At 40.5% G+C, this 288,358-nt stretch overlaps 8 protein-coding genes and 2 long non-coding RNA genes across 14 annotated transcripts; 6 read left to right on the top strand and 4 right to left on the bottom strand.

The window, feature by feature from the left end:
- Positions 1–17,869: 17,869 nt before the first annotated feature.
- pax1a (paired box 1a) lies at positions 17,870–22,594 on the top strand. The gene is made up of 5 exons (XM_038729722.1): positions 17,870–18,179; positions 18,847–19,476; positions 20,503–20,636; positions 21,172–21,385; positions 21,972–22,594. The coding sequence occupies exons 1-5, from the start codon at positions 18,176–18,178 to the stop codon at positions 22,061–22,063; spliced, it is 1,074 nt and encodes a 357-aa protein (XP_038585650.1). The 5' UTR covers positions 17,870–18,175; the 3' UTR covers positions 22,064–22,594.
- Positions 22,595–110,503: 87,909 nt separating this feature from the next.
- On the top strand, positions 110,504–116,472 carry LOC119910504. Its single transcript, XR_005445634.1, has 2 exons — positions 110,504–110,544; positions 116,328–116,472. It is a non-coding gene; the product is annotated as an uncharacterized LOC119910504 (long non-coding RNA).
- On the bottom strand, positions 112,763–129,007 carry LOC119910503. The gene is made up of 3 exons (XR_005445633.1): positions 128,653–129,007; positions 116,265–116,516; positions 112,763–114,616 (listed from the first exon to the last, which is right to left on the bottom strand). It is a non-coding gene; the product is annotated as an uncharacterized LOC119910503 (long non-coding RNA).
- Positions 129,008–130,458: 1,451 nt separating this feature from the next.
- Positions 130,459–133,062, bottom strand: foxa2 (forkhead box A2). 2 transcript variants are annotated; one of them, XM_038729263.1, is made up of 2 exons: positions 132,752–133,062; positions 130,459–132,056 (listed from the first exon to the last, which is right to left on the bottom strand). In XM_038729263.1, exons 1-2 carry the CDS (start codon positions 132,821–132,823, stop codon positions 130,884–130,886), a joined length of 1,245 nt encoding a protein of 414 aa, XP_038585191.1. In that variant the 5' UTR covers positions 132,824–133,062; the 3' UTR covers positions 130,459–130,883. The 2 variants fall into 2 exon arrangements, with proteins under 2 accessions (XP_038585191.1, XP_038585192.1); XM_038729264.1 differs by lacking the exon at positions 132,752–133,062 and adding an exon at positions 132,235–132,732.
- Positions 133,063–143,793: 10,731 nt separating this feature from the next.
- Positions 143,794–181,166, bottom strand: prkd3 (protein kinase D3). 2 transcript variants are annotated; one of them, XM_038728942.1, is made up of 19 exons: positions 180,852–181,166; positions 179,339–179,979; positions 160,323–160,461; positions 156,856–156,987; positions 156,162–156,319; positions 155,073–155,262; positions 154,903–154,980; positions 154,627–154,813; positions 153,860–153,983; positions 153,555–153,632; positions 150,422–150,698; positions 149,191–149,243; positions 148,718–148,790; positions 148,500–148,606; positions 148,198–148,359; positions 147,182–147,280; positions 146,820–147,087; positions 146,247–146,332; positions 143,794–145,478 (listed from the first exon to the last, which is right to left on the bottom strand). In XM_038728942.1, the coding sequence occupies exons 2-19, from the start codon at positions 179,630–179,632 to the stop codon at positions 145,305–145,307; spliced, it is 2,679 nt and encodes an 892-aa protein (XP_038584870.1). In that variant the 5' UTR covers positions 179,633–179,979; positions 180,852–181,166; the 3' UTR covers positions 143,794–145,304. The 2 variants fall into 2 exon arrangements, with proteins under 2 accessions (XP_038584870.1, XP_038584869.1); XM_038728941.1 differs by having other exon boundaries at positions 155,073–155,265; positions 180,852–181,165.
- Positions 181,167–181,872: 706 nt separating this feature from the next.
- On the bottom strand, positions 181,873–188,587 carry mocs3 (molybdenum cofactor synthesis 3). The gene is given in 14 exon segments (XM_038728461.1): positions 181,873–182,078; positions 182,745–182,804; positions 182,807–182,851; positions 182,964–183,060; positions 183,590–183,637; positions 183,820–183,983; positions 184,514–184,576; positions 184,678–184,786; positions 184,887–185,004; positions 185,247–185,321; positions 185,978–186,098; positions 186,908–187,000; positions 187,112–187,244; positions 188,335–188,587. Coding segments are annotated over 14 exon segments (1,377 nt in total). The 5' UTR covers positions 188,428–188,587; the 3' UTR covers positions 181,873–181,920.
- Positions 188,588–189,096: 509 nt separating this feature from the next.
- Positions 189,097–196,849, top strand: LOC119910079 (glutaminyl-peptide cyclotransferase). Its single transcript, XM_038728459.1, has 7 exons — positions 189,097–189,274; positions 191,216–191,362; positions 191,749–192,030; positions 193,393–193,560; positions 194,209–194,308; positions 195,535–195,651; positions 195,736–196,849. The coding sequence occupies exons 1-7, from the start codon at positions 189,143–189,145 to the stop codon at positions 195,915–195,917; spliced, it is 1,128 nt and encodes a 375-aa protein (XP_038584387.1). The 5' UTR covers positions 189,097–189,142; the 3' UTR covers positions 195,918–196,849.
- A 2,453-nt stretch (positions 196,850–199,302) lies between these two features.
- Positions 199,303–239,197, top strand: LOC119910280 (connector enhancer of kinase suppressor of ras 3-like). Its single transcript, XM_038728788.1, has 13 exons — positions 199,303–199,529; positions 218,899–219,062; positions 226,024–226,226; positions 227,672–227,759; positions 231,372–231,413; positions 232,381–232,500; positions 232,785–232,844; positions 233,696–233,764; positions 234,248–234,394; positions 235,788–235,912; positions 236,427–236,614; positions 236,728–236,814; positions 237,909–239,197. Exons 1-13 carry the CDS (start codon positions 199,478–199,480, stop codon positions 238,196–238,198), a joined length of 1,635 nt encoding a protein of 544 aa, XP_038584716.1. The 5' UTR covers positions 199,303–199,477; the 3' UTR covers positions 238,199–239,197.
- Positions 239,198–245,118: 5,921 nt separating this feature from the next.
- On the top strand, positions 245,119–254,773 carry ipcef1 (interaction protein for cytohesin exchange factors 1). 3 transcript variants are annotated; one of them, XM_038728789.1, is made up of 11 exons: positions 245,119–245,557; positions 247,190–247,243; positions 247,753–247,792; positions 248,594–248,763; positions 250,917–250,990; positions 251,296–251,367; positions 251,492–251,556; positions 251,888–252,012; positions 252,266–252,608; positions 252,943–253,133; positions 253,296–254,773. In XM_038728789.1, the coding sequence occupies exons 1-11, from the start codon at positions 245,483–245,485 to the stop codon at positions 253,494–253,496; spliced, it is 1,410 nt and encodes a 469-aa protein (XP_038584717.1). In that variant the 5' UTR covers positions 245,119–245,482; the 3' UTR covers positions 253,497–254,773. The 3 variants fall into 3 exon arrangements, with proteins under 3 accessions (XP_038584717.1, XP_038584718.1, XP_038584719.1); XM_038728790.1 differs by lacking the exon at positions 245,119–245,557 and adding an exon at positions 245,645–246,292; XM_038728791.1 differs by lacking the exon at positions 245,119–245,557 and adding an exon at positions 246,319–246,897.
- A 161-nt stretch (positions 254,774–254,934) lies between these two features.
- scaf8 (SR-related CTD-associated factor 8) lies at positions 254,935–287,433 on the top strand. Its single transcript, XM_038728786.1, is given in 22 exon segments — positions 254,935–255,086; positions 256,049–256,132; positions 277,064–277,108; positions 277,465–277,626; positions 277,809–277,965; positions 278,070–278,197; positions 278,401–278,577; positions 278,666–278,745; positions 278,875–278,995; positions 279,569–279,700; positions 280,405–280,417; positions 280,420–280,513; positions 281,162–281,355; positions 281,441–281,541; positions 281,872–281,985; positions 282,197–282,353; positions 282,694–282,824; positions 283,374–283,515; positions 283,596–283,643; positions 283,755–283,973; positions 284,131–285,720; positions 285,723–287,433. Coding segments are annotated over 22 exon segments (4,236 nt in total). The 5' UTR covers positions 254,935–255,056; the 3' UTR covers positions 286,040–287,433.
- Positions 287,434–288,358: the final 925 nt, after the last annotated feature.

The raw sequence follows: 288,358 nt of genomic DNA, 5'->3' as shown, positions 1-288,358 counted from the left end.
AGCAAAAAACAATGGCCTCCACTTCATCTGTCCCCCAGGTGTCGGCGTGAATATGATCCTTGGATAATTTACCTTGCTCCTCATTTCTTGTTCATCAAATGAAGGCCTGTGTCTGCCTGTCCTTAGACTCATTTACATTTTCTCATTTGCTCCGCACTTTTATTATTCAAATACGTATGTTGTCTAGAAAAACTTATTGGACAAAGGGATGGGAGATGTTGTCACCCTTGCTTGACAGAGAGGCGCCATGTGGTGATTGAGGGTCTATATACAGTATGTATCATAAGCCACCTAAGGATGGATGGCAGGCTTTGTGTCCCCTTGGCTGCAGGCAAAGAAACTGTGGGTTCTTTGTATGACTGCTTTGCCTCTAAACCTTCTGGATATTGTACATGTACAAGGCTTTATACAACAAATGGTTAACAGGATGACTATGGCCTTCTTTCAATAGCAATAATACAAAACAGCTATTGGACACTCTCCTGGAAAAGAACTGGTGACATCCCAGTGTATAGCAATTGGTAAATTCAATCTCTCATCTGTCAGTGAAAAGAGCCCTACATATCTTACTTCTCTCGTCTAGTACCAGTGTATAGACTTTAGTCCTTGCCCATGATTTTAAAGGGTTTGCCACTTGACCATGGCTTTTCACCACATTCAGCGTCAGTGAATACACATTGGTCCTTTCCTTCAAATCATATGTATATGCTGCATGTTTTTACTGCTAAATTCAAGGCTGCCGCAGCATTAATGAATCAACCATATTCATTAGCAGAATCATTATATTCTTGCGCAATGAGCCTTGCTGATAGCCTACATAACCCCGCCGGTAATTTAGTTTTGGTGTAGCTCTCAGTTTTATCGGTTTAAACTTCACAGTCTAGTTCAAACAGCAGCATGAATGATGCACAAGTCCACTGCGAGTACAAGCTGGTAATGTATGCTGTGGAAGAAATCATATATGCGCACAAAATCAAGCAAGTTATGGACAGACCAAATGCACTGAGAGTCAGCAGTGATGGAGAGGACTTGATAGGTTCAATCTAAGAGATGACGAGAGATTAGATTGGGTGAGGGTGGGTGTCTGGAGACATGGGGGCAATATTCTCAGACGTCTTTCTACAATAAATATATTTTTAATTTGTGCTCTTTTATTAACCAGCAAAATCACTTCAAAATGAATAGCACATTATTAAGTCTTCTAGTGGCTCTTACTGTTCTTTATCATGAGTTTGTATCACTGTGCAATTCATCTCCAGCCATTCTTCACGCCAAATATGTTTTATATGAGCCTTCATTTATCATGGCCTGTCAGCTCTTAACTGTATCATTATTCAGTCTAGAGTTATAAATTGGAATCATTAAACGGTTTTTCACATAATCTGATGCAATAACTGCTCCCCCTTTATTGGCTTGTGAAAAGAAAATAGTAAATACAATTGTCTGTCAAGATCTTTGGAGATAGCCGTCTCTCTCAGGCAGAAATGAAATTAGGCCAGCCAAGGAGACAGGATCAATGTCAGCAGATTTGTTCGACTTTCATCGTGGAGGGGACGGGGTTGAGCGGATGAAGGATGGAGAGAAAAGGAAGCTGACACTGCTGAACCTGATGAGGAATGTGGGCTTAGCTGTCAATGTTTTTTTCATACAGTGTCACATCAATCAGAGGTGTCTTTTCAACTTCTCAGTGCAGTTCTGCACAGACATTCGTAATGGAGATATTACATTCCCTGAACTCAGCTAAATGTGTGGTCTCTGTATCTTTTTTGTCCGGCATCTGAGACATTTTCATGGAGGTGTAGTGATTAACGATGACAATGTGGGGTCATATTTTTCATCACTTCAATCATATTCTAATCAGAGGAGGACCTTGGCAGCACAAACCGTCCCTGTGACGCTACATACCAAATTGTAAAAAGTAGTTAAGCCCAAATGTTCTTGGATCTAAATGGTTTACAAATGAAACATAAACCTTGCAGTATTATTTGTATGAGGCGTAGAAAAAACAAACGTGTTTACATTGCCAGAAACAAGCTTAACACACACACACAAAACTTAACAAAAAACGTTTCAACTGAAAAGGTGGAAATTGGCACAATTATCAGATTACAAAGGGATAGGCTATCACAGTTTAGCTCTTGAGAGAAGGTGCCTGCTGTTTTGAGTCTGTTTTGTTTTCTCCTTTCTCATCCCATAAAGAGATGGTGATAAAAGGTATTAACCCCACTCTGACAAACATGGGTAAAGACTGCTACCCTCTGGCAAGAAGATAAGAAACTTTATTTTCTGTCACACTGGAAATGTGCCTTTACCATTCTGGTAACACAGTGTAAAACATGCAGTGACGTGCAACTAAAATACATACAACACATAAAATACCTCACAGACTTGATAGAGATTGTCAACACATTTGTATTACCAAGTGTGAGATTATTGTTGAAAACGAGTTTTATTTAAAGGATGTGGATATTCTTTGGAATTAGTTAAATGATAGAAATGATTCAAAAGAGAAAGAGGAAACTGTACTAAGGAAGGCTCTTGCTATTCTACACATGCTTTCCCATGAGCCTATGCTGCCATCTACTGGACGACATAGTGAAATGATGGTGTGTAATTTGAGATGACGCTCACCTCTGAAGAAACCCACACCACTTGTCTGCTCTGAATTTGAACAGCACAATAATGACCACAATATCTTTTGTGCAGTTCACTCTTTTACCCATAGGCTATATCATCTTTCCCTGAAACCCCTTCTCCTCATTTCCTCGCGCTAGAACAAGAAGCTGATTGTGTAGTTTGGATCACCACTGAGATACACGTCTAAAGGTGTAGGCTAAAATCTGATTGAATGAAAATTATATTTTAATCACAAATTTCTTCAGAAAAAAAGATCTCCGATTATCTGCTGTGCGAGAGACAAGCTCCCACTATCCGGGTGTCAGCATTTGGAGATAATAAAAACAAGTTCACTGTGTCTGGCAAGTGAAAGCTCAAGTGAGTAACATCCACTTTAGGCCAGATGATGGCGTGTTTGGTCCGGTTTTGTACCAGGTGGCGCAGACCTTTTGGAAATGTGAGGTAGGGTTATACACAAATGCTGAAATGAATCCCAAATAAACAAACCTAAGGGGTGTATGCTACTAGGAAGCAAGTTCGACTTAGCCAGGCTTTCTTTGCATTAGCTGTCTCAAACCTAAAACCCCAATTAGGTTAATAGGTATCACGAACTTTATTTCATCGATTGGCTTAATCGACTCAATGCACTGTCAGTGCATCCCGTTTATCTCTAACGTGACAGCTGCACATTGTAGAGCTCTGAACTTCACACTTGATCCAGTCTATTAAAATATTATACTCAAGAATGGCATTTAGGCGTTCAGCACGGCTACTATAGTGATGTATGTTACACGGTAATAAGAACCTCCTCGCAGGACTGGAAACCCAGGGTTAACCCTGAAGTTACCTGGCTAACCTCAACTCCTGCTTCGTAGTACAGGCCCCTAGACTATTTATTTACTCCTACTGGCCCGTATTTCCACCTGCATGTTGAAGGTGTTTACATGTAAACTCCCCCAAAAGAGAGGCAGTTCACTCCAAGGTCTCTGTTCTGTCAATCTGGCAGTAAAGCTCGGTCATGCTCTCTTTTCCTCCTCTTTGCCCCCCAATATTTCTCTCTGTCTTTCATGATACATCACCATCTATCCTGAAGGAGCTGGAACGTTCTGGAAAGTAACAAATTGCTCAGGGTGAAAGCCCTTTTCTACTGAAACATAACAAATTAGTAACTCTTAAGGACACACCTACAAAAAAAAACCCTCACAACACATCAACAGTAAAACTTCACTTAAAAAAACTAGTTAAGTTAAGTTTTGAGTTTGATTGGTAATTCTTCAAGTTTAAAAAAACCTCTAGAGTCAGATAAGGTTTAGTTGAGTTTAATACAAATGTGGGGAGGAAAATACAGTTTTATGGTTCACAAGGTATCTGGACCTGGATAACTGAATTGTTTCAGTTAGTAGGAAGAGCAATATTAAAATATATATAAATAACACTTAATTGCTTACTCCTTAAATAACTCCCTTTACACTCAACTTCAGTTTATATTACTTAAATTATCTGGGGAAAAAACTGACTCCATCTGTTAAGTTTATTCAACCAGTGGCATTACTTCTTCTGTGCAGCTCCTCCTCCAACACCTCAGTCTGCATTTTGTAATTTTCTCAACTGAAAAACAAGAAACTAAGCCTTTGTCTCGACAATACTTAAAAACGATGACATGATAGGCGGACTACGTATTCTCTGTCACCCGTGACCCACGCCTCCTTAGACAGGCTGATTCTGCAAACGTGTCATCACTTTGCACCATCTTGTAGATGCTATCGGCATTCTCCTGAGAACTTGATATGATCCAGAGTGCTATGAAGTCAAGAAAAAAGTGGCGGGGATGCCTGTAAGTTTGTCAAGTTGCAGAGAATTTAGAGCACAGTCCAAAGGGCTTTCACTGCTGGTCCTCTCTCCACAGTGCACAGGCGGCCAGTAAAAGTTTTAGCCTAATGTGTTTAAATGTGCCTCACCTCTGTAAAGTCATGTATGACAGTAATCTCCCATTTTGTAAACTAAAATAGCAAAAATATAATTGGAAAACAACATTGTGACTGAGGTCTTCAGTATGCTGTGGTCTTTTCCAAAAAGTAATGTATCCTTTCATTGATCCCCAATTCAGCTAGAAAAACTGACTCGATCTTTCTTTCCCTAATGTGAACGCAGAGAAGAGAAAACTATTAAAAGTAGCCCATCAAACCTGTCCTCCAGGACTTGCTCGCACTTGTCTGGGCTCAAGTTCAGCAAAAGAGAAAGAAGACAGAGTATGGCTCAGAATGAATCATCTGAAGACAAGGAGACAGTGACAAATCCATTTTTAGCTTTAACTCAAACATTTTAGCTCCAGAATGCTAATAACGTCTCGCTTGGTTTAGTCAAACAGTCTCTGAAGAGTGAGTATCACTTTCAGAGGGTTCCCTCATTGTTGACAGGTCACAGCCCTGCTGAAGAAATGCCACTGACAACGACTTAACTCCGCCAGCATTAACACTTCATACAGTAGTGTAAAGTTATGTTACAGGAGCTTATGGTGTTTTTTTGTGCTGCAAAAATCAGGACCAGATGGTACTATCATATTTGAATATTAATCATATTCTCAGCCTTGAAGAAATCAGTGTTGATTTAAATGTTTCTTTCTGGGAAAGGAGAAAATTCATCTTTGAGATCATTTTGTAGTAGGATTGGTATTGTTTATTTAAAAGGTATTAAAAGGAAAAACCTGAGGAAATGAGTGAAGAAACAAATGCAGATGCTTCCATACATACAGATTTACATATTCATTAGGAGCCACAGACAAAGGAAGTCAGAAAGTATTGAGGGACAGACTAACACATTGTTGTTTCGTTGAGTGAATAAGAAATATATGAAATGTTGTCAGGCCTATCCTTTAGTAGGCCTGTAATTTCCAATAATTTCTTAACTCTCCAAAACATGACGTCACTAATCTGGCAAATAAAATACATACACTCACACACACTTTGATTTGTTTAATATCCACATACCAGGGAAGAGAGCATGCATGTATGTATGTATTATCATCATTACAGCAATCATTATCGTTACAATGACAAAGAACAGGAAAGCCTTACTTTTGGGTCCACAACTGGCTTTATCCTCCCATCCTTCGGTAAGTATCCTGCAGGCCTATGTCATGGGGAAGTCCTTGCCATGTTTTTGAGTGAAGGAGGCTCTCTGCCAGTATCGCTGCTCACTGCCAAGGAAAGACTCAACCCTCTGATCCTGGGAAGTGTGCCGCACAATTTCTATTTGATGTTGTAATTGTTCCTCTGTCTTGGACAGGAGGTCTGGGACATGTTTTTGTGTAGGAGTGCGGAGTTCCATCTCTGTAGATGTTTTGGCAGATGTGGCAACAGGTTGCGGTCTGCAGCATATGGGCTCACTTTAAAAACTCCACAAAAGCTTCTCCTTTGAGATAATTGTATCATGAATTAGACCAGGGAGGCTTTGATTTATCAACACAGTTGTTGACAACAAGTTTCCACCCCTTCAGACTTTCCATTGACAAATATACTGAAATAACCCAAACCTCTTAACACAACACTATGCAACAAAAATTACACTTCATTAATTATCTTGAACAAATTGTCTTCAGTGTAATGAGAAAGCTGAAAGGACAGTTGTGGCAGTGTGGTGGCAAATTTAAGCAGAGGCTCTCAATGTCCTCTAATTACCCGGGATGAAGGTAAACTCTCCTTGACATCTTATAACACTGAGTCTTCTAGGAAGCTCACTTCCCTGAGACCTTTGACCAAACCCATAATTAGCTGTAATATGGGTGTACACAATTCAAATATGGTTACATCAACACTGACATTGAGCAATCGTGGATTGTCATTTTACATTTTCCAAAGCGGTTCCAACAAATAACACCATCACATGTGGGCTCCACCACACACACCACTATTATTACAACTGATGTCAACAGTATTTGACATGAATCATGATCTCGCTTGTAACTTTGACCACAAATAATTAAGTGTGCAGCCACAAACTGTTAATACTTTTCTTTGTCTTGCTGAGCACAGTCGAGTAAATTCTCTGGGACGAGATTATTAGATTATTATTATTATTATTGGATATGGCATGTAATAAAATATACACAACAAATAAATGAATAAATACATAACGTTTGTCAAAATCAAAATATCTATCCATCAATTACAGTAGTCAATCAATAGAAAATTTGCACACAAGTTGGATAATTGTTTAATTAGTGAAATCAATTATCAATCAAAAAAGCCAAAGATTTACTCAACTGTGAAAATTGGCTGATTTTCTCTAACATTCATGACATCACTGTACCTTGAATATCTTTATAATTATGGTTAGACAAAGCAAGCAATTTGAAGAAGTAACCTTTACCTCTGGGATATTCCATTGACATTTTCTGTTTTGTTTTTAATGACATTTTATAAAGAGAATGATGAGTGGATTTATAGAAAAACTAGTCATCAGATGGATCAGTAATGAAAACAGTTGTTACTTGCAGCCCTAATCGCAAGGTAAGCTGTTTTTGTTAACGCTATGAACTCTTTATTGGTGACAATAAAGAACAACACAGACAGGTGGAGCAAAAGTAAAACATTCAAACAACAATGCATAGACAAAGACAACCAAAAAAAGAAGAAGAAAATAAAGCAACATACATATATAAGTTGGTGATTTTGAACAGACTCATGTCTGTGTAAAAAGAACATAGAGTGCCTTATTGTCAAATGGCCAGTAGTGGAAAGTAACATAAGTACATTGACTACTTGTATTTTCAAGCACGTTTGAAGTAAATGTAGTTTACTTCAGTATTTCTATTTGATGATGCTTTATACTTCTGCTCAACGACATTTAAGATGGAAATGTTGTACTTTATTTACATGACAGCAATAGTTATAGTTACTTTGCAGATTAAGATTTTACATTAAAAAACACATGATATGCTTATATTTTACGATGCATTGTTAAACAAAAAACAGTGGTTTCCAACCTTTTTGGCTTTTGACCAAAAAAGTGTGGCTGTGGTTATGAGTTGTTAGTAGTTCCACCAACCAGAGATTTCCCCTCTAAGCTTCTCACATGATTTCTCTTAAATTACTGTTCAATACAAAAAGAGGTTAAACTATGCAAATTTTTCATGAAACAAAGCAAAAATTCCACCCGAATTCCAGGACCCTTCATGTTTATCGTCTGACCATTTGGAGGGGCCCAGCCCCTAGGTTGTGAATCGCTGGCCTATACCTAATTGTACATAAAGTAGTTAAAACTAGCTCCACCTTTATCAGCTACAGCTGTAACTATACTTATGTATCAGTATTAACAATCTGAAAATGCCATATATCACAGGGCTGAAACAAGCACTTTTACCTTTTGCTTATAATAGGTATGTACTTTTACTTACCTTATGCAGAACGTTAACTTGTAATGTAGTATTTTTACAGTACTTAAAGTATTTTTACATTATTGTACTGATACTTTCACTTTAGGAAACGATCTGAATCCTTCTTTCACCAATATAAATTTTATACAATTTCACAACAAACAGACCCAAAAGGTAAAACATCAAACACAGAAATAGTTCATACTGTCCTTTTATTTTATTTTTTTAAGTCCAGTCTCTCAGTTTTACACATACTGTACTTGCACATTGAGCACATTGACAGGTGCTTTTAGTTTTGACCTCTGTTTACCTTCCCTATTCTTTCACTTCCACTGCTTTCATCTCTCCAATGTACACACAATACAGCTGACTTTTATTCTGTTCACAGAAACCAACTTCCTCCTGTATTTACAGTCATTATACTAAAGGCAGCAACATTAACGACACAAACAACAGAGTAAAAGTCTCTTTGCATCTAGTAGTAACATATTTTCACACACTGCTTGTTATTGAGCAAGTGTATAGGTGAAGCTGCCTATCTGGCCCACATTAAGGCCCTTTAAACATGGTGTTTTGCTGTATTTTCAATGAGATGCTTATGGCAACTTTATCTTCTTATGAAACTCAGACGCCTAAGAGTTAGTCAAAAGATTTCTGAAATAGTGTACAAAAGTATTGTTAGATTTTTTAACATTTCAACTTTCTGCCTGTTTTCCTAAATTGTAGATCTAAGAATAAACTTTCTAGAAAAACAAGGCCTTGACTTGACTTTTTACAGAAAGGACAATGAGAAAGGATAATGAAGAAAGCTAGTAGTCTACTGGCAAATAGCTCCCGTCCTCTCTTGGGCCAGTTTGAGCTATAGAGTCCCTTTGGCAACAAAAATGTATTTAAGAAGTCTTTCAACCTGAATGTCATCAATATTCTGAGCTCTACAAAGTGGAGACTTAATCCACAGAAATCAACATTAACCGTTGTTTAATATGTAATATACCTTGTCTTTGTGTATTTTATTAACTGCTTGTTTGTTTCTTATGTTTGGTGAGCCATAGACAATTTTGCACACCTAGTGAACAATAAAGATGTATATTTTATTCTATATTCTATTCTATTGTAAACCCAGTGACTGAAGGTTAGGCAGTAGGCTACATTCATTCAGGAAGAAGCATGCTAAGGAAAATGGGGGGGGGCTTTGAGGGGCTTTTTCTTGGCCAGCAAGTCCAGGCTTGGTTGCAGGCCTCTCTGTCCCTACTCAGCGCAAACATGTCAGACATTTCACCACCAGTATGAGTAAGTTAAAGTCCCTTCATTCCTCTGCTGTAGGTTGAAGTGATCTCCACCCGACACTGCAAGCCTGGTTTGTACTCAACACGGTTAATTTGTTAATGCTATAATAATTAGCTTTTAAAAGGCATATGCTTATTCTTTCTAAATATGGAAAGCTGATGAGAGACATGAAAGATTCCTGAAATATCTCTGAACTGTAAAACACACGTGCATATTTTGAAAGCTGAAAGGCAATGTGTCCAGATGTGACCAAAAAATAATCATGTGGGTTGAGTTTCTGACATTGGTCGACACAGGCTTAACTGCTCACTTAACCAGAGTCTGGAGTCAGTTTTCACGTTTACACTCTTGAATCTGGACTTGCACAGTGCAGCACTACAATTCAGGGAGGAGAGACGTCCAGTTGATTAATCCATGGGTGTCGGGACAAACAGGTCTCCATTATGCAGACACTGGACTCGAGTTGTGCAGCTTTCAACAGATCACCACCATGACAGACGACCACAAGCAGGAATACATATGCATTTCAGGAAGTCAGCACAGCTCTCTTATGAGAAACGTGAAAGTGCGGCTCTGGCTGGAATATATTGAGAACACCCAAAACAAACCCACTTCCCGGCCCAACTGGCATCCACACAAGGGTAGAAATAAGGGAATGTATTTATGAGCATCTGGCTGTAGTTCAGTGAGGTCAATCCACTGATAGAGTATGAGCATATATCCCTGCACCCCTGCATATTCCAGAAGAAGAGCTAACGTGGCTATTAGATCGTGTGGTTTCTGCCTTATTAGTAAAGGCATGAACTTAGATTTTAGCTTTGTTAAGTACAGCGTAATTTGTAGCATCATAAATATAAAAGTCTTTGCGTAAAAGCAGCATCACATTAGTTAGTTGGCATGCTTTTTGTCCCAGAAGTAAGAAATCAAATCCAGTATGACTGCCAGCCCCCTCGTCCTGTGCATGCACACACACACACACACACACACACACACACACACACATAAAGACGCTCCTTCTAATTCTCCTGTGTTGTGACATCAATATTCAATCTGTCTTTGGGATTTCTTTGTCAGGACGGCACGATTATGCTGGTAACATTGACTGATATCGAGCTTGGCTTTTGGAAGAAGACACACGGTTTTCATAAGCCCATTAATCTTAAAAGGAGCAACTGTCAGAAACATACAGCACCCCTATCCCTGACATAAAAAAGGCCTGTCCAAGGCCTTGATTTCTGGTTTGGCGGAAAACGATATCACACTGCCTCCGATAGAAGGCCTTGAAAGTCCCTTTGCAGACTTTTCCATTATGGATCTGGCATTCTTAAGCTTAGAAGCAGAGGATTACGCCACAACTCTGATCATGACACACGACTGGATTTACAGCTCAAAGAGGGTCATTTGAGGCATCGCTGCTTATTATTATTACAGGTGTCTCAAAGCTTTATCTAAGTACAGGAACTAATTTCAGGCTAAGTAAGGTACCATCTGAGAGTGTCACATTGAGTGACATGAACAGTACTAAAGCTAAAAGTCAAAAGTTTTTAAAAAAATTACAACAGAACTGTGACTTCAAAATACAAGGTTAATGTCAATTTCCACATGTGACCCAGTGTTTTCGACTCCCTGGGCTGATTTCCAAGTAGGGCAGGCATGAATCAGCAGCAGCCGTGGATGGAGTCTGAAGTGCTCCAAAAGTAATTAAGGTTCCTTCTCTTAATTGACAACAGGCCGAGCCCAGCGAAGTTCCAACAACCAAGCATGGGAGTATAAAAAGGTGCATGTAATAATGCCTAGAATGGCTTTCTGGCTGAACAGACTGGATATAGCATGAGTGTTAATGATGTAGAAACAGAACAAATGAGTAGTAATGCAGCCCTGTCAGCGAGTAAAAAATGTTTTTCGCAGTATTTTATGACGTTTATGTGATTCAGTCCTTACTGCAGGTGTTGCTGTCTGTTTTCAGCCCTCTGAAATGTTTTGACCAACCCCTTCCCCAAAAACAACAAGACCAGAAAAATATTTACAACCTTCTTCACCCTTCGGACAAACTGAGTGCTCCTTTGGTTTGCTTTAAAATAATATAGAACTGCAACAGTACATTTATCTTTACCCAAAGAAGAATTTCTTATGACTTTATATAATGAAAATTTTACTTTTGTTTATCTACCACTTCTTCAACATGCAGGGCTATTCTGTTCATGACCATAGAGGGAGCTCTTCATCATCCTTTTGCACTGTTTGACAACACTGGGGAAGTGAATCATGGCCATGCCCCTAAGTCTCAGGTCAAATTTAGTAAATATGGGGAAACGTTCAGCACAAAAAGTTGTTTTTATCTGAGCACAGGTACTGTAAAAGAAGAAAAACAAAAAACATAAGCCCCCCTATGTAAACCTTGCACAACTTATCATGACTTGGCACAAAATATTTCTGCCTAGTCAACATAACTGTCAACAATGAAAATGTAGCTATAGATTATACTTTAGAACATATAGGATGATGCAGTCTTGCAAGTTCAGATGAAACACAAGCCAAGATGAAGTATATTTTCTGGACGTCAATATAAAGTGACTGAACGGTGGCTCATTTCAACATTATTCAATATGTGATTTTAAAATACACATAAGAGTGCTAAAATTTCTCCAGAAACGTGTGAGACAGGAAATGATTATTATTCTTTAGGAATAAATGGAAAATAATTAACATGGTCTGGAGTCTATAAATTTGACAGAATAAACAGTGGTGAATTAAAGCCATGCCTGATAAAGAGGTCACAACCGAATTATGCTAACCCTAGTCTGATAGCAGATGCTTAACATGTGTATGTACTTATCACTAGTACTTGTGAACTAGTTATTATCTTTTCCATTTCCAGATCAGATCATCATCTTCCTGAATTTATGATTACTGCTTCCTTTCAGAAGCCATACTTTTATCTTAATTAACTGCATCTTGATATGTGCAGCTTCTTTTTTTCAGTCAGAGATTACTGTACATTAAAGAAGTGCAAGATCACAGGATAGTTCTGCCTCTTTCCATTAGATCTGTCATAATTTGAAGCGTTGCAATTATGTCTTTCACATTGAAGATTAAATTCTTAGATGATGCACTGTCCATGTTCATCACAATGTAGGACCAGTAAGAAGATTTTATTTTTGTAATGATTGATAAAGAGGGTGAAGCCTCAATGTCAGTGCTGAGTGCTGCTTGACTATTTGACTGCTACTTAACGCTGCTACGTAATTTTAAATCAAAAGGAGCAAATTGTCATCCAAAACAAATTTTACATGTGTTTTCCAACAAAAGGCAAACGATCACAACGTACGTGTAAATGCTACCAGAATTCATAATTCCAGATCAGAGATCAGTCTGTGAATGCTAACGCTAGTCTTTTCACATTTTGTGATGACAGCATTTTGAATCACAGCAACAGAGAGAAAAAAGTCCTTTGTATTCTCCTAATATGTTTCCACTTTAAATGAAAACCAGATTTGTCCCGAAAACACAACAAAGTTGTCATGGATTCTCAAGGACAGCCAGTGGTATGAAATTAAAACAAACTGAAACCACCCATTTCTGATGGAGCAGTTTTTGTTAGATGGTATATCCTTATAGTGTACAGTAAATAACAGAAAAATTGGCAGGTTAAGTGGAATTAATCGATACATTAGGGTAGCCTTAATATTATATTATGTTAATATTATGATAACTGTGAGTACAGATTAAGGTAAAGAAGGGGCCCACAACTAATTTTCTTCACATACAAACACAAAAACAAACAAACACGATGACAAACCCCTCGTCTTTGGTGGGAAATCTGTGGCTGCTTCCCTCCAAAACAGTCAAAGCACATGCATAATCCTCAGGCATCTCCCTTAATGTAACAATTAGAAGTATGCTCAGAGCATGAAGACACATGAGACGTGTTTAGTGAAGGTCACAAGCAATTACCCAGCCTGGTAAAAGCTGGCATGTCTCACATGGCACCGCTGCACGCCCTCATTAGGCGTGTTCTGCAACTCAGAGTGGGTCTTGTGGCTATAAAAGAACTGAGCTCGCTGCCTTCCAAGCCTCCTTTTAGCAGAACCTCACCAGCAGGAGCAGGAGCACAAAGAAACTACACATCACCACCTCTGGATCAGATAGGAGTGGACAAACCTTTTTTTGTAGGAGGGGGGCTACTTGACTAAGGAATCGGTGTGTTTCTTTACAGGTTGGGCTTGGTTGGCTTTCAACAGGATAAACATTGATTCCCCCTCCTTCCTAATAATGAGCAGCAATGGCTTATTAGACTTTTAGACTAAATGTGAAACTTTTGGTTTAATGTATGGTTTTAACATCGCAAAAAGGATATATTGATATAGACGACGGCCAGAATAGCTACTGCAAAGGTTCAGTTTTTACACTTGTTTGCACTGGAACGAATACCAGGCACAGATAGACATGAGCAGCCTCGGTAGCAAATGCCTATAGTGTTTTTATCCTCTGCCCTTATGGAAATACAATGTGCAGGAGGTTTTCTCTGACACACTTTTAAAACATACAGCATCATGTTGGTCCTGGAGTGCTAAATGCACACAATCTGGACCCCCTCTAATAATTTCCATGCTGAGCACTGAGATCACTAAACTCACAAACACTAAATCAAAAACGTAGGCACAAAAAAGGTCTCTTCTATAAAACGCTATGGGTCACCCAGTTGTGGAGAGAAAATTGAAACCATGTCAGACAATACATACCCATTCTGCTTTTGTTGAAATGGGAAAGACACATTTATCTGAACATGGTTATGGTGTTTACCTGATGATAGATGAGAAGCTGATGTCCAAAATGCTGCACACTATTAGCAATAATTGAAACTTGATGCATCACAGCTACTAGTTATTTTGCAAAATGTTCTCATGCCAATAAGCCAGAGGTAGGCCTTGGTTGCATTAGGTCTGCACACACACACACACACACACACACACACACACACACACACACACACACACACACAGAAACAATCACACAGACACACAAACTTGAATGCACGCAGGTACTCTTTATTGATTTCAACTCTTTTAACATTTTATATAGTAACATCAGGATAATTTCTCCTAAACATTAACTAAAAGAATCTGCTCCAGATTCATTCGCACGCACTCAAGTTATCGGCCCCTTTGAGACAATGAAAAATATAAATTTAAATTCGAAACTTGGAAGACAAAGCACACTTGAGGAAGTGAATCCTTTGATGACACTTAAAACCAACATCAATATTTACCGACGGGGGTCGTTACACCTCGCAGGCGTCAGGTGTCGATCGTATGAGTTAACCTGTGCTCATTGGAAGCGATTTGGGAGGAAATTTCACACTTTGAAGACCTAGGGCTATATTTTGGCCAGTCATTATCTTATGCTCGCAACTGAACAAACAATAAAAATAACATTAAACCATCTACATTCAGAACACACTGCCTACTGGAACTAAACACGGTTCTAAACGAGAGTAATTTCCGATCGCCAGTAAAAACATGCCTACCTACACGTATAAATCACCGCATTACACCACAAAGATTAACTGGTCAGTGGAAATTAGGCCCTGAATATGAATTAATCCTCATCATCTTGGAAGCAGAGTCTCATTAATATTATTGAAATAGAGAAAATGTAGCCTATTTGATAGTAAATAAGAGTGCGCTCTTAAATGATACATGAACCGCTTCAGTCTCTCAGCTGTAGCCTAATATTCAACCAGCAAACAGTAATATGTGTAAATATGAGCTTTTGTCTGAGATCATCATTAGACAAAGCAACCACCATTATGAACATGGACCAGGCTCTGACCGGGAAAATTAATAATTTAATTTGCACTCCCAGCCTTAAAATGTAAAATGAATTCAGTTGTGGCTCAAGAGATGTCGTTTAAAGATACAAATCTGTGAAGACAAGAGTTAAGTTAGTTTGTACACCTCCGATGAGATGGCAGTGGATGCCTGACACTGTGCATCTTCGAAGATAAAATTGTGCAGTAATGGCAACGTTAGTCAGTGGTGTAGTATTCATGCGTCATCCACCGTTAAAGTTCAAATGAAAAAAGGACTGTGCCTTGGGTGTTTGTGTTTATGCTGCAGTATTTATGTGGGCATATATTGTATGAATACACTTTGAACCTTGGAAAACGAGGGGAGCCGTTCAAGTCTGTTTTTGTTTTCTCACACATGAGAAACTCAAACAGACGGTTACAAAGAACTGCATTAACGGGTGAGGTGTTTTCTAAACGCCAGGAATATTTATTAATAGGCCTGTTGATTTTATTTATTTTTTTCACACTTCAATAAATGTGTTTTTATTTTTCAAGGTCCGTGCGGATAAATTAAACAATATTTTAGATAAAAACATTTAGCAAAATACCGTAAGATTCCAATATTAAAACAAGACCACCGACCTCTTGGTTAGATTTTGTATGAAGATCTGCTGTTTATTTAACCTGCACAGACTGAATTTACAGTGAAGAAAATCCTATCAACTACCGCGCACATTTTTGCCTTTGATATCTTTCAATCATCTGAACTACAGCAATAAAAACTAGAATTTCTCAGTCACAAGCAAGACTTTTGATCTCTAATGCTCATTTCAAGTGTAGCTATATCAACCGTGTAAAGGTGATTAGCCTGAATGAAGAAAAAAACAACTAAACAACAACGAAGTAATGCAAATTCAATTTCACAGGTAAGATATCTAGACTGCACTTTTGCATGTAATGTAACTTCATATTCCAAAGACTATTATAACATTATACAACATTCGTTAAATGCAATTGCATTAGGCTATATCAGAAAACGATTATCAAAAAACAGCGCAAACATTTGTATTTAACTAAGTTGTTTAAGTTGTAGAGGTGTAATGCAAGAAAAATGCATAATGAGTAATATAATTTTTACGTTAATAAAGCCGACTCCTGAAGGAAAACGGCACAGAATATACATCAAAAAGCATAAGGTGTAAAACAACGCGCCTTTCATTTTTTTTAATCCATATTACATACAAAGAACTAAAATGTCATTTCTGTTGAAATATTCTGAACGGGGTTTAGCCTACCTACCACGAAAATAGTGCGCGAGCACAATGGACACTCGCGAGCACAATGGACACTCACATAAAATGCAATTCCCACGTTGTCCAGATGAGGGGAGTCCTGGCAGCCATGCAATGACAGAAGACGGAAAGACAGGGAGTGAGTGAGAGACAGTGACCCAGACGGAATGAGACTGCGGAGGATTTTAAATACAAGTTATTAAAACAATCATTTCTACTCAGCAGCAACAGATGACGTCCAGTGTGCCCCGTGTTTCACCACCCTGCAACATGCATGCATACAGCATGTAAATATGAGATGTTAATTCACTTGGTAGTAGCCTATCCAGTCAAACGGAAGGTCCCCGATAAAAATAAAATTTAAAAAACTGGTAGGCTATCTAACTTTAAGGCGATCTTCTCCAGCTCCCAGACTCTGCTCCTCTGACCCAACCTGATGCTTTCCATGTGTCCTGCTCCGAGGTGTGGATGGTGAAGTGGCCAGGAGACAGAGAGGAGAGGGGTTGGGGATGGGGATGGGGATGGGGATTGGGGGTGGGGGGGACACTGCACCTTGTTACCATTGGGTCGACTGTTAAGTTTTACAAGTAACGTTTTGCGAGCTTATAAACGATACCTTCTAAACTTGCACAGGAAACTCCGAAAACATGCTGTGATAATGTATGTCTCTGGCATCCAGTCGATATCCCATAGTCTGGGAGCGCTGCGATCTACAGAGGTATCGATTACATGAGCCCCTTCCCATGTTTGATGCTCTAACACTGGCTTATAAAAAAAGACCGAAAGTCTCCTTTTGCTCTGATAGTTCAAATGACTCAGACCTCAGTTTGGCCAACACCGCTCGGTTATATGATCAATTTAAAACCAATATTCAAGAAAATGCATTTTATGGCTAAAATATGGTATACTGTTCTATAAACTAGCCAAAAATGAAAATATATACATATAGTGATTCTATAATATTAACATGTAAACAGCCAACAGGCCAGTCTCATGCACAAGTGGATAATTTCTGATGTATTAATGTTATTTTATAGGAATAAATTATATGTCTATCATGCAATTTACTAAACTGCTCAGTTAGTAAGATTCGGATTACCAACACAACACAACCACAAGCTCATATCAGGCGATTACATTTAAGTAAAAGTAACTGTAAATCATCTTACAAGCATCACAGCATGAACATCCAGTGGAAAATCAGTTAAATACCTTTCTTAAAATGACTGACTGAATAACTGAATATAGCCTCAGCTGAACGAAAAAGTGGTTGAACTTTATTGTGAACTGAAAACATTGGTGACCAGTCCATCCAAAACTATGTATATATAATTGCTGCGATGTATAGGTCCTTACCAGAAGGCTGCATGTTTGGATGAAACGTTTCCCTTTCTGCCACTTCCCCTATGCAAAATATCCAGGGAGGCTGCACGGCTCCAACCGGATGGGGTTTGCATTGGCTGACAGCGTTTCCAGCGCAGGACGACCAATGAAACCAAAGCAGAGGCTTGGCGTATAACAGCGAAGATTGACGTGTAGGACGCTCAAATTAATTCCAGCAAACTCCGGACTCCCCGGGATAACTGCAATTTGCTTTTATCGGATGAAGATCACTTTGGTGCCATTGTACCTTGCAGTCACTCGCTTCCAGAAAAGAAGGGGGCGCGCTGCACTCGGAGGAGATTTTAAGAGGTCTCTTTTTCCTCTTTTAGGGCTCATTCCTCCCGATCCCCTTCCTTCTCTGCCTTCGCTCGGACGCATTCAGCCATTTGACGGGGCACCTACATTTCTCAGCATCTCGAAGCATATAGGCAAATGGGTAAGCCTGTGTTACCATCTGCATGCTTCACTGACGGGGAGCTTATGGAAGCGTATCCAGACTCACCACGCCTGCGTAAAGACAGAAATAAGCATTAGGTTTTTTTCTCCAAGTTCAGATAATGAGCAAATCAAAAGTGTCTTCTGTCTTTTGGCGACCGCTTGTCAAATTCATTTCATAGTGGATTTTTCCAGCTCTATTCAGCGGGCGTTGTTGTCCGTTTAAAGCTCTTAAATGGAACCACACCACCAATTATCCTAACATGTGTCTTTGAAGAGCTCTCGAGTGTCAATTCCTCAAGCTCGCCATTTTTAATGTTGTTTTTTGTGTGTGTATGCAGGGATGGTGGAGGGTGAACCCAGCCAAACAGTTTACACATTTTTGTGAAATGCAAAATAGCGGTTACCAACCAGAGGATAACAGTGCGCGTAGACTGACGCGTGTTATACAACTTTGTAACCTCATGTTATGGTGTAAATTACAGGAGCTGGCCCGTGTCGAACTGATGCAGGTTGAATATTTTTAAGATGTATCTTAATGAATCAAATTGTTTTATTAAATTATATTTGATCGCAGAATAAGTGCATTCACAATGACAACAGGGGGATATAATATTTAATTTAATATGGATTTTAAAAAGCATGTGACTGATGTTTTTCTCCTGCAGAGCAAACCTATGGAGAGGTGAACCAGTTAGGCGGCGTGTTCGTCAATGGACGACCCCTGCCTAATGCCATACGGTTAAGAATAGTGGAGCTGGCTCAGCTCGGGATCAGACCCTGCGACATAAGCCGGCAACTCCGAGTCTCCCACGGCTGCGTGAGCAAGATTTTGGCGAGGTACAACGAGACAGGCTCCATCTTACCCGGTGCCATCGGTGGAAGCAAACCACGGGTCACGACGCCAAACGTGGTGAAAAATATCAGGGACTACAAACAAGGCGACCCCGGGATCTTTGCCTGGGAGATCCGGGACAGGCTTTTGGCAGATGGAGTTTGCGACAAGTACAATGTCCCGTCGGTTAGCTCGATCAGCAGGATTTTACGCAACAAGATTGGAAATCTCTCCCAGCCCAACCAGTATGAGAGCAGTAAGCAAGCCTCTGCGCAGGCCGGGCTCTCATACAACCACATATATCCTTATCCCTACCCCAATACCATGTCGCCCACTGGCACTAAAATGGGCAGCCCTCCTGGAGTACCGGTGACGGCTGGACATATGAGCCTATCCAGGGGCTGGCCTTCTGCACACACCGTCAGCAACATCCTCGGTATACGAGCCTTCATGGACCCTGCAGGTGAGGAAAACACAACCAGGTTCTGTTCTGTGAGAAATCTTAGGCCTCTGCGTCTCCGTAGCTCTCACTGTTGCACCAGTGCCTCTGAGTATTGTTGTCATGCATGATAATTAGCCTTATCACTTCATACAACCTGTGCTAGCAACAGGCAGGACAATGTGCCCATTAGAAGTTGTACAGGCCTCCGTTTTACCATTCAGCCAGAAAGCAGTAAGTCCACTCTCAATAGGCCTTTTCATGGGATGATGCATTTGCAAACACTTTGCTCACCTGCTTTATCCCACCTAATCCTTCAAGTAGTCATTACAGACATTTTTCTTTGCCTTTCTGGTCCTTTAGTCAGTGTTGTCATCCAATATTAAGTTGTCTGGCCAAGTGTATTTTTTGTGCCATGTGGTCCAACATAATTTTGACATAAATTATACAATTATATATTTTATATTTTATATTTGATTTTTTTTTTTTCCGGTTGAAATAGTTCCACACCGCCTATTTATACGAGGATTTTGATATTCTACGCACACACCTGCGTATGACACACACACACACACACACTCACATATATATATTACAGTAATAATATATAGCAGTATATATAAGCCCAAAACATTTTTAAAATAATGTATATATAATAAGATAATATTGTGTCCTTCAAACTTTATTGTTTTTGTGTGTGTTTTTTTTTGTTTGTTTGTTTCCTTTAAGATTAAAATAAAACCAGGGCCTAATTGAATAATACTCGCGTATTACAAACATACGCTCACTTTATTAATAATTAGAATAATTTAGTAATTAAATTATACATTTGTTTGATTAACGCTAACTTCCAAACTATTTTAGATGGGCCTACTGTTTTGACAATTAAATATGGTTTATAGCCCAGACAAGCTTCATGTGCAAAGCATTTTAAATGTGTCTATAATTGACATAATTAATTATAAAGCTAAATGGGCCTGCATTGTTGTTGTTTTTATTTTATTTTACCTTTTATACATTTTTGATATGAATTTACTGTTTCTAAATCAGCAATTGCTGGGGCGGAGGGATATCCACCAAAAATGGAGGATTGGAGTAGCGTCAACAGAGCAGCTTTCCCAGCGGCTCACGCAGTCAACGGGATCGATAAATCAGCCATTGACGCCGACATAAAATACGCTCAGGTAAATTAAATAAAGTTTCTTCACAAGGTTTGGACAAGTGTGTTCTCTCAGTAATGCATCAGTAGCGCCATTTTATTTTCATTATAGGAAACAGGCCTAATGTTTAGTGCCAAAATGAGCAGATGCCTTTAGTAAATAATTGCTCTCGCTACAAAGGCCTGTGGCAGAGCTGTGAAAAGTTTCCATATCAGGGACCCTCAAACAGAGTCACATAAGGCCACAGAGCTCCGCTTGGAAGATTTTACCCCTGAGAGTCCCAAGAGTTTTATGCTCTTGGTTAAATGTTTACTTCTGTTTCAGGCTTGAGATGACAGACAGAGGAAACATAGCTGTGTAGGCTGTACATACTCTAATCAGTCTTATTTATGGTGAATTAAATTACAGAAGTGCCTGCCTCTTGTTGTAAACCACCTAGACACCCATCTTTCAGATCCACTGCTGTAGGCCGCATGCCACTGTCGCGTACAATTATAAAGTGCTGTGCGTTTGAGGTTTTTGTGCTTATTTTGTTCATTTCTTATCTGTTTGCCTTCAGCCCTCCTCGACTTTGTCCAGTTATGTGTCAGCATGCGCTTACTCTCCCACCAACCAGTATGGGGTGTACAGCGGGCCAGCAGGCGGCTACGTGGCCTCGGGCCACCACCACTGGCAGCCGCAGAGCCCGGCCCTGTCCCACCCAGGCAGCGGGATGAGTATGCATGCAGGGGAGATCAACTCGCCGATGACCTTCAAGCATCAGGCCAGAGAAGGTACAGAGCATGGTGACAAAGGGGGACCGGGACCACAGTTGAATGTGAAATCTTGTTACAGATGTGTGGAAAAAAAGTATTCTCACTGGGATACAGTTGCTTCATATTAGAAGTAGGCCTATATGGATATTATTATTATTTTAATTATTATTATGGAGTCTCTTTATCATGCCAACTTATATCCGCAAAGGACCGTACAGTCCCTCTCCCTTTCCGGCCCCTTTCTCACACACGCTTACTTTCAATAAGCAATGACCACAGCGAGTGTAAACATTTACCAAATCCCAAATGAAGCCTAATTATATGTCAATTATTAAATATTGACCTTTCAGACTTGGCCAGCGTCAGGCCTGCTATGTGGTCCGAGGGAATTTCTACGCCCATAAAATGGAAAAAAGGCTTAATGTTTAAAATAGACCGCTTTTTAATACTTACTTTGGTCTATTTTTGAATATTCTGTTCCTATTCAGATGGGGCATGTAGGTAGAATAAGTCACGTTAGATGCATTTATCTCGGGGAGTAAATCATAACTTGACGTTAAGTTGCATGCACAGGCCAACTGTATGTCGTCTATGTGTTGTGCAGGAGACAGAAAACCGCCCAGCCCCTTGAGCAAGCAGCAGCAACATGAAGACTTGAACAGTGTGCATGGACTCAGTCTCACCTCATCATCATAACCGGGATTTACACCACCTTAATTACCAGACCCATTTAACTGAACTCATTTCAACAACTCCAACTGTAAGTCTGAACACTAACGACTTGCCTCCCCGAGTGTTTGTAGCTTACAGACAAACACAGGCCTGTTCACATGCATTATGAATACAGTATAGCTTTACCGGCCTTCATGGCCAATGAATGTAAGCTTGCGTGGATGTATTGGTGTTTCCCCTCATTGTTTTTTTTTATTTCTCCATTGAAATACTTCATGTTGCTAGACTGTATATTCTCTTATGGAGACTGCAGGATAGGTAAAAACATTTTTTGTCAGTCTAGTCTCTCATTGATGTTTTATTATAAAACAAAGGGCTAATCTGTAATCCACCATTTATTATTTTAATTTGTGGCCATGATCTCGATTCTACAGTGACTCAACGATGTGAACAAAGAGATAATTGTCTAAATGTAAAATATTTGCCAAAGCTTTAATTATATATTTTTATAATTTCATTGTAAATATTAAAAAATAAAGGCTTTCTTAAATGCCATGTGTTTGTCAGAGATTACATTATTTCAGCAGAGATCCATGAAAGGGCAGTAAGTGTATTGTTCAGTTCATGGCATTGGTTAAGGCCTAATTCATGAGGGCACTGACGAAAGTTTAAAGACAGAGGAATAGGGGAAATTTAAGTTTTCACTTAACTCAAGTGGTTTTCAGTTTTGTTGCAACAAGTGAGGGCCTTGTCATACAATCACCCAGTGTCATGTCTGTGTTTTTTTTACGCTGCTGGTTGTACGCAATTTAGCCCAGAGTTTATGTAACTACAAAAAGTCACATTTGATGTTGTGTTTAAAGGTTTATTCCACCTATTTATGTCACCAGTGTTGTCCATCTATCAACTAGAGAAATATGATTTTCTCTAAATGGAAGTTTGATCTGGCAGGTCACTCGCTGACCCTGACATTTTGCTTTCTCTGAGGCTAGAAATGAATCCCATAAGGTGAATAATCGAAGTTTTTGCATGCCATTTTACCCTTGTGTCGACAAGGGAATGGAAATATATTGGGTCATTACACCACTACCTACTGGGGAAAAGTCGTTACTCAAGTGTAACCTCCCTACACTTCCACGGAGCTCTCCACAGGCTGGGCGCCTCCGCTGATGCTATCTCAGTTGTAACTGATACCTGCCATGATGGAAATGAGAGATCTGATCATGCGCGTTAATGAACAGGATAGCAGCTGACAAATCAGCCCACATGCGGCCCCAGGGATATGTTTACCCGTATACAAATTATGAGTATTTTCCCATACAGGCCAATAGGCCCTGCTCATTCTCTCTAAAGTGTTTATTCCTGGGGCCTGTTTGCTCTAACGAAAAGCCTTCTCACAGCTGTCCTTAATAGGCTGAACTGTGCATCACTGATGCAACCATGTTTTCTGATATCACCTCTTTGATTGGCTCAATTCTGTTACATCTTATTATTGAGGTGTTTGACTGATCTTGTCGTAGTCTATTTTACGATGGTTATTGTACATTAATACTGCCTTAAATATTATAATTAATAGTTTTGTGCTTGTTGCGTTTTTATATGATTTGTATAGCATTGGATTATTTCTCTGTCATTCTTAAAAACATAGGATTCCCTCAGTAGTTAGTTCGCTCTGGTGACAAATTATCAAATGATCCTATTGGCTAAAATCTCTTCATTTCATTTCAAATTTTTGTTTTATCATATAGACTAAATAGTTTGAGTCATTTTTTTATATTTAATTTCTACTGGAACCAAATTTACCAAGAAGCAATAGATGTTTCAGGGAAAAAATAACAAAAGAAATGCATATTTTTAACATGTTAGAATTTGTCTAGTAGTTTATGTATTTGTCTGGACAGCTCAAATGTACTTTTGTAACTAAACTAGACTCTTACATGCTGGTCCAAATGCATGTCCTCTATTGCTTGAGTTCAGGGGGAATATGTGCAAAACACCTGGTATGGTGAAGGGCCCAGTACAGGAAAATAGATCATGTTGATGGTTTTTAACAGCACCTTCAGTATGAATGCAATCAGGAAGTCAAAAATATTTTGTGATGGTATTTTTAAGCCTCTGAAAGACAGAATGATATGTTATGCAGTATGGTTTTCTTCCCTTTTTGGTGTCAGTAGGTCTTCAAATATGTAATTCCAAAAGTTTGAGTGGGTTTCCATTGAGCTGAGAGATGACTCATTCACTGAGATTATTGATTGTATCTGTTTATAGTTAATGCTGGCAAATTTGAACAGTCAAGGGTCAAGGAGGGTGGATTAATAGTGTAATAATGCACTGTAATAAGGTGAATAATACATTTCAGTTATGTGTTATACAGACATACATTCATTCAGATTTCTCTCACTGAAAATATTTGAGCTCAATTTGTGGATTTAGAGATATTTATTTTGATTGTGTTTTCTTGACATGGAAGACAGTTGGAAACTCAAGCTAAACCACAGTAGAACAAGGAAATATTTTACATAAAAGAAAGACAGGGCAGTATTAGTTCAATGCAGTTATAACTTTCTATATAACAATATGGTCTTCGAACATGTTGTTGGGCTTTAAAAATTCTTCCTGATGTTGTGAATCTAAATGGTCATGGCTTTTACCTGCCATATCCACATGACTGCAAGCATGACATTAAATGGACGACAATAATCAACCTTGCTTACAGGTGACTGGTATCATTTGAGTTTTGACTGATGATTGTTGGGAGTTATGAAGAAGGATCCAAGAAAAGAGGAAGTCATTTATTCACAGGGTGCTAATCCTGCAAATAAGATCAAAAACACAAAGCACTGAGGTGTCATACTGATCCGTTTTAGGGTACACCCCGGAATATGGGCATCCTCTGAGCACTATTTCGCAGTCGCTTTCCCTGTTTTGCAGCAAAATCCCAAGTGACTCAGTAAATCCAAACATTAAGATGGCCTATAGTACACACGCTCCCTGAGTGGAGTCGTTCTGTTTTCCCGGATACCACTTGGGGTTCAGAAAACACTCCTTCATGGTGGCGGGGTTACTTCCTGCGGGACCTATGGTCATCAATCAGGGCAGCAAATGATACCCCCCACTGCGTCCTCTGCAGACCCTCTGTGTTGGAAGGGCAGCAGGTGGGCTCGTTTTAGTTGGTTGTTTCCTATTGATACATATTGCACAAAGACGTAATATTTCCTTCATCTTTAGTGTGCATCCTTTGAGATAGGTGCAACGTGAGGCCACCCTTTTCATCCCATTAGGATGAAGTTTTTGTGTATTGTGTTTACATAGTTCCCACTGAGCCATCGTTGCATTACTTTTTTTCTGATGATGTTGTAATTTCACAAGGAAAAACTCCTGTACTATTTATATATGCAGTTATTTCAATTAAATATTCAAAACTACAAAATTTTGCCAAAATTTTATTGTTTATATGTTCTTGTGTCCAGTGTTATGGCTATACATCAATGAAAAAACATTAGATCACATACTTTTTTGCAAGATACAATTTCTCCCTTTTAATTTCTCCTTGTCTATTGAATATTACTAAAAAAACAACACCTGCTTGTGGTTGAAGGAGAGAAAAGGAGACTTTCTGCACTGTAACATGCCAAACACAAGTGTGCAGATACCCAGAATTAAACACTACAGTGCTCTGATCTCTAGCGTCTTACCTCTGCAACTTAAACTTGAAAGGATTCTCAAATGCCGCAAGCTTAAACAGATACTTGGAGAGGTGTATAAGGGACTTGGCCTCCTTGATCCTAATGGATATGATATTAAGCACTATTAATAATCAAAGCAGCAGCGAAATGGTGACTGAGATTCCTTAAAAAGCAAGAACAGGCCCAACTATCTCCAACTGTAACAATTCATCAATGTCTTCCATGTGTACAGGAAAGAGTGAGTGTTCTTTAGAGACCAAAGTTCAGTTTATGTATTGGACACCTCGCTGGGTATGATTTAAGACATTTTACATTATCTGTACTTTTTGTGTTGAGGGGGGAAACTACCCTAGGCAGGCCAGGAGTCATTCACTTTCGCTGCCTGTGCATGACTCAAAGTCAACAAGAGAGCATCTTGGGACAGGCGACATGGCAGGCCAGACAAGTCTTGGAAAAAGCAAAGAAAGATACATGAGAAACCTTTTAAGAGAGAGTGGCAAGTTGGCAAAGTGTCAAATTTTGAAAAGAAGGCTGGTGTTAGGAATTCTCATGTCTGAAATAATAAATGAATTGACTTGTCATGGAAACATGGTGCATGCAAACATGTGCAATGCCGAAACATGTGCTTGTCGCGGTCTTTGAAAAGCAGGATATCATTTTTTGACAAGCATGTTAGAAACAAAGTAATGAATTAAAATGACACGAACAGGATGAGAAGTTCAATATTGTTATTTGATGAGTTTGTAAGTGATGCATTCATGTTTTTACCACCCAAAACGTAAACACCAAATCAACTGGTCCGTACAGATGTCATCCTTGTAATGCAATCACCATTGAACTTTTTTTTTTCCACTGACTGTCCACAGGATTTCCAAGCAGGCAGAGTTACAGCTCTGTAGTCTAAAGGATGATAAATGTCTCCCTCCATGTTCTTACTTGCTCTGCCAGCTCACCACATCAACCAGATGCTCTAAAAGCAAAAGGGACAGAGACATGATGATGACATTTGGCTTTCTAAATGAAAACGTATCATTTCACATTTGCTCTCAGGAGATTCTGCCGCTGTTTTTGGTCCTCAGAGGATACAACGATACTGCAATAAAGAGAATAACCACAGGATCACATTGAATTGCAGAGCCCAGCTTTGATTATTATATACAGATGACTAAAAGAGCATGAAATTATGTTTGCAAACACAACTGAAATGCACTCTTTGAAAACAGTGCCAAGAAAGCAGGCATATTTTTGTAAAACTAAGAATGTTTGTAATTTCTGTGTATAGTCAGTAATGGGCATGTAAATATCAAATATCTAGAGGAGTGTGCAGTTCTTTACTGGAAAGTCCAAATACAGACCTTCATTATGGAAATTTGTCAGCAGTTTTCTAGTGGAATTCTATTTTAGTGAAGCTCTGGGCACAGACAGAGAGACAGTGCAGGAGGATCCTCTCTAATTTGTGGATACTATAGAATTAATGTTCTGCCCTACTGCCCATCTGTGACTTATTTGAAGTGTGCTGAAACGTATACTGTGCTAAATGCTGCCACACACATGCCAAAAGTAACCAGAAAAAAAAAAAAACGAAAAGCTATGCGAGGTTGGATTTAAAGGTTGCCTTCAAGTTAATTTTTGGCTCAAAGTCTTATTAGGTGATAATAAGATGATGACTCTTCTTCTAAAAATGCGAGTGGTAGACCACTGTTGGTTTGGGGGTGGGGGGAGAGGGGGATCTCTGAGTGAATAGAAGGTTAGGGAGAAGGTCAGAAGAAGAGCCTTCTTACTCACTGGATGTTGTACCTGGTGCAATTGTATATGATTTTTATATGATTCTGTTTTTATTATTATTGTCAGCAAATCCCATGAAAGAATCAAAAGCAACAATGCCTTGTTCCGTCTCTCAATACTTTGTGACCTCCTTACCCTGTGTGTGGCTCCCTGCTAGGGAGTAATATTGCTTTTGTTTGGGGACTATTTTCAGCTGTGGATTCATATTTGGTGTTATAGTGTATTTATGGTGCCAGTTTATGATGTCAGGTCATGAAAGAATAGTGTGGCTCACTGATGTGTTTCTAACTGTCTTTGTACAACAATGGAGCTCTAAGAGGAATAAGCTAGGTTTTGGAAACATGACATGTGTCATTAATTGGGTGGAGATCTTTATATTGGTATTAAATGTACAGAAAACATAAAATGTGATTATATGTAGTGCAAAAAACAAGAAAGAAATCAAAATAATGGTACTTATTTTATTTAACATATGGAGGTTCAAGTTAAAGAAATTACAGAAGCCAAATAATTGTGAGTCAAAATACAAAACAATCTTCATGGACGGATCATATTACAGATAAATGATGAAATGGAATGGTTTGACAAATTGCAAAGTCCTAGTATTTATAATGTCATTATGATAATATGGCTTCTCTAGACCTTCTAATTGAGGATCAGAGCAAGGGTTAAAGTTCAGTCCTTCACATTAGAGGTCATGAAGCCATATCCTTGCTTGTTTGAATATAATATATTCAACCCTGTGTATAACTGGAAACCAAAATTGTGCTTTTATAAACTGGCAATTATATCTTTAAAAGGCTCAAGAAATTGTTAATGCATCCATTTAGGGCTAAATAAGAATGACTTGTACCTCCTGCTGTCAATGTAAGCAGGAAAAATGAGAAACAAGTTGAACATATTGCAAAGAGAAACAAAATACCACCATTAAACCTGTCACACATCACAACACCGTCAGTTTATCATAAACCTTTTTACCACAAGTTTTTACATGAAATCATTTTTTAAAATGTAAATAAAAATATTCTGTGAAAATAAATGACCCCAAAATTATAAGTATTTAACCCAACCCCGCTTCCTAATTAATCTTACAGAATTCTTTAATAATATTTATGATTTAAGAGTCTGTATGATAATGGTTTCGTGTGCCTGACTCATCTTGTTATGAAATTGTATACGTTTTATAAAAGTCTGGAACTCAATGGGACTTACTGAATAAAAAAAGTTTAACTGACTAACTTAAAAATTAATTATTGAGGCAACATCATTGTGCTAACTCAGAAAAGAGGTCCACATTGTTCCAAGCAAATAATAACCCAGTTTGTGGGTTGTGCGTGGGTATTGCCTCAGTATTCAAGTGAGTTAACAGGAAGTACAGCATGCTGGTCTGTAATACAGGTCTAACACACACAGAACCAGTTGTTCTGCTGCTGTACTGCATGTGTGTAGCAGGACCAGGAGTGAACACTGTCTCCATGTACTGAGAACGCAACAAAGGGTGAAAGGTAAACACTGACTGTCAGTAATCAACCTTTTGACCATCTCCTCTGCTGCCACTCCCTAGGTGTTTGTGACAGCAGCGCCAGTCAGACTTGCCACCCCTATCAGTTATCAGATTTTAAAGAACTTGTTGGCCGATGGTTACAGAACAGGCTCCAATCAACACAAACGTTCATGACCTAAGGACTTTAGCAACATCCGGGATGAAATAAAACATATACATAACCGTCTGACCTTTCCCATATTGACAGTATCATCAGGTTTAAACAGCCAATATTTCTTTTTGGTTCGTTCGTGAGTAGCAAGGCCCAGGAAGCCCGGTCTGTCGTGCAGTTGACTGCAGCTACAAAGAGAAAAAGAGGGAGCAAGAGGGCTCTTTGAAGAACACGAAGCGGAGCCAATTGTGGAGAACCATGCAAGTTGCTGTTATTGGTGCTTTTCACTCAAACACGCCTATCCCATCTCAAAACTCGCACGCAGCGTTGACCCAAAGGGTGGCTGTTAATTTGGCATGGCGAAAACATGGGTTTAAACTGAATGAAGGGTCTGATATAGCCACTCCACTGGGAGGGGAGTACAGCTCCACAAGCCAGACCAAATGACATCACACTAATATGGAAATAACTGGAAGACTACATGACATGGTGTGCATTGAGGAGAAAGAGGAAATTACTGTCTATCTGTTGAAGTTGTGTGGTATGAAGTGTGCTTTCTATAGGCAACACAGAAGAATACTTGATGTTTTAGTTATGTTATTTAAATCATTACCACAGTACAGTAGTATAAGGCTGTGCTGTATTTACCAGCTTGTTTACAACAGAAAAACGGCCATATAGGTCGGCTGTGCAGGCAGCATGACCTATATTTACGTGGATGGGGTGGATGGATAGGTCAAACAAATACAGGCACCCAGGAGAGGGTTTCTTGCATGCCCTGGTCAACAATGACTTATTTAAAATTAAATAACATTACGTCCTGCGAGTCAAGTCACTTGAGTTTAGTCACGTGACTTACATGACATATGACTTACTAACATAACATATTTTAACCCAAACGATGATCATTTCCTAAGAAAGTAGCTTTGTTGCCTAAACTTAACTGGGACAGTTTTACAGTGTTAACAACATGTTTAACTTCATGTGATTTTTGTCGCATGACTTAACAAACTTAAGGTCTGGTACACCTGGCGCTGGTACTTTCCAACAGTGATATACTAAATGTCATTTTGGAATTCATTGGCAATGGACCTGCTCTGTCATTTAAGTATGAGGAAGTGTTGGTATTTTCATATGAGGTATTAGGATATTCATAGTTAATTAACATGCAAATTATGGCTTACTAGCCTGCTCATGTGTGCTTTGTGTTTGAAAACTGACAGCTCAATAACTCATACACACATTTAACAAACAAATTAATGTTCCACTGCATATTAAATCATTAAACCAAAAAGCTGTACACTGCAGAGTAGGGGTGGAACAAGTATTCTTTACTTTACAAATAGCACAATGTAAATTATTTTCCATTAGAAGTAAAATTTCTTCATCCAAGACTTTACTCAAGTAAAAGTACAAAACTTACTATCAACAGCATTGACCTAAAATATCAAAAGTATATGCATAGTGGATCCTTTCACAGTGTTAGTTTGTTTTATGTTATCATATTTGTTCAGCATTTATATATTGTATCTTGTCTTGTCTTGTAGTTTGTCAAAGTGGTCAAAATGTTAACTACTTTACACTTTCCTCTTTACAATATCATATTTCCTAAGCTGATTATACAATTTACTTACATTTTAATTTGAATCTGTAGTAAGTAGCAACAAAAGTTTTCACATAAATGTAAAGGAGAAAATGTGGAATATTCTCTTTAAGTATAAAGCTGCATAAAATGATACTCAAATACTTGAGTTAAGTAAAAGTACATAAATATTGTTCCTACAGTACTTAGTTAAATGCACTTGCTTTTTTATAATGTATATTTTAAATTTAAAAAAAGATATATAAAGTACATGTACCATGTCTTATTTCAATTAAATTGTTCTACATATTAAAACAATTTAACCACACCACTGTGTTCTATAAAGGCACATTGTTATACAATTGCCTTAAGTTGATACTGTTAATAATATAATATAATATAATATAATATAATATAATATAATATAATATAATATAATATAATATAATATAATATAATATAATATAATATAGTATAATATAATATAACATAATATAATATAATAATATAACATAATGTAATATAATATAAGGCCCTATCTATCTGTGTGTGTAGAAAAGGTTAATTTTGTATTAACTTTATTCAGTCAAATGACACCTTCTGTGACACCAAATTCTCTCCTATACAGACAATGAGAGGAGTATATATCACTGTGCAAATGCATATGCTTCAATATAGAAATTATTGCTTAAATTCACTGAAGAATACACTGAAAGGAATCAGGATGAGAAAAGCTGTGAAAGCTGACATAATTTTTACGAAATGCATTTGACTCCTCTGCAGACAAGATATAAAGCTATGTGGGTGGCTACTCTGTACTGGAGATCGTCTCAGTCATCACCCTCCACTGCAGACTGACTCAACCACCAGTCACACTTCCAAGCCTCAATAGCAAGGTAGACCTCTGCAGAAATGCTTAAACTGCATTCAATTGTCTAGTGAGCCCTCTGTCTTTCAGCTCCAATACTTGTCTGTCATGGTGTGAGACCCTAATGAGAAACAATCATTTTTTGTCTTCTGGATGAGGAGTATTTTAGTAGCTTGGCAAAAAAAAGCATGTATGTTTTGCCAAACTGCATATAATGCAGCTGAAATGCTTCTTTATGTTGAAGCTGTGTGGACTCGAGTTTTATTTAAAAACAATAATTTCCATGTTTGCAAGCATCTTAGTGTCCAGGTCTACATTTAAGATCCATTCCTACATTGTTATTGAACAAATAATAGATGTAATAGCACATTTACAAGAAATGTTGCATCAAAATCTAAACTATGCATGGACGTTTGTTAATTTTTTACCTAAAATGTAAGGTTGACATTTTGTTATTTTACGAATTCTTCCTATATATGTGTTATTTTACATTTCAAGTGTACAAGCTTGTGGTATATATACACAGTATATTGTGTAACTTGACAGTATAGTAGTGTTTATCCCACGGTAACATCTCACAATAAAGCAAAATGTTTCTTTTATGTGTTTCTTCATGGGGAATGACAAAGAAAAACCATTAAACATCTCCACTGCACAGAAAGCAGCTCCTTGTCTAGCTGAGACAGACAAAAGGTGAGTGTCAGAGTGACAGAGGAAGTGATTGTCTTCTCTTCCTGCTCTCAGTGGCACAAGAATGAAGAGGATGTCTCTGTGTACACCAGGGCTATCCATTACTGAGTTAACAAGGTCTCAGCTACTCTATAAGTGAAATCCAAGGCTGTCTGTCTGTCCATCACATGGAAGAAAAAACAAATAAACACACATATGAATTCGTTGAGGTTTTTACACGGGGCCGATATGTGCCAAAGAATGCTAAGTCTTTGTCCATTAAAAACAAGGCGCTGCATGGATACACCATCATGCCATCTTGGGTCCACCTGCAAATGCAAACAGGGAAATTCTTCGAGGAAGGCTTACATTTCCCCCAAAGAAAAGTTTGGTTCCGGCCAGACTGACTGGTTGACCCAATGAAAACACATCAAGAAAAGCAAGTGTGCAGCACTGTGCTGCAGGTTGAATCGGACCACTTCCAAAGACCTTACTTTCTAATGTAAAATACAAAGCAGATAAAATTAAATGAACTTATATTATGTAGAGAATATCATTGCATACACCACCACTATACATTATATACAAATTGAGAAAATCAGCTACTGGCAAAGAGTAATTATGTATTTTTATTTTAAGTACAATTTTGAGGTCCTTGTACTTTACAGGAGTATTTCCATTGTATGCTACTTTAAACCTCAACTCCACTACATTTCAGAGGTGAATATTACTTATGGTAATTTTTATTCAACTGCATTTATTAGACCACTTTAGATAGTAGTCACTTTACAGCTTAAACGTTTACATTAAAAAAAAAACGCTAAACACAACTAATGCGTTGTTAAAGATTGAGCCAGTTGTTTCCTCAGAAACTTCTTACATGGTTCCATTTAAATAATTGTTTGAAGCAAAAAGATTTACCCAATATTCACAAAAATGTTTAGTTTGAGAAATTTATAGAAATGTGTGTTGCAGAATGTTTTCTTCTTTCAGACGCCATTAGTCATGTCATGACACCTCAAATTTGTTTGGAGGGGGCGTGACCACTAGGTTGGGAACCACTGGACAAAACTACCTAACTGTTTAAGGTCCAATCAGGTAATAATACATCACTGACAGGGGCCATTTTACTTTGACTTTTGATACTTTTAAGTGCATTGTGCTATGCACTTGAGTTTGAATGCAGGACTTGAACTTGGCATGGAGTATTTTTACATTATTGTATGGTACTGACTATTTCTTCCACTATTGAAATCAACATTTCATGGAGCACCTTTTCTCCTTGCTCCATTATTAAGATTACTGTGCATTATTACAATGGTAAAGGGTCAGTTTGAGAAAGTACAGTAAGGGACTTTTATGTTGTATGCACCCGCGGCCCCTACTGGCCCATATATATGAGCTGATAACCACTGATAACGCCCATTCAATCGAGTGATAACATTCGAAGCGGGTGTTGTATGTCAAGGGAGGGAGAGTTTAAAAATTAAAAAAACAGCTACTACAACTATATTTACTACAACTGTAGTAAATATATGCATACCTATACATACAGCATAGCTGAAAATACAGACTTTTTGCATAAATTCTACATATCATGATAACGCTTTTGCACTCTGCATGAATTAATAACCGAATGCAGATTTTCCTATGTGAATAGACAAACAAGACCTTTAAGAATAAGCAAATAATCCGCTTTAGAGTGTCATCATCCTTCATGGTTTTTGCATGTGCTATTTTGTGTTTTTCTTCAGTGTTCATAGGAGAACATTTTCAGGTCCCCACATCCATCTGCCCTCTTGGCTCATGCAGCAAAGAATTTGTCTCTACTTTCATCGCATGAAGCCAACACATAGGTCAGGAGAATCTAGTTTCTCTATTCGGTGTTGATAGGGGGGATAAAGGAAGATTGAGTCCCTCAGTCTCATCATTGCAGGTGTTTGCCTTTATGACCAGCGTCCTCCACAAGCAGTTTCTCATTGCACTCTGGTGAGAAAGGAGGACCTTCAAGTCTCATGCATTCCGACAATGCTCTGAAGAGTGTGTAATTTTGGAGACTAAATTTAGGGGGGAGGGGAAGGAAAATCAGTTTTTATTTAAAGCAGACCTGACTCAAACAGAGATTCACCGCACTGTGGTCAGACTTCAAACCAACTCGTTATTTGCCTTTTTCATGTTCAGACTGCTGCAAATCTACAATCCCTCTGAACACGGCTGGAAAAAAAAGGAACAGACTGTTGTTGATTTTGTTTCCATCTTTGTGGGAGACTGCCTCCTTAATAATGCGCACATTGATGGTGAAGCAGCTGATCAGCAATTTGTAAGCAAAGAGCTCGTTTTAGTCTGCAACTAATCCATATATTTAGACTTCTATTTCACTTCAACTGGTCAGTAACTTTAACCAACAAACACCGTTTGTTGTCAGCTTCCTTGTGTTAAATAGCTTCTAGTAATTTCACTTGCAAGTGATTGATGCACAGCCCCCTCAGAAGTGAAGCCTTTAGATCAAACTGAGAAGATAGGTTAGATTTCATCATTAGAGTTAATCCATCAACAATGCCAGATCACTGAATAAAGCCAGAGTAAATGAGTGTGTTTGCTCTGTCTTGGAGTAAATATTAGTTTGTCCAGATAATGCTACGGGGCTGCCGAGAGGGATTCCACAATGCTTAAGTTACACCAGCGTCTGCTCTTTTCCACCAGAAGAATTGTTCCCCCACTCTTTCTTCTTCTTGAAAGCCAAACATCAGTAGCGGTCTCAAGTGGCTGAAAGTTTTAGTTGATAATCCGGTCTGTCACTCAGACCCATAGTAAGATTAATGGCAGGGGAACTCCTGGCAAACATCCCACGCAATCAAAACAGATAACTTGGTTTGAGAAATAGTTCACATAGGCTGTTGAAAGGGATAAAAATAACAATTGTTATTTATTAAATACATATGCTATATGTGGATTTTGGTCCTATATATGGTGTTTATGGTGAAAATCACTATCAACCGACCCTCAACAAGTTTAAAATCTATGTCACAGCTTTAATAATAAAAGATTTCTGTTAAGTCATCTCTCTCTGGAAATTAGCAGTGTCAAATTAGAAGCTCACAGGGAAAAGGGAGCCCTCTACTGCTGAGTAATGCCACCACACAGCTCTGAACTCACACTCTCTGTCTGAATGAACCAGGAAGTGTTTGCTTCTTCATAAGGTCATAAGAAGTGCAGAGGCTGCTTGGAGATTAGAGATTTTACACAAAAAGCAACTTTGAATCAATCTTCAAAGGTCAAAGAAGACATAACACTGACACACTGATAATGCATTCAGACTTTTAATTATAAAGTAAAAGTAAATGACCCAACTTAAACATGCAATCACCCAACCATAAAAGTAACCAACAAAGATGAGATCCAGCTAAATCACACTGATGCATGAGCTGCTCAATGAAGAAATCTTGCAGATTCCCAGCTGCAAGATAGGCAGGCTTCTCAGTCATGGAAAATATAGGTTCTAGATATGACATTCACAGAGATAATCGCAGCTTCACGCTACGCTGGGTCCACAGCGAGTTCAGCTAATTCATAGCTGTGCTGCCTTGATCTTTTGTTGCTTCTGCAAGGTATTTTATTTACCGATTTTATGGGTGTAGGGAGATTTTGTATCCCTGTGCGCTTTATGAGTGCAAACTCATTAGCCCCCTTTTTTCTCTCAGTGACATGTAAGGAGCTAAAAGCATACCTGTGAGAGTGTTTGAAGTTGGCTTAATTGTGAAGGAACACGTAGAGAAACATTGTGCTGAGCCAATCTTAGATGCTACCCAATGATCTTGCCTCGTTGACTGCCCCTGAAAATCCTGCTCTCGCCTCAGACCCGCCGATAACCATCTTTAATGAATAGCTGTGTGCTTCAAGGAGTCCTGGCTGATAGAGATCGTTTCAGGAACGGTGGGGTTCAGGTCTCAATAACAAATCAGGGAATTCCATCTTAAACATTTGGATGTCCTCCATAATGCCACACACTCGGAGATTGCTCTTGCAATGGACCTACACCAAAATAAAACTTGGCACCAGCGAGGCATTCTTGCCCAACTCAACAACTCCAAGTCTGAACACCCCCGGGCCCCCTCCCAGTTCCAGGATCTATCTGTCGATGTGAACGCTGACTCTTTGTTGGTTCTTTCTGATCTCAGGTGGAGATACAGCACAGCTACTGCCTTATAAAAGGCTGGATGGCTAGGCTGGCGACTGAAGGCACAAGCACAGCTCCCTGTGAGTGTGTCTGAAAAGCCCAAATTGAGCCATTTCCCCAATCTCCAGGGAGAGTCCTTATCGACTGCAAGATCCAGAGTAGACTGTTTATAATTTGCAAAATACTATGCTGATACTGCAAATGAGGTTTAATAGCTGTTGAGGCCCAGTTAAGCTTCATAATGTAGGTTTGTGGTCTTTGATAACCAGTAGCAGAGACATTTTCGTGTAGGAAAAAAAAGCACAAGAAAAAAGTAAAGGCATCAGTCACTGGGTGTCTGCTGTCATACTTGACTGATATTTGTGGGATTGCTCATCCTGTCCTGTCAAAGTAATTAGACATGAACAACACAAGCAAACTGCTCTGTGCTTTCTTCTTCCCCCAGGGTAGACAAGAACTGTAATTAGTCAAGTCTAACTTTGACAAGCTGTCAACCCTAATACTGTTTTGTAACACCCAGGGCTTTGTTTGTTAATTTCTAACCTAACCCAAAAAACTGTGTAATGAATTGAGAGAAAATTACTTATTACTGTTATCATGGCTGACGCTGTCATCGCAGTAATCAATCATGCCAAGCAAATCTACCATAAGCAGCTGTAATTTTATATATCAATACCTGATAAGGCAAGTACAATTAAAAGATTAGTTTGCAGAGATATTTGCACTTGAAATTTTGTAACATATGACAGGTTGGAGTTTGTCAAGCCATATCAGTTAAAACCACATCCACAACCTGGTGACACGAGAGGAAAACGAGGGAGTTTGTTGTGTACGTAAAGGATCTGCTAGCAAGACTTTCCTGACGTTACTCCAACACAAGAAACTCCTCTCTCCAACTCTGACTCTAGTTTTCACCGGCGTCTTCCTGTAACAACTCGCCCCTCATGAGATTTCAGAGCAAGAATTGTCCTTTTTAACAAGACTTCTGTTTCTGGTTGAAAACAAAGGGTGTCACCGGGAGTCACTTGTAAGGATCCTTTTCATGATGTTGTCAGACACCTCTTATAACAGTCTGAGCCTGTCAGTGGCAAAAAGAAGCAACTTTTGTGGACGTAATGTTGATGGGCAGAATTGCCCTGAAAGAATAAGCTGAATTGCCTGAAGGAAAACCGTGGATGCCTGTTGAAGCCATCAACTGCACGAATTCGAAAAACATTTTCTGCCTACCAGTCACCATATGTGAAAATAAAGCTCAGGTAAAAAAAAAAGCAAAATTATCTTTTAAAGAGGTGGTATTATGCTTTTTGGCTTTTTCCCTCTACTTTATTGAGTTATATATCTTTTTTGTGCATGTAACAGGTTTGCAAAGTGAAAAAGCCCAAAGTCCAGCCCAAAGGGAGTTCCCATCTCCCACAGAAAGCTCTGCTCTGAACTGCTTGAAAACAGCTTGTTTGTAGTCCGGGCCCTTCACTTCCTTTACTTGTGACGTCACAATGAAAACGCGTCATAAAGCTTGCCAAGCAGCTAGCGGGGGTCAGGCACGCCCTCAAACCAAGCTAGTCTGAACGGAGGCCCTTTGGCTCCACTTGCCTTTGTTTGGGTTTCCATTGTAGAAATGTTGTACCTGTACCTGCTTCCAGGTCCTTTTTTTCGTATCACCTCACCTCTGTAGAGGTTCCAAGCGAGCTGAGGGATACTAAAATGTAACGTGAAAACACGACAGACTGTTAATTGGTCAGAGAGAATATTCAGTATTCACTGCATCATCATCAGAAGTTTTACAGTTTTTGTATGGAATTTCATCATTAAATCCACGTCTGAGAAGTTTTGAGGTGAGAAATCAGCTGTGTAGATTTTTGAATATTGACAGTTTTACAATAAGTGATGGCGGAACAAAAATGCTTGAATATTTTCGGAGTTGAGGAGCTCCATGAGTGGCTGCGGGTGAAGCCTCAGCCAACCTCCCCCGGAGGAGTGTGTGAGGCCGGCCAGCCGCCCGCTCACAGAGCCCTCTGCTCCCGCCGTCACACAGACCGCAACAGCAACAACGGCAGAGGAAAACAGAGCTGTAGGTTTTCATACCGCTTATCTTATTACTCAGTCTCATTACTCAGACTGTAAAGACTTACAGTCTGAGTAATGTTGAAACGCTTTAACCATAGACTGTATATATTTTAACTTAAAAAAGAGAAAGCTGTGTGGATCGCTGGTGTGTGTGTCTCATTGAACATTACGTCGCGGCAGTTGTGTGTGGCATCGCTATGACAACAAGCTATGTACTATCTTTGGGAACTATCAGCAATGGAAAACGGAGCAGGGCCGAGTAGAGTCAAGTCTATCGATTTGCGCTATGGTAGCATTTTTCTGCAAGGCAGCATAGATCGTCAGAACAACGGCAAAAGTTCAACGTTTAGTCCTAATGGTAAGATGTGGAACAATGATGTTGTGTGGTTGTGGACTTGAGTAACTTATACCATCTGCTAGGTTACAGTCACAGTCTGAAGCGGCTTTGATTTGGATCACACTACCTTGTTTCTTACGACCCGCCCTTCTCTGCTTCTGATTGCACATGTGCAACTCCCAACAAAGATTTTGTACAAGTAAGATGCATCACTCTGTAGCTCAAGAGCGGAGCTTACAACACAAAAGAGGAGCTGCAGCAATGTGCAGTATGAGAAATATATGGTGTTTTTTGAAAATTACCATGTAAAACTGTTCTGGTACAACCCCTAATTAAGATTTTGAACCTGAAAATGAGCATAATACCACCTCTTTAACAAGCGCCACTAGTTATATCTAGCTACAGTGACACAGACTTGCGCCTGAGCTAGCCACAATGAGGGTGTGTACACTGCTGTGGCCTACTACATACTATATCATAATACAGCTCAGCCTTTCTCAATGGATCAGGGAGAATGCAAAACATATTACAAGAGAACCTAAATTTTTGTGCAATGCTACGTAAAACATTAAAGTATAAATAAATTCTGTATAATCCATCCAAGTCCAAGTTAGCTAGATATACAAGACTAACAGATCGACACTGCAGTCCCTATAGCCATGCTGTATCGCTAATAAAAGGCTAGGAATAAAGACAAAGCAACAACAGAGTGCCATCGTTCGGGAAGCTTACATGAAACATATATGGATTACCTTTCCTTATTCATCTCTCATGAACTTAGTCAGTGCATCTCTTTCCTTGCATTTCACCTAATAATTTAGCAATAATACAATCCTCATATATCAGTTTGAGACTGGCTTATCTGAGTGAAGAGCAGATAAAGCAGGAGATGAGATGCTGCTGAGAGAACAGCTTCACTGGGTGTGTCAGGCATTGACCTGCCCTGAACAGGGTAGGAATCGTCTTCTCACCTCAACCTACAGCTAATGAGGTTTTGGTAAGTATGGGTAGCTAAACTGTGATCCTGTTGTGTCTCATGACACCTGCCAAAGCAGGCAACACAGAAACTTCATTAAGTAGTAGTATTCATTTAAGATCAAACAGCTCCATTTTTGGATAATCGGTATGAAGAATTGATGGAAGATACTATCAACTATAGACTATCAAACACCTTAGGCTTCCATGAGACCGGAGATAGGTCTGAGCAAACACATTCCCATCTGCTAGTGAAAATGGATATGTTGTTGACCTGTCCAACCAGACAAAAGCCATTCCTAGAGCTCAGGTGAGTAATCCTCCTCCAGCCTGAATCTCTTAACTAAATATTGTGAGTGTCCCTCCTTATATCCGTGAGTCTGTCTCTTTACCTTCAGATCCAGGGGATTAGAAGATCAACACTGCATGCAGGTGAGGGAGGACTCCCAGTTTTCAGGTAGGCAGAGAAAATTCCAAGAGAAAAAATCCAATATTATTATGTATTTCACTATCAATGATTTTGATTTGTGCAATACAAATGGAATGTATAAAAACAGACTAAAAAAGCTGGCTTTTAATACTGATTAAATATGATATTATTGCTAAAATAGTTTTATTTGATAGGATGTTCTTTCCTTGAATGGATCATATGTTGTAATTCAGAAGAAATTTAAATATAGACTAGTTAAAATGTCTGATCAGATATTGAAGTAAAGTTGTTCACAAATAAGTAATATTTGACAATCCGTTTAATTTAATTCAAATCTTTGTGCATCATAACTGAGTTGGCCTCCTGAATCCAGTTAAAGGCTTTACTCCAATATTACCCGTTCAGCAATTACTTTTTGTTGTAAGTTGGATTTAGTTCTGTAATGACCCAACTGAGCTGGCTGCACATCAGGGCTGCACAGTAAGCCAGATGGGAGGGAAGATCCTTCTCTGTGGCTAGAGCAACAGAGCATTAGCCAAAATGAGAATTAGAGTAAACTTCAACATGTCAGCACGTCCTCATATCATTTATTTTCCACTGGTTTGGATGGATGTGGCTAAGATGATTGCTGATGATTTTCAAAAAGCCCAACGCACATACCCACGAACTTGTATAACATGATCTCTCATGTGCCCAGCTCATTTTCTTGGAACAGCTGGGAGAAAGCTGGATTTTCATCACAGATATTTAAACATTCCTTCCTCATCTATGTGATCCGAACTGTAAAACCTTATCACTCACTGGTATTCTTATTACACCTATCATACTTTTATTGCTTATCTTTTCAAGGGCCATCAGCAATCATGTGAAGCAATTCAAGGGAATCTTATGTTTATACATGACAATTAAAAACTGCAGTAGTAAAATGTCATGCATTTTATCCTCATTACCGTCATCATTCTTTTACTCAGCCAATGCGTAACGGCCAAAATGTGCTTTCTCCGATCTCAACAAATCTGAATAGGCTGTGGTCCAATTGATTGTGCAGGGTTTTTTCCTACATGAGGGCACATTGACTGTGTGCACTGGAGGGAGGTATCTCAATCTAGGAGACATCCACATGGGTGGCAAAGGAGGAAAATGGAAATGGTATCCACGCTTGCTTTTCTGCATGCTGAAATGCAAACAAAGTGAAGGTTACACATCAACTCAGAAAAAGTTTTTTCCTTAGCATATGACACAAGTATTTCTTGGTGCATAATTTTTCCTTTTGTCATTCATCCAATGTCCGAGCCTTTTATTTCATCTCAACACAATATTTAATGTTCAGCTCACTGTTACTGGTCCGTGACTTTCTCCAGCTGCTGACAATGCTGCTGTACAATAACACTGACCTTGACATCTGTCTCCATAGTGAAGCACAATAGACAGCCTATGTGTGCGTCAGTACCATAACTAGGTAGGCACCAGTTTTAAGTAGAAAGCCCCAGTGTGAGGAAGTTAGTAGTTACCGTGTTTCCGTGTGGAAAGTAAAACATTGTCAACATTGATAGGAGTCATGGCAACCACTCTTGAGCTAATCTTGAAAATCCAGTTATGCACTGTACAACGTTAATTGTGTCAGTTTATATATTATTGAACTGTTAATCCCTAGAAAGATACTTTTTGTTCTGTATGGCTGCGTGCAAGACAAGATGACCAAACCTGGTACTGTTGGAACACACCAAGCGGTCAGTGTTTTGCTGTACATTTTTTCCTTTACTCTTGTGGTGAGCCCTTTTTTCCAAGGACATTTAGCCTAATCCACTTCAGCTGCCTTCATTCAGAGTTGGTAAAAGTCGTCCCATCACTGACTCTGTTGGTGAAATTGCGAGGCTGGTTTTCATAAAACATAAATATCAGTTAAGAGTCTGGGTATGATCCACTTTTATGAAATGATGAGTAACATTTCCTTATTGTCGCTTGCACCCCATGCCGCACTGTGAGAAGTCGGTGCCAAAGATACGACTCTCATTACATTATGCAACCAAAGGATAGCAATTGTGTGGCGCAGTCCCCATGAGAAAAACTCACCATCTCCATTTTAACAATAGCAAGATTTTCACTGCCTTTCAAAATACAAACCATAAAGTGCAATTTAATCTCTCCCTCTTAATAAAAAAACACTTAAGTTATTTCTAACAAATGAATATTAAGTGTTGTGTGATTTAAAAAGTAAAATAAAAACAGATGAAATGTCACATCTTCATGGAATTGTTTTATTTAATTATATAAAATGTTTTAAAAAGAAACTAGATATATTGAAGGTTTGACTACCGCGTATGTACGACAACTGGATGGACATAAGCTTTGTGTCATGTGTTGAACTGAAAAAATTTATTTCCAATATTAATGTAAAAAACGTTTGTGGCAAAACATAGAGATCCTTATGTTTTACATGGAAAAGATCCAGTCTTTACACATTGCCGGTTTTGCCGTCATTTTTCATTCTGAAAATGTTAAATATACATATCTATTGGAGCAAGCACTTCCTTTTCAAAATAAGCAAATTATGTGGCATCTTCATCATTTGGGATTTGGACATTTGGACAGCTTTATTCCGTTGTGCTTCCCTCTGTTGGTGTGCTTTCTCTTCTGGATGGGAACTGCAGAGAGCTGGGTACAACACTGCTGGGTATTCTACCAGATGGATACTCGGTATGAATCAGGGCTAAGTTTCAGCCAAGGCCTGAATGTGTGTGTTGGACTGCACATTGCATATCTGGAGACCACACAGGTTCCATAAGCATGTCCAAATCTCTCTGCTGCCCTCTATCTTTGTCTGAACATGTCCCTCCGGGATCAGGGTCATAAGTTCAATACCAGCGGGGAACCTGTGCTGAGAGAAACACATGCCATTGAGCTGCTAATTATCCTTCAACCTCTCTTTAGTGCCTACTAATACAACTATGATTGATTGCACTTCTTTTACTAAAAAAAACAAACCAGTAAAGAACCTTGCATGCAAATATATAACAACACAGCACAACACCTGAAGTCTCAGCCAATCACATTGTAACCTATCTCTATATCAAGAGAATGCTATCAATGTTACCCCTTCTTTCTGTTTTAGCCTTCAGTTGCATGCAGGTGAAACAAAATATGCAGCAATCAAATCTATTTATATCAAGGTGACAATACACACACTTGTGATCAACCTATTAATACAGAAGGTGTAGAAAAAGAAACAGTATTTTCCATCACTGCTGCTTTCAGGCTTTTAACCGGTCCATTGGTGAGCTATACTAACAGCATGCGGTCCCAACCTGACACCTCTCTCATATTATCTCAATAGTGTTTAGCAAATGTGGGAGAAGAAACTCAGCAGTGTGTGAAATGGCCCCCCAGCCGACGATTGCACACTAACAACAGTGATCCTCGACCCATCGTATTCCTGCACAAATACACAGACAAACAGATTATTTCATTACCAATGGTGTCTGGGCAGCGAAGGAGCAGGAGGAAGGCACAAGTGATCTCATCCAACGTGCTGAAGCCTCACTGTTATAAATGAGTTTGTCATACCACCATGGTTGGCCATAAATGACCTCACCAGACGTGCTGCTGTAATAAACTAAACTAATAAGAATGTGCAGGAAGAAAAACACTGCCTGCAGTGAGCGCGGCTACTATGAAGCGAGAGCTGGCTGCTAAAAACATAAATCTTGCCCTGATAAATCTCAATGGACGGCTGTCACATGACATGTGCAGAGAGCTGAAGTGTAAGGCAGGAGCAGATATGTGGTAAAAGGGGACACACACTCTGGATATCCGCAGTCATGGAGGAAAATCCCCCTCTACTGTGAAAAGAGACTTCCATATGTACTTGTACCTTCTGTGGCCCTTTAACCTAGAGCAGATGTTATCAATAAATACCCCTGACCCATGGAGGCATTCCAGCGTGTGATCCAGGCCTTTTTTTTTTGTAGCATGCTAGACTGGCTTGTCTAGCTGGTCAACACCTGACCAAACTGCAAGGTTTACAATATATATGTGTAAACCCTCTTTTCATGTAATCATGGGCATAGGTGTTCGAGAAACAGTAACACTTTAAAAACTCATTGGGTAAAGTAACAGCTTAACTTACACATGCTGCGAGCTCCCCTGGGAGCAGTGTGAGAACTTCTACAATCTGCCTCCAGTTACAAGGTCTGCTACTAAGTTATGACCTATCGCCTTGCCATCCTAATCTTTCCACAAACATCTGTAAGGAGAGATTTACATGTCCTCTTGTGCTTTATTGCTACATTTTCAGTTTTCCATTGGCTTTGAACCCGGGATTGGTCCCATGAAATGTAGCATTTCCATGTTAGTGTGTCTGAGTCAGTTGGTGTCCTTTTGTCTACTGTCAGGCATGCAAGGCTTGATTTGTAATAATAGTGATTCATCCTCTGTTGACTGGTGTGTTGTGATGCAATGTAATTACTATTTTACAAACATGGCCTGACAGGACAGCTGTTTGTCTGCTATAATGTACCTCTCAAATGGTTGATTTAATTGCTTTGATTAGTGATTAGATTCTGGATCTTGTGCACAATGGCAACTTACAAACTAGCAGCCTGCTACATACATGACAGGGTCACAGTGAAGTCCTTAATGAAGGCAGGACTGTGGTGCTCACTGAGCTGCATCTGATAACCATCACAAATGCTGCATTTCAAAAGGACACAAACTTCCACATAAAGTGACTTCCACTCCTCTCTTTCTAAGGGTGGTCTCTATTTGTCGGCCATGCGTTGAGGTGAAAGATATGTTCACATGCTATCATACAGTAACCAGGTTGGACAAGTATGATAATCTATTCAATATGTAAAATGTTTATTTTGTAGAGGGACCTCAAACAAACTGAACCAATATTTACAGAGAATGGCAGCCAAATATTCTGCCTTTTTCCCAGACATTACTGCTCCCTCATTTATCTTCTATTCTCTTGAGTAAAATGTCGATAAGGAAACTAATGCTTGTGAAGCCTTAAGGACACTATAACATTTCCTTTGTATTATTTTTAAGTATTTCACAGACTTGTTTAAAAAAATTATTTCCCTTATGTATTAGTCTTTCTTTGAGTACAATACAACAGGATATGTAGATTATGCAACATGCCGCTGCTGCTACTTTTCTGTTATTAGAAGAAGTACAGTATCATCATCATACATACATACAGTAATATGAAAGTGAAATGTGAAAGACACAATAACATAAACTTGAGAAAAACAAAATCAAACCCTGATGAATAAATTCTGCCTTTCTTATGCATTGACTTTTTTTTTGTTGTTCGGTGTAGGATGTTCCATTTTGTTGTCCCACCAATGAACACAATACAGAACATATATTATCACCACCTATACTATAAAGTGACCACAATTCTGAAGTTGCTGTAATCTAACTGTCATTAGCTACAACTTGAAATATTTAATTAAAAGAGGTAAATCTGTGAAGTCTCTTGACATATTTGGTGACTCAGAACGTTGCATGCTAGAGGAGCAAACCTTGGTGGTCCATTGTTGGTCACTATTAAAGTTGCATTATTTTTCTTCCTCTTGACCCTTGGAAATGTCTACAACACTAAGATGCCCTCTCTTAGAAATAGCAGCTGTGTGTAGTTACATAACAGGAAACAGCTGTCAGAGGCAATCCCAGTGTCTGGCTCTTTAGGTCTGGGTCTGGACTCCTGTACAGGTTGTGCTGTTTGTTTTGAGTACATGCTCCGTTCTTGTAGAGGCGTCATGGAGTCAGTGGACTGGAGGAAGTCTAGGGTTCACAGAGAGATGCTGCGTGTCCAGGCGTCCGATAGTAATATGGCTTGCTGGATGAGCCATTCATACTGTAGCTCAGCTTAAATTACATCATTATTCTCACCATTTATTTCTTCCCCCTTAATGAACAATGCAACTTCTGATATCTGACTAATATTCACATAGAACAGAAAACGTCTTCCTCCTGCACTGACTCAGTCCAAATAAATATTTTTATTAAAAGTTATCAAATTACAATGATGTAATGAGAAAGGTGACAAACTCACAGAGAATTTTTATCCAACTCTATGCAGTGCTTTTTCTTAGTTTTTCAGCTCATTGTTTTGGTTGTACGGCCCCAAACATTGCTGTTTTGATTCAGTCTCTACGCTCTCATCAGTGTCATTTCCAGAAGCAGCAGACAGTTGTTTTGAGCCAAAGCAGGGCACCAAAGACAGAGAGGCACAGTTAGCAGCTCAAAGGTGAACATAGCAATAAGCAGTTAAAGTCGGTGGAGACCATAACAGAGCTAAAAGTATAGTGATTATTGGGTGTACAATTGTGAGGTGCCCAAAAACACAGCTCAGAATGAATGCTAATGTTGCTGCATATTTGCTGGATGTTTAAATAAGCAACTGTTTGCAAACAAGTTCATCATATAACCTTTACAAAGTGATAGTAAATCAATGTTGTGTTTATAGTTTATTTGTGCTGCCCCCAAGTGCCCAACAATTTGTTCATGCAGCTTTGAAGTAACTATTTAGTCTTCAGAATAGTAACGTCTTTTCAGTTCATTTAAGCTTACATGGAGAGGTAATGTAGTTATAAATGCTACTTTTTGAATAGGGGAAATTGTGGCAAATACAATAAAATAAAAGAAATAAATATAAAGAATGGTCACTGACATCAGAGCCCCAAATCACAGCAAAATGCATAAAAAGAAACTTTACCGAATTACCGAGATGTGACCGCTATTAGTAAATTGTACACAGTACACAAAGTTAACCAGTACTGTACTAACTTTATATTGAACAGGATAACGAGAACACAAGAGAGATAAAATAATCTAAAGTTGATGTGTCCAGTTTCTATTTAATGCTGGGGTGCAGCAATGAGCTGGTGATTCATCACCTTCTGTGGGTGGAATGGTGACCAGACTTTCATCCCATAAAAACATAATTAGTGTGACAGTACAAATAACACGCAACCAATCTGTCTGATTTTGTAACACTACCTGTCCCTATGGTTGGACCTCAAAGAAAACAGTCCACTAAGCCCAAAAGGCAGCCATTATGTGTGATGGAGAATTCCTAATGAGAGCTGAAAATCAAACCGTTGTGTAATCGGACACTGTACTGTACACAGTAAAGATTCTCCAACTCGTTTTCCCCTGAACAGCTTCAGCACCTGATCAAAAGTTTGCTGAAGGTCATAAAAATTCCTCACCTTCAGTTAAATTTATGGCGGTACTCATTAGTTGAAATAAAACAGATTAATGCAAGTGCAATTAAATGTGACCTATAGGTTTAATAATGAAGTGGAGTCTACTTAAGCATGTCTTTTCCATTCTCCCCAGCCGTCCTGGAGTCCACATAAAACTGTTTAGTGAAGGTGTACACTGGAAACAGTGGTGAAGGAGACTGCAGAGGAAATTGTAACTGCTCTGGGTTCTGTTTGCAACCTTTTAATACAGCAGCTTAGAAAAAAAACAATATAAAACTCATTTTTGTTAACGGTTCATACTTTAGTACATTTACAATATATATCTTTTATTTTTAAATTGGCACTACAGTTCACATTAAAATCTTTCTCTTCAGTTTTAAATGTTTAGTCCTGGGGCCTTAAGTGTCAGTGTGAGATTTTTCTGTTGATCTTGAGTGTTAGTCCACATCATGCTGTCCCACAGGGATGGGGTATTAGTTCAGAGAAAAGGAAGCCACTACCTCATTATGCTGCTAATTTTAGGCACCAGGAAGAGATGTTTGGAAACTTTTGGCCCAGATTCCAAGTGCTGGAGTGGTACCCACTCTGCTCTCTATTCCCATGGGTGAAACAGGGGTGATTTTGGTACTTGAGCAAGCTCAAAGAAACAATTTACAACATATACAGTGGAACTTCAAAAGTGTCTTATCAGAGTCAGGCATCAAACATGAATGATTCCATATGAAATAGCAACTTTCTGTTTACCGTAATTAGGGGAATATTTTTCCATTAGGGAAGTAAAAATAAATTAAGGTAGCTTTGGTTGAGAAGCTGACTTAAACACATTTTTTTCTCCTCAATAAATATCAGGTGGTGGTTCAGGCAAACGGTAACTTAGAAAACAGAGCTATTGTGGTGCCTTAGTAGAAAGTAGAAAATTGAAACCTACTTTAGTTATTTAAGTTTTTGGCCACTTGGGAGCAGCGCAACAAGCTATAAATACTATATTGACAATTTATCATGTAAAGGTGATTATGGAAAATTTGTTAGCAAAGATTGTTCTTTAGCTGCTAAATGCCTAAAAGTCTGTCTGTAGTTTGGTGCTGGGCATGTAGTGTACAGTGAGATCAGTGGATGAAAGAATGCTGATGACAGCCGTGAGACAAACCCAAAACTAAGACAAAAAAAGACACTAAAATGCTCTCTAGAATTGAGGGGAATAGTGGGTTCATCACTATAAGCAACCCCTTTCATATTACATGTTGTCATTTAATCAGCTAATATTAAAATATTGATTAGAGTAGCTTTAAAGTTTTAAATCGGCTTAACAGTGTCATTATCTGAATGGATTTTATATTTATTTTAAAAATAATTACCATCCAACTGCATTTATCTACTGAAATTCTTATATGTAATAAAAAAAGTCGCATTTACATCATGTCACATCTAAAAAAAATCACATGTTGCTTTACTCAGTCATCTATTTATAGAGTGTTACAGGAGAATAAAACTTGAAAAGCATGTGTAGTGGCAGAACTCTCTTAAATCCTGGCGTCGGCTCTGTGTTGACCATAAACCTGGCAGGAGCTGTGGGGAGGGATGGGGAGGTAAACCTAACAAACTCATAATAAACACGATGGTTGATTAATTGCAGATGAAACAAGTGACACTCGGACACTGGGATCCAAGGAAATTTTCTCGAGGACCACAGCTGACTAGAGAGATGTGGCGCCGGGCCTCCCATAAAAGTTTGCAATGGTTATTAAGACTCGGCCAGTGAAAATTGATTACAGTATCTTCAGAGGACATCACGCAGGTTGGCATGAGGGGGGAAGATCAGCTCTCTCAATAATGTACTCAATGCGTTTTCCTACGTTATGGGGGAAAATGTACAAAAAGAAATTGATGTCAATGTTTCAAGCCGTGCAGTAAAATTAAAGGTATGGAAAACCTAAAAAAATTATCTAAAAAATCATGACGCAAAATATTATCTGTGGGAAATCATTGGAATAACCTCTTTCAGAAAACAAGCAATTTAGAACCATTGCATAAATACACAACTAGACTTGATCTGGTACTTTCCTGGGATGGTGAAAAGAAAAGTGTTTGTTATTCTGCTGAAACATCCATTTGCAGCACTGTACATCAGAGTGCTGTCCCTGCCCAGTCTCGTCAGACCACCCAACCACACAGTGTTGAAACACACTCAAGAAAAAGTCATTAAACCGTTTCCCCAGGTCACTCAAATCAGACTTGTTAAAGCTGTGAACTGGAGGAAAGAGACCCTGCTGGTAGGCATCCAATAAGCTCCAGCCTCAGCACACTGCCCCTGATTGATAATATTTGAAGGCCCAGATGCATCAGTAATCACTGTGTCACCTGTCTCTGGTTGTCATGCCTGTATTGTAGATTACTGATCGTTGATATGGCTCATGTAGTAATATGATTTGATAATATATATAGTTGTAATGCCTGTTATCAGAAAATTATTGTGTATGATTCATTAACATGTGCCACCTATTCTGCTCAGATTCTCATGTTTGTTTCAGTTTTGTTTGAAAATCTGCAAACAATTTAACACTGTACAGTAAAGTATTTATATTTGTATATTACACTGTTAAACATTGAAAAGGTCCTTCAAAGTGCATAAGATATAAAAAGTGAAGACAAATAACCATTTGGCTAATGAAAAGGAAAAGCACGATCAGTCCAATGGTTTGCCAATTTTCCATTAATGCACTGAGCCCTCTTTAGTATGTATCCCTGCATTTCAGTTATTATCTATTAGCTCAATTAGAAAAGATGCCTACTTCCCAGCTAGAGAATTTGGTCAATGTGCAATGGTGCAACCCTGAGCCTGATTTTTATTCTCGCAAGTCTCATGCCTATGGATCTTGTACTTACTTTAAATTGTGTTGCCATTGCCTTGAGGTCAGTGTGCCTGCTGTCACTTGTGGCCACCATTGTCCATAGTGTGGAGTTTTCCAGAAAGTGCACAAGCCTTAACCAAAGGTAATAATGTTAAATTGTTGATAATATTACGTATTGTACATGGAATAGTATTTTCCATTTACATCATCAACTTGCAATTCCTGTTATAATCCTTACTAGGGATCCCTAGAATTGTCATTTTCCTCTGTGCTTTATCTTTTTGCTATTTTTTAGTTACAAGAAGAAAAAAATGTTTACTAAGTGGCTCAATCACCAATTGCTGCAAGTTAGCATAAAGTTGAACTCTGCTCAACCTCATATGTTCTACGGTCACCATATCATTAAGATCTATTTTATATATATATATATAATATCCTGAGCTGTTATATTGAAACCACCTTTTCTAGGCAGCCATAATGCATTTTGTTACTCTAATAAACAATGAATACTTCCCAGCACTTTGCAAAGTTAAGCAACAAAGTCTTGATTACAATTGGATACATGACTATAATAACAACATAGTTGTCAAAGTGTGTAAATTCAGACTGGCCATAAATCCTAAGTAACAGAGTGAATATCACACTGACACACAGAGAAATGAATCGCCTGTTTTGGTTGTGAGCGTGCTGAATAGATGTCATTTTGACTATTGGGCTGATTTTCACACAGATAGTGTGACGGTGTTTGCATACTTTAGGAAACTGGTGAGAAGATTAGTTAATTGGTATCAAAGCCGGTATGGCAGGTGCCACCACATCTTTCTTTGCATGAGCAGCAGCCTGCACAGGTGAACTGGAGGTCATGATGTCAGTTCCTCAGCTTGTCACACCAATGAGGAGTTCCCACGATACAAGATGAACCTCAGCACTCACATACTGTACATATTGCAAATCAAGTTTTAAAGTATTTAAAAGGTCTTAAAGAGCCATGAGAACCAACTAAAATTTTAAATGTGACAATCCGCTAGTGAAAATGTTGCAGAGGGGTTAAAAGTTAAAAGGGAAGTCAAATGCATAAGTGGAGAACCAATCAAAGCAAAGTGTGTTACAAAACCATAGCCTTGCTGCTTCTGTTTTAAAGCCAATGGCTTTAGAATGATGGATGAGCTACACATTCAATAGGCTTTTTTCACTGTAGGAGGAATTTCTCTCTGGCAGTAGCAAAGTCCATAAATAGGTGCCAGTTTGAGATTGGTTTCTCCCTACGTGGTAAAGTGTGGGTGGCTTTTTGGAACTATAGTTTAAGCACACAAAAAAAGCAATGAGGAAAATCTTGTGCAGACAAATTTTTGGTTCTCTTTCCTCTTGCTTTCATTCTCCCGCCTCTGTTTTTGCAAATTATGTGTGATAATTTTCAGTTTGATGTATAACAAACATATGTAGGATATCCTTTGTAATGCTTGAGCACAGTGTCCTCTCAGTGCTGTTTAACCAAAGCAGGCAGACTGATAAGAACATGGGAATAAGCATTGGTGGATGGTTTCTCTGGTTGCCCCTCTGTCTTTGATTTTTGTATATTATATGTTAACATGCATTCCTACAAGGATTCCATTGGACTGCGTCTCATTACTGTGTGGTGAGTAGATCTGAAATGTAGACGACATCTTGCAAATGTTAACGTTTAAAAGCAATCTATCGAGAAATTGAAGAAAATCTGCCAGAACCACAGTAACAAATAGCTGTTAATAGTTATTTATGTAAAATCAAGGCACTTTAACAACAGTGCTTTATTAATATTCATGCTGATTTCTGTGTACAGACTCCATATTTCAAGTTAATTTGAGGTATTCTGGAGGTACTGATCTAAATGTAAAAGGAGTTCAGTCTTTAACATATTTAATTTTTAACAATAATTTAACTAAATTTAAAAATTTAAAAAATGCATTACAGTGCTGCTTCAGCATACCTTATACTATTTAGCTTTGCAGACCACTGGCGCCATAGTATAATTGTACATACCTTTTGATAATGTTGAAGGAAGGGGTGGAGGAGTTTGGTTATGATAACAGTGCACTATGAAAACATTTGCATTGTGCAAACTGAATAGATGGCATGCTTACATCATAAACAGGCTTCATTTCTACGTCTGGATTTAGAGTTCAGGTGAATTCACTGCTGCGATGCACATTCTTGCATCAACTGTGGGCAAAGTCTGTACATAACTTTTGTTGTGATAGTCAAGATGTTTCATTTAACTCCAACGCTAAATTTTGTAATTTATTACGTGACAGGGCTTGCAATGAAATGCAGTGTGGTGTAATTTATTTACTATGCCCATGCATGTTATAGTGTCTTTTCTACAGTCCCTGTCAAGATTACAGGAAAGGCTGTGTGAATATTTTGAGAACATGTCACAAACTGACAGCTACATGAAAAATAATTAAGCCGGATCAGGGTTGCAAAACTTCAGAATTTCCAGAATTCATTTGCTGCCCAAGCAGTGTTTATCTAACCTAAAGAGATGATTTATGAAGACTTCTGGATAAATTCCTTGGCTTTTGCATCACTATGAAGGTGATTATTCTGCCAAGACACCCATGGCCCGGGCTTCTGTGCAAGAGACAGCCTGCAATATGGGCCAAAGATAACGTGATGTTTGAATGTTTTGTTTTTTTCTCCTCCTACTTCAGCAGAAGGTGAGAAACCAAGCTACCAGCATTGCTCTTGTATTTGTAAGCATAGTCCTTTAGGAAAGATATGAGGTCTGTAGAAGCTGGGGGTTGTTATAAATTACCTGGTGATGAAAGTGATAAGCCTTGTCAAAACAGCTCCTATACTGGCATGAGCAGAGTCCAGATCGCTGCCCATCTTTCCTTGCAAAGCTTTGTCACATTTGATTAGATCGTGATCTGGATGTGGTTGACTTAGGGGCAAAAGACAGCAGTCACATAGGATGAATATTAGTAAGCTCATGCACAACGGTAGCCACAAACTTGAGTCTTTACCACGGGATGGAACGAGAAAAAAGTTTAAATTGTTTTTTGTTTAAAAACCTATAAAAGCAAATCCTGAATAATTTGTAAATCATTAACATATGGTCAGGAATGTACTGATGTGAACTTTCAAACCATGTGTTTAAAAAAAAATAATAATCTGCCTATTTAGCAGCTTTTCAGAGCCCACTAACAATTTCCTGGGTCAGCGCACAATCTGTTTACACTCCTTTAATCGAGACATGCTTGTCACACGAAAGGATTAGAGTAGAAGGTATCATTTAAGGATTAATTACTTTGTTTAACATACATGCAACCTGAAAGCATTTGTAAACCACCATACCCAAACACATTAAAGGCTAGGCTGTACTGCACCTAACATTTCCCAAATTCAAACTTTTTTTTCAAATGGCCAGACATTTAACCACGTAATGACCACGATAAGTCCCCTTAATCGGGCCACAGAAAATGCTTTGAGGATAAGGTTCTGCAGATAATTAAGATGATACAGTCAGTCGGAGCTTGCAGTGGGCAACTTCATGTTTAATTGCTTAAATCAACATGATAAGATGCTCTTTAAATGTCTGTGTAGCTCTGACAAAGCATGCTGATACTGTGAACAGGCATTCACTGTTTACTTATTCAAGACCTCCATTACTAAGATCAAATCAGCTACAAACATCGAGATGAAGAACAATGTGAGCGCACGTAGGATTTGTTTGATATCTGTGAAAGCAGAAATGCATGTTGTATTAAATCAGATTATCTCTAGCACAGATTACTGCGTAGGAGGCTAAAATACAATACACAAAAAAACAGATGAAATCGCAGCAAAAGCAGTCATATCATTTCACTCTTACTCATCAGACTAGACTGCTCAGCACAAGCACAATCTCATAATCATTACCATTACAGATGAAAGGCAAGGCCCAATTAGAGTGGCTCCAATTGCTGCAATTAAATAAGTGTGGTTGAATGATAATATCTCTTCCCCCCAGAAATAAAAGAAAAAGACGGCAACATTGAATAATCATACAATCAAAAACAATCCAGTCGTCCTTTGAAGTTGTTGCACTACCAAATCTTAGAAATACATCTGGTGCAGAAATGGTGTTTTGGGCTCAGCCGACAGGCGCCGTTGGACCACTGTGTCGCGGGCCACGGGGTCGGGCCTACTAATTCCAGTACCGTAGGGCTGCTTTTGGGTTGCTGAGGACACTGGTGTGTGTTCCCACCCACAGAGCATTGCAGCAGACCGCCAGAGTCTACAGCCCTTTCACAGCCGTCCAAGAGTTGTCCCATGATCCCATCCCTGCATCAAAACCAGCTGAGTGTGAGTGCGGCGTGGTAAGCACTCGTGCTCACACATAATTTGTAGCTGACTGCTACTCTTGCAACCAATTGATCACTGTGTAAATAAACATGATATGAATGGAACAAAATGTTACTGCTTCCCCAAGAAAGATTTAGTCACTGCTTTACATTTAAAAGGCTTCAAGCTGCCGTTTTTAAGAACGTAGTGTGGATTTGTCTGTCTGTCTTGTCATTTTGTCTGAGCTCGAACTGTTGTATCAAATGCAGACTGTCCATTTCACAGCTGAAGAGCTGCTCACAGGACAGTTTTCCAGCTGGGCTGAGATCCAGTGTAGTTCCCCTTCACCCAGTGGACTTCAGGAGCACTCAAGCATGCCAAACAGAATACACCCTGATTGCTCCAGACTGGGACAGCAGATATTTCTTCAGTTGTTAGACATTACTGAAGCAAACAAACATGGCAACCAATTTACTATCTTAAATCAACACAAAATGCTGAGGTGGACCCATCTCAATAGGACTAATTATCATTACGATGGTGTGCAGCTGCAGGAAATGATAGAGTGGACATTTAATGTGCACGTCTGTTGGCGATAGTCTTTCCTTTTTATCTTTTGGGGACTTTCTGGCTCTGTATCTCAATAGACAAATGTGTTTCATCCACAAAATTAACTCAGTGTTACTCTTATTTGGTCCTTTTTTGCATTTTTATTGTGGCTGCTGCCATATTTGTCTATTTTTACTTCAATTGCAACCAGAGCAACCTGTAACGTCAGCTTTGTAGTTTTAAGCACAAATGCAGTGCTTGACTATGAAGTCGCATCAATACTGAAATTAACTAACTAAACATCTTCCGAATCACACACTTTGGACAAGTTGCTTCATCCAGCCCCTATCTTAAGCTATGAATAGCTGGCAAAAGCTTCAGCACACGAAACACAGCTATTCAACTAGAGCACTTAAAGGACTTTAAAGGACAGTTAGGAGCTTTTGAACCAACCCTGATCTAAAAATATTTGATTAAATGTCCGATTAAGGAAGACTAGAAGTTTATTGTTCCAGTGGTTGAGTGGGTCTAATCATAGGCTTCAGTACTTAGGGATTTTCTGCTGCTACTGGGCTAAGCAGTCATTTTCACTGTGTTTACATAAACTACAGTTACTTGCATAGTTTACTTTAGTACCAACATGTGGGTCACAAAGATTGAATAATTGCTTGTGTTATTTAAAAGATGTTTATTTTGACCAATGCCATATCAAAAGCTACAGAAATTATGAAATTATTGAATCACAGAACATCCAATATAGAAAAGGAAGAGTAGAAATCTAAAAACATGGAGGCTGTTAAGGTTTAAACCTGCCAGATAGTCTTTTGATTTAGCACTCTATATAAACTAAAAGTAACTGCAACTTTCTGATAGTACCCTGTCTTATCTTACTGAGTGACTGACATATTATGGAGCTGATTCAGGTGCCCCTCACTTCAAACGTCCAAGGGAGAAAAGGGGACTGAAGCACACAGATTGATAGTGCAAACAGACACAGACAGTCAAAACTGGCATACTGTCCATGCTATACTAATGATAGCAGTGGGGTGTACAGCAACACACACTTTACACTAAATCTGGTGAAGTTGTACTTTTCCTTCCAGTCCTTCTTTGGGGGGTATAATCTGTCACATATTACGAGCTTTGACAGAAGTGTGAAGGAAACACATGAAATTGCCTCAGGGGTACCCATGGCCGACTTAACCACAAACAGACCATGCCAGACTTCTCACAACAGGTATTTATATTGAGCCAATAGCGCAACTGAGAGGTGAAAGTTTAGCTTAAGTTACTTCAAATGAGAAAATGCTGTCACAGGGCTTTCATGTCCTCGACTCAAACGCTTTGTGTCGTCCAGTGCGGTGATAGCCGTGAAAAACTGTTTTGATGATGATGTCACTACGTCCTAATCTGATTGCTCTTTTTTCACCTTGCTTTAGGGCACTTTTCTTACATCCTGTCAGAAACGCAATTCAATATACAAACATGTTCCTACAAAGCAGTGCATACACAGGTAAAGTTACAGTAGGTGATGCAACTCATCCAGCAACGAGTAAACAGTGTAGGCAATACTTACATTATCCAAGTCAAACAACGATGTTAACATCTCACACACAATTTCAGCAACCACAGATTAAACAACCTTACATAAAATAGTTTGAAATGAGTTTTAAATAGTAGGCCAAAACCGGTGCAACACATTTGTCTAAAAGTATTTATCAAAATCAAATCATCAGTGGTCAGCAATGCTCATCAACTCTTCAAGGGACTAGCTCTTTCTCTGACCTCTGAACTTTACTGTATACTGAGCTCAGTGTCCTAGACCATATTCTGGTTTTCAAAAAAGAGGACAGAAATAAGCTTACACATGTAATACGAATGGGTAAGCAAAGACACTACACTGAGCTTATAAAGGCTGCTCAAGGTGATCAAAAACAATCCTGGAAGGTGCTCAATGAAGTCCTTAGCCATGGACACAAAATCACTGTGCTTCCCGACATCAAAACAAAATACAATATCAGAAATGATAGTTGTGATCCTGGCAGTGTAGATCTCGCAAATAGTTTTAACAATCATTTCATCTCTATAGGAAAGACCTCTCCAACAAAATTGGACAACCAAAGGTTGCTACTTTCACACAATATCTTCAAGGCAATTATTTGAATTATTTTTCACCAACTGATAAAAATGAAGTCTATAAAATTATTATGAACATTGAAAGTTCCCAGACAGCTGGGACGGATGGAATCTGTAGCAAAATTCTTAAAACTATTGTAAATGAAATTGTGGAGCCTCTTGTCTACACTATTAGTCTTTCTTTACTTTGTGGGACTGTGCCCAAAATGACAAAGATTGCTAAAATCATACCAGTCTTTAAGTCGGGAGAAAAAATAACATGCACAAGTACCGACCCATATCTATATTGCCCACTATCTCCAAGGTTTTGGAAAGATAAAGGTTTTGTATATACTAGACTTAGTGATTATTTCACAAAATTAAATATTCTTATTCCATCACAGTATGGCTTCAGGAAAAAGAGCACCACTTATATGGCAATCTCATTGAAAAAATCAAAGATGCCATAGATAAAGGTGACTGCGGAATTGGAATCTTTCTTGATTTATCCAAAGCATTTGACACTATTGACTTTGAAATTCTTCTAAACAAACTTCAACATTATGCTGTAAGAGGCACAGCGCTCAGCTGGTTTAGAAGTTATATACACTGCTCAAAAAAATAAAGGGAACACACACACACAACACAATGTAACTCCAAGTCACTCACACTCCTGTGAAATCAAACTGTCCACTTAGGAAGCAACACTGATTGACAATCAATTTCACATGCTGTTGTGCAAATTGAATAGACAACAGGTGGAAATTATAGGCAATTAGCAAGACACCCCCAATAAAGGAGTGGTTCTGCAGGTGGTGACCACAGACCACTTCTCAGTTCCTATGCTTCCTGGCTAATGTTTTGGTCACTTTTGAATGCTGGCGGTGCTTTCACTCTAGTGGTAGCATGAGATGGAGTCTACAACCCTCACAAGTGGCTCAGATAGTGCAGCTCATCCAGGATGGCACATCAATGCGAGCTGTGGCAAGAAGGTTTGCTGTGTCTGTCAGCGTAGTGTCCAGAGCATGGAGGCGCTACCAGGAGACAGGTCAGTACATCAGGAGATGTGGAGGAGGCCATAGGAGGGCAACAACCCAGCAGCAGGACCGCTACCTCCGCCTTTGTGCAAGGAGGAGCAGGAGGAGCACTGCCAGAGCCCTGCAAAATGACCTCCAGCAGGCCACAAATGTGCATGTGTCTGCTCAAATGGTCAGAAACAGACTCCATGAGGGTGGTATGAGGGCCCGACGTCCACAGGTGGGGGTTGTGCTTACAGCCCAACACCGTGCAGGACGTTTGGCATTTGCCAGAGAACACCAAGATTGGCAAATTCACCACTGGCGCCCTGTGCTCTTCACAGATGAAAGCAGGTTCACACTGAGCACATGTGACAGACGTGACAGAGTCTGGAGATGCCGTGGAGAACGTTCTGCTGCCTGCAACATCCTCCAGCATGACCGGTTTGGCGGTGGGTCAGTAATGGTGTGGGGTGGCATTTCTTTGGGGACAGCACAGCCCTCCATGTGCTCGCCAGAGGTCGCCTGACTGCCATTAGGTACCGAGATGAGATCCTCAGACCCCTTGTGAGACCATATGCTGGTGTGGTTGGCCCTGGGTTCCTCCTAATGCAAGACAATGCTAGACCTCATGTGGCTGGAGTGTGTCAGCAGTTCCTGCAAGAGGAAGGCATTGATGCTATGGACTGGCCCGCCCGTTCCCCAGACCTGAATCCAATTGAGCACATCTGGGACATCATGTCTTGCTCCATCCACCAACGCCACGTTGCACCACAGACTGTCCAGGAGTTCATCAGGAGCATGCCCAGGCATTGCAGGGAGGTCATACAGGCACGTGGAGGCCACACACACTACTGAGCCTCATTTTGACTTGTTTTAAGGACATTACATCAAAGTTGGATTGGCCTGTAGTGTGGTTTTCCACTTTGATTTTGAGTGTGACTGCAAATCCAGACCTCCATGGGTTGATAAATTTGAATTCCATTGATAATTTTTGTGTGATTTTGTTGTCAGCACATTCAACTATGTAAAGAAAGGAGTATTTAATGAGATTATTTCATTCATTTAGATCTAGGATGTGTTATTTTAGTGTTCCCTTTATTTTTTTGAGCAGTGTATATGGAAGGGTACATATAAATGGCCACAGATCTCAAACTAGAACCATCGAATATGGGGTCCCCAGGTACCCATCTTAGGGCCACTCCTCTTTTTACTGTATATAAATGATTTTGCAAATTCCTCCAGCATTCTACATAAAGTATTATTTGCAGATGATACAAATTTATTTTTATCTCATAAAGATTTTAATGTCCTGCAAAATAATATAAATGAGGAAATGATTAAGGTGGATACTTAAATGTAATCATTTATCTCTAAATATAAACAAAACAAATTACATAATTTTCTGTTCTAACAGAAATCGACAAAATTTTGACTATGCTTGCACTGAAATAAATGGTTGAATCATTGAGAGAGTTAAGTCCACAAAATTCCTGGGGATACATATTGACGAGCTCTTTAACTATAAGGTTCATATAGATGAATTGACGAAAAAATTGTTGAAATGTGTTGGCTTATTTTTAAATTGAGACTCATTCTTCCATCCAAAACACTTATAACTCTGTCTCTAACTAAGTCTCTATTTAAGCCTCACCTAAATTACTGTAATGTCATATGGTGCAATACCTACCAAAGTTACCTAAAGAAATTACAGATCTTACAGAAAAAAGCTATACGTGCCATCTCATGGTCCAAAATAAACGCTCCGACTGATCCTATATTCTACAACTACAGTCTTCTGAAGCTAACGGAATGTAATATCTTTCATAATGCCTGTATAATGTATAATGTAGTACATATGCTTAACAGTAGACTATGTGACCTTATTCCGATTCATTCTACTTCACATATGTTTGTCAGCTTTCAAAAGTACCTTAAGACGGCAGCTACTAGAAATATATGTTCAAGCTACAATTACTTAATGGCTGGGGACAACATTTAGATTTGATTTGTCTTTTGATTGTGGATTCTGTTTAAAATGTACTGCAAATCTTATTTATCAAAGTTTCTATTCATTGTACATTTACCTACCTAATTAATGATAGACTGATACAAAAATGTTTTATATTCTTGTCTGTTTGTTTAGGAACCACTAGGATTAGGGTAGCTTAGTTTTTAGGGTGTTATGTAGGTACCTTTTTGGAATACTGTAGATTATATGAGCTCTACTTAATTGTAGTATATATTTAGATAATATCTTAATATTTTGTATATATGTTAAATTATTTCCTTACTGTCTGGGCCCCTATATACAAGTTTGAGGTAGCTTAACAGGGTGTCCCTATACACAAAGTGGTATTATTTTTATGATTGTACTTGTAATATAATGTCTTGTTGTTGTGAATAAAGTATTGATTGATTGATTGAATATTATAACAATAGTGGTGGGGATGGAGCAGTGGATAAGACATATACCTTTGGTGTGAGAGACCTGGGTTACCACTGGGAAACATCCACCAATGTGTCCCTGAGCAAGACACCTGACCCCTAGTTGCTCCAGAGGCGTGCGATCTCTGACATACATAGCAATTGTAAGCTAAAATTAAATTAGATAAATGAAATTGTCTTGTTATCCCCAACCTACGGAAGCCCTAAGCGGCCATCGATTCATATCATTATTTTACTCCATTTTCCCATGATAATGGGATAAGTATCTCATGATCTCGAGATAACGACTGTTGTTTTCTCGTGATAACGAGATCATTTTCTCGTGATTTTGAGACAACAAACCACAGCTGAATACAGGGGTCGGCAGGTGCTTTTCTTTATGATAATTTTGTGTCAATTTGCTGAGTTAGCATTTAGCTCAATAGGTGGAACACAGGATTTGCATGCCAGCATTGTAGGTTTGACCCCTGCTCTCTGCAAAATTATTTTATTCTTCTTTTGTGTGTTTTAATCATTCTCTTCAACAAAGTTCAAGAGGTTCAGAGGAATCCAATCACACATTTCCCAACAGCTATTTCAAAGGTTCTGAAATAGCCGTCAGGAAATGTGAAGTTAAATGGGTTTCCCTGAATGAGAACCGGAGGAATTTCTTCTGCCTGGGAATGATAGGGAAATGAAAAGTCAATAAGTTGATGAATGTGGACCAATTGCTGGGATGTGCATACTCCAGGTCGTGATTAATTTTGAGCATGTGAATCAGTTATCTTCATAAGAACTTTGTTGAAGAGGAATATGAAAAAGATTTTTTTTTTTTTAAAGTTGGTCTTCCATGAGGATCAAACTCACAATCTTAAGACAATGAGCAGTGTTGGGCAGCAGCATCGCTACAAGTAGCGCCGTTACTAGTTTAACTACATTTCTCAGTAGCTTGGTGGTAGCTATATCAAATAGCTTTTCAGTTACAAAGCTCTTTTATTGAACGAGTAGCGCGGTAGCTTCCACACACGCTACATTTTTCCCAAGCATTTCTGAAGGATCAGTAAGTGACACCACCGCCACACACTGACCTGTACGTGTAGCCCGCGGAAACTGTGACATCACGTACAGATCCTTGGGCTGATGTCTGCGACTTTGCTAAAGACACTGAGTTTACTTTCTATTGTGATATTACTGTAACACCTCTTGTGAGAAAGATCAGGGTCCAGCCTGGACACCTCTTCCTCTAGTGAGGAGGAAACTTTGATATGTAGTGGCAGAAACTTGTTTCCATGAGATGAGACATCTCTCTCTCTTTCTCACCCATTGCCATGAATGTTTAGGTTGTTTAGGTTGCAATGTTGCCAGAGCACAAATTCACGTTCAAGTTACTTTATACAAACAACAATGGTTCTCCGTTTGTTGCATGAGGAAATAAGTTAATATACAGCCTATTACAATACACATTTCAATGTTCAATGCTGTAAATAAACATGTAAAAAGAATAAAACTTTCAATAAATGTTTTTGAAGTGCGTGAATAAATCCAAAATTGTAACCCTAACCCTGCAGTTGTTCATAAAACTCTGCACAAGACCAGTGAATGACAGGAGAGAGAGAGAAAAGGGTCTTCAAAAAGCCTCAGTTTAGCTGGAAATTTACAGTGTAAGTTGAATGAAAAGAGACTGCCGCTCTGCAGCTTCTCAAGATTAAAGTACCGCTACCGCTTCTCAAAATTAAAGTACCGCTACCGTGTGTAACCCATACCTTGTGTAACCCATATATACATATATATATATATATAGACCTAACTATAAAATATTAAAAAATTAAAAGTAGCTTCGATATAACTAAGCTACTTTTACAACATTGCTGTAGCTTAGCTTGCTACATTTCACTGGGGGGTAGCTTCTGTGTAGTGAAGCTTCATTTAATGTAGAGAACACTGACTATGAGTCATGTACCTTACCCACTGAGCTAATCAGTGACAATAAAACCACCTTGAAATTGCCCATTAAGAAACTTTCTTAACGTTAAACTACTATTTTGTTATCTTGAGATCACGAGAAAATTATTCTGTTATCATGAGAAAACAGTCATTATCTCGAGATCAAGAGAAAATGATCTTGTCATCACGAGAAAACAACAGTTGTTATCCCGAGATCACGAGATAATTATCCTGTTATCACGGGAAAATGGAGTAAAATAATGATATGAATTGATGGTCGCTTAGGGCTTCCGTACCAACCAGTAAATAAAATAAGTGTATTAGTATAATGCTAATATATTTATAGGTTACACTTTATTTGTCCTATGTCTGCTGACAGATTGTTTATAGTAGGTCTATTTGTAACATTTCAACAGCTTATTGATATTCAACAATTCAACTCATTCACAAATAAATAATAATGTGGTTTTCTGTCTTATTAAGATTTGATTAGGGCCAATAAATTATCATTTCAGATAATCATATCATATAGCTTACCACTTGTATAGGCTACAAATAATTCCTGTTACAGCTGTTTCATTATAGTATGGTGTTCTCACTCATTAAATCCTTGTGCAAGAAAAATGGTCGTCATAGTGGTTAGTCACTAATTTTTTGATGGTAAGTGCTAACTTGTCAATAATAGACAATAATAGAACTATTCATGGAGAAAAAGTTCAACATTTCGAAAGTTTGCTGTAGTATCACATCAACTTTTTTTAATGTCCCATCCCATCGAGACTGTGATTGGTTGGTGCACGAAAAGTGACATTGATTATCAACTTTATGCACAACCTTGGATAAAAAAAACACTCGATCTCCTACCTGCTTTGTAGTGATGGGAATTACGGCTTTCTGAAGGAAGCCGGATCTCATGGTTCCAGTCCTTTCCGAGAGCCAGCTCTTTCGGCTCCCAAAGAGCTCTTCATTTAGGACTACTTCTGCTTATATAAGAACCAATTTTATTGTCGTCATGCAGAGTACGGCTACAGAGCTAATGAAAGTTAGCTGTTAACATCTAACTTAAGTGCAGAAAAAAAGTGTTTGTTACAAATGAGTGCTGTTATGCTATATCTTACAATATGTACAGTGTTACACAGACATTATACAGTGTATGTGAATATATTAAAAACATATAGAAGAGGAGTGGCTCCCATCAAAGAGCCGGCTCATAGAGCTGACTCGTTCTCGACTGACACAAGGTGGAGAGGGCATCAAGAGGACCAGCAATTTGTGAGAAGTGCCAGTACGCAAGAAAAAGTCCTGGTAGGCCAAAGAGTGAAATGTATTATGTCGGTACTGGTCAAAGAAATGCACAAAAGAAGACATGTCCGGGAAAAAGAGTACGTATGTAACCCTAATAAATGTATCTTGCTCAGATAACTAAATCAAAACATCCCCGCTGAACATGCAAGCATATGCTTATTAACACATCCAGCAAACACAAAGCAAAACAACAATAGCATTCATTTGGAATGTGTTATTGGCTACCTGACGACTGTATTCACTCTTCTTTTAGCTCTGTTTTGGGCTCCACCAAATTGTAAGGGAAATATCTGCAAAGCTGATAGGAACTGCAGAGTCAGGTGACAATTCTATGTGGGTTTGTCACTACTGACTGGCAATATCAAAAATATCAATTAGTGCAGCTTTAAGATTTTAGAAAACATGCCTTACCCATTAATACATTAATACATTACACTGAGTCATAGTAGACAACTATCATTATCTCAAAGTTGTAAAAGGGTAACAGATTAACAGCTCAATGTAATATAATGTGAGATCAGAAATAATGACACTAGCTAATACACTAGCCAGGCAGTCTTGTGAAAGACTTAAGAATTATGGGGGAAGAAAATCAGTATCTGAACAACATCTAAACATAGCAAATGTTTATTGGTGTTGCCTTAAAAGCATTAGTTATCATGCATGTAGCTGAGAAGCCAATTGTTGTGTTGGAAGTAAGTGAGTTGACCCACAGCCAACCATCCAGAAACTCTGAGTATTATTCCTCTAACAATGAACTATGCTTGAGCTGGCAACACTATTAAAAGTTGTCAGCACCAACGCAATTCCTACTACTGAGCCTCTGATTCAGTCAGTTTCACACTGACTCTTAGTAGTCAAAGTGATATTTAAAGTGTCATTACATCACATCTGTGGTACTTTGGATTCGTTATCTTCATATATCTTCTTATACGAACCCTCAACACAACAGTCTTAAAGTCTACTAACGTTTAACACTTTCCTGTTACGCTTAGATAGGATAGATTTCCTTTGATTCTTTTTGTATTTTCCATCATTCCTAACTCACTTTTCAGTGGCGAGGTACTTCCTTCCTGACCCCGAGCAAAGTATTCTTTCTGTGTGTACCTTTTTGCATGTCTTCAGGCTTATTTCTGAATATGGCCCTCTTCAGTTCAGAAAATTGCATTATAGTCCTGGCAGAAAAACATTTGAAAGTCGCCTGTTTTCTCGACTCAGTTTACTGTTTTGGTTGCAAAAAGGTAACCTAATCTTTCACCTTAATGAGGACATATTTCATGGCAAATGCATGATCACTTAAACAGTTCACCTCACCTTATTCAAATCACATTTTTCCTGATTGGGACAAGCGATACCCACACAATTCAAATGCACAGAAATTTTGGAGGCCAAAGGCTTAACATGATATATGGTACAAGGGGAAATAATAAGAGTGTGGTGTAGCTGACATACTGAGAGCATTTTCACTTCTGAGGTTTGCTTCAGAGACAACTGGCCTGGACTGACACCAGACTAAGCTACACAGTTAGAAATATATCTTCTTGGCTCTGTTCCATTTTCGCATATCCTCCTTCCATGCTAACAAGGTTCCGTGTTTGCTAAATGTAGTCCGTTGCTTGTGTGTCTTTTAGTGGAGAGGAAGAAAAACATGTACACCCTAACTGCATCATGATCTGGTGTTCATTTGATAGTTTTGAACATGGGCAGCCCACCTGGTTTTAATTTTGCAGCTTGCATGCTGGTCAGAGTTGCCTTGTTTTATTGGAAATCTTGTTCATATATTCCCTGCCCAGTCCTCATCGACCTCTGACAGCTCCCATGGGGCTCATGGGTACATCGAGGAAGCACTACAGCACCGTGCTCTGTGGATACGGATGCTGCTTGCTAAGATGCCACTCATTAAGTTGTTCAACAGTTTGGGTTGTGTTTGCATAGGACTGCTATTTAGTCACTTGTGGTTCCACGTAAGAGGCAGGGGGTGTTGTCTTGTCACTGAACTGTGAAGAGCTGTTTGACTACTACAGCATATTAGTCATGCTGGCGTGTGGCTCAGCATGACTATAACCAACGGAAACTTCTACTATCATCTCTGCTATACCAGAGGTGCATTAGGATTAATTTATACTGTAACTGCTGCTGCACAAAGCACTACACCTTTTGCTTCAGGGGCCAAATATTCAAAATATTGGTTATCAATGATTCGAGTCCAAAGCAATTAACTAAAATGATTTTCAGTAAAGTTCTTTTCAGGCATGTCAATAGTATTACAGTTTAGATAAAAAGCTTTTCAGTCTTATGAACTTCTGCAAAGAACAATAATTTTAAATACATCTTTAAAGAGAGAAGATACCCAAATCTTCCATTGGTAGCTCTCTGTGCTGCTGTAGCTATAACAGGAGAGCAGAAGTAGTAAATGGTCTTCAGATATATTGAAAATGACACAGTACTTTAGATAAGGCCCACAAATCTCAAGTGATTACAATGGCTATTGAAGCTTAGATATTTTGTGGCCTTGCATGGGGCAGTAATAGAGTGCATCTTATTCCAGACAGTATAACTTTAATGAGAAAAAGGTAGATTATAACTTTGCGCAATATGAGTTTGGTTTGTTTTGTGTTAGTATTTCTTTTATTGAGTTTATTGAGTTCCATTCATGTTTCTGAAAATTAATATTGTCTTTAATCTTTGTAAAGATACATCTCTGTACTGATATTTGTGTTGCATCTTTGATCTGTTCTTCACATTACAATGTAGCATGCCATTTGGTAATATATAGAATATAACTTGTATTTTCTGTATTTGGGGAAAAAAACTGCCACAAAGCTAACTGTGTGATTTATTAACCATTGCTGCCTTTATTTTATTAGTCTGTATTTGCTGAGGATAAAACATACTAAATCATTCAAGTCCCCACAAAGCTCTATCGTACAATACTCTTTCAGGAACAGCCCAAATCCATGTGAGATGTGAAATAGTAAATAATAGCCTTGGACTTAGCTGGGATAGACCCTGACACTGGGTCGTTGCTTTGCTTCAAACATAACGTTTCTTTTCCTTGACACGGATCACTGTCCTGATGTAAAGCTGGCATTCTGTTCTGATTTAGACTAATAATTTATTGCATCTGGCATCAGGGTCTGCACAACAAGACCAAAGGCACAGCACAAGCGTTCAAAAAGAACCTGATATTTCTGCACCCTAATCAGTTTAAGATGACCCTCTTCTTTTAAAATAAGCTCTATTTGCAAGATCTAGCAGACAAAACATCTTTCTAGACTTACAGAGCCTATTAATATAGATATAATCATAGGTCTCTTCCAAAGGATTTTGCCCTCAGAGGGAATTCTTCTCTAGTGAGTGCCTGACTCCCTCCAAAGCCAAAGTGTGACTTACAAATGACTTGCTTGGAATGAGTGACGGTGGACATGTGAGAGGGCGAACATCTCCTTTGTGGAATATTAATTTTGCTCAAAGGGTTTCAGGATGCATAGGCACACTCATGGGAAATGCCTAATCACCCTAATATGTTAAAACAGAGCTTCATTTTACTAGTTTTATCAGTCATCACATCTTTACTCCACAATTTTAAACAATATGTAAAAATTTAGCAAATGCTAGACATTTTAAAAATAATTGAAACTAAAAATGGCAAGTTGATTTAAGCAGCTCAGCCACATTTAACATCCTGCCCCGGTTCACCTTACAATATCATGGAGGTTGCAAGACTCAGCAGATCAGAATGACGAGAGACTCATCTGAAAGACAAAGTGAAACGCGGGCCAGCTTCCCAGCCATCAAAGCAAGTTCGGAGCTGCCTTTTGAAAAACAATGGCGCAACAGCTAATGTGGCTCATTGAAACGCTTGGCTGGCCGTGAATGGCCACATTTCCCCACGTTAAAAGACATCTTCAGAGTCAGGCTTAGTGGAGGTGAGACTGTCACTTCTACTGGCGCCTGCCCTCACCTGGCTACACAACTTCACCAGTGTCAAGCCAACATTCTCCATAGCAATGCACACACTGATACTGTATATATGAGTGCTGCCAAATACACACACTCTGATACTTTCCATTTCTTCACCAATCTAATGGTTTGCTGAAATACAAATTTTCTGAAAGTCTAAATGCTTCGGGGCTGTATGTTTTATATGGTGTGTCTAATACTGCTTTTAAATTATGATAATAATTACTAATAATTTACAATAATAATAAATAATATTTTAAATAATATTATTATATATTATGCTGATTGTATTTAGTATAGCAATTGTGCTCTTTATTTTAAACAAAATTCAGTTGACTGTGCACTGACATGGTGATATAATGCTTTTATATCATTTAAAATATTTATGTGTGTGTATTCTAGTGGAAGCGATCTGGGTGTGCATATTTAAATGCATGGTTTTACTTCTGCATGTATTGTACTTGTGAAGCGTGTGTGTGGTACCACAGGGAGTGTGCTCTCCCTTGGTAACCCACAAAGCGAGAGAGCAGTGGGCCATGGGCCACAGACTTTGGGCAGCTCTTGGTGAATTACACAGCTTGGTGAGATCCACTGAGGGTGACCCCACTTGCTGAAAGCAAACACACAAATAAGATCTGGTTTCTGCAAGTGCCGAGACCGGCTGAAATCCTAAAAGCACTTTCAGGAAATTAGTTTGATTTCATTTAATGTAGCTGGTCCTCCCAGGTCTACTGTATTATTGTAATATAATGTGTGGTAAAATGCTGGAAAAATACCTGAAGTTTTATTATACATAGTACACTATATTTGTGCTTTTAAATAATCATTTTAGGTGTGTTAAAATTCAGTACAATTGCTCTTTTGTGTTTAGTGTAAGAGAAAATGAAAGAGTGGTCTTTAGAATAAAATGTTGTTTTCTATTTCTATTATCCTGACCAATTTTAGTTGTCCAATTCCAGGGAATCTCCACTTTACCAGAACTGTTTGACTGTTGTAACCATGCCCGGAAATATTTTAATTGGTGTTTTCATATTTACCTAGTTGCAAATGAAGCAAAATGAAATAATGTCTTCCAGTTGTACCACATAACAACCCATAATGTTGGCAATTAAGCTATTATCTTGAAAGAAGCAAAAATGTTGGGAGATGAACAAAAAAGTCTAAATTGAAAGTACTTTTCAAAACAGATGATAATCTTTACATTGACTTGATGGTTCTTAACAAAAAGCATTTTTAAATTTAGTTAAACACAAAGGCCTTTACCACACTTCTTATAGTTTTTATTTCAACACAGTAAAGGCATGAAAGTAAAGCAAATTCACATGTGTTGAATTGTGAATGATTTAAAATAATATGAAGCAACTATTTAAGATCAATGACAATGCTTGTAGATGTTAATGCTACTGGAGCCTTTTCACTGCACATTTTCTAGTCCTTCCAGAAATGTAACTATTAAATCAGCATCAATACTCCCACCTACTGGACAGTGCCCGTCAATGTGCAGCCCTGCAGTCCTTTTGCCCCTTTCCCAACCTCACACCGCCCACCTCGAGGCTTCCCTTCCTGCTGGAGGAATGGTAAAGTGATCTGTTGGTCCCTAAGTGCTTTTTGCTGTCAGTGGTGTTGACGTGGGATGCAATAGAAACCCAGCTGAGGCCACCTTCGTGGAGCAGACCTATTGGGCTGCACAGACAGCATCAATAGACACAATGTACACATTCATTCCCAGACATGTTGGACCTTTCTTTACTTTATTTTCATTCAACAAAAGCATTTAAATTTTGTTACTACATTACAAGGTACCAGGTATTTACATTTATTTTATCATTTTACAACACAGGTTTTATTAATAATGAGATTAAGTTGTAGTTTGCTTTATGCTACTCACAAAAGCTAAAAGCTAATTATATACAAAATTACATACAGTACGTTGGGTGGATTAATAACAAGTTACCGAAATGAAATTATTTACATGGTGCAGTGCTGAGGATGAATTTAGGAGTCTCACAGCCTGGGGAAATTAGCAGCTCTGGAGTCTGGTGGTACGACAGATACTTCTGTATCTCTTGCCAGACAGCAGCAGAATCAACAGGCTGTGCCTGGGTTGGGTACTGTCTTTTAGCATCCTTTGGGCTCTGTGCATGCACCTCACTTCACAGATATCACTAATGTTCGGCAGATGGGTACCAGTGATAGTATACTTTAGGGCAGGGGTTTTCAATGTCTGGGACTCTGGGCCTCCCCTCAGACAAAGCTTAGGAAAAGGCGCCCCCTCATCCCCCCTTAGTTTAATTACTTAGATTTGCTCAGTTCATGGATGTCTATGGGGTCATTATTATGTTATTTGATCACCCACAGACACTCAAAAATTGAGCCAAGATAGCCTAATGCTGTTTGACTTTACTTCAGATTACACCACAATACAATACATTACAAAAGGTCTGTCTTGAGGCATGTATTTGTTTCTGACTCTGATGAAGTGGGAAAAGCAATTCCCAAAACTTCTGTATCTCTGAACTCTCTCTCTACAACTAAATCACATACATGTAAACTATTCTATGTGATCTCCTTTTGATAAATAATGTAATAACTAATATAATAATTTTTCGCCATTCACTGATTCTTCCCTGAAACTGTTTGGAGCCACACTGGGGAAGCCCTCCTCACCTCTGCTTTTGTGCATACAGTAAAAAGTACCATTTGTGCTGTATTTGACCAAATAAATTGAACTGATTGACATCAGTTCCATCACTGTTTCTTGGACAAAGAATACATGAAAATTATTGTATATATTATTGTAAATATAATACTATTAGTATAATAGTATTCTGAGTTCAGATCCTTAATCTGTGTTTTGTTTCCATCAGGCTCCATCCTGGAAATCGTACATATTTCAAGGCCCTCTTGGAACCAAGGACTGTATGGGAAAATCCCCCCAACTGTTGGAGGAAGCCATGGACACAAACAGAGGAGAGTTGGGGACTACCTGCTGTTTAAACAGATAGCTGAGCCTATGTGGTTGCGGCTGCAAAGTCCCCTGAACTTCGCTCCACTTCAGATGTTTAAGAGTCCCAGTGAGGGCATTGGAGTTCTCCTGAGAAATAAGCAACTACTTGGCCAGAACAGCCTTTGGATCCCAGGGTGGACCGCCAGCAGCGTTGCAGAACCCTTTTGCTGATTGGTTAGCGGACATGCAGAACATCCTCCGGGGAGCTGATGCTTGGGTGGTTGAGGAGATTGCCAGGCAGACGCGCAATTAACTCAAATAAGCTTGTGCAGAATGACTTAATGTGCGTCAGGCCCTTGCTGGGTATACAAATTTTGGAGAATATCTACTGTTGCAGGAGTTCACAAGAGATGCACATTAGTGTACTACACAAACCAAGCAGAGAAAAATAACTCAACTCTCATTAGAGATGAAATGTTATGGGAATAGGGGTAATAAACAGCAAGTATGCCAGTGCCTAGAGTGATAGTATTATGTGAGAGTATAGTTAGCGCTGTGTTAGCAAAACACCTGTAGTCCTGTCAGCAGAAGCTCTGAACTTTGTACGCTGTGTGGGGGCCAGGGCCATGACTCCTTCCACACAGAGTTTGTGACTGGCCAGGGACCCAGAAGAGCAGTTGTAAAAATAGATGCAAAAACAATACAGTCAGAGAAGAAGCCTCAAATGTGGAGAAAGACACAGGTGAAGATGAATTGATGGGATTTACTTAAAACACATCACTGCAACTCATTTTTAGTTTGGGTAGATATACAAACCTTAGTGTTTTTATAGAGTTCTTGAGAAAGGAGAAAGGCTTCTCAGGCTTGGATAACAGGCATGTCTTTATAAAGTTCACATCATTGAGGAGGACATAAAAACACCATTTTGATATCTGGCAACCTCATAGCTGCATGACCACCTAAGTTCATTTTATTGCACCCATTTCTGGTTCACAGGAAATCAGCATTTATTTAGGGACACATGAAAGTGTCAATAAGCAAAAGTATTAATTGGGAGCCACCCACCCTCACCTCAACAGTACCCTGTTGTTAATGCATGCGCCTTACCCCTGCATTTCCTCTCACTGACCGTGGTACTGAGCTAATCATAATATATTAACTGACCATACAGGAAGCCATGTCCCACTGTGCAGTTTTAGCTAACATGTATGCCTAACGGATTTTAAAGGCCATTTAAGGTATTGGCGGTTAACACAAGCATTTTTAACTAGTCCATTTGATTGTGGATGCATAACACTCACGGCCACTGTTGAACACAGCCGCTTTCAACCTAAAACTCCACCTTTAAAAGAAACAATTTTATATAGACGCGGTGACATCATTTACACGAACATGTTGTTTAAAATCCAAGAACGTCCCGTTGTATATTTGATTTGGCCTTGGGCACCTTAGCTGACCAATACATCACATGTCCTGGGCTACAACTATTTAATGTAGAATCTCCAAAACTCACAAATGCAGTATGACCAAATGTTCCAGAGATGTACCAGTATACTAAACAGGCCGTATATCTCGCTCTCCTCTCCAAACAGAAATAGATTTTGCTGAATTGTTTGATAAATTTGGTCTCGGTTTTCCAGCCATCCTTATTGGAGCTCCTACTGTTTTTCTGGCTGTTGGTGGCCTAAGCCCTAATCACCCTCCATTCCCTCAGAGGCCATAAATTACTCCGATGAGATGGTGCTTTGTGTTCCTTCTGCTGGGGGAGCAGGGCGAATTCACAGCGCCATGTTTTGACAACCCGTACTTTAAATCATTGTTTTATGACAGATGGGAAAACTTCTGCACTTTCACCGGCCTGATTTATGTTCATTTGGGTCTGGAGGACACTATAATTTGCAAGTAATGTGAAAACAGATGGATAGAGAGATACCAAAGGGTAAGACTGACCTATACATTCTCAGTGCAGCTTACAAATGGCCTCCATATGCCGAGAGAACTCTTCCAGTTACATCTCCATTACCGTGTGTGTGTGTGTGTGTGTGTGTGTGTGTGTCAGTGCACATGTTTATATGGCTGACTTGTGCGTGCTTGTTCTATAAAAAAAAAAAGATGAAGGAAAATGAAGGAAGAAGCCTGTGAAAATTTTGTGTTGAAGCAGGTTGAAGGAAACTGAACATTCTACCAAATCATCTAGAGCATTTATCGACAGCAAAATCAGTGGAGTAATATTCCATGTTTTACTGTTAATGCCGATCCAATATGGAAGTGACACTTACTTATTTGGTTATGTTTAACATGTATGAACAAACACTTTGATTATTTGACCTTGGTTTACATTGCAGCTTCCCATCTCCAGTGAGGCATGAAAAATGGAAGTGAAATAATTTAAGCCATACTGTAACAGATTTCCTCTCTGGTCAGATGTCAATTCAAAGAAATTACAAACTTGGTCTGCTTCATTTCCACTGCCTCAGGTCATGTAGCAAGGTCACACACAAATCGCTCAACAAAGCTGATTTTCATGTTCTTACCCACACAACAAAATCACATCAGACGCACTCTGTGGGGCTCTGTAGCAGCTAAATGGAACAATAACGCCCTACAAGCTGCTAAGGGGGACCTAAAAGATTGTTTCCTTCAGAAGGAAGAAGAAAATGTTCCAAAACATCAGCAAAAGGATGTTTTTCATAAATGACAAGCAGTTATTAATGAACTATAATATTAAGTTCCATTTGTCAAATCACTCGTACAGAAATATCTCTGGAAAAGATTGATACATTTCATTCAGTCTTCTGGCAGAGAACCAGCAAATATCAGGTAATCTGTGAGGAAACCGAAAACTCAAAATATATCATGCACAGCCTGGGAGCGCTGGTCGACTCGTGTTTTATGGCTTTTCCAATGAGGCAGGACAGTATGTGAGTGAACAGTGTCTGGTGCAGCCATTGTATTCCAGCGAGGGGGGACCACCCACATGAAGTCAGTGATGAAGTAAATACTGTTGCATGGCCACGTCCCCTTCCCTCGCTCGTAGAGTAAACTGTGGTCGAACGGCGGGGCTCTGCTATCTCAGCTTGCCTCCAGATCACAGGGCAGAGGCTTGAGGCGGAGAGTACGATCACGCCAGCCCCCCGTCCCACTGTGAATCCCCCACTCTTGGCCCTCCCCGTCTTGGCCAGGAAGCCAGCTAATAGTAGTTGTTGTCTCTGGGCTGGGTTGAACTTGGCAGAGCCCCATGTCTTTCAAGACAAACCACTCACGCCCCTCTGGAGCCGAAAGCGAAGTCAGGCCCAGAGGGAATGAGGTGCCTACTGATGCCCGTGTCACAGGATGACGCCCTCAGTTTCCTTCCCTTTAATACAGGACATCAGGCAGAGAGCATCACGGGAGGGTACACATGCTCAGATGACACTTGAAACCATTGGTAACCCTCTTCAAGCAGCAATGTTGCAGTCACATATGTGAAATACTGAATTAAAACAAGTGAAGTAACACAACCAAATCTCTTGTGTCCTACATACCAGAACCCTTTAATCATATCCTCTCTTTTTGTTTATTTGGGCTGTTTGGACATCAGACTTTTCAAGGGGGAATAGTATCCCCGGAGAAAAGAAAAGAGCAAGCCTATTGGCCTCTTACAGGAGGTCTTTGAAGACCACATTGTGTTCTACCAACAGGAACAGGCATTTTCCATTTTGACTAAATGTAAGGCTGATTACTACGGCCACCGGAGTACAGCTCCTAATTTGTTGGGAACCTATTTATCATCTCCTTGCCTGTTTCTTGTGGGAATGGACTGTAAACATCATTCTGGCAAATCCCCGTTAATTGGATCTACGGGGGAATCTGATTGAAGAGACAAAAGAGCTTAATGTCTGTCTCTTACATGAGAATTGTTCCAACCTTGTTGCACCTTCTCCCTATTTCTGAAACATTGTAATCCCATGAAAACCACAGGGAGAAATGTCTACAGACATGACAGTTAGTGACAGGTATATGTGAGGAGGCTGTTCTTACAAATGGGCGCTTTATTGGTCTTAGATGATAGCATCAACCACAATGTCTTTTGCTTTCATAATGATTTACTGCTGCCTGGTGGGATGAGCTCAGTGAATATGTGTGGTTGGCTGCCAATTGCACTTTTTCCTCTGTTTCTTTTTGGTCTTTGTGGGCCCTGGAGGTTTCTTAACTGTTATAGAGCCATTTGGATCGGAGGCCAGGCAGTATAAAGCTGTATTTGGCAAAAGACCTCACTGTGCCTCCAAAAATAAGAGAGAGCAGGGTGAACATATTTGTCTACATCTGCATGTGTGTGTGTGCCTGTGCGAGACAGACAGACACAGAGTGTAATACTGGTCCAGTAAGACTGGTACCTAAAAATACAAATGGACATTTTATAGTAAAACCAACGTTCAACTTACCAGAACATACAAATTTGAGTCGAGTTGTCAAGTCCTCTCATTAAGCTTTTTTATTGACCATACAATCTATAATTTGTGTATTTAGCCAAGCCCTTTTGAATGTTAAGAGAGGAGAAATTACAATTTGACAAATGTTTAAGAACATTCACATCACAGTGTTAATGTGTCTGCACCAGCTGTGTGGTTAGTCCTCTACCTGCAGCTGTTCCTGCTGGTAGCCATCTTGAGGAAATGTTGGTATAAAACAGAGCCCCGACCCGGCCACCGCTGTTGTTTTAAAAGGAAGAAAGGTGAAGACGTTCCTCCTGAGGGACCAGTGGTCTGACCTGAAGACCAACGGTCAGGGACGTGAACCGCAAAGAGCAGGCAGAGGTCCGTGTCTTTATAGGGGGCTTCAGCTGGAGGAGAGGGGGCAACATGTGGCTGCAGGTGAAAGAAGTGGATTCTTCCCAGAGGCAGAAAAATCATCTCATCATGTATTATTTACTTACATACTTATTTATTAATCAAAGCAGGAAAAAAGCGACTTGATTGTTCTTATAAATAAATTATAATCATTTATCTCCATCCAGTGTATTTCTCACTGACAAAACCATGCAAAGTTTATATTTTTTCATCATGAACACTGAAGGGAGAAATATGTCATGCAAGACAACCCTATAAAGGAGCACAGTGTGCAGGTCTGTCAGCTGCTGGCTGATCATGTGATCAGTGATGCGGCTGTTGCGACCTCTAGTGGTCTCTCTACTTACTCCACATAACTGTGCCATATGGAACTGGTTTACATCAGTGGTTAAATATGCTGCACCACATGGTATTGGGCATGTTGGGCAGAAGCTGTGGCAACCCTTACCTACAAATCATATGATCTAAAAAATTGTTGTACAAAGCCAACTCCACTGTTAGCTTATTGTAGGGAATCGTGTCAATCTTGTAGCAAGGGCCATATTCAAGGGAACTGAACTGGAGCCAGGTCTAAACATTATGTTTATTACAGTCATATTCAAGCTGCTCTGTATTTTCCTGGCATGAGTCATCCCTATGACAAATGATCCAAATGCATAAATTAGGTTGGTAATTGTTCTGTTTTTACCCAAATGGCAAAATGACATAATGCATAGTGGATGTGTTTCATAGTTGTTCTGCAGCAGACTGCTGTTACTTTAGCTTGACAGACGTCTGCTCCCCCTTACACCACACTGACTGACCCCTTTACTCAGTAAGCTTGAAGAAAGCCGCAAAGCCACTTCTGTCTTTCACCTCACACAAAATTTTATACTGGATAGAGAAAAGCTACCCAGGCTGAGGCCGCCTGCCTGGGCAGCAGACAACAGAGCCCTGTTCATCTGTGTTTTCTCTGGCCACCCTCAAACACAGCACTGTTACATCATCCATGGTTTCTCTTTCAACAGGAAAGTGCCATTTATGTTGCGTTCACCCTCCCTTGCAGCCCAGCAGATAGTGATCACATCATGTAAAGCCATTTGTTTGGAGGTTTTGTGTTGGTGGCCACCCGTGTTCAAATGGGCCCCTGCCCTGGGGCCTGCTGATGAGTTTTCCAATCCTCCCTCATAGGATGGCAGGCGGAGTGGAGCAGAGCAGGCTGCCCCAGCCTCATAACCCTTTTAGCCCTACACCCAGACCTCAGGCAGGGCCCAACCTTCCAGTTTCCAGTATTCATATTTGTTCTTCTGCACCTTGATTCCTGTAAGAGTCTACCATCTGATGTACAGGTCAAAGGGAAAGGAAATTGCAATCCCAGCTGAGGACGAGGATATAACCTATTAACTTTCTCATCTGTGGGAGGAAAAAATTGGATCACTCAGCAAGTCTTCTCTTCTAACTGGTGGGTGATTTCCTTTCCCAAAGGACATTAACAGTTACTGTTGAAGTGGAAGGTGAGAAACTCCCTGTGTGTATGTGCACATGCATGTGTTTCTGGTATACAAACATACTGGATCAAATTAAACAAGGCAATAACAAACTGTAATTGGGGCAATCTTTTATTGCAGTACATTTGCATGTTTTGTTGTCCAGATAATTCCAGTGTTTTATGTTGGAAAGGAGATAATGTTGTGAACTTTTCCCATTCTCTGTGTATGTTTCCTACAGCAACTTTGGAAGCTAGTGGCTTCCAAATAAAAGCAGGAATTCAGAGGTGATTTATGACTATTTAGACAAGTGGTTAACAGAGAGATGTAGGATTATGGAAATACTGCTTTCATATGAAATACACAGAACACGTCATGTGGACTTCAGTGACCACTTAAATCTCTTGGCAGTCCAAACCACCCCATCCCCCTACCCCCATTCAGCTAGTCAGATGCACAGGGCTCCTTTTCACTCCTCACACTGAATATTTGACTTCCTTATGAACTTGACAGTTATTGCTGGTTGCAAGTCTTGAGGCCTCACTGGAGTGACACAATGTCCTACAGCTCCACCAAGAAGAAAAATGTGAATCAACACAGAGGCTGCAGAAGTACATCATCTTGATGATCAGTTAATGTCAGGCATAAAAATAGAGCCTGAATTCTTGTATAAACTGCAAAAGAGTAATGCTCATTGAAAAGAATGCCCAGTACTTATGTCACTTAATCAGTGATGAAGTGTGATGTGTGATATTCAGTTATCAGAGGGTATAACATAATAGATGTCACAGAAAGTAAGAAAACTCATTTCTCCAGAATACTACTAATACCAAACATATGGAAGATGTTATGGAACCACATAATAAATCATAAATATAAATGTACATAACTAAATATTTCACTAATCAAAATTTATTTTGTAAGACAATTGTTGGTACTTCGTCTAAATCGTGCATGAGATAAACAAACATAAAATGATCTAGAATGGTTCTTGCTCACATGTACTTTTACAGAAGGTACAAGTTGGATTCTCAGCGGCTGTCCTATCCTCTGATGTGGTTCAGAGTAGGGGGGGATGTCACAGGCTGCAGAGAGATGGCCATCTGGCCCACCTCCTCTCTAACCCCCATCACTCAACAACACTGAGGGGCTTTTCTCATCCTGGAGGTGGGAGAGCCAGGAGATGACCAAGGGTCAGACTGACATGCAGTCATGAATTTTTCACTGCTATATTTTCTTTGGGTAAATAATCCATCTCAGTGTTGCCCAGATGGTAGCTTATAAATCTTGGATCAATATAAATACATTTCAAAACGTAAGATGGTTTGGGAGGGTTTAGTGCCAAAAAGGAAACGCTGTTTGGGACTTTCCTCCACATATGCAGCCTGACAGAATATTTCAATTGTATTTTTATTCCAGAAAAAGAATGAGTCAAAGATAGGCTATTGGCTAGTTTCAATAATTTTTTAGATATTTTAGCTGTCATCTGTATTTTCTTGTGCGTGAGTGCATCTAAAATCAATTGTGAAGATGAAAAAATCTTTCATAATCATTAGAAAGGCTTAATACATATTTTCCTGCACCAACTGCGCTATTGTCTTTTTGTTGTGTCCCTAGCTCAGTTTAAATTGCCATTCTTTTTATAAAAAATTATAATAAACTGGCAATTTGGGGGGGGGGGGGGGGGATTTGTGATTGGCCATATGTAATTGTTTGCTTACATATGGCCAAAATGTAAGCAAACAATTGCTTGTTTACATGTGCAGCAGATGTGGAGCAACATTCATTTGTCCCATATCTAATAATCACTCTCCTTTTAGCCTGTTTAGTTCTCATCAACCACCTGAGGGAAATTTCTAGTTAAATTGGCCCCGTGTTCACCAGCTAGATTCTTGATTACAGGCAGGTTGCATGTAGTGGTGTTATCAGAGCTTTTTCGCTGAAAACAGCCACCTGCTGCATTTGAAACGGGGTAAAGTTTTGTGCCATTAAACCAAAACAATTATGTTAAAGATGTTAAAGCACCTATAAAGCTCAGGAACTGCAGTGTCAGGAGATAATTCTTTGTGGGTTTGTCACTACAAGTGAACCCTTTCACACACATAGTAAAAAACATCTCTTTTTTTGTTTGCTCAGTCTTTCAGTAAATATGGTTGCATAGGACATCCTCCAGCCCTTTAGTACAGTAGATGGCCCAACCAGAGGAAAAATCTTTTGCTCAGAATAGTCTTTTCTTTAACTCTTGTGAAAGCACTAACATCTCAGATTATATATCTTTTTTTCATTCATTCTCGAGACTTAAATTACACTTATTTAAGATTATTTAGAGATCTCATCTTTTGATAAGAGTAAGACACAGATGAGTTATTTTGCTTGTAAGGTCACTATGAGAAAAGTCGAGAATCATGAGATCCCAGGAGTCATAGCTGAGTTTTCTCTGATCTGATGGTCCCATGTTCATGAGACTTAAATTAGACTTATTTAAGATAATTTAAAGATCTCATGTTCTGATCAGTGTAAGACATAAATGAGAATGTATAGGCTAGGTTGTTTCTCCTGAGCTGAATTTGAGAAGTAGGAGAAAAAGCCTTTGGACTCACAGTATTAAAAGTAGCTCATTTGTGTTTAGGAGAAATGAAAGAAACAACTATGAGATCTCTTCTTGGATTTTGCTTTCCTGTGCTAAACACCTATTGAATTTACATTAACTCATTTGGCAGACACTTTCATCCAAAGTGACTTACATTTGCGGAACAACATACAAGCATCAATAAAGCATCAATACAGTACGAGATCTACGAGTGACAATACTAGTAAGAGCAGCAATAAATACAAGTAAGAGCTATTGGTGCGTATGGCATCAATAAGGTAAATACCTAGGGAAAGAAGTAAGAGTTGACAATACACCGCTCTCAGCCTCACCATACAACACAATACCAAGAAGTCGTTCCCTCACTGAGCTAGAGCTTGAGGTTGTTCAGTATCTCTCCCAGAAAGTGTTTTTTACTGTTATGAAGGATTGTTAAATATTTTCTGGTTTTCCCTCTGATGTCTTCCAGCTGCTCTGCCTCAATTCTCTGTGATTGACAGAGTGAATCTAATGGATAGATAGCTTTACTTGTTGCAAACGCTACAGTTACTGCTAGCTACTGCTAACTGTAGCTGCTGTTATCAGCTGATTCTGTCCTTACTGGGTGCTCCTCTACTAAAATTAGAGATGTAAACACTAACGCACACCCAGAGCATCAAGCTTTCAGTCCAGGCACAGTCAGTTAACAGGACGGCTAGCTGCACGGCAAACAGAACTAACTAGCTAGTGGCAGCTACCATTAGCAGTAGTTAGTGGATAACTGCTAACAACAAGCAAAGCTATCTGTCCATCAAAAAACTCTGTAAATACCCAAAGTTGAGGCAGAGCAAAAACTGGAATATATTTTATCCATAAAATATGATCCAGTTCATTAAAATCAGTGAATAAATTTGTGTTTTGTACTGTAATCAGCAAGGCCTAGTCCCGCATAGTCTTATGGTATCTACACACAACATGTAAGTGCTGTGTCAGCCATAGACTGTATAAGAAATGGACGTAGTCATCGTGACGTCACCCGTTGGTTTGTGGACTGCTGTTTTGAAGCCTCAAGTTTGGCTGATAGGACGCCACTATGTTGAGTTTTTGCAACCAGGAAGTGCCCAGAAGTGACGATACGGCGGAGCAAACAGCCGTGTTCAGAGGTGCAACTGTAACTCACGTTAACTGTCATTTTACGACCTGATTGACAGGTCGCTATGGTAACGACTTGTCAATCATAGATAATCCCGCCCTGAAACATACCCTGCTTTGTGGTCTATTTTAAAATAAATGGGGCCATAATATACTAAATGAACATCATTCTGTATTGAAGAAGACTTGAAACTAGCGACTGAGCCCATAAACTCATCAGGAAAGTGTTTACTGGGGTAATTATTCAGCTGAGAAGTAGGGTCATTTTCCCATTATTTCTAATGGAGCCGGACTTCTTTTTGCAACTAGAAGAGTCGCCCCCTGCTGGATTTTCAATAGAATGCAGGTTTCAGGGACTTCCGCATTCGCTTCATATTGTAGACCGGAAGCTTCCCGCTTGGTGCCAGCTAGTTGTTGCCCCTCAGGAGGCTTCCAGGAAGTTGACCAATCAGAAGAAATTGAGCTTTTAAAAAAAGAGTTTTCAGGGTGGTGGACAGTGAGAAAAATCATGTGTTTTTTAACATTAAAACATGTAAACATTTTCTAGTAGACACCCAAATTAACCTGAAATTGAGCATAACCTTTGATGGTTTCTGATGACTCAGTTTGTATGGGTTTTTGGCCAATGACACAATCCAAACCTTACATTTGTTGATCCTTTAGGGCTTGCTACAAATGGTTGATAATATGAGTTATGTATGTAAACAAAATCTAAATTTATTTACACTCAGTAAATACATTATATATTTATACTGGCCTTTTGATGGTTATTTCCAGTCAATAGTAGGCCTACAGTACTTCCAGTAACAAATGTAAGACAGCAAAGGTGTTAAGTGAAAGGTTCATATAGGTAAAAGTGGTACACATTTGTAGTACTATGTGACATTGTTATTTTTATGCATCGTATATCAATCATGTCCAAATAAACCACTAAGAAACATTAGCCAAGGAAGAAATTAAATCCAGTTTTTCATCAAAGATCGTTTGGAAATCCTAAAGCCCATGAAAGGTTGAAAACAAAGTCCAGTAGCATACTTGGTCCTCATGAGGTCTTTTACATGAGGATCCCTACCTTTGATGGTGCATCTGCATCATGTCAGGAAACTCTGGTGCTACGCCAGCATCTCAGTGGGTGTGTTGCAGAGGCATACCGCTTGTAATGAGTTCCACTAGCGGGACAGAAAGACATCTCTAAAGTAGCCTCAGAGAGACTTTAATTTCTGCTGAGTCGTCCCCAAAACCTCTCCTGTAAAGAAATACCTTGATGACTCTACCTCCTATTTCTGAAGTTAACGGCTTCTTTTAAAAATATGTTTGAAGCTAATAACCTCCTGAAATCATGCTGAAATCATATTTGGATCTTTTGGCAAAACATCACACGCATTCCTACCGTGACATACTCTCTGCTGTTGTATTTATTAGTTTCCAACCTAACAATAAATGTCAAACTTTAGACATGTCCTGCAGGGTTCAGCTGCTCAGTTTGTACAAGCACATGAGAAAAAAATTTCTGGCAACATAAAGGTTCAGCTAATGAAAAGGTGTGATGTTATGGCAATTTCAGTGAGATTGTTAACCTCTTGCCTCTATTTCCTTCGTGAGCTGGCTTGGTTCTTATTTTAAATATCTCAAATCTCCAGTCCTTTCATTTCATGAGCAAACACTCAGGCTTGGAGGAGTCATGTGTTTTTGATGACCATTTTCCATTTTAGAAACTCTGAAACATCCCTTGTTTGCTTGAAAAGGATAATCACCTAACCCATGAAATGTTGATGAGCAAAATGAGCAGAGCCATATTTACCATACCAAGAGGCTCATTAGAGAGTCAATCCCAGTGACGAGTTGTATGAGGTGGCAAGCACCTGCCTGCTGTCTGAGACATGCCTCTCTTATTGCACTCACTTTTATTTACTCACTCTCAAATTATTTTTGGCCCTTAGTTGACAAAGATAAATGGAGGGATTAATATATATTGGACTAATCTGGAAGCTTGCAGTGGGGGTAGAAGAGAGCCTGGATAGTATTTCCCTCAGGTAACCAAACACAGGCCCACTGGATTAAGAGCCATTTGAGGCAAGGCTTAGCCATGATCCAAAGCCATTAACAGAACATGGCTGTAGAAAAAAAACAAGGAGAGGAGAACCAAGGAGCTTTTTAATTGCCTCATACTGATTATAATTCAAAGATGCTACTTAATACATGATTACATGCACACATGAACAGACATGCTTTTAGTTAAAATTCAGAATGAGGTCTTTAAAATACATTTGGGCAAAGAAATTCTTTGTTTTGAACAACCAAGGAGAAGTTGAGGGAATTCTTGTGTTTGATCATGAACACTGACCTGGGATGTCTTTCCTCGTGATTTGCTTGAATTCATTTGGCAGTGGAAAACAATACAATAAACACAGAGTTGCATAATGGCATGCTGTAGACTTACTACAGCATGTTTAGTTATGTTAATGAGGAAGACACAATTAAGAGAGAAAAGCAAAAAATCCTCTAAATCTCCTGCAAGAGATTAATAAATAACTGCTTTTTTCTTCATCCAAGATTTGAGCCAAAAAGGTACTTTCACAGAAGGTTCGTTTTATTGTTTGGTTTCGCTGCTGCTGTGAAGGTGCACTCAATCAGAAAGTCATTGAGTGTCTTAATAACTGCGTCATTAAATAGACACCTGTTGTGAGAAATAAGGTCCCTTGTTTTCTTGCAATGTTTGAATGCGACTCTACATGGTGTGTTTTTACTGTCCACCACTAATAATATAAAAATATTTGTCACTACATCCATAGGATTTACCATCTGGGGATCATCCAACAGTGAGTGCACCTAAGCTCAGTATAGGCCTTTTTTACAGCAGACTTTCTGACTCTTAGCAGGAAAAGATCAGGTGCTACTAATAACATCAAATATGTCTCTGTTCTGTTTAAGGGTCCCAGTAAACCCTGACAGTGAGAGAGAGAGCAAACATGCAAAATGAGGCCTGAGCAGCTAAATGGAATTCAGCCAACGTTCATTTTATTATTTAAACTTAAAGCTTCTAAAACAAATCTGCAACACTATTATATGAATAAAATTTAAATTGTAACTTGCCGTTTATTTATGCAGTTTATATTTGCTAAATTCTATTGAATGACCTCGTTCTGAACTCCTGAACATGTAGTAAACTGAGTCAGTCTACTTGAAAATGTGTTTTCTTACAACTAACCATGTACTAATGTCTCTGGGGATGATCGATGAAAAGCATTCATTAAGTACACACATTGTTGTCATACTTTCAGTCATACCAGATTGGGCATATATTTGACAGGAATACAATTCTCTGCTTAGTGAGCCACAGTGATTAATTTACTTTTATTTTCTTGCTACACATTAGGATTAGTTTGACCTTGAGAATAGAAAAGGATATAAAGCAGGGGTGATTTTTTTTAAAAACTCTTTCGGTTTGTATTGCTTGTAGACAGGCGCAGGTAATTGAACTGATAAAGACAATGGTGATCAGTGATTGGCTCATGGGCGGCTGTGGCTCAGGAGGTAGAGCGGGTTGGCAGTTAATCGGAAGGTCGGCGGTTCAATCCCTGGCTCACCCTGGTTGCGTGTCAAGAACCCCGATTTGCCCCTGTGTATGAGTGAGTGTGAATGTTAGTTTCCGTTTGAGCTAGTTAGGCTCAGTGTATGAATGTGTGTGACTGGTGAATGCAGATGTAGTGTAAAAAGCGCTTTGAGTGGTCGAAAAGACTAGAAAGGTGCTATACAAGTATGGAGCATTTACAAAAGATGGTAATGTCAGAGTAGTGGCAACGTTAGTCTTCTTAGATTGGATGAAGAGAATAAAACAAAAAGTATTAGCACCAAGAGTGATTGAGAGGGAGTCTGAATCAGAGAAGGGGAGTAATTTTTACTCTCTCTTTTGAACTTTCACCAAACTCTTCAGTACATGATAAACCTTACACACCTAGAATACACATGTGTTTTTAAATGTGTAAGAAGAATGATTAGGTGCTGGCTGCAGATAGTTCAGTTGGAGTCATAAAAGTTTTAAACAATCAGAATGTATTTGTACAGCCCAATTACTTTGCATTGTCAGGGTTGTGTGGCGAGGTAGGTCGGTGGACCCAAATGCAGGACAGGTAGGCTGACTGGTACAGTTCAAAAGGTTTATTAACAAACCAAAAGCGAGCACACTTACAATGAGTGGCTGAGTCCAGGTAATCCAAAAATAATAATAGTTCAAACAAACCAGGTGATCCAACTAAAAAAAAAACAAGAAGGTAACATAATCCAGAAAGCAGGGAAACACGATGAGCAAGGCAGGCTAAACACGACAACATGAGACAGAGCGTATACACGCGACAATGACCGGACAAAGACTAAACAGAAACACCAGGTATATATACACCAGGGACTAATGAGCAGGACAGGAGCAACACAAGTGACAGACATAAGACACAGGCAGGCAGGGAGAGAGCAGGGGAAAATAGAGAGACAGCCAGGCAGAGGGATACTGGAGGAACAGTCAGAACACTGGTTACAGATCAGAGGAATATAAATCAACGTACACAGACAGATAACCAAAGAACTACAACCAACAATGAAAACAGACTGAAGCTGGGATTAAAGAGAACTAAGACACCAAACTAGGAACTAAGATACAAGACAAGACAGATACTAAGTAACTTAAAGATGTAGATGAATAATAATAATAAAGATACTACACAGATACTAAAGCAGAATGCTCAAAATCAGATTAATTAATGAAACCAGCAGAGAACATAAATTGACATCTAGCAAACAGACAGAACTCAAGCATGATGGTACTGAAACTAATACACCAGACTGGAACAGAACTGAGATCAGGAAAATACCTAAACACCACTAAACACCAGCTGACGGATAATGACCAGATAAACAATAACATAGACTACATAACAGATAGAGAAAAGACTGATATAACAAAACTGAGAACTACACAAAGCAGGCAGGCACACAGCGTGACATGCATGTTGAGAAATTCCTAGATGGAAGCTACTGAAGTCCCACTGGACTATATGACTTATAATTTATTCACCTGCTGTACATCATTTATGTATATAACATTTGTTTTTGTGAGTAGCACAAAGCGAACTACAACTTAATATTGTTAAACAACTTAGTGTTTTAAATTTAAAAATAAATCTACCTTCTACCGTGATTCAGTTGTAAGTTGTAATTGTAAGTGTGTTAGCAAGTATATCGCACCTATTCAGATATTCAACCAGCCTTTTTTACATGACATTTTGACATTGCTGCCATTTTGACTCACAACAGTAGGACAAGCACAGCTGTCACTAGTAATATTAACAATGACACTGTATTCAAGTGTTCCAATAAACCCTGACAGTGTGACTGTGAGTCAATGATGATAACCACAGTAGTACCCTGAAACCAAAGCAGCTAAATGGAATGTAGCCATCATTCATTTTATTATTTACACCTGTGCTTTTCCTTCTTTGACATGTCAAAATGTCGTGTGAAAAAAAGGTCTATCACATACCTTTTAAAAGCTGTTGTAACAGAAAGTTTAATCTGAGGCCTCACAATATTGTGTGCACTTGTGTTTTTGTTTGTGTAACAGTGAGTGAAAATAATGGTCACATTCCAATCTATGTAAGGAAAATCTTGCAGTACACTGAAAAGAAAATGTGGATCTAGTAGTGTCACTAGTGGGAATTCACAGACATTAAAAAAGTGTGTTGTTGACTTGCACTTCAGATTGACATGGATTTGCTCAAAAATTGGGGGGGGGGGCAACAGTCCAATTAACCTTAATGTGCAGAAATATGTGCATCCAATATCTCAAGAACTTAGAAACAGGCATAAAAGTAATACATCAAAATAGGTTACTAAACACTCATTGTTTAGACATGGCAACCATTGCCCTAACCATTGTTCCTTGAGGGTTGGTGTCAGGAAAAAAATAAATTTGGAGAAGAAAAGATGATTGAAACCACTGTCAGATCATTTTCTATACAAACCAAATATTTGTTATACTGTTGAGTTATAATGGCTCAATCTTTAGCACAGCTGCAGCCAGTCAACCTGAGGTGATATCTAATCAGCCAAATGAGCTGAGAAAGCCTGTGTGAAGAACCAGAGCCTGGAACATTTTAGTGACATTGTGATATCTCTTGATGATTTTTTAAATCTTTTTTTCAGTTGATTTTTATCAATGTCTCTTCAAAATAAAGTATACGCTGTAAGATTGACTTGGTAAATGCCTCTAGCATTAAATGGTATGCAGCATGTAACTCAATTTGAAAAACAAAGAAGTGCTTTTTTTTAAGTGCTTCTTGATCCTCTATTTAATTTACAAATACCACCACTGAATTGGTGTGTTGTCTTCAGTTTGTAACCCGAAAAACAAAATTCAAATGATGGAATGTACTATTACTGCCAAACTAACTGAGCTGAGAGGTTTTTAAATTACAGTGACACTAGAACTAAATCATGGTGGTTTATGTTAAGGTTTCTTTAAATGAGTCATGTTTGACTCCAAAGAAAGTGGTGACATATTTGACAAATATGGACAGCTAAAAAAAATGTCAAATGTCCAAAGGTGCATTTGTTATTATTATTAAAACCTGCATGTAGCTTTCATCTGTATGGTTTACATAAAAACTGTTATTCTCACCAGTGCAGAAATATGTCTGAAACCGACCATATTGGAACTCTCATCTTCGTAAAACCCACAGACGTTTCATGCCCGAAAGGGTCATTCAAAGAGGAACTGTTGCAATACACCACATCAAACACAAGGTGGTGCCACGGAATAAGGTGTGATGAGACCTGTTTCGCTCCTTCACCAGAGGAAGTACTGGGAGAAGTATCAGCTCACTATTGATGTCACGCACGAACTGAAGTTGGATCGAGATAGTCTGAGTGTTTTAACAGATGCGAAGTCTGTGTCACACATCCATACGATGACAGGTTCTCTCCATTTTCCTCCTGACCTTTTCTGCTAATCACAGCCACTGTAAAAGATGAGCTATAAAACACTGGCCAGCTGGTGATAAAGAGCCCTCACATCTAGCAGGTGGTGCACCGTATGTAACGTCCCCTCCATACAACCAGACGGTTATGGCTTTATTGCCCTACACATCCCCATCATATCTGCCTGCTCCCCAGCCGCAGCCAGGTAAGACCACCTGTCGGAACAATGATAAGACAATAAGAGGGATTGTATGGAGTTATAGCCTGGACTGGATATGGCTGTAATAATAATAAAGTGTGTGTGCGTGAGTGAGGTTTGGATGTTCATGGCCATGTTTGATTAGTGTGTGGGTGTGGGTCCATTTAGTTTGGTAAAGAAAGTTTTTTTGTATTTTTCCTTATATTTACAGAAAGATATATTTGGATTTTCTTAGGCTACATTACGAGGTCTATATGTGTGCTATGGTCCAACATGTCCACTGGAGGGCAATGTTGCTCACTGCAACATGAACCTTCTTTTCTCGTTATGTTTATAATTTATTCATTTTGGTGTGTGTTTTTTTAATTATCAGTGGTATTTTTAGGTGTTATTTAAATTTAAAAACCTCATAAATTCTAAATTAAGGGGGAGAGAGAGAGAGAGAGAGGGAGGGCGAGAGAGAGAGAAGGTGCGAATAAAATACTTTTTTCCCCAGCACATAAACACCACTGGCTGCATTAAGCAAATATGGCTGGTTGTCCATTTTGCTCGATTATCTGCAAGCTTTCACAGCTGGAGTTGTACACAGTGCTCGCTCACTTGCAGACGCTTGGTCGGCTTAGCAGTTATACAAACAGGGCTGGCTGATTATTTTTGCTTTGATTTACCAACATGCCACTGAGATCAACAGATCAACAGCTAGCTTTTTGAGTGCTCTGCTTTTCAGCATGATGTGCAGTAAGTCTGAGGATCTCTGTGCAAACAGCCTCTTTATGACAGAGAGCGAGGTGAGTGGCTTCAGACACTACAAGCCAGACAACTCATCAAACAAACACACTGAAGGCACTGAGTACACTCACTCTGTACCATCTGATTTGTGTTATTAGAGCATTTATTGATGTTAGCACAATATTACAGCTTGCTATCAATCACTACAGTGCTGAAGTAGTCACTTTACACAGTTATGTTTTGTGGTGTGCATTATTACCTTTACAAAACAACAATGCTTCCTATTTGCCATAACACATTAGTATTTTACCACTCTTGCATTTGGTGTGAACATGCATTTTGCATTTTTCCCACCTTCTCCCCAATCTTGATAAGAAGATCATAAGCCTCCGACTTTATTCCTTTCTTGACAACTGCAGCATTAAGAGCTATTTAGTGTTTATACAGCACAGAGGGAGGTGCCATCTTTTCTACATGAGCTTTAGCACCTTTCAGCACCTTACTGGCTGGCTCAACCTGCTATCTGAATCTCACCTGATGTATCCGCACGACTACCAGCTGCAGAGTAGAGTGGCTAATCTCTCTCTTCTGATTTCTCTCTCAGTCATTTTGCTTTATTGTTTCTTGAATGTGAAAGTCGATGACTGATTATTTTTAGTGTTCTGCCACCTCCCAAATCTCTCAGCGGGCCTTATCTCAAGATAAAACACAGTGCCTGTTAATGGTTGAAGTGAATGCAGGTGCACACTGCAAATTATAGCAGGAAGAAATAAAGCATGTTAACTAAATCCTTACACAGAGAAATAAGCACACTATATATACTTTTAAGAAATGTGCTGCAATGCTGCCTAACAAAAGAAAACAAGCTTAGTCTTAGCAGTCAATATGTATCTGAAACTCTGTCTCTGTGACAGCTATCACAACACAAAGTTCAAAGCAGAGGCAGCGGCATCAGGGTCCAGGCAGTATCAACAAGCTGTGTGAAGATGCCAGTGTCCAGTATTTTATATGCAAGTGTTTCAGAGTGAGCACTTAGATATCAGAAGGCCAAACCAAAAGCATCCTCACTGTCTCACAACAGCCAATCATGTCGCACGACACTGAGGATGCTGGCCCACACAGCAGCAACATCGTTTCCCTCATATCCATAAACGGATGTTTCAAAGCTACAATTAAAGTGCTTAACCAAATTGGCAGTCAAATGAGCAACAACATCTGCTATACGTTAACGTCGCAATATTTTCCAGCAACAATGCAAAAAAAAAAAAAAAAGTGACCGCAGATGTAAATGGCTCTTTTCTTTTCTATTCCCGGATTTAAAATGGTTCTGTCATACTGATGACTATTGTTAGTAATAGGAAAATATCATTCACGGAATAACTATCTATTTCCATACGACATAAGAATGATAATAGGGATGCAAGCTCACACACATGGTCCGACAACGAATGGTGGTTAGGAGGTGTTTCACTGTGTCGCGTCCATAAAAGCTCACTATACTATGGTGAATCTTGTGGTCTGCTGTTTTCTACAACAGTGAGAAATAAAGCAACTGCCACAACTGTCAGTCAGGTGCCTTTAACTGCCAACATCCATCTCTTTCATATTCTTACGAGCATGACAACATGAGCAGAATCCTTAATGCAGCTCCCTTTTTTCTCTCACAAAAAATTCAGTTGCTCACATTGTGAACGTCCCCTTCGTGTCCACAAATTGGGAAACACATCTCACTTGCATCTACACGGAATAAGCCCCGGATGCCTTGATGGACATCTTAGGCAACACATGGTGAAAACACTGAGGTGGCCTTTTTTTTGTGCTGTTTTGCTTGTGGTCTTTCCACAGTGCCAAAGTGGGCCTGGTTTGCAGCCATGTGTGACTAGGGCACTTACTGGCTCACAATAATGACCCTAATTGGGAAAGTGGGCTCCATTTCAGGGTCACTGACAGACTGACTGGCATGTGAGGAATGTGACCGGGTGGCACCCGCCTATTGTCTGGGCCACCCTATCAATTAGCTGCTTACTGCAATGGACACCTTCCGTCTTGCTTGTCTCCGCTTTTCTCTCAAAATGTCAGCCGTGAAAAAAGCTGACCCTACTTTTTAAAACTAGTCCAGGCAGATTTCTTAGCAAGATGTGCAGTAATGTGGCTATATTGCGTGCTGTACCCCAGTTTGTTTTAGTTTTGTTTTTTGTTTCCTCTGAGGAACTTTTAAATAAATATTTAGCAGTCTAAAAAATCTCACACTTTTTGTCTGAAGGCTCCAAACTTGTCTTTAAACACTTCTCTGTCATGGGAAGCTTACTCCCACCTGACCCCGGAGGTTTCAGCTCTTTCAGAGATCTCCTCTTACTCCCATCGGTATAGTGCAGGTGATTTCTCCCTTTGTCACGCAGCTCTGGTACAGAGAGATGTGCTTCGTCACTAAAGGGAGTGGTGGGCTATTTGTTAATGCTGCACACACTGAACTGGAATTAAGTGTGGCGCTGCACTGCGTGGGATGAAAGTTCAGGTAGATTTTGGAGTGAGAAGTTTTGCAGTAACAATCTATGTTTTATCCCCTCCGGCATCACATTGTCAATTAATCATGTGTTTGATGTGGCTTGCTTCACATTGTGCTCCACACCCTCCAAGCCTTCATGAATGAACCCGTTGTAGCAACTTCAGAATGCCACTTCAGTCAGGAATTTTTAGACATTTCTTTTGTTTTCGATGTAAGACTAATATATTTGCACTGCTATTTCAGTTGTGGTTGCATGCCTAAAATATGGATAAGCAGACATGTTTATTTGCTGGTGGTATGCTTTTGATTAATAACGAAAATGTTTTTAAGCTTTTATGTTTGAAAATGTGTTAAAGAGATAAAAGAACACATTTTGACTCAAGTTTGAGGCCATATCAAAGATTCATGTGACATACAGCACATTAGGTTTCACTGCTTCATATTATTTGTTCACAGAGTCCTTTTTACCATCTCAAAGGCATAACGTGTACAATAAACAGGCTTCTGTGTGCATCTGTGATCTTTTTTGGCTGCGCTATCCATTCAGCTCTCTTTCTGAGCGTGCCACTGTCTGCCACCTGCATCCCTGCAGTGCAGCTCAGATGTGGCTTTTACTAATACCTGCGCTATGGTCCTCTCATTTCAGACTCAGGCGTGCCTCACATTAGTAGGTGTGCATGAAATAAAAGCCCTCTTTGGAACGTGCAATCTCTTATGATTATAGGACAATATAATTTTTTTAGTCTCACCACAATTCAGAGTGCAGATGGTCACATTGTAGCTAAATGTGGCCAAAGAACACAGTAACACACACAAAAAAAAGATTACTAAGCTTGAAAGTAATGAGATCATTTTCCCTTAGCTTGTTTCAGTAATTATCGCCAAACCTTAATAGGAAAGAGTTGAATTCTGTGATGATTTTTACTTGCTGTAGCTTGACACAAGTCACTGACAGACATGGGTGTGAGCCACGCGCATTAAGGTATGTGTGTCAACAGTGCTGGCCCAGAGGTGAACCCTTGGATACAACGTGTGTGTGGGGGGGGAGAAAAGGGAAAGGCAGACAGAGAGAGATGGAGAAAAGCGGGTGTGGCTTGCTAAGTGACTCAGCCGGAGCTTGAGTCTGCTGAGTGACAAATCAAATGCCAATTGACAGAGCGCACTCTGGCTCCGAATTCACTGGCTCCCTCCACTGCACAGGTGGTCTTTGTCTCACACACGCACACACATGCAACACAACAACACACCCACTCACCCACGCACACAGTCACACACACAACGACAACCTACGCCTGCAGCGCATCCTCAATGGGTGATTGCTCCCTGCATTAAACAGGTTAATCTCTGCAGGAAAAACAATACTATTTGAGTTTGACAAACATCCCTGATCACACATAGTGAATCAATATTCAGCAGGAAAACAGCAAAACAAGGCACGCTTTAGTTTTTTCTTCTTTTCTTCTTTTCTCTTTCTGCATTATTAAGAGATTGCGGATCTAATCCAGTGCCCCGTATGTGACCTAGCAGTTGCAACACGACATGCCAGAATCTGACCTCATCCACACACAACCATGACACTTGATTAATGGGCTCTGAGGTGAACCCTGTGTGTCTGTCCCAGGTCAGTCTTTTTGTGCTGATCCTTGAAGGGAGTGGTGAAGTTGTCCCCGCTAAATTGATGGTGCTTCCAGGAAGGAGGGAGGTAAAACAAGTGCCATTTAGAGAGACTTGCTGAACCTCTTTACGTATGGCTTTTCTCTCTCTCTCTCTCCCTCTCTCTCTCTCTCTCTCTCCACACACATACACACACACTCTGGAACAAAGAGAAACCACTTTCAGTTGTCAGTCACAGTTCTAGTTTACCTTGATAACTTTGGCATACTGTCAAACTTTAATCCATAATAGGCGTGTTTGCAAAGCAAAGAATCCCTAAGAATGATCTATTTGCTTATTTCTTAGGTCTTGTTTAAATAAATGCATTACATAAACTCTTTCTGTATTTGTTTGTAAACATCAGGAGATGGCGTGCTGAGTAAATTTACTCTCGTGTGGTCACGGGGGTGCTGAAGTAGCTCCATTTCATAATGCCACCTAACAGCTATGGACTTTTATGCATATTGCCATTTGTAGATTTAACTTAAAGTCTGTTTTTCATAAATTGCTGATGAGTTTGTAAACACTATGGACCAGCTTACTCTTCAGTTTTATAAAAAAATAAAAATAAAGAAGAATGAAACTTTTCTAGAATGACGAATTTGAAATGGATATGTAACATGAAAACATGACAATGGTTTTTACTATTCATCAAAAATAAATACATAAAAATCCAGGTGCAAAGTCAGATTTTAAAGCATTGTCCCAGTCCCAACCCTCAAACCAGTTTCACAGCATCTGCAAAGTCAGGTGTGAAATCCATCACGTCTCTGCCTGCGTCATTGACCTTTATTATATGAATCAGGGTTTCCACTTGCAGATATAACCCACTGTTTCGCAGCCTCATGCTGATACCATTGCTGATATTTTGTAAATGTGAAATGCTCTGTCATGCTCAACGTGTTTAACATCTTATGAACAGACTTGCAACCCGCCCTCCTGTCTGCTTCCCTGTCTGTACTCCACCAGAGACAGGGATTAGAGGCCTTGGAGGACTGACTGTATGGATGGTGTATGAATAACTTGAGAGAGGTGACAGACGGGACAGATCGCGTCTCATCACCAGTAAAGCCTTGGGGCTCCCATAAGGGACCAGTGCATCACACAGAGAGCTACATAAAGGGCCGCCGCAGACGAAGGCCTGGTCAAGGCCTAAGCTATAGAAGCCCTGACATCTGGCTTTCTTCTATGCTTCGCCGCCAACCTGCTACCACAGTCTGGCAGCTATATGCACTTCATTATTGCGCCTTAATGCGCTCTTGAATCACAGTCAAAATTTTGTCCTGATATGTGTTTTTATTGCCAATATAAATTTATTTGATATGAAGTATCTGCCATAAGATATACAGAAAGTTATACCAGCATACAGTATATGATGCTTGCAGCATCATTATATTGCCCATTTAAGTACAAAATGTGCAATGTGTGTTGCGTTTGGCCAACAAACTGTAAAGATAAAATTATGATGAAACAATAAAGGCAGGCTCAATCATTTTGAGGGGAAGATACACAGCAGGTGGTATGAAAAGCTCTGACAGAACCCCTGATTTGTGCAGAATTGTGTTGCTTAAAGGATATGGCCACCAGATGCCCATTTGGATGAAAATCTAGGTTTCAGTCTAATCTGTCAATTTCAGAAGCCAAAAACGTGTCAGCTTTGTGAGCAATGCAAGAAACTTTGGTGTGAACACTGTTCCAAAACACTTTTTTAGTTTACTAGATTGAGAATTGTCAGGCTTGTGTTTACAATTTTATGATTACAATTATATTTTATTAATCTTATTTACAAATATCAAGCCATACAAATTTTTTCTAGGAATAGTTGATTGCCTTTGTGCTGGGTGCACAGGACCTCAGCAGTCCTAGGAACATAGCCATAGATGGCAGTGTTTTGCCTTATTTTTAACAGCCCACTCAGCTCTGTGGCTGTGCAGAAATTAAATATTGTTTGTGTGGGAAATGTTTTCTTGTTGGAGTATATATATTCATTTTTCATTTGACAGTTTTGTCTGGCCTTCTCTACCACTTAAGGTAAATTTCCTGAATCAATGAAACATTTTAATAATATAAAATAGTGATTCTCACATGTTACATTAATAAGAGTGCCTCATACACTTCTTGCAGTTTTAAACTTTAAATCTCACATCAGGTCATACATTTACTTCCAACTTATCCACAGTTTTTACTGAGAGCTTTTTTCTGTGCCGTATCCATGTGAGTCATTTTGTGGCTTCAAATGCCACAGTGATTCCACTCACTTACCTTTTTTAGCGGAAATAAATATAAATTCACATTGTGTCAAATGTGTATTTTGGAGGATTTTATATTCCTATTTTAAATTTGTGCTATTTGTTTAAATTTGTCAATTATGTGATTAATTAAAAGTGTTCTTAAACATGACACTGTCACATTTTCCTTGTAGACATTATTTTATTCCCAGATATTAAATTACTTTATAGTTATCCCCATTTTTACATTATTTAGGATGAGAAATTATCCAATAGAGAAACAAGGTGAACTTTCAAAATAAAAAAATAAAAACAACGTGATCCTGATTTTCTTCTTTTATTTGCTGAGTTATAGACAATTTGTTGACAAGTTCTACTTGAATAAACTGTGTTTAAACAACAGTAAATTTCCTTGGTCTTTTGCTCCGACTGGGCCAAGGTCGGTTTTATATTCGACTGAAATCATAAAATGACACTTGAGATAAACAGAATGTTTACTCTCCCCATGTGAGCTGAGGCTGATATGTAAATGCTGCCTTATTCTTTCATCAAATTTGCATTTACCCTCTTAACCAAACACTACAGGGCTCCAATTCAAACAACACTAATGATGGCTGGCCCTTTATGACCGATTGCCGTATCGGCGAAAAGGGGGAAGAGCAATTTAGCCTAGAATGAAAGGAGTAAAGCATAGTAGCTATCTGTGAGTGGCTGACAATAATTGGATCAACTTTGCAGAGAAATGGATGTGTTTTGATGCTCTAGTGGCTGACTGGCAATCAGCTGGCTTTTTGCCTATTTATCATTCCCCTTTTATCTGCTGCTGCCAGACCTTTCCACAGCGTCCATTCCAGGGCCGGCTAATCAAACAACTTTTTAATAGGACTAAACGGCATCTCCACAGCCAGAGAACAGAGCAGGGCTTCACGGCACAGGGAGGAGAATCTTGGGATGAATATCAATTAACACTCTGACATGCTGTTTTTCTGCTATGAGAAGTTTGACACAGTATCAAGAAGATTCAGCTGACTTTGTTTGCTGCTTTCAGATCTGTCAGGCAAGCTGTGCTTCACGAAGCCACAGCCTCTGCACATTAGCCTACTTACTCACTCTTACTGCTCATCAGCAAGAAAAGACTCAACTTAGCTGGACTTGACCTTTCAGTTGGAAGTCCTCCAGATCTGCTTTCTTTGCTGCTGCTGATTACACACCTTTACTGGAAGGACTTCGCTGCTGACGTCTTTTAAATACATTTGCCTTTCTTTTGCATTTTCCAAACAGAACTTAAACACACCAGAACTTTCAGTGAACCCATGGGTGCATCGTTAATAAACTATTTTTTCTACTTTTCATGTGCAACATTTCCAATGAGAGATGACATTGCCTGTGGTCCCGTAGCACCTTTGCACAACTCTCTGGACACTAATCTGTGCCGGACTCGTGTAGACTTATGGCAGCTTAGCAACATGGACAGACCACATTACAGTGAGATGGTTCAAGGTGCTGTCAGAAGCAAGCCTGGCTTGTTTTCCCTCCTTGTCGCAGGATAAAATGAATGCCTTGCAGCCCACCACAAGCTCACCAGCTGCTGCTTGTCCATGCGGCTATAGAGTAGTTAACAAGCTCTAAACAAAACAAGTGACAAAATGCAACAAAGGGCAGCAGGGAGTGAACAGGGCCTAACGGGGCTGTCTTTAAGGAGGATCTCCCTGTTGGTCCCCTACCACCAAAGGAGGGCAAGGCAGAAAAGGGGACCTTGATTCGATTCCTTGCTAGGAAACTGAGGGTCTTAAGTTTGGAATGTGTCTCCCTACGCATGTGATATCCCACCCTGCGAGTCCTCTGGCCATAGGTCACACAATTTGTCTTTGTTTACAACGCCTCAATTATGTATTTCCTTTTTGATAAAAAAAAAGATGTGGTGCCCTTGGAAGAGAACAACAAACTCCCATTTTGAGTGTGCCTGTCAAATTGCTATCTAATTGTTGCAGGGCTGCAGGGGGAGCTGATATCTGCTTTTCTCCCGCCGCCGGCTGCCGGCCCTGCCGTTCACAAAGCCCGGGGATGCCACACACATTCTGTTTGTTCTACATGAGCAAACAGATTGTAAACTGGCTGATAATTTTTGTACTGACAATGTCATTTACGGCTGTCAGCCTTTTGTCTGCTCTGTTTGCTTTATTCAAATATGAACCGAGTGGACCTCCCCTCCACCGCTCACTTCTGCATTAAAATCACATCAATTCACTTCCATTTTGTCTTATCTGAAATTCATTGGAGGCAATCACTTGGTTGAATGCCCTGCTGTTGCCATGGAGACCAAAGGTCCCGCGTGGACTTCAGAAGGATTAGGAACTTGTAAGATTTAAGTCTTGAAGTACACAGTTGCTTTGTTGTGTCTCCCTTTGATTTGCTGGGGAAGAATTTGCCTTTTCTAACTTTGGACTGAGGTGAAATAAATCTGTATATATATTAGCATCCTCTGGCAGGATTGATAAATATTCATATACTCCCCCTTGCACAGATCTATCTTTACATTTACAAGTCTCTATAGTTATTTGCTTGACCCTGATCTGCATTCATATGGCACGGTGATCCCAACAATGCATCACTCCGAAAATTACATTTTTACATTTTATTCCTGCACCGCTCTGCTTTATTTGTCAAGCAGCCATCTTTGTGCTGAAACTATGACAGTCCAAGTGGCATGCAGTGCTGGGTGCCCTGGTGGCACCTCTTCTCCCTGCTGGGGGACAATAACTCCAACTCAGCGAATCGAGCAGGGGTGCTCTCTGGGCGCTTGCCTCCCGGGGCGTCCCGCTCTGCTCCTGAGGCATCTCCCCCCTCTTTGTTCGCCAAGGTCAGGGCACAAAGTGCTGAGTTATTCACATCAAACTGTCTGGCTGGAAGCGGCTGCAGATGTTACTGTTTTTGTGTTTGGTTTTGTCTCCTCACTCCGTCTATTCTCTCTACCCTGCATCTTGTCAGCGCTGGCTGCCAGGGCGCTTGGCGTGTGAGTTTTTAAAAAGCTGAAAAAACGTGGCCTCTGAAAGAGAAGTTGAGGCCTTGGCTCCTGCACCTTGTGAATTGGTTTTTTTTTTTATTTTCTTTCCCTTTACAGCGAAAAGTACAAAGTAAACAGTCTGAAGTAAATGGATTCATTTTTAGTTGCGCCAGGCAGTTTGTGCACAACAGAGAGCTGCTTCTTTTTGTCCTCTTTACCATCAATGCTAACATCTATTAGGCTACCCTTTATTGTCGGCCATGACAGGCGTTTTTCAGAACTTAATGCATTCCAAATATTTTCTCCACTTTCTTACAAAGGCTAAGAATAAAAGAAATCTTTTGAATAGTTTGTACATTTTAACTAACAAAAGGATTGTCTAGATCAAAACACTGAATAACGTTCCTAAAATATGCTGCTGATGTATGGAGTGATTTGCATCTCATTTCCTTATTGAATTACACCGTACAAACTGACTAGTTTTGTTGTTGATGAGACAGCCAATGGAATAGCAAGGGTGCCTGGATGCAATATATTTCTTCATATATACATTTTAAATGCAGTGTTAGTACCTACTAATGATGTAAACATCAGTGACAATATGTTTGCAAAAGTGCATTTTCTAGTCTAGTAGTTATTGATGTTGCAATGAGTCTTCCTGTGAACATTTTTAAACAGCACTTGTAATCTTTATTCTCCAATCTCTCTTTTAGCTCAGACATTTTAGCAATACATCAATCATTTTTTAGTGCCACTTCAACATTCTGTGAAATTTGAGAGGTAAACAAAAGTTCTCTCTACTGGCATGGTGTCACCTGGAGCATCTAAACAATCAATGCACATTTGCAACTTGGTATTTACCTGGTGTTGACATCAATGGCAGCCCTTTAAATTAAGGTCATTTTGTCAGATATTGCATGACATTACACATGGCATTTTGGATGGATAACTAGACACTGAATATAAAGTAAAAGCACCTATTTCACTTTCATGCTGGGTCAACTCAGATTGTGTTTCTAAGTAATTGAAAATTACTCGTAATAAGAATAAAATACATTTCCACAAAAGAGGAAAAACATTCAATACAACAACAAACAAAGCAAACATCTAACTGCTTGCCTGGGTTTTAATTGCACATTTCCTGTAGTCAAAGCCAGGTGGCAAGTTTACATCCCTTGTTTTGTCATTAACAATACATTTTTCAGCATTGAACATTGCAGATCTCACAAAGATTCGCCTCTGGAAAAGGTTTTGACAGAGTCTTGCCGCTGCCTGTCGAGACACTATTTCATCTATGGAAGGAGGATTATTCTCAAATACCAGTCCCTGTTTGAACAAAAGGAGCTGATGATGGCAAATTAGGCTCGGGTTTTTTTCTGTTGGGAAAAAGAAGAGAAAACTCTAAAGTCTTACATGGTGGTCTCCATTTATTCATAATGATATAGTCACCTACAGTTTACATGATTACAGAAGGGAATGATCAAAGTAACAGCAATGGGCATTTAATCTGCATTTTATTCAATGGATCACTGCACCATGAACAAGCCTTTTACTGAGTTAAACGCTGTAAAGTAGACATGATAAAACAGCGTAGGTTACACTTTGGTCAAGGACACATCTCAGTGGTTCGTTGACAGTCTTTATTGTGCCAAGAGGGAATGGGAAATCAATGAAACTGACCTGTCCAATCCAGTGTACCTATAGGCTGACCGGGGTCACTGTCAGGAAAGATCTGGCTCAGCAAAGTAAACAGAAAACTTTGAAAGGTCCTTTGGGACATTTTCAACTAAATGGAGAAATGACACATCAATATTGCACCTCAACTGCAATATTCTATTTCATGCTCAGTAAATGCAACAAAGAATCCAGATTGCAAAGTTCTATATAAAAGCAAAGTGCGCACAAGTAGATCAAAGATACTGATCTGACAATGTGCTGAGCCTGATCAGCTTTATCTTCTCTGTCTTGCAGCTCTGCGCGGCTGCTGCTGCCACTAGCTGCTGCACAGTTGGCCGTGCTATTGATCTCACTGTGGCTAAAGACACTTCATGTACCCTGAAAGACTGCTACACAAAGCGGTGACATTGATAGGACCACACTGAGGTGGGTCTTTTTGTTCCTGCCTGTGTGTGGGAGTTGGACTAAGGATGGGGGTGGGGGCAGTGTCTTGAGCTGACCCACACAGGACAACATATACACTTCAAGCAACTTAGGAGCTGTTGGGAGTTAAACTGAAATGTTGGGCTGTCTTTTAATCTTTAATCTAACACTTTTTCTGTTTGACTCATTTAACGTCATCAGATTTGTACGAAAACTAATCCAGTTAATCTACTTTGTTGTCTAGACAGCCATCTTCAAAAACCTCAAGCCTCATATTTTATAGTTTGAAAAATTTAGTAGATATTGCATATTATCCCACATATACACGCAGCACCCTAACTGAAGTTCTGCCAAGTTCAACTCTCACTGTGTCAGTAATGTTTGTACATTTTGTTAGGACTAAAGGGTTAAACCTTTCTTTGTACACAGTCTGAAAGGGAAAGTCAGTTTGCAAAGCAGTGGCTGTCGACAAGGCTTCGTCGTCACACACAAGTAGCCTACATGTAGCCACATGAGACTCCTGCCTGCACATCTGGCTTTTATTTTCGTAGCTAAGGAGTAACTAAACAGTGCTAAATCCAAAAACGGATTTGTTGTTTTAGACCCAGGTGGAAAGGATGCACGAAGAATTTTTATCGCGCACTGATTTCTTCCTTCCCTGCATTCCATGCGTAACATATCACTGTCATTAGTGGGCGCTTGCTTGTATTGTTTTTCTAAAAGAAGTCCATTTTGACAGGATTAGCCATTGCTAGGAGCCTTGTTAAAGTAGACTTAGTATATCCACATGTAGGAGCTGTGTTGTGCAGTTTTGAAAGAGCCGTGGCCACCCAGATTTCTGGAGTTGCAGGGGATGACTCTGCAGGCAAGGCGTGACTGATGCACCTCCCAGAACAACAACTTCCAAAAGGCAAGTGGGTAATTGATTTGGTGCTTTGTTAATAGCTCATGGCTAATTGGGCATACCGTGAGTGGCAAAATCAACAAGTACAGAATGGGTCTGCACAAGTCAGAACAAAGCAAAAAAACATGGCCAACCTCTGGGGAAGAAAAGGACAGTCACGTTTTTTTTTAGTGCAAAGGGATATCATTCAAAATATTGTATGATTCCGAAATCCTGAAATCAATTCAACTCTGTCTCATTTAACTCGCTGCTAGTACAGATTTAAGTTAGGATTATGCCAAAGCATTACATTCAGTCTTTTGTTCTTCTCTAGAATTTTAATGCCACCCTCCGCTGTTTACATTGCTCTGGCATTTCTCTTCAGTGGCACATAGGGTGTCCCTAATTAGATCATAATGCTGATCTGTTGTCCTGATTAGCATTGAATAGACTTTGATCAGCGTGTATTATCAGATTACTGTGATAGCCCACCTTTGGATTAAGACAAGGTCCACGCTCATTGTACCCTCTTGCTGGGAAGAAAGAAGGGGTGTGGGTTGCTTGAGGATTAAGTCCGATGCCGCCTTTGTATGCGGGAAATACCACTTTATCAGGGAGGGCTCTGTCGAGCTGCTCCAGCAATGAGGAGGGGGAGCAGGCTGCTCTTTCAGGGGAAGCAGTCTTCTGTCCCCCGGTCTCTCTTCCAGGCCCCAGCCTCCTTTGTGAAGGCCCAGTGACCAGCGAGGCACACAAGGAATGACACACCCCAATCTGGCCTGTTTACCCAGGGAAATAATCACTAATTTTGGAATAATCGTGCCTCCCGCTGACCAAGACTAATTGAATGGTGGCATGCCATGGAGGCGCTGGACCAGCTTTGCACTGCCTCTGCCTTGTCAGTGGTGTTTGGCCAGGCAGCTCAGAGTGATTGATCCCCAGGGCTAGAACACACCATGGAGCTGTGAACACAGAAAGGCGGAGCTGGAAGATATAGAAACATAATTAGTCATGAATATGCCTCCATACCCCTGCTGTGATGATCCTGAGATTTTAGGATTGAGGAATGTTGGATAACCCATCAGTGCTATTTGGACAAGTTGGCTGCATTGTGACACACAGGGATAGTCTGAAGAAATATGTGACCCAGCTGAACCCTCTCTAGAAATCCAAATTTCATATGTAGAGAATGCCTTTTCATAACAGCTGAGAGCACTTGCATTTATTCATTATAACGTGAGGCTTCAGTGTTAATGCCAGGTTTAGAAATAAAAGAACCATCCCTTGCCAATAAATGGGTCATTCCTGTTGACATTTTTCCCAGCATGAGCCATTTTGATCACCCAAAATATCTATGAGTTCAGACTCATAGAAAGAGGATTTAAGAGCATTCCTTCATAATGCTGATAGACAAGTATCATTTCATCAGCCGTCATTTTTTCCCCATAGAGCTAATTCACTGAAACTGAAAGGGAAGCTTTGAATGAAGTAATGGAAAATTTCAATCCATCTTTTCTCACTGACAACATTTCCCTCTTTTAGACGCAGCTTACTGCCGCAAAAGAAGCGAAGTGTTTCATGCTTTGTTTGGTATTTCTGAGAGAACAAAATGCCTCTAGGTTTGGATAATTGTGAGGGAGAGCAACAGTTCAATTTGGAACATAGTCAAAGAGCAACATAGAAAATGTAAATCCCAAAACTGGAACTGCTGCTCCTGACTTGTATCCAGCTTATGTGTAGTCGCTTTTATCTATTATCTTGTTAATGAGAGTACACAAAGGGTCCATTGCAACATAGATTTCGCAACTTTTATGAACAAATTTTAGGGTTAGTGCTGGGAAAATACTCTGTCTCTGAAAGTCTCTGAAGTTTCAGCCAGCTTTTTGGAGGTAATGAGCTAAACAGGTGAAAACATGACACTTAATATTATCCCCGATTCATTGTGAACTATACAAAATGGTGTTTTGCTGAAGCACTGCGCATGCAAAATTATAAATAATCAGCATCCCACATGAAATGCTGTAAACAGTCAGCCCATATGCATTCATCTATATTGCAAATGGAAGGACTGAGCATACCATTATGTTAAAACTGAAAATGGAAGTAAAGTATTTTGGATTAACGTCAGGCAAAACAAACGCAATATGTTCTTTTAAATATTTTCCCAAACACATTTGCCACAAATGTTCCAACACATGCACACACATAAGAATACACAGACACAGGAAAACTGAATGGCTGATATCAAGGTTCCCATCTGCTGTCAGATCAATATTTTGTGCATGCCTTGTAGGCCTGTCTGTTTACCCTAGGCATCTGTGCCTAGCATACCAACCCAACGCAATGTTTGAGCATGTGACTGTGTAATAATGGCAGATAGGGGAACTAATAGCCACTGCAATATCTGTAGCTTGACCCAGTGTGCCTCTCCCTAATTGATCTATAGATTAACATCAGACACATCAGTCAGGGGTTAACCTTTTCTGTTAGCTGCACTGTCTTTGCTGTGGATTATCAAGCAATTGGAAGGCTGACAACGACTGGCATGAAAGGAGCTATCCACAGTCTTCATTTTAATGTATTTCAAAGGAGAGGTTAAAGGAAAACAGCAGCAATATAACCATATTAAATTATACACCAAAACCAAAACATTTTTATCTATCAGTTTTTCCATTATACTAATAATGTTGTGCAGTTTTTTCTTTTATTCCACAATGTGCATACTGGACGTTTATCTTTAAACAACCTTCTTGGTCGGGTCGTTGAGTACTCTTCCTCCTCTGTGGCTTCTTTCACAAAGTGTCTATTTCAATGGTGTAGACTCACCAAGGTCAGTCTAGTCCAGCCCTGCTCGGCCTCACAGTTCCCTTGCCCTATATGTACACTTGGTCCGGCTATGTAAACTTTGACATGAGGGTGTCAATCTCTCCCATATTTACCATAGGCTTTATCAGACCATGATTAGTTTTCCGAGCAAATTTGGAGGTAAAAAGGAAAACACCACTAGCAGTTTGTAAGCCAACACTGCGTGTGCCACTGTTGGGCACTGCATATTTACAAGGGTCCAGCTTGTTTTGCTAAGGCTTTCTCTGTAGGTACATGTCAACTGAGGGCTTTTGGAAGAAGCAGGGGTTTATCAACCAGCAAGAAAGGGTGCGTTCACGTATGCCGGCCACCCCAGCCGATTCATGTTTGTTAGCTGTGCTGTTACCTCGACTTGTACTGTAAATACTTAAAGCGTAGTGGATGTCAACAGTAGGATTTCAGTGAAACCCATCACAATATCATCAGTGAGTTTATCCAGACCCACTCGAACAAATAAAACATGGAGGGACTTGAGGAAGTTCATAATGCGCTCAAAAAAAGGAGATAGCTCCATAGTAAAACAAGACAGATGTGATTATTTTCATTTATTGCATTAGGAAAACAATGGAGTAGGACATCCTAAGATTGAACTTGATAGGATTATATTTGTGGACACTGGTCAATGACATACGAGGGCCCTAAGTGTTTGCCTCAAACAAATGGTCCCCACTAAACGTGTACTCAAGCCAGAGTAAATTTGATTGTGTTGAATGGGGAGAGGAGGGGTGGCTCGGCCATTCCTGTAAACACTGGAGAAAGAGAAACATTTGCTATGACACGGATAAAGCAAAGATGATAATAGCATGCAAATGTTGGCCGATGCAACAAAGCAGTTTGCTTTTACGGACCTTGAAGAGTCCTCGTAGAATAATGACACTGACCTTAGTTTGTGCACTCTAATAGTACTGCGGTCGGTTTGCAATGACGTCAAGAAATGAACGCTTCTTTTAATACATATTTTATGCGCACATACAGACTTACAGTAGTTTGCACCTTTTAAAATTACCTCTGTTTCTCAGTGTGACTCCTAAATCCAACTATGAATACTCCTCCCTGTGCTGAACCTAATCCAACTTAGTTAACTCTCCTCATCTAATATAATAACCGTTGACACAGATCTCATCAAAAGTTATTAATGCTGAAGTTCGACTTCCTCACTCCCATGTTACCATCTAACCTGGACCAATCCCATTCCACATTGCAAGGTGTCATGGTAACTGAGGGAAACGCTTGGTCTCTGTTTAATAAACGTGGTCTGACCAGAGTGAGCGTCCCTTATTGACCACTCAGGAAGAGATTAAACGCTGGTGACATTTCCGAGGTGGAATTTGCAATTTCCACAAATATGAGGGCGTCCTCGAGCTCGGCATGACAGCACATAAAATCAATACAAATAACCTGAATCCCTAATACCTTGATCCCTGTTAGTGGAGGGATGCATTACAACTAAGACACTGGGAAGTGGGAGACACAGCCCTCCTTAACCCCCCTACCACCACCACTAGGCTCACTGATGATTCCTATCGACTGTCTCCAGGCCAAACACAGATGCAATAACAATTAGGTGGGACACCGGCCCCATTCTCTCCCTCTCACACATACACAAACACACACGTACATCGGGAAACACACACATTTATACAACACTACGCACATCCAAGAAAACGGGACAAAAATGAGAAATGATATGTAGGTTTTTCTGATTTCGCTGTTTTCTATGGTTCAAACATATAAATATAAACATAACAAGAGGTGTTTAGCAGCCATTAGAAACTATTAAATGCCACACAACATGATACACAAAGCCAACATAAACATTTCTATTGATATTCAGACTGTGGAAAAGATATCTTTGGGAACACATTGGCCACACCCGTTGTGAGTCATCACACCAAGCAGGATTAGTGGGCTTACCCCAGACTTAGCCAAGGGGAGACACTGAAAAGAAAACAGCTCTCCTTCTTTATATCCTCTTTTCTGTCTGTTGCAAGAGCCAAAATTTGGGGGGGATTTTGAAGGTGTGCTGCACTGTACAGTAGCTACTGGGCAGGGTCTAGCTGACACTGGAAGTTGAAAGTTTTTATTCAGCCTTCACAGAAGGGCAGGTGAGGCAAGGCAGGTGGCTTTTTTTACTGCTTGGAGAGCAGTTGGCTCCTCTTCAAAGCAGGCGCCCGTAAATGTCTCACCACTTTGAGTCTACATGGGCCGCTCATAAACAAAAGGGATACAACTGCAAGGCACAGAGGTTGGGAATTTTTCCCTTATCAAGCGTTAAGCCCTCTCTGATTGCTTCATAGAGTTAGAAGTGAAAATCAGCGACTATCAACTGCCAAATCACACACAGTCGCATACAGATGTTTAAAATGTTGTTGGATGTTGTAGGGTAGGCTATCGGGCTCAGCTGTGCTGCTTCATTTCCTGCTGATTGTGATGTGGCTTCATTACCTTTCTATGGAGGTGATAACAGTGCACCTGCTGTCTCAGCTTCCTGTGTCTGACCACATCTAGTCGAGCTCCTCCCAGTCAGCACTGTTGTCTGCCTACAGGTGGTGGTGGAGCTACTGACCCTGAGGCAGAGTCAGATGCACACACTTATGGAAAATAGCTCTAATAATGACTGTGTTTTTATTCAGGATTAGCTGTTTATACTTATTCAAGAAAAGGAGGCCTTTCCACATACTGCCTTAAAGGGGTACTCCACCAATTTTACACATTCACTTCTGTTTACATGTTATGATAAGTCTCAGCCTGTCAAAAACAAAAACAAATGTATTCTGTTACTCTGAAGTCTGAAAACATTATAGACACTATTTATTATGGGCATTATGGGTACTGTAGAATCCAGCGTTTTTGGAGCTTGACGGTCATACTCTGTCACATATGCTAAAACAAGAGAGGAAAATAGAAATTTTAAGATTATTGATTTTAAATTACCTTTAACATTGAGCGACACTGGTGGTATTAGGAGTGTTGGTTTACACTCAAAATCAATGAAGGTATTTAGGACCAGAGACAAGCTTATTTAGGCATGCAATATGCTAATATGTAGAACAACATTTAACTGAAAGTAAAACCACAGCAAAGAAAAACAATGCATTTACATTGTATTAATAATATTGCATATTATGTGTTCAGTGCTGTCTTTAGTCTTACAGCATTGAATGTGTTAAGAAAAAATTGCGGTATTTAAATAAATTCATAAATTGGTACAAAAATGAACAGAGCAAGGGAAAGAGACTTTCATTTGCTTTTCACGTACACTGAAATAGATGTCGTCAGCTACACTTTGCTCCCACAGTTTTTAATAATTACAAACTCACAGACACATATGCTTCATATTTTAGCTAAGTGGTCCTTTATCCTTTCCTCATGCACTTTTTCCTTGTGTGTGCAGTGTCCACATATTTATGTGAGTTGTTTCTTTTTCCGACTCCCTGAGATGAGGGATCACTGATGGATGTAAGAATCTGAGGCTCGGCTCTAAAGCTCGCCTGTCAGGAGGCATTACTGCTCCATGCTGCGCAGGGGGACAGTTGGAATCCTTCGGCACTGATATTTTAATCTGCATCTTTCAGGAGTGCGACTCCTGATGAAGTGGTCACTAGAAAATGCGGGAGGGGAGGACGGGGGTGGGAAGGGGTCACAGGGAATCCAGGTGAACTGTGACGTTCACCGGCAGGTAAATCTGAAGAATAAGACATGCCTGGACACAGCGACTCCTTGCTCCTCCTTTTTTTTCTTTTCTTTTTTTTCCAGAAACCTCAGCTTTTACCCCCCATTGGGGGAGAGTGTTTGCAGGAGAGGGGTTTTAAAAGCTGTGCCCCAGTTTAAAAGCTGCCATCATCATTACACTAAGGGGTTGAACTGTGGCTGCGTAATGTGTGTACCGAGTTACTCTGTCTGTTTGAAGGGCCCTCAGCAGAAGTGTGTCTGCTGTTGACACTCCCCATTTAATATTGTTTGAATTTTTCATCAAGATCCCAAGCCCTGTTACAAGAGCCCTTTGTTTTCCGACTTGTTTGTACATTCTTTGTGGGTGTCAACGGGTGTGTATGTGTGTGTGTTTACAGAGACATTTATTTAGTGTGAAATGTAATAAACTTAGTATGGTTATACATGTCTCTGTACACCTTCTTACGTCCATTGTGGTATTTGTTATTAATTGTTAGTTATTGTTTCTACACTACTTTCTTTTCTATATATTGTCCATCCTAGAGGCCTGTGGTGGTCTAGCAGGGAATCCCAGGCTCTGGACTGGACATCCGGCTGCAGACATCCCTGTACCCCTCTCTTCCAGTGTCTTTTGTGCAAGGGACCCTGACGCAGCCTTGAATGCAGGTCACCGCAGGTTACTGACAAAGCTCGGTGAAAGGGGGGTTTTGTGTGTGTGCCTGAAAGAAGTGCACGCGATTAAAAATAGCCTGCCCTTCTGTCAATGCATCGCCATTAAAAACAGCTGGGCTGGGCTCTTGCCTGCATTCAGCCACGTGAAAGTTGATTCTCTCTTTGTGCCTCTATCTTGTCACAACTCCCCCTTTACTGCCGCCCTTTGTTGGCGGCTTTGTGCAAGCGCCATCACGGAGGCAAAGTCAGCCTCATAAAAAGAGTTCATTTTGGATTCACTGGCGTCCGATGAACACTGGGAACTTTCTTTTTTGTGCCTTCATCCATAAATTGGTGCTCACTCACTGGGCCCTGTCAGTCTGTCTCAAAAGATTCTTTATGAGGCATTTCCTACTTCTTCCCTTGGACACGTTTTGTCAATTCACCCATGTAGGTAATCAGCCTAATCACACTCGGCTGATTCTGAGGGTGCCAGGACACCAACAACTCAGCCACAATGCAGCATGAATGCTCCACTAATTTAATTTATGTCATTTATGTGAATCAGGGATGGGGGAGGTGGGGTGTCAATGAATGTATTTTTATTTGTGCTGACAGCAGTAGATTTAGATTAATCAACCTCAATATTGCCAGGTTGTCAGATGATCTTGTGGGTTCATGACATTGTTTTCATTTTGTTGTCAGTTATGACACATTAGAGCTTTCATTGGCTTTAGTCCTCTGAGTCTACAGGTAAAAGTAAACACACAGGATCCCACCCATGGAGCAGCTGTCAGTGCCTTCAATGAATCAGCTCTACCTGGGCAGTCAGGTACTCCAGGGGTTAATGGAAGAGGAGGAGGAGGATGGTCTCGTCTGTACGGTGCAACCTCCTCTGTTAGATGTGGTGCTTTCAGGAAGCTCTCCTTTACCGGGCTTGTCATTTTCCACCACCCCTTATTGTTCCGCCGCCTCTCTCCCTCTCTGTCTTTTCCCTTCTCCCCTGGGCCCTCTCTTTGCTCCATCCAAGGCCTTTTCTGATGCCAAGAGAACACACACAAGCAAGCAGCAACATGCACCCTCACATCAGCGCACGCTCACAAAGACAGACACAGAAACAGACCAGAAGGAAGATGAAGAGGCACACACAATCAGAAAGTCTCCAAAGGGCTGCCTTATCTTATCAGTATTGTCATCACTCTATCATCCACAGCCAATCATCTTGTCTTATTGCCCAGCGATCCCCCCCACCCCCCCAAGAAAAAGATTTTGCACAACCCAAAGGTTATAAATGACATCCATGTATACCTTATAATTTACAGAGAAGATAGGTCCTTATCCTTGGAGGCCCTTGTGTGCTCATTTAGGAACTGGTGTGTGGTGTGTAGGACACTTGTGTTTTTCTGTGATCTTGATGTTGTTGAGGATGAATTTCATTTTGTGTGGCCCCCCACGTACAGTGACCTGGCTTGTTGTCCACTGTTTGAAACAAATCCCTTTTAGAATCCTGGTTAGTTATTGTTGTCTGTAATAAAAGAAAATGCTATTTGTGCTGTCAAACTGTTATGTTTATCTACATAATATACCATTACTTATAAAAATGCATTGTAGGTGTTGCTATAATCATTTATAACTGTTATATTGGTATGTCCCCTCCAGTCTTAAGATGTTAAACTTGGTATTACTAATAATAATAAATATCACAAATCCCATAATTATTTTATCCATTTTGCATGAATTTCTCTAGGGTTTAAGTGTCTGAATATTAAGGCTGTATTGCTATCTTACAGACAGAGCAGGATACAACCATCAAACCAGGTGTTGATACTGGTCTTTTTCAAAAAAGACTTGTTAATACATTATGAAAAGTTACAGCAAATCTTCTAAAATCGGTGTCTATACCATACTGTGGGTATGGGCTTCATAGAAAGTGTTACCAACTCCACGTCCCATCCTTCTCATTTTCTCCCCCGCGTCTCTCCACCTCATTGCTCTTTTGTTCCGTCTTTCTGTCTGCTTCAGCCTCTGCTTCTGCTGCGCTGCTGATGGAAGGGATTGTCTTGTTTTATTAATATGACAGGTGAGCCTGCCCAGCTGCTACCTGAGTGTGTGTGTGTGTGTGTGTGTGTGTGTGTGTGTGTGTGTGTGTGTGTGTGTGTGTGTGTGTGGTGTGTGTGTGTGTGTGTGTGCCAAAAAGCAGCAGCTGTCTCATACACGCAATGCACACATGGTCTCATATGAACCCATTCACACAGGCATTATTGTGGAATATAGACTTTTACTTTATCGCATAATTTAAATTGTCCATTTACAAGATGCTGTGATCTGAAGTACATCAACGCATCTTCTTGTCAAACTGGTGAAAAGCAAAATCACTGCCCAGATGCTCTCCGCATTGGAACCATATTTGAGTGTTATTACCCTCATATATTACCACTTTGTTTACTTCCTGGGCTGCAAATCACCAGTGTAATTTTCACTGCAGCTCTGAGATGGCCATAACATCCCTGCTCTTGTATATACACTTTATTATTTGACTCATATGTTGGGGTTCAATACATCCATATTGACTCAGGTAATTGAACACGAGAGACACAGGCTGTATTCATAAAAGAGGCATAGAGACAATTTGGTGAATAGAAGGTTATTGGAACAGCAGCGAGAAGCTTCTGGCAGTTTGGTCGATGTGGGTTTATGCTGTGAGAGAGGAGTCAGGCTGTATGTCTGTCATTGACTGCAGTTCAGGCGTGAAGATGGCAGCCCAGAGGTCTTCCACCTGAGCAGATTGTGCTCTGAGTCGCTCCATTACCGGAGTGGGCCACCTTTGTCTTATAACTCCATGTGGAAAATGAATACACGCTAGCAGGCTAGGCCAGCAGGCGTCAGAGAGAGTGTGTGTTTGTGCATGTGGTTTTGGGGGGGGCGAAGGCCGAGAACGTTGTTGAAGGTTTTTGAATATATGCATCTTTTTTTTAAGACAAGCAACACCTGCTCTTTGTTTTCTTTCATCCGATCATACCATAAGAAGATAATGTTGTTTCATGAAGGTACTACCTACAGCTGTTGTCTGGCAAAAGGACTCAAAATCACTGCAAGCAAGCTTTATAGTCTCTAAACGTGAAGATTTTTTTTAAAGCCTTTGGTGTATAATTCAATTTACCTACAGAAGTTAATAGATGCCCACTCTCTACTATAAACCAGCCTCTCAGGGTAGGAGACAGGTATATTTTATTAGCTTTCTCAGGGGGAGTTGACAGACTATAGATGGGCAGAGATAGAGGCAGAAATAGTCCCGCTTAGCTAACTGAGTCTGGGGACAGAGTCGTCCCTGCACTGACCCGTGACCGACATAGCTGGCTACTGGGCAATCTGTTAGCTCCAGCACACTGCCATTAAGTTTTTATCACTCTTCATAAAACAAGAAGGGACACTTTGAAGAACCATTCTCTTGAATCTGTGATCAAATTTGACAAATTTTGAAGACTTGACTCATCGCTATCCTACTTGGTAGGCTGTCATGATGGTTTAATCCCTTTTAATGCACTATAACCAGTAAAAAAATCTTGATATGTTAAGAAATAAGTAAAAGATATAAGTCAATACTTGAAAGAGCATACCAAGAAAATGTTTCTATGGCAAAGCTTTGAAGACAGGCCAGCTCAATCTGTTTCTTGATCAGAAAATGTTTGAAGTAAACAGGTAGAATTAGCACAAAGGTCCCCTCCCCTCATGGAGGCCATTACTCATGAACTACATTTTCCACTGAGCGGAATATTACTTTTTTCTAGGTGTGGGCCTGTCAAAAGACAGGGTTAATGCAGTGCATTGCTGCTTAGAGCACACTTTGCTCTTTTCAAATTTTACCATTGTGCCTGGCAAGATCAAAAGGCCCTTTCAACATGTCGCTGTGTTCAATGAGCTTTCATGTCTTACCTCATTACTGGAAAACTTTTCTTTGATTGAGCCGAGGTCTGAGCGGAGTTTGGTCAGACAATGGGGCTGGACGACTTTCACCGTAACACAATGAGAAGGCAACAAAGATGTTGTCTCAAATCCCTCTCGAGATTTTGGGCCCCCACCGCTTTACTGCGGCCAACAGGCCTGTGAATTACAGTAAGACTCCTAAAAGTGAGGATTTGTAACTCCTCTGATCAGACTCAGCTCACGACCAGCGGAGGCTAAATCCCCGCAGAGAACCTGCAACAGAACAAGGGGTGAGATGAGCTTCTCCGAATCCATTCCTGCCCATTTAAACCCTGTCTGATAGTCCCTGAAAGGTTTGAGGAGGTTAAATTAAAATTTAGAATATGCTCATTTTTACAAATTGGAGTACTGTACATTCAAATGAATGTAAAATCATGAAAATCTTTCAAATAACACGACACCTTCTCTTTAAAATAGATATTTTATTCATGCAATTTCTACACAGTTGCAAGGGTTTTTTATTTATAAGAAACATCTCACATTTCGTGCCAGGGCACCAATATTTTTTCCAATCATTTTTTGGCAATAGAGCAAACAAAGCCCTGAGTGAATCCTTGAGTATACACACCTCTCTCTGACTCTGAGAATTGGGCTGTAAAAGTCAGAAAACCCAGACTGAAGTGGCGTATAGTGATCAGCTGCAGGTCTCTGAAGAAACAACTTTTGACCTTCTTCTTTCTCCATCTTTTCCATCTCTCTCTCACACACACCTTTTTTCTATCCTTCTATTATATATATACATATATATGTGTATATATACATATGTATTAATATAATATATATACTCTCTTACGTACTGTCAGCCTCTCTTTTTCTGCGTCTGGCTCTCTCACTTATACAACTTAATTTCCTGTCCTGTTGATTTAAATAGTTTGTTTTAAAACATTTTTTATTATCTTTCCAGTGATAATAACTGCTTTATAGGCACAGGTAATTGCAGACCATGAAACCAAAACACCAACAAGAGACAATCTAAATATTTGAAAGATTAGGAAAAAGCTGTTCCTGTGTCCTGGAATAAGTCGAAAATTAAAAATGAACTAAACTGCGCCTATTGTGAATTTTCCATCCTGATATTTTTCCTTTCTTCGGAGGAGCCAGCCAATAAGAGTCAAGCTTTTGTCCTGTTATCACACTGTTCATTTGTCCCCCAGCCGGAAAACCATGTTAAGATAACGCCATCCTATCATCTGATTGTCTTATCAAAGTTGAGCGACACAGCACCCTCCTCAGTCACTCTGAACATTCAGTCAGCCCGGATGAAAAGGTTAAGTGCTCCAGACAACTCTTGTTAACGTTTGTGGTCAAAATACATAAACAGCAAAAATGAACCATGAGTTTTTATTACCTACTCAATTTATTCAAGATTTATTTGTCACTTTAAGTTGTTTTAACCCACCAGGTTCATGCAGGCTAATACATGCAGGCTCAAGCTCTGTTTAATTTCTTACAGCCTCCTCTCTGGATTTCAAGTGCAAGAGTGTGCTATCCTTATACAGCATTTGACATCAGGGTCAGTAGAATTGCCCTACTTGAACTAAAAGACATTTAGTTTGGTTTGGAAAGTGAAAACTCGAACACCATTAATTTGTTTGCTCTCCCACTAGTCATGACCACAGCAAATGCCATCACCTCAAAGAAGTGGTCGGCTGTCCTCACTTTTATTTGTTTGTTTCTTTGGAGGGTGGGAGAAGTTGTGGAGCGCAGCTGTAGCAGACATTGGACTCGTTGGGGGGGACATGGGGACTCTCCAGAAGGAAGGCTTTGCGGGGAAAACGCTATAGGTAGCTAGCAAACAAGTTAGCCAGCGACAGAGAGGGGGGTGTGGGGTGGAGGTGGTGATGGTGTTGGGAGGGGTGGGGATTCATTTAGCCAGGCATAGCTGCTCTTGTTTGTGGTTGTCCCTGACAGCGTCGGCAACGCAGCTCCAAAGCACCTGTGTTTGCTCACTAGCTTTCCCCCAATCTGCTCGAAAAATGCTGCGAGCATGTCACATGGTGGCCAGATAGCCTGGGCACCATGGGAATACAAAAGCCGGGGCTTTTAGAACAGTTAATCATTAATGGAGGCCTCTCTTTTGTTCCCATTCAGCTCCACGCTGACAGAGGCTTTGATATTACATATGGCAGACAGGTCAGACGTAGATATAGCCAAGTACATCGACAGGGAAGTGCTTTCAGGTCGCTTGATGCAGGGTGATGAAAGTAGACAGAAAGCAGCAATGGAAAAGTGTCCTTCAAATGAAGCCACGTGCATCTGTAGAGGATAGGGAGAAAACTCAGGTCAATTTTACATTACGTTATATGTCATTTTATGTTATTTTTCAATATAATAATTGTAATTAACTGGTCAAAGTGAGTTGCTAAGTAGCATCAATACAAGCTTGTGGGACATAACAGCTCAATAAGTGTGCTTCATTACACTAGAAATTCTACACTATCGGAAAAAAAAGTTAAAATAAGGACAACAAATTCATGATTACACTTTCGTCATTGATCGGCAGGGTGGCAATAAACGGTCTTTCACTGGGTGGGAGGCCACTTTAGCAACCCCACAATTAATTAACATGCCCTAATCTCAGTTTGCTCTCCATCTTGAACTGTCAATGAAAAGTCCAGGACTAATTTCATGCCTGTCAAAGTGGGCTTTAGAGCTGAAAAAAAGGCAATGCATGAACTTGCCTTCACAAAGCAGGACCGAATTTATCTTGTGGGGAGATTAGGTTTACACAGCCACATTCTTATAAAGCACTAAAAGCCTCAGAGACAAACTCTTATCTCCCATTTACCTCAGCATGCCAATGGTTCTTTATTGAAAGTTAGTCATGACCCCGCCCTAACCCCCCAGTGCTAATAATACTGTATGGGAGTTGGAGAGGAGAGTGGGATCACAAACATTTACGGCTGAAAATGCAGCACAAGAGCAGCCAAAGTGGCCACTCAACGCAGGATGCTTGGTGCGGCAAGAGTCAATCATTAACATGGCACTTTTAGTGATATCTGCTCTCTTGCTGAGTAGAAGTCAAAAGATAAATGAAGGCTGTGTTTCACAGAATGAAGTAAGGCTCCAACTTAGGTGCTTTGGCAAACATACCAGCCCACACTTGGGTTTCTTTTGAGAAGTTTGTGGTTCTCATGTCAGAGTCTCACTCGGACAACATGTTCTCAAGCTGGCCGACGATAGCAAAATGACTCAGTTTTATGTTGGTGTTAACATCAATACAGCACTTCCTGAAATATATGGAAACTTCTTTTTCCTCTCCACCTTTCCAACAACAAATATACTAGATACCTGTGTTTGTTTAAAACTTCCTTGTTCTTTTATGCATAAGCCATATACGAATAATGAAATGGTTTTCAATATCAGATAACATGCCCACAAAAAATAACTTAAACCCAAACTTAATTAGCAGAGCAATTTTTTAAAATGTTAAGCATCATATGTGGAAATTTATATAATTCCTTATTCATTCTGCTGTAACATAATGCAGAGACCACAGAATAAAAACATTTCATATCCTCTTCATCATGTGTTAGCGTCATGCCGTCATAAATCTTTTCTTTCCTTACATGCAGCTTGACTTCACTACAGTGTGTTTATTTGCCAACCCTGGTCACCGATGATAAGAGCCACTGGTGTCCCCAAACTATAGCTTGCAATCTCTCTTTGTGACAACACGCCTATGTTCCTACCAACACGTTTGCACTGTGCAGCCTACAATAAGAGGAAAATAAAGAACAAAACATAGGTGCAAATAAATCCTCTGTCTCTGCTATAAGGAAATAAATTAGCTCAAGCGGAGTCAGAGGATGGGCTTAACAAGTGTATGCTTCAAACAAAAGTTCCTGTTTCAGGAGGGAAGGTGCATGGGTGATGGATGGCTTGGCAAACATAGTTGACATACCTGGCCAATGCCATGGGCCGGTCACAACCCAGGACTGAGAGGGACATTGTGTGAGTATTTGAGTGTGTGTGTGTGTGTGTGTGTGTGTGTGTGTGTGTGTGTGTGTGTGTGTGTGTGTGTGTGTGTGTGTGTGTGTGTGTGTGCGCGCGCGCATCAGTGTAGCTCTTCAGCAGCTATCCCTCTTCCCTCTGAGGCTTCCTCTCCCTCCTCTCTTCCACTCGGGCCGTGGGGATCACTTCAGTCAGCAGAGCCCTGTTTGACAGAGACACAGCCTCCATATAAATCCCATCCTCCTATTTATTTGATGTGCAGTTCTACTAGGACGCCTTCGATCCGTCCTCAGGGAGCCCGCATCTAAAAACACTCAAATAGTCTGGGTGTGGCGATAAGCACGGGGCTGGAATTATACTCCCAAATCCTTTATAGAGCATTGTTCCATAGCATTTTAAGACAAATACAAGGAATAAAACTGCCATATATGGACTAGTGAATTTCTGCAATTTCATTTTGATATCCTTTAATGTTTTTTTTAACATATGTATGGTATGTCTAAAATATAATAGATATAAAGAATTATTTAAAAAAATTTAATATATAAAGGGAAAAAAATCCAGTCCAGGATGTTCGATGAGTGCGGTTCGGAGCGTGGGAGACGGGTCAGTGCAGACTGGTGGATGAGTGGTAGACCTTTATGGTGAACACCCAGGAATGTTTAGTTAACTCGCCCGTTGCATTCAAGCATGTGTGTCAAAGGTGTTTACAGGGTGTTGACATTCACACATTGGCAGAGAGGTAATGTGAATGGTATAGCCAAGTCTGGCTGTGCTGGGCCCTGAAAGTGTTCCACAAAACTAAAATGAAACGTGGACTTTGAGCATGAATGGTGGTACTAAAATGAAGAAGTCGATAACACTTCTGTAATTCACTTCTCTAATTCATATTTACAAAATCATATATTCACACAACAAAAAAAGTATTCTCATTGTAGCAGCATTTTCAGCTAAAAACTATTAAAATAAAGATCTCCTTTTGCATTGCCAGTACAATTCATGTACGCTAATTGTCAATCATAAAAATACACATTTTTAAAAACACATTTCAGTGTTTTAATAATAGTGTTAATATTTGCTTTTTGCCGTTGTCTGTAAATTGATAAATCATTATTTCAAATATATAACAATAGTTGAATTTGGATGTATCTACATATTTATATGCATTCATTTTTAGTAAGTCATTTTATATGAATTCATAATTTGTTTTGTTTTTTGCATATTCTTTTAGCCTTTAATGTTTTTGCCTGTGAAACTGAATGCAGCCTAAGATAATTTGTATTATTGTTTAACTTCACATTTATAATTTTATTTTAAATTCCATGATTGATTATTTGTTTGATCAATAATATCAACCAAGCAAAATGTATTTTTCAAAAACAATTACATATTGTCTTATATATATTTACAATTGAATACTCATTTAAAAATATAATAAAATATACTCATCTACATTTTTCTCCTATAATTAATTTACCTTTTTAAAAACAGCTTGCATTTTTCCCAAGGTTTTTTGAAACCCATTCAGATTTATACATTTTTGTCTATTTGATAATAGTCAACAAAATATAATTGCTCTGATTGTAAATTTCATGATGCAGGAACATGTGTATCCACTGATAAAACTAACCTGATAATGTGTGGTTTAATTTCCTTTTATGTGATGGCTTAGCAATAAAACACAATTATCCAGTCATATATCCACACATTGTAACAAAGGGCAAACACAAGATATGTAAATATAAGACAGTGTGACTATAAATCACATTTCCAGATTTTTTATTTATTTTTTTAAACACATTTTGTGTTTTTAAGGCAAGTGATTTGATGTCTGTGTTGAGCAAATATGATTTCTGATCATGAATACTTATGAATCATGAATAGTATTTTGTTTTGTTTTTAAACACATAAATTAAGAATTTAATGTTTTTATCAAAAAAGGGTGATACTTTCAGTGTTGTTATTTTTATTTTTCACACAAATAAATGTACTATTAACCTAATTATTTTTTATCTTTCAAAATGTATACCTAATTTTTCTAAAGAATCTCAACTTTAAATAAAAAGAATAGATACATGCCAAAGGTGTTTTACTCTATATTTCAAATACAAAAGCAAAAAACATAATTGCAGTCAACCTTTGAGGAGGCTGTCCTTTCTTCTGCCGTGGGTTGCCAAAGAGGCAACCAGTGCCAGCAAGCACAAGTCAGCATGTCATTCTCACTGTCTGTCTGTCTCTCTGTCTGTCCTTATGACCACCCACTGAGAGCTATGGGGCATGAAGTGAGCAGCTCTAACCACCTCCTGCCAGCTTTATACTGACCTACAGGTGACGGAACACCTAACCTGTTAAAGTGCCTACACATCCAATTACTTTAGGTCACATCACATCACATTTACTGAACCACACACCAGAGCGCTACAGGTATCACTCAGACCGCCATTGTTTAAGGTAATTGGAAGGGTGTTGTAAGTTTCCTATGACTCACACGGCTCTTTTCTCCACCCATGAATGCTGGAAGATTGCAGGTCATAGGGAACTTAAAAACGAAGTCCTCTCGACTCATAAATTACACGGCCACGGACAACCTTAAGCAGTGTTGAAATGCCTCGAACAGAGCTTTATTTCAGCGTTGGTGGAGCGTGAAGCTGAGAGCACCACCCCACAAGGAGCTTGGCTCGCACAGGCACAAATAAGACAGCGATTTATCTTGCCATACCTGAGGTCTGACATGCTGGCAAAACGCCGGTGGTGCACCAAAGGTGGATGTGAGAGCAAGCACTTAATGTTTCTTAATGACGCTGCTCTTTGAGGTATTGCTTCCATAACAGGGTCATACTTTTTTTGTGATTAGGGCCCTTGCGAGTAAAGTCTGTTCTTAGATTTAAAATTTTCTGCCCCAAACAAAAGGGTTTTCCTTCCTGGGACCTGTCTTGGCACAGCTACTGGCACTTTGAAATGTGATCTGACAGATTAAGAGCTTAGCCATTAGAATAAACCATTGTGGAATCATCATGGGTTGTGTATTCACCCTGGTGGCAAAAAAACAGTTTCCCTGTATCTGTGTAACCCAAAATGTCCCTTGAAATACATTACAACTTTAAACAAAAACTAAATATATAATGTGTGTATGTCTAAGTGGTTATATATATGTATATATGTGTATATATGTGTGTGTATATATATATTTAAATGTGTGTGTGACAGAGGAAAAAAAACACAGCCACTGAACTTCTTTTCTTGAAGGTTTTCCTTCACAACATCATATTGTGTAGAAATCATCCTCAGTCTGACCACCCAGGGGGTCCCTGACACCACAACCTTTACAGAGGGGGATGGGCGTGTGTGTGTGTGTTTGTGTTTAGGCAAGTGTCTGCTCACATGCATGAATATGCTCCCTCATTTTATGTGTATTGGTCGTCCTGTGACATCCCGCTGCTCCTCTTTTGTGTTTTTATTTGTTTGTTTGTTTGTTGCAGATACATTTGCTATTGTTATTTTATTCCCTGCAGACTTCAACGGAGAAGCACGCTACTTCCATTTCCTGCCACGCAGACAACATAACATGTATTGAGTGTGAATACACATTCAGCAGAGAACTGGTCAATGTAAATGCAAACACAAACCAACAAACCAAAACAAAAGAGCACAATATGGATCCTTCTCTCACCCGGAGCCACTACACTTGCTCTGTTTGCCCTCTCTTCTGGCTGGAGTTGCCATTAGGTCATATAATGACCACATCCCATTCCTCCCTCAAGAGCCCTCGGAAGCTTTCTGCCTTTGGCTGAAAAAGTACATCTTTGTCAGGTTCTAGAAATGGATCACCTCACTTAGATGTTTCTCACACATGACGTCTATCTCATTATTATTTTTTCCAAACTACCCAATGAAAATTCAGCACTCCATTTAGAGAAGAGAAACTGGACAAGTTTTTGTATTTTGACTCAGTTTGGTCACCTCTTACTCATTGTCTTACACCTGTGACCTAAAGCATTCTCCCCTTTATATCAGCAAAGTAGTGAACTGATGGAAGTGCAGGGATGGGGAGGGGGTCAGGGATTAGAGATGATAGGTTAGGAAAGGTTGTTTAATGTAATTTCTTTTTTATGTCATTTGTATTTTATTATATGTATATAGTTTTTAATATTTTTTATTGTTACTGTTATACAAATGTTCAAAGAAAACCAAACCGACCATATTGCAATCAAATTGCATGTACATTTGTTTGGATATATGTGCTTGTACATATGCATTTATGTCAATGTGCTTGAATAAAAAACATTTGACAGCAATAAATGAAAATTCAGGCTGATGCAAAATCCCCTCACGTATCGTTATCACACTATGTGCTTGACTTGTGCTGCCTCCTCCAAGAAGAGAAGAGGGGTCAGCCGTTATCCCCCCCTCCCCTGCCGCCACCCTGCCTTTTATGGCAAAGTGAGAGTGATTCAACCCTTAAACGAGTACACATGCTAAGGTGAAGAGATATACACGCGCGATAACCCGTTCAATTAGACAACACCATCATGGCAGGCAGAATGTGCACAGATAAATGACCATACAGTATGGCGTACAATGGGAATTAAAAGTATAGGGCAGCTGGGCTCTTATCTGGCCGGGGAAGAAGAAACCAGGCAACAAAGGGAGGCCCAAGACTAAGAGGCTTGATGCATGGGAAAGCCATGGGCCGGCCATTGTGGCTGCCCTTCTGCTGAGCAAATAGTCCAAACTGTTCATTCCCCATCTCCCATTCTCTCGCCGGTACATTGTTTGTGTCCTTGCATTTCATTCTGACTGGGGAAGATTGCTCTCAGGGCCAGTGAGCAAACAGTCCAGAAAAGAGCCAGCTATCTCCTGCCGTTCCCAGGAGAACTAGCATTTTTATTTCAGCTCCAAGCTGTCAAAGGATTGGAGAGTTTATGTCAGGATCCTGAATTAATTGCTTTAAGCCTCGGGGCTGACGCCGGCGTTTTTATCACCAAATGTTCGGTAAAATGTTTCCTAGCAAATTATGCAGCCCCCCACCATTGCCTCTCTCAGTCGCCAAACATTTGGTATTTGATACATACAGGATGAGTTTCTGCAACACAAATGATGTGTTTAGTTGTTGTGACAGCACAATGGTGTGAATAGTGACGGGCTATAGCGCGGCTGTCAAGGATTTGGTGGAATGAAGGCAAACAGCAAACTTTTGTGTGTGTTTTTTTTCTCTCTCTCTCTCCATGACGGTGGGTACACGAGCCAAGCTTGGCAATAAAATTAGTACGCTTACAGATGCCTCAATAAACCATAGCTGTTCAGACATTTGGTGGGCCGAGCTTTAAAGGCTCCAAACTGTCCTCTGAACTGCCAAACTGACTTCAGAACCGTCTGTCATCCTCATATCCATCCCATGTGACTGCTTACTTAATAACTGTACACAGTATATCATACATTTGGATCTGCAAAACTCCTATACATGCCTGCAAACCATAAATCCAAGCAAACTCAATATAGCAATGGCGTTATCGTCTTAAACAACCAGTTTTAAGACAAACTTTCCACTAAATTTGCTAGCAATTAATGCATTAATATCAGTATTTTTAATAGTGAAAATCACTCATTTGATACAGTTAATAACTTTTCTGGCTCCTGACACACTTTCTGATCCAGTGTATGAAACCCAAATATCCCATTTATCCTATGCAGACATTTTACATTTTTTTAAGTAAGAAAATTGCTCCAGTTTTTATAAACATCATCATGTTGGCATATCTGGATGTTGTGTTTTCATTCTCTGTTGGCTCCTACGTGAATGGGCCAAAAACAACACAGGAACGGGCGGTCCAACAGTTCCAGTCTTCAGAGCCACACATCAATAACTGAAACAGGAGCCACCATCTGGACTTTGCTTTTCTTCACACAAATGCATCTGACAGGATAGTGGACCATTATATTTGCATCTAAAAGGCATTAATAATATTTCACCATGCCGCATGATACTGTACTATTTGTATAAATAAGCCCTTTAACAAACCACCTGTCATTCACCCATCGCTGACTACAACAAATGAAGGTGGTGGTCCTCTGTTCTAGATAAGTATAGGGAGTTGTTTCTAAGAATATGCAACTGCTTCTCACATGAAGGGTTTGCATATGAAGGGAATTCTATGTGAAATTTGCATTAATACATAAATGCAACTGTCGGTGACACTGTGACCTCAAACATAGGTTGGTTGTAACAAGCCTGAACCCACAACTGATTTAACTGTAACCCAGGCCATGACAAATGAATCATGATTTACAGTAGAGGCTCCTTTCACCCAACATTATTTTTCTGTTGGGCACTTCAAGAGAAGGGTATCCCAGCCCTGACCAATAAATCTGCCAGTTGACTCCTTAATCTGAAGGATATTAAGTGACAAACGCGGGGATGTTTCTGTCAGCGTCAAGCAGGCGAGGGTTAAATAGTGTGTATCAGGGGACTACTCTGCAGTGGGGAAAACATACAGGCCTCATCCTTCACCATAATCTGCTCAACAGCCCTGTAGACACCTCCCAGCTTTCCTCACTCCTTCAGCTGAGCAACCGCCTTTCCATTATAAATAACACAGCCATTTATATGGGATTAAATTGGGGATTAATTTGATTCAAGTCAGGGTATGGGAATTCATTAGCGGGCTGACAGTGGTGCTATACATGGACGGAATTTAATTTGAATCCCCCAAGGGAAGCACCATGGGGCACTGGGGCGGTGTTGAAATGGAGGTCTTAAAGACAAGGGGGGATATTGTTCCACACTTTCGACACTTGTTAGTGGTGCTTTATTGCTGTTTATGGGGTGTTATCAAACTGAGAGCAGCTATGCTAGTAGGTGAGTGTCCTGAGTAGCCATACCATGCTGGAAAGAGAGAGATGAGTTTATCTGAAGGGAGAGAGGGCTTACCCTCTGATTTGGCCTTGTCTATCTGCATGGATCAAGAATAGTTCTTGACACTCGCATGACCGTGAAGAAGTAAATACAGGGTTTTCACACAGATTTGGCTCCCACTCATACGTTATTAAAATGAGCACATTATTTGAATGTCAGTGATTCTCATGAATGTTGAAATGGCACATCTACCGCCGCCATTCCCGACAAGCTGTGTGGTGTAAAGTAAAGGTATTAAATTCAACTCGGGTGCAGATTACAGAATTCACCCCTGCAGAACACCATCCTGGCATTCTCTAAATTGAACAAGTCCCATTGTAAGAGCCTATCACAGTGCACATGTCTGAATAGGAGAACATATGCAGGACAAAATATTCCGTAGTTTGTTATTCTGAGGACGGCACTGGGGGCACACGGGCTTGTTTGCCTTTGCTGGGAGAGGAGATTGGATTGGGGGTTTAAATGAATCGCTGGCGCACCACGTTTATAGGTTTCATTAACTTTTAATGAGTTGGGTGTCCTTCGCTGTGATTGGCTGGCAAAGCTCTGCCTTCACTTCCTGGAACTGGAGCTTAGAGGGAATTGAGGAGATATTGCAGCATGTTGGCTTCCATGTTATGGCCATGTGCTGCTGAATGTGCCACACTGGGTGCAAATGGGTCAGGAAAAAAGGGAGCTATAATGTGGTACTATTCCAAAGCAGAAGCCCCAGATATCCATCAGCACTGGCAACTGCTGAATCTAAAACCTGGAGGTATCGAGTCTCGAGGGGAATAAAGAAACCTTGGCAGATCAATCACAGCCAAGCAGGCAACCCTTTACCACAGCTGACTGACATATCGTTTTATGGTCGCTTTGCCAACAAGGTTTGATCTCAAAGACAGGCATGAGACCCTCTGGGAAATGCCTGTGGAATTACCAAAGAGGAGCTTGAAGCATGAGTGCGTGCATGCACACAAATGTTTCCAGTAGTCGACTCGAGCAATAGCTAACTTCATATTTTCAGCATCTTTAATCTCCATCCAATATAGTATCTCTCTGCCTGGTTGATCACACTATCTATTATCTTGCATGGAGGGTTTTCCTGTACGCTTCATGTTTCTCCTTGAGAAGCTAATCCCCTCCTCCAGTGTGCGGCTGAGCCTCACTTCAGCACTCCCGAGAAACAAAGGCCTTCATCTCCATTTTATCTCCATCACATTGACATAAGATGGAAAGTCAGACATTTGCATCATCTCCATCATCCTTGATTTTCAGTTGTTCGCCTTGAGAAGCCTTGATTGGTTTGGTAAGGTGGGGGCCGACTTCTCTTCCATTTGCGTGATGACAGACCTGTGCTGCAATACCTTACAAGGATAAACACTGACCATCCAGCCACTTCTAGGCGTGTGAAAGCAGCAGGGTAGTAAGAGGCACCCCATCCTGGCCTGAATAGATCGCCCTTAGGTCACTCCACGTCCCACCAGCTGCCGCCTCACAGTACTCAATAGGCATTGTTGGTGGATCTCTCTCGCTCTCTCTCTCTCTCGGGACATGAAGGAGTCCTACACTGGAATGTCACATAGTCGTGTCAGAAGAGTCCGGACACATCACAGTCAGCGGCCGCATTCTCACCCTGTCCGTCCTGCCATCTCTCCCTCTTTCTAAACACACAGACACACAGACACACACCTCTTCTTTCCATCATAACAGAACCCCAGACTCACCTCCACACAGCTAGAGATTTGCAAAATAACAGCCACATTTGTCAGTTCAAAAAGGAAAAGAAGTGAACAGTAAACATTAAAAATCAACTTCTTCTTTAAGAAAAAAGGTCCAATCAGAAAAGCAGAAAGAGTCAAATTTTTTGCATCAATACGAATGTAGAGGGTGAAAGATAATTAAAAAGTAGGCTATGAATCTTTGGTATGCCTTTGTAATTCCCTTATACTCTAGAAGGGTATTTCAGAATGAGAGCAGAACAGACTTCTCCATACAATCTCAAAAGGATGTTTTTCTACATTTTCTTGAAGATCATGTAATATATCCTCACTTCACAACAAATATTAACCAACCATTTACATATGCATAATTTCTAAATGCTGACAATTTTAACTTAAAATTTAGAAACTCATCCAAACATCACTTTTTGAAGGCCATTACAGTCAAACAGTTAATTTCAAGCTTCAGAATCTGAGGGGAGCAGTTTAATTTATTCACTGATAAAGCTACCTTTTTTTCCATCTGTTTCAATTTTCCTTATTAAACACTGAATATCACTTAGGCTGATTTAGGCGAAATAACTAAACCTAGGCTGTCATCTGAGGCCTGTATGAAGCCCAAATATATAATAAAACTATGTGAACAAAGTTAGAATCAGTTTGAATTCCATTGCCATACAAGCTAATATATTTATTGAATGTGCAGTTTTAGTTTAGTTTAAACTGTATTTCTAATTAATGTTTTCTCTACAAATGCCAAAGAAATCATATCATCACTGTACAAATGCATGCAAATGTATTTATCTTTTAATCTTCATAACCAAATGTATTTTACATCTATAATATGACAACATGTTTAAGAATGCATTGTGCTGTTTCAGTTAAACTGCAGCTCACTTTGCAATTTAAATTTTGATTTTCCAGGCTACTATCAAAACCTGCTAGCCCTTACTTTATTTTCACGTTAATAAGACAAAATAATTATGAATTTATAAAGTCAGGTCAACAGAAAAATTTTTATTAAATAATTTCGTCCATGCCTTAAATTATTTCCTTATCATTATTTGGTAGGCTAATATTTTAGGCTCATCGTCTGTCTCCTTTTTTTTCACACACTTTCCTAAATGAAAAATAATAATTGCCTACTAATGAACAAATGTATTCATCGGCTGTGAATAAGCGCGGAGAAAACTCGAGACACATAGGATCGCTGGACGGACGGGACGGGCCGCCCGCTGAGAAACCATGTGTGGCTTTGAGTTTTGACTTTGTGGTCCCTTTAATATACTGAGGGACGGCAGTTTGCCTTGCTAAGATATGGGATTAGGAGTATTTCTGGTGAAAGAGGAGTTAAGTCGGGCTAGTGTGGACGGTGCCTCCCCTGCAAAAGGCTGAGACAGAATTACAGCTTGTTGGACCGGTGTCCCGCCGTCGCCATGGAGACAGATCTACTTGGGTGTTCCAGTCCGCAGGGCTGCAGCGAGGAGCCTATAGGTGCGGCAGACGCCCTGCTGTATATAGCCCTACCTAACTGACTCAATGCAATAACTCGAGACACCCGATTAATAGCCTGTACTTTTATGTTGAGCAGAGCAATTAGTGATCATTGGAGAACTTTTACAGGCCGACTGGAGGATTGCTGCTCCCCCATGGGAATTTTCATAGAATAGGCTATTTCTTAATTTTTTTAATAAAGAATTTTCACTCTTTCATGAATAACACTGCTCTCGGGAATGGTAGTGCCCGGTAGGCTATGATCAGTTGACGCCCATGCGCAGCTTATAGTGAACTGAGTCATTCAATGAAAATAGAGGCCCAAACTCGCCTAGGCATTAAAATGCATCGCTTTAGGGAAAATCGCTCACTTTGGAGGTCTGCTACAATTCGGGTTATTTAAAGACATTACAAAATCTATTGTTAGATTACAACATAGGCCTACAGTTTGTTTTAACCAAAAAAATGAACTGTAGCTGACATTTGTTATCAGATTATTTCTTGTTTTTATGCACGCCCTATATTTTAACAGAACTTTATCATATTTCTATTCTATTTAGGATATTAAAAGGCTACCTGCATATTTCCCGTCAGCAACCAGCAGCTGGGGTCAGACTGCATGCAAAAGATACGTCTGAAATCTTTGTTTCTTGGTGAGAAAGAAGGTCTGATTTTTCAGGCCTTAATCAAGAAATATGCAAATGCGACCACAAGAAAATGCAGAGAAATCAGGTTAGCGGGATAAAAAAAAAAAAGGATCAACAAGCTGGGCCATCCTTTATTCAGTTGCTATAACAACAGATGTTCTGGTCTATGGTGGAGCTGCAGAGGTGTCTTCCCTGGTGGGAAGCCTTTACAAAGTTAGGAGATGGGAAAGGTGCAGTGATGTGGCCTCGGCGCACTTTTGTCCGCCACTACAGATTGAGGTTGGGTACCTTTGAACCGGCAAAGCTCCAAAAGGCCATTCCCATCTCAGTGCGCGCTGGAGAGGGCTTGACTTGGGTTATCCCGCTTTCAGAGAATCGGAGGAGAGCCGCGTCGGGATACAATTGTTTAATATTGGCTAATGGACATTTTGGAGGGCTCTCCATCTACTTAAGATTTAGAGGAACAAGTTCTCCAAATTCTCTTGGAAATAATTTTGTAAAGGCAACATTGCAGAAATATTTGGGCATCCTTATTTCAAGAGTAGGCTATTATTTATTATTATTATTATTATTATTATTATTATTATTATTATTATTATTATTATTATTATTATTATTATATAATAATAATAATAATAGCTATGGTGTGTTGTTATTATTATTGTTGTTGTTTTGTTGTTGATATAGGTACGATAACCTATGTTTGTTTAATATAGCCTATTAGTAATAAATTACATCGAACATTTTAAGGATTATTAATGAGCATTGGTGTAAATATAGCCTGTATAAAATAGCCTATAATGAGTTTCTATTCCTGAATAAGGAAAACTTACGATAAATTAATTAAAGCTTGCCATCACAATCACAATCACATACAGTCGTATGCATACTTGAGAATGAATGATTAAAATATGCCCTGCAAAAAAATATATTGGATTTGTATATGGTACAATATAAAAGCAGTAGCAGGGTCAGTGCTGCCGCAAAGCGCGTGTCCATGACATCAGCGCAGCAACAATGATATCAATCAGCCGCACGCTGCAAAAAATATCCAACTCAACAAGCCATTAAGTCCATATTTCTCTGAACACTCGAAGAGATCCGCTATAGATTCATCGGTTTCCGCTAGTGTCACCTGTAAATTCAACATGAATTTACTAGAATTAAGTTCTATTGTTTGCCTTAGTAAGATGATTTTCTTTTTAGAAGTCACAAGCACTGAAAACAAGTGGAATTATTACATCCTCTTTTTTTTAAATGCCACAGCAATGAGTCTAAATCAGCTATTAGTGAGAGGGTTTTTTTGCAGTGCAGCAGGATCTATCTCCATCACGCAACTCAGACACAGAAACTTAAAGCAATCTCTATCAAACGACCTGCGGATCCCCTCAGCTTTGCACCACCCTGTCGTGAAATCCAATAGGTCTCCTTTCTCATGAATTCAGGTTATCAGCCTCAGCCACCCCCACCCCTCCTCATGCATGTCCGGGAACGGCCATCAAACCACCTCTGCCTCCTGGTAAAGAATAAAGTTGTTTTTTCTAAAAAAGAGAGAGAACGTTATAGAAAATAAAAGCTTCATACCTGTGCAAAATAGCCGGTGCTTGTTGTTGGCACGCCACACAGGAGCCCATTGTAGAAGCTCGCCTACTGCCTTCTGCAAAGGGCTCCAGACATCACGGCATTTATTTGAGCTCAAACTCTGTCACTGTTGACTTTAGCACAAAGCAAAGATTTCACTGCCCCGCTAGTTAAAAAAATGATTATTTTACAGAGATATCGATCAGTGTGCTATAAAAAAAATCAGCTTAGCATTATATGACTAAAATGAATTGAACGAAATTTAATGTCTGTGTAAATTTACAGAGCTGTGGCGTCCTATTCAAAGTTTACACTTGTGCAATTTGGTTGTGTGTGTACTCTTCCTATATGTGGGCATAGCCTCCACTCTATTGTTTACTGCCTTTGTTTATTCGCAGATCACACTGTTTAAAGTGCGATCTGTAAAGAGGGTCTGGAGAATAAACGCACTCTTTAGGCCCTACGTGTTCAGAAGGCGAAGGGGTGTCATTCGGTTATAAAGGGAGCAGAAAGGAAATGTCCCCAAACTCCCTGGCCTTGGATTTGAGCTCAACGGGGAAGGACAGGCAAAGGGGTTGGGTGGATTCATTTGGACGACAACTAGCCTATCTTATCTAACAAGAGGGGAGGGTCCAACTACTTTAAAAATAGGGAGTAGACAATGAACCCCCAGATTGAGGGGAAAGAAGTTAGAGCATCACATTCAGGCGGCTCTGTTTCCAAATCAGCACCTTCTTCCAGCAACTATTCTCCTGCGCCACAGGAGGCTGTTTTTATGTGACAATGACACTTAATCTCATTCACTGATCTAAACTTCGTGTGTGTGTGTGTGTGTGTGTGTGTGTGTGTGTGTGTGTGTGTGTGTGTGTGTGTGTGTGTGTGTGTGAAGGGGAGTGGTGAGCCTGATTGACTGGCAGGCAGGCATGTGTTTGAGTGACAGTGCTAGATTTGTATCATAATGTGCCTCACTGTATGTGTGGGAATTTAAATGGCTGATTTAATTCATGTATATAATTACCTACACACCATGCAGCAGCTGAATTTTCGGGAGATTAAATTCTACAGCGTGGGCATATTAGCGATTGTGCATGATCTAATTGATTGCATGATGTAAATGTCTGCAGAAACCACACATTTTCATTTGCAGCCTGTTTGGAGCAGAGTTTGTGTTTTATTGGCTGCTTCCTTCTGTCTAAAATGCTTCTGCGCTTCTGTGTAGGGGTTTCTTCTTCATCACTTCCGTCAAAGTGGCTGATGTGTTGAATAAACTTTCCTTCCCCCCATAAATATCCCAATTTGTGTTAGGGATTAATAAGCGTATGTTTTTTTGTTTGCATTTTCTGACCGACAAATTGAGAGCATTGTGCACAATATTGTCCAACAAAGCTACTGATCCCTGTGGAAAATATGGACAATCATTTTGAGAATTAAAAAAATATATTTATTGTGTAATACATTTTGTACACTAATAGGGAATTCGTTCAAGTTAATATGCATGTCGTAAATACCCAAACTCGATTTAAGTGAAAAATAAATGCTGTCCTCTGTTAGATCTTCCTCTTAACACATTTTTAACATTTATTGTGTATTTAGTGTAAGCTCATGGAAATTTGTATTTTTTCGTTAATGTGAAATATTTTTGCATATAGTTGTGATGTATTCTGTCGTATTCATTTATTTCCATTTAACGCAAATCCACCCTTAATAGTGAAACAATTGCTGCATTTAATGGCGGGGACGCGTATTACCTCCACTATACTACTGTTAGCATTATACTAATAATAATAATAACGATCAAACACCACGATATTCAGAAAACAAAACCAATAACACTTTAATATAGATTCTGTTCTTGTCACTACAAGAATACACATATACAAGCCATAAATAGGAATTACACAAATGATTGAAGAAATCCTGCGAGGCATTTAAATTCATTTAAGAATCCAGTTATGCAGATGTAGGCTATTTTACAGCAAGTTGTTTGTCTTTGGGGTCCATTCCTGAAGCCGACTTCTGAACAGATCTCATCACATTATCATTACTTTTAAGTATTTTCATCAACATCCTCTCTCAAAATAATTAGGCTACCAACAAACTCGACAACTAAAACGGTGGGAAACGTCAAAAATATCTGAAATACATATTGTACACAAACTCTATTTTTTTTTTTTTTTTACAAATGTACAAATCGAAGGGGAAGAAAGTCCACATCGGATTGAGGGGTAAAGGGTTTATGAGGAGTTCATGATTGGCCTGGAATACACGCCTTGATAGTAAGTTGTGTCAGGTATGGATGAAGAATCCAGACCGGCTTTCCCCGCCATGGAGCCCATGGAAAGAGCCCCGGCCATGGGGGAGCCATAGCCAGAGTAATGCATCACCTGCTCATAAGTCTTTAGGTCCATTTTGTGATGCTGCTGCTCCGAGGACATGAGGTTATTTATGGAGAAGGGGTGATTGAAGGAGTAGTGGTGCTCCGGCTTCAGGTGCGCTTCGTGCGCAAGGACGGAGTGATGCTGAGACATGAGGTGCTGCCCCTGTGACACCGGGGAGGCGGCAGCGTGCTCCGGGCTCAGCGCCTGGCTCGTCTTCATGTCCGATAGGGACCTTTTGTGGTCGCTGGAGGAGTGGTTGGAGTGCGGGGACTCGTTTCCGTTGCAGCTCTCCGAGCTGCTGTTGGAGGAGCCGCCGTCTCCCCCTTTGCGGCCGGAATCCTTCATGGCCTTCTTATCGCACTTGAAGCGCTTCTGCCTCCTCAGGTAGCAGCCGTTCTCAAACATGTTCCCGGAGTCCGGGTGGAGAGTCCAAAAGGAGCCTTTCCCTGGTTTATCCGGCGACCTGGGCACTTTGAGGAAACAGTCATTGAACGACAAAGAGTGGCGAATGGAGTTCTGCCAGCGCTGCTGGTTCTGTCTGTAAAAAGGGAAGAGGTCCATTATCCACTGGTAAATCTCGGCCAGTGTCAGCATCTTGCTGGGAGACTGCTGGATGGCCATGGTGATGAGGGAAATGTAAGAATATGGGGGCTTAGCGTGCGTGTAGCTCCTGCGGTAGGTCTTTGGGTCTCTGGACCTGTTGATGTTAGACTGTCCGTAAATGGGGCTCATGGCGTTCATGTTGGTGTAAGATGTCAGCGCGTTCATAGATGCGGGCTGCGCGGTCATGGGACTCATACTGGGGCTCAGAGCAGCGCTCATGGCCGTCATGCCGGCGCCCATGCCGTTCATGGCTCCGGTGCCCGGTGACATGCCGGTCATGGAGGGACTCATGCCCGTATTGACGTATGACATGTTCATGGAGTTGGCCGTCATGTTGGCAGTGGTGTTCATGCCGGACATGCTCATGTAGGTATTCATAGAGTTCATTCCCAGGCCCGTGTTCATGTTGCCAACCGAGGTGTAACACTGTCAGTGAGGGAAAGAGGCAATCATCAGTTTCATCTGGCACAAGCATTGCAGTGAGAAATTAAAAGCAACAGAAATTACTAAACACAGAGATCAGTTTTTCTTTAAGCCTTATGAAATCAGAATGATAGCATTCATTTAAAATCAGATTAAAATAACTGTCAGCGTATATGCTCACCGGCTCGTAAAGGTTGAAATGGACATTTGGGCTTTTGCTTCCGCGTGAAATAGTTTAAAAATTCAAAACACCACTGCATACGTTTAACAATGCATTTAATGCCACTGGTGTGGCAAGTAAATTAAGTTGAACAATGCGCTGAAAATGTTCAATGTGGGTGACAACATTGACACCTAATATGACTGTGCTCACACACAAAATAGCGACTGCAACACAAATATTAGAATCTGTCCGCCCAAAATCAAACACCTCAGATGTTTGTCGAGTGGAAACAAATAATCTGATTTAGTAAAGATACGTATAGACATATGAAATTATAATCCGAGTGAAAAGTTTCCCTCCCCTACATGTCAAGCAACTTTGTTAGGATAGTGCGCTGCGTGGAGATGGGGGAGGATTTGGAGGCGCCTCAAGTCAATATTTGATCACAAAGTTAATATTATCTCAGGGCTAATATTGAGTTGTATAAAATGGGATCGGCTTTAGACAGAAAAAAATATATATTTAAGGTACCCACCTCAGGCTCTCCGTAGTAGGTGCTCCAGTCGGTGTGTTCGTGTCCTTCCATTTTAACTGCTCCAAGCATCATGGAGGACTTTTACAAAGCGTCTCCCAGCAGAGGAAAAGCCAAAAGTCTCTCTAATAGTAGGTGACTGGGGACCACTGAGTGTATTTGGGTCGTCGGTGTATCCCTTCGTCAAGGACTGGCGCATGTGTGTCTTATGGAGCCAGCCGTGAAATGCGTCTGTCAGTGACTGGAGTTCAAATGACGCTCCGTGCTGCCTGTTAACGCTGTGATATAGCTCTGTGCTCTAGGCAAGCCTCCAATCCCTACTTCTACGCCTTGGGCCCTATTTGAATAATCTCCTCGCACCTAGGCGTGAGACTCCTCAAGCTCCCCCCCACAACCCCCCACCCTCCCCCTCATCCCAATTGTACACCTGCGCTGAGTGAAAAGAACAGTTTCTTATGAAAAGCTTCATTACAAACTAATCTTATTGTATTTTGGCTGACAAAAAGAGCCATAAAAGGAGTGTTTGGCGCTCTTCCTCGGTGTGCTTTTCATTACGCACATCCTCCAACGTGCTTATTCCACTTGAACTGAGCTGAAATCATAATCCATTTTTAATAGGCTGCGTTCAAGGAATTTATAACCTAAGCCCATATATAACTGTTAATTATTTTACACCAACAACACTATGAACACATGAAAACGGTCATGAATTATATATAAAGTTTGATCTATCAGTAGAAACCCGCGTAAAGGAATGTATTTAGGAAAATGCAACCATTAATTCATAATTGTATTATAGTGTATTACAGAGTTGTGTTGCTGTATAAATCCAGGCACATTAACCTGAAGGAGTAACATCATTATGTATATAAGCCAGCCTTATCCTTCAGAGAATAATAAACTTATGGCTGAAGTAGGCCTGCATGAACGCAGGTGTGCGGTGCACGCGATCACTACTGGGGTGCAATGAAATTATCTAAACTCCTTTCATTAAAAGCGGGTTGGTGTTAGTGAAACTAAAAGCCATTTCCTCACAGTGTTTAACACTTATTTTCTAATAAAAATCAGATGGTTTCTATATATTTGTCAGTATTAAAGTGCGTACAATTTTCCTAAATAAGTCCACTAATATTTGAAAAAAAGCAAGGTTTTATCCTGCTTTACTAACCTGGATGACTGAATTACTGTTTCTAAATGTTTTAATTAGTGTTGAATATGCCGGCATAGCTCCAGAGCGCCCTCTCTCGGTTAGTTTCCCAATTAGGCTTTTGCTGTCAGTGGCACATAAAGCAGCCCGATTCTTTCAAATAAAACGTCAACTGAAACATTTTAGAATTTGCACAATTGTTCTTGAGTTTTCCACACTACATAGGTGCAAAATAATTTAAGCAACAACAAACGTGAGTACAGTGGATACTATCAAACCCCAAACACATTTACTCACCTTTTTATTTGATGAACTGAATTTACAGTTTGTACAGGCCTGAATCTTAATTATAACAATTCAGAGTAGGTCTATGCATAACGTTATAGGTAGATTGATATTTTTTTGTTCATATCGTTTTTTGTGACGCCCTTATAATGGGAGTTATGATGTTAGTGTCTAAGGTTTCAGTATCAGACGGGGGAGGCCCCGGGTGTTGAGGTCCTTTAACTCTCGCTGCCTGTACAGTATTTGTATGACACAAACATCAAGGTGAGGCTGCAGTCCGGTGCCAGCCACGTGTCAGTGGTGGTACATCTATTTGACTGCATATTTACGCAAGAGCATAACTATCAGTATAGAGAGCCATTAGTAAAGGCGAGTAAACCTGTGGTGTTGACGAGGGACTAACAGAGTCTGCTTAACTTGGAAATGAGATCATGAGAAAAAGCTGTGTGTTTGAGGATTGGGGATTTCACCGGAGAGAGCTGGAGATGGTCAAATCCGCGCTTTCTCGGCTTGACTCAGTCAACACAAGCGTTTTAGGCTATTCTTCTTTTTTTTTTTTAATAAAACGACGATGCTTTCACAATGATAAATCAGTTAAAATAAATAATCATTTAACATATATTTATGAGATTCATTTATCTATTTTCATGGACAGATATTTCGACAGTGTATTTGTAGGGCTGCATCTTGTGTAACTGGGTTGAGCATGTAGGTCTTCTTGTAAAATATCTGTACACATGCATTCATTAACAATGCATATAAGTTCATAATTAAAAATATAAAACATTTAAATCAGGTCAGATTTACAGCCATATCTGCTGCACAAATGAACACAAAAATAAGCCCAAACTGTCTACACCTGCAAATGTGATGAAAAGACAATATATGTTTATATATTGTGTGTTACACAAACACATGTGGTTTTTTCATTGTCAAAAAATTGCTGGCTAATTTTTAGCATATAAACCAACCAAAAGTCTCCTCGTGGATATTTACATAAACCAGCCTTGCCTGTTCCAAACCAAATCAATAGTAAGTCTGGTTTGGAAACATGAGCACTACATGTGGCTAGTTATTCCAAGTTACACCAAATCCTTAGTATTCTAAAATGGTCCTTGACCTGCAGGACATTATGTTCCTGAATGAGACATGTTGTTAATTCCATAGTTAATCATCAACCTGCCCCAGTCCTCTCACATGGGTGAAGGTCACATTTTGGGTTTAGTCAAAAACACAAACTTCAACTGGACCTTATGGGGCCACTCTATGACCCCATTTTGGATGTATTCCTTATTTATCCTCTGCTGTAACGTATGTGCTAATTCATTGAGTGTCATTACATCACAGGTGCAAAGGGGGGTCAACCCAAGATAAAAACGTCCGTGGTTACTTTTTCAAATGGGGTGCAAGAAACTTGGGAAATGTCTGGGAAATATTTTCTGGGTTTAAAAGGGGCAATATCTAGAGACATAGCTCATACGCTAAAGATCTGCAACATGGCTCCTTTTCTTTTTGGATTGTCGGTACAATAAATCATCATCAGCCATAAGTATTGAAGAACAGAAAAAAAGATATCACAAGTCTAGAACATCACGAGTTGGTATATCAGTTGATACATATATTTTCATTCATCTGTGATTGCAATTACGACATGCCAATAAATTGTACAGTTCCATTACAGCCAAAGCAACAAGGTGGCTGATACTGAATTATGCAATATTAACTCCCAAAACAAATATAAACTGAATGTAATGAAATGCAAATGACTGTAATGTAAAATAACACCATTTTTGGAAACATTGATGGTGTAGTTTAAAAAGACAGCATTTTACTTTTAATATGCAGGAAATCATTTTTCTCAAAAATGTTTCTTCACATAAGAATTCCAGCGCTATTGTGGTGTGTTGTGCAATAAAATGATCTCATGATTATATTATGGTCATGTTTTGTGGTACCCTTTTCATTCAGTGTGGGGAACATTAGCTAACAGGTGAATAATATGGTGCAGACCATATTTACAATCTAGTACGTAAGCTTACAAATCTGTTGTCTAAGTAGTTTCAGCACATTCACTGGCGCATTGCAACTCTAAATGCTTCACAATTGTTAATGCAACATGTATTTATTGTTGAATGTTCTATTCCCAGCATATCCTTTCACAACCCTGTGCATACACTAGACATGAGAACAGAATTGCATTTACTTTATCTCCCAAGGATGAGTCAGAAAACCTAAAGTAGCACACTGTGTTCTTGCAAAATTGGCATTTTCCCAATGAGCATACATGTCCAGTAACAAGACCAGTGGGGTGCCTTACATCTCTCGCCCTTTCAAGGCTAGTTTTTATTTTTATTTTGTTGATCAATTAGCCTCCAGGATGATCTGTGTTACATTTCACACGTTAAGGTGTCATTCCTACAGTGGTTATGACAAGGACAAACACTAAATGATTAAAGTTTAATGAGTCAGTTAAAGAAGCGAAAGCACAACACTTGCATGAGCAAGGCCCTAACATGACACCACAGAGTCATAGTTTTCTGGTACAGATGCTGTTGGGTGTCTGGGGTGGGAGTTCTTGGGTGCAGGGCAGGGGGATGGAAACAGGGTGCTCCCTGGTCTGTGTGAGAAAGGCGGAACTCTTCGAACATTCCTTCAAACACCCAGGAGTTGTTGGCAGGAATGTGTTAACTTTAAGTTTCAACTTTCAAAGTAAGGATTTTTTTTCAGCTGAAATTTAAAGATTCACTTAAGGACGGTCCTTTTTTTGTCCTTTTGTATCCTTCTGAGTGCATCGAGTCACACAATAGAGAATAGGGCAAAAGGGTTAAGCATGTAATTCATCAAAATAAAATTAATAACGAGAGAGTCTTCCTCTAACAAAGTGCTGGGGAAAAAATGTTTGCTGCCAACTTGCCTGTGGTGACAGTAAACATTCCAGAGCCGGGCTGGAGTTTGGACTTGCCATTATCTGCCACAGCTGTGACAACGCCTGTTGGCCGCAGGTTTGTGGCTGGCCACACTGTGTTTACCTGGAAATGAATCTGAAAAGCGTCTGGACTGGGAAGGCACACAACACAGCTAAATAAAAACTGAGAGTGGTCATTGCAACGAGATGCAGTGTGGGAGGGAGTCCAAAGTTATTGCACTGGCCCCAGTGGGTCAGGGCGCAAACACAGGCGTAAACGCACTAAGGATATCCTCAAATACGCACCTTTTGATATTGAGAGGAATGTGGCGAGGAATGCCATTCGATATGTTTTATGTTGACTGTATCCACGGCATTGCAGATTCAGTACTTCTCTCTTGTCATGGTAAAGGACCCTATGTTGACTGCTGCCCTTCATTTATCAAACAAGGTGACAGTTTATCTATTGGACCACACGGGTAGAGTGAGGACAGTGTGAGGGATCCCAAGAGATGCACAGATCAGATGACACTAAAGAACGCATGTGCACCAAATTAGAGTCTTTAGGAGCTCTGATTGTTGCAACACAGAGTTTAAAACAAATTTAGGTACCGCTTTCTGCTAAGACACCCTTTATAAAGGGTTTATGCTGTAACAAATTCCTTTATTAATGGCTAATAAATAATTTACAAATTCTTAATAGGTCAATTATAGGCATTAATAAGACCAGCTTTCTGGATGCAAGGTTGTTTAAACTCCCTTTGAGCATTTGACCACATAATTCTAGAAAAGGGCTGCAAATGATATAGACCAAAATCACCTCATTAACAATTTAACAACATTTATAACTCCAAACTCTATGGCTTATTTGAAAAAGAGAAACTCATGAGAAAGTCATAATGGATTGCCAACATTTATAACTGCATTTTTACCTAAAAAGGATTTTAAAAGAAACTTGCCCAATGGGGTTTTCAAAACCTGGAAACCCAATTTATTTTCTTTTGAATGGCCTGAATTATCCATAGTGTTTTATTAACCATTAATAAATAATTTAAACATTTATGCATTATAGAAAGGGCACCATAGTAGAAGTGGTGCCCTATTTTATGTACTGTGTACATTTCAGTGCGGATAATTAAATATCAAGGATTTATTTGTGCTTGTACAAAGTTGTAGTCCCATATGTGCTAGGTTTAAAAGAGAAAGAAAACTAAAAGGGATGATTGCTTGAATAAATGGACACAAAATGAAAATCCTACAGTTCACATGGATTGTGTGATATATTCCCCCACTCTGACATAGATGTGCTCAGATGCCGTTGTCCCTTGTAATGTCTGAGCTTCCTAAGCAACGTGGATGGGATGTGTATTAGAGCCAAAAGATTTAATATCACCAAATCAGCACATTGTTATTCATTAGTGGACCAACTGCAGAGTCAATACACATTTAATCACAGACTGAAGGCAATTAAAACAGGAGGGGGGCCAGTAGTGCTATGTTAATTAAAGTGCCGGGCTCCCATGTGTCTAAATATCACTACAATCAAGCCCATGCCGTAATCCATAATGAGGCATTGCCGTTCACACTCCGCCGTCATGCTGTCAGAGCCACGTCAGGTTGGACACGAGGGCAAACCTGACCTGTGATTAAAAAGTTGTGTATCAGTAATGGTCTTTCTAATCCTAACTGACTCAAGGGACATGGGCATAACCAACTAGCATCATTTCCATGGTGGTTTAATTAATTGATCAACAATTTAAATCTAGGTTTGACTTGAAATAATGTTGTATTGTTGTAATATTGAAGCAATCTTTAATACAAATCTTCCTTTGATCACCACAATGCTCAATTTCCACAAATCTGCTTGGCTGCGATCATCTCTGACAGACCTCTTGAGAAAACATGCACACACACACACACACACACACACACACACACACACACACACACACATCTCAGCTCTACATCTGAGAGAGGCTTTTGGTCCATTTCCTTTTTCCATCAGTCACTCAGTTAGACAGTGAGTGAGGTTCATATCTGCTGCTGTCTTATCTGTATTCCAGGTTGATGGGGAAATTCAAGTTTGGGATTACCTCTGACTGCTGACCCGAACCCATCTCAAACAACTGGGCAGCACTGCACTTTCATTATCCTCATGCTTCAAAGCACCATACAACAAAATCTCACACTCTCTTGAGCAGGCACACGTTTCTGGCATATCTTAAAAACCCCTGTGCCTGAATGTGCTATCCTTCCTTTCGTATGCATGAGGGTAGAAATTAAAAGCTGATAGTGGAGCATGTATATCTGGTCTACATTAGAGGAGAGCCTGTATCTTCTCCCTTCTCCCAGGCAGTTGTCTCCTTCCTGTATGGACCAAGGGCCCATCCATATGCAGATGGCTAATTTGTAGTGTTTACAGAGGAGCAAAGAGGGGGCCGACAACTCATGAAGAGGGCTGAAAGAGGCTGCCTACGTGTCACCCCAGGAGCCTGGTAGTAAAGTCTGCCCTACCAGAGCAACAACATAAGTGTCCAATCTGTATTTGCTTACCCGTGGACACCGATGGTTGAGTCCTGGCCTGGGGCCCGTAAATTGTGCCTTTTTTACAGGCCCTGACAGCTAACAGGCTATTGGGAACAGAGGCCCAATGACACAGCCACTCAACAGATTAGCACCTCATCAGCCTCCTGCAGCTTCGAACAAATACGGTCCCTGCCTCCTTTAAGACACAATGGGGCCGCCACCGCTAAACAGCCCCTGCCAAGAGAGCCCCCACCCTTCTCCAGCCACAAAACTTCCTGGTCTGGTCTTTCTCCGGGCCACAGCTGCATCAAGGGTTCCTTCCCCAGTCCTTGAGCCCACCCTGACCGCAATTGGCAAGATGTGTGTATTTCAGGTGAGCAAATATTGCCACTTGCCTGAGAGTTCAATGGCCAGCCCTTTCGGGGGTGGTGTTGTGTATTGCTCCTGCCTGCTTTGCAACAGGGTACATGTGGCCTCACACAGCAACCGGTCCATAGGATGGGTCAGGGGAATTCTCCAGGCACAGCTGGCGTCAGCAAATCAAACATACCTATGTTGCTCATTTGCATTTTCCCAGACTAGGAAACCATTTCCAGCTTTCATTTCCTCTCTCCACTGCTTTAGTGTCTTGATGTCCCTACCAGCCGCCACACACAAAGCTTTGACCTTTTTTTCTGCAATACACAGTCTAAAACTCTGAATTAGAAACATCTCGTATCTGGTATAATAAACTCTTACTATCTTTTCGTTCTAAACAATTCTTCAAAATGGACACATAGCTTCCATGATTCAGGCCATTAGGAAATAGGTAAACATGCAGGAAGTTCAAAGTTGATCTTGTCAACGACTTGCCATGGTTTGGAAACCTTTGTCTTTAATACACACATGGGTGGTATACATTTAAGATTTGTCTCCTGGGTCTTAATGTGGAAAGAACAGATAGGAAAAATACATTGTGTGCTGTGAGATTGTGTTAGAGATTGGAGAATAAGTGTTTCCTGGGACTTGTGTCCTTCATCAAGGACACAGGGAGCAAAAGTAAAAAAAAAACTACTGTGCAGGTCAGTTACAAGCCGAGGGCACTGAGCTGATAATATGGAAACAATGTCTAAGTCTACAATTTACAGGCTGTAAAAGTTTGAGGTTTTGTACTCTAGTACTGGACACTTTCTGCATCTTGAGAAAAGGTTTAGCAATTACACAATAAGCTTCTTTATCCCAGTCACTATTTACTGATAATGTAATGTGATAGCATGCTGTATACATGGTATGCCAGGTTCAAGTCATCAAATTAATCGCTATATTTACTGGTCATGACTGAAAGACAGCATTGTGCGGATTAAAGGCCACCAGCTGAATGCCACACCAACAAGTTCCTCAGATAAAGGCAAAGACCACGGGTAAAGAGTACAGGGCCAGCTTAGGTAAAGGCTACAGGCCCGTGGCTGCAGCCAGCAGTCTATTGGGTCAGGATGGGATGTGTCAGTGCCAAGGACCACCTTGATCCCCCCCCGGAAGTCAAACAGAAGTGTGAGTAGCCGTGTCCTGGGAGGCCTTCTCTGCCATCACAGTGAAATGGAACCGGCCCAGAAAGCAAACAAGATCTCTCCCCATCTCTCCCCCAAGCCCAGACCAACCTTGTCTGTGTGATGGGTTTTTCTGTTGTTATGTTTGTTTGCTTGTTTGGTCTGGAGCCCATGGACACCCAGCATGGAGCAGAGAAGAGAAGCAAGGGAATGGAGGACGTAGAGGAGAGGTGGGGACAAGGGGGTGGGGGTTAGGACCTCTCCTTAAGGTGACAAGAGACCTGCCGAGAAGCTACTGGGCAAAGCTGCTCAACAAATACGCAGACCCCAGATCAGGGCTACAAAGACTGCTGCTCTCTGATCCTTCAACAGACGTGATCACTGACAAGCATCTGATAGCACAGACTTGATTCATGTAAATTCTACAATATGTTTTATAGTTCACTCTACGTGAGATTTCTTTGGCTGTATCCACTTGTAATGTGTGACGCACTCGTGTGTGAAGGTATATGCACAGGTAACTTCTAAATGTTGTAGACGAGAGCACGTCTGATGCTCTACATGTAAAAAAAAAGAAAAAAAAAGAATGTTTATCCATCTTAGGATAACCGAATGCTTTATCACACATCCTGTTTCAGAAATGTCCCACAAGACTCTGACTGTTCCATTACAATTTGACTGGATTAACCTACAGAGAGTGACACCTTCTGGCAGCAAAGAGAACTACTTGTCAGTAGACGCATAGTGGTGGATACAGACTAAAGATAGGACCTATTGTCCCCATGTGACATTCTATGAATACAAACATGCATACAATAGCAAATGGGCCCCTGTATCACTCATTTGCTTCCTTTCTGATAATGTAGACTCATATTATCATAAAATATATATGTCACATATTGCCGAGCCCGAATAATTTCCTTGCTTTTTAATCACAATATTTTAAAGATCCCCACCAGACATGTTTTCAGACATATGCCTATGCAAAATGCCTAAAACTATTACTACAGCTAAAACATAGTAGTCTCCATAAGGCAAAATCAAGAATCTACGAATAGGCAAATATTGTTCATTTTAAATTAGACATACTGTCTCATACTTCACTAAAAGGTGCATTCCCATTGTGTGTCGACTTTCCACATCACACCTGTGTAAGTTGCATATTGGACCACGATTGGCTTTCAAAGTTGGGATGTCACAAAATCCTGCTTGAACTAATGTGTGTTAAACTCAGATTTAAGGTTAGCACAGAGAGAACTCCACATTTTTGTGTCAAGGGGGACTTTAAATATGGTCTCCCCACTAATGTGAATATAGAGAGCCCTTTATTAGTCACCTGTACTATCTAATGCACTCCAATATAACAGTCTTACCATAACATCTATCTCTACAAAGCTCATAATGTTCAGTTTTCGGTCACATTGTTGGTTAGTTATTAAAGGTGGTGTAGTAGTGAACTACATTATATTGAGAAATGTTTTCTAATATTTTGTCCTTCCCTTTCACATATTGAGGTGGGGTAGAAAAATAGAAATACCTTTCAATATAATGCAGTCCAGTACAACACATCACTAACTATGAACTCATTGCTAAAATATAAACTAACACCTCTATGATGACACTGCACATGATGAACATAAAAGTAGACTTTATAGAATGACAGGTAGGATTGCGTACACCTCCACACAGCCAGAGGAGGGAGACATTTCACTCTTCCCCAGCAGTTTTGCTTAAATATACTTTCTTCTAAATGACTGTTAGGTACACCTCTTCCAACAATGAATCCTTAAATTTGAAAAACACAAGCTTCACTAAAATGTGTGATGTATTATGGAGAGTAGTTTGGCTTTACTTTGCCCACTGCTTAATGTGTGAGCACCAACTCAGTGAACTCTGAGTTGTATTTTTTGCCTGTTTGGTCTATAAATGTCTCCCCCACAGAGGTTAATGGGGTCATCTGGCCTGCAAAGAGGATCAACATCTTGAAAACATTCCGACTATCAGATACAGGAGAGCAGTATTGAGTGTCATTTGGAGGGGAAAAAAAGAGAATCTTCAACTTCTCAACCATGGCTATTAGATGATAGCATTGCAATAATGCTAGCCATGATTGCTAACAGCGTTCGGCCAGTATCTGCAGTAAGTGCAGTGAACATTTGTGGAAGAATCAAGGACAGCAAACTTCAAAGGTTTTGGTAAATTAATGGCAGCTGTCTATTCTGTGTAGTTTGTGGTGAACTGCACCTTCAAACAATAGTCCCATTCTGAAGTACAGGAATAAGACATTCATAGGGCTAGAGCTGAGCCCACGTTTGATACTTGAAGGGATTCTATGATAGCAATTTCAAAGTCTTCCACAAACCCCCACATCACCACCACCCTCTTTAACTATGTCATTACTCCCTTGTGGTGAGCGACTGGCTCAGCAAACTGCGCGGTGTGGTGCAACAATCACATCCAGCTGCTGAGAATGGGATCTGACATGTGAAACCACTACACACACATACTCACTCACTCACACATCGTGATGCAACATACACCAACACTACAAGCCAGGGGCTGCTTATGCATGCATGCACGCATGCTGAGGCACTATAATATATAAAATCTATGGTTAAAGTCAGGCGCATGAACAGAAAGACAGTCAGACCTTAAAGAGAATGTTTTCATTCTTAGTTAAGATGTTTTTTATTCCATTGGTATGTACTGAAATATACAAAACACTGACACCTGCCAATCCAGCGGCAACAAAGACAGGAAAAGGACAACAGGAAACAGGAACGTACTCCCAAAACACACCAACAGAGTAAACTACAAAACTGTAGCACTATAACTAACTCCCATGTGAACCATAAGGTAATTATACTCCATTTCCTTTCTGTTCACAGTCCAGACAAAAGGGTTGTTACAATGGTCCAGACAACATAATGAACAAGGAAATTGACACCAATATTTTGTTCTTTAAAAACTAGGTTGGCCACCTTTGGTGATGCAACACTTCAGATACCTAAAGGGCATCAAAATCACATATTCCAGAATCTGCGTGCTTAAAAAGTCACATTCATGAATACTGTGATACTACTGAAAAAGATACACTAAAGCATGATGCTGAAACATAGTGTCTGTGCTGTTTTAGCCTCATGCTGAACAGAAAAAAGTGGCTCCATTATTGCATTTACTGACAGTTCAGGGTTTTTGTCTTGTAGCATTGAGCACATTCACAATGTTCATTTGAAAAAGGTTTGGAAACACTGAAATAGTTTTTGTTATCATATTTGGTCAGGGTATGTTGGTCCGGTTTCTTCAGGGGGAAAGTTGATAAAACTTGCACACTATTAGCTGCCACTAACAGATCCTACTCATACTGTTATGAAGTTAATAACAAATGGTGAAAAAGCATTCAATACTGTGCAATCAGCATCAACTATCTGCTGATTATCGCTGGGTAAAATTTTGCACCTAGACTGGACACTCAAAAACGGTTTGCTCTCTGTAGCAGCGAATAGTGTTTCTATTCAATTGCTATGTTCAATGGTAATATAGTGCAAAACTCTACCACAAGTATGAAATACATTAAAAGACATACAAATATATGTGATAGTTCCAGTTTCACGCCAAAGGACAGTCTCACAAACAGTTCGTAAATGAGAACAAAACTCGTGTTTTAAATTCTCAGACTGTAAATCCCTTGTGAAAAGTGCCCTTTACTCCTGGGGTAAGCTCTTTCTCTGATCTCTTCTCTCACATAGTCATATTATTACTCAAAGCTATCCAAAATTGTGTGTACAACAACTAAACCACTACATTCAGCTTGCATATTTTGCTTTGTGACTGTTCTTAAAAATGAACCAAACTTGAGCAAATCCATGGAATGTATTGATTTCGTGCAAAAAGAAGATGAGCGCTCTTCTCTCCAGACAGTTTCTTAATGCGTTTCTGTGCCACGCATCTCCACCTGCACGCTGCTTGTAGCAGTGCTTCATGCTACAAATTCTAGGGTTTCCCCCACTTTTAAAGCCTCCGGAGAGTTATTCTCCACCTGATTGGCTTCCCTCCATTTCCAAACAGTTCTGGAGGGAAAGCCCAAGGCTCCCAAAGCTTCATGAAAAAAGTCTCTGTGACAATCTTTGTCCTTAATACATGCTGTGTAGTAAGCCCCCTGTGCCACTAGGGGTCCTCTTCCATGTCATCCAGGTTTGGAGCCATGATGAAGTGCTTGGGGTAAACCAGACTGTGCTCATCTGCGTACTCCTCCCAGCGTGCGTCGTCACTCTCGTGGGTGATGTATCGCTCACCTCGCCGCGTCTCAAACTCCCTGAGGTCCAGCCATGTCTGATAGTCCTGAGGCAAAGAGACATTTTGAATGAATTCAGTAAATTGTCCTCATTAGTGAAGATGTATTCCTGAAATTAAAAGAGTAAATTCCTTTGAACCCAATGCTTTCAAGCTCGGCTTTCACTTCATTTATTTACAGGCTTTTAGCATGTCTTAGTCAGATCTGCCATATTTTTATATATTTCTAAGTGGTTTTATGTTATTTAAAATTGGTGAATCCACAGGTTTTCAGCAACATCTGTCTATGAATGGATAGTGTTGTCAGGGTTCCAGGGATATTAGAACTATGTTGAATATTTTGAACCTTATTAATGTAAAAAAAAATTCTGACAGTTCAAAACAACAACATTTTGTAACTCTTATTATTCTTTTTTCTGACTTTTATTTGGGATAATCTTATTCTAAATCTTTGAACTATAGTTTGCATAATTTTGGGGGTTGGAAGCAGGTATTATAATGTTGCCATGGAGTGAGTGAGTAGGCTAAACCACATGTATGCTTTAATTTTCTTTTGTTTGCTTGTTTTTTTAATTGTTCACATTTCGGCTAATTTACACCAAAAAAGTAATGCTGAATTAGCCGTTAGCCTTTTGTGTTTGCATTGTAACCACAGATTTACAGACAACAATCAGTTGATGACTGTTGAAAAGAAAATATCCAAAAGCGATGATTATGAGGCACTGTCCTTGGAAAGTGGGTCGGCCTGAATCTAACAGTATGTTTGTGTTGCATCAAATGGGATAAAGTGCAAGAGAAAATAAGCAAATAAGTCACCTGTAACCAGGGATGGCTGAGACACTTGTCGACGCTGTACCTCTTCCTCATCTTGACTTGGAGAAGATTGTTGATCAGATCTGTGGCTGTGAAAGAAATCGATAATATGCAGATCTCTATCAATAAGTTGTTGTGTCAGTGTCAAAGAAAAGGACAAGACTCTCTAAGCAGTTCACACAGCAAATGATAACTATCATAGCACATAACAGCAAGAATAGGGGTTGCTGTAGTTTGTTACATAAGCACAAACACCTTTTGGTTCACCATGTTGTCTTTCACACTGTATGTCGGGGGAGCTGCAGCTTGGGCAGTTGGGGGAGATTTGAAAGTGATTCATCTCATTCACAGACAACGAAAAGTCAGATCAAAGTTCAGACGACCCAGACGTGTAGGTGGGGAGGACAGCTCTGAGGTTACATGTCTAAGTATCAGTTTGACACTAAACTACGGGTGCCAGCAGCACTAATAGGCGTGAAGTTACCGGCCACATTTGATCAAGCATTGTTAAATATTTTAGCTTTACTTTAGTTTACTTCAATAAACGGTACAAAACGAACAAACTGTTCATCTTACCCTCTGTAGAGATGTCCTTCCAGGGTGTAGGTGGGTACATGAAGGCAGCATTCTGGATTTGGTCATTAATGTCCTCGTCCTCATTAAAAGGGAAGGTCCCGCTCAAGCTCACGTACACGATGACTCCCACTGACCACATGTCTAAGGAGCGGTTGTAGCCTTTACTGCGCAGCACTTCTGGAGCCAGGTAAGCCGGCGTGCCCACTACAGAGCGCCGGAACGACTTCTCGCCAATGATACGGGCAAAGCCAAAGTCACACAGCTTTACCTGTCATAAAGCATAAAAACAGGGTCAACATACATACACACAAATGCGGACAGAACAAAAACATACATATATGCACAAATATTCTTTTTTTTACCTGAGGAAAGGGCTCTGCAGAGGCCAGTAGTACATTTTCGGGCTTCAAGTCACAGTGAACAATGTTTTTGAAGTGCAAATGTCTCAAGGCCACCAGGATCTGCAGCAAAAAAACCCACAATGTTGCTAAAAAAATCCAGATGACAATACTGTAAACGCTAGCATCTAATGTTTCAATGTATATAGAGTATCGTATAAACAGGGTAATGTTTGAATAATCTAAGCAGTAGAATCTATGGTGCTGCCATGTGGAAAAATACCAGCAGTATAAGCAAATGCCCTTAAATACTTCCATCCTGACCAGTACCTTCACATAAAGACAAATGATCTCATCTCATCATCCCATCTATATTCGCGAGGCCTGGCGTAAGCTAGCGCTGCACGCTTGTCTGCCTATGGCCCTGTACCAAAACCACAGTGCGCCTGGCTCTCCTATCCTGACCCTGACTTTGACAGAAGTCCTCCTGACCACATCAGAGCCAGGTCCCGCCACAGCTAATGGGGCTGTTGTTAATGGCCCCGCTCCTGTTTGGAACACGGGATCCATTGAGGCCCAGGGCCTGCTGCTCTTCTAATCAGGCCACAAAGCCACCAGCACACTGCAGGCTGTAATCCATAGCCAGGGAGGAGGCCGTGATGCCATGCAGACCAATCTGGTAAACACCACCGCCCCAATCAGTTCGCCACAAGAATAAACAGGCCCTGGCGCTGGAGCACAGGCTCATGCACAGTGGGCAAACACACCCCAAAAACAGAAGGGAGGACACAGGGAGAGAGGGAAAGAAAGCAATGATAAAATAAAGCACAAAAATGCTAGCAAGAAGGTGAAGGAGGGCACCATTTTAAAGTTTAAAATGTGAAAAGGCAGACACATGCTGTAGCTCTTATTGATTATCAGTTCATTTGACCGTGATCAGCTGCTTTCACAGATAGTAACAATATAGTGGCATAAGGCTACAGGGCATTCCAAAGATTTTGATTGAGATGGAGCAAAGGGGTGAGAAGTGTGTTTCGTACCTGTGTTACCAGGAACTTGGTGATTCGTTCAGGCAGTTTGCTCTTCTCGCTGGACAGAATCATCTCCAGCATGTCGCCATGCAGCTTCTCCATAACCACAAACACCCGCTCGGGCGTCTCAAACATACACTCCAAGTTGACGATTCCTGGGTGATGCAGATTCTGAAGAAAAGCCCCAAATACATTGAGTCTACAGTGATTCAGGAGCAGTGAGGGAACAACAACTTAGGAAAGACATTGACATATTTGCTTATTAGTTATATCGCCATTTTGTGCTATCATTGATAGATTCTGTTCATTACCTGTAATATTGCCACCTCATTCCTCAGCTGGCTCTCCTGCTTGGTAGGAAATCTCATCTTGTCAATTACCTTGATTGCCACATCTCTGCCACTCTTTCTGTGTTTGCCTAAAAGTTAATGGGATGAATAACTTTAACATGCCTGCACATTTAAAATAATTCAAAGTAGAGCAATATTATGTAAAATGTATGTGGTACTATATCAAATGCGAAACATACCTCCATATACGATGCCAAACTGGCCTGATCCTAGCACCTCATCAGAGAATATTTGGTACACTGAGGCAATATCCTACACACAGATAATTTGCTGTTACTGTTGAATTTTACTTTTACTGCTTTAACATTTGGTTAATTTTCCATGCTGACATTGGCAAAGTGTACTGTTACAATGACATCACCAAAAGCCCAGAAAAAAATGTAGCTCTTGCTATATATATAAAACATATATAGTATATTTAACTTTCACTCAATGCAGAAGTGGAACTGAGACAAAAATCCCTTCCAAAAAATGGGTCTGCAGCTTCCCCATTGCAACATAAAAGCTTCCACTGTAGGTTTTGTTAAAAAAACTGTAGGATTCAATTTCAGATTTTACCACAACAGCTACTTTAATAGCACATGAATGCATGTGCAGACTGTGCAGGGAAATTGTGCAACAGCATCTCCGAGAATAAAGAAGCCCCACTCACCACATTCTCCTGGATCTGGCAGTTGGACACAGATATGCTTATGGACAGCTCTTCTGGAGAGAGAAAACACATAATGTCTTCACATTAAACAACTGAAAAAGGCCACTTGACCAATGCATCATGCAGCCAGTGAATCCTTAAGTAATTGGAGGCGCATAACTCAAATAATAGTGTTTTTTTGTTTTTTCCAAAACCTTCAAGCTTATTGCAGCTGCATGCAATAAGTCACAGCTCCACATAATAAGGCATTTTATTAGACAATAAACTGGCTTTAAAATTGATCTGGGAAGCTATGTGTGACTGAATGGTGCAAGTATGCAATGTATTTCATAACTGGGAATTAAGACAAAAGCCAGAGATAAAAGCAAGTAGAAAACATGATGTTGTGATCGTTTTCACTAATGCTACACACAAAAATGTAATTTAAATTTTGAATGAGAAATAACCACATAATACACCATTTACCTAGAACCTCAAATAATAGCCCACACATTGCTGTTTTTGTTGTTCAAGACCAAATTCACTGACCTGAGATAATCTCTGTCTTGACTACTGTGGGTGAGACCTTCTGCCTTCGGTTTCAGTCATGTCAGTTCATTTGTCACTACTGTCACTTCCTTTCGCCAAACGCAGGGTTTTCCCTGCCTATCAAAAGCTAAGGCCAGATTTCTAAGTGTTTTTTTGACCACTTCAACCAAGGTGGTGCTTTCTATTTAGGCTAACCTCAAACTTTTCAACACACATAATCAAGGAAAGTGAGACTTTTCGTTTGTTGTGGCCCTCGTAGTTAGTAACTTAGTCTTGTGTTGAGTCAAGAAAACTGACAGGGAAAACCCAAACTTGTCTGATCTAAGGCACACAGTCACAAACTGAAAACATTCCTCACTGACTATAAAATCTGTCATCATCATCACTTTTGCATTTTAAAATCTGTCTTCTTTTCAGAATTTAAGAGTTTTGCCAGGCAAAAGGTTAAAAATGTTCAATGAAACATCACTTAAAACTTTTATTCACTTTTTTCACTTGAATGCATGACACCTTTAATCTCACCCTTCGGCACATGAAATTCCAGTATCAAATTTAACACATGATCGATTGTCTGAATTCCAAAAAATATCACCTTTTAGAGGAAGAAAAGCAATGTTTCTATTTAATTGTTCCATTTCAATTTGTTTTCTCATTTCTTCCAAAATAAGCTTTATGCACAAGAGAGCTACAATCTTTTACTTACTATGATCTTTGCCGTGGCCAGCAGCACTGGCCACACTGGGCTGTGGGGTGACGGGCATCAAGGCCTGTCTGATGGCCTTCTCCCAGCCCTGAGCCACCTCCATGCCGACTCCTGAGGCGGCCAGAGCGGGACTGTGGTAGTGACCGCAGTTGTTCTCCCCTACATAGTAGACCATGGTGGCTGTGATGATCTCAAAGCAGTGTGGGTTGCTGCCTTGGGCCAGATTACTGTAGTCTTTGGACTGTTCCACCTGGAGGATCTCGGAGAGAGGGATTTCCTGTGGGAGTGGTGAGGTACAGAGATTATAAAAACAAACAAAACACAAAATATTATATTCTGCGTTTCTCACAAAAATAGGATCCAGAACATTTATCAAGTGAGAGCTCAAGCTTTTCTTTTTCCTTTCTCAATATTTCTTCATTCCACTGAGTGTTTTCTGCACAGCCAACCAATACACCTGAGGCATAAACAACGTCTTGGCGTAAAAAACAAACAAACAACACTCCTCAATACAAAACAGTGTAAAATACACACATACTCAACCACATTCCTGCCTAGGTGCCATTTACATTTATTATATACATAATTTTACCTTGGGAGGAGAGGTAGAAAACAGCAGAAAAAATAAAAATAAAATACCTCATTGGATAATTAAATATATTTTGTTCATTTTTTTTTAAATGATCCAACAATAACATTTTGACTAGACAAAAGCTAAAAGTAAAAAAATAAAAAGGCAACAGGTTTCCTTAACTTAAAAAAATCGAGTTACCAATTTTGTAAAAAAAACAATACCACTTTTTTAAAGTTGATTATCTCATTTAAAGAAATTTAAACAGAAAATGTTATTAGAGCAGAAGAATTCTTAACCTACGGGTGTAATGCACCACCTCAACAATAGCAAAAACAGTATTGATACAAGTAGTAACACTCACACACTCCAAAAGTCTCCACGCTTCTTGGGGATAATCAAAGTGCTGAATATAAAGTCCCAGCTCTAACTTTACTCTTCTCTCTCTTATGAGCACATACAGAGAGGACAGTGAGAGCACACTTTAAAAGTCCCACCTTCCCCTTCAAACTCACTGTCAAATCAAAGAGAGGAGGGAGGGTCAAAAATTAAAAAACACAGCAAAGTTCCAGCCAATGGGGGCTCAGAGAGGCACACGCTGTCCCCTCCGCATGGCTCACCACAGAGTTTCAGATGAAGTGCTTGTGGTTAGCGGGGCAGGGTCACGTGAGTGAGTCCTGTGTCGGCTCAAGTGCTCTGGTTCCCTGATTACAAGGCAGGGCCAGCCAGAGGCCCCATCTGACCACGAGCCGCTGGCGCTACCGCTAGCCACTGAGACGAAAGACAAGGCAACTACCGGTGTGTGTTTGTGTGGGTGCAAAATTTCAGTGTGACAGGACTCAATCTGGCAGAGACAGAGAGAAGCCCCCACACCCCATAAAAGGTTCTTCAGAGAAAGCCACAAGTACAGGGGTCTCATCTTCAAACGCAGAGCCGTTATGGCTTCCAAATGGAGAAAATGGCTGCCATGCCTGGCAAGCTAGCCACCACGCGACCACCACTAATCAGATTGGAGGTATAAAGAAAAGGGAAGGACAACCACACACTGATGAGCAGCAGGCTCAGAAACTTCAGGGAAATGAAAGGAAAATGCCCAGGACAGACGCTTTCCCGGATACAGACTGAGCATATGGATAATCTGTGGTTTCTGGGAAGAAACCGCTGAAAGGACTTTTATTCTACTATATGTGCAGGAAATCAGCTCTATCAGGGATAGAAATCTGCTACTATGAAGCAACGAGCACGTGACAAAGACCAAACTTTGAAGCGTGAAAAGATGACATTTACAGCTAACCTTCAATTAGCCTCCTGCAGGCCTTAAACGTATAGCTGAGTGCCAAGTTGATAATAAAGAACCACATAAAGCTGCCAGTAAACACACCCTGAGGAGTCAGCCCCTGCTGAGGTTTCCTCTCCAAGGCTTTAGATGCAGGGTGTGACAGGATAATTGGGAGAGAAGGATGAGGCAATTAAGTATTTTTCAGGCTTGTTTCAGCATAAGAGGGTGATAGCGAGAAGGAGAAAAAAAGGAGGACTATAGATACAGCTGTGTATCATACCACCTGTTTGACACACACACACACACACACACTCTCTCATAGTGAACATGCCGACTCTCACACTGGAAACTCTGCTGCATCATATACACCAGCCCACTGCCACACAACTCTGACTCAAAACACACAAAGGACATGAACAATAAAATAATTACAACCCCCGCCCTACACAAACACACACACACACCCACCAACACACATGGAAGTCTTTACCTTGCAGGCTGTAGTTCCCTGCCTTGGTCCTCAGTGTGTAATTACAGTGCTATTAAGCCCCTGCGGGCAGTGTAATGACTGACTACGCTGCTGGCACTGAGCGGGCAGTGTCACACACTCTCCACAACTGATTTTACATATCGAAATTGCAGCTTTTCACTCACAGCCATCACGTACTTTGGATTAAAAAATATTAAAAATCAAAATTTAACATCTCCTTGTCTTTTTTTTAATTCAACAATTTCAGAGAAGAATTGTGTATTAAAATTGTCCAGTTAATCCAGACTAAATTTTTACTCTCTCATCAAAACCCCTTCAAATGTCCAATCTGTTCTGATACACAACAGTTAAAGAGGACTACTGTAAGTGAGTCGTTCCTTTCATTTCATGCAGGAACAAGACCAGGCTGCAGGCTAACAAAAACCACGGGGGAAATTTCAGTGGCCGGGACTGACCTCAGGGTAGTTTACAGTTGCAACACGACAGCCCTCGAGCTGAGTCACACAGCTACCACTGGTGAGATTCTATTTACATACCTCTCATAAGTGTGACAAACAATAATGTTATGAAAATGACTTCAACATCACCACTTTTGAATCATAAAAAAGTAATGGCATATTTTCAATACTTTGGAACTCTAATGGGGGGCTTTTATATTATCAACCATGGACTCAACACTAAATACACTTGCATAAAGCTGCTCCATTTTCTGACAGATTAATAAATGCTACTGTGTGTTTAATGTGGAGGACAAGACACAATATTTCCAAGAAGAGGATAGTTTTATGCTTACTTTGTAGAACTTGGCCCCGGTGTCGTTCTGGAAGAGACTCAGACTCTTGCTGTCCAGCCTCCAGTAATGTCTCTTCCGCTGTTAAAAGGGGGAAATGAACACCAAGTTAGTCCAAATGACAGAACACACGTGACCTACCAATGTTACAGTACTTCAAAATTTAGTTTCATGAGGAAAATACCTTCTGTGCTGAATTCAACACATGTGAACAGCTTTGGAGAAGGAGTTTTCCCCAGCATACAGGCTAAGCACAGTCCATTTGAGACTGGGCTCCTTTGTTGGGCTTTTGGGGTTATCAGTCTTACCAGGTTGTCCCTGCTCGTATAATGAACCATCCAGCCCTCCTTCACCACAGTGGAGCTCCGCCTCTTGGTGTGTTTGATGGACTGGACCACCCGCATCAGAGGGATGTTGCTGCTAGTGGAAGGGCTAGACACACACGCACAAAAAATTTAGATTTCATCGATTAATATGAAAATTAGTTATTTTTTTAGAGGTAAATATAATGAAACAGTAACGGGTTACATTTAAATTGACCTGTAGCTAGCTCATGAGATGTTTAACATTTGCTTCTCTAACTACCCAGAGTCTGGTAGGTCTTTCCTGAAAGAAATCCTGCACAGGAAGTAATGCATTTTATGTTTGCAGCAGTGGCAACTCTACTCAAAACATAAAACACATGCTGCTGGTGTAGAATAAACATAGGAATTGGGTAGTTAGACCTGGTGATTTAAAGAATAACCGCAAAGTCCCCGTTTTGAGTCACTTTTCGGGCATGTGACCTTTGTTGCATGTCTTCCCCTTGTCCCAATTGTTTCCTGTGTCTGCTCTTTACTGAGCTGTTAAATAATGGCACATTTAGCAAATATATACATATATATAAATAAATAGAACTGGGTAGCTGGCATGAACTGTGGCTGAGACAACAAAGTGAACATTACCACCAACACTTTTTCAGCAGGAAATCTAGAATGTCTTGGCACAGTGTCATGCCAGCCACAATGTTTGTCTCTAACTGGGGTACCAGAAATGTCAAACTCAATAACATCTAATCAAATCAACATGTTCATACCTAATAGTCTTGATGGGCTCTTCATCCTTCTCTCTGTCCAAGAAGGGAGAATCCATGTCGAACATCCTCTCATCTGGGGTGGAGGGTTCCTCTGGGTCGTCCAGTCCTCTGCCGCCATCCATATCTCCACTGTCCACCTCCATAGTATCCATGGTAGTGTCGGAGTCTGGGCCAGGGCTGGCTGGCTCTACACATGTACAGTAAATAAGCAAATATTTGAAAGTGCAAATGTTAGAGATGTAACACTGTCACTGTGAATTTGGAAGTAGAACTTACCTCCATTGAAGTCCACCTCCCCCAAACAGTCTCTAGGTACCTTTGAAGCACATCGTTTATGGCAGTTGAATCTGCAATCTGGTAGATGAAATAAAAGAAATTCAAGATTCAAACACATCATAATTATATGATGCACCACCAAAATACACACTTTTCATATGCAGTGCTACCTTTACACTGCATGCCCTGGCGAAAGAGACCCTTGAGCAGACGCTTGCAGTACTGGCAGATTGTGGGACGAGTGTAGGTGTGAATAGCGAAGGTGTGCGGCACCTTAACCCGTCCCAGCACCATCTTCTCCATCCAGATAGGCCTGCCGCTCCAAGACAGGATCCGCTTCCCTGCCTCCTGATGGGACCTCTGCTGTGGGGGTCGGAAGGATGGAAAAACAAGAAGACGGAGGGACATTGGGAAGAATTAAAAACCATATGCAGGAAGGAAGTGAAGGGAAAAGTAGCGGAAGAACAGCCTCAAAGGGAGTATTTGAGTGAAAGGGAAAGACATGAGTGAATGATGACATGGCAGTAGAAGAAGAGAAAGAAATCAGTGGAAAAGGGAAAATGAAATCTGTCATACTGAGTTAGCGTGACTTTGCATATCCCGGCGGTTGAAAAAGGGTTATTAGATTTGTCATGTTTTACCACATATGAGCATTTATTTCTGATTGTACATGAATAAATCATGCAGTCTGGAAGCTCCTGACAGAAATGGGAAGGACGCGTCTTTCATTTTTGCCAATAAGTTAGTAGATACATAAACTTGGACTTCAATGGACTTTTAATGTCATTAGCATAATTACATTTCCTGATGTGACCTTTCGTGGGGATACAGACAAGAGGGGAATATTCCAGCGCGGACTTATGCAAAAACTGTTTCATAAGACCTCGCTGAGGATCTCTCCACAGAACAATGTGAAGCTCAATTCAATTTTCTGCATCAGTGGTATTCTACAACGGGGCCCATGAGATCCACCCATGGAAAAGAGCCAAATTTGATAAGTTTAGACACGTTTAGCAGTTGAGACAAAGCTCGTGAGCAGCATGCAGATTGACTGCCTCACATTCTTGGCCGATTCACCTGGCTTCCAGTCTGATATAGCATGATGTCTGAACTGCAGCCAGCTCATTTAATGTGTGAGGATAAAACAAAAATCATTGCATCATTCAGAGGATAAGCAGATACTGATGTCTTTCCAACTTTTCACAGTGCTCTTTGCATAGTTTTCTTAATTTTTATCCAACCAGCCAATCAGAACTCACCTCATCCAGGACGACCACGGCATTTTCCGCAGGTGCCGGTCGGGGGACAGAGAGGGAGGGTCCGGGCAGTGAGACATTGGACAATCGCCTCTTTCTGACACCAGTACAGTTATTTGGGATCTTAAAGGCGCAGCGCTTGTGGTAATTTAGCCCACATCCTTAAAACATGAAAACACAAATGACACCAGTCAAAAAAACTTAGGAATATTTAATACTACAGGCTGCAGAACATCAAACAGTGAGGTGAAAGAGAGGTGATCATATTTTTATTCCGCAAATCTGCAACAAGATGGCTCCTGACAATTAAGCTTTAAAATGAAAATTTATGACCATGAATGTTTCACTGGCTTGTTAGGCTTCACATGTAGTCTAATAACATGAAAATGAAAGAGTTTAATTCAAATCTAATCCAGCAAGGACAGAAAATGAAAGGCGAGCCGACGCGCCATAATTCCGCTGGGATCTGAATGTCAAGCATTTCACTGGCTCCGGCACCCGGACCAAATCTTTCTTGTTTGCTTGTATACCTCCCTGATACATTTTTGAGGTCAGAGATCTGGTGTGCATCTGTGTGTGAGCGTGTGTGTGGATGCAGTATGGGATCCAGTAAAAGGTTAGCTCAGTGGCTTGGCAATGACACAGCAGGGGTTCTGTGGCATTCAACGAGGTGTTTGCGTGTGTGTGTGTGTCTAACCTTCACATTTGAGTCCCTGTCGAACGAGACCCCATAGCATCTCCCCACAATAGTCGCAGAATGTGGGGGCCTTGTAGGAGTGGACATAAAGGGCATGGGGTCGGATCTGGAAGTCTTCAACTGTGGCTTGAGCTAGAAACAATACACAAGTGTATAACTGAAACTTGGCGAAAGCAAAACAAATCTGGAAAACCATTTATATGTAATGACAAAGGAATCAAAGAGACAAGAAGAGAGCAGCAATTTATCATGTGTATTTGGCAACTTTTTCACATTATTATGTTATTTCTCATAAAACCAGCCTCACTATATGTGTGATATGTGTGTATGTAAATGAGAAAGAAAGTAATATAATAGGACTGAGATTCCCTTTGCAAGTGCTCCGGCATAAACAAATATGTGATTTCTCGTGCAAGTGCTACATCTACACTGCTGCAGTAGGGGGCGCCACATCTGCAAAGACACAATTTCAATTTCATCATTCCATGTATCAAAGTGATAGGGCACACCCATAAGACACCAGATAAATGTAGAATGATCCTGTTGTATCAGTTCATCTTTGTTATCATGAGCTTAATATCAAAACCAGTGGAGCTGTGGATACTCTCTTCCTGTTTCTCTCTTATTTTTCCTTCATGTCTCTGTTGTCGTGAGTCACACAGACACAGTGAGCTCATTGCTGGAAGCAAGAGTAGGTTCGTCATGGCTCTGAATCATCAAAGATGTGAAGATGAGTAAGCTATGAAGGTGACTGGGGCCAAACCTGTGTGTGCAACTGAATCTTCTCGTCTCTCCAAGCCTGCATTAGCAGAGTGTCCCTCGCTGTTCCTGTGCAATCATTTATCAGGCCGTAGTGACCAACAAGGGAATGGTTAATCGTTACACTCGGGTTAAAGACTGAAACCTGTGTGGTGGTGATGGTGATGTCATCTTATTTCATTTTCTTTGAGGGGATTCAATTAAACACATTTTCTCTTGGACAACAGTGGATGGCTCTGATGAGATGCAGATTTGAACAACAAATATAACCATCCTTTAAGCAAGAAAATAATTTTGAGAAGATTTTGAGAAAAAACCTTAGATGTCACAGAAATCCTCATAAGCAATAAAAAGCCAGTCACACTGAATCAATCTGATCTGTTAATTTGACTAAAGAATGGCTGGTGGGTTGATTTTCACAGTTTGGGTTTGATTTGAAAGAGAAGAAAGAACTCAAGCAGGTCACATGTCATGGGCCGAACATAGCTCCCCGGCACAGACACATGAAAGGGGGCATTCATGAGCTTTTTCACAGACGTCTGCAAAACAACTGGCCGCTTTTAAACAGTCATGCTGTTATGTAATGCTCATGCTCAAAATCATGCTAATTAGCATCAAACAACACCCAACATAAACTCGACACGTTGTTTTCCACAGCACTTCTCACGAGCAGTGAGGCTTACATGAATGTGCTATCTGTTTGCTTTGAGGCACTGAGTTTCCATTTGGGGGGCCACAAGATTCCATCTGACAAAAACAAGTTTGCCATATTTATGCCAAAAACGAAAGCATTGTAAAATATCAATATCACACTACCAGCAGTGGTGAATAAGGAGCTTGTGAAAGTGGGTGGGAATTTAAGGGAGTGAAAAACAGAACAAAGGGACTATCGGTCAGGCCAAACCTCAAACCTCATGGGCCGAGATGGCCTGCACAGTGTCCGCTGTGTCCAGGGCCGCCCCGCACATCAGAGCGTGTTTACACTCTGCGGGTCTACTACAATCACTTACTGCAGGAAAAACAAGCCCTCTTCTTTGAGCCCACAGCCAAGAAAAAGCCACTTCTGCCTCCCTCTTGCAGCGAGAGAGATATTCAGACTCTCTCCCACAGCCGCAGAATCCAACAACAGGTTGGTTGAGGGAAACTGAACGGAAGATGACAGGAGACAAATTGCGGGGCGGAAAAGGTTCATATTTTCTCTGAAGCAAATGAAAGGCTTGGGAATGTGGATCTCTCAGCTCGTGTTTCTCAAACAAAGATCAAGTGTCTGACATGCAAAGCCCCTCTCGCGAAGACGGCCAAGTTCATTCAGTGGTAGATGAAATACAAAAAACAGCATGTGTTGTAATGTAGCAAATGCAAGATAACATCCGCCTCTTGTTACGGTTTTCATAAGGTATATCTCAGGCTATAAATTGCCAGGCTCTGCTGTGGGAGCTTACATGTGCAGATGGATTTGATGAGGTAGGAGGGATTATAATGAGAGAAAGCGAGTAGGGAAAGAGAGCAACAAAGACTGACACAAAAGAGAGCACAAGACAAACACAGACAGTCAGAAACAAAAAGAAGGAAGTTCTCCAGTCTTTAGTCTACATTCCTCAGCCCTGATGCCTGAACTACCCTCAGATCCTGAACCTATACAATCATCCCCTGTCTAAATCCCTGCAAACAATGCTCGCAGCCCAGAGGAGATGGGGAGATATTCAGCACAGGTGGTGTCAGGTGCTTCCCGGTGGAGACAGATGGAGCAGGAAAACAGATTAGAGCAGAACAGATACTCTATTACGTTTGTTGGTCTCAGCACTGCGCAGGAAGCTGATTCATTCACTGCAAACACCTGTGGCCGCTAGAAAGGCGGACAATCTGATGGAAACTTTGATGAGGAAGAAAGAAAACGCACTTTTATCAAAAAGTAAAAGGCAGGGGAGTGAGTAAGTGAGTGAGTGAGCGAGATGGTAGCGTGTCGGGTGATTCACTTGTAGTCATTCAATTGACACATAAAACATAACATAAAATGGCGCAAGAATAATATTTTATGTGGGCAGTGACGTTTAAACTGAGTACAGAGGACTCTCACAGCAAGTATCTGACCCACTGAAGTGCCCTTGAACAAGACACGACAGGCTGTGTTCAACTGGGAGGTGTGTCTACTAACACAAAAAATGTAACAAACCTCCAGTTTATTAGTTATAGACCAATGTTTGGACTTTGAAACACTGTTTATACCGTTTGGTTGAACTTTTGCTAAATTTTTCTCTTGTTTTGGAAGACAGAAGAAGCAAGACCTTAAGGCGGTTTCTCTCTGTTTCTCTCTTTAGACAATTTGTATACAATCTTTGCTGATGTTTCAACTGATATATTCCACTCATACATATATACATGGAACACATATGCAAAAGGTCTCGCCTTCTTTTAAGCTACTGCTTTCAACATTTAATAAATATCTCTTCCTGACTCTGATCCTAACCATATTAAGTTATTTGGATAGCTCATCTAAGATACTCACATTAAGAGGTTTAAACTTTGTTGTCTTCATTCTGTGCCTTTGTATTTGCCAAGAGTAACAGTTCACAAATGTTAACTCTTTTTTTACTCTGAGTCAATGGGGAGTTTATTTTGCCTTCACAAAGATGCTGAGTAGCAATTCATTTTACCACAACTTTCTTCATGTTCAAACTAATCTGAGATGCAAATGGCAGCTTACATACCAGAGAGCACCACCTCTATGAGGTCTCCTTCGTGGATGTCTTCTGCCGAGGTGAGCCTCTGCAGGATGTTCTCATCATTTAAGTCATGACGGAACAGCAGGATCTTGTCGTACATGCCGAAGAAGCCGCACTCTGGGAACTGGAGAGAGGTGGAGACAGTAGAGTAAAGATATTAGTCTAGTTCTCAGTTCTACTGATAGAGGTAATGTGTGTACGCACAATGTCTGGACATTAATGGTTAGTGCAGCGTGATGGGCCCTCGTCCGGGCAAACCTGTATATTCACACAAGTGCACACACACACACACACACACACACACACACTCATTACATAATTTCCAGTGGCTTACATTACCATCAGTATGGGCATTGGAGTATTCTGAACCCAGTGGCTCATGAAGAGAACTCCTGCTCAGACCTCCTTTTATACTATGAACACTATGAAATAGGAGGAAATACCACTAAAAAGGACCCTCCAGAAGACTGATTTTCCATTCCACAATCAAATTTAGTGGTCAGCATTTATTTTATTTTCAAGTCATAAAGTCATGGCTCTCTCCTTCCTGCCTGTTTTTGGAAATTGAGAGTCTTTTATTTCATACTGTTTCCAAGAATACAGTGACACCTCAATGCCAACATGGAATAATCATGAAAAACTACTCATAAATTGTTCTACTTAAATAATGTAATGGTTGTATTGTTTTAATAAGTGCACACAATGAAAAGTCATCTGGATTCCACCATTGCCAAGATCAGCAGTCACCGCCGTCTGGGCCAAACTAAACCTACAAAAGCCAGGTCCGACCTGGACCTAAGCGCCCCGACGTAAAGTCACATGATCAAGGAAGGGAGCGGAGAGGGAGACGGGGAAGAAGGAGGTAAACATCCTGAGAGGAGTAGAAGAGAATCAGCTCACAGGAAGTGCAGCGCCAGTCAATATTGAGTCACGTCCTGTATTAAAGTCAGCCCATAGCCTCTCGGAGAGCGATGTTCTTGACACAAGGCAAGGGCTACAACCAAATTATATGAGCACATACACAAAAAGTATAGAGAATGTAAATATCTACTGTAAACAAGCACAGGCAGCAAACTAACTTAACACTGAAGCTTGCACAAAGAAGGTTCCTGTTCTTAATACCAGGAGGGAAGGTTGCTCTCATGTTCTGCATAGCGTAACATCACTTCACAAACCTGACACTGAAGAAAAAACTGATTAACTGTAGATGGATGTTCAGAGCTGTCCCGCATTGTTTGTATCAAAATGGGAATTGGGGCACGGTAATTTTACAACAAGGCTTGAGCCCAGCCTCAGTGCCAAGCAGGCTGGTACAGGAGGATCCACCAGCTGTTTCCCCTGAACCAGGGTCACACACAATAGGCCATACAAAACAATGCCACTATGGCCCAGGAGCACTAGGATTGGCAAAGCATCTGGGCACGGGACACACAAAACACCTGGAGCCTTTTAACTGCCAAGAAACACAGATACAGAGACAGCAAGACAGATTGATGGCTCAGGAAAACATGGGTGTATCAGATGACTCAACAGAGCCTGAAGAATGAACCATCAGAAGGCAAAAATGTAATTCTGCACAGACATTGATGACTAGTGAGCCCTGCTCTGATCTTTCAAGCAGCAGAGTGGACTAGTGGTTGGACAGAGAGACACTCCAACAAAGTACCTGGTCCCCCTGCCAACATCAGAACATAAAACATGACTTCATGTACAGCAGTGGGGCTTCCCCATGAAAGACCCACCAGGCACTGGGTCCTTAGAATATAATTCATGAACTGTCTATAGCTTCACTCTAGGAATAAACAACATGCAAGGTGAAACATCAATATTCCTCAGTGCACATATTATGCAATAGTTGCATTGCAGACAGGGTTGTAACCATTGTTGGGCAGTAGCGTCGCTACAAGTAGCGCCGTTACTAGTTTAACTACATTTCTCAGTAGCTTGGTGGTAGCGTTGCTATTCTCTGAATCAAATAGCTTTTCAGTAACAAAGCTATTTTATCGCTACCGAGTAGTGCGGTAGCTTCCACACACGCTATATTTCCCCAAGCATTTCTGAAGGATCAGTAAGTGACGCCACGTAGCAAACCTGTCCTTGGGCTGATGTCTGCAACTTTGCTGCAGGGGAATAAAGACATGCGCGACTGAGTTTACTTTCTATTGTGATAGTTACTGTAACACCTCTTGTGAGAAGGATCAGGGTCCAGCCTGGACACCTCTTCCTCTAATGAGGAGGAAACTTTGATATGTAGTGGCAGAAACTTGTTTCCATGAGATGAGATGAGATTTTTCTCTCTCTCTCGCTCATTACCATGAATGTTTAAGTTGTTTAGGTTGTAATGTTGCCAGAGCACAAATTCACATATAAACAATAAAAAATATATAATTAATTAATAATGTGAAAATTAAGTTACTTGATTCAAACAACAACGGTTCTCTGTTAGTTGCATGAGGAAATACATTTCGCTGCAATGAAATGGCAGTAAGTTGGAGAGTTTCTGTGTGCCTGATTTAGCTCTCTCTCGCACACACACTGTTTGGAGCAGGTTTTTAGTCTTTCTTCTATTGTTACTGAGGAATGAAGTTAGTTCAATATAAACTAGGCCTATGTGTGTGTGTGTGTGTGTGTGTGTGTGTGTGTGTGTGTGTGTGTGTGTGTGTATATATGAATATATAGCTGTTCATATATATATGAACAGCTAAGATACTCAAACTCCCAGGCCTCTGTTAGAGGACCCGAGCTTGAGAATGATACATACTACTACAAGGGGTGAGAAGGGGTTTCTTTATATATATATATATATGTTTGTGTGTGTGTGTAATGACCTAACTATAAAAAATTAAAAGTAGCTAAGCTACTTTTGCCAGGTTGCTGTAGCTTAGCTTGCTACATTTCACTTGGGGGTAGCTTCTGTGTAGTGAAGCTTCATTTAATGTAGAGTAGCTAGTAGCTTAGCTCACTACATTTTCCAAGTAGCTTGCTAAACACTGGCTGTAACTAAATGGTTATTTTCAGTGTCAATGAATCTGTCAAATATTTTCTTGATTGATACCGGAAATTAGTTATTTTGTCTATAAATAAATATCGTGTTTTGTCCACAACCCAAAGATATTCAGTTTACTGTCATAGCGGAGGAAAGAAACCAGAAAATATCCACATTTAAGAAGATGAATTTTTTTTTTCTTAAAAAATTACTCAAACCAATTAATCGATTATAAAATTAGTTGGCGATAGTTGATATCTATTTGAGTAATCATTGCAGCTCTAATTGCAGAGGATGCAAAGAAAAGGCCAATCAGTCAGTAACCATGACACTGTTTCTGGAAAGATTCACCGCGTTCCAAATATAGTGATATATATATGTTCAATTCACCTCCAATGTATTGGGCTAGATAACTCACTGGAAGAGACTGCAAAACCAAAACTATCAGCATTGCTAGATACTACTAGGGGTAATAATTAAATGTGATCTAAGTGAAGTGACCTTTTGAATAAACATGGCAACTGAATTTGAAGAGGGGCAGTGGTTAGCACTGTCGCCTCACGGCAAGAAGGTCTTGGGTTGAACACACAAAAAGCAAAAAGGTCCTGAGCTCAAATTCAGTGGGGTCCTACAGTATGTGACAGTCCAGATGTTATCTCCATATTGCAGTGGGCCTTCTCCAGGTCCTTCCCTCTTCTCGCTCATTCAAAAGAAACGCATGCAGGTCTCGTTCGTGTGTGTATGTGTGTGTGTGTGTGTGTCAGCCCTTTGATAGACTAGGGTGTAGCTCACATCTTGCATTGTGCATCCTGGGAAAAGCTTCACTTTGCCACTACACGCAGGATAAATCCAGCTCTAGTTGAAACCCGCATAGTGCTAGTCAAACCAGAATTCCACCAAGGAGATACGTGTTTGTAAAATGGTGATGTAAAATGTATTAAAGCTGACATACACTCACAACCACACAGACACCTTGCCACTGTGATACTGATAATACTTTTATTTCACAAACACTGTGGGCCTGTGGTGTGTTTGAGTGTTAGATATTCATCTTATGGAGACACCCTCACGTTCCCATATGTTACATAAGAGTCCGCCATTAATTAATTCCATTATAAAAATGCTTTCAACTGCATTAAAACTATTGCAAACACAAACATGATAAGCTAATAAACAGTGTGTGAGGAGAAAGTTTTGTTCAGAATGTAACACAAGGCACGTGCCTGTATAATGGAACATTTCCAACTCGCCCCCTCCTTCTGACATACCTACATCCTAAACCCTGTCACCCTCTGAGGTGATTAATTTCATGTGGCTCAAACCAACACTAGTGCAGGCAGTGGGGCATCCTTCCTGAGCTGGCTGCAGTGTCACAGTGGGGTTTTCCTCCACTTGCCTTCTCTCGAACCCTGCACGCACACATGCTCGATGCCCAAATCTATCCAGCTGGTGTCACCCCCCTCTTGGCACCCTGTGCAACACTTTCCACTGTACAGAACAGGTCCCATTCCAAAGCTGGAGCATCTGCAGGCCCGCAATGGCTGCGGGGGCAGAGGACAGTACTTTTTTCCATGCCTCATTAAAGCAAGAGGAAGCCAGAGGTACAAGAACAATAGATTGGCATGTTTAGGACCCATTTTTTGCAGTATGTTGTTCAGATTATACAGATGAGGTGATAATTGATGGCTAACCTGAGAGTGTGCGCATGCATAAAGCAGAAATGACTCTATTCACACACGTTTTTCAGCTCCCAGCATACATGCATGTAAAAATAAACCTCTACCGTGCTCCTGTACACATATGCACCCTCACACACCATCACCCACACATGCTACTGCATACATCTCCGAAAGCCCATAGTGACTAAGCATGTCTTTTGTCATCTTCAAACGCAAATCCATTCAGCCGAGCAGCGGCGACCACACACGCACACCAAAGACCCCGGCGCGGAGGAGCTGTGTGTGAGGTCCACAAGTCAGGCTGGAAAGACGAGTGGAAAGGGGCTTTGCAGTAGTAAGCTTTTGTTAAACGAACTAATCCGCCATTGATATGCTAAATCCTGTTATAAGGAAAGAGAGTGAGAGGCAGGGGAGATGAGGAAAGAGGGGAGTTGATGGTGGGAGAGGGCCAGGGAGCGGGACAGATCTGAAATATGGTCCTATTTCATTGGGAGCCAAAAACAAATTACCTCAAGACAGCCATGACAAAATGATCTGGTTTGAATAACCAAGTGTGCCATTTGGCATTCAGGAACATTGATGCTTTCTCTTGCATAGCTATTGCTATCAGTTGCATTGTAAAGCTCAAAATGATAAATTAGGGAAATGACTCATAGGTCATTACTCATCCACATACATCCAAAGATGAATGTGACATTAAAACTGTGGGGGGGGGGGGGGGCGCCCTGTGGCTTGAATGGTCTACAGCATTTTTTTTTTCAAATAACACAAATACAATGTGTGAAGACACAGTCACAATAAAAAGTTTTTGTCAAAATAGAATAGTGTTCATATGACTATGTGGTGTGACATTTGTGTTTCTGTGCATATGTGTGATGTGTGGCAGAGGTGGGTGGCTAAAGGGAAGCGGTGTTGAGAGCGGTGCAGGGGCTCTGACAGATGGCCATGTAATTACAGTAAGGAAAAGTATGCTGCTTGACCTCCGGCTGCCTCACACCTTTATTAGTCGGGCAGCAGGCCAAACAAATGCGAAGGACAGTTACAATAAAACGTCCTGCTCCAGATCAGTCTGCATGAGTTTAAGGTTGTAACATACATGTGTAAGTAAACAAAACAAATGATACTTTTTTTCAGTCTTTTAATTATTTAGTCTACAAATGTCAGAAAACAGTAATAAAAATTACAACCACAGCTTCATAAAGCTCAAAATGGTTTTGAACCTCAAAACCTAAAATAATTCTGTTTCAGTTTATCATAACATAAGATGAGTAAACAGCAGCAAATTCTCACATTTGAGAAGCTGGAACTGTGACATGTTGAATCGTTTTGCTTAAAAATGACAATTAAAATGACAATTTGTTTTTCTGTGGATCGACTAATTGATCAATTGACTAATCACTTCAATTCTACACTGATACATTATAAAACGCATTTTCTTCTTCTTAAAAAGTCAACCTTTAACCACACTAGCACAGTGTTTTAGACCAACAACAATGGATCTTTTCACAAACACACTTCAAAGTGGATGCATTTGAAAACTCTGTTTTGTAATTCTGTATGATTGTCATGTGATCTCTGGCATCACACTGTCATGTGATTTGTTTTTGAGAATCGTGACTGGCCTATGCCATACTTCAGTTTACTTACTTACTTACAGTTTTCTCTGTAAATTACTAATCTGACAAAGCCAGACCCCCTTTGTATAAACCCTAGAATGGTGGTCTAAAGTCATTGAACCAACATTAGTTCATTAGCATATATTATAAAACACAAATTCAAAATTAAGAAAACTATCTATAGGTGTCCTTTTTGGATTTTTCCCCAAACTCACAGCCAAACAAATGGTGGCCCAGGACTTCCAACCTTCCACTATTTAAACTTTTTAAATTGTTATCTAGGCGTCTTGCTATATGAACAACAAACAACTGTTCTATAACCAGTATAGGAGATTTTTAGCATTTTAGTTAACTATAGTTTTGGCATTTCAATCGGACAGTGCACCTGGAGAGGTAAATCTGAGAATTCGAATTTGAAGTCCAGATGGGAAACTGTGTTGAAGGTGAATGAGCAAGTCTATCCCTCTGCAACTACTTCGAAGATGCCTTTGAGCAAGCACTTAGTCCCAGACTAAATACTGTTGTACTGGTCACAATGTGCACAAGTGAATGTAGAAACCTTTACTGTATTATGAATAAGCTATGACATTATAAAAGGAGAGGGTAGAATATTATTTAACCTCCCTGCAGAGGACAAAACCTAAACATGTTCATTAAGGTACTGGCTTCTTGTGAAACATTTAACAAGGGTCAGGAGGTAGAAGGCCGTTGTGCATTTAGCTTGAGGTGGCAAGATAAAGACTGTCACAAGATCAGTGTGATACAAGGTGATACTCACCAGATAAATAAGTCCATTGACTCATAACCCTGCAATAATTGAATATTGCCACGTCACAGACCACACTTAGCCTAGAGACCACCACCACAAGACACAACATGTTGATCTATTTGTTTCTGTTTTGTTTGAAGAGAGTTCCTAAGAACGGCTTGAAAGGAGAAAAATAAAAAGAGAGCTGGATCAAATGGCATATATACTAAAACTTGGTAAATACCGCCAAGCTTGGCTTGCTGAGTTTTGATGTACAGCAGAGTTAATAGACAACATGTGCTGAATGCTCCACTGTAAGTCATGAAACCATAGGTTCCACTGAGCCATAGTGGGGGTTTCATAAATAGGAATACAATGGGGAAACAATTGTTTGACTTTGAGTGTATGTTAATGCCCACAGCAGAGGAAAATATACTTCAATAACTTGTCAAATGAATGCATTGGAAAATTAAATTCAATTATGCTCACACGAACCTTGGGGGAAAACTGTGTAATTACTTTGTTCAAGTCACATCAAGCACGGTGTGGAAAACTGTGTTAATCTATTAAAGTCAACAGCGGAATTGTATTTGTTTTCATTACATATTATTAATGTTATACCAAGCAAAGGTTTTCCACACAGCATGGTACAAGAAACACATACGCAGGGAATTACACAATTACTAGATGTGGGCTTCAACATAATTCATTTGTCACTTGGAGTGAGGGCACACTGGAAACACTAGTTTTCCACAGTTTCCAGATAATTTGGCTGCAATATTTTCTAAATAATTCCCTTTCATGGTCTAGAATATGTCCTGACTATACTGTAGGTACAGTGCTGTAGTTTTTTTTTTTTTTACTATTCAGGGGAGGGAATGAAATGAAAAATGAGTGCTATTAAGCAAGCACAAAATAGCTGCTGTTTGAATTAAAACTTTAAGGGAAACAAGGGAAACGTTTTGGAATTCAACACATATCATGACTTCAAGAAAGAAGACAAGAGACCCAGTATCTGGCCTCAAAATATTAAAGGAATAGTTCAGTGTTTTGTAGTTGTAGCCAAAGGCTCATTGCAGATCCAGAAGGAGCTGCGCTAAAGTCTGATCAATTGCCTCAACCCCCCCCCCCGAATCGCTGACTGAGTTGTATTGTGGGTAATGGAGGCACCAGGTTCTGAAGATGAAGACGAATGTGTGGAAATTAAAAAGACAATATTTCTGGTTCTGATGTCATCTTTCTTATTAATTGTAAACTTTGTAATGGAGACACAGTTTCCAAATTACCTCAAACTAAACTAATTTTTGACATTTATGTTCTTCAACTTTTTGTTGCTTATCAGCCAATATACATGCATATATATTGGCCCAGCCGATTCATCGGTCTAGCTTGATTAAATTGCAACAGGGGAAAGGTTTATAAAATCTCTTCATCTCAGAGAGCTTTGTGATGCAAGCGGGCAGCATCTACCACAACACACCTCCTACTATTCAATTAGCAAGACATTTTAAAAATTTTGCAGGGTGTTACGACACACTGTAGATCTACTGACAACAGTCCAAGATGAGTCAAGTCAATGCATGGAATGTGCTTCCCTTCTGCTCTGCAGCCAGTGCATGAAAAGAAATTACAAGGTGCATGCTTCATTTCAATGGCACATTACATAAAACTATTTGCTCCTCAGTTTGCAGGCACAGGCCAAGAAAAAACACACCACAGCTGGATCAAGAAAGAGTGTGTGTGTGGCGGGGTTCATATGGTTTATATTCAAGCAGGCATCTTTGTACACTTGCAGGATCAAGCAAACTCATCCAATCACACTCCACAACATACACACATACATAAAACGTGCTCCTCCTGAAGTCAAGTCAGCTTCTTTTCCACTGCAAGAGGAAGACTCCACTAAAGGGTAACCAACTGAAGCAGCCACATGTAGTGGAAAGGAAACTCATTTGGTGGGAGAGCGGCAAGAGAAGCTGTGACTTTCTCACTCTACGGCCTGACTAACTCATTTCCTTCCATGTGGCAGAATATGGTTTTACTGTATGAGGCTGTATATTCGTGGAACATAGCCGTATGTTCTTCAGAACGACAGATCGAGTCTGAAAGGCATCTGAGGCTTCTCAGCACACAAAGCGTGAGCCAAGCATGGAATAAAGCCTTACTTGAAATAAATCTGGCACTATAGTCAATTTCAATGTGCATCACACCGTAGCAATGCAACTGTAGAAAACTGTAACACACACCGCACGAGCTGAAAAAGCTTCACCGCCACTCAGCTGTAACTCTCCCCACTTTATGCAGCTGCATTGTGCGCACTAGAGGCTGCATAATGACAAAGCAACTTATTGTCTGTCCAACATCTCAGCACCCTAGACCACTTCTCACTTCTTGTCTTTTTCCTGCATGTTTCAGAGAAGTGTGAACACTGCAGCCTGGCCGAGGAATATAGCTGACTCGTTGGATGAGAAACACAGGGGTTTGAAAAAGTGCCAAGTGTTCACATGCAATTAATTCACTGCTGTTTTCCTCCTTACTGTAAACTGAGAGCTGTGTATGTGTGTGATTGCAGCCTACGGTATGGGAGTATGGGAGTGTGTGTCTACATTTCTGGTGCAGACAAGGTGAAATTACAACTCTAACCACTGAGCTCCGGTCCAGGGCCTTGTCCAGACCACAGTGTAGTAGGAGACTCTGCACCTGTCACCCTAGACCTCTTGCAATCATCAGGAGGCTCTAACAAAGCTATACCGCTTACCTAATTGACATCAACCACAATAGCTGATGGTTAGCGGCCAAATCTCTGCCCGGTTTCATAAAACGTTGCTCTCTAAAGAAAATCCCGCAATTTTTTCACCAGGCTTTTGATTGTTTAAATCCAGTGAAACAATACTCTTCTGTGGTAATTTGGCCTGAAGTACAAAAGCACTGAAGTGGAGTGCAGTTAATGGTGATGAGGTCAATGTTTGGTAACTAGCCACTGTCTCCCCAATCAGAGCCAGATGGATGTTGGCCTAATAGCACAAATTTTTTACATACATGATAGAACTTGTCTCACCTCTCTTCGATGACGATGCATGCGTGGGTGTTTGCTTGCATGCTGTGTATATATGAATGTGTGTGTGTGTGTGTGCGTGTGTGTGCTGCATGCATTGTCCAGAAGCCAAGCAGAGAAGAGGAAGGCTGAGTCACAGGATCCAAGACCTCTCAGGAAGAGAGCAGTGTGATCTAAGACATGCTTGGCCGGGCCCCCGCACACTGCCGGTGAGTTATAGCCCCACTGCGATCCTCCGCCAGCGCCTCCGCCACAGAGATATACTGCAGTACACACTCCACCTCCCCTCTCTGGCCTTGAGTATCAGGGGACAGTCGCCAGATTCACCTTCACAAGGGGCAAATAAACAGGTGAACCTGGGGGAATTTTATGAGAGATTGATGGTGAATGCACTTTCTCTTGTTCTGGTAGAGCAGGAGGTCATAAGGTGCACGGTAATAGCAGGATGTAGGAACACGCTGCCGTTGCTCAACAGAAACATTAATAATTGCTGTGGGTTGTGTGTTAGAGAAAGTGGGCAGGCACGGTCTGCTTGAGGTTTTCCCTTTCTTTATGATTAATAAGGAGGCTTTACTCTTACAGACATTCTTTTGTTGAATTAGCAGTTTCACAGAAACACAATTGCGCCTATGTAAAAGAACTAAACTAAACTAAACACTCGGTCGAGCCAAATTCCAACACTCAAACTGTCACCTTCTTTGAAACACAGACACCAAAAGGCAATTTCTCTGAACGTTTAAACACACAGACAAGAATAATAGCAAGTGCAGTGTAGAGAAAAGCCATCTGAACGCAGGCATACAGACTGCTGTGCTGCTCGGCCGACCACAGCAGATTGAAGAGCAGCAGCAACAGAGAATATGGAAACAGGGAGCAGCTCTGAGGGGAGCTAACCTAACAGCAAGCACGGCTGAAGAAAGAGACACAGTGACAAAAGGAATCATGCTGAGCGGCTGACTCTTTCCCTTGGGTTTAAAAATGCTCAAACAAACCAATCAAACAAAAGTGAGATTGTAAAAAAACAACCATTCATTTAATTTGCCCTGCGGTGCTATTTATTAGAGGAAATGTTGCATATTAAATGTGAGGCACTGAAGCATTTCTTAAGACTGTTTCTCTTCACAAGGCAGTAGGTTTCTTGTTGTATTCTTGTTGTATCAACATGTAATTGCACTTCCCCTGCCACCTTCCTATCAGTTTGACAGATCACTTGCTGCACTGAAAGACAGGAAGGGCAAACAGTGCTGAGAAAACATCAAAGAATAAGACATTCTGCAACCTGCTTGTACTGCAGGGATCAATAATGCCACGCTGATATGACTGCGTAGCTACAACAGAGACCATGTGGTCTTCATTCCAGGACAGTGGAAACATTTTTGGCATGCTAACACATCTGCTAAGATCATGATTATAACATCTGTTTGTACTAGCCGTTTTAGTTGAGACATTCTTCAGTTCAGAAAAGTGACATTAGTGATTAACCAGGTCAAATTAGGAAGGGTTCAAATCTTGAAGAGGGCAGAAGAGGTTTCCACATCACTGGACCCTTCTTTTTCAGCATTTGTCCTGGTTGAAGTCCTCTAAATGTGCTGAGGTTGTCAACAAGTGCAGTGAAGTAGGAACGCCAGACTAAGGAGAAGAGGAAATCAACCCATTAATGAGTAAATTAATAAGGGAAATTAGAGATCCTATTTCAGCGAAGTGTGCAATGCTGCAGTTACAAATTCATGAATGGAAACTTAGTGGAGTCTCTCAGAAAGCACCTCCTAAATCGCTACATGTGGTAGGGTTCACAAGGACAAAGTCACCAGGATTCCTGAGTATTAAATGGTTCAACATTACTGCTGCCTGCCACTTCAATATAATCCCAATCAAAGTCCATTCAGCCAGCATTAGCAGAGATTGGAGTGATGCAAGATTATCTCCCACCACTGGCAAAAGTCAAGTATGGTGAAGGGCATTTGGGCAACCCAGAAGCGCAGAAAATCCAAAGCACAACCCGCACTTGTGGCAGAAGCGGCCTTCTATTGATGGTTCTGGCACTGACTGAACAGCGGGACAGAGTCGTACGGTGGCCACAACCCCCCTCAGTGTCCCATGCAAGGCCTGCCAACGAGGGCTGTCCCAGCATCCCCTGCTCCCTTTCCCTGGAGAGGACCACTCTTCTCCACTCTGTCATTCTCTGACTGCTGTGGCTGGGCCCTGTGTTCTGCCTTGCCCCTTTACATTTAGAGGGGAGCAAGGCGGCAGAAATGTGCACTACAGATGGTAGAAATTACTTAGCTCACTTAACTTCAGAGATATTTTTTCCCCCATTTTCTTCTCTCTCTCTCCCTTTTCCACAAATTACTCCAAGACTGGGGAAATTGATAGATTTGTGCAAGTAGGATTGGAGTTGGAGTCAGCAATTGTGATATCATTTTAGTCAACTCCATGGATTTGAAATACATCAGAATGCCTGCAAATGAACATTGAAAACCATTACACCCCACCAAGGTCACTGAGATCTGCTGATCAGCTGCGGCTGAACGTGACCAGGACCAGGCTGAAGACCAGGGGCAATCGCTCTTTTTCAGTAGTTGCCCCCAAACTGTGGAATAACTTACCTCCTCACATTAAAGTGGCGCCCAACCTCCACACCTTTAAATCTCGTTTAAAAACATACTTTTATTCCCTGGCTTTTAATTCACCATGAGAGCTGCTGTGGTCTTCGTTGTCGCTGTCAATGTGGTGTTATTTGTTTTGTTTTGTTTTTATTTATCATGAGCATATTTTATATCATCTCTGTAAAGCACTTTGGTAACCTTGTTGTTTTTTAAATTGTGCTATATAAATAAAGTGGATTGGATTGGATTGGATCTAAGCAGTGTGTATTCAGAACCAATACCAACAGTGAATATTTTGACTCATGTGTGACTTTGACTCATGTTTTTTCTTGAGACGAAGCTGAATGTGCTTTCCAGGAAACCTCTAGCCTCATGTATATCACACATAAAGCTCTGTGCAGTTGGTACTTCCTCTTGGCTGAAATATGGCTGCCAGCTCCATAGGAACATGCAGATGTGGACTTATTCTGTTGAAGGGAGGGAGAGAGGGAGATGGTGAAGATTTATTTCCTGTGTGTTTCGGTTAGTTTGGCTCAAAGTGAACTGCAGTCTCTCCATTTTCCATCTGCACCCTTCTTTATTGCAATTTTTTTTCTCCTTATAACTAATTTTCTCTTGCCCCTTTCTGTAGATACTGTTTCCCAAACCAGGTCTATCTTTATGACAAACCTCAGCATGACATATAGATCTTAGTCAAAAAGGCTGGTGAGATTAAAGTCATATATTGATTCTAGTGCGCTTGAAAGTGGAATGTTGAGACGATTTTGTGTTCTCTGTGTTACCTTGCATCATGCAAGTAATATTACTCAAAGGTTGAGAACAATCCAAATCCTTCAGTTTTTATAATAGTCTGCTATTTTACTGTACACTGCCCAACATAGTTTCTGACTCAAGAAGGCCTTTGTCTCGCTAATTACAGAGGCAGTTGTACAGCCCTCTACCAGAGACTGGGAGTTACAGCACTGAGAAAACCAGTAAGGAAACCTGTGGCTGAGGCAGCTGCCTTTCACAGCATTTCCAGCTGGAGTGAAAATGCAGCAACATCCTAAAGACAAGAGCTAAAATTAAAGTATTCATAAAACTAACATGTGAGGCAAAGGTTTAATGTTTTTTTCCATTACCTATGCCAAAAGAACTTAAAATGTCCTTCCTCCTGCTAAGCTTTATCATCCCCATTGATGCCAAACTAGACTGTAAATTCTACATTTATTTCAAACATGTTTGCTGCCAACATTCACCGGAAAGCACCTTCACTAGAAATTCTATTGTGCCTTTGTAGGATATTAAATACAGTCCCATAAAGACAGAATACTGGTAATTGTGCAAGCATCCATCAAAATCTGTCAGATGTTCAGAACTACCAAAGCAAGCATTTAGCTTCAAATATTTCAGTTTCCTAGCAGTCTAATCCCACCCATCCCGAGCAACATCACATCATCCTCCAAAAATGCCTGGGTGAAGAGGAATGTTCTGTAGCTGGCTGGCTGTCCAGGCTGACCAGCTGGCTAACTGGGAGTCATTCTCAGGGAGTCATGAACTTTTGTCCCGCCACTGCTCCCTTGCTGGCTGCACGAGAGCACTTGGGCGACACCAAACAGGAAGCGCTCAACAAGTGGAAGCTATGGATGTTTATCTCACACCATTCATCAAGCCCAAAAACCAGACAGAGAAGTCGGGACCTGACTAGTGAAACAAGGCTGCCTCAACTTGGGGTTGCATGTAGCCAGTGGGGGGCCGTCAATGGTTCATCATGGATTAGATCTGGGCTGGATGATACACGACTGGGAGGGTCTCCACCACCCACTGGCTGGCTCCCTTCATCCTTTCTCACAGTCCTCAAGGAGCCTGGCTTAGAGTTGATACTCTTGTGCCAAGTGGTGACACTAAAACAGTCACATTTTGAAGTATTCAGTAAATTCCAGAAGTGGTAACAACAATAGCTGCTCTATCAGACTGAAACTCTCATGATGCCCTGGACTAAAGTTGACCGTAACCACTAAAGTTGGTGAATGTGGTCCAAACCACTACTTTTAAAACCAACTTCAGATCAGCACAGAGAACAGAGGGAAAGCAAATCTGTGGACGCTGGCCAAGTCATGTGGTTGAGTCTTTAACATGAAGATGAGTAGTACAGAATCTAGGCTATACAATGCACAGCTATTATAACAGGCTGCATGGATCCCTGTCAAACAATGAGACTGATTCAAAACTAAATTGTTCAGGAACTATCTGAAATGTCAACCTCGAAGCCATAACACGTTATACATGGTAAAAGAGAGCACATGAAAACATCTGGAGATTTTACAGCTGTTCTGCTGCATCCAGAGTGCATCTGCTATAGCATACAATCTTGTATCCATGGTTTGTAAAGTGATTTCTCTGCATAAAATCTTAAATACACGCTCACTGACAATAGGACATGAGTTAGTTTGCCATCATGTTGCTGTAGTACACTAAAAGATTTCAAACATCATATAGTTTGGCAAGTCAGTGAAGAAACAGGCTCCAAAGAGGAACACTAAAAACACTAAAAACAGCAGAAGTGCAACAAAGTAAAGCACTCACTTCACCAGAAAATAAACTTTCTGTCCTTAAGCTATGATCACAAGCTTTGAGAGCATAGTGGAAGAATGAAATTGTAGATACAAGCAGCCTAAATTAAGTTTCTGTATAGAATGGCTGGGCCCACTGTCTGAAATGAAAAGTATGACTATTAGTATAATATAGTAATATTAATTATATAGTTCAGGGTTCTGGAAGTGGGGCTGTATGAGGTTCTTATCCATCATCAGTGAATTACCTGCAGTAGATGACCGTCTGCCAATTTGGAAAATCGGAGAGTTGTACTGAACCGGAAACTAAGCACTGTACTGCTGTGGACAGGGTCAGTAGCAAAACATATATTACATTTATCTGACGCTTTTATCCAAAGCGACTTACAATTGCTATACATCGCAGAGGTCGCACGCCTCTGGAGCAACTAGGGGTTGCTCAGGGACACAACGGTGGATGTGACAGTGAAAACTGAACCCAGGTCTCCCACACCAAAGGTAAGCATCTTCTCTACGCGCCATCACCACCCCACATATTAGCCACCTAAAAGAAGGCCCACCGAATATCAAGTGATTGGTGAGCATGCTTGTGTTTTTTCCTAAGTTTTTGATGCCGGTGAATACTATTGAAAGTGAAGAGAACATTAAGGAAGTGGAAAGTCTTCTTTCCTGGTTTCCCCCTGGCGTTGATACTAGTGTTCATTCTGAATATTAAACCTTTTTCACTTAATGGTAACATTAGCTAGTTAGGCTGTGTGTTGGAAATTAGTAATTCACTTGAAAGATATTTAATTAATTAAATGGTTTAACAAAAAACAACAAAAATAATCGCAACTGGTCCTGACAGATTAGTCAACTACGAAAATAATCATTAGTTGCAGCCCTACTGAGCACACATCTAGCAAAGCCATTACATTGCAGGCCTTCTGTTCACCGGGATCACCACTCTGTATGAATGAATGAATGTTAAGCTTTATTGTTACAATAGGTCACTGATGGAAGGGAGTTGATGTAGTTTGGCTGCGTACTGAGAAGAAACGAGACCAGAGACAGGACAAGGTGGAGGAACAATATCGCCCAGCATGCACGATAGCACATTGGGATGCTGTAAAAAAAAAAAAAAAAAGAAGATAAATAGCTACTCAGAAAAGTACATCTGGCTTGGTGTTCTTGCCCTGCTGGCACAGTGACCCAGACCCAGATAATCAGCAGAAAGATGCACAAATTGCTCAGCCACAAAATGGAAGGCTACCAAGATATCAGCATAGTTAACATCATGGCTAACATACAACTAAATGCCACACTGAAAGTTCACAAGAGCTGACACAGCAGAAAACGTCAGACTGAATGGATAGATTTAAGTCAGGACAAGCATCCCTGTTTGTTACATGGCTGAGTGGTGAGTCACTTTGTGAAGCAGGCCAGCTCTCAGCAGAGGAAGCAGCAGCCCAAAGGGGAGAATACACTTCAATCCAGACTCTATCTCCATGCAGATATTACCACATCAAGTCTAAAGCTTTTTTCTGTCTCGCCTCTGCTGACAGACACCTGAGGTTCTGCTGACTGGAGACATCCTGGGACAGCTGTCAACGGCTAAGCTAGGGTCAAAGATCCTCAGCTGGAAAAGCTGGCCAGGATGAGGACCTTGTAAAAGGCACACCATTGTGATGCATATTTTAGAACAAGAAGTGAGGCAGGGATGGACTGGAGTTTACAGAAGGCCCACAGTCACATTTTCCATTGATATCAAAGCCATATGGCTGGATTTCATGAAATAGTTGAGGCAGTACACTGCATTTGGCAGTGTTTAACAGACAGAATGCACAATAATGTGTATGAGTGGGCTGGATATGTTCTGTGGTGATGATGAAAAAGATGTACAGTATGTTCAGATGTTTATTGTATATATAGCCTTTTTAAAGTTCCCATGTGTTGGCCATAAATTAGTTTCCTGCCATATCTTATTAGAGTGCATGGCATCTTTCGATGAATGCATGTGATATGAAGTGACACACAGTAATGAAATTGCACACAGACAATATGTGATCCTGATCTCATTTTGATAGATAATCAGCACCCACTCACCATGAATGCACTGCACTGATTTTCTATACAGGCTGTCCTCAAAGCATCTTATTTCCCACCCCTTTCAGGTTACAGATTCTTGCAACTATGCCAATATGTTACAGAATCCATGTAAATATGCGCAGTGATGAGATTTTCCGCTCTGTGGACCAGAACTGTTCATAACTAGCTAGTGAGAATCAGCAGACCTCATAAAGAACAACAACATTACCGTGCTCCTCTGGAATGTCAACTTGGACGACATGGAAGCAAAGGACACAGGCTCAATACAGATAGCTCCTTCACTGTCCTCCACTTGTTGTTCAACGCAACGTTTATGCCCATTCATTCCTCCTTATTTCCATTATCATCATCTCAAGCACAAATATAGCTCTTACCGACCTAACTGTTCAGACCCCGGCGGCTGATGAAAGTGTTTTGTGCAATCACCCTCTCTTTATTCACTCAATCATAATTACAGACACAAATGGAGTAATCATCATTATACACGAGAGGTTAAAAAAACAGCAATGTGTGAATGCACACAGGAGCCATTTCATTATTCCAACAGGCTTTGCACACCATTAATCCCACACAAAAATGAAGTACACATCCATGGGCTCAAAGAAGACAATAGTTGAGTAAGAGGTTCAGACATATGTTTACAAATACTGTAATAACACATATAGTCAATCAATAATGAAATATGTTATCAACTTTCAATTTGAATTTGCAATACTTATTGTATTATTTGCTGTACAAATGCACCGCTAGTTCATTGATCCAGTTTATGATAAATACTATTTTGATCTTATTTTGTTTTCAATGAACATCATTTTCTGACAGAGAAAACCACTTCATTTAAAAGACATTACATCTGCGGTGTTGTCGTTTTACAAGGCTTATTATTATATGGGGCCACTTCAAATTAGAAACAAAAATTGAAATGTTTTACCCTCATTCTTACTTTGCACATTATAAACTGGTGCGCGCACACACAGACACACACTACCACTTTCAAAACATACGAACAAGAGAAGGCAAATTAAAGCTGGCGCCATTGATTTGTACTTATATATTCTCACACAACCAAATATGAGATGGTAAATGAGGTTGAATGATGCAGCCTATACTTGCGTTTAAAGCCACTTCTTGAGCGGAGGCTACACTCCAGTGTCATTACAACACATTAAAAAAGTCATGGAAAATTAAGTAGTTCCAGTATGACACAGGCAGAGCAAAACCACTGAGTAGTTCTGTATAGTTGTGTGCATATGAGCATGTATGCATCCACTTGCATCATGTGAGTCCAGCAACATTATACAGCAATGTAAATAACTGGTGTTACTAGACAATGTCCTGTAACTGGAGGAGCATCAGTGCTGTTTCATGCATGCGTCTGTGGTGTTTGACTTCATATGGGGCACGAGGCCCAGATGTCTGCTTTGGTAAACAAAACCTAAACAGATGAATATGGTAGAAGATGGCAAAATACATTTGCGTCATGTTGGCCCTCTACTGCCTTCGGTATTACTGCAAACAAGCTAATAATGTAATAGGTTTGCATGTGTTTGTGGAAAACCTTTCTCTTCAGAGGACATTAGAGAAAACACTGTTTGATGAGAGATGTCCTGTCTAAGTGAAAACAGAGTGTGTATCATACAAAAGGGCGATTATGTGAGATGAGAACCTTACCTTCTGGTCCACTATGGAGCACACCAGGTCCTTGACAGCGGACAGTGACAGGTCACTGGCCTCCAGGTTCACCGTCTCTCTGGTCAGTCCTATCTGCAGCAGGAAGGACACCCCATGGAAAGAGCTACGGGAGTTGGTTGGGCTGGGGACGCTGTGACTGCCGTTGGACAGCCGCGTGTAGAGCTGCCCAGGTGGGCTCGGCGACGGTGACGCAGTAGACGGCGAGGACGGGTGGTGCGGATGGAGAGAGTGGAGGAAGGCTCGAGGTAAGGATGAGGGAGAGGAGGCAGACATTGGGTTTCTTCCAATGGCAACGTGAAAAGCTGAATAGTGGAGGTTTTAGTGAAGGCTGGCAGTGAATACACACTCTTGGTAGGGGGAATCTTTGGTCCTCATCAGTCGTAGTAAGTCAGCACTGTATGTTATTTATCAAAGTGACATTGTTTTTCATAAATTAAGAGGGTAATAGCCAACCCGCCCACCTGAGCACACACAATACACACTCATTCACTAGATGGGCAGGTGATGGAGGAAAAGTCTCTGAACAATCTGCAGGTTTTTGCAGTAAAATCATATCCTGGAGTGGTGCTCCTTCTCCTTACTGAGGTCAGTAATCCAATCTGACCACAGGAAGCCTGTCACTAAAAAGATACACATGGAGAGACAAACACACATAGTGCTATTTTATTTTAATAATGAAATATGTATTCACCTATCTGAACACAGAACAGAAAGGACTGGTGCATATTAGAGGTTTGTATTCTGTTGTGTTGTAGGGCAAAGCAGCTCCGGTTGTACAAACTGAGCAGTTACTTTTCTTCCCATTGCAATTATGTTTTGGCTAAATTCCTTTAGAAAAAACATGTTTCTTTTAACACACACAAAGAACTCATAATTTTTAAATTAAGCCTACAAAATCTTCATGACTACCTTGCTTTGCTAGAATTGTTTCTTAAAACTTGAAATGTCACTTTTCCTACATAATCCCTTAGATTAGGCCAATTTGTGTTGTGTTCTGCTGTTGCCTTGCATTGTTTTGTTTGTAAGTGCTTAGCTTGAAGCTAACCCATTTAGCCCTTTTGTAAATGGACCGTGCTAAAGAAGCCACAACTTAAACGTTCAGATACAATGTTATTAATTTTAACTTTATTATCGACCTTTTCTTTTAGTAAACTTCGCAAGAGTATTACCACATCAGGCCTTTATGCTCGCGCGCAAAATAATACAATAATAGCCTGAAACACACGTAAAATTTAATAAAGCGTATCATTTGTGTGTTTACAAGATTTCAACCTCCACAAACATCTGGAAGTGAGGCTTCTGAACATCTGCACCACTCCCACTTCGATAGGCTTGCTGGCAGAACACGAGTCGAGAATGCCAGCAAAACAAGTTATACAAGACCTGAATATACACATTCAGGGGACACTTTGTTGTAATGTGAACTACACTCTCGCCTAAAGCGCGTTTACAACCAGACGTCGCCTTAAATGTTTCTGAAATAATACTTTACCTTCACAGTCAGCGAAGGGCGCTTTTCTTTCCATTGTGAGGGGACCGAAGCAACTTTGCAACTCCATCAACTGAGGAAAGCGGAGTCTTGCGTTTACTATTCTAAACTTTTTGGAAGTCGCACACCAAAGCGCAGCGTCGTAGCCTACATGTAACACATACCGACATAAGTTTTACATTCGGGCGCGCCGAGACTAACCGACCCGTCCATTTATTTTCTCTTATCTTTTATTCCAGTTTGTAAATTCATGCGCATCTTATTATCCTTCCAGCTGTGACTACTCCCCCCGCTTGACGACAGAAAAGAGCAGCGCCCGTCGCTGGGGCTTGGAGTCTTTTTATCATCTCCGCATAACTGACTTTCCATTTGTGGGGAGGAGAACTTGAACTACACTCCCTGCGTAGCAATGGCGCCTCCGATGGAGATCAAACCAATGCGCATGTTCCTTTCTTTTCCGTTATTTCAACTTGGTCATGCAAAGAAAAAAACTTATTCTTCTACACGAGCCGGATCGTTTTGTAATACACTGGTTTCCGAAGTGGGGTGCGGGAGTCCTCAGGGGGACTCGAAGGGGTTCCTATATATCCCCAGCAAAATGAGGAATGGGTTGATTTGACCTTACTTATATAAATAAACAAGAGAGTAGAAGTTTGAGTTTTCTGATCTTAGCTTGTAGTCTCTACTGTGCTGTCTCAGCCCATAGACAGCTTAACATAGGTTTAAAGGGCATACAGGTCCTGTGTGCTTAAGGACCTTGATGGAAACTTTAGGTTAATTTATTAGATATGGGGAAGCTATCGGTTCAATTAACTGAACATAAAACAGGAAGAAAGAACTGATTTTGCAAGGATGCTTACTTGTTATCCAACTGCCAGCTCATCTTTCTGATGAACTGATACACAGATTACACAACCCATTTTTGGAACCAAATTTCACTTGGTATGTGGGAATTGAGTAATGGCTTTAAAAACAATTTACCTGAAAGCACGATGTTCAGCACACAAATAACCAGAAAATCAACAAGAATGAGAATTCAGAGTTTATTAACAGAAAAGCATTTGAAAATACTTTAATACTGTGGAAACGTGGGGTCTATCCTTTTTGCCCAGGCCATGAGGCCTCCACAGATGTCTTTCACTGTGATACTGTCTACTTCTGATCCACTCATCTTCTCCAGAACCTGCACCGCCTTCTGAGAGTCGTTACCCAGCTTACAGATCACATACACTGGAGGTAACAGTACAGAGAAAACACTGAGAGATACCAACAAATCAATATATTAACCAAGTCCAGTTGCCCTTGATTTTTAACCCACCTTGGATACACTGAGATATGTTTAGTGACACAAGTGAATCTAAAAGACTTGTGCTTCAGATTCTAATAACTAATTAAGTTCAATACACTCAACCTTAACTATTTTCTATGATAAAAGAAAAAAGAGAAACACCTTAAGGAACAAAATGCTGCACACAAGAGTTTGAATAGTGTAAATATTACATTAAGTATAAAAAGGTAAATGTTTAAGATCACACAGAGCAGATTTTGCAAAAAGTGACCATATGCTAAAACAAGACTGTATTAAACACTAAGCTAAAACTCAACAAGGCTAAATTTAGCCCATTGATAAAGAAAGCTCAACAGAGTGAATATCAAGAACATCAGCCAAAATAATGTTGTGAATTTTAATTTCTCTAAAGCAGGCCAGCTGCTCAGGTTGACCATAATTGTTTTGGAAAAGGGGTCACCTAGCAACACCAATACAATCTGTTACTAGCTGTCCACTAGTGGCCCGGCAGTATGAGACTACACAGTGGACTGTGAAAATGCAAACCTGAATATGCACAAGTGGCTCTGGGTAACTGTTTATTTTCAAACAACATGTTGACATGTTACCTGGAGGCCGGCAGTCACCAGCCATCTGCTGTTTTAATTGGCTGATTCTCTCCTGAAGTAATAGAAATGCTCACTCTTCCTCTCCTCTAAACTCAAGAGTGGAATGTCTGGAGACAATATAAGGAGATTAATCACAGGGAAATGGGAAACAGAATGAACATGAACAGACACTAAAGAACAAAGTAAAAGGGAGACATGCCTCTGTCACAAAAAGGATACTGAGGGAGAAAGGTAAGTGGCATATATCCACCTCCACAAGAGGGCGCACATCCAACAAGAGATGGGGCTCTGCGTTGTCCAGTACTGATTTATAATCCTGGAATTATATTTAAAGACTTATTAATACACAAATACTAATAATTTATCTGTTGGAAAAAGACATTGATTTATATCCATAGTTAAACAGGGAAACCACAAACATTGCTTGGATTTGTATTTGTGGAGTAATAAGAACATTTTAACTGCTTTTCCTTAACTCACAGGAAACAAAACTGTTTCTAACTGGAGCCCCTTGCACAATCTCAATTACAGCCCAATCAATCATGATCCCCATCTCTGTGCTTAATGACTCAGCGGGTTTGAAAGCGCCTATTCTGCAGAAAAATAAACAGATGCAATCCACTACCACTGCTCTCAGTGCCAAATAGAACATATTATTCTTTCCCATAGAAAATCTACAGGCACATTTTAAGTCATTTCCCATTTGGGGCTGGGTCAGCGCTGAGATGTAATCAGTTTATGAATGCACATGAAAACTGAGAAAATGGTGAGCAATCATACAATAAACAGCACTAAATGCAGGGAGTCACGCAATGGCCAACTGTTCTGGAGTCTATATTTCCTACCTGTACTGTGATCCTCTGATCTCTGGAAAGGAGGTTGAGTTTGCGGCACTGAAACACACGGGAAATCGGGCAGTGAGAGATTTTTCCTTCCTTTTACAGATTAAAGGTACCATGTCATATTAAATCGCACAATCCAGTACATGTAAGAAACCCTTCTTATCCCTTCAAAAAGTAACACTCCTGAGAAAATAATATTAGGTACCCCATCAGCTTTGTCTCTTATGACCAACCTTATCTGTGGCAGCGGACCCACAGAACGCCTCATAGTCCACCAACTGGGTTACACTGGGGTTCTCTCCACACACTGCACATCCGGCCTGTTTGGGCCGCAACTTGATGGTCCTGAATCTGGCATTTTGAGCGTCAAACATCACCAACTGATGGCCACAGGAAGCTAGGATGCCTGATCAAGGGAAAGGCTACTTTGTGAAAAACTATCACCACGTTGCTTGATTCAGAGAATCAGCTTGTACATGTCCCATCCGTGTATGACTGCCATTGCAACATTCAAGCGTCTTCCCTGGCTGACACACAACGGCCAGGTGGTAGCTTGGGAATCACAATGCAAGACAGAAGGCAGGCTCGGGCAAGTCTATTCTCTGATGTGACTCTCAATCTAAGCAAGTGAACACTGTAACCACAACAGCTTCATAAGAGTTCTCACAGGAATGGCAAATGGAGAGTCAGCAGAGTCCAGAGAATGCAGACAAAAAAAAATTCTGTCTGTTTTTGCTTTATTTTATCAGACCGGCCAAAAACACCCTTCCCATCTCTAACTTTGCTACAATGAAAACCCTTTCAGCAGTTCTTTGTTGTGGATTCATCCTGATGACTAGGCAGAAAATCCTGATGTAAAGCAACAAAATGCCCGTGGAAGGTACTGTATGTAATGTGGAAATTAAGAATGGAAATACCAAAGGATACAGCCTTGTCCGGAGGCAATCTTGAGGACTTCCAAAGCTTGGAAGCAGCCCATTATCCCTGGAACTTAAAGAAAAGTGGAACATTTTATTAACAACTATCATTTACACAGACTGTACTCTGTACAAAGTTAATGGTTTCTGCGCACGTAAAGGGACGAGACTCACCCACTCCTAATACCCCTCCGTCAGAACAGTTGGTCACTGTCTCTGGGGGTGGAGGTACGGGGTACAGACATCTGTAGCAGGGGCCTCCACAGTAGTTATATACTGTCAGCTACACACATAGAAAGCAAGAAGGATTTTAAGCAGGTAAAGTAACACTAAAAATCTAGAGGAGCTGTTAGACTCTTGCCACACTGATGCAAGAACCTTACCTGCCCCTCCATTCTCAGGGCACTAGCTGACACCAGAGGCTTGCCACTGAGCACACATGCGTCATTCACCAGATAACGAGTGGGGACATTGTCTGAACAATCAGCCACAATGTCATATATGAGGTCAGCAAAGTCAAGGTGTCATCACAAACGGAGTTCAGATTATCAGTTAGTCACATGTACACATTTCCCAACTGAATATCAGATATCCTCTTCATCAAATATAAGCAATCATAGGCCTGCATAAGACTTAGTGGACGATGAAATAGAAGTAAGATAGAAGTCCTGACAAAGGATTAGCTAGTGGCAGGTCTTTGTAACAGATGGTTACAGTAGGTTGCGGGTTTCACAGCAGGATACTGTTGAATGAGTTGCAAGGCGTTCTCTGGTGAGAGCTGCAGGTGGTAGGGAATACACTCTACTGTCGAGTTCAACCTGCAGACATGAAGTCACATTCAAAAAAAAAGTTTTAAAATATAAATTTTGGTCCTCCTTAATCAGCAGCATCAATGCAAACTAGTTAGAATTTCTATCAAAATCTAATTTTCAGCCGAACAAGGAACAAACTACAAAACGGCAAACATGTGAGTTTTGCATCTGACATGGGACCTTAGTCACATATGTGTGGCAGTGCAACTAAGCACGCTTTAAGTAGTTTGCTAGTCAGAGAAATGGCTCCCTCATGTGGTTGTGGCTATACAATGTGTGCGCTAACCACAGTAGGCCCACTGTGAGGGAGAAAGGCACCAAAAAAAGCTGTCTCTAAAATAACATGTTTACACAATATTTGCAGACTGGGGTGAAATACACAACCAAATATAACCTGTGGTGAGACTGGATAGCGCCAGCATGCATTATACATCAACCAAAGGGTCACAAAAAAACATAGACATGCACCAATTATCATAGTTAGGGTTACAGAACATTTACTAATGATATCAAAATACTAACTTCTCAGTTCCAGGTCTGTTTGTGCAGGAATACGTTTGTCACATGCTCTCATACACTTTTGTTCTGCTAAATTATATAAATGTGCTTTTGACCTCTATGTACCGTACACTACTCCAGTGTGTGCAGGCGCCAATCAGTACCTTTTAACTGCATTGGCAGCAGACAGAGCCTTGGCCTGGCCCTGATTCTGCTCCCCATGGAGCACCTGTCTGTGCAGGTTACTGAGCTCCACCTCGTCATAATCCAGTAGGCCCAGGCGCCCTGCAGAGACACCAAGACAAACAAGAGTCAGTCAAAAAGGCTTTAGAATAAATGTTGAAACCATAGACTGTATATAAAAAGGTCGAAATCTGAAAATGGTGGAGAGCCATGAAGATTAAACGCTATAACCAGGGTACAAATATCCAAAGTGTGCCTTCGAATGGAGCTTTTTATAAATAGTTCTTGTTAACGACCTTTTCTCAAATTTTGTATCTGCCAGCCACTGAACACATTCAGGGACTCTGCCCTTAAACAGTAATCTTATGTTACACCGACTCTACACAAACTTCTTATACCCCTTTAATTAGTTTTATTTGTTTATTTCAGTTTTCCCCAATTAGTTATACAGAAAGGTGCAGTGAAACTTCATCTGAAGCAACAGGTAGTATAATTTTGACTGCAAAAGGAAAACATATTCACAGAATAAGTAAGTTATTCTGTGATTAAATTAAAAGTTGTAAACATACTTAATATACAGTCTTCTTACCTAAGCTTTCCCAGTGTACCTGATTTTATTCATTAAACAGCACTGAAATAGGCAGTGTGATATATTTAGTTTGGAAATGTAAATGAATGATTATGGAAGCAATCATCTCCCCAACAGGTAAATTTATTCAGTTTACCAGCCAATGGGAAGTGAGCTAGATTGCTAATTTTAGACCCCGCCTAAAGGAAAAGACAAACCATTGACAGCTTAACAATTACTCGCCCGTATTACCAAATGTAATTCAAAGACAATTATAGAAGGGTTATGATTTGACATGTTTAGCACAAGGTCACACTAAGCATTAATCAACAAGATTACCTACCAATACCTGCTGCTGCAAGATACTGTGCCAGGGGGCAGCCCAGTCCTCCACAGCCCACAATCAGCACTGAGGTCTTGGCTAAGTTTAGCTGACCTGTGGACAATCAAGATTCACTCTGTTGTGTTCAGTCATGCCATAAATTTCACTTGATAGAATGTTAACTGTATTGTATATCAGAATAACACTGTCTGTAGCCGTCTGTACCTTGTGGACCCAGCTCAGGCAGAAGGAGCTGTCTGCTGTACCGCATGATGTCCTCATTGCTGAGGGCTGGTTTGGCTCTCAGAGGGCTCAGGGGCGTCACTTTGTCATACAGCTCCAGGACTGAAGTATGGCTCTGATATCACACCAGGGAGGAATTATTACACAACATATAAGAAATGTTCAAGTTTCAAAGAGGAGCTTTGATCATGAGGCATCACAACCCTCAACAATCTGCCCTTTTAATATAATGACCTACATTTTTATATCTCTTTACATACATCTACAGGCCATATGTCTGACATAAGGAGCTATATGGGAAAAGCTCTTCACAGGGAGGGATTTAAGAGGTGTATAGTGTGTTTATTTAGCATTTAAGATTTAATTAGTTAAGAGTACTCTATTTCTTTTGAAAAATGCAGATTTAGTTTAGGACATTTCAAAATGCCTGTTTTTCTAATTTTGTTCTCGCATTTGTGAGTTTTTTCCTGTTTGCATTGATTTATTTGTTAGCTCAGAATCATCTGAATCAATTAATATAACACTGCATTCTAAGATTAAATTTACACACTCTTGTATACGTTTCTATGCTTTTAACAGCATTAAGGTACAAGGTACAAATCATGGGTGTTGTGTGATTACCCCCAGTATTTGAATAATTAGACATATTGTCCTCAGATGTACATAATCAATTGACCAATTCTAATTTTGTGCTCATCATTTACCCAGCACGTGTAAATGTGGATGTGTGGGTGACTCCTGATGGCTGACATAAGGAGCTACAGTGTCTCTATGTACTGTATATCTTCTGTCATGTATCTCTGCTCTATTTCATATTACAGAGGACATTTCTGTTTAATCTTTCCTCAGCTACACACATTCATCTTCATGACAAGTAGGCATTTCACTAGCTAGCCAACAAGCTAGTTAGCTGTCTAAAAAAAGTGTCCAGGTTAGTGTTGGGTGTAATGTTATCAGCGTCAAACGTGATGTTTTGTTCAATGACAGCCTATAAGTAATGTTTGCTAACGTTATAGACTAGTAGGCTATAAAAATGCTAAAAGGTTATAGTAACATAATAGCTAGGTTAGCTGCACTATAAATGTTAAACTACTAGATAAAAAAAGAGGCAAAACACATTTCTATATACACAGCCTGCAAATTTGGACTAATAGAGTTGACCTCTTGTAATAAACTTTGCTTAGCATTCAGTAAGACTTTCGTACCTTTTCCAGTTGTGCCAGTTTACTCTTCAGAGCAGCAATCTCTTTCTCTTTTTCCTTGAGCTTTGCCTTCAAGCAGCACACCTCTTGGGCCATGGCTGCTGGCACAAAGAAAACACGTGCAGTTGCAAAATATATATATCCAGACTATGTATCAAAAACGATTCAACAATTCTGATTTAGATGCAATGTAACTGTGGGACAGGAACATGTTGACATGTGAAGCACACGGCACAAACTTCCGGGTTGACCATGTGACAATGTGACCACGTGATAGGTGAAGTAATAGTCTTTTCGTCAGAGTAAAACAAATAGCCTATTAAATAAAGAAACTAAGAAACTACTATTTAATGCTGTGATTTACTCTGAGAAAAAAAGAGAAACGAAAAAGAGAATTTACCACAATAAAGCTTCCGTACATTGCACAAACATCAAAGAAAAGCACTAGTTCCCCTAAGTATCTGCAAGAATTTTATCTTAAAAGATTTTTCGAATAGTTGTTGTTTTTTCTTGTTGTTTTGTTGTTAAATATTAAGCTCGTATTATATCGTTGAGCAGCAATAACAACTGACCTCCAGGCGATAGCTATGCTGTAAATCTGTTGTTCTGCTGTTGAAACTGAGCAGTTATCAAAGGAATATAAAGGGTCACTATGTCAGAATTGTTCACAGAGACCCACGTGGTTCACACGCACACACACACACATGCACGCACACATAGCAGTATAGTGACGCGCTGTGGTTTAGAGAGCCTCGGGTCCTCCCTCCTGCCTTTCACATGATCTGTAAGCTTTCACAGAGGAGAGACAGGAATGTGGAGAGGAGCGTCAACAGCGATGGCTGAGCGAAGCCACAGTCCCTCTATAATGCGTTTATTTTACACTCTGGCCATCTGGGTGTCATTTATCCACTGCACCAATGGAATACCCTGGACACAAGAAAAGGTAAATAAATAAAGAAGATCTGACATTTTGTGTCTTAACATAATGCCAGACAGTCATAATTGTATATTTAGACACGTCTCCAAAAGAAAAAAAATGTTTTGCCACATGCAGCGTTTTTACAGTTGAATCGTCAAGTAGCCTACTTTTTCAAGATAAAAATTAATGCTTGCAATTGTTGATCATTATCATAACTCCAAATATCTGGTTTACTTTTAATTTTAAAGTATCTGATCCTAAGACCTTGAATTGTTTTATTAGAAAAATAATTTAATGAAATTCTGTTTAAATTGTGTCTCTGTGTGTGCATGTGTTTCTTTTTAAGATCAGCAAGTACTAACACTATTCATTATGAGAAAAAGGAAACTTTAAGTTCATCAAGTTTTGATATATATGATATATGAATGTATTTATTTATGCTATTCCAACAACCCTCTGCACTGCTGTGTAATCCCCAGAGATGCACCTGGGTATGGATGGATCAAGTTCCCCAATCTATGTTCTTCTTCTCCTTTCCTCTTTGCCTGGTTGCTATGGCAGCAAAGACATCATCATTGATCCTCCAATTGCAGGTCTTGGTATTTATAGACCTTAAGTGGACCCCCTTTTAACCCTCTCTGAACGCAGTGTGCCCCAGCTCTTTGGATAACTGTATTCAGTCTGTGCGGCCGCATAATTATACCGTTTGCAGTGTACGCAATCTGTAATTACAGGACTGATCTGTATGACTCAGACAGTATGGGCCCAACTCAAGCCACAAACAGGTTTATGCTTCGATTGTAATGAACTGGGTTAAGGAATGTGCCCTCCCTCTTTGTCCAAGACAGTAAAGTGAAAACAAATTAGGAGGAAGAACTATTTTCACTATTTTCTGACATTTTAAAGACAACAACATAATCGATTATTGAAATATGGATTTCAAAACCTCAATTTCAGTCACATTGCCAATTAAGGACTACCAAGTGGGCCTATTACTGGAGAGGCTGGAGCAGTGTACAACACACAAACGGGCTTTGAGTGTGCTCTGATATTCACCGTCAGCTCTTTCCCTCCGGCTCTCTGTCCTTCTTCTCGGTTCAGTTTGTTACCAGGACAACCATGCTTCTCAGCAGGTGAACTTTGAGACCAAATGAAAAAGAGCCAAAGGGGATCAATATGTTTTTTAACCTGTGATTTCACACGCATTGATTTGACACTCAAAACTTGAAGCCTGAATCCACATCCATCTTGTCGTTCCTTAAATTTGCACAAACTAGTCGAGTTTTGACAATCGTGTCTATTTCCCAGAGCAAGAGAGAGTAGTAGCATAACAACAAGAACCATTCACGTTTCTGCCTCTTTATTCAATAGATGCCTGCTTTTCTAAAGTAGCTCTTGTGTGTGTTTGAAGCCATTCAATCATTGTGTATTCACATTGGTCTAAATGGCTCTTGTGTCTCTCCCTGAGGAGGTGCTAGAGTGAACTACACAGCTCATCTAAAACACAATATTTGATACTTACTAACTTATCACAAGATCAAATTGTTGTTGTGTAGGTGAGAGTACTGCTGGCACACCTAGTGAGTGGTATTATGAGACATTGTTGTGACATGCTAAAATCATTTGTTCTGTATGCTATGTGTCATCCACACTGTTGCTGCATCATAATAAGACTTCCCCTGATTCCGATCAACAAGTGAGAAGTTGTTGATCTGAAACAGTGCCGTGGCAGACACTGACTGACAATATGAGTAAACATTGCTTCATAATATTCTGTATCACAAACAACACTGATGTGATTAACTGTAGATCACAGTGATCTAATCATTGTACTGATCTTTACCAGCCATATGATTACCTTGCAGTAGTCTTTCTGAACACGGTTAATTCCTTTCTAAATATTAACCTAATGCTATTTCTCTTCCATTTTGTATTATCTTGTTTGTTTCTTCTGGTTCTGTTCAGCTCCACCATCGAGCTCTCACTCTAACACAAGATGAGGTCCGTACCGCCCTATCGCACACTGACGTAGAGCAGATGTGGCAGAGGGACCTGAGGCCGCTGCTGGTCACCAGGTACCCTGGCTCTGCAGGCAGCCGGGCCGTGCAAGAGGTGAGTTTGTTCGCAGGATAACATGTCATTGCCAGACCACTTTCAAATACAGGAACAAAACATGTACCTTCTCCACTACTACCCATTAAACATGCGCTGTGTCATGATTCACAACTATTTGACAATGAATTCCAAGAAACATGTGAAAATCCTGTTACTTTTACCTCATAATTATCCTCGACATTTTTTCCCCAATATGTTGTTTCAGAAGAAATCCAAACAATTCAGGAAGTTCTCACAAAATGAAGTTTCATTTCTGAAAAATCAGGAAGCAACAAGCATAAATCTGGAATTTTTCTTTTTCACAAATTCACTTGCCAACTCAGCTAATTAGCGAAGTGGTGATAAGGTGAGGTACTAACAAGTAATTTTGTGCGTGTTCACAGCATATCAAAACAACCCTAGGTTCCCTCGGAGCAGGCTGGGATGTGACGGAGGATAAGTTTGTTTCACAAACACCCTATGGCCCCCTGCCCTTCACTAACCTAATTGGCACCCTCAACCCATCAGCCAAGCGCCGTCTGGTCCTGGCCTGTCACTACGACTCCAAGTACTACCCACCACAATGGCACGGGAGGGAGTTCCAAGGCGCCACTGATTCTGCCGCTCCCTGTGCCATGATGTTGGAGCTGGCACGAGCCCTGGACGAAGAACTCATGGCTCAGAAGGTGGTGACCTAGCATGTGACATAAAGCTACAACATACTATAAGTTAAAAAGGGTATATTTTACGCTACTGGTCTATCTGTCTGTCTGTGTTATTTAAATAGGCTTTTCAGTGATAGTCAGGCCATTTGGGGGGTGTATTCGTTTTGGTGCTTGTGGCCAGCACTGACTTGAGTTGTGGCCATGAATCACAGGCAAGTCATACAACAACAACAACACTAGTGACAGCTCCAGGAAAAACAAGGCCAAACATGTGGTAGACAACACCAGTTCCAGGAACTTGGTAAACATCACTGTAGATTTTCTCCATGTCACTCAAACATGAGAAACGAAATCACTCCGTGTCAAGTTATAAATTTTGAGTGGGTAAGAGGAAAGAACGTGGTAGTAACAACACATTTCCAGGGTTTTAAGGATTAATAAACATTGCTGTGGGACTGACCTTAAAATAAACTACAGTGCCCATGTTAATGAAGGAACATGTCTCCCAGTGCAATGGTATGGCTCACTGATTGTCAACTGACAACTGTCTTGGACAACAATGGACCTCCATTGCACAGATGAATATTCTAAATCATGTTTCAGCTACTCAGAAATCAGTTATTAGTAGGTTCAATTCATTGTTCGTTTTAGGTATTTCTTGACAATAAGAAAAATTTTGCCAGCCTTATCTATGAACTGTTTTCATTGAGTCAGTCAGTAAGAGCTTGATGGTTTTGATAAATAGAAGAACAATGTGCATATCACTTTGTATCTGAAGGCCTAAGGAAATTCTCTAAATCTAAATATTTTTTCATATTAGGTCTAACAACAACAACATAATTATCAACAACAACAACAACAATTTAACATTTTGCAAAAGCTATAAATATTGGTTCTGTTTTATTAACAAATTCAATGTTTAATCAATGTTTAAATACTCCACCTAAAAGTGATTCAGAAGGAAAACACTTTGTATTCATGTAGCTTGCTCTTCTGCCCTTTTCCTGTTTCACAGTTGAGCTCAGACCCTTGTCTACTGGGCGGACAGTGACAGGGCCAGTGACAAGGAGAGATCCGCCAAGGGACATGTTTATCAGACTCAGCTGTCTGCCACAGAGGTCACTATGGGAATTGGAATCACATTGAATACAAATAAATTAACTGCCATGGAGGCGGACACATAATCGATTTCAGAGCTGATAAGTGACCATTATAGAAGTACATTTTTTGGGAAAGTGATACAAAGCCAAAAAATCAAATACATATTCCACAGAAAACCTCAGTTTTTTGTCACTGTAATCTCAAAACCAGTAGGGGGCAGCAATACTCTGGCAATGCAAACTGGTGTAGCACATGACTGTCCTCTTTTTACCCCCCATGTAGAGCTCCAGTCCTGACCTGACCCTGCAGTTGCTCTTCTTTGACGGAGAGGAGGCTCTTTTCCAGTGGACCTCAACAGACTCCCTGTATGGCTCTCGCCACCTGGCCCAGAAAATGGAGACCACCCCACACCCTGCCGGCGCCACAGACACCAACCAACTGCACGGCATAGTACGCCTTTCACTCTTCTCTGCCCAAACCACCTAAGATTAGCGTAATCCAATAATCACACTTAAGATCATCCCTTTGTTATAACAATTTCAGTACAATCTGCTTAGCCCTGATCTCCTGATTCACACATAGCCCACACAGACACCCTAGCAAGGGAGGTGCATGTCTTAAATAGTTTTGTATTTCCAGGAAATCTCAAATCACAGAGCCGCCCGTTTTATCATCTGGGAGGCTCGGGTGTCCTGATATCAAACACCATTTATTACACAGTCTATGATAACAAGATGTCACGTTAATTGGTATATGTTTATGTGTCCTATCTGTGGAGAGATAGTGCAACTGTTTATCAACAAATGTAGACATTCCTGTGTGGACAGACAGATAAAGCAGTAGGATCCTAAAGAACCTAGTGTGTGCATGTGTGTACGTGTTTGCATGTAGAGACAGACAGACAGTGTGTGTTTTGAGTGTCTTGCAGAGATAGCGTGCACATGGAGAACTGATGTTAGGGCTCTGAGGTGTGATTATTGTGGGAACGGCTCTGAGGTGTGATTATCATGGGAACGGGACTTATCTTCAGGATGTGTAGAAAGTTTCTCATGAGAATACCCCCCCTCCCCTCTCTTCCCCCCGTTTCTTCTCGTCCAGGATCTGTTTGTGTTGTTGGACCTGATTGGGGCTCCAAGTCCACGCTTCGGCAACCAGTTCTCCAGCACAACGCACTGGCTCTCCCGACTGCAGAGCATTGGTAAATAATCAGATGTTTTACTCTTATTGTAAACACTATGTTGGTCTTTTTACTTTGGTGAAGGTATCATTGTAAGGAGGCCATGTGACAACTGTGCTTACAATCAAATTATTGCACATTTTGTCACACTGTATCTTTAACTTATATGCAACTCGTATGTTGTCACGGCTGCACGGTATATTTGTTTTGCTTAAAGCTGCAGTTGGCAACAATTGAACGTACAATGCAAAACCTTCTTCTCTGCTGCTCGTATCACTTTGCAGAGCCCCTCCCACCAAACCCACAAGTTCGTACAGTAGTAGAGGGAGCCTGTTGCTCTACGAAACCTCATGCCCCGTAGGGCTTTCTCTCCACTGCGAGAGTCTCGCCAAGACCCGAGGCCCTTTCACTGCAAATCATCTTCTCAAAGGCGCCCCTCTAACTCTTCGCGGCCCAGGGTACTGCGCCCCAGGCTTCAGAGGCAGCTCCGACAACGTCTGACAGCAGTATGAGAGGCTAGCGCACCACTGTCCAACCTCTAAAATTATGTCATTGCCGCAGGTTGTTTCTCAGCCAGTGAGTTTGCTAAAGTTCTGAAGCCACGCGTTAAAGATATTGGTCTTGACTGAGTGAGAGCATCTGTGAGGAGGGCGGCTGTGCAGCGTGTGACACAGCATTAGAGACTCCTCCAGACGCTGATTGGTTGCTTTGACTCGGGAGTGGTGGATTCTTGCAAATGGTATTAGGAGCCAGAGGACCCTACTTCTTTTAATATTATTAATTTTTTTTTTTTACAGCTTGGATGTCTCTACTGTTGTCAGGATATGTAGGGACAGTTTTAGCAAACATGACAAAAGAATTCCCTAATGCTGCTTTAAATTGCTGATATTTTATTATATTTATGCAAATGTTAGACTAGTCTGGGTTATTTAACAGGACAGATATCTGTATGGGTGTTCTTATCCTTGCTTTTTGCACTTTTTTAAGTGGCTTTTTTGTGCACCAATCAGGATTTAACAAAATTTGAACCTGATGATGATGATGATGATGATGGGGTTGTTTATTGCCAGCACTGTCAATCAAAACTGACCAAGCCACACCCACACAGTCCTAACGAAGCAAATAAGCTAATAATAGAATATTTGATTTATTACACTATTATTAAACAACACCTAAGGATGTTTTTTCTTTAACTTGAACTAACAGATGCACTTTTTTACTCATTGTCCTCACTCTCATATCCTCAGAAAAGCGTTTGCACTCCATGAACCAGCTTGTGGATCATCCTAACGACGTGCAATATTTCTGGCCCAATCAACCTGTTGGCCACGTACAAGATGATCATATACCATTCCTAAACAAAGGTATGCACGCCAAATAACACTGCAACCGTAAATATGATGACATATATACTGTTGGGTGATCCTCATCCTATGCCTCTCTGTCAGGTGTACATATCCTCCACCTTATCCCCTCCCCCTTCCCGTCCGTATGGCACACGTTTGATGACAACGAGCAGAACCTGGATCGCTCCACCATTCAGAACCTCAACAAGATCCTGCAGGTTTTTGTCCTGGAGTACCTCAACGCCAGACCCAACATCCCTTCAAACCCACAGAATGCCCCTTAGAAACCCAGCATATTTGATGACTTCCTTTCTTTTGATGTTTCACTGTAGCCAAGATCTTCAGCTGTTATTTTATAGACTGAAAGAATACACTGTCTTTAATGATATTTGTTAGAGATTGATTTCATCTGCATGGACAAGTACATTTTTTTATTTTGAAACCTCTGTCTAAACATATTTAGGCTCATGTAAGAGCACGCAAAATGTGTTGTTTCCCAAATGGGTTCATAAGAGACTTAAAGACTCTGAAGCTTCATCCCCAGCAACGTGATCAGCACACAGGATCTTCTGTGTGCTTGTTACTACACTGCTCTCTTTATATCAGCCTTAACCCCCTGTTTACACTGTGAGGAGGCATCTTAGTGTCAGTGCTAATGTTTAGGAGCTGTTGCCTGACATTGAAATAGATACATGAAATTATCATCCAAGGTTGGTGATAATTTCATTGTCCTTGCTTTGAGGACATCTGTAGCCTAAAAACACTTGCTTATAGTCATGCAATGACATCCATAATCCCTGATCTGTAATAAATATATAAAATATGGACATCCACATGATGCCACCAATGCATGCAGAATGAGGCAGGGTATATGGCAATACACATAAGATGGTGTCATGCTGTGTGTCTTAGCTACAGGGTATGTGACATTTCTTCTCCTACAGTAAATCTGTGTTTATCACATCAGTGTTTATCGAGAAAACCTGTCAGGGGCAGGAAGTGGGTTTATTTGTATTACAACCTCTTTAGCTCTTCATATCCTGTCATCTCAGATAGTGAAGTGGATAACTTCCTGTGCTGATGTTTCACGTGCCTCCCTTTGTTTATATGACATTATTAGTAAGATTTAAATGCAGATCCCAGAATAATATACAGTGCCAAAACTGGACTTCCTGTATTTTGAGGCTGAAATAAATGTTGATTCAGAATACAAGGGCGATCATGCAGAGTTTGTTTATCTTTACAAGTCTTTGTTATACTGCTGATACAGAAGTTGGACTTCTCCGATGCTTTGTCATTCTGATGATTTAAGGTGACCTTTTCTATGAGGAAGTGTTTTTCTGTAATTGTAACCTAAGACAACAAGAATAGCCAATACCTTTCTTTCTTCCAGTTTTGCGTCTGGTGCTCAGGTTCTTGCTCCCTCTCTCACCCCCTCCATCCCTCTGCCTCACAGCGACAACAATCCCATGATACACCTAATCCTCTCAGGGAAGACCTCCCCTGAATTCCACACCACCCAGATCCCCTTAAATCCAGCCCACTCCCATGAGAACTAAACATGACTCTGACTCTCCCGTTTATTGCAGTAAGAAGTGTTTGTGATGCCTGGCAACAGTGTATACCAACATACTGTATATCTTGCCCTGAAAGAGATTAAAAGTGCTTTAAAGGCAGTTAGCCACCTAAGACAGCAAAGTGCTGTGTAGTTTCAATCCAAAAGCTGAGAAATCAGTGTCCACCAGCCAATAGCACCCATTCTACAGTGTGTTTTAATGCTTTACCTGACTTGACCCCAACCCTAACCGGTGGTAAAACGTTATTGACCTGCAGTTCTTTATAGAAATACATTTGCTTCTTTTTTGTGTTTGTCTTACAGTAAATGTGCTAATAACACTCATCTTCTTTCATTCTTGTTTCTGTCAGCTTGATGTTAGGCTTTCTATAAAAGCTTACCTCAGGCATTCTGCCTGTCACTCATCACATGAATTATGTGGTTATGATATAGTGAAGAAGATGTCTTTAATGAACTTTAATCTAAGGAAAGGACTCTTATTCAAAATATGTCTTGATTCAGCCCAGCCAGCTGGCAAACCAACATGTTGGAACAAGGAAAAATAAGAGAAGCAGAACAAATTATTGTATAGCACTTGTTGAGGCTTCCAGTATTTTTTTGCCTGACAGCAAATTGATGCGTGCCCAGGTTTAATAACAGCAGAGCTTTAATCTGCTTCTGATTACAGTGCAGAATATACAACGGCTTCCAGCTGTACAGTAATGGAGTAATGGGAAGAGCCGGGATTCTCCCATGCAAGGTGTGTTTCAGATTGTTAGAAAACAATAAGCCAGGAAAGGTTACTTGATGTCAGAAGCCATAGAGGCAAAGAACAACATTTTTGATCAAATGTATCAATTCTTGATGGTCATCCATCACATATTATCACTGTCATGAGAAAAACACACTCCAAAAGGCTTTAAATGGCTTTCTTTCAAGTTTAAACACATAACACATGTTTTTAACATTTCAACAGTGTCATCTTACTGTTCAGAAAAACAAATTAAGACAAAAAAGTATATAATTCTGACTGGGCATCTTAGGTGGCAGTGAATTGATTCTCCTCTGTAGCTGGGAAAGCTGTCTGACTTGTTTTTAGCCTACAGTCACTATATTAATGGATTGTAGATGTTTTTTAAATTTGCTACTGAGATAGTATACAATGTGAAGCATTACTGTGAGCATGTATGGTAGGCTACCAGTATCGGGGGTTGTAGGGCATCCTGCTACTACATGACCTGCAAAGAAGCAAGTTACCAGCAGAGAGCAGCAGTGAGTTACATTCACTTCAGCGGAAAGAAAAAGGCTCTGCTGTTCCTGGTGTTTTTCTTACATGATATTATATATTGGTGACTGCAAATACGATTTAACAAATTCAGCTGATATCGCTGATATAACTGAATGTCATATCAGTCAGTAAGGCATCAGTATGTTATCACCCATAAGTATAGACAACTAAAGATGTTTAATATACACATTGTGCAAAAATATTTGTACTGATATTTTATTGTGTTTAAAGTATGTTGACATATTTACATATAATCTGTGTCCTTGCGTCCTAGTTTCTTTATTTTTTTTAGCAGTTTATAAACTGGGAGGCACACTGTTTGATATGTACTCACCTCCAGTTTCAAATGAGGGCGCTGGACACACAGAAACTACCAACATCATACGCTACATTCGTGTGTTCTCCGTAAAGTCCTACTTCTATTTCCCATTGTGTAAATACCATCGACTGTTTTTTTTATTGTTAAAAATTACAAAACTGGCTGTTACAAAAAAATAATCGAAAAAGAGTTGCTTTGACGGAAAATGGAGAAATGCATTATGGTATAAATTTGTTTTGATAAGAGTGCTAAATTGTGAAATTATCCATACATATTTAGTCAAATAAAAATATGAATAAAATGAAAAGGACATAAGCTATGAAATGTTTCCCGTTTGTCGTTGTCTGCGATAATCATGTGATCCATGCGTGCTTTGCATAGACTGGATATTAAAAGGTGCTTTGTCGTTATTTTGCGCCCAAAGTGAATTACTTTCCAATATTCCCAGCAGCACTTGAATGCAGCATTGATCCTATAGCGGGCGGTGAGGCGCTGTGGGGGATTACAGTCCAGCCTCCGCTCGCGGGGCCACAGAGTTTTGTAGTGAGTGAACGCAAACGGACGAACAGCACCGACCGGTTGAGAAGAATGTGACGGCAATTTTTTTTTTTCACTTTACATTGTAGAACCGAGTCGCCAAACTCTGACACATTTGTGTCCCTTTAATTGTGTTAAAGAAGCAATGGAGCCGATAACGAAGTGGACGCCAAAGCAAGTGGTCGACTGGATGAAAGGTAACCTGAATTCTGGGACACTTTGTGTGTAACATTATTACATGTTTTGTTTGAAAGACACAATAGCCCATTAACGGCGTTACTGCTTTTAAAAACTTATCTGTCTCACCTCTGAGTCGCACCTCAGTTATCTCGAGCTAGTTTCGTAGAAACTGCTCCGGTGTCAGCATACCTCTAACTTACTGAAGCACTTAACAATGGGACTGAATTTTTCTTTTACTCTTCCTTACAGATGTTAGCAAGCGTAGCAGTTTCATTTGTGCTAGCTGTATAATCTGCCCTTTGATACGGCTGGTAAATTGCTGCTCATTGCAACTTTTGAATTGTGTTGTGTGTGAGTCTATGTATTTTGTTGAGTCACAAGCATTAGCTGACTCCCAACACTAACGTTTTGCTGTCACATTAGGCAAAGAAATGTTTCATTCATGCCCAAACACACTGGCTACCACTCGTTTCTATGTCAGAAATCGAGAAGTCAGTAACACGGCAGACCACGGATTCCTGTGTGGCAGAGTTGTATAAATTGAACTAATGAGAAATGACAGTGAGCACTCTTTTCAAAGTCTGTATACCCAGTCATTCTTTTTAGTTAAGCAATACTGATGTGTAACCAGTACTCATTTTTAATGTTGACCTCAGTACTGAAATCATTGTCTTGGTGTTGCAAACTTGCTCCCTTTTGAGGAATCCAAAATGATTGGAGCTCTATCAATCCTTTTTTGCTGTTTTTGGGGATCTTATCTATTAAAAACTATACCTGTTTGAGGCACTGAGGGGAAAGCCTATGGTCATGACATCATTACAGTTTCAGCCTGAGTCCAGTCACAGCATAAGCATGTCTAGTGAGTGACACCAAATGGTATGTGAAGTATGGATGGAAATATTCAAAGTGCTTTCCGTGTGTGTGTATTATACAGCAAAAGGAGTAATGGGCTGTTTATATGGCCAGTAGTGGGACTGAGCTGTATGTCTTTGCTTCACTGTCAAGGACATGTAAATATTATTTCACTTAATTTCATATCATGCACAAACCTGGCACATTGCACATATTTGTTGTCAATTGTTAATTGTTGTTGTTGTTCTATATTCTTAAATTGTCAATTTATGTACACAATTCTCTTCCGTTGCAATACGTCTGCACAACACAAACCAGAGTAAAGCAGAAGTAAATATCTGCCACATTGTTCTTTCTCTGCAAATAGTTGTTATTTTTCTCTATTCTTTTATTATTCGTATATAACTTGCATTTGGTTATTCCATATTTATATATTTCTACATTTATTTATTTTAACTGTATGTCTACATGTAGCACCTTATCATCAAAGCAAATCCCTCGTATATGTAAAACACTACTTGGCAATAAAGCTCCTTTTGATTCTGACATTTGGAAACTACCCAAAACAAATCATAGGCGACTTTCTTTTTAATCTCATAATTTGGATCTCAAGGCAGGCTCTTTTGTCAGTACTGGAACTATGACGGTGTTGTAGCGCAGTAACTGCTGATTGGGGCATGCCAGCCAGTGCTAATCTATAGTTTGGAGCGAAAGGGGATTGTGGAGGGGTTAGTTTTAGTGTGTCCAGTGAAAACAGCTCCGCCAGGGCACGCATGGATGGAGGATTAGTTGTCCACACAGACCCCATTGCTGTCATTCTCCTGTAAATCTGACTCAGCGGTTGTCTCTGTAGGTCTTAACCAGTAGATTTGCAGGCCATTACAAACATGGTAGAAATGAATTAACTGAAAAGACAGCAGACTATTTGTGGGAATATTTTATATATCCCTTTCACATACAAACCCAGTGCATGAACAAGAGATGTTGAACACAGGTTCAACTTACATTTGACCATTCACACCAAGTATGGGTAAATATCAAGTCATTCTGTCTTTGTCAAACAGGGTTGTCATGAATTTATCTTAATCAAAAGTGGCCAGTCGTGATTCAACAAAGCAGATTACGCAGGCTTGGACAGTCATCTCCAAAATGTAACTTTCCTCACCGTGGTCTAGCAAGGCTAAATAGCCATTTGCTTTGGTTAGACGCGCTGTCAATGGGTGTAGACTACAATCAGTTTACAAGAAACTGGATCTGACTTTAAGCAGTCAGAGCCACAAAATAAAGCTCTCAACTAAAATTCAATAGAGCACTTCTGGTTGCTATCATTTAAACCACTCAACACATTATTGATTGGTCTGACCTCCAACTGCTGGGTCAGTCAAGCTAAGTTATTGAATGTTTTCAAGACTAATATCTTGAAGTAAAACCTGCCCGCTATAACATAAAAGGTACCTAATTTGTCCTTGCCAGGGTATTTTATTCTTTATTCGAAACGACCATGTGTTGTCCTCAGTGACCGCTGTACACTACACAGCCACAACATAGCGTGGAACCACTGATGTTGTTTTACTGAAAGAACAGCTTGTGTAATCCGTTCATACCAAAGACGAGCAGCACCAAACTGAAGTAAAACCCATGTTGAGAGCAGGGCCATGGCCTCATGTTGACCTGCTGACACCAAGGGCAGACACGGGTGTTTCCAGAGTTGTTGCGCCTGTGTCAGAGAAGTAAAATTAAACTCCCAGAAGGCAATGTGGACCTTTGATCATTTGCCTCAAGGTTGTTTTCCTCAGTAGGACAGGGGCTGTTTTTGTGTATTGAGGCAGTTGTTAATCACTTGCTTTGTTCAAGGAGATCAAGCGGTGGTTGGTGGATGTTTATTGCCAGTGAAAGGCTATTTGCCTCTTTCAATGCAAACGCTGATGTTTTTTGTTTGGGCACTGGAGATGCCCTGAAGCCCCTTTCCTTCACCACAAGCTCTCATCTTCCAGCTGGACCTGTGGTGTCATGTGATTGGTATTCCATATGTCATGTGTGGGACATACTTACCCTGGAGGAAATAGGCACTTCTCTAATGACAGTTAAGATCTCACAGCACAATGGTGGTGTTTTTAAGTCAGTAAATGAATACAATTTTGGGTTTGTTGTGAGCCTTTCAGAATTTAAATGATCATATCCAGCGACATTAAGAAAGTGACCCACATACCCATGTTCACAAAGTCAAAGGTTTAAGTCATATGCTGTTAGTCATTTTCCAAATATAGCCCTGAATCCACATGGGGCAATGCTTCAGCTGAAAAGGGTTGGCACTGTTCAGGGAATATTTAGCTCTAACTCATTTACCAAAGATACTTTTTTTTGTCCACCTTGTAGTTACTGAGAGTAGGACTGCCAAGTTTTAACAAGGCATCCCAAACATTCAAACCTGCACAACTACCATCTGACTGAGTGGCTTTTATCCAGTTCTTTAACAAGTCCAGACTCCGCAGTTCACTGCACCTGGAAATCCTCCAGCATTTTGTGGACTTAAATACTGGCTAATCAAATTTCAAAGCCCTGTATCTGGACACGGATTAGTCGTGTGAATTTTAGTGATGGGTTTATTTTGAGCATAGGTTGTGATTAAAGTCCTGCTGATGTAGCGGCCTACATCTGTCTCATACCCCTTTCAGCACAAACAGCCCTGTTTGGCACACATCTTTACAAGGCATGTCTCTATTAGCCTATCATAGATGTGAATGGAGCTATAGTTGCAGATGTGAGTCTTGTTTGTGAACATTACCCATAACCAGAAGTCTTATATGGTCAGATGTAGGTTGAACACGTGTTCTTTCCCACGTCATTTAGTGACATGAGTGTGTGTGGCTGTATGCAGCCTCTCAAATAGCACCAAAGTGCCAAGAAGGCAATTAGCTTGTCAGAGAGGTGGCAAACGTGCTGAATGCGCTTTTTTCTTTGAACAAGAATGTACTTGGAAAAACAACAGTGTTCTGTTGAGTTCACACATGCTGAATGATGGGTACCTTCAGCAGCCTTATCTTTAGAAATGAGAGTGAGGTGTGGGCAATGATGGCCCATGATCCTTATCTGGCTTAAACAGAGACTTCCTAAACTGCAGTGTGACCAGATATTGTGCAGACACCTCGCCCTTATTAAGGCATCCACTGCCTGCCGCCTCTATCTGACAAGTGGAGTTCTATGTTTGGAGAGCCTCCATAGGCATCATTAATCCAATTTAGCAAATGTGTATGCAACAGGGAGGACAGGTGTTAAATTAATACATTTTTTAGAAGTTTAAGAACAGTATGGTCTCTTCTAGTGGCCTCACTTATACAAGGAAGGAATTATTTATTAGTTGAAAGTCATTCTCCCTTTTGGCATCCCCTAAAGTTAAAACTCCTTTGTCATTAACCAGTTTCCAGTCATCCAGCCATTCAACTTTTGAAATCGACCTATTGTGTTCTATTGATGGGCAGATAACCATGTTATCTTTCATAGAAAATGGCCTTTAGAGTTCAGGGGAAGTGCTGTAAGAGGATTCCCCCTGGGGAGAGGTGACTGAAAGGGATTGCCGTGGTTTTGTTCCTGTCGGCCCCTGCACAGCCTGCTTCTCACATGGCCTGGTGTCCCAGCCTCATAAGCTGCATTTCGACCAAAGGAACTATACCCCGGAACTAGGAACCTTTGGAGGAACTCACTGTGTTCCACCGAAGGGACCAGGGTCTAAATTTAGTTCTAGAGTCTTTATTTTACCCCGCCAAAAGTCCCTGCTCAGGGGGTAGTACTTTCCAAAACTTTGCGGGTGTGGTGCTTGCCATGCAGTGAATTACTGAATGGGCTGTTATTTATTTATTTTTTATTTTTTTTACTACTGCTCCTGTCTTTTCCGCCGTTGTTTGCAAACCAATAAATCACAATCAACAGTAAAATAGCCACACAAGTCTCGCCTGAGATCTTATGTCGGCATTAAAAGTATTGATCGGAAATAGCGGCCAGCGTGCAGCAGTGTGTTTACAGCTAACAGCTGATGGAGTAAAACGTTAAATACTGGGTCGGAAGTTGTTGCTTTAATCAGTAAGGAGGTTTCCACACCTAGCCAAAGTCAGTCTCCTCTTCTCCAAAACAAGCGGAACAGCTGATAACAGCAGGTAATAAAGCTTGTTAAAAATCCCATTCTTCCGACGCTCAGGTGGATACAGATGTGATTCTGATCTGCAGCTCTTGTCGGCTGGAAATGTTTTAATGACCTTCCAAACTGTCGCGATTTTATTTTTTGTTCTTTTAAGAACTTGATGGTTTTATCCAGTTTGTTATTAAATTTGTAACAATCTTTATTGTGTCCCTTCATTATAATCCCACAAAAAAGCTGTTTTTAATGGTCAAGCATAGCCTATAGTTTTTTTTTATTATATTACTATTAATATAATATTAATAGTATATTATACATAATTATTATAAATTATGCTCATGGATAGTGGTTACAAATAATGATGCCTGTGTATGGCTTTCTACGGCATATAGGCGTACGTCAGCAAGCAACAGTGGGCTGAAGGAACCTTTTAGTTCCTTGAAAAGAGATCCGGGGACTTTATTTTGGTGGAAACACGGCTATAGCCTCAGGAGCTCTAACACATGGCAACTTCTAGAGAAATCATCAATGTTTAATGCCACTGTTATACTGTAGTGACGAGGAGACAAAGACGAAACAAGAGTCTTGTGTTTTAATCAATTTAAAAGTCTTCATATAGTCGTTGAAAGTTGCCATCCACTTGAGCTTCAAGACACAGTAATGATCCTTCACATGCACAGCACTACAGGTTTGATGACTTTTATCAAACCAAAATCAGTTTGCATTTGAGTATATCCAACGGTTCTTCTATCAGTGCCAGAAGAGGAGACCAAAAGTGTCACCACGTATGCCTGCCAACCTGGGCTGGTTTGCTTTTCATTCAAATCCAAAATGTGCATTGCAAATCTCCCAGATGATCTCAGCTTAGCCAGACATGCGAGCTATTTGGCCTTGCTCTGCCTTAAGAGCATTGGCCTGTAAGGTGGCATGCTTAAGCCATGAGAATAAAAGCTCCAACCTGAGCTGACACAGCAGGCGCAATTGCAAGTACGGGTCACGTGCTGACTGACCCCTCGAGCAGAGATTTCAAGTGCGATTGCCTGCCCACACTTACTGGTTTATTGCGTGCCATAAAGTTTTCCCGATATCTAAAAAGTGCCAGATCTGTGCTTGTATGGTGACACAAACTTGTGCAGAGAAGGGTAAAAGGAAGTGGAATGGCTGTGTTGATATTGCTATCAAAGCACTGCTGATGCAGTTATGCTCAAATAATCAGAGAACATGAAAGGAATGCAGTCAACTGCTGTTTTTTTCCCCCCTTCCAAACCAGCAGCTTTAGGAACTAGCAGTCAAAACAGGTCACATATCCTATTGTTGCATTTGGAGCCACCAGTTGCTTTTAACGGATTTAAAATGCCGAACTTGGTCGAGTTGACCAAAATTCACACAAAGCTCTTTCATCCAGCCACCAGCTTACACTGTAATGGGGTGTAATGTCATTATGATTATGAAGTGATCTGTAGTTTTATGAACTGTTACCCACTTTTGGGTTTAGCCGGGCACTTGGTTGGATGCCAGAATCAGAACATGTTCAGACTTGTCCATATTTTCCCAGTCCTTTACAGAGACTGACTGAATTCCTGTCTAGCCAGTAATACAGTTGAAAATTCCTGTCTCTGTAGGAAACCCCATCTTACAATTAAGAGGGTCTACTTTCATTTAGCAATCCATTATGTTTATATTTGCATAATAACATTGTGTTGGTATCTAATTAGCATTGCAAGGAAACTGTTGTTGTTTGTAGGTCTCCATGATTGTGCTTGTGTTTTCAAGTGCTGTGACATGTCTCTGAGTCTGTCAACTGTCTTGTTGACTTGTTAGATTAGAGAGCGCTGATAGATGAGGCAGCTGTGATGGGTTAGTTGTGTTTTTACTGTATTGATGACTCCATGTACCATTACTAGATAGAAGGATGAAAGTGTTGTTGTTGTTTTACTTAACCAGGAAACAAAAACAAATACCTGGATAATTGAGGGGAAGCACCATACTTTCTTTGTGGCTATTTTTGTTCATGCAGATGACAGCATGCAAAGGCGGATATTACTCTATTATGGAAAGATCATAAAGCTGATAAGGGGATACAACTGTGTTAAGCTTTTGCTTTAATTTGGTTATGGTTGAAAGTCCCAGGGAGTCCACTGAAAATTCTGTGAGCACCTAGCAGTGAAGTCATTCATTGTGCAACTCTCATGACGATCTTCTTATTGTCTATCTTCCTTTAGACTTCTCCATCACAGCTCCCTCCCCGCCTTCAAGAAAAGCGCCCACTTGTTGCTTATTTCCTTATTCTCTCCCAACTGTCAAAACATCTAACATGAAGGTAGCTTATCAGAATACAGCTCAGCTGTGACAAATCCACTCTTAAGTGCTTTGTCATTTTACAGTTTGTTGTGAAATCTCTCAACATACTGGATTAAAAATCATCTACATTTTTTCCAAAGGCTGGAACATGAAAAATCTCACGTCATATCTCAGCCAATCTTGACGTCAGAAGGTTTCCAACAAAACAATGTTCACTTGATCTCAATTCAATAGATTGTACAAAGGATATTAGAGCAAATGTGGGATTTGAATTTGTTTAAGCAGGGAGTGGTGGTTCTTCTTTGAGAATACTCTGGACCTGAAGAAACAATCATGGGGGATTCTGTTGATCCTTCCCTTTGTTTCCATGACACCAGGGGAAAAGCCTCTCACCTGCCCCTGTCTGTATTTGGCATCCTTTCCAGTCAGCAGCACACTTATCATTTATAGGAATGCGACTTTCCCTTTCTTAATCTGTCGTGCCTGTGAGGGAGACCCACAACAGGTCCCGACCAGAGAACAAACAGACCTCACTTGGAAATGGGCGGAGTGTGTTTGTGTGATGAGAGATATTAGCACGAGTGTGTGCGATCATGAAGAGTTCATCATTGGTTTAGAGCATATTAAAACAAAATGTGGGAACACATCTCTAAACACCATAGCTAGAGTGTCGGTGGAGTAATCAGAGCACAATGTGCAGTGTGTGAAAGTGATTTGAATGGCATACACATTAGGAGCCTGGCCCGCTACCTTTCAATAAAGATGACTCACCCTCTGCCACCCACCCCCCTTGCAGCAAGGAGAATGGGATAATCTGCCCACAGCCTGTAGGCTGGCTATTGATGTGATGACATTGCATAATTCATTCAAGGTTTTGTTATATTCACTCCTCTCTGTCCTGTTAAGAGAAATGAGTCATTGAATTTTTGGGGGAAAGTCAGTGACTTGTTTATGTGTTTGTCTGTTTTTGTTGTTTTATTGGTTTTAGGTCAGAGAGGATAGATGGACTTTTTAACCCCTCCTCCACACTGACCAGGACACAAGCCAGCTATAAATGGTTGGATTGTGGTCACACTGCCCTCTCCTCTTCCTCCTCTCCGTCTCTTCACTTCAGCCTCCACCAACTTCCCCAAACCTCTGTTCCCCCCAACCACTTCCCCTGTCACTATAGTAACCTTAATTTCATTTACCACTCCAGCCAATGCTTCCGCTCTTTGTTGGCTGCCACTGTGACCGAGGGGGTGACCACCAGTAGCTTTGTGTAACTTTGCGCTGCCACGGCGGAGGGCCCCTGCTGGGTTTAGCCTGGGTAGAAAGCAGGCAGCAAGCTCAGATTTGCGTGTGGAAAGGCGAGGCTGAGGAATGGACCTCCTCTGTGCCAGGGTCAGCGATGGACCTGCTGTCTGTTTTGATCGAGTAAATCCTCAGCTTGGCATGCCAGTAGATTCTCTCTTTCTGCTTTTTCATCCAGGCTTTTTAACAAGATTTGAGGGGGCGGGGGGATTTACCCTCTGGGAGATGTATGGCAATTAGCAGGTTCTTATCCAAAGATGCTTCTGGGGATCCACGTTAGTACAACACTCAACCATATGAGCCACAGGGGCAATATTGTGCTATCTTTAGTTTTAATTAAAGGCTTGTTTATGTCTGTCATATCTTTCGGTTTCAAAAGCCCAATAAAAGCATTGCCATACAACATAATGGCACAATGGATGCAAAGTTAAGTTTGGTTCTGCAAGAAAATACGTGCACATGTTGTGCCAGTGTGACTGCTAGCACACATTTCCCATGGCAAACTAAATGAGTGGGGCACATTTCCTCCCCCAAACCTTGTTCATCTTTATTGTGGTTTCCATAGGCTGCTATTATGGTGCTGGTAAATTGCTCTGTAATCAGTATGCAGGGCCACCCTGATCATACACCATACATGTGAGAGGATAAAGCAATAAACTGAGTTCCCTGTGTTTTTTTTTTCTCCATATGACCTGTTTGTGTGTCATTGGTTACGACAGTGAACCTAGGGTTAAGTGTGATGTTAAGTGGGAAGTCGCCTCTTGAAAGTGGTGGGGTTTTTTTGTCTTTCCTTGTCTTTTTCCGTCTCTGCTTTTTTGTTTCACAGCTTTTTGCTTCTTTTTCTCAGTTTCTGTCTCTTTGAAAACAACGACAGTCTTTAATTACAGTTTCGTCTTAGGGAAATGATGTATAGGTTGTAGCAAAGTGAGAAGAAGTCCTGTTGACACACAAATAGCACGGTCTGTTATGAAACATCCCATCTTCAGTGGTGACTGTTAAGCCACACAGAGTTAGGCTACTGCCTTATTGCTTTCTAACACCTATTGTGATTAAATCTGGAAAACACTAGACCATTCCCAGATTCCAAAAGTGACAGTCTCTATTGTATTGTGCACTTTCAAGACACAAAGACTGTGACTATGTTGGGAGGCTTGTCAACAGGCGGGACCACAACAATATGAGTGTTGGAGGGGCCAGGAAAAATGAAAGATTGTGGTGGGTGGAGAAGCAGGAACAGGACTTAGCAGAGAAGTGGGAGGGGGATGATTGAGACATTTTTTAGGTCTTTGTTACTTTCTTTGGTGGGTGTTTATACTCGTGGCAACGAGCTGCAGCACGGCCAGGGGGCCGCCTGGCTTGAGAGTGATTGCTGTATTATGTTGACCTGAGAGGCTATTGCTCCAACCCCTGCTCCTGTCCCTGTTAAACACACAAGCATCTGCTCCGCTCACCTGCACATGCTATTCCTGAACATGTCCTCGTGAATAAATCAAATATCTGTCTGTGTTTGCCCGTAACGACTACTTGAAGACAGTATATACATCGGTGAGGTAGACTGTACAGCAGATGTTTTGACATGACATAGCAGGAAGAGCAGAGGTGTAATTAATATCCTTAATAAGGGCTAGATTACAGTTATGTGTTCAGGGAATAGTTAGCTTAGCACACAGGCTGGAAACCCAACTGTCAACTGCACTGCGTGCACAATTATTGGGCAAGATACATTTTATTGTTGAATAAACACAAAGCTCTCAGTCAATCCAAAATATAATTGAACTTCAAACTTGAGTGTTTAACTAAGGCAAAGTGAGTTTTGTTTTTTTCAGGAGAATATATAAGTGTGCAGAATTATTAGGCAACTAAATTACAAAAATAATTTCCATCAAATTACTCGAGTAGGTGTAACAACACAAAATTACAATTAAATAAAAAATTTAATATTTAGTGACCAATATAGCTGCCCTTCTTTACAATAACTGCCATGAGCTGCAGATCCATGGTCATTCAGTTTCTTGGATTCACAATCAGCTTTCGCTGAAGCAGCAACCACAGCCTCCCAAATACTGTTCAAAGAAGTGTACTGTCTTAAGCCTAGTTCACACTACACGATTTTTAGCCTGATTTGGCGCTCGGTGACCGTCAGGCTGTGATTGGTGGTAAATCAGCGGTTGATCGGCGGTTGCCAGTCGTTATGTGTAAACTACTCAATGACTCATCAAAACGGCTCCCTGACACATCACTGCCATATTGCCGACGTCTGCCAGATATCTAGCATGCCAAATATCTGGAGGAGTCGGCCAACTCGACATCCACATCAGCCAATGAGAGGAGGCAGCTACTTTTTCACCACAAAACACTTGATACTCCCCTTCAGCTATCTCTGTAGCTCATACAATCCCTGCTACCTGCGTGTGCTAATCCATTCTTTTTTAAACCCATATTCCTTGTCTTTATAATTGCTATATTTATAATAACAAACAACAGCTGTTTCGTGTGTAGGTTTGCGTCATTTCCCGTTTCACATTTCACGTGTGTTTTCTTGACAAAACGTGGTTTGGACACCAGCCTCGGGTGACAGAGTCACCAATCAGTCACGTAGTGTGAACACCACAACAACTTCTAGACTCCCGTCACAAGACGGCAAGTTGTGTAGGGTGAACAGCACAGTAATTGGCCGATGTTGAAAGTCGTGTAGCACGAGCCTTTACCTGACTGTAAATCTCACATTTGAGAAAGGCCCACAAGTTCTCAATAGGATTCAGGTGAGGAAAGGGGCCAGGTCATTATTCGGTCATTTTGAGGCCCTTGCTGGATAGCCCATTGATGGAGTACTTGAATGCATGTGATGGAGCATTGTCCTGCATAAAGATCACGGCCGCCTTGAATGCTGAGGACTTGAACAAAGTATCTTCCAGAAACTGGCTGTAGGTTTGAGAGTGAGTTTCAGTCCATCTTCAGCCCGAGAAAGTCCAACTATCTAATCCTCAATGATAGCTGCCCATACCAGTACCCCTCCTCCACCTTACTGTGTCTAAGTGGTGCCCTGTGTCCATCAGTGATCCAACCACGGCCCATCCATCTGGTCCATCAAGAGTCACTCTCACTTCATCTGTCCATTAAAAAAAATCTTTATTCAGGTATTTCTTTGCCCAATATTGATGCTTCAACTGATGAATCTCATTCAGTGGTGGTCGTGTTTTAGCCGTCCTGACCTTGGCCGTGCTTGGCACCATGTACTTCTGGACACTCCAGGTAGGTTGCGGTTCTTGAATATGCTGGCACTGGAGGATAATGGGTTCCTGGTAGCTTCACATTTAATTCTACTCAAGTCTTTTGCAGTTTATTTAGACTTTTTTTGCGCCCCAGTTGACTATTAACAACAAAACGTGTGACTCTATTTCTAGAGTGTTGCTTTTGTCTGAAAGGCATTTTACATTTTTTGACTTTTCATTGTCAGTTAAATCTCTTTGTCAGCCGATTTTACCTGAAGTAATGAAGCTGCCAAATGATCATGCACACCTTGATATAAGGTTTGATTCACCATGCTCGCCACACCCTCCCTCATTACACAAATACAAATCACCTGAAAATTATTAACTCCAACAAGCATAAAAGTTTGTGGATTAGAAATAATTATCAGAATACACTGCATGCATTAAGAATTGTTAATGCTGTGTAGTAACAAAATCTGCCTTCCAGAACCTCTAAAGCTCACAATTGTACTAAAATCATTAACACATCTCAATTATTTAATCAGCACAGAACTGACAGTTTTATGTTTTATGTGTCAGACTTTTTCTTGGCGGCAACCAGCAACTTCCTAGAGTCTCAGCTGGTTGCCTGGCAACTGTTTAGAGAAAGCCAAGAAAGTATTACAGTTATTTTCCTACCATTTGACAGAGCGGGGCTAACTGTTTCAAGTCTCTGTGCTAGGCTAAGCTAACCAGCTGCTGGCTACAGCCTTTTAGAAAGCTGAGAGATCGGAGAGTTGAATCACTCTTCATATCTAACTCTCCCAGAAAGCGAATAAGTGCATTCCCCAAAATGCTTCGTGTTATTAATTACACCTGTTTTTTTTTGTAAGTTTAAATGTCTTCCATGTGAAAGGTCTATTGCAAGCCCTGAATAAAAATCAATCAAGTGAATATGTTTTACACAGGATAATACTGGAATGTGATATCCAGGTTTCTTGCTAACAGGATATAAGCTTTTATTGGCATTTAAATGGGCTGTTTACTCAAACTACCTGACAACCCTCAATTTTAAGGGAATGTACGTGTGTAGGCCCAGTGGAAGAACTGTGTGTTAAACTGAACTACCGAGAACAGTGGTAAGAGATTATAGGCCACATGTTTGGCAGTAAGAAATTGCATGTGAAGGAAGTGTGACAAGAGAAAACTAAATCATATTGCAGGTGCAAACTCAGTGACCCGGACAACAAGTTTGTCAGTTTCTTTCCCATGACTGTTTTAGTGGCTGCAGGTTAGGAAAGACACTCACTAATGTGCCTTCAGCAGTCTGCTTTATCTCGTTTTCTTCTGTCTCTCTCGCTCTGTCTTGTTTTTCCTCAATCCTCTGATCTGCTTGTGACCAGAAGCCATGTATCTGGTCATGCGACAGCCAAAATTCATCTCGTAACCTCCTGTCCTCTAACCTGCAACGCCTCCAGACGCCACCTCTCACCTTACTCCAGTCAATATTAACTGAGGCAAACCTCAAACTTGGGGGAAAAAAGGACGTATAAGCAATGTGACTGGGGTCGTGTGCTGCTTTGGGCGAGGATTAACTGAGCCCTCAGGCTGGCACTCATAGTTGCTGATGTGCTTCAACCACGACAGCCCTGTGAACTTTGACCCCTATTCCGTCATCAGTCATCATCCATCACTCTGTAAGAGACAGCTGCTTTTGTCTGCCAGTGGACAGACTAGCCTCAGCTGCTTTTTCACTCTTAGGAAGCCCACTTGGGACTTGTCACTGCCATTTTGTAGTTGTCTGTGTTTAAGATTAGGGTACATGAAGTGAAACACTCTTTGTTAGCTGGAGGAAGCAATGATGAGATTAAAACATGAGTCACACAGGGTCATAGCCAGTTAAGCTGTCAGAGAGCGAAATGCTGTCCGTGCCTGCATGTTTTCAACTGCAAAAAATTCAAGATCTCACTTAACCTGATATTTATTCCCATCATCCAAGCCTGTCTCCAGTGCAGTTTCAGTTGTTGCATGAATATCATTGAAACTAATGCCAGTATCTTGAAACATGGCACAAAAAGGCAGATTGTTGCCCTACTATCAGTTGTTTTTAGCAGGGAAGCGTCTTATAGAAAGCTGTAACATTTTACACTGTTTTCAGATGAGGACACAAAACCCACCCACCCTGTCACTCCTATCCCCAGTTCCCATTGGAAATGCCAGCCGTGTGTGTGTGTGTGTGTGTGTACAGGCTTTGTTGTTCTGTGAAGTCATGCATTAGGATAGCTAGCAGTCGCCGAGAGGAGCCTTTTCTTTCTTTCTAATTACAGCACGGCTTGGTCTGGCTAGAGACTATTGTGCCAGAGTGCTGCGAATTCCCACAATGAAGCTGCTCAGCAGAGAACAATGAGTCAAATTCTTGTACGTTCCCCGCAGGTTAGAGGCCGGGCTAACAAATAAAGACGGCAGAGTTACAGTGGCTTTGCTTTTCTATACCCAGTAGCTTTCCCACTGGGGATATTGGTTTGTGTGTGTGTTTGTGTGTGCCCCTGTTTATGTGTGTGTGTGTTGCAGGGTGGCTACAGCTCCCACTGGGAGCTAAGGGAGGGGTTGGGGGGAGGAGCTTGTTTTGTTCTTTCTGTAGGAGGCGAAAGACTGTTCGCTCTTTTCTAGTGTAATCAAACCCCTGAGAACTAAAAGTTGGCAACCAAGCTGCATTGAAAGCATTGTTGATCAAAACTGATCAACATTTTTGTGAAGACCACTGAACTTGTATAAGATGTCATGTACCAACCTGTCTGCTGTTCTGATGACTTTTCACACAAACACAATGGGTGCTGAGCTATCATGTACTTGGCCACATTGAACACAATCTGCTGTTTTTGTGCTTCTGATGGGAACTGGTGCGATTATGACAAGAATAGCCCAGTCATTTGCAAGCGGATGGGTTCTGTTGTTTACAGTGCCAAAAATGTGTGCTTACACAGCCTTTAAGTAGGCTGCTGAGCCTTCAACAAGGTCTGGCCCCACTTGTTGCATCCATACTGGAGTATCTGGGGTTCTTGCTTTCCCAGCTGTCTAGAAATATGCCTGTGTGTGTGTGTGTGTGTGTGTGTGTACGAGTATGTATGTATGTATCTATACACTGAAATTGTTGTGTTGATATCCTGTTCTACACATGATCAGTGTTTACTAATGGGAGATGGTGGGTGGCAAAAAAGACCCCACAGTGAACAACAGGTGCCACAGTGAAACTCACACAGTACCGGTATGGCATTTGCAAATCACCGCCCATTCTGGGATTGTTTATTGGTCACAGACTTTGACAGATGCCCTCTTCTACCTGATACAGGAAAGGCCTTCCGACCATATGTGAAAACTGGTGTCACAGTCAGTTTGATAAAAGCAGTACAATGCTACTGGCAGTCCATTCTTAATTTTTTTTTTTTTATGTAGTGACTGAGATTTAATGTACATCTTTTGGCTCCTGTTGATGTGTTTTTCAGTTAGTAAGCAGGATGTCAAAAAAATGTTAACAAAATTATGCGAAAAATGGCATTTGTGCCTAATTGATTTTAATAAAATAAGAGGTTGTTGCCGCCTTGGAGTGCTTTCAAGTTTGCTCTTTATCTTTTTGAATTCTGTATTGGGAGAATTGGTTTATTGTGTCAATTACAACATTACACCAGGCTCATGTGTAGTATTAGTGTAATTTGTCACGAATATATTGATATTTTAGTCCAGTTTGAATAATTTCAGTCAACTTGTTATCACATTGAAAATGTTGGGGCAATGAATGTTTGTCTTGCTTTTTGGCAGTGTGATAGCATTTGATGTTGGTGCTGTGTGTATGTGCGTCTGCTACACAGTTACACCCACTTGCCAAGTGGTTCACAGAGGCCATAAAACTCCAAAGCGTTTCATCCTGCGTAGGCTTTTGAAAAGCACTCACACAATCCTCCCTTGTGCCCTGCCCCCTCGCTCAATTCAAGATAACGTGACACTCCATCTCCTTTACTGGTAACTCTACCTTTAATGAAAATCACACACACACACACACACACACACACACACACACACACACACACACACACACACACACACTAGCTGCCATTGATCAAGGCCCAATAAATGTTTTATAAGCCCCACTGTAAGGACACCCCTCTTTTATTCAGAAGGTGTCAGTGGTTGAATCCAGGGGGAGAGATTGCTGTGGCCCCTGAGTTCAATGGGAGAGTAGTACATTTTCTCTGTAGCGCACAATTTACCCCTATTCTCCATCACTTGTACCATTAAAGTGGTAGGTCTCTTTCTCTGATGCAAGCTAACACACTTTGTTCCAATTCAACAGTAATGCAGACCGGACCCTGGAGTGACCTGGAATTTCTAAACTCTCTGAAGGCTGACTTCTAGAATCAGGCATAGGATAAGGGGGGAGAAAACGTTTGAATTAAAGTGAAAACAGCCCAGAGGAGAGGATAGGCCCTTAATTCATCATTTAGCGTATGCAGATTCAATTGTCCCACCATTTCTTTCCAGACTGTTTACCCATATCTAGTCTGTCTGGTTGATATTGTGTGGGTTTATAGCAACCAGGCTAAAAAAAACACACAGTGTAAGCCTCAGCAAGTCTTATTGTAAGCTGAACCACAAATTCCCCTTGTGCCCTGTCGTCTTCTGTAGAGGGGCAAGTCTTTGTTTTTATCTGATGACATTAAGTGACTGGCCCAGTGTTTGTGTTTGGCTTGTGTTTGTGCTGTTGTGGGTTCAGGCCAGTGCTCAGTCTCTTTAAGGCTCGTGCAGACTACACGACTTTCAGCGTCGGCCGTGCTGTTCACACTACACAACTTGCCATCTTGTGACGGCAGTCTTGAAGTCGCTGTGGCATTCACACTACGTGACTGATCGGTGATAGGGGGTCACACACTACACGAGCTCTGACACTTGACGCTGGTCTCCAAACCACATTTTGTCAAGAAAACACACGTGAAATTTGAAACAGGAATTGACGTGAACCTACACACGAAACAGCTGTTGTTTGTTATTATAAAGATAGAAATTATAAAGACAAAGAACATGGGTAACAGGGATTGTCTGAGCTACAGAGAGAGCTGGAGGGGAGTAAGAAGTGTTTTGCGGTGAAAAGGTAGCTGCCTGCTCTGCCAGCTGCCTGCTCTCATTGGCTGGACGTGGATGTCGCGTTGGCCGACTCTTCCAGATATTTGGCATGTTAGATATCTGGCAGACGTCGGCGATGTGTCAGAAATGTGTCGGGGAGCCGTTTTGATGCGTCGTTGAGTAGTTCACACATAACGACTGCCGACCGCCGATCAACCACTGATTTACCCCCGATCACAGCCTGATGCTTGCCGAGCTCGCCGAGCGGCAAATCGGGCTAAAAATCGTGTAGTGTGAACTAGGCTTAAGTCTTCCAATGTGAAGTGGATTCCCTTGCAGACAGCTGGCTAGTCAGGGGTTAAAATTCTCTGAAATCTTTCCTCAGAATTAGCATGTCAGGGAATGAGAAAAATCTAATGAACCTAACTGGACTTGACGTGTGTGGAGGCTAATGGTTAACAAGTCATGATGGAATTTCCCTTTGATTCAGTGGACATGACTTGAGCTCTCAGATATTTTCTCAAGGATTGAAAAAGCTTTCATAAGTGAACTTTGATGCCATAATGGAATTTTAATGGTCTTGAAGGGAGTCTGTTGTAGGTAATGTGAGCCCGAGGGCTACACAATGCAGCATATTCTGATGTGTCGTGTTCTGTTCATAGCAATTTCTACAATAAATGGATCTTAAAATGCAGGAATACCAGAATTTCAAGAAATCATAAAGCAAGTTACTTGGCTCCTGCTCTTTATTTGTTTATCTTTGTTAGCACTGTGCAGAAGTCTGGTCATGCTGTGCATTATTTGATTCAACAAAAAAAATTCTACTAGAAGTGAACACCAGCTTTTATCAAATAAAGATCATTCCAGGTAAGCTGAAAAACCTCTGAACATAGTGTGTCCACAGCTGCTTCACAGGGAAAGCCTTCTGTCCTGGAGGACTGATGAAATAAAATGTCACAAACAAAAAATTACAACATAGTGAATACATATAATGAAATAGTGTCAATAAACACTAAGTATTTATAATAATATAATGTATTTCTCTGTAATAGGGCTGTACCGAATCAACCCGAGTCTGTTCTCTGAGGTTTTTGAAGGAAGCTTTGAATGTCATCGCCCCAAGTAACAATCCTCGCTCAAAATCCTCAATTTGAATAGTGATTTTATTAAATCAGCTTTATTTAATAAATATATCTTGTCAGAAATCTAAACATTTACTACTCTAAACATTAAATATTCTTAAGTAAATAAGCAACAAAGTTTGAAAAAAGATCTTTAAGCATTATTATTATTAAGAGCGTAACAGTGATGAATATTTTTCCAATGCAAAATATAGGATTTGCGATATATTGTTATTTGGTATTTACTTTTTGAAAATAAATCAGATAATAGATTTATATCCGCATTTGTTTTCAGGTTATATGCGTATAACATGTTGAGGCTGTATGTGGGGTGTGTACTATATACACACTCTGATGCTACTCTTCTTACCCTAAGCATAGTCTCTGCAACACATGCACAGACTGAGTGTGACAGAGGCATGAAGATATGAGGTGCCATTCACAAAAAGGGCTCAGTGGCCACAGAACACACCCAGTGGCTCTTCACTACATGCCCTACATTTTTTATGGATGCAGTTGTCTGCTGTTGAGTTATGTTCTTGAAAAAGTAAAGCTTTATTTTGTGACTTGAATGTCAAATTGAAAACGAATCTGCCAAATCCCGACTTGTACTGAAGAAGTGTGTGTGTGTGTGTGTGTGGTACGGTCAGAGTGAGTGAGTGTGTCTTCCAGCTGACAGGTCTTTCAGAAAAGCAGGGCACAGGGCCATGTATCTGCAGCTGCCCTCTAACTGTGCACTCTTTGATGGGGAGAAAGATGGTGTTTACTTCGACACCCACAGCTCGACACACACACACAAAGACTTGTTCTTAACTATGTTGTCTCATCACTACTTGAAGATCCACTAAGGGACACATTGCGTGCATAGGGAGGGCACGTTTGTGAGTTTGTTTATGGCAATGTGCTCCATATAACTCATTCTATATTTGTGTGAGTTACACCCTTGTATGTTCAATGACCAGAGCAGTTGGTAGTGTAACGGACAATCATTTGTTATTGGTGCTCCAAATAGCAGCAAGGGGACGCCCCTGACGTTTCTTGAAACGCCCACACCCACGTACACACACATCCATACACTCACAAATATAACCGTCCATTGTTCAAGCCCAACAGACTCGGGTCTCAACCGTTACTCTGTTTGTGGTGTGTTTGTCTAGCAAAGATAGCAGTCACACCTGTTCCTTATCTCCTCCATGCACACACTCACACAATATTAGGAAACATGCTAATAAAAAATACAGGTACAGTAGTTCAGCGTAAGTGGGCACTATTTTTGGTTTTGCACTGGGGCAGAACGCTCTTGCAAATGACAGTTGAACTCAACCTTTCTAAGACTGGTGTGTAGTTATAATGTTTGCCTATTTTCATCTTGTGCGCCCAGGTTTGGATGACAGCCTGCAGCAGTATGTAAGCAACTTTGAGCGGGAGAAGATCAGCGGGGAGCAGCTACTGAAGATCACACACCAAGACCTCGAGGAGCTTGGCGTGGCCAGGATCGGGCACCAGGAACTGGTGCTGGAGGCTGTCGATCTACTCTGCGCTCTGGTCAGTAGATCTCTGCTGCGAGTGCGTGTAACTATGGTGATGTGTATCAAAATACAGTAGCAGGGATATTTCAGGTAAAAGCATAATTGTGGGATGTGACTGTATCTTTTAAGAAGGATGTGTAACAAAGCAGGGGCTCATACTTTTAGGCAATGAAACCCCCCCCACACACACACACACACACAAACACACACACACACCCTCACTCTGACTCTCGCTTCCCTAAAATCTCAGCCATTAGTTTCTGGTTGGCCAACTAAAGGAACCAGCGATGCAGTAAGGCTTATGTTTTCCCACACAGCTCAGCGGGGGTGTGGAGGCACCACAACACATGAAGCAGCCCGAGGACATTGGGGAACAGCAGTGTCACTCCGAGAAAAGCAGAGATCGGTTTGGAGTGGCCTTGGGCTCGATTTGGCAGTTTGAAGCTGTGTGAGGTTATCATCACATAGCGACAACTGACAATTTGATCAGTTTGATAGATAATCACATATAAAATACACACAATGCTCAAGGTGTATTTGTTTTCATCTCTATTCTCTAAAAACAAACAGAGATGTCAGGAAGATCAGTCTTTCTGCTGCAGCCGTCTGCTCACCTCAGCCAGCTCGTTGGTTCAATTATAGATCCCCTGTTTGGCTCTTATTATTCACTCTGGGCGCAACTGATCCTCTGTTCATCACCACAGCTCCCAGAAGAACTTCCAACAAAAATGTCTCTGCCTCCAACTAGTGAGAATGAAAAGAGCGATAAAAAGCATCCATGCTCCAACGAAAACCAGGTTTTCCAGCAGATGGGATCGATTTGGAGTTTTATCACTTCCTGTGCCATAAAAGTCCCAGATTGTGGTCCCTGCATTTTGATCAGTGTCAGCATTTCTGTCTTTATAATCTCCTCTTAAAATGCTGTACATTAAGTGTTTGATGCATGGTTATTTTTACCGTGAAGAATCTTAAAAGTTCAATTTTCACTCTCCTACTAGAGACTGCAACTCACCTCAAGTAGGACGTCAAATGGGTTTGGATCAACACATTTTGTAGCTCAAAACGATGTGATTTCTTCGTCTGCCACCTCAGCACACTGAAGCTATGGATGGGTTTTCTAGCATCATGTGTGAAGCAGACAAATGTTTGATGAACTCTTTACTTAGCTCGCATCTCATTTCAGCTGGTATGATACACATGCTGTGTCTCAATTCGGATACTTCCATTTGTACACTAACATTAGTACACTGTGTACATTATGTACTTACTTGTAAAGTGTGTGAACAGGGTGGGGTTGTCTTAAATCAAACATGGCTGTTGTGCGCTTAACGGAAATAACGATCGCAAAATTTGACGACTTCTTCTGCTTCTGTTTCTTCTTCTTCTTCTTCTTCTTTTTAATGTCGAATTGTAACCGGGCGGATCATTAGCGCCAACAATAGACTTTTCGCATTGACACATGCTGTGTCTCAATTCGGGTACTTCCTTGAGTATACTTACATGCAGTATACTGCGTACACTATGTACTTACTTAGTGCGTTAATTTTGACAGGGTAACTGCTGTTGTGCACTAACTGGAAATGACTATCACAAGATTGCACAGAGGGTACCTGCAGAGTTCCAAAATAACAGCCATAATAATAATAAAAAGTAAGGATAGTCCCCTTTTCATACTATTTCTGTTGTTTATTTTTATTTCTTTAAGTTTCACAAACCAATAATTTTCTGCACATCACGAGCCAGATGTTACTTCATTTAATTTAAACTACTCAAACGTAATGACAGAATAACAGCTGTATGAATATTTAAACTATCTAATGCCACATTCAGACCAACCGTGAATTTTCGGCTCGCAACGCTTTCCTCGCATGAGTACATTCGCTGCAAGTGTTCACACACAAGGTGATTTTAACGTGAATAAACACAACTCGCCTTTACTACAACTCTATGAAACCAAAGTAAAAATTTTGTTGCGATTAAATAGCAATAAACGGATTAAACTGATGCAGAAATAACTACAACATGATGCAGATTTGTTAAATTCATGCTTTGTCAGGTCTGTTAGCAGGACAACAACTTCTAAAATGATTGTTTTCTGAATGGAGTTTGGATCGATCAGGGATATGCTATGCTAACTTGGTCACAGTAAAGTACAACGATAGCTGGAATAAAGTTACAGACACGTGTTTTCTGAACTCACCAGGTAGTTCAACCTCCTCGCTTTCTTTTCTCCCAGCAATGTCCAGTTTTGATATAAATATGAAGTCGTAGTCCGACAGAGCTAACGATGCTAACAACAACACTGGAACCGGATGTGCACGGAACCTAGCTGCTGAGAAGCTCCAGTGAAGATAAATCAATGTTGAAATCCCAAAAACTAAAGTAAAAAGCTAATTTAATAAAAGCAGTTTACTCCGAGCTCCTCCCGCGAGTAAACGGCGTAGTTGTCAGAGCAGAATCCGACCGATTAGGGGTGTTTATTTTTCCAATGTTTGCAGCGCTGCTCCCTGCTCCTCTCCCCCAAGTTTAGCAGCTCTCAGCCGGCCAGCAGATTTTTAATCCCCCGCTTTGCCCGGCTCTCTCCACACAATGCTCTGAAGCCTCTGTGACATATGGACAATCTCAACACTGATAGGCTATTGCGACTTCTTTGCTTGAGTTGAAAATATTCACTCCACCCGACAGGAAATTGCGCGTCTACGCATCTTTGCATTGACTTTGTATGTAAACTCACCGCCCCCAACACTCGCTTCGCTTTTGGTCTGAAAGCACCATTACAGCTGTGGTTTCCTCTTCCATTGTTGCTGGAGTCTCTGCTGCGTTGGCTGCAGCGGTATGTGTGACTGCGGGAGCAGAGGGCTCTGTGAGCGGACAGCTGACCAGCCTCGCAAGCTCCTCCCCGCGGGTGAACTCTGAAAACGTTCAAGCGTATTTTTAATCCACCATCACTTTTCGTAAAACTGTCAATATTCAACATCTACACATGTGATTTCTCGCCTCAAAACTTCTCATAAGTGGATTTAGTGATGAAATGGAGTACGAAACTTGTAAAGGCCTCTCCCTCTGCTGCTTCACACTTCTCCCGTGCTGTTGATCCACTTCCGCTACGTAGCTAAAATGGCAGTCGTTGAGGGTGAGAAGTGTCCGTCGTTCCACACTCAACTAATTAGCCTTTTTATATACAGTCTGTGGTGTGAACACACTTATGCCCTCAAAAAAAAAATAGCTGCGTTTTGGAGTTGACCTCCGCCTACATTAAAACGACTGAAAACGCACAGTAGGGCCCGTTCAGGTCATAGACTGTATATAAGAAATGGACGTAGTCATCGTGACGCCACCCGTTGGTTTGTGGACTGCTGTTTTGAAGCCTTGAGTTTGGCCGATAGGGCGCTGCCATGTTGAGTTTTTGCAACCAGAAAGTGCCCAGAAGTGTGCGGCGCTAGCTAGCTTGCTTAGCTAGGTGCAACTGTAACTCACGTTAACTGTCATTTTAACAGGGCTGATAACTTTGTCTAGCGAACAACAGTCTTAAAACTAAATGTACTGACCAGAGAAAGTGAACAGCCAACTCCTAATAAACTTTTTCAGCGCCGCTGGTTAAATTTACACAATGCCGAGGGTATGAGTCACTCTAGCCTGATTGACAGGTCGCCATGGTAACGACTTGTCAATCATACTCAATTAATGGGACCATAATTTACTAAATGAACATCATTTTGTATTGAAGACATGAAACTAGCGACTGAGACCATAAACTCATTATGAAAGTGTTTACTGGGGTAATTATTCAGCTGAGAAGTAGGGTCATTTTCCTATTATTTCTAATGGAGCCGGACTTCTTTTTGCAACCAGAAGAGTCGCCCCTGCTGGATTTTCAATAGAATGCAGGTTTCAGGGACTTCCGCATTTGCTTCATATTGTAGACCGGAAGCTTCCCGCTTGGTTCAGGTACACTGGGCATGCGCGTGCCAGTGTAAACATGAAGCAGATGGTCTATTCCGTAGTTACAGAAGATTTGGCGAAAGAATTAATAAATCGTTTCTAAAGTCCTCCGTTTTGGATCGTCTTCACTAAAACGCCCTACCGAGTTTTGAAACGCAAAACGGGGTTGGCAGCGTTTCCAAACTAATCTGATTTAGATCTTCGTTTTTATCGTTTTAGTCTGGACGGGAAGTGCAAATGTAGCAAATGGTCTCCCTTTTAATTTGAAAACGCAGTAGTGTGGATGAGGCCTGAGACAAGCAACCTGCCCTATACCTGTTAACAGTATCTCCTCTAGCTGTAACCACTGGGGAAGGACACCTGGAAGCACTTGGCACATACCACACCTTTTTTTTGTTTTAATAGATTTACTTATCATAGAATATGTACCATATGGTATATCCCGTGGTCCATAACTACTTTTAACATCACCTTAATCAGGCCCAGATTTTGGTTCACCCCTGGAACCTTGACATCAATGCAGTGAAATCTCAAGTAATTTTCCTCTCAAGCTGCTTCATAAATGTGGCCTACAAAGTGTTTCCTCAGCATGGTTTTGTTATTTTAAGTGAAGCCCTCTTTTGCATGTGAACTTCATTCTTCCTTCAAAATGTGCCATTAGTTTGTAATATGCACTTTGTGGTTTTACGCAATTTAGTAAGGCAATTCCAGTCAGGAATGCTGGACCCTCAAAAACCCTTCACCTCTGACTGAAGCAATGTTTTTTGTCCGTTAGGTTTTTCCTTATTAAGAATGAGGCCTTGGACTTCCACAGGCCCCATAGCAGGAAGTGAGGCCCCCGATTCAATTACCTTTAATCGAGGCAAGGTCACTGCTACCAACAGCAACAAAGGGCCACCCAAAACCCCCACACGCTCCCCACCCCCCTTTTTGTTTACTGTTAGGTCAGACACTTCCTGTTGATGCAGTCACATTCATCTTTGTGACACTCTGCTACTAGGCTTTGCATTATGCGTATTTCACCTTTTTATATATCGGGGACCTGAGTTGTCCTGTTAACCTTTCAAACCTAAATCATGATGACTGATGGCCTAACATACAGCCCAACGGCCCTTTAGGAAACCTCATACTCTCCCACTCAAAAGCTATCAAGAGCAAACTGCTGGCTGGGGACAAAGAGAGAACATTTCAATTAATTTTACTGGACTTCTCTGAGCTATGATGTTTTCTGCAGAGTTGATGTTGAAACCAAACACTTCTTTGTTCCAGTGATCCACTCAAAGACCTGCACTGCATGATATTCACATGCACATTAGCTGTCTCCAGCAGCTATTAAACATATCGTAATGAGTCGTAAGATCTGCTGTAAATGTATTTTACCATTGCCTAGGGGTGAATCTGTCACAAGGTGTGTAATGTAACACTTAACCTTTTAGATGGCAAATTATGGCAACAGACACACACTCTCTTTCTAGCCTACAGGCATTTGTATCTTTATTTTATAGTCAAGTCAGATCCGTGTAATGCCTGTGGCGAGGGCAGAAAGCGCTGTGTTGTGATAGCCCTTCTTCATTTCTCCCCAGGACACTTATAGCAGTATATTGTCCCTTCAAAGAGCCCCAGCTAGAGCCTACACACAAAAAAGCTTCTGCCATCTTGATTCTAGATTAACTGAATGTCTATAAAAAGGCACTGAAAGAACATAAATTTGGCTTGAAATGTTATGAGAATGAAAAATTGCATTGGACTGGAACCACAGATTTTGCTCAGACGTGGTTTTGAGCTCAGCTGGCGGTGTGGGACAAAAGCTTGCTGGACATCTGTGGGCCAATTAGAACTGTTGTGACTGTGTGATTAGCCTGCTAATGAAAAAGCCAGGAGAGATGTTTGATCTGGAAAATGCTCGCACTGCCTATGTGCTACAGTTCCACTTTTACTGTGTGAGTGACTGAAACCAAACCACCAGATATCTTTTCTCTCTTCCGTACATTACCTAAGCATGTACAGTATTTCATTTATGATGTTTCATCTATTTTATGTCAAATGTACCATGAGTAAGGCTGCCTACTGCTACTGTTTGACTAGTTCAATCATTCTAGTGATTGGGGACTGACATGAGAGAAATGATTTGTATATTTTTTAGCTCATGTTGGAGCGAGGCAGTGCAATAAAAGCAGACACTAACAACTTGCAGATCTCCTTCGTTGTTTCCCAAACACATGCTGTTTTACTCCTTGCAAAGCATATTTGGCACACAATGGCACATCGCACATATAGCAGCATTGCTGGCAGCGATGCAACACCATGTGAGCTGATATTTACCAGGACAGGAGCCAGGCTACCCTTTCTTTGCTTACCTTTAACCAACACATTATTCCAAACCCATTTATTCCACCAAAACATTGCACACACTTTACAACACTTTACAATAAGCTCTTTAAAATATTTGACAAGTGGTCATGCTCAGTCTCAGACACCTACCAGGATGTGCATGCTGTTGCAGCTCAGTACCCTGCAGTAGTTCAGTTCATTGCTGGTCTGAAGTGTGACCTTGGTGACCCTTAAAGACACAGAGCCCGGCTGCTTTGTGCAGGTGAACAACTTTTTTAATTAGAGGAATGCAGGAAACAAACCATGCTCAAGAATGCAACCATCGCTCTGCTTGATAGGAATCAGGTGATGGTGTGTGCACACCCTCCCTGCATGCCCTGGGACAAAACCTGGAGACTGGAGGGGTAATTTCATGCCCGAGCTGTCCTCACAGACAAGTGCACTTAAATCATATCTGTCAAAGAAATTATGACAGCACCTCATTGGGCAGGAAACAACATATTTTCTTGAGAATAAGACTCCACTGTTGGCAAAATAAAAGCAAGTACCTCCCAGGTCTAGACTGTGTAGAAGTGTTGTTTGCATGTATCTTGAGTTTGATTGGCACTATAGATATATATAATTTCTGCTCTAATCACGAGTGTGCGTGCTGATTACATTTTTCTTTGACATAGTTTAAGTTGTGTATAAACTCACCGTTTCAGAACTATGGGGTAGAGACTGACAACTTGAAGAATCTGGTGGTGAGGATGAGAGCTGCCACTAATAGTCTGCACATGGCCACGTCTGACCGCAGGAAAAGCCCCGCATATGACGGCAGCAATCCACGCAAGCCACCAAACGACTTCCTTACCTCTGTGGTGGAGCTGATTGGTGCCGCAAAGAGCCTCCTCGCTTGGCTCGACAGGTAATAACATTTTCATAACCACCTGCGCAGATCAGATATCAGAAGTGCTGCCATACGACCACTGCTTACACGAGCTGCATATATGCTTATAGAAACTCTTTTGATTTTAAACCTGCATAGAAAGGTTTTTTATATTAAAAACATTTTAGTACCAGGTGTATGACTTTTTTGTTCTTACCATTTTTAATATAAACTTGGTGCAGGAAATAAAAGATTATTGTGGGTCTGATGGCCAATATACTACATAGTGCCCTCTGCTCTTCCGGTGACCTGCTCTTAAAAGCATCACACCATAAAAGCAGAGCATATTAAGCAGGTTGCCAGGATTAAGTGTTATCTGGCACAATTTAAGCTTCTCTTTTTGTGGCAGGCTTGGCTAAAGCGAGTAAGATGACGTCATGATATAACTGGGAGTTGTGATGAAAGCAGCATAACAGTCTTTAAAAGTGCTGTACTAAATGTTAAATTACATCTGTAAAGTTAAAAAAATTTTTGAAGTAATTTACTTTTTTTTTAAAAAAAGCCAATGTGTGTTAATACTGTTTATAGATTTTCATCTATTTTAATAATTTGTCAACGAGATCATTTTCACTCATATACTTGTACTGCCGAAAGAATCAAATCCTCCGACTTAGTTTTATGCTAGCTGATGGTATATATTACTATAGCAGTAATAATAGTTCTGCCAGAGCAATTTAAGAAGTTATATATATTTTCGTGTATGTGTGTGTGTGTGTGTGTGTGTATGTATGTATGTGTATGTATGTATGTATGTATGTATGTATGTATGTATGTATAAAAACAAAAAGGACTGCACTGAGGGCTGGGGGTTGATGTATGGGTAGCTATTTAGGAATTCATAAGCATATGTTTTAGATGGAAACGGGGAGAAAAAGACAAGGAGATGAAATGGCACCAGAACAGTGACATTCTTGAGTTTTAACCAAGTCTGTCTGTGGCCAGTCACCCAAACACAGTAATCAGACCAAGGTTCATTGAGTGTTGGTAGCTTATAGCTGACTCTGCATCAGTAAATCAGTGTAGACGCACACTCCCAGGCCACTTTATTACGTACACCTATACCATCTAAAGTAATTTAGTATAACAGCTCTGCCATTTTTTTTTTTATGAAGCATACAATGTTTGCCAGTTTCAAGATTCAAGACATTATCAAGAACGTTTACATGTTTGTAAAGGTATAATTTATGGCTGAGCTATTGGATTGTGTTAAATTGTGCAGGGTTACTTTAAAAAAGAGTGTATATCCAGTCTTTCTGTTTTAAGCATTTTTATTACGTGAAAGTTTGGCGATAAATATCAAATATTGTTGTCATATGCTTTGATTTAAAAAAAACTTTTTGAGTGGGTGAACAAAGTCTCAACTCAACTCTGCAGTCCTTTACTGGTTCCTAATGTTCTCCCTTTCCTTCTTTGTCTGTTTGCAGGACACCTCTTACAGGGATCAGTGACTTCACAGCCACCAAGAACAAGATCATTCAGCTGTGTCTGGAGCTCACCACCACAGTTCAACAGGTCTGCACGCAAGTTAGCTCAACAGCACACATGTAGCTGGCAAACAGACACACACAATAGCTTTTTCCACAGAGCACATACCATCCCGGGGGCACAGACATGCAGGATAAAGTCTAGAAGAAGAGAGTTATGGGAAATGTGGCCTGGCAGCGATGACATGAAGCTGAAGCCAGCAGTCTGTGCACGTTATTGCAAATGCTGATGTTTTTCTTGGGATCTTTCCCCCCCTCATGCTGGCTAATGAGGAGACCCCCTTTAGTGCAGGGATGTTTAATGGTAAACGTCGCTTTTGTGTTGCAAGTTTCATAAAACCCATTGGTACTCTTTTAAAGGTGGCTGCCAACGTTCCCCAGGCTGCCGTACTCCTTCAGCCATGTGGTTCCTGTTTTTGCTTCTCCAAGATGCTCGCAGTGGGAGACCAAACTGTCTGAAATCGTTTCCTGCCTGTAGGTTTAATGCAGGGATGAGGAGGTGGTCCATTTGATAGCCAGATAAATGGCTAACGGTTAAAACAGAGCATCAGCATACATCCACTGTATTTCGCTGAGAGAATTGCTGTAGCATTGCATCATGGTACAACTCGATGTGTGCTTCAGTTTAATACAAGCAGTAGTGGCTGGTGATACATACTGTATGTCTTAAAGCTGGTGAGTGGCCTTTCCTTCAGCATCAAAGCCATTAACTCGTATGTACAATTAGTTCTCCCTAAGGGGTTTGACTGAAGCATAGCCTGGTAAGGAACTCATTTTACACTGTCAGTGAAAGTGGCCACTGAGACTGCAGGTGTCACTTTTAGAGGGTTATTGCGTCAAAATTAATTCCTTTCCCAGAGTGCCTATTTCCTCACCAGAGTCTGGGATTTCAGCGCCTCTGGTGATTTACTGTGGGTGTCTCGGTCATGGTCATCCAGAAGAAGTGGGGGGTATACATTTCCCACACTGCCATATGAAGTGGAGAGGTTATGATGGAGAATAAACTCCTGGTGAAAGAGTCTTGTAAGACTGCAGAGATTAGTTTCCTCCTGCAGTTTGGTCCTCCATTGATTATGAATCAGCTCATTGCAAAATATGCAACTGCAGAAATACTGATGAAGAGGCTTATTTCCAACTCATCCCATCATCACGTATCTAAACTTTCACAATGCTTTCAGTGTTAGAATACTCTTGGCATCCTTTCTCATTTCTTTGTACCATTTAGACTCAGGTTTGTTTTTTTGCAGCCCAGAGTATGAGCCGCTGGTTAATAAAATAGGTTGCACAGGAGACTGCCACAGTGATTAGTTTTATGATGTGGGAGGACGGCGTGAGGTTTGCCCAGCTCGTTCATGAACTTCAGCCAAGAATTAGGGCTTTTGAGATCGCACAATTTATGTGTTCTGCCTGAATGAAGCCTGTGTGTACACACACAATGGGACACGGCCATAAAACTGTGAACACATCACCCATCCTGGTTGACCTGCCAGTGTGGAGGTCATTCTCTTTTAAAGAACGCATTTTTCATTGATCCCCTGTGTCTTTTATCCAACCCTGAATTGTTGGATCAGATATGAAGTTTATTCCTCCATATTTTTAGCAGAAAAAAACAGATTCCATTATGTAGGTCAAACACTGAACTTTAACAAATATATCCATAATATGTTGATACCTTCTGAATAACAGGATGTCAGAAGGCCTGGTCTAAAGTTCTGCAGTCCATGGACTTTATTTCACTCCAGTGTAAAGGCAGCTACCCTCTAGGTCCCTGCACTGTGGCAACACTCCTCTCTCTCCCAGCCACTTCATTGCTCGACCATGCAAATCCACTCTGGTCGCAGATCAAAGGCCCAGAGAGCAGCACACAGAGTCATCTGATCCTCACCGGCTGTGGGATCAAGTCCATAACGTGAGGGATCAGCACACCCAGGGAATTGTCCCTCAGCCTCTCTCAGCGCTTAGTTACGATCTGGCTCCTGTCTACTAGAAGGACTTTGATTTTGACAAAGATATGGGATTAATTTGGATGTCACAAACACATCTTAGAAGGATTATCTGTGATATTTTATTCACAGGATTTTATGGTACTATGAAACGAGAAATGTTCCAAAAGCTTGATGGGAGATGTGCCAAGCCATGTCTGCAGCACATAATGATACTGTTTTGTTTTGCTACCTCTAAACATCGAAATATTTTTAGTTCATCCCTCTTAGCTCAGTCAACAGTGTAGTCATCAAAACAAGGGCCAGTCTCTAAATGAAATATGCAGTTGCATGTTTACGCAAGCATTGCCAAATTCTTTCTGAAACCACCATATGTTCTTGGCTGACTGAAAATATATTGTATGGAAACATGGTTTGGGAACCAATACATGTCAACTGAAACCTATTATGATTGTGTTTTTTCCTGCTAAAGGTTTATAATAGTTTTTCCACCCAAGTAAGGGAAACATGGCAAACTCACATGTATCTTTACCAGTCCTTCAAACAGGCACTCAAACGCAGATCCAAAATAATATTTAAGCAGCATAGGATGTACTCAGCTTTGATGTGAAGCCATCGCTCTCGGCCACAGACAGTCATGTAAATCCTGTCAATGCAAACAAACCAACAGTATGACAAGCCAAGTGCATTTGAAAACAGACGTTCCCCTTTAGCCCAGTGGAATGTACAAGCTATGGAAATATGGAAAAACTTGCTCGACCCCCATTCGCTGTCTGCACAATGGATTTACAAAGAGTAACAGAGCTGGCTTTGTACATGGCACTTGCCTATGCATGTCACTAATACTGTGAGGGCCACAACACCAGCTTCCCTTTATTTTGCTTTCACAAAGGCTTGTGGCTTGTGAGGGCGCTCCAGAAATCAGAGACATGTTGAAGTAGATCTCCTGTGCTCTGTAGTTTTGACAGAAGCATTTTACCTGTGTTGTGATGGATTGCTTCCCTTGGGGCATTCCCAACATAGAGCCAATGCTATAAAAAGGCAGCCCCCCCCCCCCCCAAAAAAAAAAAAGCCCTTTCAGCACCAACAACACAGTTGTCTGCTGCGGCTGTTGCCTCAGCTGTGTCCAGTCCAGCTGCAGTATGCACTATGAGTGCTGTGTTGGGACACTTGGAGGGGAAGGTGGTCAGTCTCCCAACTGACTTTGCAGATTTTATTGTTTGTTCCTTCCTTCAAACAACTACTGTGTCTTATTTGACTTCCAGACCCCCCGTTCCCACTAGCCCACCCACTTTTAACTGTGGAAAGCAGGGATGCATCCAAATGCTTGCAGAAAGCACTATTTGGATTAGGGCTTTCTGAACATCATGGCATGTTTTCCCCAAATATACCCACCATGTCATCTACTCATTGTTACTACATTGAGTGTTAGGATGGTGTTTACATTCCAGTATAGTTCACTGAACCACACAGGGCATTATGCAATTACAGCTTCCCTAGAATTTAGGCAGAGAGGTAATTTGAATATAAAAGCTGTTTATTTGTGGCTGTTGACCATGTTTCTCAGTTCTATATGTGGAATGCTGACTATATCGCATTTACCCAACCCCTATACTTTTTTTTTTCTCTCTAGCCATTGAATAACTTCTTCCCGGTTGTTTACTGCTCACGAGCCTAATCTGTCTTCTGTTTAACAGGACTGCAGTGTCTATGAGATGGAAGAGAAGATCCTGGAAGTTGTAAGTATGCTGCATGTCTTCTCTTTGTTTCCCATAACGTAAACTAAATGAGACCCAGAAGTTCCTACATAGGGAGGCTGGTTGATTGTTTGGGTTTATTTTCTTATAGAGATTGTGTGACTCTCTGCAGCAAGGGCAGTTTTCTGAGTGAATAGAGCAGACGGGTCTATAGGATTGCCAGCAGAGGAGGCGACTCTAATACGCCCCAGCCATCAATCTGTGTTTCCTGTTGCTGACACTCTCCAGACCCCTAGGGCTAATACTGGGCTTCCTCTAGCACTCTGTCTCTCCCTTATACAACCTTTAAGCAAAGTCTACATTAGAGCTGAGTTTCTTTTTGTCCATTTCTTTACTTGGTACTCTTTTGCATTGTCCTGCCCTCGTCTTTGCTCTAATCTTTTGTTCCCAGCTTTTTTGTCACCTTCTTCTGCTGATTCTGCTCATGCTGCTTTTTTTGTTATTTTCCTCCACTTTCTGTCTCTCATTTCTTTATATCCTTCATTCTCCATGCGCCCAACTCTACATAAAGTGTACACCATGTGTTTAAAACAAAATGCATGTGGCTGAGAAGAGACGTCACAGAAAAGACCCCTCTAATGATGATAAATGACAAGCAGGGGATGAAGCACAAAGGAGGACACAGGACTGATTTCAGTGTTGTGTGTGTGTGTGTGAACTGGTACGTCCAGTTAATAGCACACTAATGGTCCCTTTTTAGCCCGTTAAGCCTTGTGCTAAACACGAACATACACACAAGTAAAATAACTTCCTGACGAAAGATAAGGTCTTTGCGTCACGAGGAGCAGTTTAACCTGACTTGTTGTAACCTGTAAAACACACAATTGTTCCTGGTTATTAAAGGCACAATACAACATTAGAGTATTTGGCTCACTGCTTATAATTACTGTGCTGAAATATATATCTAGTTTTGGTCATCTATGTCTTTTGTTTTGCCCTTCCTATGCAGTCTAAGATTTTGAACAGCATCTGTGATCAGACCGTGAGAACCACCTCTGACCCCCTGATGAGCCAGTCGGCCTGCTTGGAGGAAGTCCAGCTGACCAATATCAAACCGGGAGAGGGTCTGGTAAGGAATGCTGGGATCTTTTATTTATTTATTTATTTTTTTTTTCAGCCCTAAACCAAATGTCTGCCTTATGGGTGTGCTGGCTAGGAATGCATGCAATGTGTGTGAAATCGTGACCCACACATCTCTGTCATCTATTCTGTCCCTCTGGAAAGTTTGTAATTTTACTAAAACCATAAATGAAATTTTCTTGGTGTGTGTGTGTGTGTGTGTGTGTGTGTGTGTGTGTGTGTGTGTGTGTGTTTTTTTGTTTTTTTTAATTTAATTTAATTTTTTTTTCTCAGGGGATGTACATCAAGTCTACCTACGATGGGTTACATGTCATCACGGGAACCACTGAACATGTAAGTATAACATTAAGTTGACCACAAGAATATATTCAGCCCCTTGTCATGCTTGAATTATATTAACCATTAAAAAATGCAGTGAGAGAGACTGATTGTAGTTCAGAATGAAGCAGTTTGCCATTGCACTGCTGCCCATCATACGTCTAATGTCAAATGTCCTCAATTCATATGGCCAACTTACTTAGAAATCCCTTTATTACTGTAGTTTTTGCACCACACTTAAGAAACAAGCCTGATATTGGTTAAAAAAAACACCTCACTGTCATCCTCCTCCTCATCTTCCTCTTCATTCTCCTCCTCCTCCTCTACTGAGGGCACACTGAGTTATCTGAAGGAGTTCAGAACTGCTCATCCGTTAAAGGAATTGTTTGTTTCTGCACTACTGTAACCAGTAAATTACACAAACAGCCTCCACAGCTCCTACCTTTCCCCACACTGAGACAACCAGTCAGTGACTAATACACCAGCATCACTGCCACGGTTGGATCCTCACGCCTCCGGTGCTTAATTGTGAATCAGGACCTGAATCATCATCATCATCATCGTTAATGACTAGTTAATCCCGTTTGACATCTGTGTGACATGGAAAAACAATTCAACTGATATTTATACACGCAGGGAGTGTTTGTATTTTCTCACGATTTGAACTTTGAGTGTTTGTTCATCAGATATTTGCTTTTTTTAATAGAGAATTTCAAAGGCAGACAGATGAAATCAGGCAGGGGTGGCAGTAAAGTAGCTCCAATTTCAACAAGGTTTTGTAAAGTGTGCTGTGTGTTGGCAGCAAGTGTCAGTGTTTTATAAAAGTGGTTTTATAGGCGTTGACCTTTACCTTGCTTGTCCTTTAGTCACCTGCAGACCTGACCAGGAAGATCCATGCTGGTGACGAGGTGATCCAGGTTAACCAACAGACAGTGGTAAGAACCTTTTGTTTTTGGTCCTTAGATATTTGACAATACATATTGTCAATTTGAGTACACACACTAACTATTAATGGCATATTCACTAGCAAGGACCACAATCAACAGATACAATTAAATGATTTATTGATAAACAAACAGTATATATATATGTATGATGCTTGCAGTAGCTGAATAGACATTCGAAAGCATTGTGGGGAAGCTACGATAGGGAAATCCGCTGTAGCGCCTGGGCACGACGGACCCCCATATAACCCTATATAGAGGAAGAAGATGAGGAGACCGGGAGGGGTGCGGAATAAGAGAGCGAAGAAGAGGGAGTGCGTTGTGTGGGTATTTTTGGAAGCCGGGAGTGATGTCATTGATGTGTGGTCCTGCTCCTGAAACTCTGGTAGCCCCACTTAATGGTGGGGGTGTGTGTGGGGGGTGTGTGTGTGTGTGTGTTTATATGTTTATGTTTGTTCTCATGCTGTTAACCAGGTGGGCTGGCAGCTGAAAAACCTGGTTGTCAAACTGAGGGAGGAGCCCACAGGTGTGTTTCTACTCCTTAAGAAGAGGCCCACAGGCACAACAGGTTTCACCCCTGCCCCACTTAAGAACATGCGCTGGAAGCCCCCTGTCCCACAGGTACATGTACACACACTCCCACACTTGTTCCTTTCATTATGGAAGATCAACAAAAGCCTGCACATCTAGTCACCATCAAACAATTATCATCTTTATAGGGAGTTGGCTCCAAAACAGCAAGTTCAGACAAGTGTCACAGTGCCACCCTGGAAGTGCTGCCGGCTGAACTGAATAGAACATTGAGTTTTTCTTTATGCACAACATCAGAGCCAAACAAAGTCCCATGATGTCATTCAGTCTAGGAGATAAAGCTGCCGGCCTATAGAGTTGGAGTCTAGTTAGATTGTATCTGGTTCATTAGAAGCAAATTGTCCAGATGTTGCCCTCAAAAGAAGACAAAAGGACTTAGGACTTATTTGGGTCAGGGGTAGCTAATAAATATTGTGCAAATAAGGTTATGTGACTGTAATCCAATTTGCTGCTCTCCCTCATGAAAACACATTAGGCTTAAGTTAGCTTTTTAACCACCATCTCCGCACCTGAGTCCCCTCCAACAGACAGGGAGACAATAAGCCTGTTGTAAACTAAGACTACCAAATTTCAGGCTCCGGCATTGTCTTATCATGCGTAGCCTTTTTTATCGCCTGAGAAGGCAAGATGAGACGATATCAGACAAGAGTGGGTTTCTTAAAACAACAAAGAGCCTCTCAACACAAAGGTGGCCAATGTCAACATGTCCACCAGCATCCTGTTTTAACAAGTAGTCAGGCATATCAGAGTTGGCCATCTCCGTTTATCTGTGATAATACAGCTCCAGAAGGCAAAACAGACGCAAATCATACACCCCGATTCAGGAATGAATGACACTGGCTTTGTAATACTGTATAATTTCTACACATGGGAGCTATTTGGTAAAGGAAAGGGGGAATGATTCATGTGATCCCCAATCGGATGTTTTGTCATTAATACCTCACATCTACTACACTGTATCATCAAGACATATCATTTAGGTCTGATGAGAATGGCGGTAAAGAAGAGTCGTACATTTAGTCAAGGGCACGATGTTGTCGAGTGTTGGGGAACATAACTGTGGTAAAATGAATACAGTTTTAAGTACACATCTCGCGGGCTATTTTTGACTTCACTTACAATCTTACCATACCTCAAACAAGAAGGTTTATACCCAGGGAGACGCACACAAGCGTCTATCTTACCACATGTGGCAAACTCCTCCCAGTTGCCAGCAAGTCACATTTAGTCTTAATTTAGGAAGAAAAAAAAACAACAACTATGCAATGACCTCCATTTTGTTTTCATCAGTAAATGGATATACTGTATACATAGAGTATCCCATGCATCCCAAGCATAGTTGAGGTAAAATTAATTATCACTGATTAATTCATGTATGTGAAGTTATTGGTTTTAATTAAATTGTTGTGCCATATTTTTTCAGAACAATTCCTCCTTGATCAGAACCCAGTCTCCCTGTGGCTCAGCGAACGGATCAACCAAAAAGGAGAAGCCAGCTATCCTGGACTTGTACATCCCTCCTCCTCCTCCAATACCATACACCCCACGGTGAGCTCTCCCATTTCATCTGCCAAGCTTATTATTTTATAAAGGTTTAGTTTTTTTGTTCAGTTCTAAATGTTACCACGTATAACACAAGCCATGAAACAAGAGCGATCCAGTCACCTCTTTTCAACCTTGGCCACATTTCCTCATCCAGGCCTTAGTGGCAGTTGGATAATGAATCTTGTCCCGGACCCGTGATCACCTTACCTCCCTCTCCTCCTACTGCACATTCTGGTGCGCTTGTATTCAGCCCACTCTGCTCCCACCAGTCCCGCCATAGTCGTTATGCAACAGCTGTTTGTTCTTCCACCTGCAGGAAGATGACAGAATGCGATCATACTCTTAAAATGCTACAGACTGATTGCTGATATGAAGTTTGTAGCCATGTCATATTTATTCCACTGGAATTACAGAATCATAGCATTGTTTGCTAACAAATGATCCTGCTTTATACTGTAAACTGTGGAGAGGCATGTTGTGTTGTAATAAATAAATGAGCCTTTGTTTCTCCACTCAGAGAGGGGAGAACAGAATCCTTCTGCAGCATTAGTAAAAGACCAAAGGGCTCTGAGTCACCCAACTCCTTTCTGGACCAGGAGAGCAGAAGACGCTGCACCATTGGTGATTATGACAAGCTAACCGTTGGCTTTCCCATCGAGGCCAACGTGATCCAGCCCAGAATGAGGGAGCACAAGCCTTCTCGTGGTCAGTATTTTCTCATTCAGTGAATCTTAGAAACAGACCACCAAATTTTTTGAATTGACAAAATCCGATCTTAAAATAATGCATTTGATAAATTATCAAACTCTTGTCTCTAGGGAAGCCCCGGCCCCTCTCTATGCCAGCGGACACCTGCGTTGGGGTGGTTGATCCCTACGCTAAGCCCTGGACACAGGGAAGGAAAGGTATGTACAAGCATGCCTTCACTTTAAGATGAAACCCATTTCTGGGGAAATCAGGAGATAAACAGCTAGCTTGGTTCTGGCCAAAGCAGAGCCAGGCCAGCTGTTTCCACTCTTTATGCCAAGCTAAGGTAACTGTAGGGTTGGGTATCATTTCAGTTTTATCGATTCTGATTTTACTTATCGAATCTGGTTCCTATCGAATCTCTGTTCTGATTCCAATCCCTTCACCACGACTCTGGTCCATCCATCTACTTTCTCCCTGCTCATCTTCCACTTAGTGGCTAAAGTAAAAGGAGTTTCTGTACAGAGGCGTCTCTGGGGACTCGTAGCTAAGAAAAAAGAATTGGAATAATTTGTGAAAGGTGAATGTCAGCTCACCTGTGTTTTGTACTTGAGTGTGAGACGTTGCTACTGTTAGCGTTAGCTCTATCTGGGGCGTCATTGTAGCTGGGAGACTGCAACACACTGAACACGGTGCATTCTTTCAGATTCACCCATTAAAGTAAATGCTTTGTAATATTAGATATGCTTCCTCGCTTGTAAGAAAATATCCTTACTGCAGGTGTTGCATTCTGCTGGGTCGTTATCTTTTTTCGTGAAGCCAGGTATTTAAACAGAAGTACTCGCAACAAATGACGTGACGTTAAGGAACTGATAAGCAGAACTGAAATGCACGTGTTAACAAATCCACAGGGCCCACAGGTACCGATTCCAACTAAGTTGCTGGCTTCAGCTCCATACCAGACAGACAGATAGATAGAAGAGTAGTATTTATCTTCTCACCTAACTCTCTGCAAGAATAAGAATATTTCCCAAAATGTAGAACTAAACCTTTAAGTATTACCATAGTGCATAGATGTTGCACAATGCTTTCTTCTGAATGAAGATTTAAAATAAAAGGAAAAAGTGTCAGAAGCATGCGACTTTGATTACTGCTGGTTGATTTTATTTTAAATTTTTTACTCAACATATGATTTGTCACAAAATCAGTATCATGTCCGTTTTTTTTGTCTGTGAATGGATTAATAAAAACACTCAGTACCTCCCTTATAATGCTGCTGATAAACTGACTTGTCATTGTCTCTCTGCTTTAGGTGAAGACCTCCTGTACAGATACCTGAGCAATGAGAGGATCCCCACCATTGCAGAGGAGGTCCCTTCAGTGTCTCCACCCTACAGGCCTGCAGGGGAACGTCACCTCGTCAGAGTGGACCACATCAGGGGCAGCCGCTACTACTCCAATTCAGACCTCCACAACAGCGCCACCATCCCGTACCAGGAGGACTTGAGAAAGGCCCCCGTAGCCCCCTCCTCCAAGCGCACAACAGCAGAACGCTCACTACTGGTCAGTTGGATCACGCGGCTTAAGCTATTGACTCACTGATGATGCGCTTCCTGTCCGGGGCTTCCTGTTCGTCTTGTGTCCTTCCTCAGTGCCTTTGATTTTTAACGCCCAGCTGTTTTTTTTGGCAGCTTCGGGCTCTTTTACACTCCTCTTTCCCCACCCTCCATATTTCCGTGGTGTTGCTACTACTACCAACTACTACTACTCAACCAAAATTGCTTTTGTAGTACTCACTACATTACGTCATCACCCCTTTAACACTGCCCTGTCCTCATCTCTGACTACAAGTCCCATCTCTGCCTCGAGAGGATACAGTTTGTTCAGGTTTAGGACACTTTGGCCTTGGACTCCTGTACATAAGAAGTTATGTCATGTTTCAGTTGAAATGCTCTCTGGTACCATTATTTAATACTTCAGAAAACTTGCCTGATGTCACCTCAGCTGTTTGCTTATTTTGATTTCATTTGCATTAATAAGTTATAAAAACTAAGTGAAACAGCATATTTTGTTAGTGAAACTGTTCTTTTACTATATATTACTGTCTCTTTCAAGTTACACTTATTTGACCAGTTAGTTACATCACCCTCTGCCAAAGGTTGCCTCTTGTAAGCTATGCATATACTTGAGAAAGATTTTTATAGTCACTTTAGTCGACAGTGCTGCATTGGTTGGTAAAAGGATGTTTATATCTTGTCACTAGCAAATATTTGTGCTGGTTTCAAAACTACATGCACTCTCTTCAGTAAACTTGTATATCCTGTGTTTCAATTTACACTGCAATTACCCACCTAAACGGCCTATACATACTGCTGGCTGACGGTAATAAATGGTATTTCCAAGCCGGTGTTTTGAACCACTCTTTTAGGACACACACAGCTAAATTCTGTTCGCTCGCGCTGTGGAAAGACCACAGATCACAAGAGACAGAATGACAGTATTATTTAAGAAAATGCAGGGAAGAAGTGTCTGTTGTTGCTTTATCTGCCTTTTGTAAGTTTTGAATAGTGTTTTATTAAAAATTGCAGTTCATGTCAGTAATGTTTTGTATTGTCTTCATTTTACCATTGCGTGTGGAATTACTGCTTAAAAACTATAATTTAGCGTATGGGATGATACTACATTGGTGAACTATGCTGTTCCAGTATACATACAAAAAAATTACATATTCGCATAACAATCTGTCAGTGAAGGGCAGCTTTGGTCGTTATTGTCTTCCACTCTTGAGCCGGCCGGATTTCTAACCGGCTACAACCTTTGAGGTGAATCCTGCTTCTGTGTTTTAAGCATGTAATGAAACGGGATAGCAAATGTCAAGTTACCTTTTCTCTGTGACTCAGATGGTGATGCTTATGTAACTACTTCCCTCTTTGATGAACTTTAAATTCCAGCTGGGAGACCATATGTTCAGAGCAGGTTTTTCCAGCAGGGGTCTTATTCCTGCACATATGTTGCCTTTTAAACATTTAAAAGCCAGGTTAGGATTACTCTGCCTGACAGCTTTCGCCATTTTTATTGATTTGAATAAATGTTGGCCTGGGAAGGACCAGCAGCTTTCAGCATGGAACTGAAGATCTGACTGCTGTCAAGAACGACCCACCGGTCTCACCTCACTCACCTTTGCTTGTGTTTTCTCTGTGCATGAGTTAACCGGTAGAGATGGGGCCTCTTTTCTTATCTCTCCTCCACTTCTTCTTCCCCATGTCATGCTCTGCCTAAGCTTGCCAAGCTCTAGTCGCCTGCGGTCCTCGCTAATTTGCACTTTCTTAAAACCCGTGGTCTGCCTAAATACTACCTGCACTCTTGTTAACCCACTGCTAAGTTTGCTAACCCACTAACATGTTATGCCTGCTCATCACAAACGGTTACATGGGAATGCTGAATTATTTGTAGATTGTGCATGTGGAATCTTTTTATTATTTTTTTTAACTGATCACTTAAATCACAGATCGAGACATGAATGTTTTGTTCTCTACTTCTTTTTTCCCCTATTCTGGAGAGGAGTTCCATTTAGCCACAAGACAGAATTAGCAACAAAAAAAATCTTGTAATCGAGATTCAAGGCTACATGCAATTAAATATGTCCTGTAGTTTAGTTGCCTGCAAGTGAAGATGCCGCAATTCTACAGTAAACATTAAAGTATTTCCACATGAAGTCATATGTTGGATGTTGACTATAAGCAAATACACAGAAATAATCACAAAATGAATACTGATCAACAGTAGCTTTGAGGGAGTATCTCAATCCGAGGCTTAAAGAACAACTATAACAGAGAAGCTGACTCAGTCTACAACATGCGTTAACACATGAATCTTTATGTATCACAGGGACTCGACTGGCACTCAAGCAGTGACTTCCTCAACCGGTGAGTTCCTTGCTCTCTTCCCACACATGCATATATACATGTAGTCCATAGGTCAAGTGAGAAACATAAGAACAGGGTGGGTCTAGTTTTCCTACAGGGAGTGACAGTCAGCAGGCTGTGGAATCATTTTTAAAACAGTGGGTCAGTGGGTGGGCTGCTTTTATGATGGGGGAAAATAGGCCATAGACAACCAGGGGCAGTGAGAGAGAGAGAGAGAGAGAGAGACAAACAGATGGTGATATAAGATGCTTTAAGAACAAAAACCATAGTCACTATCCAAGTGTGACTGCATATCAATTGTTTAATTGTAGGGTCTTAAACAATGTGTGTCTGTGTCTATTAGGAACTGCAACACCATAGTCTCCTCCTATATAACTGATCTCCTCCTACACAGATTTTGCCAAAGTATCGCCGCTCTGCTTCAGCCTGACAATAAACAAATAAAGAAACAATAAATATTCCATGTTAGATTTCCCTCAACACCTCAAATATGATGCAGAGGTAAAATGTGCTCAAAAGCCTTTTTTTCTGTTCTTTGCTTTTTTTTGGCTTGTGAGCAAGGCATCAAGTATTAAAAATGGAGAAATCTCAGCCATATCAACCCCCTCCTGACAATTTATGGTCATTTTGTTGGTGCACTACAAACCTTTTCACTCAGCGGAGTGCTAAATCAATTTAGATATTATTATTAAATGGGTAGATACATTTCTGTGTTTCTGATATTATTATCTCTCATGTTCCAACATGTCCCACACACCAATGTGTCCATCCTTCCGCCATCCACCCCCAAGACACCTTTACATGCCGAAGAATATTTAGAAATGTCACTGTTATGACAAATCCTGATTCTTCTCTGCTTCCAACTATAAATAACCTCATCCTACTGCACAATATGACGACATCAGAGGATTGCTGTTCCTCCATCTCGATCTCCTCATCCGTGGCCCCCTGTACTTCCGCTGGTCTTGGATGTAGGGCCTGAGGAGGTGTGACTCTCCACATTAACACAGTGATCGATGACTAAACGCCTCGCACAATACCCCCGCCCTCCCTGGCTGTTCTATTCTATTCTAAGAGCCACACACAGACACATCTCATCCGGTTTGTTGCACGCTCGATCAAAACACATTACTCACATTTAGAATATATGGAGCGATGCTATAGTAAATTTTGCAGATAAGCAGTTGACTCTTCGTTGGAGGAGGTTTCTGAACATGTGACACCGATGCACGCAATGTAATTTGATTGACTAGCTGGTTAATCCGTTAAAAAAAAACAGTTTTTCCTCTTGACAAAGCATAAAATGTGATGGTGTACCAATTTCATCTCTGTCATTTATCAAATAAACAGTGCGGGCCATTCTGTGTGGCTGGGAGGGCAGAGCGTGTCTACGAAGTAGTCTGAAGTCGCAACCTGCTAAAAAAACATTTTGTATCTCCTTTAGCAAACTAGTAATTTATGGAGGAGACAAAGACGTGAAAATTTATGGATGACAGGAGGAGGAGAGCACCGAAAATGTTAGCAATCGAAAGGCAGGAAAAAACGAAGCAGAGACAATTTCATACCCTGAAATTGCAGGGTGAGGCCCAGCTGAGGTAAATCAACTATTTTAAGAATTGGGAACAAGTTCCTTGTCTGCCCATGCTGCTGTGGCTATCAAGTATTATCAGAACCATTGGCAGGCTAACTAAATGCCAAACGTGAAAAAGCCTCCGTGGACTGTTTTGTTCAGGCCGCATCAAAGAAACCTGGATTTGAACATAGATAAACATCATGACTGGGATGCAAAAAGTGCAATATGTGTTGGAAATTTTAAAGAGACACTTTTGTCTGATCTAAACTAAGACTGTTTGATCAAGCTTCTTGGTGTGCAGGACAACTTTACTGTAATGGGATGCTTGACATCAGCTTTAGTGGTCTGCTTCAAACCATTAAGTGCTGACTTTGTCTCCTCTTTGTTCTTTCAGATATAATCAACCACAAATACGATCCTGGTCCTTCTCTCAAGCAGTAAGTATAGTGTGTTGGGTCAGTCCGCCTAAACTGGCGAAAGAATTATGTGTATGTGATCATAACAGTATGTGTGTGCATTTGTGCGTGAGGTGGTCCACTGTGCAATGAGAGGAATGCCGGTCGCTGCAGCCTTGGCGGGAGGAGGTGAAACTGAGCCTCAATTACAGGCCCATAACATTATACACCGAGATAAGACAACACACACGCTTTCCCTTGCACTCGCTATCAAACAAAAAACACCAGACCAGTATACAGCAATGCAACATGCAGATTGTGAGAAAGGTCTTGACTGAGGATTAGGCCTGAATACACACTTTGAAACTCTTCCTTTTTAGCCAAATATCTCTGTAAGTAGAGGATGAATTGTCAATTTTGTTAAGACGTCCATGGTCCCCAGACAATTAAGCCCAAGGACTTTGGTGATCCTAGTTGGAGGATGGCCATGAAATATGGTGTAGAGTACGACATTCATGTCACCCTCAGGAGAAACGATGGGGATCCCTTAACTTTCCATCATCCATCAAATTATTTGCTCAGAATTTTGAGTATCTACAAAACTAATCGAATTAAATGTTATTTATATAGCTTCAGTCCATAAGAGAATTGATCTCATTGCACATTACATATAGAGCAAGACTACACCGTAATATTACCCAACACAAGCAAATACTTGGCTATGGTGGCAAGGAAAAACTTTTTAGTCTTAGCGTTCCTTTGTGTAACATGTGCTAACATGCTAAACTAAATGGGGAAAATGGTAGACATTATACCTGCTAAACATACGCATATTAGCATTGTCACTGTGTTAGCTTGGCTGTAGACTCTTCATTGAATTTTGCGTGTGTGGCAAATATTCCAGTATCTATTGACTATGGCAGATGTGGAAATGATGTGGACTGTCTTTGCACACACACTTTAGAAGCCACACACCACAGTACCATGAATTACTGTCAATCTGTTAATGGCACATGATTAGGCACAGAGTAAGTAGTGGCATGGGAACAAATCACATTTGTACAGATTTATGGTCCAATGGCAACTTGTTGTTGCACCAAACAAGAAAACCTTGACCCTGTGGTCAGCGTCTATACAGGGTCGAAGGGGGGATTACAGGGATGAATGGAATATTTTACTCCTTTTGTTCCTGTTGCTGGCTACATTTTGGATTATTTGTGCATACACCTGAACGGATGGATCTGCTGTGCAGAAGAAACCTAATTCATTTAAACCGAATCCTCATTCATTGCCATTCAGTACTGCATGTAGAGCCATAAATGACTGAGTGAGCACATGTAGCAATATCTAAACTGAGGTGGTGACCAGTGCCAAGTCAACTGGGCAGTTACTACCAACAGCAAGCGAGGGGCATGCACCGCCGTCAACTGAGCAAGCTAGAATTTGATATCATTTCCTGCTCTGCACCCTTCCCCCTTTACACTGTGAGAGATTCCCCTGCTGAATAATAGCCACTCTGTTTGCCCCTCTCTCATTTCTCTCCCTCACACACACACAGTTTCTGGGCGGGAGGGGGACATTAGCTAAGTGCCGTGACAATTCTCAGCATGGATCATGATGGGAGATTGAGCACTACAATGGTGTGACCAATCTGCATTCCCGTGAATCCTTCGGGCCTTTGACACGAGTCGCAGGCAAGATTACCTCACTTCCACCGGAACACAGATTGAGCAAAATGCCCCTTAAAATCACCCTAAGGTGGCATGCTGAGACCTTTTTCCTCATCACAGAAATGGGAAGAGTTTTAATTGTGTTGAAATCTTTTATTTAATTCAACACGTGTAATTGAAATGTTAAAAGGGGGAGCTTTTTGAGGGGGTTTAGGGGTAACACCAGGAAGTTACTTGACATGGATGAGAAAGATCTAGGGTGACAAATGGGAGGGGGGTCAAAGAGGAAGCTACAGTGTGAGAATGTGAGAGATGTAGAGGGAGGGGGTCTCCTCATAGTCATTTCATTCCACTCGCTACGGCAGTACAATAGCAAGTGGAAAGAGAGAAGAGGGCCCTGTCTATTTAAGCACAAATGAAATTGAGACTATACTAACGCGGGACTCAGGAATGCTTCTACTGGTTTACCGCCATCCCAGCACAGGCCAACATAGGCCTGAACATCCAAGCTTCTGCACAGAGACAACTTGGGCAGTAATGTTATGGCTAGAAACCCACCGAGACAGCGAAGGGTGTTGATAGCCAGGCCGCAGCCTCACTGAGCCACGAGTGGACTGTAACATGAAACACTTGTTTTTATCCTTCTTTCTGGAGGAAACCACATTGTATTTTGTGAAGTTGTCTTAAAGCAATAAAAGGACAAAAAAATGTTGCACTCATCTAGCTGGGTCCTGACCTTAAAACTCCTTTCACATTAGTGATATGTGAGATTAAACTTATTCAGTTGGGGGCACTCATTATGAGTTACTGTGTTAATGGCAAATTCTGAGCTTTGACAGGTATTGGAAGTAGGTGATTTGTCGTTTTGCAGTTGAATTTAGAAAAGTAGAGCTCAGTCTAGTCTAAAATCTGTGTAACTTAATGACATTAACTTAAGAAATCGTCTAGTTTAAGTCACCTAAACACAAATACTCTTTTTCAAGAGTAAAACATACAGTTGTACAGTATGCTATGCCTCCGTGTTTAGTGTTTGGCTTTACTTTTGGTGGCTCATAAGGCTGTTACATAGCAATAACTTAGCGACGCCTAGTGGTAATGGGCGGGAACTGCAAGGCCTTCCTGAGATGAAGCTATTAATTTCACATGCCACAATAGCTCAAATGTTGTCGCTGCATTACACTAAACATGTGCCCTCATAATTGTTGTCTCTTTGACTTTGAGTTTTGGTGTTACCCTCTTTGAGATAAAGAAAGGGGGTAGGATCTAAGCTCACCTGAATCCCCCCGAGCTCTTTTTGAATTTCTTCTTTGCCTTTTTACGACATGCTCGCCAAGGTTTGGTCAGATTTTGAGCAGAGCTTTCGGGATAAACTACTTTCGCTGAGGTCCTGGTGGCAGGTACAGAAATGTTATAACTTCTGTTAAAACTGACTGAAACGGATTAATTTGGTCCAAGGCAACGTTTTTTAGCTAACGAGGTCACTGGAACAAAAACAGGCTACGTTTGACAACGTTACTGACCAGACTACATGATGTGTTTTAGGATTTTGAAAAACGTTTATAAACCGGCAAACTTGTATATGAACGTTGGTGGTTACTGTTGGGGCTGCCATTTGTCTGGTTATTTGCTTTTTATGTGTATTTGGTGCAGCAACCCAAATTTGGCCCAAAATGTGACATTCACAACCAAAATGTTAGTCATCAGCTCTGTTCACCTACTGTTTTTTCAAGATCTTAATCATTGTTTCTTTGAGTTGAAGCTAGAAAGATGTCATTTTATTAATATCTTGATCACTCCAGTCAAAGATTACATAAATTATGTAACATGTAACTTTTCACATCTGCTAAATCAAACAGGAACTTTGTAACTTAAAACACACACACGCACTCACAAACTCAGTCAGACTTGTGCTGCGGTTATGTGGTGATAATCATCTAGCTCCCACAGGCTCGAGCTCTAACACCCGGAAAACAAGATATGATGCATTTGTGTTGTGCAAGAGAGAAACGCACACACATTCACTAATATACAGCTGTTGAGTTTAGATAAGAGCTGTCATTGTGAGAAACAGGATCCTGAAATTTAGCTGAGGTGGTGACTTGACGTGAACCTGTGGAGTTTTAAAGTAATAGGTATGAGTCTTCTTCTCTTCCTTTATTGTTCTCACCGGTGACATTTGTAGATTGAGTTTGTGGTGAGTGAATGCGAACAGCTGCAGTAGGACTTGAACTCAGGTCCCTGTTACCAGGCAGCCACCTGTGCTTTCACATTTCCTAACCTCAAGGCTGTTTTTTCTTGTGTAGTGCTTAATCTGATGACAAGGTGCAATGTTAAGGGGATATGATGAATAGACTCTTGGGGAGATATTTCAGATCTACAAAGAAGTGTAATGGCTGGCTGAGATTCTTAATTTCTGTGTACCCAGAGTTTGCTGTATTGTATCAGTGGCAAGTTGTTACATTTTTGGTATTGTGTGTTCTGTGATATTCCATTTTGTCTCTCTCAGGCAACTTTGTCACTTTACAAATAAGGAACTTGAGTTTGCAGAGGAAGTTAGTCAATTTGGATTTCTCAATATCTTTCATGTCACTGTTCGTGTATGTTGATACATTTCAAAACCAACTTTGACACTGTTAAAAAGCGGGAAAGAAGCCTTTTAATCTTCAGTACTTTATGGCAGTGTAGGTGGAGTGTCATATGCTGAACTCCTGACGAAGACCATTGTGACACTTGAGCTGTGAGTCAGTGCTGTGCATTCACTTTTCAAGTTTGCAGTTTTTTTGTTCTTACTCAGCTTCCAAAAATTCTGCTTTTTAGACCCAGTTTCAATTCACATTTACACTTTTTTTTCACTCTGAAAAAAAAGGGAGGAAGAAAATCAAATTGACAAACTTTGTCTGTGCTGCCTGCCCGTGACATCACTTCCTGTTGTTACGCTGTAGCAGACAATTGCTCCGTTTCTGCCCATTTATCCTTGGGTAGTAATATTGTCAACCTACGCATCTGTACCTTTTGGTTTCTTTCAACAGGCTGCCTTTCCTATATCTGTGCCCCCTTCTATGGCTGCTGATGACTACAACCCTGTAAGTGTTCCTTCCTTTTTTTCCCCCCGTGTATGACATTTACCCGGGCAGAGTTTGCCTTGTTCTCGCTAATAATTAAATTTAAACCATGCTATTGTTTTTTTTTAATGTCGGTACTACTTCTGCTTCTCCTCTGACAAAGTTAAATATTTATAGTAACACGGGTAGATAACCAGTTATGGTCTAGTTTGGTTTGCCTCAGTGTTTTAGTTTAATCTGCCAGGGAGCAAAACGAGTTAAGAGTAAGAGTGTGAGCAGAGAGAGATAAAGTGACAGACAGAAAGTAGTGTAATTACAGATGAGGATGTTAGAGAGTGTTGGGGGGGTGTTACTGTGTGTGGAGATGAAGATAGAGAGAACAGAAGAGAGAGTATGCATGTGACATTCAGGGTGAGAAACAGGATGTTCCAAACAGCGTCCCCTTCTCAGCTTCGGGGTCTGAGTCTGCTTCTGTGTTCCTCTCGTCTCTTGCCTTCTGACTCTGACCCAACGTTTTCCTCCTCCCAAAGGTCTCCCTTAGACACAAACCCAAGAAGAAGAGCCGGGGAGGTAAGTCGTCAACCCTTGAGCTCTCATCACTTTTGTTCTGTGTGCGACTGTAATTTGGACCCTTGGTGGGCGTGTGAGAAGTGGCAGGGCAATTAGAGTGTGCAGAGGGATTTTACACAACGCGCGCCTACTTTCACTTCAGTTCTTCTCTAGTTTAGCTCTCTGTGACAGTATCTTAGATTCTTCTGAGAAGCTAACTCGAGTTCAGAGGTTTTCTGTTGTTATTGCTGGCTGATTCATTACTGGAACAGGTAGGCCGGCTTTAGCAGAACGCTTTTCAGTTTGCAGTTCTGGATGCTGTGTGGGTTTGTTCATTATGCATATAGAAATGTTAATTTTAGACTCTGCAACATGATTCCTCTAGTGAAGGACTGCACGAGATGGCAAAAAAGATATTGAAAGATTTTAGGATTTGCAGTACGAGTCATAGTTAGTGGAAATGATGCATCACAATTTTTATTTTCACTGAAACAATTATTCACATAAATCATGATGTGGCATTTGTTGGGGTCTGTACCAAACAAACAAGTTTTCTTACATCTGGAGAACAAGATTTTTTGATATGGTATCTCTGCAGCAATTCAGTTTGTCATTATGATGCTGTTTTGTCACACATTTGACCTTCATCAAAATATTTGCTGCAATTTGGATATTGGACTCGGCTATATTGTGTTTTTGGATAACATTTCTATTAATTGTGCAGCTCTACTCTAATGCCATACTAGCTCTCCACATTGCTTCTCGGTGGACAAAAGAGAGGAGGTTTCATTGCATTCACATGCATGTGCTTTCTGTGTACAGGCAATGGCACAATGAGCAGAAGACGCATCTCGGTCAAAGAGCTGGGTCAGCCAGACCACCAGGGCTGGCTGTACAGGAAGAAAGAGAGCACTGGCTTCTTGGGTATCAAATGGAAAAAGTATTGGTTTGTGCTAAAGAAGACGTCGCTATACTGGTACACAAACCAGCTGGTGAGTAAAATCCCCTCTCATCAGAAGACTCACTTATAAAGCAAACATGTTCAAATGGTGCCTAGCGATTGGCACATTACTAGTAAAGTATAATGAAATAAAAATGATTCTTTTAAAAACAAAAAACAATTCATCAACAGAATATATGATAGGATAAAATAGTGTAACAATTAAATGCATTGGTGAGAAAACAAATATAGGGATTAGGATTGACCCCTAATAGTTGAAGGTTTGATGCGTCGATGGGCAGAGCCTGATTCGACTGTCAATCTCACAATATAAGTTTCGCTCAATATGAGGATCGTGCCATTTTGGCGATTTTTACATAGAACTACCAGTTTTCTCCCAATAAGTTAATATACTGCCTATTACAGTATAAATTTCAACATGAAATGTTGTAAATAAACATGTAAAAAGAAAAAGGCTTTTAAAAGTAAATATAAAATTACCCTTAAAGAAGGTGTGTGTGTGTGTGCGTGTCTGCGTGCGTGAGCACGTGTGTGTGTGGAGCCCTGCAGTCTATGATGTAGCCTAGTGGAGAACCCCAGCCTCACCGCTTTTGTGTTGAGTTGTCCGCACCTCGCGGGACAATCGGATCATTTATCACCATTGATGAACCACACAAAGAATATAGTTTTTAAATAGTACTTGAAATAGACCCGCGAGGAACCGCGACCTGCATGCATTTCTCGGCCGCATGCCACGCACGCAAAACTCTGCACACGACCGGAATGCTAGAATGGCAGGCAGAGAGGAAATGATCAAAAATAAGCCTCAGTTTATCTGTTACGCTACATGTACAGTGTAAGTTACAGTGACTAATGAATATAGGCTGAAGTTCTGCAGCTTTTTAATTTTCAATCTCAACGAATCCCATGACAAGACTAAAACCACATTGTCCGTGTCACTCAGTCCTAAGCCGATTCATTCTAAAGATGTAAATCTTAAAAAACTACTTTTTTCTCCAGAGGCAGAATCATTATACACATTTGGTGCTCTAGTGAGTATTACGTCAGTGGGACCGTGTACATGGCATAGACTGTAGTTTATCTACAGTGTCCATGTTGATTGTAATGAAGGAACCCAGTGCAATGCTGAACCTCATTCATGTTTGTAATAATTTTGGGGAAACATACAGTATACGGCATAGGAAAAGGCGGTAACAGGCTTTGGCTACAGAACTTGTTCGTAGGACCAATTTATTGTTGGTTTTGGTCTTTTCATGGATTGTTTGACAATATGAAAAATATAAAAATATCACAAGACCTATCCTTTAAGCTGCGTGGTTAAAACCATGGTTAATGTAAATAAAGTGTACTGTATATAAACATATAGATACAGGATATAAGTCTGTGTGTTCATCAGATTTACAATACAATTTACTTCCAAAAAGAGAGAAAATTATCTTTGTAAATCACACTTAGAAACTTACATCTTGTCCACAACAGAGCAACGAATACAACGAACTGAGCAGGTCATTTTAAAAGGTTGGGACTGTTTCTTGGCAGGTTTTTCTTTCTTTGAACCATGTTTAAATGTGCATAACTTTAAATAGAAGTTCTGCTTGTTGATTGATGCAGTTTACAATGACCTGCATTAAACCGATTATGTTTGGATCTGTACAAATATTCAAATGTTGACTGTAAATCAGCACACCGTTTTCCATGGTGCATTTTATTTACATAATTTTGTTCAAAGTGCTGCAGTGTACAAAAAATAAAATAAAGCTGCAGCCCCAGTTCTGTCCATTGTAATAAGATCCAATGTAATTACAGTTCTGTTACTACTACATTAATCTGTTTTTAACACATCACACATTTAACACAGATGCACTGTGATGCACCGGCGGCTGCACGTGAGTCATACTTGTTTCTGCCACAGCTGTCTCCCTGCCAGCCAGCAGTGTCACCGTGTTTCCTGAATGTGACGGCGTCACTAATGGCCTGTCAGACTCCGATACAGGCATGCGTAACTGACGTGTCTGATTTACTGGCACTATGACTCCAATCACGTCGACTGGATGTCACCATTGTGGCTGGAGAAAATAGAAGAAGTAGCCTATTGCAATTTAATGGCAGGTGTCGTTGTCAGGAAGTTGTTTAAGATCATCACTTCATTTTAACACTCACTTTTGTTCAATCTGTGTGTTGCAGGCAGAAAAGGCTGAAGGCTACATTGACCTCACCAACTTCATGATTGACAGGGCTATAGAGTGCAAGAAGAAATAGTAAGTTTCTGGTCCATCTCAATCAAAATTCTTTTTTCATAAGCCACCCACCACCACCACCAGTGGTTTGAATTAAAAAGGAGCTATATCTATATCGGGACTTGAGTGACATAGAAAGTGTTCCCACACATACTGATAGGAAGTGTGCGGTCTTGAAGCTTTCCAAGAATTATCAATGACATAGAATAAACATGGAGGTTAACTCAAAGTTTTCATACACCAGTAGAAACTTCTTGGCACTGTAGAAACGTGGTCTTTTTGTGCAGATCATCGTAACAGCTCTCCGTTTACTTTCCCTCTTGCAGTGCCTTCAAAGCGTGCCACCCACAAGTCATGATGTTTTACTTTGCTGCTGAGAGCCACGAGGAGATGAACCTGTAAGTCATATAAAAGCACAACACTATATTTCATCAAGGTTGTTTTTTTTTGAAAATGTATTGTCAATATATCAAATGTTACTGAGCTGAAAGTACTATTTTTATTTTTATTTTTTTTTACCAGATGGTTGAATAAGTTCGGGCTTGCCTCCATTCGGTATGAGCCAACTGAACGAAACCCGGCAGCCGGTGAGCACCCATGACAATTGGAAATGTATTTCTGTTAGCTGTTGCTGTCCTTGAATGAAAAACATCTCCAAGATGACAACTTTTTATAACATAGAAAAGCAACTTTGTTCTTAGCTTGACATAAATGCGTCTGGGATTTTATCGATTGAGAGCTCAGAGAATTTTCTGTGTGCACACAAACACTGATACATTTGGTCCGCACTCTGCAGCAGCACTGATCGTTTCCAGTGATCTCAGGGCTTTAATTATAATTTAAACAACTTCCTCTTGATTGAGGTCGTATGTGTCATTGTATGATTTCTGACTTTGTGTGTGTGTGTGTCCTGTGCAGAGTGTTACAGTGAAGCCAGTGATCATGAAGAAGCTGAAAGCACAGAGATTCCCCCGCCTCCGTACTCTGAACAAACCCTGCAGGACTCCGTGGATGCACCAGGTCCACCTGGGAGCACACATCAGGTCAGTCATGTCTCTGGCTACATACGTTCAACACTGCACCATCAGTCACAACACAGGAGGATGCCATTCACCGATTGTTGTAGTTACTCAATTGATTTATTATAGTATGTTTACTCTGGTCAAGCTGGATTTTTATAAAACACCTGATTTATTTCTATCCAAATGTTTAAAAAATCTGCTGTATTCAACTGACAAAACCCTTTTTAATTTATGGTAGATTGTAACGTCTGAATGTGGTGTATTTTTCTTTCAGGGTACCCTCCCTCCTCCTTACTCCGCCGCAGTCCCCAGCGAAGCCAACTGTTCCCTATCTTCCCCCGTCAGCACAATGACATCACAGAGCTCCACCTCCTCGCTCGGCAAGCACCGGCAGTCCTGGTTGGACCTGGTCTCGCAGGCGACTCCTCCCACAGCGGAAACGGCAGTGGTGTGCTCAGTTCAGGTACACTCACATCGGACTCCGCATGAGGAGGCGGAAGAAGAGGACAATCCCCAGGTGCTGGAGAGCTCGTCTCACCAGGAAACGGGGTCCATTGAGGAAAGCTCTGCCTCTGAGGGGGAGGCGCAGAGGGCCGTTTCAGGTGCTGAAGAAGGAGGTGAGACTTTTACTCCTTTAATTGGCTGTGGTTTTGTGACTTTTAAAACGGACCTAAATGTCTTAACTTTCTGATAGTTTTATGTTAATTAGTTTTGTTTTGAGCAAACTTTCATTTTAAGGAGACTGTATTTTACCCGTACCCTGTCTCCTTTGTCTGCGACATATTTGTGCAGCAATTATGTGTTTTTTTTGATTTGTATGCAATCAAATTTTTCTGGTACCATTTTGCTTTCTCTGTGACTTGGGGAACTTCCCTGCAGAACATGCAGTTAGTCAATGTAATCTTAGTGATGTGCATGGTAATGATACAATATAACCTGATATTGTTGCAGGGGCTCATGGAACAGGCTCAGATGAGATGGAGAAGCTGTATATTCATCTAAAAGAGGCCAGTCTCTCGCCAATAGGAGATCGTAAACCATCCACGAAAAGGGAATTTAGGGCCTCCTTTATAAAACGCTGTAAAAACCAGACTGTTAATAATAGACTGCACCTTATCAGGACTCTCAACAGCACATTAAAGGTATGTGTTTGCTGGTTTTCCACTTTTGATTTTACATCACAACGTTACAGTGTACCCAGCGTGTGAATTGCAAACGAATGTAGGTTATTTTAGAATTTTGAGAGCTTTGTGCTATTATTTCATTTCCCCCAATTTTCTTTGCTCTTTTCTTTTCTGGCGCAGTCAAAGGAGGCAGACCTACAGGCAATAGAACAGCTGTTGTCGGACCCAGAGCTTACCTCAAGCAAGTTCAGAGGATGGAAGGAGGCCAATGCACCCCTAGTGCAGGACATCTGTGTTAAACAGGATGAGCAGGTGGCATTGGAGGCCACAAGAGCTGCCGCATCAGTCATTGCTGCTCCAGTGGTCGAGACCAGTTTATAAAGACTCCTTTTACTGTGTCTGGACTTTGGAGGACTTCATGCTCATATTATTTAGATACACACACACACTGCTGTTTTAATTGAGACTACTGTTCCATATCAGCAGTCTTTAAGTGCTGTTCATCAAGTAACTGGATCAATGAAGAAGAGTGTTTTTAGTTTCCAAATGGAGATGGAACAGACCTTATATGATTAGCAAGTGTCTTAGTATTACTTTTACTGTTTGATTTGTAAGATTTGGTCATTTTACAGATACTTGTTTTTATGTTGTTATTCTGTGAACCTATGCATAAACTGTTTTTAATATTTGGAATTACGGAGTACATTGTCCTCTGCATGGAAACACTTTTTTTTTTTACAGTACGTTTTATCCACTTTTATTTCATCAGTAGTTTTTTGAACATTTTTAATTGTATTCAGTCAATTATTGGTGCCATGCACCATCACTGCCTGTTACACGTGTTTTACAGCAACTGTTTTGAATGATTGATGTGTGTTGTTTTCCCTACAAATGACAGTTTTATACTTATCATGAAGAATTTTCAAGACTGAACGCCAGGGCTTGCTCTAACAGAATAAACGTGGGCCACATAAATGAGAATTTTTAAGAGTCAAAGTGTTAAATCATTTTTACTACAATATAATTTAAAGCCAAAATGTAAGAAACCACCTCATTCAGTAGAAAAGTCTATGTAGTTATGTATTTTACTAAAGTAAAAATTATTTTTGAAAGGAAGAACCTAAATGCAAACATACGTTGGAGTTTTTACACCACAAACACTGACAACTGCAAATGTCATAAAGACTTTTAACTATTTTACTATTTAACTATTAATAACCTGTATCGATGGCAAATACACAGTCTGGCAGAATGTAGCAGTATTAATTTGCATCTAAAGGCAGAATGTATGGTGGATAATTCTCAGGAAGAAAGCCCCCACAGCAGACCCAAACCATGTGCTACAGGTAAACAGATGATTAGGAGGTCATTTCAGATACAGACATGGCAGGCATTATGTGACAGCAACTGATTTAGGAAACTTGGGCCAGACAGGGACCTCTGACATAGTGACAACAACTAGCTACTGGAGCCCAACCAAGCTCCAGGTAACGTTACCACTCATTTTTTCTGATTTGCGTTTTATCTGTTATGCACAAAAATTAACTAATTGTAAATAGATGCACATGGATGTGTGATGTTAATTATCTTTGTCTCAAGTCTGGTATGGAAGTCAGTTTGCTTGTTTGTATACAGGAAAATAAAGTATTATAACAAGAGTGAACATCTTCCACTGCAGCTTTATTTTGATTTCTGTGGTCAATGAGCACAGAAACCTCTGTAGCGTAGACACTGATAGAAAAAAAGACTGTTTGGTACTACTTGTAGTGTTCCAAAGTTGACGCTAGGAGTCGCCGGTCTCTGCAGTTTTCCCATTGAGGTTATGCGCCATATTGGCAGTCTCCTCCATCTCAGCAAACGTCGAGCATGCATGTCTGTAACCGGTTATTGAGGAGATATCTGTAAATATTTACAGTCACCTGCGAGCCGAAATACAACACTATGGAGGCCGTCAAAGCATTTAACAATGAGGTTTGTTTGAATCCCTTGCACAATTCTGAACACATCGACAGTAGAAAAGGTTGTCTAATGCACATTTGTGGTGGCTAGTTGGCTAACGTTAGCATCAAGTAACGTTAGCAGAAAAGGAGAGGAGGGTAGTCTCACACAAGGCCGCTGGTTGTGTACAACAATACAGCAGTACTGTTAAGTTATTTAATGTCTAATTCATGTTAACTGTTCAGAGTATTGCCGTGAAGAGAACATGTTCCGTAGCGCACACCGTGTTAGGTTGCCAGTCTATGAGCCAGAAAGGTCCACATACTGGTGCTAACGGTAACTAGCGAGCTAACGTTAGCTACAAGTTAGCAAAACCGCCTCAGTTACGTGATAACTTGGTTAGCTAGCTAACTAGCTAATGATGTAGGTGGGTAAAACACCTCGTACTCACAGCAACTTTGTCATATAATTCTGACTGGATTTGCTTCCTGATGCGCAGTCGCACAGAATATGAATTACTTGATATAACATAGCACACATTTAGACAGCTAGGTTAAGTTAACCGCCAGCTATCAGTGGGCTCAAAGCTAGCAGCGCAACCATATTTCTACATTGACACTAAAGTCTGTCTGTCCTTTGGCATAATCAATGTAAAGGTTGACCTCATTGTCCACTTACAGTTAACAGCTAACTTAATACAAATTGGATTCCACAGTTGGTCAAATAAATTGCGAATAGCTAACGTATTTTGTTTAAAATAGTGTCAACAAATAACATTAATCAGAGGCAAGCACTCTAACGTGGTGGCTCTCTGAACACAAACGCATCCAAAATGAAGGTTTGCAAATGGTGAACACAAAGCATGCAGAAGAAAAGGAATGATGCTTTGGACTACTGCTTGTTCATATAGTAGTTGAATGATTATTAACGTTATGCATTAGTGGTTACAGAACATGACAAAAGATCTTCTCTCTTGTCTCATTTTAATTTTTCAGTTGTACTCATTGAACGAGTACAAGCCACCCATCTCCAAGGCCAAGATGACCCAGATCACCAAGTCTGGAATCAAGGCTATAAAAGTAAGTATGTAGTATTAAAGGATGAGGCAGGTAATGGGGAACTAAAGAATAAAAGACATGCTCTCCTAATCTTTATGTTAAGACAAAAATCAGTGCTTAACTATCCAGCTATGAGCATGGGTTTTCAAGTTTTTATAATAAACCTAGGTGAAATCAATCAGGAGAATAGGTCCACAACCGTTTTTAAATGTGTAGTATGTTACAACTTCAGGCCCTAACACAAGTACTCAACTGAAGTAAACGCATCCACACAAACTAGTACATTCTTTTTGACATCTTATTTACCCTTGTGAGTAGTTGTGAGTGAGTATTTAGGAATAAGTTATTCAGTTTTTAATAAATTAAATTATTCACTCTGAGACTGTCAAGGGCTTGTATACGTTTTTCAACCTCTGATGACTATATTATTTCACAAATTCCTGTGTTAGTGCAAGGTATTTATATGAGAAGAGCAAGCCAAAACATGTTAGCAGGATGCATATGAGCCTATGTACTGTCTGGTTTTGTGAAGACCAAATTTCTATATGGGACACCCATGATAAGCCATGAACAGAGTTATATTGAAGGCATTAGGTAGAGGGCTGTAGCAGGGTTGAGATTGTGTGGGACTCCATATTAACTATGCAGTGGATGGTGAAAGACAAAAGTTCTAGGAGGCTTGATTAGGGATGCCACTGGTCACAAAGTTGTGAAAACATTGGTGTTACAGATTACACCGGGCATTTTTGAAGAAAAAGCATTTGCCAATGATGCTCAATATCTGTAGAGTTACTTTGATATCATCACTTTAGTGGTGCACTTAAAGGTATGTGTGTACATTAGATTGACACAGGAAGTAGGGGTGCAGCACCCCCTAAAACCAGGCATTATAAAAAGTATCAATTGATTAAAAATGTGTGTTGCAGACTCGCAGCACAGAGAGAGCGGGGGGAGCGTGCCAACTTTCCTTGGTCATGAAGCCTAATGTTACTCTACAGTTCTGTGGTTTATCAGTGAAGTGGGCCACCGATAAGGCCATTGCTGATGTTTAGAGAGCAGGGAGGCAGGTGGCCGATATATATAATGCAGATAAACAAAGAAAAGTTGTTTTTAATGCCATCATTCAATACAGAGTACAATTCAATAAACGTTCTTATCTTTGCCAGTAACATGTTATTTTAGATGGAGTTTGTATTAATTAGTGAAACCAAAAAATACATTGGGTTATGCTGTAGATTTCAGAACGTGACTGGTGTTTGGAGAGTGGGGTACACTTTGTAAGAAGTGATGTCATTCAACTGCATTATTCTCTACAGTACAACAATAGATATTTAACACTAGCTAGTAATAGTTTTAGAATAGATCTGCTGTCATTTAGGATGATTTATTGCCCTCGTGAGTGGAGGTATCGGCCTATTCCGATTATCCCTTAATGCCTTATATCGGCCCAGTTAATCAAGACTGCAGCCTGGAGTCTCTGTTAACAGTGACAGACGTTATACGCTCATCTCTTCTATGAACTGTTTGTATCCTCGCTGTGCTGCATTAGAAGGTGTTGCCTCCAGATACTGTCACTTTCGTCAGACAGTTTGTCTCATTAACATTGTCAGGTTCCCTATTAGCATTGGTCCAAATCCAAAATATTGATAAATAGGCGCTTTTGTGTTTCGTTTTGACATCAAATCCTCCATCCACCATCGTCTTGTCTGTCAACTCTCCACTTTCAAGTGAAACCTGACTGCTGCTGCTGCTGTACAGAGCAGACACTTTCAGTTTATAATTGTAGCGTGCGTTGTCCGACTAAGTATTGATATCACGTTTTTTATTGATGAAAATCAATGAAAATTAACTAATTGAATGTGGAGGATGGTGGACAAGTAATGTAATCGGTGTGTTTTTTTTAGTAAATAAAAATCAGAAAGCTAAACCATAGCGCAGCAGTTCTTGTGAAACTATATTTTCCAGAGTTTCTGCTGCGTAAGCCATTGATAGCGTAGACCCCTGGTTCTCAAAGTAGGGTCCTTGAGGGGATCCAGGTGTCACCAGCAAAAAGGGAGTCATGTATTTTCACCATAATTCTATCCATAAGTAACAATGACAGAATGTGTGACTGTTTTAGTTACGGGTTTCATACACTTTCTGTAATGAAACATCTTAAAGCAAAAATCGTATCAAATGGGGGCCGTCGTCTGAATTGTGTTAGTTTAGGGTAAAATGTTATAGACCATACATAGTGTATACATTATATAGTATAGAGACATAGGACTAGTTTGAGATTGGTGTTCTGTCTCACTGGACAACATGCGGGGTTGTTAAAGTTACCTTATCAGTGCACAGTGATGCAATTGAAAGATCAGATCGCTCTGAAAAGTCTGCTGGTCTGGCATATTCACCTGTTGATTGGAGGATCTAAAATTTGGCATTCACAAGTCTGCTGCTGCACAGAAATTCATAAATAAGCTATGCCATGTTGTTCACAAAAATGTATTTTCAAACATTGCAAAGTGACTGTAACATTTAGCACCAAGAGTATAAATTCATTAGCTGTAGTTAAAGCAGTTGGCCTTTTTCACAACAGATATTTGTACTTTTCATTGTAGGGACTGCACAGATATTTTGGCTCCGTTCTATCCCGCCAAGTCAGTACAGTGAGCCAGCATGCCATCACTGATTTTATAATTTACACACTTCTTTATAATGTATGAATAGACAAATTGTTTTGAGGAGTTGTGATGACTGCTGAAGAGCTAATTCTTGGTTTAGAAGCCTTATTGGAGGCTCAGTGTTACATTAAAGCTGACTGCTTGATTTCATACAGATCAGAATCTACACAGACAAAAGAACAACTGTGGAATTGCTTGTACATGCGTGTGTTACTATGGGTGGTTAAAATGTTTTTGACACTGAAATAGTATAACTAGACACAGTTGATTTGTAAGTATTTTAACACTGTGTCTACACGGCAGCAGCTTCAGCCCTCTGCTAGTGTCTACACTGGACATGCTTAGTCAGAGTACTGCCGTGTGGTCACCTGTATTTTGGTAGCAGTCAGTAAAAGTCTTATACACAAACACTGTAGTTAGGCTCGTACAATAGAATAAAATGGAGTCGAAGCTTTAAAAGCCCCTTAGGGTCGTGGTGACATATGCAAATCAAGTGAAAAGTGAGCTGTTGGGCGATTGGGCCAGTGTAGACAGCTACATTGATTAAAACAGAAGCCTATCTGTTCTGTAAAACAGGCGTGATACAAAGGGCTGAAACATATCTTTTGTAGACAGTCTGTTGGACAACCTGACCTTAACAGAAGAAAACATCATCAGTTTATGATTGAATGTTGTGTGTGAGTATTAAATTTTAAAGATCTTAAAATATTAAGTTGCAAATCCTGGACCTAATTTTGCTCATTGGTGAGGTTTTTATTAAACCTTCTGTGACATGGCCTTATAAACATATTTGTTAAGTATTACATTGAACTAACAGAACTATGTGGTCACCTAGTGTATGGTCTGCCCATTCAAACCTTAAAAGTAGCGTTATTGAAAATACTATCCCACACCTCAGTCGGATTTAACAAACAAAACAAAAAACACGCAAAAGCATTGCTCTACACTCTTAAAAATAGATAGTTCATGCGTGATATTTTGGTTGCTTCAGCTTTTATTTCCTGTCTAAAATTCTGCATATGATAACACAGCAATAAAAAAAACAGTTATGTAGAGTTAGTAACTCAACACAATGCATGAGCCATAACGTGATTATTTCTAGGCTCATGGAAACACAAGTTTTAAGCAGTGACATGATAAAGGTGTGTTTTAAAATGATAGTCATGGAGTGATTTACATACACAAAAACTGACCAAGTCTATCTGCTTACAGTTCACCTGAACTGCTCAGCATTGTTTCTACAAGGGATACAGGCCAAGACTGATGATATTATTATTATTTTTTTTATTTTATAAATTATTATTACAGCAACATGTGAATTATTTGAAGATTTCAAGGCCTGAGAGATCAAGTCCAGGACTCCAGTCCTTAACCATAAAACCTCTGATAATGTGTTTCCTCGTCCTGTTTGAACTCTTGTTTCTAAAGGAATTTCTGTGCTTTTGGTGTATCTGTAACCTTATGTTGCTTGTGAATAACACCCGTTTCCCCTTCCCTCAGCAGCTCTCCCAGCTCCCCCAAAGCACTGAAAGTGAAGCAGGAGGATGGGGTGGAGAGAGTTACAAAGAGATAAGAGAATCCCTAACCAGCTTAGGTAGGAGTATGGGTTGTTTCACAAGGAAGATGGAAGAAGACTAAAATAATTTAAACTTAATTTGCTCCCACACACCCAGAGCAGCGGGGACATGCTGTCACCACTGATGTGGGCTGTACTCCCCCTCTGGTTGTCAAACGTTGGTCGATGTTGGCTTTGAGTTCTTGATTGTGTTGGAAGCTGAAGGTGCTATCTAGATCATTTTCTTCTTGAATTGCCTCATGACAGTATGTGTGTTGTCTAGTCAATGCATCTTTCTTTCTTGGTAGTCGAGTCAGAAGATTTTCTGTGTTGCTTCATACTATAAATTGTGATGGGGCTTGAGCAATCATTTGTTGGTGTTGGGTTTTTAAGTTCAGGAGTTTTGAGAATGCAAATAGACAAGTGGCTGTTGGTGACCTTTGGGTTAGATCCAAATTCTTTAAAGTGCCACTTTAACACTAAACACACAATTTCAGTAATTCGCCATTCATCCTCAACGTAATGGATGTGACAAATATTATTTTCAGGTGTTCTTCATAAAACACACCTTGTGCAGAATCTTTTAGTTTGTTTTTTAGTTATTTTTTATATCAGTGTTGCATTAATGACATCATCCATTAACATGGTAATCTCACTTTATCTCACTCCCTGAGGGTTTTGTCATTTTCAAGTGCAGAAACCTTGAATGTTTGTTTTGACAGAGCAGCAGTGATCGGTGACTTCTGCACACACACAATGTGGCTGTATTTTTTCATGTTTGCAAATATGGCTTTCAAGAACTTGAAGACGTCTAATCTGCTTTAGTATTTAAAATACAATTCAAGTGCTGATTTTAACATCAAATTAGGGCTGTCACTTAAAAATAATCAAGTTCAAATGAAAGGTTCTCTGAGAAACAACCTAACTGATCACTTTAGATTTGTTGTCTTTGCAGTGATACTTTTAAAAAAACATTTTAAGGCAGCAAACAGCTATACCATTATCCACAATTTTTCTGTTTATGGTTCGAATCTAAAAAGCTGTTACACATTACTTTTTTGAAGGTTTGCTGTCATGATCATCCGTCCAACACACCTTGTTGGTTCCCTCCATTTTGCGCTAGAGAAGAGAACAATAGTCTAGTTTACCAATAGGGCAACAGGACATGCAATAGATGAGACTGCATTTTACAGATATACTCCACTGTTGCTGATAACACAGCAATTTTGAGTTAGTATTACTATATTATATATTTAGTATTAATATTTTATTACAGACATATAATTTTCCCCTGTGTTGAAAAATGCTGAACAAAAAGTGACAGCCCTATATTAAATGTGGATGGTCACCTGTAAGTCAGAGGGAAGACCTGGCAGTGGACTGCACTCTTTGACTCGCGTTATCTGTATCTCACTTTTGCACTAGGGCGTAAAACGTTTGTGCTAATGGTTGATGCCCGTTATTATCAGCCATTACATGAACTCTCTTGTGCTGACTTCAGTACACAGCTACTGACAAGGAGACTAAACTAGGCTTTGCTGGGCTTACACCCTATACTGTGTCAAATGAAAGACGTGACCACAGATGCAATGCCTATTAACAGCTTTTCAGCTGGAGATGGCTGTCTCTGTTCTTTTAGTGAGGTGTGTGCCTGGTTCGTTGTCTACATTGTATGTGTCTTCCCCCTCTTCCCGAACAGAAAGGGCTGTGGTAATCAATCTTGTAAACAGTCCTCTGGAATTCTTATGTGTGGTTTTGCAGCAATCCCAGTCTGTGCTATATTTTGTGGTTTGGGCACTTTTAGGACCAAATATGACCTGTGATGGATTCAGACAGAGAGAGAGATGTTTAAGAATAGGGCTGCAGCTTTTGCTTATTTTAGTAATCGTGTATTCTGGTGATAATTACATTAATTAAAGCGAGTAATTGGTTAAGAGATACTTTAGCTATATTAAAGAGCAATAGTAAATATACAAAAGAGAAAATGAAACTGGTCTCTTAAAATGATAACTAAAACTCATTTAGTGCATTTTGCATTCTCAAGAAAAAAATGCTGAACCACTGTATTGATTTATGTTGTTAACTAGCCATAATTAACAGAGCCTACATTCTTTAATAGCCTTTGCTGAAATGATAAAGCATAAGACGTGCTATTGTGGCAGGCTAGATCATTTTTACAATAAACACACAGAGTTTTTGTGGATACTTTCTGTCGCTTTCTCTTTCTAGTCTGCGCTTTCAAATCACACCAAAGACGCTCTGAACCTTCTCAGATCACACACAGCTTAAGTGCGTTGTGTGACAGTAATAGTCATCTATGCGAAACACATTGCAATGTATATTGTTACATGGATTAAACACAGCTCCAAAGCAAATAATTTAAATCGATGATTTTTAGTTATCGAGTTACTCGAATCGTTTCAGCCCTATATCAGACAAAATGTTTATTGAGGTTTTGTATGTAAGCGTAAGGTATGTACTAGTTGAGCTAGCAGGACAACATTAATGAGAAATTGTTAAATATGAAGTTATATAATTTAACATATGCTTCCAAATGTACCTTTGGTTTACGTTATGTAAATACTGCCAAAAGATTACAGAAAATTTAGATATACATCTTTTTAACAAAACGGCTACCTCTAACAGACCTTTAAATGTTAAAATCTTTATGGCAAGTAAATGATTATAACAATACTACCGGCCTTAATTACTGACTGGCCACACACCATTTTTTTTTTGCCTCTTAATGGCTGTTGTTGTCTGAACTTGCAAGGTACAATGGGATTCATTTTTCAGATTTAGAATTAATACTTGTTGCTTCACTAAGTCGTTTGTGCATTTGTCAAATTTTCCTCTAGCTAAGATCCACTTGGTGGAACATTCAGTCTGTCACTACTTTTATATTTGGCAGGCATGGCACACAGTGACTAGCATTCATCAAGTGTCAAAGAATAAGAACTAATCTAAAATCAGTTATCTTTTTATTTTTTCATAATTATATAAATGTGTGGGATTATATAAATCAGTGATTCCTCGATTAGCGCTCCTCTGCTTACTTGATAAACATAGTACAATTTATCCATTAAACTCTGTACAATGACATTTGTTTCATTTACAATAAATATTATCCCCAAATCACTTGAAAGAAAAGATTATTACTATAAATGATAAAGTAGTGGTCAGGGCCATTTTTTTGAGCTCAATTGAAGAGAAAATCAGGATTTTATTATAGGCCCTAATTTCCTCTGTAATATTAATGTATTGATCAGATTTTAGGAGTTATGTCTCCCTTTGTTATGATACACTGTACATTTGATAGCAGCCGTTATTACCTAGACCAGTGGTTCCCAACCTGGGGTCCCCTCAGGGGGGCGCCAGAGATCACGGGGTGCCCAAAGCTTTATCTGTTTTGAGGTTATCAAAAAAACTTTGATTTGCTCACTCACACACACCTAGCCTGCACCTCTGGTCTCTCACGGCAAACACGCCGTTCAGTTTTCAAGTGCACCACAAGTGTATTGAAACTGAAACTTAATGTTAGTAAGTGACATCTGCAGTGGTGCGTTCACTGTCGCTCCATAATGTAACATTTCCTGCGTGTCCGTTAACGTAATACCAGATGACCTCTACCCCCCCCCCCCCCCCCCCCCCTCTAGCAAAGTGCTAGAGTGGGTTGCCAAATATACTTTGGCAGGTGCAACTATACCTGTCCCGCCAGCCAAAGTAAAGTATAGGCCTATGTTGAAAACACTTAATTTAGTGCAAGCTGTAGGCTTATATTTTGTAAATATTACACCTTATAACCCCCTTTTCTTGGTATTAAACAATACAAGGAACAAAACACCAGGAGACTGTTGGTGAAGGCCGACCAAGAGCTGGCACTGATTTACACAGAGCCATGAAGGTGTCATTTGACTCCATTTGTTTGCTATTAGTAAGTAATTACATAAAAATTTTCTGTGTGTGTTTTGTCACCTGTTGGGGGGGGCTCAGCTTTTCTTAGATAAAAGTAGGGGGGGCGCCAAGGAAAAAAGGTTGGGAACCACTGACCTTGACCTTAATAGATTAGTAGTGACTGATCAAAATGACATGAAATTAGACTAAATGTATGTTCTTAGTACATTAGAAGCTCCCGAACACATTTCCCATTAAAATAAGCAGTTTATGTTCTGGTTCGCTTCCAGTTATACTTGATTTCATCCCTGATTTATTAAGGACAATGACAGCCCATTACAGTACCAGCAGCAGGATTACGTCAGCTTTCAGAGCAGATGAGGGGCATCTGCTTCTTTTGTCTTATGCCATCCGTTGAGAAAACCTAAAGTGATATGTTGTGTTTTATTGACAAAGTTTATGAGAGTGGTTATTTGTGATTGACAGGGTATTACTAGTTCTCTGCGTGATAATGTATCACATGGAGCTCTTAAGACGCACTCAAATAGAAGCAGAAAATTTGATATTCCTGTGCATTCAGAGTAGTGTCTCATGCTCCGAGAAGACGCCACAAGGTTAAACATCTTGGAGTAAATGAGATCTTCTCACTATAAGGATAGCTCACAGTTTGACAATGTGTGCAAATGACCACCTGATTGCACCTTTAGCACTTTTTTTCACCCACATTTTTGTCATAAGAAAATAGCAATGAGTTCCCAGATTCTTGAGAAAAAAGCTCTTAAAAATAATTATTACATTGGTCCATAATAGGAACTTAAAGGTGCATTGTATACATGCACAGGTGTTCTCACTTGTTTAGGCTCCAACTGTTTGAGCATGAACAGCAGAATCAGACGGTTTAATAAATCTGTAAGTCTGTCCATGCTAAAACAGTCTGAGCCTAAATAAGTGTGGCTTCAGTCTGATTGAACTTTGACACGCAAAATCACGGGGCTTGCCAGTGTCCAGCCAATTTGAAGGGGATTGGGATTGACCTGTCATTCAGGAAATATTGATTGCCTCTTTTCACAGAAGATGTTGTAACGTGTAACAGTAGGAAAAGCACAGGTGCAAATTATCATCATTAAAATTAATGATGACGGAATTTCACTTGGCTGTTTTACTTCAGTCTCCTGGTATTGTGCATACTGGCTTCCTGTCACACTGCCAAGGCTTACTTGGAGACTTGTATAGAACAAAGCATTTGTTAAGTAAAAAGTAACGCTAGGGCTTCTCGATTAGGGCAAAAATCATTATCACGATTATTTTGGTCATAATTGAAATCAGTATCATTAACACAATTATTGATTGATTTTTAGAATAACATCATGCATTTAGTGAACTATTAAAATTTAATTTAATATATGCGTCATCCAAAAGGAAATAGTAATCAGTTATTTTTAAACTGCATTTTAGAGACAAGAAGAGGAAGACAGCAATTCCGTGTGTGTCTGCCTAATTTGCAACATTGTGGACTGCTGTTGATGACCCGCTACCCAAGATAGCTCACACACTTAATGCCTACAACCCTACCTGCACTGTGTCCTGCTTTTACCGCACCACCCAAGTATATTTCACCAGGTGAAATGTGGTCTGACCATGTCTTTTGGGCAGAAAAATCATGATTTTTAGTGCATGATCTGGAAATATCACTTGATTCTCAGTGTAGTTCCACCCACCAGCCAGAAAAACTTGTGGGTGCAGGGTCAATATATTTCCAACAGTTAAGAAAAATAATGTTTAAAATGTGTTTGTCATTTCTGTTGTGGCCCTCAATGCACTTACACACCTACAGTACAGCCACTTACTTTGCCTGATTAGACCTCTTCTCAAGGCTCTGGGCATTGTACCAACTGTGCTTGATTAACATAGAAGGGATGACTCACGCCTAGCGTTGCCAGTATACTGGCTTTACGGTCTACCATAATGTGAAAATGTACAGTTATCATACTATGTACATTGATGAATTCTACCCTATTAGTCTTATTAAAGATATATTTAAGTTTACATCAACTTTTACCACTGCCAATACTTAATATAAGAATAATATTTGTGAAATTGTAGTTTGTTCAACTCCCCAAAAAACTGTTTTCATTCTATTTAACTGATAATAATAATAATAATTGTGTAATACCGTGACATTTTCTGAGACTGATATTGTACGGTGAAAATCTCACATCGTTGCAACCCCTCTCAACCTTTATCATTCTCATTAGTGCATGGAGTTTGGTTACTGCAGTTTTCAGCAAAATCTGCCCAAGCTCAACATGAATACCTGTGTGCAGGACCTTTTAAAGTGTTTATGTACTATAAAATGTTGCTGTCTTTGTCCTGATATAAATATAACAGAGGTTCCCCCACAGTCTTTAAATCTCCTCCACTGTAAAAAGAATATTAGTACTTCTTTCTATGCTGATGTTTTAACTCTAACTCTAATTTGTGTAGTAGCAGAGACTGATAATACGTTTCGTGCATCCTGCCCTGCTTGTTATACAACTCCTTGTGCTAAAATAATTAAATTAATACACCTTTAAAATACATCATGCGAACAACAGCTGATTACTGTAGATTTTATCTTTTTCATGGTTTCTTAGATATACCAATAGCATACTCGAAGTGAATCAGAATAGAATTTTAAAAATCGATGATTATAACACCAAGCTGAACTCGGTGTAGTGATATGTTTTGTAAAGTGGCAATAAGATATATGACTGTCAAATTGGTTGCATAGTCTGATGAAAAGTAGGCGCGTTCATAAAGAAGTACTTAGTTCTAAGTGCGTCCACATTTTTGTAGCATACTCAAAATAGTAGTATACTGTAACTTACAGAAATAGTCAATATTAGGGTTGAACAATTTTGGAAAAATATTTATTTGCAATTATTCTGACTGATATTGAAGTTGCGATATAATTTGCAATATTGGAGGGAATCATTATTTTTATATAATTCTTATTTTCATTAAACATTTAAATGAAAAGGGTGTTGTTTTTGCAAGGATCTGTACCAAACAAAGATGCTTTCTTAAGTCTAGAATATGATGTGCAGGCCTAGACATCTCTGCAGCACGATATTTAATTTAAAATGGCTTTTTGAGGCACATTTTGCCTTTAACAAATATTGCACCTCCTGCGATTTGAAAATTGCAGTAGCACATATTGTGAGATTTTGATTAATTGGACAGCCCTAGTCAAAATGAATGCCAAGAGTACTGTAAGCACAAAGACTGATTAGTTTGATCAACATCTCCCAACATGACACTGTTTTTTCTTTGGGGCATTTAGGGTAGCATTTAGGTACTAACTGTTGAGTACATACAGTACATATAGCTCTGGCATTCAAGCATTCAAATAGATTTAAACTGCATATTGTATTTGATGTAGTTAGACTGTATGTCTGCTTGTCTATCACCAAACTTGAAACTTGTGTTATTGTTAAAGCTACACTGGTGACTGCGATGACACATATTTACCTTTTCGCTCAGGTCAGTTTCTCTCTCTTTGTTCTTGAGTATTGTGTAGCATTACTTCCACCAGACTGACCAACTAGTTATAAGGACTGTACCAAATGTAATTTTTTACGGGGTTCCTACTCAGTGTTTGAATGTATGGAATTTGATTTTAGGGTTAGGGGTAGCCAGTGCTGATGCAAGAATAATGCTGTCTCAATTCGGGTACTTCCTTTAGTATACTAACATGCAGTACACTGCGTACACTATGTACTTACTTGCTTTGTGCGTTAATTTCGACAGGGTAGTGTTGTCTCAAATCAAACATTGCAGTTGTGTACTAACCGGAAATGACTATCACAAGATTGCGCAATACCCCCAGCACAGAGTCTGCTTGCAGAGCTCCAAAATAACAGCCAGGCGTTATCACCCAAAATAAAATGCTCAGAATCAGGTTTATTGACACGTTTTAAGGAGTTTGCTTTGGAATATTGGTGCATTAATAAGAATGATATAAAATAAAAGCAATAGAAAGCAAGTATTGTAACCACGACTGTACACTAACAATGTAATGTCTGATTTAATAACGTAACGGCAGTCCCCCTTTCATACTATTTCTGTTGTTCATTTTTTCAAGTTTCACAAGCCAAGAATTTTCTCTACATCACCAGCCTGATGTCCCTTTTTTTTGACATAAATTACCCAACATGTAATGACAGAATAACAGCAGTATGAACATTAAAACTGTTTTACAGCTGTGGTTTCCTCTGATGTTGTTGCTGGACTCGTCTGCTGTGTTGGCTGCAGCGGTCTGTGTGACTGTGGGAGCAGAGGGCTCTGTGAGCCGGTTCATGAGCATCCCCCCACCGGTGTAACCACCTTCACTTGTGGAGCTTCTCAACTCCAAAAACGTTTGAGTAAATCTTTGATTTGCCATCAGTTTTTGTAAAACTGCCAGCATTTGACATCTACACAGTTGACTTGGATTTAGTGATGAAATGGTGTACTAACCTTGTAAACGACGTTCTGTTGTTGGCCTCAATCGCTGCTGCTTTCCACTTCTCCCGTGTTGTTGGTCCCGCCCCCTTCTGCTACGTAGCTAAAATGGCGGTCACTGAGGGTGAGAAGTGTCCAGTGTTCCACACTCAACTTTTTGGCCGTTATGAGTGCACCGTCCGGTTACTCACAGTGCACTGCATTTTGCTGTACTTCTCAGTGTGAAAGCACGTATGCCCTCAAAATAGTAAGTGTTAAGGCCCCTTTATACTCCTGCGTAGCGCTACAGCGTCCATTGTGTTGACTTTTGCCGTCCGAGCAGGCTAACTTCCGGTTTAGCTCTCCACTAATGTGAATGGGAGTAAAAATGTAAACGGCTGGTTTAGCCTTTTCAAATGTAATCGACCGAATGGATCACATTCTGATTGGGAAAACGAGTCACTTTGCGCGTCAAAACACAAGTGAAATGAGGCATTGCGAGGCTACCCAGCCGACCAATCAGTGCTTAAAGTCTGCATCACCTCGACGTGTAGTTACATTTTTGAGGAGGTGCACCTCAGGCGACGCCGTAGGGTAGGGGGCTACACAGAGGCTACGTCGTCAATTTAACGCAGAAGTATAAATTACACTTAAGTATGGAAGTACGCAAATTGAGACACAGCCTAAGTAGTTATAGATAATGGATGGATGGTTAGGGGTAGTACACCAAAACCAATCTATTATGCTGTTGTAGTATATAAACTAGTTGAAAATTATGTCAGCTATTGTATCAGGGGGGTATTGGGGCGAGAAAGCAAGGTAAGAATCATTGCATGTGACTGAACGATGAATACTCCTACACAGCGCTGCCTCTACGTCTACAGCCAGCAAAACAGCTCTGCCCAAGTGTCTAAAAACTAACAAAATCTGACATGACCAAAGTTTGAAAATGCGGCAGTATCTTTGAATTGCATACTCAATTCAGTTTTATTTATATAGGGCCAAATCACAACAACAGTTATCTCAGAGCGCATAGCATCACAAATAACCAAATATTAGGCCTGTCTTAACATTTATGAGTTAGCAGTGATGTAGTCATCAGAAAAGTAAACGAACAAATTTTTATGTGTAAGAAAACTCAACCTTTATGGCTTAATTTACATTTTTCAGCCCTTTTTCGGTTCCGATTTATAAGAGGCAAAAAAAATTGGGTAGAACAATAATATTAAATTATTTTTTCAATATGTTGTGGGGAAAACAATATGAGTATTGGTAGCACTGGTTAGTTTACTTCCTCTTTGGGCAACAGATATTTGACGGCGGAACATTGTCCAACTTTCTGCTTAGGAGTGTGGAGTAAACAGCAATTTTGTATTCATTATGCATTCATAAAAACATTTATTTACATATTAAACATCTAGCTATTTGTACTCAGATGTCAAATATGTTTTGAGGTTTTTGGGTTTTTTTAATGGAAAATGTGTTGCAACTCTGTTTTTACAATTAGATCTTCTTTTGGGGTTTTTGAGTGAAGCTTTGAATGTCTGTCTAGGTCTGAAACGGTATGAAAATTTCATTTCACGATTATAGTGACCAGAATAATCACGGTTATCAGTATCACGGTATTGTAGAAATATGCCAAAAAATATTAAAATGTACTGATACACGCACACACTGAAACCATTTCAACAAGTTTTATATTGAAAACTACAAATACAATTGCCATTTTGTTTGCATAAAAAATAAAATGACTGCAAATACATTTTGTAAACATATGAAAATCATCAGTGTGCATTATCAAGATTTTATATTATATAGGTAATACAATGACCCCGTGGACAATTACATGAAAACAAATAAGTCTTGAGAAGACAGTGATAGTAACTGTAATGAGCCCAAAAACTGACATAAATACAGAGCAGTCTGTAGCATTTCTAGATATGCTGGTTGGTTGACTAAACAGCGTAACGTGTTCTCATGTGCAGTGGACGAATAGACTCAGCCGACACACGACGCACACAGCAATAGAACAACGTGTAGCGTTTTTACAAGACCAGCAACACTGAGATCTTCAGTTTACAAGCTGTTAGCAAGTCAGACAGACAAACCAAAGCTAAAAGTTAACTCACCCTGCGTTCATTAAGGTTATTTTCTTCAATCAAGTTTCCCACAGCGCTCTCATAAAAACTAAAATACGACCGGACTTCAGAGTGACTGAAAAATCTCTGCAGCGTTCCGCCGTGTTGTCATTGACCCAAACAAACCCATGTTGCATTCTGCGCATGTGCGTCTGCTTCTGGGAGATGCTGGACAGTGTTTGCCGTGAGATTATAATAGCACGGTTAACCGTACCCGGTTATCATGGTAATTAAATTGTGTACAATAATAACCTTCAGGAATTTTACCATGGTTTACCGTTAAACCGGTAATCGTTTCATCCCTATGTCTGTCGTCATATTTTATAACGTCATTATCCAAACAAAAAAGAATCCTCAAACAAAATCCTTAATTTGAATAAAGTAATTGATCAGATTAAATGAATTGCGTTTAGGAAGGATTTTAGCCAATTGGTTTAAATGCAATGTAAGTAGCTTAATAATGTGGCTTTAACATGTCATCCACTGCAATCTAGAGACCATCCAACCTTACATAGGTTAAAGGTTGACCCTGTTAGGACAGTAAGGCATAGTGAATAAATCTGGCACAGTTCTCCTGTTTCGCCAGACTCACTCCTCTCATGTTATGCATTTAACCAAATATAATTCTCGATGCATTTACTTTATTTTTTTTAAATTTTTCGTACTGTATGACCACATTTAGAATAATTGTTAATATCTCATCAACATTCGTGCTATATACTGATATGGTGGGATGAAAATGTTCCCATTATGTGAGATAAATTTCCTGACAGTATTGATAATACTTGCAGTCTGGAGTCTATCATTTTAAAGGTGATTCCTCATCAGCATTCACTGCTTTTCTCACTTTATCATCCGCATTGTGACTTAATGAGTTTTCATGCACTTATTATACTGGTTTTGTTAAGAAATGTTTAAAACTAAAATCATTTTCATTATAACATTGGTTTGTTTTTATTTCATAATGGAATTTTGCCCAGTATTTAATTTAACATTTTATTTCATAATGTGGGCTTTTAATGACAGTTTCAATAACATTATTATTAATATCTAATACCACAAAAATTCATTCCAGGCATCAGAATCATAAACGGCTTTATTGCCAAGTAGTTTTTACACATACAAGGAATTTGCTTTGGTGAAAAGGTTAGGTTAGATAGTGAAGATCCAGTGTTAGCGGCAGCAGCTAGCTGGTGTTTTAAGTCACTTTAGAAGTAAACAAGTTTGTGCTTCTGTGAAAAAGGCACAACTCTGAAGAGCTAATAGGCAGACAGCTTTTCTCTGTGGTCGTTCTACTCAACAGGATCTTTCTAACCCTGACTCCTTAGTTCAAACGGGGCGTTAGGGATGAGGGTTTATACCCCGTCCCAGACCATATTGGTTTGGCTTTTCAAATTAACGTGTTTCACAACATTTTAAGCCCTTGTTTTCATGGCCAGGCTATTGGGTTTTGCCTGTAAATATTGGTCAGTGTCTTAAATGGCTCACTGTAACTACTTTGATCCTGTTTACCTTTATCTCCTTTGTGTTTAGAAGGGTTTACTTTCTACGTATTTATTGAGTATGTTGCTAATGTCATTCAGTTTGGTTTTTTGAAGAAGGCATCTGTTCTTTTGAGTTACTGGTCTCAGTATCGGATCTTCTACAACATTTCTGGCCTTTAGGAAGGCTACTGCTTACTAGCAAGTTGGCTGGAACGGCAGTCACTTTTATTCCCTGTATTATATTGCTAATAATGTCATAAACAAATTAATTTTCACACTTTACTTTTTAATCACTGCGAGCCTTGACACACACAGCTAGCTCTGGGTTAAATGGATACGTTTTCATTCTTTTTAGGTTGGGTTATGTTTTGTTTGTTTGTTTTGCAATTAAAGTAAAAATTGTTATTTGCATCATATTCCAAAGGACATCACAGGTATAAATTATGTTTATAAATAGAGCCTGACCATAGGGGATTTTTAAAGACTAACACAGAATTTTACTTTTGAGGATATTAAAATCCTATTTACACTACCGTCCAAAAGGTTGTGGTCATGAAATGAGTTTTAATAGGAAATATAGCATAATGAATATGGTCATTGACAAGGTTAGAAATAATAAATCCTTCACTTGTGGCAATTACAGCACTGCAGACCTCTGTAATTCTAGTCAGTTTGTTGAGATAATCTAAAGAGATTTCATCCCATGCTTCCTGAAGCACCCACCACAAGTTGGATTGGCTTGATGGGCACTTTTTAAATACTATACAGTTGCTGCTCTCACAAAAGCTCAACAGGGTTGAGATCCGATGACTGTGCAGGCCAATCCATTAGTGTTGTCACGATACTGGAATTTCTAACTTTGATACAGTACCTTAAAAATATCTATTTTCGATACCACAGGGGGAAATTGACACAAAATTTATTAAATTAATGAATTGATTTACTAAACTATCCGATCACCTTATCTTTATAGTAAGTAAAGTCAATAGTACTGTGTGTTAAGCAGAACAGCATCAGTTAATTTATTTCTGATCTTAGTCAAAGTATTTCCTATCAACTGAAACTCTGCTGTCTGAGATTCCTCAGGTCTGACAGCTCTGAGGTGGATTAGCTTACAGGACAGGTAACAGTCCTGTTGTTGTAACAATAACAACAGTTTACTGGGCCATCTTGTTTAATACTTTGGTAATGTTGAAAGGGGAGACGTCTTCAACCTCTCCAGGTTCTTTATAGGGGACGGCGTGTCGGTCCTGCAGGTGCTTTAATCTTTAGCCCTGCTCTATACCATCACTTTCATATGGTGGCATGCTTGTATCCTTTGCCAGCATCCAGTCACAAGTGATGAGTACTAGCCAATCACAGTACAGTAGGGCGGGACTTGCTGTAGTGGCGGGACTTGTCGAAACTCTGGCAGGGGAAAAAAACATGATTGAGACAAGAAGAAAGCGCTGTGAGTGACAAAAGGCGGGGCTATATGGGCACTGCATCGGTGTGTGTGTATACACTCCCTGTCGGGGGGAAGAGAAGCGCATTTTCAGGATTGATACTGTGGAAAAATAATATTAAAACCGTTGATATTGAAACCAAAATATTCAAATTGATATGTATCAAAAAATCAATATTTTTGACACCATAATCCGTTACAGACAGAATACCAGCTCACTGCTTCTTCCCTAATAGTTCTTGCATAGTTTGGAGCTGTACTTTGGATTTTTGTCCTGTAGGCATGGCATTGCAAAATGCAGTGATAGCCTTCTTTCGTCAAGATCCCTTTTACCCTGTGCAAATCTCCCACTTCACCAAAGCACCCCCAGACCATCACATTGCCTCCACAATGCTTGACAAATGGCATAAAGCACTCCTCCACCATCTATTCATTCAAACTTAGATTTGTCTGTCCATAACACTTTTTTCCAATCTCTGTCTAATGTCTGTGCTCTTTTGCTCGTCATTATCAAGTTTCAGAAGAAAGTTCTTTGTTTCTGGCCATTTTGAGTCTTGAATGGAACAGTTTCAGCTGTGCTACCATAATTGCGAAAGGGTTTTATAATGATCAGTTAGCCTTTTTAAATGATAAACTTGGATTAGCAAACACAACGTGCATACCCTATCTTTTACTCATGTAATATCTGTTCACAGTTTGTTAAATTGCTAACCCTGTGACATCTGGAATGCATTTGCAAAAAAATCATAGAGCAGTATCTTAAAGTGAACTTTGATTTGACAGTAGCACCTCACTGCCTTATGTGTGATCCTAGGCTTATATAATATATTGTAAGCACTTTTTAACTTTATTTAATTGAAATGACAATTTTCCTTCAATTGGTCCCTGTGATGAAGAACCATAACCCCATGTCACTCAATCCCCTGCACTCTGACTCCATCTACTGGCTGATTGTAAAACTTTGTAAAACTTTGAGCTGTTACTTAAAAAATGTTGCCACAGCAGTTGACATAAATTGGTGTGGCTGGAGACACATAGTTTTATTTGCTTAAGATCAAGTGCATAGTGCTTCAGTCCTCTTGGTCAGAGTCCTTCCATATTTGGATTTGCAAAAAAACGGCTGCCCACGTTAGTTTTTACTGTAATATGCAATGGGTTAATTTGTAATCTTTGTGTCTCAGTGCTGGTGTTTTAATGTAGTGTTTTGAATGCTTGAAATTCAGTACTTCTCTATGTATAACTACACTGTGTGTGTGTGTGTGTGTGTGTGTGTGTGTTTGTTTATATTTATTTATTTACACACACACACACACACTCTTAGACCTCCCCCTAGAAAAATTAAAGTTTTCCAATGGAAAATATGTAATTTCACATCATATTGGGCCATTACTTTCACCATATCTCTGAACAAATAGTTGGAAAAGCTAGAGCGGATATTAAATAAACAACACCAAAAGATCAGTCTACTCGGGTGGAACTATAACCATTACTTTTGGTAACATTTGATGCTCTCCACAGTGATTTTACATTTATGGCACAGCATGTTTTGGGCATCACCTCCTAAAACCCTGTTAATATGACCTCAGAATCATATAGACACGATTGTTCATATGGCCTTCATTTTACAGCTTTTGACATTTATTTGTATAGACATTAATATTAAAAAAATTTAAAAATAGACAAAATGAGAAACCACCTCCCTTCTGAGGTGCATTTTATTTGCACCTAAAAATCCAAAAAGAAGCGTCTCCTCATTAGCTTAATTAGTTTTCATCACTAATTTGCTTTACTAACCTCTGGTCCTCAAGTCACCACCGTCCTTTCTTTTCCTAACAACCACTTTTTCAGACTCATCTGAAAACTGAAAAATAATTTAGGATTAACCAGGCTGTGAACAGGACAGAGCTGTAGGCTACACCAGTTTTGTTTAAGTTTATACCTGATCTTCTCAACATTGGACAAGTAGGTAGTAACAAAATACAGCTACCAGTTACTTTCTGTAAATTGAGCTAATGTTAAGTTACAATGCCAAAAGATGCAGGCTAATGTAGAAGCTTCCCTGCTCAGCTGCGCAGTCTGAAGGGGAGGGGAGATGTTAGCTAGCGCAAACAGGCTTCACTTTTCCAACAGTTGGGGAAACAACAGACAGACTTTTCTTGGTCTTGACAAGCTGACACACCGTAACTGACACAGTCCATTTACTGCCAGAATATTTTCTCCCTCTCGCGTTCTGCAGTCACTTTCTGCCGCTTGGACAATCAAACACTCGCTCCGATTCGGTGTACCTCCCGATTCGGAGTTACGTTGCTCTTTTTACAGCGCATGTCACGTAGATGTCCTTTGAAGAATGAGGAGATGAAGAGAGCCAAGCGATGAGTGTTACCATGTTCAGTGTGTGAGTGAAAATTAGTACTGCATTGATATAATAATGATTGTGTGAGATTTTAGTAGCGGCGGTCACAATTCAGCAGCGACACACTGCCGCTCGTGAATGCATATAGGGGAAACACTGAAGGCTGTAGGCTGAACAACGCAATTGAAGAGGTCATTTGAATCCGTGTATGGTTCTTATTCTGTTTCAAAACCAAATCAGAAAAAAAAAACAAAAGGAAAAATGGTAAACAATTTTTTTTTCTGTTTTAAACCCAAAACGGAAAAACAAAGGAACTGCATTTTGTTCTATCTTTGACCAGTGTTGTATCCCTACAACCCGTTCTCACTCCATGTGTCACACATGGATGCATGGTCAAGGCCCATCGGCGTGTGTTTGTAATGCACTGGGGATCCCTATAGTTCAACGCAGTGAGGGAAGCCCTGTAGCATGAGAAATGTTTGGAGCAAATGATCACCAATCAACTCATGTTCCTCATACTTGTAGAGGAATATCTACAAAACTAAAATTATGCTTTAAAAAGTAATTGGATTTTCTTACTTTGCAGTGATTCTTTGCATCATTTTGTTACACCCAGCATTAATTATATGTCCTTTGCAAGCCTCTCTAAACAAGGATAAAACAGTTTCGGAAACCATATTACAGCAAATTTTACATTTCTTTTAACTGCCAGGAGACCAAACTAAAGTTGCCATTACGAATTCCTTTGTCTTTGTCAGTGGTGGTCATGGTGTTTAGAGGGGTTGGTAGTGCACAACTGTAGCAAATGCAGAGAGAAAAAATATGCCCAGTCTTATATTTTCTGATATTTCCTGTTGTCAGGTTTTAACTAACCAGAGCTGCAGCTGGTTTAGTTTTATTAATTGAATTACTGATTCTCGTGTCGCTCGAAATGTTTACTTTCCTTTGCTTTTCTTTCAGTTCTACAAGCATGTTGTCCAGAGTGTGGAGAAGTTCATACAAAAGGTGAGTTATGTTTTAAAAGAGGATCGCAGTGCAGTAAAATTTTGTGATTTAAACCATTCTTAACATATAGAATTTTTAAGGACACTCAGATTTTCCTAAACCAGTCAGATAGGACATGTAGGTTATGGCAGAGAGAGATCCCAATAGTTTATATATTGAATGTAAATGCAGTGTTAATTCCTTTACCAAGCCAATGTCTTCTCTTAACAATTTCACAAATTGCTTGTGTTCAACTTGAAGTGTTACTATAGCTCTCTAAAAAGGTGCACTGTTTGCTTAAGTAAATGCACAAAAGGCCCCAGACAGTAACTTCATAGATTGTTTGACTTCAAATAAATGTTTTTCTGTATCTACAGTGCAAACCAGAATACAAAGTCCCAGGGTTGTACGTCATCGACTCGATTGTCAGACAGTCGCGACACCAGTTTGGCATGGAGAAAGATGTTTTTGCCCCACGCTTCAGCAAAAATATCATTGCAACGTTCCAGCACCTTTATCGTTGCCCATCAGACGATAAGGTCAGGCAGTTTTTTATGGGTTTTGTGTTCCTCTCTGTGGCTTTTCATTTTTGTGGCTCGTCATGGTTTCATGAGAGTTAAAATCAGACGCCTTGCTATATACCTCAGTTTTACAGGAATAAGTGTGTTAGGAATAGACTAGGTTATGTCACAGTTTTTGTCATGTTTGTTGGTGTTTCCAGAGTAAGATAGTGCGAGTCCTGAACCTGTGGCAAAAGAATGCGGTCTTCAAGAGTGACATCATCCAGCCTCTGTTGGACATGGCAGCAGGGATTCCCCCTCCCAGTGTCACACCAGTCATGCCCAGCAGTGCTGCCCCAGTCAATAACACTACACCTGGTCAGTACACTCTGATAATGTGGTCAAATACCTTGTTTGACACCACTATGGAATGCACTTACTTCATGGTTCATATTGAAACACCTCTGTCTCTGTGCGTCCAGGCACGCCGGCTACTCCGGCTACCCCAGCTAACATAGTCCAGGGTCTGCCTGATTGGGCTTCACAGATTACCAACACAGACACTGTGGCTGCTGTGGCACAGATCCTACAGAGTCCCCAGGGACAACAGGTTAGTGAACATGTCCACCCAGCATCTCAGTTAATAAACTATTAAACTGTAAATGTTTGGGTAAATGGGTAAATAATAATCCTTAAGAATCTGTATGTCCAGTAAACTAATGCTTTGACCTTTTTTCTTGAGTACCCTCTGAAGTTTGTGTGGCTGTTGGTGTTGAAAATGTGTCAAATACTCTGGATTGTCACTTGTTGTAGCTGCAGCAGCTGGTTCAGAGTCTACAGATGCAGCAGCAGAAGCCCCAGCCGTCCCTGCTGCAGGCCCTGGATGCTGGCCTGGTGGTGCAGTTGCAAGCCCTGACAGCTCAACTCACTGCCGCTGCTACTGCCAACAGCCTCAACCCCCTGGAGCAGAGAGTCTCCTCTTTTAATAAGGTAATGCTGCAGTCAGCACCTGGATGTTTCTTATTCCTTGTTTCACCTGATGCCTCTTGATGTAATGTGTTTTGTTTGTTTGTTGCAGAAACTTCTGGGTCCTTTTGATTTTGGGAATGATTCTGAACGCGGTGAAGAATCTAAAAAGGACACTTCATCATCTCAACTGTGAGTTTATTGTGTTTTATGATGAATCTGTTATTTCTCCCACAATAAAATTGACTTGAGAGTTATCCAGAATCCTTTCAGTGTGTCAAACACCTCCACGGATCTAATCGAGCTGCTGATCACTTTCAGGCCCATGGTGTCGGAGCCCATTAACAGCTCCCTCTTCCATCAGCTGGCTGAGCAGCTACAACAGCAGAACCTGGAGCAGTTTCAGAAACAGCTTTTAGAGCACCAGCAACACCAACAGAAGGTAGGTACACACACGATCACGGTTTGCCAAAGAATATTTTCCAGAACTGATGGTATACTTGTGCCTGCCGTGCTTTAGCAGACAAATATTTTTACTTCCCAAGTTGTTCTGTGTTAACATATTAGGTCGTAAATAGACTGCCCACCACACTCCTCAACAGCCAGTGACCATACACTATAGGGCTGTGCGATATGACGATAGATATTGTCAAACGATGGATAGACAACTGTCTATCGTTTACAATTATGCGTTCATATGGTTGTCGCAAATTCCACACTGTACCATAATATTTTGGTGAGGAAATGGCGCTTTGCACCGCGATGAAGTTAGTATATCAATAATGTCCTCAATGTCCTCAATAACAGTATAATAAATGTTCAATATATCGTCAATAAGTATTTGCTTTAATTCATTTGAATCACGGACAAATAAGCACTTAATTTTTCTATTAAAATATTTTGTTGAGAAAAAGAGGCCCGAAAAAAGATTAACTAATCATGTGTAAATATCCCTAGACTTGTCTTGTTAATGATAGGACACATAATAGGTACGGCATTCTTTTTATTCTTCCAGGCAATGAGTGTGGAGGCACAAGACTCAATCTTTGGGCAGGAGAACTCAGTTGCGACTGCTCAGAGCACCAGCCAGGCTCAACTTCCTGAGCCAGAGAACAAGTTGGATGACTCCATAGACAACCAACAACAGGTATGCTTGACCAGTATGCCATTAGCAAGATTTGTACTCATTGTCATTTATACCTCAGTTGTTTTTATTTACTTTTGGAAATGCAGTGAATGTCTCAACTTAGGGGTGAGGGAGCTGGCCAAAATATTTCTATTTAATCGCAATCAGGATCCACAATCTAAATTGCAATGCTTTTTCTCAATTTTTAATTGCCCTCTGGACCATTGCCAGACTTGAAGATGCCTATGAATTTCTCCATTTGCACCATTAAAACACAATATTGCATTAGACATTACACAGATTTCAATTATGATTAAAACCTGAGTTTAATTTAAAGTTGTTAACAGAAGCCGAAAAATACACATCATATCATAAAACAACACTTTCCAAGTACTCAACTCATTTGCATAGTTGACAATATGTCACCCAAGGAAAAGCCAAGTGTAGACAAGTAATTCGTTTAATCAGCCCTCTAGTTGGCTAAATCGCTCTATTGGTTTGTTAATGTAGCATGGATCTGCTAGTCAATGAGGTTATGTGAAGTTTGGAAACAGAATTAAGAGGACATTAAATACCACAGCCTCTACAATTCGTCTGAAAAGTAGATTGAGGACACCTTAGATCATGATCTTGATCTCGTCAGATTGCCCCAGGCGCAGATCTGTTTTCTACAGTACCTTGTATTTCTGTACAGAGATTCATTGAAATCTCCTTGCCTTTTTTAGGACATGGATCTGGATGAGGCCCTGATGGTATGGAAGAGGAGCTCTTTGAGGCGGAGGAGAAGAAGATTGTGAGCACACGCTCCAGAACACGCTCAAGGTCGCGCTCTAGGTCAGTCTCACTTATTTCAGAAATCTCATTTTGTGGCAAGAATTTCCAAATATGTCTAGAATATTGCGGAATTGTCTGCTGTACAAAATGAAGAAGATATTATCTTTTAACCTTGTTAGAAAAGTGCTGACTATTGTCCTGAAGGTCAGATGATGCAGTGCAACCTTGTCTCTGTCTAGCTTACTAGAATTGCTATACTTTCTTGCTTCAGAAGACTCACATAATCTCCTGTGTTTCGTCCATAGGCCCAAGAAAAAAATACAGTCATATGAGACATCAGACACTGACCAGAGTGTTTTTATTCATCATGTTTATATCAGGAAGTAATAGTGGTACCAAATCTGTATTATGTCTAGTTCAGTCAATGTGTGTTGTAAATTCAAACGAAAGTGCTTGATTAAATTTTCAAATAAAGGAAATTTAGAGCAGTAACTATTTACCTGACAAGCTGGTAATATTAGGCTGCTGTAGTCTTTTAATTTCAAACACTGGAGCTCACTGTAGTGCATTTCTAAACTGGAGAACTGTTCAATTCAGTTACGAAATGTGAAAACGGACTTGGATTTTCAAAAGGAGCAGGCCTGTGGTATTACATTAAACGTGACAAAAAGTAAATCTTATTAATTTTTAGGGTTTTTCTCTCTGTAGGTCTCCCAAGAGGAGAAGGTCCAGGTCCCGCTCAGGCTCGCGTAAACGTAAACACCGCAAGCGATCACGCTCACGCTCCAGAGACCGCAAGAGGAAGTCATCACGTTCTTACTCAAGTGAAAGACGCGCCCGAGAGCGAGATAAGGAGCGGCAGAAGAAAGGACTGCCTCCCATCCGATCCAAGACTCTAAGTGGTAAGTGGAAGTCATTATTTCAGAATATTTGATGTCAGTGCTTTTCTAATGAGTAATAATTGTTTTCCCCTCTATTTGAACCTAGTGTGCAGCACAACTCTATGGGTGGGGCAGGTGGACAAGAAGGCTACTCAGCAAGACCTTACCAATTTATTTGAAGAGTATGGCCAGATTGAGTCGATTAATGTAAGTAGACCCCTTCCACTCCTAACCCTCTAATTTAGTAACAGCCATGTTAGCCAGTTCTTTGATCACCAAAAACAAATCTGTCATGTAGACATTCATTTGTCATTCTAGCGACCTTAAGCTGCTGGTTACTGTCTGCCATACTGCTGTTACAATTCCTCCATCTTTTTTATTACTTTGTCATTCCTCCATGCTACACACTTACGTTCTCTCATTTTCTCATAAAGACATTGCTCATCGATCACACATCTAAGTCTGTTGTTCTCCACTGTATAGCCATGTCTTGTTCAACCGTCGCATGTCTTACGAATGTAATTTGTTTATCTGCAGATGATCCCTCCCAGAGGCTGTGCCTACATCTGTATGGTCCACAGACAGGATGCGTACCGTGCTCGCCAGAAGCTCAGCACTGGCTCCTTTAAGATTGGCTCCAAAATCATTAAGGTACACATTTCATTTATTATTCCATCAATTGTATTCTCTGTCTCCTTGTGGTTTCTTCTAATGTAATTTTCTCTTGACCTCCAATGGTGAAAACTCAGTGGGATGCATTACACATCAGAGACAGTTTAGCTTTCCAAGCACATGGATCCTTGTATGCTCCCAGAAATGACTTGCTGTTTCTTGACCTTGGCCATGTGTGTATCTGGTCCAGATTGCATGGGCTCTGAACAAGGGGGTAAAGCAGGAGTACAAGCAGTTTTGGGATGTGGACCTGGGCGTCACCTACATTCCCTGGGAGAAAGTTAAGCTGGATGACCTGGATGGCTTTGCTGAAGGAGGAATCATAGACCAGGAGACCGTTAATGATGGTAAAAAGAAACGCATCTTCTTACTTTAGCACAGGCACTAGGTCAGTTGACTCAGTATAATTGGTTGTTTAAATATAAGTTGGATACTCAGGCAAGTTTGCACGCACATGATGAAAGCATAACGCGGATATCCAAACACGGGCACTTATAGCATTTAATCATCTAAGTGGATTTGTTTTCGATCCCATTCCCTCCCTTGTTTGTTTTGTTATAGTAATAAACAAAATTTAACAAATAGAAAAATTGTGAATTAGGGAGGGGGCAACTAAATCCCCAGTTCCAAACAAAGAATTGGATGAGAGTTTAAAACTTCTTTTCATCTTTTTGTCTGTCTCCGCAGAGTGGGAAGCATCCAAGAATTCTGAACCAGCCAAGGAGGTTACAAGTCAGCCAGTAAGCGCTGAGACTACAACAGCATCTAACACCCAGACTGAAACCTACAGTCAGCAGGTCACCATGATGCCTGTGCAGGTATTGAGGAGGGCCTGTCTTAGTCTGTGGATATACAGTACAGTGCACATAGGGCCCACTGTTTTAATTTTTGCCAATATTCACAGAAAAATTGTACAGTGGTGTCCCAGATTTTGTTTTATTTATTTTATACGACAGTGGTGACGGTACATCGTTGTTTGCAATAAGTAGGGCTATTTTGATCTGTTAAACATGCAGTGTTTTGAACGAGGCTTGGAGGGCACTAGGACATGGTCTAGAAACCTGTGTACCATGAAACTTAGCCATTGCACTATTAAGTATTTTAAAAGCCTAACCAGGGACCAAGGTTATTGTTAACGAAGGTGATCGAAATAACGAAAACTAGATGTGAAAAAACATTGTCGTTAACTAAAATAAAATAAAAACTAATGAATGACTAATGAAATAACCTTGCCAGAAACCTGCATGCATGGCATCTAGTTTGTATTCTTTATAAAGCAATGCCTCATGTGTTTGTCCCTGTTAAATAAACACTAAATAAATAAATAAGTTATCCATTATATGTGTTCTCTCGTGTCTCTCATCCAGCTGCCAGTGGCCCAGGCTGTTCCCAGTGCAGTCGGTTTGGTGCCTCCTTCCTTCCCTGTCACTATGGGCATACCTCCACCAGGCTACGGGCCCCCACCACCGTTCATAAGGGCTGGTTTCAATACCTCACAGCCCCCGCCCGGTAAATGACGCAAACAGTCAAATTAAGATCAGGCCCACAGATAGTCACAAGCTCACACAACATTATTTTCTGTTTTGCAGGTTTTATGCAGGCAGCACAGACAGCAGCCATGGCCTCAGCAACTACTTGTGAGTATATATTCCATGGATGTAGTTTTAAAAATTGACATGTCCTTTTATGTCATTTAGTTGGACTGTATTAGCTTGGATTAAATAAGATGCTCCTGTGTCCACCTATAGCTCTAGTGCAGTCTTCAACCAGCCAAGAAGCTGTCAAGGAATCACCATTCAGTGCTATGATTCCTCCGACCAGCACTATCCCCGGTAGCTTCATGGCCTCAGCCATCCCTGGAGCTGGTGTGTTCAACCCAGTGGGAGTCCAAACTCAGCACGCCACCAGTGACAAAACAGCACAGTCTGCAGAGGGTATGGATGCTGCTGCAGAGCTTACATTGCAAGGTGAAGCAATGTTAACATGTTCTTTCAGACTGGTAGACACTCTGATCTCGTAAAGTATTGTCTGTATAGAGTGTTTTTAGTTGTGGTTATAAACGTTTTTTTTGTTTGGCCAAGAATCATTTTAACATTTATTTATTTTGTTGTGTTTCATCCCCAGGCATGCAGAATGCAGTCCGCAGTGGGATGGGTCTCCTTGGCATGCACCCCACAGCTTCCCTCACCCACCCGCTGCATCAGTCTGGTCTGGCTGGACAGAGAATGCCTGGCCTGCTGCCTCTTGATGTGCGACCTAACCTCCTCCAACCTGGGGTAGCCGCCCGCTTCCCACTGCTCATGCAGCAGGGCCCTGCACAGCAGGCTGCTGGTCTCCTTGACAGTGCCCTCCAGGCTCAAGCCCGTGCTAGGGCTCCCTTCTCTCAGCTGGACCCCTTCAACAGGGCCCCCAACCTTAACAATGAAAATGTATCCAAGACAGAAGATGAGTCTTCCTCTGGGGCTGATGAGGGCAAAGACCAGGACTATCGCTTCCCTCCGATGGAAAAGCAGAGCACAGGCCTGCTGAGGACCCCTCCGCCAGAGCATAGGGAGCCCCTTGGAGGTGGTGGTGGAGCAGGAGGTGTTGGGGGAGGTAGGCCTCCCTTGCTTCAGACCCCAGGGACTCAGCCAGCCAGAACCAGTCTAGCGGGACGTCTGCAGGCTCTTGCAGGCTTCACTCCTGATAACCGCTGGAACCAGACCAGAGGGGACTTTGATGAACGAGATGGCATGCGCGGAGGACTACAGGCCCAGGGTGGTCCAAAAGGCTTTCAGGAGGAGCGGCCCACACCTGGCCAGAACTTCCCCAACCGCTTTGACAGCCGTCCTGGGACAGCAGGAGGAGCAGCTGGAGTTCCAGGAAATGCTGGAGCTGTTGGGGGGCCACAGGCCTGGAACCGTAGTGGTGGTGCCACGGCGCCTTTCGACAGTGAACTACATCAAGACCTGGATGACCGAAGACGTCCGTGGGACAGGCAAAGAGACAGAGATGAAAGAGATTTTGACTTCAGGAGGGAGATGAATGGTAACCGCCACAGCCGGGAGAGAGAGCGGGAGCGTGAGAGAGACAGGGAGCGAGGCCGAGACCGCCCCAGAGAGCATGAACGCGAAAGAGACCGTGACAAAGAGAGAGACCGCGAGAGGGAACGTGAACGTGGGGGCTGGACACCTCTTCTCCCTCTACCTACACCTCTGCTTCCAACTCCAGCTCTCAATCCCAACCTGACCCTGAACCAAGGCAAACTGCTTACACCGCTCAAATTGAACCCCCAGATTCAGCAACGGTTCCAGTCCCCACTCCTGCCTCAAGGTCAGGCCAAGCCCTCTCTCTTGGGTCTGAATCAGCCACTGCCACAGATTCAGATTAAGTCTCCACCTCCATCACAGAGCCAGGCAGCAGTGCCCGAGCCCCAGTCAGCAGAACCATCTGAGACACATCAGGCAAAGTCACCACCCTCAGCCCAATCACTTGACCCAACATGTAACAGCAAGGGTCAGAGCCCATTGACGGAGGCTCCCACCCAGGCCGAGTCATCACCACAAACTGAGACCCCTTCACAAACAGAATCTCCATCCCAGCCCATGACCCAGTCCCCCTCCAAAACCACTTCTTCTCCAGACAATGAGACCCCAAGCCAGGCTTCACCGTTGGTTGAGGCCTCATCCCAGGACTCACCTGTGGCCTTCACACAAGCTGCCAGCTCCCCTGAAGAGACGACTACTCTCTGGAGGAGCAGCAAAGCCCACAGAAGGATGAGGAGGAATCACAAGAGAGAGCCTCCTCACCCCAACCCCAGTGGGGCAGTGGACCTGGGATGGACAATAGCATTGTGGCTGAACCCACACCTGAGGCCTCTCCTGAGCCCACTCAGGAACCCTCCACCGATTCTGTGCTCCCTGAAAGTGAACCAGAGCAGCAGCAGGAGCAGCTTGACTCTCCTAAGGACGTAGACAATGAACAGAGTGAGCCCGTGGAGGAAGCTGCAAGTCAGCCAGTGGTAGACACTGTCACAGACACTGAGGGGACATAATCATCACTCAGTAGGTAAAAGATCATTTTGTAAAGTTGTCTCTTCTTCTCTGTACTCATGTCAGCAAACCACCACACGGGACATGGCGAATACTGACTCACATCAGTTATTGTCCAATAACAAAGGATTTTATCTCTCACAAATACCAGTGTACTTAAATAGAAGGCTTGTTAGCTGATTTATTGATAGACAATTTTGTTTTTGTTTTATTTCCTTTTTCCTTTTTTAAGTTGTAATGCCACCCCTCCCGTTTTAATTAATCTAAGCTTGGCGAATTTTATTGAATTGCCTACCAAAATGTTTCAATTGTATATGGGGAAAATGAGCTTTGGCCTTCCTATGGAAGAAGTAAATAAGTAAGTAAGAAATCCTGGCTCTTCGACAATGGAGTGAATACATTACACACAATACTTGAAAACAGCAGTTGCTGGCCCCATTTCTGTCTCCTCTTCTTTTAAAAATGCTGCTGCAAAGTTTTCAATGAATGCTTTTGTGGTGTCCTGCAATGCGTTCTGTTTCAAAGCTGAACGAATAGCCTGCATACAGTGAAACCAGTACAGTTGCTTATAATTGGGGAAAAAAAGGAACATTTTTAAAATGAAAACATGAAAATGTTGTATCCCCAAAATAAATGTCTGTAATTTGTTTCCAATTATACAGTGAACACAAACAGAAATTTACATGCCAGGGGGAAGAAAAAGAAAATGAACAGAGGGATGTTCTGATGTTGGGTACATATTGTTTTAGTTTGAAATAAACATGCTTTGTCTGTTTAAAACACATGCTTTAGGACTGTTTTCTGCCCCTGGACCAGTGGAAACTAAGACTGCTTTACAGACTCGTACACATTGTGTGCTGTCACTTCAGTCGATTTGATGTTCTCGTAACTCAAGTTGCTGCTATACCATCCATCCACAGGGCACTTTGTTGGATGCAACCGTGGGACTTGTAGTTTTTAGTTTCTGATGACATCAGCCTGTATGTTTCCCCTAAGCTTTTGCTGGGTGACTGTTGAGGATGGGATTGTGCCTTTTTGAATGGATTTGTCGTTCATGATGCTACCCAACACTACTGTGTGATGTAAACCAGACTGTGACGCGGTTTCAGACAGCTCTATGAACACAATGCTACCTGCACAGAATTGACTGGCCTACTGTTTGAAATGTAGCTGGGCAGTTTGTACAGCACTCACCTAGAGAAGTCTATATCCTCCATCGTTCTGTGCATGCAGGCCTGTAGCCATGTTTTAACCTTCCTGTCTCTCTTGTTCATTTCATACTTGTAGTGCTTTTCTGTTGAGACATACTGCTAGAAATCCATAGTTTGCTGTTCTCTCAGACCAAATGTCTACTACAGGAGTTGTGATGTTGAATAAAAGTTGAAGGTGCATCAGATTTTAACCCTCTTACTGTCATGAATCCTGACTCAGGCCGATCTGATGAACTCTTGCACACACATCAACACTGTAGCTTCAAATGGAGATTTAAAACCAGACACATGTTAGTAGTAAACCAATGAAACTGTAAACTGACTGGGACATACACATCTAGTATACCAGGTTGTGTATTTAGAGAAGTTTCTAAAAGCAATAGAGAACTACATCCTGAGGAAAAACTCCCATGAGATCTGAGATGCTGAACAAAGGTCAATTCCACACTGTCAAAACACTGCAATATACTTTATTCCACACCTACCCATAAAGGTATAAATATTATTCAGTCAAATTATTTGCTGAATCCAAGCAAAGGGTACATGTCTCACAAGGGACAGTTACTAAAAAAGAAAACAGCCATCTTACCTCAACAGAACAAAAGGGTAAGGAGGGAATATACAAATGAGGGAGATGTGGAGGATGTAGAAGATGCTGGCCGCTGCTCTCCACCCTGCACTGCCAGAACCCCCCAGCTGCTACAGCTGGAGGAATTGCTTACTCAGCACATGCTAGCACCACTCTCTACTCATTTATGGCCCTGCTAGTGTCAGAAAACACAAGCTAGAGGCATTATTTATATTCTATTTAAACAGTCGCCGACATCATTGAGTCCGCTGATGCCATTTCAGCGCTTTTTATTTTTAGAAAGGAAAAAAAACAATGGGAGAACACACTGCTCAATGTGCTGCAGAAAGCCTTTACCTCCAATTACACCTGAGCTTAGCCTGCTAATCCAAACAATAATACACTCTTTGGCTCTGGATTTAGCATCTAGAGACCTGTTCGATGATAAAGCCAAGCTGAAAACATCCAGTTGTGGGTCTCCTAGTATGACTCACACTATAAATTTCTAACTCCCAAAGGCCCTGGCAGTCAGCCAGGTCCAG

Source organism: Micropterus salmoides, unplaced genomic scaffold (assembly GCF_014851395.1).
Source record: "Micropterus salmoides isolate LMB-PRFRI ecotype aquatic unplaced genomic scaffold, ASM1485139v1 Ms_hic_scaffold_19, whole genome shotgun sequence".
NCBI classification, from domain to species: domain Eukaryota; kingdom Metazoa; phylum Chordata; class Actinopteri; order Centrarchiformes; family Centrarchidae; genus Micropterus; species Micropterus salmoides.
The sequence above is the reverse complement of the archived record's forward strand: the minus strand, read 5'-3'. Positions and strand labels throughout refer to the sequence as shown.

Bases quoted from the DNA above. Each gene is read 5' to 3' on its own strand.
- pax1a (XM_038729722.1), top strand. The intron at 19,477-20,502 runs GTGAGGAAAACA...TTTCTAAATCAG, and splicing joins AGCCTTCATGGACCCTGCAG to CAATTGCTGGGGCGGAGGGA. The intron at 21,386-21,971 runs GTACAGAGCATG...TGTGTTGTGCAG, and splicing joins CAAGCATCAGGCCAGAGAAG to GAGACAGAAAACCGCCCAGC.
- foxa2 (XM_038729263.1), bottom strand. From the start codon at position 132,823: ATGATGCTTGGAGCAGTTAAAATGGAAGGACACGAACACACCGACTGG. The intron at 132,057-132,751 runs GTGGGTACCTTA...CCTCACTGACAG, and splicing joins CCTACTACGGAGAGCCTGAG to TGTTACACCTCGGTTGGCAA.
- prkd3 (XM_038728941.1), bottom strand. From the start codon at position 179,632: ATGTCTGCCTCCTCTCCCTCATCCTTACCTCGAGCCTTCCTCCACTCT. The intron at 154,981-155,072 runs GTAGCACTGCAT...TTCATCTACCAG, and splicing joins CCAGGGCATGCAGTGTAAAG to ATTGCAGATTCAACTGCCAT. The intron at 148,791-149,190 runs GTGAGTGGGGCT...ATCTGTGTGTAG, and splicing joins GCCAGATCCAGGAGAATGTG to GATATTGCCTCAGTGTACCA.
- LOC119910079 (XM_038728459.1), top strand. From the start codon at position 189,143: ATGTGGAGAGGAGCGTCAACAGCGATGGCTGAGCGAAGCCACAGTCCC. The intron at 189,275-191,215 runs GTAAATAAATAA...GGTTCTGTTCAG, and splicing joins TACCCTGGACACAAGAAAAG to CTCCACCATCGAGCTCTCAC. The intron at 193,561-194,208 runs GTACGCCTTTCA...CTTCTCGTCCAG, and splicing joins CCAACCAACTGCACGGCATA to GATCTGTTTGTGTTGTTGGA.
- LOC119910280 (XM_038728788.1), top strand. From the start codon at position 199,478: ATGGAGCCGATAACGAAGTGGACGCCAAAGCAAGTGGTCGACTGGATG. The intron at 234,395-235,787 runs GTACATGTACAC...ATATTTTTTCAG, and splicing joins GGAAGCCCCCTGTCCCACAG to AACAATTCCTCCTTGATCAG. The intron at 235,913-236,426 runs GTGAGCTCTCCC...TTCTCCACTCAG, and splicing joins CCAATACCATACACCCCACG to AGAGGGGAGAACAGAATCCT.
- ipcef1 (XM_038728789.1), top strand. From the start codon at position 245,483: ATGCTCGCCAAGGTTTGGTCAGATTTTGAGCAGAGCTTTCGGGATAAA. The intron at 251,368-251,491 runs GTAAGTCATATA...TTTTTTTACCAG, and splicing joins AGCCACGAGGAGATGAACCT to ATGGTTGAATAAGTTCGGGC. The intron at 252,609-252,942 runs GTGAGACTTTTA...ATATTGTTGCAG, and splicing joins TTCAGGTGCTGAAGAAGGAG to GGGCTCATGGAACAGGCTCA.